Source organism: Cetorhinus maximus, chromosome 22 (assembly GCF_964194155.1).
Source record: "Cetorhinus maximus chromosome 22, sCetMax3.hap1.1, whole genome shotgun sequence".
Classification (NCBI taxonomy): Eukaryota; Metazoa; Chordata; class Chondrichthyes; order Lamniformes; family Cetorhinidae; genus Cetorhinus; species Cetorhinus maximus.
The window spans coordinates 31,859,840-32,148,197 of record NC_135900.1 but is presented as its reverse complement, the minus strand read 5'-3'; the positions used below and the strand labels follow the sequence as shown (position 1 = coordinate 32,148,197).

Here is a 288,358-nt window from a genome sequence, read left to right as displayed (position 1 = left end):
ACCCAAAACAAAAACAGAATTACCTGGAGAAACTCAGCAGGTCTGGCAGCATCGGTGGAGAAGAAAAGAGTTGACGTTTCGGGTCCACACGACCCTTCAACAGAACTGAAGTATAGTTAGGAGAGGGGTGAAATATAAGCTGGTTTAAGGTGGGGGGGCGGGGGGAGAGAAGTTGAGGGTGGGGTGGTTGTAGGGACAAGCAAGCAGTGATAGGAGCAGATAATCAAAAGATGTCACAGACAAAAGGATCAAAGAGGTGTTGAAGGTGGTGATATTATCTAAGAAAAGTGCTAATTAAGAATGGATGGCAGGACACTCAAGGTACAGCTCCAGTTTGCATTGGAACAGCACCTCATCTTCCGACTAGGCACTTTACAGCCTTCCGGGCTGAATATTGAATTCAACAACTTTAGATCTTAAACTCCCCCTCCCCCAATCCCCACCCCGTTTCCTCCCCCTCCCTTTTGTTTTTTTTTCAATAATTTATATAGATTTTTCTTTTCCCACCTATTTCCATTATTTTTAAATCTACAACTAATACCTTGTCAATCTTTCCACCCCACCCCCACTAGGGCTGTACCTTGAGTGTCCTGCCATCCATTCCTAATTAGCATTTTTCTTAGATGATATCACCACCTTCAACACCTCTTTGATCCTTTTGTCTGTGACATCTTTTGATTATCTGCTCCTATCACTGCTTGTTTGTCCCTACAACCACCCCACCCTCAACTTCTCTCCCCCCGCCCCCCGCCACCTTAAACCAGCTTATATTTCACCCCTCTCCTAACTATACTTCAGTTCTGTTGAAGGGTCGTGTGGACCCGAAACGTCAACTCTTTTCTTCTCCACCGATGCTGCCAGACCTGCTGAGTTTTTCCAGGTAATTCTGTTTTTGTTTTGGATTTCCAGCATCCGCAGTAGTTTTTTGTTTTTATCTTTAGCTACCCAGATGCTCAGCTCTGGAATTCCCTCCTTAAACCTCTCCACCTCTCTGTCTTCCTTTTAAGAGGTTCCATAAAACTTATCTCTTTAACCAAACATTAGATCATCTGCTCTATTATCTCCTTATGTGGTTCAGTGACAATGCAAGTTTGTTACTATGGAATAGAAACACACAAAAGACACAAGTAGTAAAGTTTGGGACCTGGAACACCAAGATCCTCATGGACACACCCGAGAGTGAACGCCCAGAGTGTCGCACTGCATTTGTTGCCCGAGAACTCCGGCAATATGCCATTGACATCGCCTCTCTGAGTGAGACCCGGCGAGCTGGAGGGGGACAGCTCCAGGAACTCTGAGGTGGCTATACTTTCTTCTAGAAAGGGAAGTCAGAAGAAGAATGCAGAGTTCACGGATTCGGACTTGCCATCGAGAATGAACTTGTGAACTAGTTACAAGAGTTCTCTCTTGGAAGAAATGAGCACCTCATGGCTCTTTGTCTCAAACTGGCAAGGAGAAAATTCGCTGCTGGGATCAGTGCATATGTCCCAACTCTGGACGTCAACGATGAAACCAATGAAGATTTCTATGCCAAACTTGGCCAAGTTCTCTGTGGGGTTCTGAAAGATGACAGGCTTATTCTTATAGGAGAATTCAGCAGCACAGTTGGAAGAGATTCTGATCTCTGGAATGGGACTATTGGCAGGAAAGGAATTGGAAATATCAACTCCAGCAGCATTCTTCTCCTTGCCAAATCCTTTCTGTAAGCTTATCATCACCAACACCCTGTTCCACCAGAAGAACAGCACAAAACATAATGGAAACACTGACAGTCCAAACATTGGCACCTGATCAATTATGTCATTATCCATGCCCGGAATTATAAAGATGTCCACACCACCAGAACAATACAGGGGCTGATGACTGCTGGACCAATCACCTTTATATTCAATTATGTCCATCAAACTGGCTCCCAAACAATGGGTGCAACAAAAGAGATGTCCACTAAAGATCAACATCAAAGCTCTGAAGGATCTAAAAATGCCTTAAGGAAATACTTTCAAACTTCAGTCAAGACAGAAAAAGAGTGTCCACAGTGCTTGGATGTCCTTAAGGCCAATATCATCGATGCCTGCAAAGAGACACTTGGATTCTCTGTGAGGAAACATCAGGTTTGATGAAAATGATCAGGTAATCAACAAACTGACTGATTGTAAACACAAGTCTTTATTCACCTGGCTTAATTACTCAAACTCTAAAAGCAAAAGAAACTGGCTTACCAACAAGTAAAGCTGAGTTACAAAGGTGCACCCACATCATGAAGAATAGGCAAAGGAAATTCAACATCTCCCTGATATGAACAATATCCATGGCTTCTTCACTGACACAAAGACCAGTTATGGCCAAAGTACTCAAGGACCAGCTCCTTTGAGGCCTAAGGACAGGGGGAGATCTGATCAAGGAAAGGGAAACTGTCAATACCCATTGGAGAGAGCATTTTGAAGGTCTTTTCAATCAAGAATCTGTTGTTGATGAGAGTGTTTTCAACTCCATCCCACAGCAACCAGTTAAAGCCGAGCTTGGAACTCCACCAATGTATATGTAGGCTATGAAAGCCATCACACAAATAAAAAACAACAAAGCAGCATAAGGTGATGGAATCCCCGGTGAAATCTTTAAGCATGGGGGAGAGGAACTAACATTACAGCTCATGCCCTCATCCTACAGATCTGGAATGAAGAGGAAGTCGCGAATGATCCCAAATATGCCATGATTGTGACAATCTTCAAGAGGACAAATCCAACTGTGGAAATTACAGAGGCATCTCCCTGCTTTCCATTGAAGGAAAGATTGTTACAAGAACCCATCTGAATCGACTTATTACACTTGCTGAAGAGCTACTCCCCAAATCTCAATGTGGATTTAGGTCATCAAGAGACACAGCTAACATGATTCTTACAGTTTGCCAACTATAAGAAAAGTGATACAACAACATCAGCCCCTCTACATAGCGTTCTCTGAATTGACAAAGGCTTTCGACTCTGTAAATCATGAGGCACTCTGGAAGATTCTGCTGAAGTATGGATGTCCTCCAAAATTCGTTACCACCCTTCACCTGCTTCATGATGATTTGTGAGTGGTGATCCTTAACAACTGATCTATTACAGACCCTTTTTAAGATTAAGGCAGGAGTCAAACATGGTTGTGTGATTATCCCAACACTTCCTTGCTGCCATGTTCCATCCGACTAGAGACAAGCTCCCTGCTGGAGTGCACCTTATTTATCAAATGGAAGGTAAACTATTTAATCTCATACGGCTTTAATCAAAAACTAAGACCACCCCAACCTCAGTCATTGAGCTCCAATATGCTGATGATGCTACAATAGGTGCTGTGTCGGAAATGGCTCTCTAGAGAATCATCAACATATTTAATGAGGCATACAAGAAGATGGGACTCACACTTAACATGCAGAAGGCCAAAGTCCTCCCTCAGCAAGTTCCAAATGTACACATCTCAGCCCCATTGATTAGGATTCATGATGAGTGCCTAGAAAATGTGGAATACTTCCAGAACCTTGAAAGTTATCTCTCACAGAAGGCTGACATTGATGAAGAAATCCAGAATTGCCTGAAATCTACTGGTGCAGCCTTTGACCACCTGAGGAAGCGAGTGTTTGAAGAACGCAACATCAAATCTGAAACCAAGCTCATGGTCTACCACATAGCCGTGATCCTTTCCTTACTGTACAGGGTTGAAACATGGACAATGTATAGGAGGCACCTCAAAGCACTGGAGTCATACCACTAACGCTGCCTGCGTAAGATCTTATATATTAATTGAGAGGGCAGATGCATCAACATCAGCATCCTCTCACAAGCAGGCAGAATGCCATCAGCTTCAATGGGTTGGTCATCTAGTTCGGATGTCAGATAGCAGACTCCCAAAGCAGGTCTTCTTTCCCAGCTCAGTCAGGACAGATGCACCAGAAGAGGACAGAAGAAGCACTTCAAGGATATGCTGAAAGCTAACATGAAGAAATGCAACATTGACATCAGCTCCTTGGAGGCCAACGCCTTGGACTGAGCCAGATGGCAGTGGAGTCTGTGGGAAGGGTCCCTGCACTTTGAGACCTAACCAATGACAAAATAAAGTGGAAAAGCGAGAATGACGAAAAGAACACTCCCTGACCCGAACTAATAACACACAACCAGACATCCCACATGACAACAAGTGCCCTATATGCCATAAAGTCTGCACAACCCAAATTGGCCTCATCTGCTATCTTCGAACTCAAGGAAGACAATCAACCTCACTAGCGAGGGATAGCCAATAATAATACGGAGCATCTCTCTCTCAATCTGAAGGATTCAGAAGGGCTCCTGACTTTTGTCCATATCTGTGTGGGGGTAAATGCAAAGTGGAACATAAGACAAGTTGGATAGCACTCTCCCTGAATTTGGAGGAAGCCTATAGCTTGATGTTCTGCATGCCTCTTGATGCGCTTATATACACAATGCCCATAAGTGGGCTCCTCCAAGAAATTTAAAGACATTTATTTTCAAATTCTTTCTCCAATTTAGGTCTATTCTCTGATATCTGAAAAAGTCACGTTATGTATTCCAAGTATTTCCTTTAAGCAGTCTAGAACTTCTAAATATCCATGTACCATGGCAAATAAATTATTTTGTTACATCATGGATAACATACTTCATTATTGTCAGAGCCACATCCCTTTAATTGTGGCCTGCAGCTCTTTAAGAGTTGATGATAAACATAGGGCAGAGGCTGGATGAGGTTTCCAAAAGCAAATACAAATGAAATAAAAACTTTAATTTTTAATTAAAAACATGTCCCCGCTCATGTGACAGAGTCACATTAAGGGACTTGTTTTATTAAATTTTTCTGCTATTTAATAATTTTTTCAATATATTCTTCATCCCCCTAAGGCAGCTTCATGCCTCAGGGAGATTATTCAGCGCTCTTTTGTGTGTACGTGCGAAGTTCACACTAAACCTGTTCACTCTCCCTCCTCCCCCCACCTGCCCGCACAGTGTGAAATCGCGGAGCGCTGTCGATCACGGAAGCCGATTGCCCTCGCCCACCCCCCGCCGATCCTGTCGCCAAGGGCAAAATTCTGCCCACAATTCCTTCTCCCACTCCTCCATGCAGACCTAATGCAGGCAGGGGCTAACAATCCATAATGTATATTTTATTTTATAATTCTCCTGTGAAACACCTTGATATATTTCATTACATTAAAGGCACTATATAAATATAAGTTGCTGTAGTAATTAAAACTGACTCCAGAAAATCCATTAAATTGACTTTGCACTATTTGATTGGCTACAAAGCTCACATTGAACAGAAACATACACAACAAAGAGAGAAGTGTTTGTAACAAGGCTACGCCTGTTGTCAGTGATGCACAGACGGAACAGAGATGTTACTAGAAATAGCACATCAGACTGCATATGCCTTTCTTTATTGAACATGTTCTCTGCTGCACAGTCTTATGGCAGATTACCAGATAAGAAAATGAATGACTTGTCATTTTCAAACCTTTCTGCTTCTTTTTTTTAAAGGATGGAGCTCCCTGTACTTTCATTCCTCCCCCACCATTTACCATGAAGATCTATTCCCAGTTGAGAAGATTGGAAGGTGGAAGCTGAGCAATCCACTCCCAGGCCCTTGCCAATATCATTTAGATACTGACCTCCAGAAGGCGTAGCCTTGGAGACTCTGACTGATTTTCCTTTTCTTGCTGTTAAGAGGAAACATCTGACTTCCCCTGGGCTCCCTCTGGTGCCTGACTTGAATAAAATGGGGGATAGGTTTCAACTCAGTGGGGATGGACAATTGACAGTAGCAGATCATCGGCTCTACATCCCACTCAAGCTTGCTTTCCATTAATATCCACTGAAGTCAGTGGAAAGGGAAATTGCATGGGATGTATAATGAGCGGTTATTCCAACAAGACCAGTTTTCTGCTCCTACCAAAGTTTGACAGTTACCCCCCCCCCCACAGTGTTAGGTGCCCTTTAGACTTGATTCCAAGTCTTACCACTCCATTGATAGGACATTGGATTACTGACACAGGGGGAAGGGATTTTAATGGAGCCCGCAAGAGCGGGAAATGTAGCGTCCGGGGTGACTGAATTAGGTGAGATGCGAAATTTCAATTTCCTGAGGGCAAGATGAGATGTAGAGGTAAAGCCAGCAGCCTGTTTGCAGTGTGTCAGGCCTCGTGCTGTCCTGTGGCGAGTTCGCACTTGTAATACATTTGCATGCCATGGACACTCATTAGCGTGAAACTTTAAAAATATTATGTCCTACCTTCAAGATAAAGTTAGCGGCACATCAGAATCTCGTCACACCCGATTCACGTTCATATAAGGGTGGCGTGCACCGGTCGGCTTTGTGCAGTTGTGCCTGAGGTCAGCGGTTTTCCTTGTTGAACTCTACAGCACAAAGGAAGGGAATAGGAGAATGCCAGCTTGCACAAAGCCTCAGGACCTGCAAGGGTGAGTCAGTGGTGATGGGGGGGTATGGAGTGGGGTCAGGGTCATGGAGGAGTGAGGCAGGAAGGGTCTGACATCCTGGGGTGTGGTGGGGCGGGCATGGGTGCTGGGGACAGTCAGTCAAAGTAAGATGAGGGCCTAAAGGGTGGTGTCAGTCCCATTCAAATGTGGGTCCATCTCAGGATGTGGCTGGCAGAGGCCTTACATGGCTTTGACTTCACCCACAACATTTCAGTTATCCTAACTGAGAGTGATCTTGGACAGTATCCTTTACAATGCATGGAAGGGAGGGCTGGCTGAGCCTGCAAGTTCAGCCACAGAGTGGCAAGTACAACATTGGAAAATAACATGAACATTCGATAAAGAGTGAATGCAAAAACACCACATTGTTCCTTCCAAAATAAAGAAATGTCCCTAACTCGCCTGGAACTATCAATGCATTCCAACTATGAGGCATGCCTGTATATTTAGCTCTCTGACTAAGCTCAGTCTCAGCAAATAACAATGATGCAGACATGAATAAAGTGAAACCAATGAAATGTGAATTAGTTACAAGTGAAATTTAAATTTCAAAAAACACTCGTACCACCTCTGTGCTCTCAATAATTCTGATGTTAATGGCAATGTAGAATGGCAGGAAAGTAGTAGCCGTGATGCAGAGCCTCCCTGTTTGTCCAGGCGACTCTTTTATAGCCTGTCCGTAGCTGCAGCATAAGACCATAAGACATAGGAGCAGAAATTGGGCCATTCAGCCCATCGAGTCTGCTCCGCCATTCAATCATGGCTGATGAGTTTCTCAACCTCATTCTCCCGCCTTCTCCCCATAACCTTTGATCCCCTTACCAATCAAGAATCTATCTATCTCAGTCTTAAATACACTCAATGACCTGGCCTCCACAGCCTTCTGTGGCAATGAATTCCATAGATTCACCACTCTCTGGCTAAAGTTTCTCCTCATCTCTGTTCTAAAAGGTCTTCCCTTTACTCTGAGGCTGTGCCCTCGGGTTCTCGTCTCTCCTACTAATGGAAACATCTTCCCCACGTCCACTCTATCCAGGCCTTTCAGTATTCTGTAAGTTTCAATCAGATCCCCCTTCATCCTTCTAAACTCCATCGAGTATAGACCCAGAGTCCTCAAACGTTCCTCATATGTTAAGCCTATCATTCCTGGGATCGTTCTCGTGAACCTCCTCATAGTCAGCTGACGATGAGTTTCACCACTGAAGGGCTTCCCCCACCACAGAATCACACGTGTTTCCCATGCACTCCACCGGCATTTTGAATTTTAATTGTAGTCGTGTGGGAAATGGGAATAAACAAGAGAGCGGTAGACGAGCACGCCTCCAGTTCTGCCGTCAGAAACGGTGTGCCACTAACAAAATTCCGCCCATAGTGCCAAACTGCTGCTTAATGCACTGTACAATCTTCTAACTTGTCCTTTCAACAGTCCAATAAAAGCACAAGATATTTGATTATAACTCATGATATCTCAGGCACAATTATTCACACAGTCCATAGATGCAGTAGCAGTTCAACACTATCACCTTCTCAAGGGCAACTAGGGATGGGCAATATTTCACAGTCTTGCCAGCAATGCCCATTTCCCAATACTGAATAATTTTAAAAATCTGCATTCATCAGCTGCAACATTTTATTCATGGCAACATGTAGCAAGTCTTAACTTAAAAACAGTTTCTTTGATTTGACAATCCTTATCTCACCTCCAATGAGACCTCCCTAGCCAATTTTCAATAGTAAAATTATAAATTTGAAGCCACTTAACTAGCAATGTCAACAAGAAATGAGGCGTTTTCTTCTATGTTGATATGCAGGGAACTGAAAAAGAATGAAACTGCATTTAAAGCTTAAACAAAACTTTGCCTTTATCTTTGCTACTGTTTTATTACCCATTCATTGTTACATATTTATTTGTTTAATAGTTTATAGCTTAAGGCATGATCTGATGTTTATTCCATTACTTTTTAAATTCAAGGAGATCATGTGATGTCATGTACTATATCCAGGAAGCCAAAATACACTGTCAATAGGCTTTGTTTGATCCTGCACTTGCTATAGTTATATAGATATTTAGCAGATAAAGGCACTGTGTGGTTCATAGGGAGTGAAGGCTTACATGAGAGTTGTCATAGGGAGTAAACCTGAGGAAAACATCTGAGCTGAAAAGTTTAAGAGTGTTCCAGTGCCATTGTAAGATAAGTTGGTTCATGTGGGTCCAAAAATAGTCTTATCAAAGGCTGCAAAGATTTAAAACTTATTCTTCAGCCTTTTCAATGGCAGCATAAGGAAAAGTGTTTTTAAAATCAAGGAAAGGCACATGTTGTGGAGCAGAAAATGGAATCTGAGTGCAATTGGTGGAGCATTACAGCACCCTGTTATTAATTGACTGTTTATAAAATATAGGTATTTGCTAGCATAATCTCAGGGTTCTGATAACATCATAACTTTACTATAGCAGCTTACATTACCATCATAATCTAAAGTACCTTAATTGTGTTACAGCCTTATATCACACTCACACTCCAGTTGTTTTCTATATGCATCAGGGAAAGACGGGTTTGTGTAACTTTGAAACACAAGGCTGACACTCATCAGACTGCAGTGTAGTGTTATCAATTTAACAAACAGATTCTATAAATAGCTGACATGAGTAGCTAATAGTTTTAAATCTAAAGTGAACACTGAGAATGAGCACCCTTGACATACTTAAAGGAAAGGAGGGATGAATTGTGCACCATGTAGTTGAATCACTTAACATTAAAGTTGGGAATCTAAGCAATAATTGTTGTCTTCAACAAAACAGTGAGGAACGTTCTTTTGCATTCTAACAAGTGCTTTCCCACGTGCTGCATAAACATTAAAGATGTTTTAAATTATCAGTCGCAGTATTCGCATTCGGGTTTCAGTAAACATTTGATGAAAGTATGAAACTTTTGCATTATGTCCATCTGAACTGAAAACACGCAGAAATACAATAATAGATTTTGTTCTTCTAAACTTGCATTGTACTTGGAGAGTTCATTTTCATAGAGTTATAGCATTTACAGCATAAAAGGAGCACATATGGCCCAGGTGCCTCTACCAAAACTAGTCCTTCTGCTGAAGATATCTACCCCAATTCCATATCCCAGCCCTTTCCCCGTATTCTTTTATATCTTCCTTTCCAAACACTGATCATAATTCCGTTTTTAAATATTATAATCTCTATCTCAAGGTTTACTTGTGGTAGAGGATTTAATGTTCTAATAATCCTCTGTGTGAAAACATTCTTCCAATTCCCCCCTTCATTCTTCTGGTTATAATCCAAAATTTATGCTCTCCATAGCTGAAGTGCCAGCCAATGAAAATAAACTTTTCACATTTAGGCTTCTAAAACCTTTCACAGTTTTAAAAGCTATAATATTTGTCCCTTTAATCTTCTCTATTCCACAGAGAAAGGTTCTTTTTTTGTTGATTCTTTTCATAACTCAAACTGCTATTTCTGATATCTCTAATGAACTTGATGCCTTTCTATGGCTGTAACAACTTCAGTCAGTTGGTGGCTCTCACCATTGATGAAAAACTTCTTTTGTATAGCTCTAATCGTACCCTTGATTATGACCATCATTCTCTCTTTTTTTCTTCTCTGTCTCTCCTTAAAATTTTATAGCCAAGGATATTTGGTCCCCAATTCAGCCCTGACTGAAGTCATCAAGGTCACATCATTTCCCTCCATTCTAAATAATGCCTGTAGTTTCAAAATTAAATTGCTAATCACTGAACCCCAGACCTGCTCAGTAATATCTTTACTCCTTCTTGTTGTCTCCTTGCCTACCTTTCTTAACATTTATTTTGAACCTTTGAAAATGGCTTATTGGAGGTCTTCAGCTCCCCTTACTGTGCATCTCCATTTACTTAACCACTGCCATCCTTTGCCCTTTCTCCCCAAATCCCTTCCACTAGTTAAATTCTGCCTCTTATAGTAGGTGCAGTTTTAGTCTTAACTGCATTAGCTGCAAGTTTAAACTGGCACTACCCAACCCCAGCCTTGCCTGCTCTTTACATTTCTCAGTGAATGCTGGATCTTGTTTAAATTTGGCTTCCAAATTCTAATACTTCCCTGGATATTAAGATAATGCTCATGCACCGGACTACGCCATAAGACTGAGCTGCTGTGTCTCTGATCTGCTACCCAGTTGCTTAAAGTTTGAAGTAAGTTTGATCAGCTCATAGCCCTCCCAAATGTCCCTCCCACCCAACCCCCAAACAACCTCCCACCAACTTCTGTTGAGCCTGTGACTGGTCTACTGGTCCTACTGACTTTTCAGCCTTAGCTACAGTCTGCAGGTTCCTGACCAGAAATCCATTCTCCTGGTCCAAAGCATATTTCTCATTTGCTTCTGGGTCTAAGGGCGACCTCCAACGTTGCCACCCAACCAATTCTTCTCACCTCCTGCATATGGAAATACCTCTATCAGTGTGTCTTCCTACTCTTCAAGTCATTTCTGGACTTCACTCGCCTCCCTGTATGTCTCCAACAACAATTCATTGATGCTCATGCTAACTTTACCCTACCTATGCCAACTTTCTTCCACCATGGGTCCCCTGACTTCAACTCTAGACTACCCCTATTCTCTCCTCTCCAGTTGTTACTATGATATATGTACTCTAATAATTTCAACGTAACTAACTGTATAATATAAGTTTTTCACGTGTCCCCGCACGTGTGTTACAGATGCCTTCCTGACTTGAGTCCATCACTTCCATTTCCACTTTTACTTTTCTTCCCCCTTTTTTAACTCTTTAAAATTTCTTTTGGGCCCCTCTCTTCCTCCTTTCATTTTTCCCCTCTAGGGTACTCTGCCCTCTCCAAACACTACAGTATTCCTTGACCTTCCTACTCTCCTGCCCCTGTACCAGGCTTGATTCCCTCTGAGATAAGCTAACAGCTTCCGTCTGTGCCTCCCTTGGCATCCTCCGATGGGCCCATTGAGGCATTCATTTCTACCTCCTACGAGCAGCAGCACCAACTCTCCCATCCTGCTCTCATGCCAACATCCCTGTGAAGCATGCTCGCTAGGGCTAATCTGGCCAATCTTCTTCCTGCCGACCTGCCTAACTCACCCCTCCCAGTGCTACCTCTGTAGCCTCTGCCAGTGCATCACTGTCCCTCTCCGCATGTCCTTCCAGAATGTCTGTTCACTTGTGACTAAGATTTTTGCCATCCATGAGCTCATTATGAATGATTACATCTACATCATGGCCTTGACAGAAACCTGGCTGAGGGGTGATCGTAACTTTCCCCTAAATGAAGCCTCCCCACTAGTTATTCATTGCCCCATTCAGACTGTCACAGTGGCAGTGTGGCTTTTACCACCAAAGCACACATTGGTCTGTCTCCTCTAGTCATCTGGCACAGTTTCCTCCTTTGAGCATCTTGCCTTTTTCAAACCACTCACCTCTCAATTAAAATCCTCACTCTCTATTGCTCACCCAAGCTTTTGTTATTTCTTCACAAGCTGTGTGCAATGTTAGCAAGGCCAACAGTTATTGGCCATCACTAATTGCCCTTGAGAAGGTGCTAATGAGCCACCTTCTTGAACTTTGTGTGGTGAAGGTACATCTACAGGTAGGGAGTTCCAGAATGTTGACCCGCTGACGATGGGGGAACAGTGGTATGTTTCCAAGTCAGGATGGTATATGACTTGGAGGAGTTAGTGTTCCCAGGCACTTGATGCACTCATCCTTCCAGATGATAGAGATCCTGGGCTTGGGAGCAGCTGTTGATGAAACCTTGGCAACTTGCTAGGGTGCATCTTGGAGAAGTTTCACACTGTAGTCACAGTGAGACAATGTTGGAGGGAGTGAATGTTTAAAGTGGTGATGGGGTGCCAATCAAATTGGGTTGCTTGTCCTAGATGATGTCAAGCTTCCTGAGTGTTGATGGTCTTGTTCAGGCAAGTGAAGAGTAATCCATAACACTCCTGCCTTGTGTCTTGTAGATGATGGAAAGTCTTTGAGGAGTCAGAAGGTAAGTGACACATCATAGAATACACAGCTTCTGGCATGTTCTTATATTAATGTGACTGGTCCAGTTAAGCTTCCAGTCAAGGGTGACACCTGGATATTGAAGGTGGAGGATTAGACAATAGCAATGCTATTGAATGTCAAAGGGAGGTGATTAGATTCTTCTTTGTTGGACGTAGTTATTGCCTGGCATTTGTAAGATATTACTTTCTGCTTATCAGCAATGATAGGAACACCACCACCTGCAAGCTCCCCTCCAAGCCACTCACCATCCTGACTTGGAACTATATCGCCGTTCCTTCACTGTCACTGGAACACTCTCCCCAACAGCACTGTGGGTCTTCTACAACACATGGACTGCAACAATTCAAGAAGGCAGCTCATCACCACCTTCTCAAGGACAATTAGAGATGGGCAATAAATGCTGGCCTAGCCAGCAACGCCCACACCCAATGAAAGAATAAAATAAAAAATATGGGTGCTTTGCAATTCCAGTGATCAACAATTATAGAATGAACCTCACAAAATGATCATCAAAACAAGCTGATTATTACACTATAAAATATCTTGTAACCACTGTGACAACTCACTGGGGATAGTGCACTGTAATATCAAGCCTCACTGTTCCCCGAGCCATGACAAATGTGAAAAGTTTGACCAAACCATCAGATTGCCCACATTCCACCTAAGTGTTTAATTTAGGTTAACAAAATACGAGCACCAGGTTTGTAAACTTAACAAGTAAATAACTGTTTATTGAACAAACTGTCATTAACCATTGGCAAATGAAAGAAATATGAACTGATAATTTCTAACTCTATAACTTAAACTCTACCTCTTCTGAAATCCCTGTACACACACATACAAGACACATAAAACACACAGAAACATGGATTTTAAGGGTGGGATAAAACAATTCAATAGTACCAATTCCAGAGTACAGGATTCGATGGGTTGACTTTGATCAATGTCTCCTAAATTCATTTAAATTTTTGTTGATGACACGAGGTGGCCTTCCAGCACTTTCAGTGTTTAGTTCATTGGTTGAGTACTTGCCTTTCAATGTCTCTAACAGTGATTTTCCCCTTTGCCACTTGACAGGGGTTTTCAGAGAGAGCCGGTTATGGAGATATGAGGAGAAAAAGCCAGCTAGCTACTATTGTGGAATTATTGGAACCATCCGTACACAGGAGAAAGAGGTCTTAGGTCTTGTTCCTTTCAAGCTAGGAGCTATTCTGTTGCACTGCCCTCGCACAAAAACCTAGTCACCTGGTCAGGACCCAATTCTAACTTTGTTGCCAGGCAGCTCCTTTGGTCCAGGACTCCTTTCCAGTACCATCTTGTCTTTCATGGCACACTCTGTTCCAGGACTGCACCTTTGTATATATCTCTCATCCTGTTCTGGTGGGTATGTCTTCAAACTGCAGCCATTGTAATTTTAATCCACAGCCCAACAGAAAATAAAAAGATATGTTCTTTACAACAGTCCAACAGAAATAAAAAGATATGTTCTTTACAACAGTCCAACAGAAATAAAAAGATATGTTCTTTACAACAGTCCAACAGAAATAAAAAGATATGTTCCTTACACCACAATCTTATTTATACGGGTTTGTTGAAGTGTTGGCATGTTTTTTGACACATTCTCTGGTCCATGCCATTCTATGTAATAATATAAAGTTTAGAGAAATTAAGGCAAGATTTTACAGGTGAGAGGACTGAAGGTTCACTTCAGAAAGGTTAGCAAATTAATGTAATTTAATAATGAAATCTGGCATTTTGGATGTGCAGTAGCATTGGGGTGGAATTGATATTAGGCCCAACAACTCTCACTCTGGCTCTCATTGATTTGGCCAATATTAATTCATTATATATATATTTTCCATTTTTCATATTTACCAAGTGTCTCTTCTAGTCTCAACTACCTCTACTATTCCGATGACATATTTATTTTCTTCCTCTGTTTTAGGCCAGGTTTCTCTCTTTCCTTTCTCCTTGGTGGAAGGCATTGACTTCTTGGTGGTTTACAATGCCAATGGCTCTTGGTGCAACATAGTACCTATGCACAGGTGGCTATTTTTAATCTCTGGCTGGGATTGTCCACTCACGTTGGCGGCGAGCATCATGGCGGGTGGGATGGAGAATTTGGCTGAAGCGGCAGAAATCGGTGTCACGTCAGCGTAAAATCACAGCGGCATCATCCGATGGTATCTGCTATGGCAGATCACGAATCCCACTGGAGGCCGGCGTGAACCCGATTTCTAAAGTAAGACCTGTCAAGAATCCTCCCCCAATGCCTGATTTACCTTTATGCCAGCGGGAAAATGTGCCAGCCCGGAACACATCTGGAGAAACATGGTGAGCTGAAGTCGGGACTTACCTTTAGGGCCTTGCTCAGGTGGCGGACATCTGAGGAGAAGTAGATGCTGGAAGCCTACAACTACTGGACCCTGGAGGAACACGTGCATCACTTGCTGGGTGGATCCTCATGCACATGGCTCCGCCGCAAAGCAGCTCTCGAAAGGTAGGAGGTCTTCACACAGGAGGTTTGACTTCGCTGAGGCTGCAGACCTTCACAGACTTCGCCATGGGCTCAGACTATCATCCATGACCCTGTTCACGCTTTGGACCTGCTTTGGAACTTCAGGGACTTCGCCAATGCTGGCACAGGTGATTGGCAAAGTGCGGAGGGGTGTGGAGAGGAACGTCTAGGTGTGTGGGAGAGGAGGGCATACTGGGGGGTTGAGGTTGGGAGGGGGGGCAACAAAGATGTGAGGGGGTGTGAGGTTGGAAGGGGGAACAAAGGTGTTGGGGGGATGAGGTTGGGGGGGTGACAAACGTGTTGGGGGTGAGATTGGGAGGGGGAAGGAGGGTGTCTGGGAGAGGAGGGAGTACGGGGAGAGGAGGGTGCAATGGAGAAGAATGCTGCAAGTGGGGAGGTAGGTGTAAGGGGTGAGGAAGATGTAAGGGAGGAAGTTCAGAGGGGGAAAGCTGTCCGGGGGAGGAGGGAGTTTGGAGGGGGTAAGGAGTCTGGGGTGAGGAGGGAATAATGGTGGAGGAAATAGTAAGGGTGGAGGAAGGATGGGTGGGGGGAGCGGTTGGAAATGTCCAGTTGAATGTGCAATGGAGGGGGCTGAGGAGTCAATGACTGTCTCCTGGGAGCAAACTCAGGTTGGGCGTGGTAGGAGGGAATGTTGAGTTTGAGAGAGGGCAGAGGGAGCCAGTAGGGTGGGAGGGTGAGGGTGCATAGGTACCGGTAGAAGGAGCGGCGAGGGTGGTTGGTGGGGACATGGGGGCAAACACGGACAGTAAGTGTGGGAAGGAGGAGGTCGGGGAGGTCAGTGTGGATGGGGGTGGGATTGTCAGGAAGGTAGGGAACGGGCACATTCACCTGGGCTTCCTAGAATGATAAGGGTTCAGGCTGTAGGGTAACGGTGGGGAGTTGGAAGGTGATGCCAGTGGGGTGGACTGTGATCAGGGAAAGGACATGGGTGACTGGGGGAGGAGAAAGGACAGGAGAGCTAATCAAAAACTTGATGATTACCATGACGTGCAAAGTGAAAGTAAGTGTTGAATGGGCACAGGTGCTGCATGGGAGTGTGATCGGTGGATGGGTGGAGATGCAGGTCAGCTCAGATGGACGACTGAAAGAGAACCCCAGCAGGCAGCATTGAAAATGCTCAGGACAGTAAGATCAGTCTGATGAATGTAGGCGCTGTGTGCATGGGAGAGTGCTTCCACGAGGCTCCGAAAGGTCCTGCCACAGACTCACTTCTCCTTCCAGAATCACTTATGGTCCGGCTGTGTGCAACTGAACTGTTAGTGGGGGGTGGGGGATGCAGGGGGAGGACTCACGAAGCCTATCAATGAAGCTGAAAGACAACATTAAACATCGTTCAGTGAAAGTAAATATATTTTCAGCTTATAAAGTGACAAAATGTGTTCACCCGTGCAACCACTTGTGATCAGAATTTCTTAACTTTTCTAGGCCTACCACTTCTTCTAGGCCCGCCCAGCGTGACGTCCACCAGGAAGTGCTATACGCATCCTGTACGGGTGGGGGAGGGGATTCCCTAAGCCAAGAGTGCGTTCTTTCACGCATGTGCACGAGAGAGCGCGCTCATATCCCTGAATCTAAGTGCTGCCTCAGGGAGATCGGCGCCAAATTCAAAAATGTTAAAAATAGAAAAATAAAATTCCCCTGACATGTCCCCTCATGTGACAGTGTCACATGAGTTGGGACATGTCCATCACTTTTAATTAAACGTTTATTACATTTTTAAAAACCTACATGAAACCTCATCCCGCCCGTGGATGAGGTTTCATGTTTTTTCTGAAGCTCGCCAGGGCTCCCGGCCTGCCCGCCAACCTTAAGGTTGGACAGGCAGGTCCTTTAACTACTGCAATTACTTTTTAAATGCCTCAATTGGCCATTGACAGGTCGGCGGGCGCACAGCCGATTCGGCTGCACCCCCGCCGACCTGAGAATTGAAATGACACAGGGTGATGTCTGGCCTGACATCATCCCGCGTCATTTTACCTGTCGGCATGCAGGTCTCACTCTCGCACGCCAACCGGGAAATCCTGGCCACGAGGTAGGCTGCACCTGGCGTGCTTTAAATATGGAGGCTGGAGAGAGGAAGCGCTGAGGTCATGGCATGGCAGGCAAAGCCAAGCCCACCTACCTGCGACCCGGCGTATTTCCTGTGAATGCATTATTAATGGGGCGAGAAGCGCCGGGAAGCGGACAATATGGTGCAAAAATCCGCCATTGTTGTTGGCGGGTAAAATGTCTTTTTTCACACTCGCTACCATACTTAGTGCAAATCTGGGGCGATTCTGAGCTCTGGGTCCAAATTGTGAGTGTGAGCTGGTGCTTCACTGTGAAGGGAACCACGATCAGTCCTGAAGCTGTCCTCATCCATGTTTCTCACACGCACACCTCCAACAGGGTGCACTTTTTGGCAGTCAGGAGATGGAATTGTGGACAGTATCCCCCTCCCCAAATCAGAGATTTTGCATTCAATTGTGGTATCTGCATAGCTGCTCAGCACAAACTGAGTTAGCAGGAGAGCACTTGCTAGAAGTAGAGCACTTACTAGAAAGTTAGCATTTGTGTAAGACATTGTCAGTTGATGGGTATTTGTCATGGGCAAAGGGGTTGCTGTAATAACCCAATATTAGTTAGTGGTTGAGGTATTTGTCACAGGGCTGAAGATTTCCATAAGAATCCAGTATTAGAGATAAGGGAATCCAGTATAGACAGCTCAAAGCTAAAGTAATTGCCTTAAGGGAGAGTGAATAGAAAACGTATAACCACTTAGCTGCCGAGGAATTGTTTAGTCAGTTAAAGTCTAGCTTAGAGAATCAATAGTAAGGGATAATCTTTGTTAGACAGCTGTTCCCACCAGAGCTAGAGAGACTCAGCAGCCAGCTGTGAAGTGAGTAGCTTCAGCAGTTAAGGTGGGCTGGAAGCTTCAGCAGTTAAGATAGACTGGGAAGTTGTGAGTTGGAAAAGGATCCGCTGGAGTTGAAGTCTTAAAGCTGAAAGGGATTTGTATGTTAGAGTTATATTGAGTAAGCTAAAATCTAGAATGTCATTATGAGTCAATAGACTAGGTTCAAGGAACCAAGAAGAGAAGACCCCAGAAGTCCTGGGATCCATAGGAAAGAGAGACTGACACACATTGAACATGTGTGTATGTGCCATGCCTTGGCTAATGAAATGTTCTTTATTGTCCAATAAACCTTGCTAGTTTACATTCTAAATTAATGAGTGTCCCTTTTGCCAATATTGTTATTCCCCAAAAGAATATTCTTACTCTAAGGTTTGGTGTGGAGTCCAAGTCCCTACACTCTTCTTAAAATCTAAATATTTTCTGCCCTTGTGTCTCCTAATGTGGCTCAGTATCAAATTGTTTTTGATAACGCACCTGTGAAGTGCTTTGTGAAGATTTACTATGTTAAAAGAACAATGCAAATGTAAATTGTTGCAATTAACTTCTCTGTTCTTTGTCCACCACTTTGTTTTTCCATAACCCCTCACCAGTCATTGAATTTACCAGTTTAAACTCACATCCATAATTCTAATATTGGTACCAGCATATTGACACCAATTCAATTCAGCTGGAGTTCGTCTTTCCTGTCTAGCCACCTTCTTTTCCAAAACTCATACCAATTCCCCAGAAATCTGAAATCCTCCTTGTTACACCACTCTTCCAAATGCACATTTAGCTCCTGAATCTTCCTTGTTTGTCTATCTAAGCATATGAAACAGATCTCATTCCAAAGGATATCAGTTTTGAAGCCATATTTCCTGCTGAACATTGCTTCTTTGGTCCTCCCAAAATCATTGTTTCCATTGTTACGGACTGGAGGGGGATTAATTTTGAACAGCCCTTATTTATCCACTCAGTACCCGTCCATAAACAGAAAGGTGTTTTTGATTTCTTATTTCCCTTTATAAATATTTTCCACAACCCTGCAGTTTGGAGTGATCCAATCCTCCATTAATAAACCCAGAGCAAACTCGGAATGGGGTAAAATAAGAGGGTTGGTTTATTTTACACGCATTCAAAACATAAGGAAAGGGTTTTGCAATGTCCGCCCCTTTTTGCACTCATACAGTAACAGAGGTATAAGGGAAAGAAAGGGGAACAGGTCAAGACCACAACAAAATAAGAGTTATGGTTTCACATGGGTCCAGAGTCCAGAATCAAAAGATCCAGTGGGGTATTTCTTCAGAGGTTAGCAGACTGAAACTGTTGCAGGGTGATCCCCAATTTCCAGAGGCAAGGACTTCCACAATGGGAGAAGGCACAAAGAGATGAATTAGTCTTGAAGACACAGATACAGAAGTTCCAATGTTCTGGTAGTTCACAGTGTTGATGAGGGCCAGGCACTTCACCTGGATAGAGCTCTTTTTGCTGCTACCTGTTAGATGATAAAATTTTAGACTGCCTGGGTTCAGTTCCAGACAACAATATTACAGGTTATTGCAGCTTGGGGGAGGTCATGTGTCATACCTCCCACTTCTTCTCCTGGGTGTTGGACAAAGGATGCATTTTCCCAGGTCTGGAATCTTGAGGTGTTTAATAGAGGAGTCGGGGTCCCTTTTGTCCTTTGCAGACATAACGTCTCCATTGGCTGGAGCTCTTCCTTAGAAATGTAAAGGGGGTTGGTGCATTTCTTTGGAATTTGATTGTTGGCTCTTTAAAGGTAACGAGGTCCTTGCTAGTTTCTGAAGGTTAGAAATTCCTCTGGTATGAGTCATGGATAGTCAGGGTAAAGCATTGCCCATTTTAAAAATAAAAATAATAATTTTATAAAGTAGCCAGGTTGGTGTAGATATATTTAAATATTTTCCTTCCTGTCCTATGACTGTGGCACCATGTAGATTGGAATGTTCACCCAACTCTTCTAAAATTCTCTTCTACATTTCTTGATATCATTCCCACTACTATCTTGGAGGTTACATACAATCTGAGCTGTGTAATGTTGGGATGAAGTGCTGATGGTGGCAATAGATGAAGAAATTTGAGATGTGAACTTGGGGGAGGATTTTCCCCTGGTCGGGCAGGCGCGGTGGGCAGGTCCAGGAGCAGCTGCGCAATGGTCCACTGCCCATGGTCTAGCTCCGACTGAGATTTCACACTGGCTGGCAAATTAACGGCCAGCTAGCATGAATTGCACGCTGCAACACTCAGCGCTGCCTGGATGGGGGGGGAGGATGGCAAGTGCGGACGTTTGCGCAGGGGTGCACTCAGTGAAAGCTCCCTGAAGGCACAGAGCTGCCTCAGGGAGCTGGAGATTTATAATATTAAAAATAATGACTTAAAAAATAAGGAAAACATGTCCCCTCATGTGACTCTGTCACATGAGCAGGGGCATGTTGCAAACGAGTTCTGAAAACTTTTATTTTATTTTTAATTAACATCGGAATCCTCATCTCGCCCATAGATGAGGTTTCCTCAAAAATCCAAAGACCGCTTGGCCTATTCGCCCGCCTGCCAACCATAAGGTTGGACGGGCAGGGGAAATTTCTATTTAATTGATCGATTTATAAGCTTAACAGCCCTCGTAACTGTCGGCGGGTACGCTGCTGACTCCCGTGCGCGCCCGCTGAGCGAAATATCGCGCGAGTGCGTAATGACATCAGGACGCTCGCCCAATGCCATCGTGTGTTATTTCACGCTCGTGCGTGTTGGGCGCACGCCTGCATGCCGAGGTGAAAATTCAGCCCGTGGAGCCCACACAAAGCATATTTGACTGAAGTGCAATTGATGTTAAATGCAAAAACACCTGGTGATAACATTGAATGGATGACCTTGCTTTTGTTTCCACATCTGAACATGGTGAAGAACATTTCCTCTTACCTGATGTTATAAACAAAACAGAAGCATGGTTTCCACAGCTGCTAAGATACCTTGTTGAGATAAAAATGACTCATTTTTAGTGCGTGCTTTTTCACATGCTGGGAATCTGGGAAATTGTGACGAATGTATATATCTTTACATTTCATCTAAAAAAATACAGTGTATGGCTTGGCTGGTGTAATGCTATGTTCTTTGAGCACTATGTGGAAAAATGAGTCATGACTTCCCATTCCAAATTTTAAAAAAATAACAGCTAAGGCATTGCTGACTGCCAAAACTGAATATTATATCACATTGTCCAAAGAATAATTTCCTAGTATTTGTTCGAAGACAATAAAATTAGTGACACCCTTGTATTTGAACTATGCACCACCAAACTAAACTATACGTGCCACCCTGCAGTTTAGTGTCAGTGTAAGATATGTAAAATAAGGTTCGTGTTTTACTGGGGTATAATTTTAAGAGTTACAGCCTTTATTATTTCCTTAATTTATTCACTTTATTTTAGTGATATAATCTTGCTTTCTGTTATTTTTTTCCCTTTACGCTCTACTCTGACTGATTTGTTTTTCTGTGTTGCCATGTTTACTATTCTTTCTTAGATTCATGGAATCATTGAAGATTCAGCACAGAAGGAGGACAAAGTGCTAGTTCTTTGTATGCTCTGAGAAACATGTAGCAAAGAAGGAGGCCATTTGTCTCAGTGTATCTATCCAATCATTCCCACTCCTCTGTTCATTCTCCAGAGACCTGGGGCAGAATTTTATGCCTCACGGGCGGGCATGTGTCCGACCCGATCGGGCATAAAATAGCGCGAGAAGACATCGGGCAAGCGTCCCAACGTCATCCCACCCACGCGCAATTTTCAGGTCAACAGGTGCGTGCAGCTGTCAGAGGCGCACCCGCCATCAGTTAAGAGGCCAGTTAAGACCATGGAAAACTAAATCGAACCCAATTTTATGTTGCCCATGCAATTTCGCACCCATTGCACAGGCAAAACGGGCAGGTGGTCAGCCCACATTTTGTGAAACCTCATCCAAGGGCAGGATAAAAGAGGTCAGCAGCATTGCCAGTGTGAGTAGTCAAGAGTATAGGAGATAGTTTGCTGTTGATTGCTTATTTGAGCATGACAGCTTCATCTCAGTTCTGAGCTTCATTCTTAGCATTTCTAGGCTTCATTTCAGGACCCGTTGGTGTCTCCAAGGCCCCCGGAGGATTTTGACCATGTGGACCCTTCCACGTATCAGACAGCCTTCTGTTACCCTGGTAATGGGGATTGTGTTCTCCGCTGGTGGCACCTCCTCTGAGGAGGAAGAGAGGGGCAGAAGGGAGAGGAGGCCAGGTGTCCCAGTGCAGCTTCCAGGGGAATGACCTGTGGGAGGAGAGATGCAGGTACAAGGGGCGCATGGCCAGCATGTAGTCCAAGACAAAATGGGCTGCAGAAAATGCAACTATCCTGCTGCCAAGGTTTACAGGGAGACTGTGACCTCCATCTGTCAGATTATTGGGCCTGAGATCACCTCCAAATGTCTGGGTGGAAACCCCATGCCAGTGGCTCTGAAGGTCAGAGTGGCCCTCAACTCTATGCCTCCTGCTCTTTCCAGGGCTCAGTGGGGGATCTGAGTGGAGTGTCCCAATCAGCTGTCCACAGTTGCGTCAAGCTGGTGACAGAAGCTCTGTTCAGGTGGGTAATGACATTTATTCATTTCCATACAGATGAGGCCAGCCAGCCGGAGCGAGCCAGAGGCTTTGCGGTGTTTGCTGGGTTCCCCCACATCCAGGGCACAATCAACTCCTCTCATTTGGCCATCAAGGCGCCAGCGGGTGCCTTCGTCAACAGGAAGGGCTTCCACTCCATGAACGTGCAGATAGTGTGTGATCACAGGACGCAGAACCTGCAAGTCTGCACGGTAGCATCATGGCAGTTCCCATGATGTTTATATCCTCACACACTCCCAGGTGCCAAGGCTATTCAGTGTTCCAGCCTGACTGGATGAATGGCTGCTGTGTGACAAGGGCTATCCACTGAAAAGGTGGCTAATGACGCCTCTCCGCCACCCAAGAACAGAGGCAGAGCAGCATTATAATACAAGTCATGCCTCCACAAGGGATGTGATAGAGAGGACTCGAGGTCTTCTGAAGATGCGCTTCTGATGCCTGGACTGTTCATGGGGAGCACTACAACACTCCCCCAGTGCGGGTGTTACTGATAGTGGGTGGATGCAGATTGGATACATTGGGCAGAATTTTCTGCCTGTTGGACGGGTGGGCCCGACCCAATCTCTGGCGGGCGGGGAGCCGATCCCCGCCGGAGAAGCAGGTTCCGCCGCCATTTTACGTGGGTGGGCCAATTAAGGCCTGCCCAGCGTGATGTCCGGCGGGAAGCGCTATGCGCTTCCTGTTCGAGCAGGAGGTATTCCCCAAAAGCGAGAGTGCGTTCTTTTGCGCATGCGCACAAAAAAGCGCACATCTCCCTGAGGCTAAGTGCTGCCTCAGGGAGATCGCTGACACTTTTAAAAACATTAAAAATAGAAAAAAAAATCATTAACATGTCCACCTCATGTGACTGTCACATGAGATGGGGCATGTTTAGAAATTACACTAAAACTTTAATAAACTTTTAAAATCCCTACATGAAACCTCATCCCGCCGGTGGATGAGATTTCAAGTTTTCTCTATTTGCCGCCGGGGTTCCTGTCCTGCCCACCAACCTTAAGATTGGATGGGCAGGTCCTTTAATTGTTTCAATGATCCTGTCAATGGCCTCAATGGCCATTGACAGGTCGGCGGGCGCACAGCTGATTTTGCTGCGCCCCCGCCTTCCTGAAAATTTAAATGGGGCGAGATGATGTCAGGGGTTCCGCCCAACGTCACTGTGCGTCATTTTACGCGTCGGTGAGCGGGCCCCGCCCCCTGCTCGCCGATGGCAAAATCCTGCCCATTGTTTACATGCACAGGGTAAAATTCCCTGCAATCTGTTGCCACCCATCTAAAGCTATCCATCGAAAGAAATGTCAGCAGAGTTGGATTTTTATTGATTTCTAAAGGCTTCAGTTTGATATTTTGTTCCAATCCATGCAAATTATGATCACAAATTCTGATCTCTCTTTTTTCCTGGCTGTCCAATCAAAAAACATTTTGAACCTCATGGCAAGGGCAGTTACGTCATCCAATGGTGTTTCACTGACCAGGAAAATCCTGTTATAAAGTCTTGCCTATAAATCAGTAGGCAGCTTTGAAAGGCTTCCCCAATATGAGACTATTTCCTTCCTAATGTCTTACATTCTGAATTTAGGTTCTTTTTAGGCACCAACAAAAATGATTAACATGCAATTCTGTCCTGGGAAAAGAAGTGGCAGCATGATTAGAGGCCACATCATCCTCTCCACTGCAGCTAAGAAAAGTCAAGCTGCAGTATAGCCTGTCAATACAAACATAGAACTGCAATCATGAAATTAGTACCTCAAGATAGACAGAAATTACAAAGAAACTAAATTTGCCCTTAACAAGGATATAGACAAACTAAATGCTTTAAGCACTAAGGGTTAATGCAGCCTAGAAAAAGTTGCTGGAGGAATAATAAATTATTCCTTATTGATAATGTCCTCATTGTGTTCATGCTTATTAATGATGGGTGTTGGTGATATATGTATGTTGATGAAATAAATACTGTTACCCGTAATCCAGAGGTAAAATATCCAGCATGTGACTTACTAAAGTTGCAAGTTTATCAGCATTCAGTCCTGTGTTGTAATTGACATTTTCTTTATGTATGTTCTTTGCAATGAAGCCATTAGCAAACATAAGGGTTTAACAAACAGGTGTTGGTAAGCTTTTGTTTGATGATTACTCTCTTTAATGTATAATATAAATGATCATTTTAATTTTTAAAGTCACAAAATATGAAAATAAAGTTGTATATTCTGTAGTGCAATTTTAGTTTTATTTGTAATTCCCCAAATGCTTTTAAGTTTTAAAAATTAAACCTGGATGAAAATTAGGTGGGCAGAAAATGTCAATTTCTAATTAAGGTTGAGACCAGAGAAAAATATATTCTGAATAAAGTAAGGAAATTATTTTGCATAGTTGTTAACTTTTTTTTTGCTGCTGTGGATTTCTTAAAAATGCATTTAAGACCCATTCATTTAAGTTGTTCTGCCATTTTAACTGCAGTATCAAAGATAAGAACACACATTGTTGCATGCAGAGTTGTAGGAGACAAATTGAATTAAATCTCACAAGACTCATAAAGATCACATGAATGCAGTAATAAAGTGATTAATAATAATTTTAAAATCCAGAATGTTAAATAACATTGCAAGCTGCTCTTATTTTCAACCACTAATTTTACTGAGACCAACTTTTATACGACATTAAAAGCTCTGCCGCATAAGGTAATGTTGCTTCCTCTCCATGGCTCACAACATTCCCCTGATAAACGAACATAGCAACTAACAAACCTAACTCCCCCCTGCTATGTAACATTGGCCGAGAATTTGCTGGAGTGGGACATCTGATGGTGTGCCACGGGGGATATGAGGCGGCATGGAGGGAGCATGGGAGGTGTGAGGGGGCATGGGGTTGGGGGTGGAGTGAGGGGTGTGAGTGGTAGAGGTAGAGAGCTTAACAACCATGTAGAGGACGGCGAATTTCCCAGAGAGCTGAGGTAGGCCATCTAACAAGCTTGCTTCAAAACCTGCCTGCTTCCGTCGCTGCCTCAGTCCTACCTAGCGAGGCGGCAGAGCCAATCTTGCAACCTACATCACAAAGAGACAAAAATTTTGTGAGAATGGGAGGAGGTGATGGGTTTGGGCTCTTGACGTTGGGAAGGTTCCTGACTTGTTTTTTCTGAAGCAGAGGGGAAGATCCGGCCACTTGCCTGTTATTAAAATTCCTACCATCCAAATTCATGGCAGCTCTTTAGTTGCCTGGAAGGCTGAGTTGAAGAACAGAGGTTGGACACTGTGAACATCTCAATAATACCTTCCTACAATAACCTCTGATGGAAAATCCAATTTCTTTATAACTATTGGTTCCAGAAAGAAAAATTGTTTCCTTTTGTTGAAAATTAGTGACTCTTTGTTAACTATAGAACAATGTAGTTTTAGAGCAGAGCTGAGTAAATTTTTTATTATATTTATATTATAGATTGATAACGGTCTTGGTGAGGTTGAGCAATAGAATATTGCCTAAAGTGCTTCTTTATATCTGTATCTCATAGAATAGAAGTTACAACAGCAATCACGGCATTAACACCAAAATTATCCCAGGATGCTCAAGTGTTTATAAGCCTAAACTATTACTCTAATTATAATTCAAATGCATGTTCAGGAAATGCTGTTGTTTTAAATTCCTTCAGCAGACTGTCTCCATTCAGTAACAAAGTGCCAAGCATTTGAGTAATGTAACAAATGATGTTCCTTGTAAATTTGTACAGGTGCTGCGCAATTCTTTCAACCCTTCCAACAATGTCCTGTTTTAACATTTTCACCTGTGACTTGGAAACATGCAGCGAAAATGCTGTAGCTGGATTTAAACACTGGCCCAGAACTTCTGATCTCTGTGGAGTCATAACCCGGGAGGTACCCCCAGAGATATGCTAGGGGACACCCCCAGACATCTCCATGCTATGACCGCACGACAATTTCCGAGAAGCTCAAACTCCTGATAGGCGATTACTCTGCCCTGGGAACGATCTGATAATCCAATTTAAATTGGAGACTTCGGATGGTTCCGACTATCTTAGCAGAATTGTTACCCAGGAAACGTTAGAAGGATTAAAACCACTATGCTAGTAACCCCCCTGATCTCCAACTGGACCCCCCAACTACACTCCCATCCCCCAACTACCCCCAACTACTTCCCCCATCTGTTGACTACCCTCCCCACCCCCTGACTGTCTCGCACCCCTGGGCCACCCCCTCCACCTCTCCATCTACCCTCCCCATCCCTAGACCTCAACCTCCAACTAGCCACCCGATCCCCCTGACCCATCATACCTCGCTCCCCCGACCCATCCTACACCCCTTCCCGCTAACCCATCCTACCATCTTCCCCCCGTGTCCCCATCCCCACCCAACCCCCACCCACTTACCCACCTACCTTACACGCCTATCTTCTTCCTTGCTTCTCAGAGTGGCTGGGACCTTCAAACTTACCTGCTTTACGACAACTAGCGCCGTAGAAAAAGGGCATGCTGTCACTTCCCCCGAAGCTGCTGCCCTACAGTGAAGGCCTCGGGAACCTGCTGCACTGCACGTTTCTCAACAGGCCCGGGATGGAAAGCCGGGTGAGAAATGTGTAGCTCCCGGCTAAGGTAAGCATAAAGAAGCAGAGTGGCAACCTGGCTGTGATTGCCACTCCACAGAAGTTCAGGCCCAAGAATCCCCATAGAAGTTCTACTCCCAAGTTTCTGTTTCAACTGTATGGAGCACAAGCCAAAGATCTAAAATGGGCCTGTCCTCAGTGTCTTAAGTTCCAAGAGACACAGGTCTTTTAAGGGTTAAAATAAATAAAATAAATATAGCTTTTGACTTAACACTTTTCATTGCATCTTTATGGGGGGAGTTTTCCTCCCGTCGGGGTGGGGTTGTGCGGGGGTGGGTAGGAGCGGGTGTGAACCTGATCGGTGTCCCTGATCGGGTCCACGCCGCCATTTTACGTGGGCGGGCCGATTAAGGCCTGTCCAGCGTGATGCTCACCCGGAAGCGCTGAGCCCTCCCTGCACGGGCAGGGGGGAGTTTTCCCTGAGTCGGGGCCTGCGCTGTTTCGTGCATGCGTGAAAGAGTCCAGAAATCTCCTTGAGGCACAGAGGTACCTCAGGGAGATCAGTTTAAGGTTTAAACATCTAAATAAAGAATAGAAAGTATTTTAGTGTCACATGAGCTGGGACATGTCAAGGATCATTAATGAAAAAATTGATTTAATTTATAAACACTTCATGAAACTTCATCCCACCTGGGCTCCTCGCCTGCCCGCCAACCCTAAGGTTGGACAGGCAGCTCATTTAATTATTTTAATTAGTTTTTAACAGGCCTTAACAGGTCTTTAACAGTTTGGCGGGCGCACAGCCGACTCGACTGTGCACCCGCCAAACTGAAAATCTAAATGATGCGCGGTGACGTCGGGACGCATGCCCAATGGCACTACGCGTTATAATACGCATCAGCGAGTGGGCCCCGCCCCACTCGCCGAGCCGAAAATTCTGACCTATAAATCTGCCCCACTTTAAAAATATTTAAGAGAAGCTGGGTTGCAAAATCTGACATGCCATTTTACTACTTAAAACATCTGCATTATATTCAGACACCTCTGACCAAGTGCATGACATTGAAGTGTGATTATCCACTTTATTTAGCTGCTGTGCTGCAGGTTTACTTATTCTCTACTTACATAGTTGTGAACATGAGTAAAGATTTCGCTGACATAGGTTGCTGTTAGACAACAAATTTTGAGTAAAGCATCATTCTTTTTTAATATCTGTGACTGATTGTAATTTTAAAAATACGAAATAAACTGTCAACTTTCCTATGCCTAAGTGACTGAGTTAGAGGCGGAGACTTGAGAAAGATCCTGTTTACTTGCCTGAATAATTACCCAGGAAATGTTAGTCAGATTAAAAACCTAGTCTAACCCCTCAACTACCCCCTCGACAACACGACTACCCCCCTAACCCTCTGACTATTCCCCTACCCACCCCACAACCCCAGCTGACCTCCCATCTATGCTTCCGACCGCCGAATAATCCTCCCGACTACTAAACTACCCTTCCAACCCCAACTACCCCCACCCAACCACCCGACTACCCTCTTGAACAGCCAACTGCCTTCCTAACCCAAAAACCCCCAGGGCTGAGTACCCACTCATCCACCCTACCCGCCTCACCCACCTACACCCCCCCACTCCTACCTACTTAACTACCTCATCCATTTCACCCACCTATCCTCTTCCCACTTACCCACCTCGCCCACCTGCTCCCTACCTACTTACCCACCTCACCTACCTACCCTCTATCCACTTACCCACCTCGCCCACCTACTTCCCACCCACTTACCCACCCCACCCACTTACCCCCTTCCCACTTACCCACCTCGCCCACCTGCTCCCTACCTACTTACCCACCTCACCTACCTACCCACTACCCACTTACCCACCTCACCCACCACACCCAGTTACCCCTATACCCTACCCACTTAACCACCTCACCCATCTACCCCTACCCACTTACCCACTTGCCTACTTCACCCACCTACCCCTACACCCTACCTGCTTACCTACCTGCCCCTACCCACTTACCCACCTCATCCACCTACCCACCCCACCCATCTACTCCTTACCCACTTACCCACCTCACCACCTGCCCACTTAGCCACCACATCCACCTCACCCACCCGCCCCCTACCCAGTCGCCCATTCACTCATCCATTCACGAACATTCACTCACTAACATTCCTCCGACTCTACTACGACACAATGGAGTTGTCCAAGGGACGTTGTGCTCCGCATTTCTGGGGCATTTCAGAAGACGACGGTAGAAATGTGGAGAAACGTCGGGCTGGGCAAATTTCCGGACACAGCAGCAATCCAACAATTCCGCTTCTCGGAAGATCCGAGCCAATGTGTCATAGAATGTTGGAATGCATATTGACATTTGAGTCAATAGTGAATGCCTAATCTCAGTCTCACTGCCAGGAACAGACAATGAATGGAGATGAGATGCTTTTCCCCATGGGAAGGGAGGGAACACCAGGGAGCATCCTTTCCAGTCTCAAACCACAGACCAGGCAGGTTACCAAATCAGATGCGTTAACGGAATAAAGATATCTCAAAAAAAGGGGGATAATGCAAAAAAAAGTAAAATGTTTTGAAAAATAATGTTCATGTCATATCAAGTCAACTTACAACCAATTTTTCACATATAGTAATATTTTTAGTAAACAAACTATGTCCCTGTTTTAAATAGGAATAAAGTTAAGCCTCTGCACAGCAAAAACTCAAATGGCTTGCTTGCTCCATTTATCCTTTGTCTAAAAATTCAATTATTAAAAATCCAAAACATATTATTCAAAAAATTACAAGAATAATTGAAGTGCGTGGGTTTATACAATATTTAGAACCACTGGAAATTAATGAGTATCTTGCATCACTGCATACATTTGTATCATTAAAGACTCATATATGCCAACTGACCTGACAAGCAAAGGCCGCCAAGGACAAGCAAACAGACATAACTTCACTGGAACACTAGAGGAACGATGGAAACAACCTTTTCTGCCATGTCCCTGAGGTTTTTGTGGGAAATTATGAGAACAACCGCTTAAATTCAAGCCAAGAGTATTTTCCACATTTTACTTCTGCTCATCATATTTTTATTTATTTATCTCTTTCCTGATTCATTTTTCTCCCAATATGAATCTCAATCTAATTTTTAATATGTTTTTTTTTTCCTAATGGTTACCTGTTTATCAGACCCTCCAGGATTCTGAATTTGAGAATCAGGTCATTCAAATTAGTTGACCGGCTTAAAAACAGAACCCAAAAACCTGATTGGTGGGATTCAAATATGGAACTCTGGGAAAGTTGGGCAGAGATTTGGGAGGCGACAACATATTCAAAGTCTTTGGTGAGGAAAGGGAGTTTTGAGGTAGTTTGCAAGGACAGTGGAGTAAAGGGTTGGTTTTTTGAGAGGGGTGATGACAACAGGTTTTAAGGGGAGAGGGACAACATTTGAGGAGTGAGGGCCGTTAATAATATTGGCTGATATGTGAACCAGGAGGGCAGTCAGCTGTTATTGGGAATAGGGTCAAGGGAGCAGGAGGTGGATGTCATGGGCAAGGTAAGCTCAGAGAGGGCAAGGGTGGGAGATAGGAGAGAAACTACAGAAAGATGCGAGTTCAGGGCTAAAGCAGGGGAAAGCTTTAGAGGAGCTTTAGCCTGGTGGACTAGCAGAAGTGGTGGGGAGCATGGCAGAGGCATCTGCTCAGATTGTCTCGACCTTAGTGACAAAGAAGTCTGGGAGTTCCTCGCACTTGTTGGAGGTGAGGGTGGAGGAGATGGGAGAGGTGTTTAACAAGACACTCTGCAGCAGAGGAAAGAAACTGGGGGTTATCTTTGCACTCCAGGAAGGTCCTGTAATAGTGAACCGTTTTTGACATGAAAGTACAGCCCCATAGTGCTTTATGTTCTGTCTGTGAATGGTTAAACCAGTTATCCATTATATCCTTTCAAGTGTGCATCCCTTGGACTAAGGGAGTGGAGATGAGGGCCATACCAAGGGAACAGCCAGGGTGAGAGAGAATAATAGTTTTATTGAGGCATCAAAGGTGGAGGTGAGGGTGCAGCTGCTGCTGAAATGTTGTGGCAAGCAGAGGCCTTTGGGCTAGACAATTGGGATTTTGAAAATGAATTGGGGAATAATTCTTTTCCTGGGGTAGATATGGGAGAGGTAGGGTTGGGTGTAGAAAGTGGATGTGAGTCATACAAGCAAGTAATCAGAGATGGCCTTATCTATGATTGATACAATGGGACTCACTAGAATACATGGGGCGGCAAATCAAGTGGGTGGTCATGAATATAAGTTGGGGAGTTTGCATGGAGCGAGGGATTTATGGAGGATAAGCGGGCAGTGAACTCAGAGGAGAGAAAGCATGATGAGTTGAGATGGAGTTTGAAATCACCGAGGATAAGAAGTTGTTCAGTGTAGATGCTGAAGGGGGAAAACAATGAAAATACCTTGGTGAAAATGTTTTTATTGTACTTGGGAGGGGTGAAGTGAGTGAGGATTTTGAATGAGAGGTGAGAGGGGTGGAACAAGGTGAGCTACTCAGAAAGTGCCACAGGAGTAGGGGATCAAGCTGAGGTGTGATCTGGTGATAAGCACCACATAACCATTGTGATATTCTTCACAGACAAATGGTGGAAGATATAGATTTAAGACAAACTTCTTTATCCTGAGAGTGTTTAGAATGGGGAAATTGCTACAACATTAAGTATTTGAAATGAATAAGGGTAAAAGAAATAGAAAAATATGTTGAGAGAGTAAGATAATGTGGGGTGAGGGAAGCCGTGTGTGGAGCATAGACACTAGCAAAGGTCAATTGGCCTGAATGACCTGTTTCTTTGATGTAAATTCTAGTTCTGTATAGGTTCCTAGTCAGTTAAGCCTCAAGACTCTAAGGATTGGCAGTTTAATAGGATCAGAACAGTGTTTAATGTAATTTTTTTCAAGTTTTAAAGTTTGAGAAAGTGCTCCATAATTTGTCTCATCTGCATCTTGGTAGCAAAGTTAAACCCTGGACAGGTAACCATTTTTCTTCATGCATTTATTGTGTATCAACTGCAAGATTTTAATATGATCAGCTGCTTTTATTTTAATTTAGTTTGCAAATTTCAAACAATTCTAAGAGCTTAACAGTAAAGATTTCCGATGATCACATTACATGTGACTAAATGCTTTAGGCTGTGTTTTCAGGCTGTGTTTCATGTGATATTTGGAAGTCATGCCACCATAATTTTAATCATCGAACCCGCCTCCGAGTGGAAACTGATTCAAGTTCAGACTTTTGTGTAGGGAATTCCTTAATTAGTATGGGGATGGCTTTCCTGTCCAATTAGAGCCAGTGGGAGCAGTAATGGAGGTGGGTTCAAAGTGTAGGACTGATTTAGACTCCCCACATCAGCCATTAACGAGGCTGCTGCTGATCCTAAGTGAGGGGCCTGCGGTTTGTGCCAAAGCCTTCCACAGCATCAAAGGGAAGTGAGATATCACAGGGGAGCTAGGGGTCTGGCACCTGGGGCAACCTAGACATTAATGCTGGAGGCCATGAGGGAAAGGTGGGAGATCCTCTTCCCAGAGGCTGGTAGGAGGAGGCCACCTTGTCATGCAGCAGAGGTACCTCTAAGTTCAGCCTCATCTTCCTCCATCTCCTCTTCCTCATCCTCTCTCACTTCCCGCTCCTGCTCCTCCCTCAATGAGCCATCTCCTTCCAGGCCTTTATTATCACACGAGATTGCGGCAGGCCGGATGAAATTGAGCAACGGGCCGGATCCGGCCCACAGGCCACGGGTTCCCCACCCCTGCTTTAGATGGTAGGTCACCTGATTGTGATTGGCAGTCCTACCGTATGCTCTTCAGCCCCATGTTGCCAGGGAGGTGATGACCCTGATGATGCTCGAGTGCTGAGTGCCCACACTCCCTGCCACCTGTGCAGTGCCAAGGGCACCTATTTACCAAGTGCCAGTGCCATTTTGCTCCGCTGACCCTTTTATAGGGTCGTGGTGATGTCCTGGTGCAGCCACTGTGTACCCTCCTCCCCTCTGCTGATCAGAAACTGACAGCTTCTGAAACCCATTCACCTCTTTAAATGTTCCACTTTCCTCACTCAACAAGCTCTTAGCGAGCTTTATAATTAATTCAATTGGCCTCAGTCGAAGGAGACCATGATCCCTGTCCAGCCCTTCCCCTGCCTTGGTGGTTATTGCCGGGGCCAGGATCGGCACCTTGAAATTGACGCACTGCCTAGCGCCGATAATTTTGGGGCTCACGGCCTATGTTCCAGCCTTCAGGGGGGGCCTCGAAAATCCAGCCCCAGGTTCTGATTTGCCCCTTTTCTTTGGCCATCAGTCAGCACTAATGAATGAAGCAGAGCTGGCCATCCATAAGTTTTTGTCGCTGTTCTCAGATCATATGAAAGCTCCTCACATCATATTTTTTTGCACAGGATAGCGGTATCATTACATCATTCACTGCTGAATGATCAGCAGACTCAGCCCCTTTTCCTGACCCCTAATATGAAACTTATTACTCAGAATCCATCCAAATAGACTGCCCATTGTGCTGTGCCGATGTCAGTGAAATAAAAGCATTTCTGTATATGAATACAGCTGGGTGAGGGTTTACATATTCATGTTCCTTTTTAAAAAGGAACCTGTCCATAAATGAGAAACATAGCAGCACCTTAACTGCAAACACCAATGCTGAGCGCACCAAAGAGCTGAACAAGTTGATCTGTGGATGTCAGCTCTGTCAATGCTGACCTGCTGTAAATGCTTGTTGTTCTTTATCCTCAGGCTGATTGGTGTCCCGGGTGAGCCAAATATTAGAAACAAAAGGCAAAATGCTGCAGATGCTGGAAACCTCAAACAAAACCAGAAAATGCAAGTCCTTAAATTCGACCTGCTTTTACCTTCCACCGCTCCCTGAAGCCACAGAAACCTGTGCTACTTTACCTGTATTTCAGAATTCCCTTTCTAACTGCCTGTCCTAAACTTCTTGAAGCTAGTCATAGAATCATTGGCCGGAATTTTCCCATCCCACCTGCGGCAGGTTTCGTGGCGGGCGGGAGCGGAGAATCCAGCAGCAGGCAAAAAGTCAGAAACCCCCAGCCCTAAAAGCAGGTCGCAATTCTACTGATAGTGTGTTCATGGTGGGTCAGTTATCCCACTGGCTAGTGGCGCGAATGCCATTTGCATTCATTAGCATGTGATGAATGCTCATTAAAACAGCTGCTCACCGGAATCTTGCCACTCCTTCCAATCTTCCATCACACCAACAGGAAAATACATCAGCCTCAAATCCGTTTGAAAAGGGGGGGCATGCACAAGTCAGACCTCAGTTCACTGGTAAGGTTGAGGTGAGTGGAACATACCTGCCATAGCGCTGTGCCGGTCTTGTTGCGAAGAACGCCACTCTGCTGGGGCTGTAGGGTTGGACTGCTCCTTCTCTTTGCTTCCATTGTCCTGAGGAACACCACTGTGCTGTGGTTCTCATGCAGGCCTCCTCTTTCAGAGTCTAACACCTCAACTGGGGTGGGCTGTGAGGAGAGGGTCGGGTTGACAAACACAACGGGGGCAACTGGGAGGGAAGGCGGTGGCAGTGAGATGGAAGGGCGAGGGCTATGGGGGCAATGGGGAGGGAAGGCAGTGGAATGGAAGTGAGAGGGAAGGGCGAGGGATGTGGGGGCCTTTCTCAGGTCACCCTCTAACCCCTTGTTGCCACAGGAGTGAGCAGGAGTCTGATTAGAAAGGAAGGAAGAAGTCGCCCTTGCAATGAAAGCCACTGAAAGCCAATGGTTTCATTAGCACTGTTAAAGAGCTACTCAGAACTTAGTGGCTTCAAATCACAGTCGCTGCAGCACAAGAGTAACAGATAGGAATGTCGAATCTGGGAATGCAGGCAATAGTGCAGGAGGCACAGATGTATCATATATGGCATCCCATCAATGAAGGCCTGCCACATGTTCACCAGGTTGATACTCTTAATGGGCCAAAGTGCATCCACTCATTGACCATGAGCAAATGATTAGTTATCAGTATGCCCCACCAGAGATTGGAGCACGGAGCTAGGTTGGGTCACTCATCTCACTTAACCTTTAGCATCCCACATAGGGCTCAAAATGTTAGAGCTGCGATGCCATCTTGGTCACCTCGACATATATGCTATTGTCTCAGGGATGCATCAGCCACCATGCAGGTAAGACAGGAAAATCTAAGGACCCTTACAGTCTCCAAATGTGTCACCTTCACTTTCTTGCCCCTTGAATCATTAATGTCTTCAATCTTTCCTTTCAGAGAGAAGGTATGGATCCGGGGTTCAATGCTGCCTTTGTCAGGGTCCTAATGCAATGGAGGAGATGAAGGAGGGAGAGGTGACTCTGCGCGCAGCTCCACCATGGAAGATATGGTCAAGCGGAGCCACAGCATGAACAGGAGGGTCAAGAGGAGAGACCCAGGCAATGGAGGTGAATCACCAGACCGAAGGTTTATCATAGAAGAGTCTCCTATTTACAAATGAGTGTGAGGCAATGATGTGCCCGTCTGCGCTTGTCCCAAGATCTGGTACCTCACATATGCCACATTCTTCATGAAGACATGAGACCACATGGAGTTGGAGGGTATCTCCTACAAGTGGCTTTGAAGGTGACCACAGCGCTAAATTTCTTGGCCTCTGGTTCTTTTCAAGGATCAACAGGCAACCTGTGTGGCATCTCTCAGTCCGCAACACATCAATGCATAAAGGAGGTCACAGATGTTCTTTACAGGAAGGCCCATCATTATGTCAGGTTTGTTTTGGGTGAAGATAGCCAGGCTGTGAGATTCAACAGCTTTGCCGCCATCTCAGGCTTCCCAAGAGTGCAGGGTGCAACAGACTGCACCCATGTGGCTATACAGGCTCCATGACAGCAGCTCCTAATGTTTATAAACCACAAGGGCTATCAATCCATCAATGTACAACTGGTGTGTGATCACCAGAAGCACATACTGCATATTTGTGCCCGGTACCCTGGGAGTTGCCATTACTCCTACGCCCTGAGTCACTCCCAGGTGCCTGAGATTTTCAAGGGTTAGGGATGGGTAAGTCTGCAGGAATGGCTGCTTGGGGATAAGAAGTACCCACTGAAACACTGGCTGATGACACTGGTTCATTACCCTCAGAGTTGTTCCGAGGAGAGGTACAACGTTGCTCACAGCTCCACACGCTCCTTTATAGAGCAGACCATAGGGCTACTGAAAATGCGCTTCAGATACTTGGACCCCTCAGGTGGCTCATTCCAATACACTCCAGACAGGGTTTCCTGCGTTGCACCCTTCACAATATGGCAATGCGAAGAGGTGACCCCCTGCCAGAGGATGAACTGGAGGAAGATCATCAGAGGATGAAAATCCAGAGGCCCAAAACCCTCCGGAGGCTGCTGAGGGTCAGTATGAGCACAATCATACCAGGGAGGAAGGAAGTGATACATTAATTGCTGACCGGTTCCAGGAAGGGTAAAGTTAAGTGAGGGAATATGGTCACATCTCTCCCTAGCCCTCAATGCCATTTTCTTCCAACTCAGGGGATGTCCACCCACTTGCAGAGAGAACAAATTCCGCATTCACACTTGCCTCATAAATCGCCAGGCCATGATCTTTGCTTTGGTCTGAGGAGTCCTGTGAGTGACTCACTGTGGGAACGGAGAGTGCTCTTAGGAACAAGAGTGATGCGAGAGAAGGCTTGAAGCCTTTGCTGTCATCTAAGGATGCAAACACTGCTGCTACTGAGATGTGGACATGCCCAGGGATCTCCTCCTCCCGTGCATGTGCTTTTTTCTGCCACTACCACTGAGGAGACATAAATGTTGCTAGAATATCAATGCTGATGAGCTGCTCCCACTCAATGGTGTTCTTTGAGGAAGAAAGGTTAGAAACGCTTACATCACACACTTCCAATAAAGAATTAAACACATCTCCCTGACATCACAGTGGATGTTAGTTCAACTGAGGTTAACATCACAGGAATGTGAATCTCACAGTGGGACACCATCACTGAGTGGGAGAAAGGCAAGTCCTCGAGTCCTCGAAAGGCCTCGAAATAAGAGGATCCCAAAGTACAAAATCACAACATCTTCAGTTGACAGGAACATTCACATAACCATCAAATATATTAACAGAAGTGCAATTTATTTACATGTATAGCACACCCGTGACCCAAAAGTGACATAATTTTTTTTAACTTTCTTAACTCTGCCGCTATGCCTGGGTGCAGCCCCGAATCCGCAGCAGAGGTGGAGGCAGCCTGCTGACTGCTATATCCTGATGTCTGTGGTGACCTTAGCGGATGTCCTCTGGTAGCCAGAGGCTTGGAGGCCGGTCTGATGCAGGTCACCTGCTCAGGGGCAGAAGCGCCCTCGGCGGCCTGAGCAGCTGGAGTGGATGGTGTCACAGACAGAGGGGGCTGTGAGCGGCTGCGCACGTTTGGACTGCCCGGAGAGGAGGCCCTCGGGGTGTCTGGCTGATGCTCATCCTGTCTGTGGGTGCCCGAGTGCCCCGCCCTGACTCCTGCAGGAGATGGTGCCCCTGGAGGGAGGTCAAGGTGCCTTGTCCCCATGTCACCTACATTCTGATGGCACCCACCAGGATGTGTGGCCATGGATTGCAGGGCCGGGCACAAATTCAGCAAGACTTGCTGGACCAAGGGCTCTATGGTGGTCGCCAGCCTTCCCATGGTGACCTCGAGGTGTTTGCGTGTCGGAGCCACGACATCAGACAGAACGCGGATGGACTCCTCCATCGTTCGCTGTGTTCCACTGAGTGACTGTCAAATCTCTGCCACCTGTCATTGCCTCTCCAGCATTGAGTTGGTGGCCGCTTCCAGAGGCTCATCATCTGACTCAGACCAAGTGAGAGGCTGGTCTCCAGCAGCCCTCCGAGTTCTGGAGACTTGGGCTGTCTCTGCCTCTGATTGCTGTGAGGACGTGTCAGTGAGGTGTTCCCCAGAAAGTGAGGCCGAGTCTAATCTACAGCTGTGCCCCACCGATATGTGTGTCTCTGAGCTGGTGGGGGGTGCGTGTGAGCGCCGTGACGGTTCTTCCAGAACTTCCTCCTCGGACGTGGTCTGGGGGTTCGCACTGGTGGTGCTGGATGGGTTTGGGGGCATCGATCTGCTGGTGCCTAGAAAATAGAAAATAAAGTTTCAGTTAATGAGCATGAGCTAAATAAGACTGCACGTGAATCACTGTGAGTGTCAGGGTTTGATGAAGTGATGGAGCTGTGATCCGTACTCGGTTGGTGGGAGAGGCCGATCTCCCCTTCCCCACAGGAGTGATCCTGTCCTCCCCCAGCCAGCTTGGCTGCAGCCTCCTCAAACTCACTGAGGGCGATGATGTTAGCCATCCCTCCCCCGCTCTGTGCTCTCTTGCATCTGTTAAGTGCTAGCTTAGCCTGTATGAAGAAGAAAGAAAGGCATGTGATGAGAAGGGATGGAGCAGAGGTTGGGTGGGATGCATGTCCCCTGTGTGTGGTGAGCCCTCCCCACGAGGGCCAGAGGATGGAGTGTGAGCAACATGACAGATGAGATGGTGGTGATGTGAAAGTCTCGGTGAGAGAACGAGTGTTGATACGTGTCTCCCACTAATGGCTGTGTGAGATCCCTGAAAAGAGTAGTTGTTTAAGTGCATGATGCCATGATGAGAGTTTGATATTGGAGGGAGTTGAAGGGTGACTTCCCTGGCAGAGCAGATGAGATCATTCATCCCCTTCCTGCACTTGGTGGCATTTCGGGTGCGGTTGCCAGCCACACTGACCTGCTCCACGACGGCTTCCCAGGCCAGAGAGGTGAGGCTGCTGTGCTTCCTGCAGCCATCCCTGGGATACAGCATTTGCCTGTGCGCCTGCACCCCTCTGATCAAGGCCTGGAGGGCCTGGTGCATGAAGCGGGGTGCTGCCTTCCTGTTCAGGCTCTCGGCCTTCCTCTTCTGGCTGCCAGACATCTCTGATGGTCTGGAGAGAGTGAGATTGTGTGTTGGACTGGCATTTAAATATGGTACTTAGACCTTCGAACTCACCAGCTGACGGTGCGCAGACGAATCAGCTCCTGACCCCGCCAAGTGATTCAGAGCGAAACACTCCTCTGCAGAATTAATGTGGCTCCAAGTGCAGAATCGGGCATGAGTTGCTGCCATTATGGACAGCGGGCTGGACGCTGCCAAAACCACCACCTTAAGTTTCATTATGAGAAAATTCTGTCCAATGTTTTATATCTTTCATTCTGCCTCCTATGTTAATATTATCTCTGCCATTTTACCATCTCTTGCCCTCTTAAGCATTTTCCACGTCATTCTGTGCATGTTTGTGTGAAAGATTTAAGAAAGAGAAACAAGCAGACAAAACATCAGAAAGACAGATCTGCATGTTTCTGTATTGATTTTCTAGTGATCTCTGGGCATAAGAGAAATAGGTGGTGGAAACCTGAAACAAAAGCAGAAAATGCTGAACAACACCCAGCAGGTCAGACAGCTTCTGTGGAGAGAGAAAAACAGAGTTAAGGGGTAAAATCTTGTAGAGGTGTTGGGGGTCTTGCCTGCGGGCTGGAGATCTGGCAAGAGACCCGCATTGCCTCTTTTCAGGAAGGTCCACTGAACCACGAGCCAATCAGGCAGTGGTGAGGCCAGCAGCGGGCCTTCCCCTGGAATCAAGACCCCAGGGGCGGAAGTGTCACCTACCAAGAGTTGCCAGTCAACCACAGGCCGGCAGCTCTTGTGTTCAGCAGTTCCACCCAGGAGGCTGTGACTTCAGCCGGAAGGACAGGCACCAGAGTTGCAGGATCGTGGAGCGACCCAGGCCATAGATAAGTAATGTTGGGGGCTGGGTGGGGTGTTCTGTGGGGTGGGGATCACAGGTAGCGGGGCCAGGGGAGTCAAGAGCAAGGGCAGGGGGTGGTTCTCAGTGGCCCCCCTTACCCCACCCAATGTCTTGTACCTTGATCAGGCACTGAGTAACTTTGATTGAGGGACACCACCACAACTACCACGCCATCCCCACTTCCAGGTGGTGCAAGCTGGCTGCGCAGATTTAGCTGCCATGCATGTCACAGGGTGACAGGTCCACCTGCAGCTGGGTTAATACCAGTGGTGGCAGGATGAGGCCTTTAAGTGGTTTTTAAAGTGGAAGCAGGGTCATTGAATATTTTTAAGGCAGAGGTAGATAGACTCCTGTTAGGCAAGGGAATCAAAGGTTATCGGGATGAGATGGCAACATGGAAATCAAAACAGAAGATCAGCCATGATCTTATTGAATGGTATAGCAGGCTCGAGGGGCCAAATGGTCTACTCCTGTTTCTATTTCTCATGTTCTTGTTAATTGGCCACTTAAGGGCCCCAATAGGCAGTAGGGCAGGAAGGATGAGCGTGGGCCTTCCCATCCAGAACTTAGTTCTGGCAAAGGCAGAATGGTGGCAGGGTTTCAATATGCCACCACCCTGCCTAATTACCTGGCCTTCCCACCTCTAAGCTCACCACCACAGGGAGCAGAAGATTCCATCCAAGGTTTCAGGTTGATGATCTTTCATCAAAAATGGAGAAAAGATCTACTGGGAGAACAAAGGAAAAGATGAATATAAAATGAACACTCTCTGAGAATTGCCATGACATTAGTGCTGGAATGAAAGGCATATTGTGGTATGAAATTCTCTATACTGCTAAAGGGGAAAGTGCATCACCTAAGGTCTGGAAGTTAGTAACTCGTCAATGTACTACTTAGGATTACATAGCATATATGGCAGAGAAACGAACCAATCCATGCAAGTGTTTATGCTCCACTCAACTCTCCTTCCATTTTTTCTCATGTAAATCTTCAACCGTAATCCTCTATTCCCTTCTCCGTCATATGCTTATCCAGTTTCCCCTTAAATGCATATATAGTATTTGCTTCTACTACTCCCTCTGGTAGCAAGTTCCACATTCTTATCACTCTTTGGGTCAAGAAGTTTATTCTGAATTCCCTAATGGATCTCTTGGTGTCTACCTGATATTGATGGTCTCTAGTTATGTTCTTCCCCAAAGAGGAAACATTCTCTCTGTATCCACTCTAGCAGAACCTTTCACAATTTTAAAGACAAAAGCAAAATACTGCGGATGCTGGAAATCTGAAATAAAAACAGAAAATGCTCAAGAAACTCAACAGGTCTGGCAGCATCTGTGGAGAGAGAAAGAAAGTTAATGTTTGGAGTCCATATGACTCTTCTTCAGAGGTAGAAATGTGATGGGTTTTAAACTGTTGAAGAGCGGAGTTGGAGTAGGTGGAGCAAAATGGAAGGTCAGGGATGCTCACATTTCTGTCCTTGGTCTGCTACAATATTCCAGTGAAGTCCAACACAAACTGGAGGAATAGCACCTCATCTTCCAATTAGGCACTTCTGCACTTAACATTGAGTTCAACAGCTTCAGATCATAACTCTGCCCTCCATTTTGATATATTTTTCCCAACCCCCCCGTGTCCCCTTCAGCTCTGAAGAAGAGGCATAGGGACTCAAAACGTTAACTCTGTTTCTCCCTCCACAGATGCTCAGACCTGCTGAGTTTTCCAGCATTTTCGGTTTTTATTTCATCATTTTAAAGGCCTCTAACCAGTGCCCTCCTCTGTCTTCAAAAAAGAAAAGACCCAGCCTACCAATTCTTTCCTGATATGTATATCTATGCATTTCTGGTATCATCCTTGTCAATCTACAGCCATGCAATTTAATGTCAAGGCTTTCATTAATTTAAAGTATGTAGATTTCAATAAAATAGGACAGTACTGCAGCGGTTCAAGAAGGCAGTTCACCACTGCCTTCTCAAGGGTAATTAGGGATGGACAATTAATGCTGGCCTAGCCAGAGACGCCCACAACCCACAAAATAATTTTTTTTAAACCTTAGGAGTTGGAGACTTGCAGAAAAAATAAACTGTGAATTGAGCTTCCAAAACTTTAGCACAAAAAGCAACTCAAGTCAATTAGTTTTGTTAGTGTTTGTACACTTGACAATGGTCATGGTGATCTGCACAAGGGTAGGGCCTCTGTTCATTTCTCCATGCCTCACGGTCCTGTGCTTTCCTCTTCCATTGCTCGGAAGAGTCTCCTATTTCAACTTCAATGAGCAATATGACCAGGGAAAAGAGTACATGAGCTGGTTTCCTTTTGCCCGATGTGTGCTTGAAAGAAGCACAAGTCCTCTTTCCTGAAGGATCCTCCACCTGTAAGCAGGCATTGTCCATTGAGGTTCCAGCTCTTCCGCCATCTCTACCAAAAATTTGCTGTATCCACCATTGGCCATGGCTTGTAGCACTGAGCATGGGACCTTTACCAAGCTCTGGGTGACATGCAAAAGGACAGGATGACCACCGCCTGAATATCCAATAACCTTGATGCCTTAACACGACATTACTCAGTGGTATTTCCATAAATCATCAAATTCTATTTTATAAGCTTTATATAATTCTCTCTGTAGTTGTCCCTTTTTAATAGTTTTCCTCCCCATTCTTTTTGATTATGATTTCATATCTTTACTTGTCTTCTAATGGTTGTAAAGTCTTTCCAAATGGTGGCAGAGATGTACCCAAATTACTAATTTCAATGACCTTGTAGGCTTGTCAATTTTCAGTCACATTCAGACTGGGTGCAGATTACAAATAACAATGCTTTTGTTGAACGATAGTCAGCTTCAAGAATGCATACAATTTATTTTCTTTACTACACACATGGGTCGGTCATGTCAATAAATAGGAAAGCAGGGAATTTCCCAACAAGCACCATATGCGCTTATTGAGCAGTGCATTTAAGAAGACAGAACTGGAAAGGAAATTTAAATTTCTTTTATTACTGTACGTGAACAACATTAGTTCACACCAGCACACCGTGTTCCTTAAGAAGCATAACTGGGAGACCTGGCACAGGGGCAAATCTCCCCAGAAATATTTTCCAAACATTTGAATCTTCTGAAAGTGAGTACCTCCTTATTGCTGTGGGATCCTTCAACTGTGCAATTTTGATAAACCCATTGAAGAGCTACAACAGTGTGACTCGTTTGAAATGTAGTCTGAACTCCAAACAACGAGATGTTTTAAATTAATAGTAGCAACTTGCCTTGGTGAAACAAAGCAACAAATAAGGCAAATTCAGACAATCAGAATCAAATCAGGTAAAAATGTTAAAGTTAAATTGAAATATTGAATGCTTAATCAGCAACCACAGACCATCCACATCTAACACAATTTTATTATAGGGCCAAAATACAGCACAATGGATTTTAATCATTAAATTAGGACTCCCAGAAATGGCTGCGTGTATTTTCTTTTCCTGTAAATTTTAAAACCTTGATTCTATTTAATTTTTTTTTCAAAGTTTGGATGGGAACATTTCTTTATCAGTTCAATTTCTACCTGTACTCTTATCAATATAGTGCAACAGGGTTGATTTTAAGTGCCCACTGGTCGTTAATGGTCCGAAAGTGGGCTCAGCAGCCTTACCATCTATTTCCACCATCTAAAAAGGACCTACCTCAGTGTGTCCAAACCATCTGCCTGTTTCAGGTGATAGGTCCTCATAATATGGAAATCTGTGTCCCATGTGTAACTAAGGTCCCAATAGCCAATTTAGGTTGCAACTGGTTGGAGACTGTGTAGTTCCAGTCTCCCTCAGTTCCACCAGCGAAGAAACAGAAGATGAATGGAGAGGCAGGAGTACATCCCTGAGGCCTAAACTGGGCCATTGCCACCATGGTACCCACACCCTCCATGAACGCAACTGCCTTGTCTCCCACCAAACCCTGCAATTTACAATGGTGGCAACAGTTCAAGCTTGATTTTCAGGTTTCGATCAGGTGAGCTAATTGGGATATCAGTTTGCTGCCAGGCAGCTTGTCTATTAAATTTAAATAAGGAGAAAGCCTCAATATGCAGTCTCTTTGCTGCTGTATGGGTGGCCCACCAGCTTGGCCAGTCAGGCTTCCAAAGGTTAAAATCGACCCCTAACATTTTCACGAGAAGAAATACTGGTGGGATCGGGGGTTGGGGAGTGGAAATGGCTGACACTGTAGAACAGAAGAAGAAAAGAGCATTCAGGCCATTCGCCTGCAGAGTTGTTGGCCTGGACAAGCTCCTCGTTATATCCTATGAACAGCTGAATCACTTGTGCTATACCCATCAACGCAGGCAAACAGAGGCTTGCACCACCATCCGTGGTCCCTCATGAAACAAAATCAAAATCCTGAGTTATTAAACTTGTTTCTTCAGACTGAGTTTAAATCAGAAACATTTGAAATGGCCTGATGAATCTGAATAAATATCCCTAGTTACCATGTTTAAATTAGCTTTTATTCTTTCTTTCTGTGAATAATTTCTCCGTGTAGTAGCAGTAGCAGCAAGGAATAAAGAGCAATCATTGAATCATTTATTTGGCTGCCGGTGATTGACTGCTCAGCATGTACCCCTAGCTGTTTTGCCAGTTGCCACTGTTTGGAGTTCTCAAGGGGTACAAAACAGATGTCTTCCTTTACTTAAACTATGGGTTGGGCCCAGCTGCTGGATCTCTTATGAATTTACAATGGCCACATATTCAGCTTTCATGTTGAAATGTCAGTAATGCCATTGGCTGTAACAAAACAAGTAACCCATTGAAATGATAAATATTTTTCACGCTGTGACGTTTCACCGCACCCACCATACTTAAAAGTCCTGCTGAGCTGCTGTTAATGTACTACTTTAAAATCAAGTTTGTGATGAAACAGCGTTAAGCTCTTGGTTTAATTCATATCCACCACTGCATGCAAATTTTTAGTAAGCAGATAAAGTAAGAGGTAAGAGAATTTCCAGTCCATCAATAACTACCCTATTCTCCCTTTTTCACATTAAGGCATCTAATGGAATACTTGCAAGACTGTGCATGGAGCTCCATCTTTAAATATGTAGTAACTGTACAACTATCTGTACTCTACTAAAGTTTTGCATTTAATGCCTCCATCCTATCAACAAATCTTACTTCCTTGTGTCTCAATTTTACATTTTTTTTTAATGTTAGTGTTTAAAAGGGAAAAAACCCCATAAGAACATAACAATACTTAAATAGGAAATCCCTATGTCATATTGTGTCACATTGAGCGGAATCATCCCAGATTCGCACTAAGTGTCGTAGCGAGCGGGAAAAAGAACGTTTTACCCGCCGGCTGCAATGGCGGCTTTTCCCGCTATATCTTCCCAATCCCACCTAATTAATCATGTATTTCCAGAAAAAACGCCAATTCAATGGCGGACGGGCTCCCATTCGCCTGCCATGCAGAAACCTCGCCGCTTCTTCATGCTGGGCACCATATTTAAAGTGCAGCCACGTGCACACCTCTCAGTGCTTCCAGCCCAGGTTGATACACAGAAGACATGGCTCCAAAAGGCAAGAAGACTGCAGCCCCCCCGATTCAGAGACATGTCTCTCAGAGCCTTTTGGATGCCGTGGAGGCCCACTGTGATGTCCACTAACCCCACTCTGGGTGAGGGCCAGCAAGCTAGGTGACAAATCCAGCATGGGAGGCAGTGGCAACTATGGTCAGCGCCAACACGCTGCAAAAGAGGACAGCCACCCAGTGCTGTAAGGGGATGAATGGCCTCATCTGTTCCGCCAGGGTAACTCACGCTTCTCATCACTCTCAACTCACACACTCACAAACCCATCACACATCCACAGGGATCTCGTACCTCAAGGGACAACACCACTAACTCTCACACATACCCTCACATCTCCATCAGGCTCATACCCTCTGGAGCTCACATCCTCATCCTGCCCATGGCCCCACTCACCACACAAACACTCTGTCTGTTTTCATGCAAGAGAAGTTGGCTCACAACAGGGAGAGGTTCCAGACCAGGGAAGGAGTGGCCAACATTAGGCCCCTCACTCACTTGAATAGAAACAATGTGCAGGTGTGTGGGGAAAAGGCAGGGCAGTGGCACTAGGTCATAATGCTTCTTTGGAGAGCCGGTGCAGACACAATGGGCTGAATGGCCTCCTTCTATGCAGTTAAAATTCTGTGATTCACTCACTTTGAGGAGTGTGCTATTGCACTGACTGGTGAGGATGTGGACTATGCCTGCACTGACGGTGAGGTCGGTGGCAAACACCCATGTGACGAAATTGCACCGCATCATCCCTCTCACAACGCAAGTGTGAGTGCTCGCTCTCCTGCTTTTGACTCTGCTGCCATGCACTAATTATCTCTACTTTGGTTCACAGGGAACTCTGCCAAGTGACCGACACCCTTAGTCAGCCAGTCCCTCAGCTCCATCCAAGTCCTCACTTCCAGCCAAGAGGACACCTCCCCCATTGAAGAGCTGGAAATAAGCAGCCTGGAAGACCCGTCACAACGCTTACCCACATCCTCCACCAGCACAGAGGCACACACCTCGGTGGGGCCTAGATCTAGAGTAGGCTCGGGTTCACAATCTGGTAGTCACCACACGGACACGTGTCCGCAGAAGGAGGAGGCAGGTTCAGCCGAGCTCCCCGACACTCGGAGGACTGCTGGGGAAGAAGCATCTGTGAGACCCGAGTCAGATGACGAGCCACTGGATTCAACCTTCCAACTCACCATGGAGAGTCGGGAGAAGGCAGGGGAACATCACGCAGAGCTGTTGGAAGCCCTCAACAGAGTTGCACGTGAGTCAGAGGAGTGCGTCTGCCTGCTATCTGATGAAGTGGTGCCCAGATGTGCACGTATGATTGTCTCCACGGGAAGGATGGCGGACACCATGTAGACCCTGGTCCAATAGAATGCAGAGATGCACGCAGGCCTGCACTTCATTGCAGTAGCCATGGGTGAGTTCTTACAGTGGCAACACGAGAGAGAAACAGGGCACCTTGATGTCCCTCCAGGTGCTCCTTCCCCTCAAGGAGTCAGGCCGGGGCCGTCAGGCATCCGAGAGGAGGAGCGGCAGCTGAACATCCCAGGGTCATCCACTCAGGAATCTCAGAGGCTGTCCTCTCCCTCCGAGGTCCCTTTGCCTGTGACCCCCTCAGCCTCATCCTCTGTCACTGCAATGGGAGAAGGTGGCTCACAGGAGGACAGCCAAAGCAAGCCGGGGCCCCCAAGATCTCGGGTCACCAGAGGACCCACACCAAAGCCATCAGAGGCAATAGGGCCAACTGTTGCACAGGCTGTCTCCATCCCTGCCGCGGATGTCAGGGCAGCACCTAGAAGTAAAAGGCCTAGAATAGTTAAGAAATTCTGATCACAGTTGATTGTACTTTGTCACTTTGTAATATGAAAATATATTCACCTTCACTGAATAATGTGTAATGGTATCTTTCAGCTTCATTGACAGGCTTTGCAAGTCATCCCCCTGCATCCCCCTCCCCCACTAGCAGTTCAACTGCACTCAGCCAGAGATTCTGGAGAGAGAAATGTGGCAGGGCCTTTCGGAGACTCGTGCAAGCACTCTCCCACACACACGGATCTTTCTCCCATCACATTCATCTCACTGTCCTGAGCATTTTCAGTGCTGCCTGCTGGGGTTCTCTTTCAGTTGTCCATCTGAGCTGACCTGCATCTCCGCCCACCCACTGATCACACTCCCATGCAGCACCTGTTCCTGCCCCCCACAAGTCTACTTTCACTTTTAGATTTGCAAGCATGATGTGTTTAACATTCTTATTCATGTCCTCCTTCCTTTTCCCTCCCCCAGTCACCCGTGTCCTTTCCTCTATCATTGTTGACCCCTCTGGCATCACCTTCCACCTCCCCACCATCACCTACCAGCCACAACCATTTTCTTTCGGGGATGTCCAGTTGAAAGCACACATTCCTCACCTTCCTGGAATTCCCACCCCCATCCACATTAACCTCCCCATCCTCCACCTTCCCACCCCCAGGGTCCATGTCTGCCTCTGAGTCCCCACCAACCACATTCACCGTCCTTTCAAATGATACCGAACCACCCTCACCCTTCCACCCTACCGCTTCACTCTGCCCTCTGTCATCCTCACCATTCCTTCCTATCACGCCCACCCTCATTTCGTTCCCCAGGAGACTCCACAGACCCCTTCCTTGCATGTACATCTAGACACTTGCGCTCTGGATTCCTTACTCCCTTGGAGCTCCTTCCTCCCTTGGAACTCCTTTCCTCCTTGGAACTCATTCCCCCCCAAAAATCCTTCCCCTCTTTGAACTCCTCCCCCCTGAACTCCTCCTCCCTGGGACTCCTTCCACCCCCCTTACTCCTTCCCCCTTCCTGACTCCTTCCAGCGGCCTTACTCCTGCTCCTCTCTGGACGCTTTCCTCCCCTCGGACTCCTCCCTCGCCCTGTACTTCTTCCTTTCTCCGGACTCCTTCCCACCTCCGAGCCCCTCACCTTACACGTTCCTCCCCCCAGCTTACACCTACCTCCCCAGTTTCCATATTCTCCCCATTACCCCTTCCTCCTACCGTATTCCCTTTGGCAGGCACACCACCCAAACACAGTGCAACACAGAAACTGACATTCTTTCCTCGCTTGTGCACCCATAACAAGAGGGAACAGAGCAGAACCTGAGGAGCCAAGGATGCCTGCCTGTCTGAGCCCGACGGAGCAGGTGATGTCCTCCATCATGGGGCCAGCTGACATTGTTGAGAATCTTGAGGATTATAGAATGTTTGTTCCTTGTGTCTCTTCTCAAGTCCCAGTTCATCCATGAGCAAGCTGCAGACGGTATGACCATGGACCCCTTGCTTTCCACACCGTACCACCCCCCTCCCCATCCTCTCATCCCCAACCTTTCTGATATTCCGCTTTCAAAAATCCCACCTACAGAGCACCCAGAAGGAGGAAAGAGGGCACAGCATTGCACTGCTCAAGAGGCACCATCACTTGACCTGATGCTGACAGCCACCAGCTCAAATACCAACATTTCACAGACCTTAGAGGCACATATAGAATTGGGATCTGCATGTGGTGAATGGTCTTCAGTCGCACCGCGGGGAGAGGCTGCTTAGTGTGCCAGCTCACCGGTGGTGGAGGTTGTGGGGGGGCGGGGTTCTGCTTCGGAGGACTCAGATGAGGACCTCAATGGGACAGCATATGGTAGAACACTGTAGAGGGTTGCACACCGAGACTCTGGGTGCATTGGCTGGGCTGTCAAACTGCCTACTGTCACTGTCAAGAAACATGGAGAAGTCCAGCTCCAACTTTGCAGAGGGCATCATACAGAGATTACCCTGTCCGCAGCCTCTGCTTCATTTTCCTGTGGTGCTGCAGACCCAGAGGCACAGCAACTGCAGGCCACGTTCCTGTTGCAGCCTTTGTGTGGGCAAATTGCTAAGTCCTCTGCCCTCCCTGCAGGAACAATCCCTGTCAGTTCCAGAAGCTCACAACACATCCCAAAATACTTCCGATTATTTTCAAGGCTGTGCAATAGCAGCAGGAGGCTAATTACCTTACCTGCAAGTTGGGTGCCTGGCCCATTAAGTAAAGCTAGCGCTGGGTCCTTCTTGCAGCTGAATGCTCGATGTCTGGTGAGTGGCAAGTGAATTCGTCCAATAGACCTGCGTGGTCAAAATTTGTAAAATCAGCCTCACCAGTAGTGTTGAGTGACGTCATGATAAGATGTGTTCAGATGCCTCCGGCACACACAGAGGATGTCAGCACATGCAGTACTCACAACATGGGGCTCTACACAGGCCAGGCCAGAGATAACTGGAGAAACGCCGTACCTCAACAGGAGGACTGGTCAGCTTCCATAGTGCCCTCTCCAATGGTGCTACAGATCCAGATTACGTACAAACATACATACAAAATAGGAGCAGAAGTAGACCACTTGGCCCTCCCCAAGTCTTCTCTGTTATTCAATAAGATCATGGCTGATCTGTTTGTGTTTCGATTTCCACATTCCCATCTACCTCTGATTACCTATGATTCCCTCGCCTAACAAGAATCTATCTACCTCTGCCTTAAAAATATTCAATGACCCCGCCTCCACCACCTTCTGAGGCAGAGATTTCCAGTCGCACAACCCTCAGAGAGAAAACATTTCTCCTCATCTCGGTACTAAAAGGGCAACCCCTAATCTTAAAACAGTGCCCCCTAGTTCTAGATTCACCCACAAGAGGAAACATCCTTTCCACGTCCACTTTGTCAATACCTTTCAGGATCTTATACACTTCAGTCAATCACCCCTCACTCTTCTGACTCAACTGGAAACAAGCCCAGTCTATGTAACTTTTCCTCATAGGGCAACTCGCTCATTCCAGATATCAATCTAGTAAACCACCTCTGAACCGCCTCTAATGCATTTACATCCTTCCTTAAACAAGGAGACCAAAACTGCACACAATATGTAAGATGTGGTGTCACCAATGCCCTGTATAACTGAAGCATAACATCCTTACTTTTATGTTCAATTCCTCTCGTAATAAAGGATAGCATTCCATTAGCCTTCTTAATTATTTGCTGTATCTGCATACTAACTTTTTGTGACTCATGTACTAGAACATCTAGATCCCTCTGCACCTTGGAATTCTACAGCCATTCTCCATTTAAGTAATATCTCCTTTTTCATTCTTCCTGCCAAAGTGACCAACTTCACATTTTCCTACATTATACTCCATCTGCCAGGTTTTTGCCCACTCACTCAGCCTATCTATATCCGTCTGCAACTTTCTTAAGTCCTCTTCACAACATACTTTCCTACCTATCTTTGTATCATCTGCAAATTTAGCTACCATGTCTTCACTCCCCTCATCTAAGTCATTGATATAAGTTGTAAAAATTTGAGGCCCCAGTACAAGCCCCTGCAGGACTCCACTCGTCACATCCTGCCAATCAGAAAATGTCTTTCTGCTTTCTGCCTGCCAGCCAATCTTCTATCCATACTAATATGTTACCCCCTACACCATGAGCTTTTATTTTCCACAATAACCTTTGATGTGGCACCTTATCAAATGCCTTCTGGAAATCCAAGTATAGCATGTCTACAGGCTCCCCTTTATCCACAGCGCATATTACTCCTTCAAAGAACTCCAATAAATTGTTTAAACGTGATTTCCCTTTCACGAAACCATGCTGACTCTTCCCGATTACCTTAAGTTTCTATAAGTGCCCAACTATAACCTCCTTAATGATCGATTCTAACATCTTCCCCACGACAGACGTCAAGCTAACTGGCCTATAGTTTCCTGTTTTCTGCTTCAGTCCCTTCTTGAATATAATATTTTCTACTTTCCAGTCTGATAGAAACTTTCCAGAATCTAGCGGAAAATTAACACCAACACATCCACTGCCCCAATAGCCACCTCTTTTAAGACTCTAGGATGAAATCCATCAGGACCCAGAGACTTGTCAGCCCACAACTCCATCAGTTTGCTCAGTACTGCTTCCCTAGTGATTGTAATTTCACCAAGTTCTCCTCTCCCTTCCAACTCCTTATTTACAGCTATAACCGGAATGTTTTTTGTATCCTCTATAGTTAATACAGAAGAAACATTTGTTTGCTTAATCCACCATTTCCTTATTATCTGCTATTAACTCCCCACTGTTCTTTTTAAAAACCTGTAGAAACTCTTGTTATCCATTTTTACATTTCTAGATAGCTAGCTTCCTCTCATACTGTAATTTCTTTCTCCTGATTAACCTTTTAGTCATTCTCTGCCGTTCTTTATATTCTGACCTGCCACTCGCCTTTGTGCAGGTATATGCTTTTTCCTTAAGTTTGATGATTTCCTCAACTAATTTAGTTAACCATGAATGGTGAGTCCTCCCGTTAAATTTTTTCTTTTTAGTAGGAATATACTTATTCTGAGCATTCTGAAATATCTCCTTAAATGTCTGCCATTGTTTCTCTATTGATCCATCCCTTAGCCTAGTATCCCAGTTCAGCTTCAGCTAGCTCAGCTTTCATGCCCACACAGTTGCCCTTATTTAAGTTTAAAATACCAGCCTTAGACCCACTCTTGGATATAAAATTCAATCATATTGTGGTCGCTGCTACCTTCATCCTGAGGTCATTAATTAATCCTGTCTTATAACACAATACCAAGTCTAATATAACCTGCTCTCTGGTCGGTTCCAGAATGTGCTGCTCTAAAATCTATCTCAAAAACATTCTCTGAACTCTTCATCCAGGCTCCTACTACCAACTGCTACTGCTACTACTGTTCTGAAGAGTCATACGGACTCAAAATGTTAACTCTGTCTTTTTCTCCACAGATGCTGTCAGACCTGCTGAGTTTTTCCAGCAATTTTTGTTTTTGTTTCAGATTTCCAGCATCCACATTATTTTGCTTTTACTACTGCCAGTCTGATTTTTCCAGTTTATATGTAAATTAAAATCACCCATGATTATTGCTGTCCCTTTACCACAAGCACTCACTATATTTTCTTGTATACTTTGTCCTACATTGCGGGTAGTGTTTTGGGGAACCTGTAGACCACTCCCACTAGTGACTTCTTTCCCCTATTTTTCCTCGTCTCCACCCAAACCAATTCTACATCCTGATCTCCTAAACCAAGGTCATCTCTAACTATTGAGCCAATGCTATTCTTGATCAACAGTGCTATTCCTCCACCTTTACCTAGCTTCCTATTCTTCTTGAATATCATATACCCCCCAAATCCAGGACCCAATCCTTGTCATCCCGCAGCCAAATCTCTGTAATGGCTATCAGATCATATTTACTAACTTCAATGTGCGCTATAAATTCAGTTACTTAGTTATGAATGCTATGCACATTCAGATACAGAGCCTTTAGTTTTGTCTTTTTGTTATTTTGTAACATCTAGTCTTGATTATTGGTGTATTCTTAGGTTTTATCTCTCCGTCCCTTTCTGCTATTCTATGACCCTCATTTTCCATGTTACTATTATAGTCTCCTGCCTTGAATCTAGCCCTTGATTTTCCACATCTACCCAAACTTGTTCCCTTACCGCAACATCCTCGCCGCCCTCCCACCTCTCCGCCCTTCTGTTTTAGTTTAAAGCCATTGCCCCACGAACTGGAACCCACTTCTCCCACACAAGATACTGTCTGCTTGGTCCCTTTACCTGCCTCACTCACGGTCACATCCTCTTGTCCCTCACCGCTGACCAAAACGGATGACCCTATTCTAAGAGGTGTGACCGTCTTCTGGAACAAAGTATCCAGGTATTTTTCCCCTCCCCTATGTTGCGCAGTTCTGCTTCTAAATCAATAATCCTGATCTGGAATTCCTCTAGCTGCTTACAGTTTCTGCAGACGTGTTTGTCATGGATCATCTTGGCATCCAAAAGCTCCCACATTCCACAGCTGCAACATAACACCTGTCCTGCCATTGTTACTTCCATTATTTAGTTAACTTAATTTAATTACTCACTTAATTAACTTAGAATAATTTTTGAAAAGGACTTTCCAGAACTTAGTACGTGAACCTATTCACTACTCACTCAGTCTCCATCTCACTCTGGCTTCATTGCCTGTCACCTTGCATGTCCCTTAGTCAAGGCTGTATGCCTTTTAACTCCCCCTCCCCTCTCCTGTCCTCCCTAGGAGCCAAAATTCCCCCATTGGCCTAAAAATATGATCACATTTCACCTGTTTTACAGGCATAAAAGGGGAACCTAAGGATCTAACTTGGCCATGGCATCCGTGCACTGCCCATCATATCGGGCTCATCCGTAGGAAAGCCATTCCTATCCTCACATTTATAAAATAATTACCTATGTAACCACCATCCCACTAGTGCTAATGCTTTAGTGCCTCTGTTTTGCGCCTCCTAACTCCTCAGCCTGTACTGCAAGGAAACTCCAATAGCCTAACCTACACTATTGCTTTCCTTCCCAACCTGCCGTACTTTTTACTACTTACCTATAGTTAACAGTGGAAAGTATATTGAAAAAGGACAGTGGAAATTATGGCTCATCAAAGACAAGTGGTTTGGCAACATGAGAGAAAAGGTAAGGCTGGGAATCATCAGCAAACTGGTGGAAGCTGACCTCAGGTACAGAGATGAGCCAGTTAACGACTGTAGGGGCATGAAGCAGGGGCAGCAAAGAGTTTAAGAACATATTAAGTCACTGGTGTCTGCTATTCAGTTAACTTATTGATCTGTTGATGTGCCCACTTCTCCCTTAGTTCATGCCTGCTTCTCCATTGATTTATTGATTTTTCTTTGAGTCTAATGCTATCTGAATCAATTAATCTTCAGAACTTGCTTTTGCATTAATTTATTAATTGCCTTGTGCCCCTGCTTCATTCATTCAAGGATGCTTCTGGATCAATTGCATTATTGATTTATTGGTGAGCTAGCTGCTCCAGTAAGTCACTGATGCCTACTCCTTTTTTAATTTGCTGGAGCATTTTGCTCTATTATAGATGAATCTTGTTAAAGAAGTTCCAGTTTAACCAATGCAAAGGTAGATTGGTCATATAGCAGAGCTCTGAGGAAGGAGGGGTAAATCATATGATGAGGGAAATTGACAGGATTGGGAAATCACAAGACCAGGAGTCAGAATGTGTGAGAAGCATTTCTTTATGTGTCATATAATATCTCAACACGCACCACAGTTGGGCCTGGGAGAAAACCCTTGCACCTCACTGTGGAAGGCCAATATAACAGGCTGAATTTTGCCACAATCCCAACATAGATCTCAATCCTGGCTTGGGAACCCAGAAGTGGCTGTGATTAAACATTGAACGCAATCCTCCTGGAGACAGCCAATCAAGAACCTAGTCCAATTAGGAACGGTGGCCATTTTCCAGAGTCTGCAGATTTGTTCAGTATGGCCCGTAGGTAGAAATGCCAGTCTTGTTTGCAGTGTGGGCATTGCTGAGGGGCCAGCAGCAGGAGCAACAGCAGCGGAGTGGAAATGCCTTCAGTAGGAGGAGAGAGGCTGCCATCACATCAGCAGGTCAACATTAGTGATGACATCAGTCTCCATGAGTGGCTACAATGACATGCTTTCTACTTGGGGAGACCTGAGCACTGCGATTTACTGCCAGTAAATTCACTGACAGCCACAAAAGTTGCACATCTTGGGCCTCCCATTGTGAAGCTGCCTCCACTATATTGCTAGGCCCCTGACACAGCAGGGGGGTGCTGTATGCCATTGGGAAAATTTTGATCCATTGCCAGGATAGGGACTGATTGAACATAGAAACATAGAAACATAGGACTTGGGAGCAGGACTAGGCCATTCAGCCCTTCAAGCCTTCTCCGCCATTCATTAAGATCATGGCTGATATGGTTGTGGTCTCTCCTTCCTGACTGCTCCCCCATAACCCTTGATTCCCTTGACTATCAAAAGTCTATCTAACTCTGCCTTGAATGAATTCAATAGCCCAGCTTTCATTGTCTTCTGGGGTAGGGAATTCTACATACCAACAACCCTCTGGGAGAAAAAAATTCTCTTCATCTCTATCTTAAAATGGAGACCTTTTATTCTTAAACTCTGTCCCCTAGTTCTAGCCTCCCCTACAAGTGGAAACATCCTCCTGATATCAAGCCTAAAAAATCCCCTCAGGATCTTATATGTTTCCATAAGGTCACCTCTCATTCTTCTAAACTCCAATGGGTATAGGCCCAACCTGTCCAACCTTTTTTCATAAGATAAGCCCCTCATCCCAGTATTGCAAAATTAAATACCTGCACTATGGGCAGATAGCTATCGTTGCTGGGAGCTGCACCCAAGAAAAGCACACAGAGCTGGGAATATATAGAGCTGCCCGACACCATACCATTGGAATTTCCATGACACCACCACCTCGCCCCTCCTCACCCAACCTCTGCCAAGCTGGGAAAATGCAGCCCAACATAGTCACATGAATGTTACATTTAAATTATGGCACATTGATGACCCAATTGGGTTGCACTAACATCCATGTGTAAATTGGATACCTCAGCATAAGTCAAAGTTGGGAAGTCATGATACACATGGACTGATAAAGTATTGGATTAGCTCCAAGTATTACAAAGCCAGACAACTTTGCTCAGTGCCAGATTACTGGTGTAATTTGGGCTCAGTGGAGGCAGTGCAGCTGCAGTTTATATCACACTGTGCTTCAGTGCACTGCTGGTTTCTTAGCTTTTCTCTGCTGCTGTGTTGGGTCATAGACAAAAATCTGTTTTCTCTTGAGCTCATTTCCCTTTCTCCACTGGCTTCTGGCCTTTACTGTGGCCTCCACAATTGATGCTATGTTACACTGAAGTTGTATTCTCTGCTGAGAATAAGCATCACCAGCCTCAATCCTATCCTACTCACCCCAACCAAGACAACTAAATCGGGCACTGCCAGCAGTCAATTCCCCTCTCTGCATTTCCAGCAGAATGTCAATTCACTAATAAAACAAGCTCCTTACCATCCATAGCATTATTGTAGATGATTGCATTGATATCCTGGCTTCTACTTACCCTGACCAAAGCCTTCCCTGCCTAACTTTATTTTCCGCCATCTACTCTGTTCAAAGTGTCATGGTGGCAGTGTGGCCTTTAATCACACCTTGATCTCACCAACTACTCCTCTGATACCTTCTCCTCCTTTGCCTACCCCACTTTATTCCAATCATCATCTTTCCTTTAAAATTCCCAATCTATACCACTGCAACTAGAGTTATTCTCTGGGATATCTCCTTCCTTTCCTCCTTCACTTTCATCAATTAACATCTCCTCATCCTCAATGATATCAGTCTCCAAACTCCAACTCAGCTTCTTTTCTCCTCTGAATTCACTGCCCTCCTCACACCTCTCCCCACCACCCCCCTCACCCCACCACCACCACCGCGCCCACCGCCCCCCCCCCCCCCCCAGCCCCACCCTGCAACCCCCACCTCATATAAACTCTCCTTCCAATATCAGTGGCCAAGCTTTTAATTCTACCATCTCCTGTGGCCTCTGTACTTCCAGATCTTGGTCACCGACAAGTCCCCTCCAATCTCTTTTTGTACCCTGCACCAATCTCATTTCCTATCCCTTCCAATTCCACTTCTTTTTCCATTCAATGCTGGCAAAAGAACTTTTCCCCCAGCTATCAACAACTGTACTTGCCAGCTCCCAAACGTTCAACTTTCAACCTTCTATTCACCACAGCATTTCTATAGCCATTAATTTGCTCACATCCACCTTAGATGAAGAAGCCCAACGCTAGTCTTTCCCCAAGTATGGCTCCATATTTAATACCTCAAGTCCAAGGAGAACAGACTTAAACTAATGTGTGGCACAACTGCTCTGACTAGCCACACCAGACACAATCAGGCCTGATTCTCCCCTACTAAAACCTGTTGCTACTCCAAGAATGTCCAGGAGATCAAAGGTAACCTCTGGCACTTTTCTCTACTACCAACCTCCTCTGTCCCTTCCACCATAATCTCCAACAAGAATGTACAGCTCACAGACTTTTTTGTCACTAAAATTGAGACCATCTGTTTGGCTGCCTCTGCCACTTCCCATATGTCTTCTTCTTGCCTCCCATGCTTCAATAAAGTTATCACCATTATGTCAGCAAGGTTGGTGGAAAAACCTTCGGGACAGCAGTTAGATTCGAGGATTTGTGCTGGTACAGTTCTCAGACTAGGTTCCAGCCAGTACACAGACACAGCCATGATACCATTTTTTCCCCAAATCTTTAAATATCCTTTTAATATAACAGTAACAGAAAAGGCTATTAAACATGAGAAACATATTATGTTTCAAACCCTCTCTCTCCCCCCAACAAACTTACTGCCACCAATTGTCCAATCAGAGATTGTTTCGCTCACACATTTGCTGCTGATAGGCTCAAGTGAGTGACTGGGAGACTACCAGCCTGTGATTGGAGGAGCAGCCCTTGCAGAATCTTCAACTTCACTGACCACTTACTGGCATTTTGAACAGTGGCTCCTGGGGCCACATCTTCGGGGGCCACAATCCAGCCCAGGGCTGCATGTGGACAAGCCTGTTTTAAAGGGTAATTTTATAGCTTCTCCAGGGGATGAGCTTTTTAATCCTGTGACTGGAAGAGCCATGTAGATGAAGATGGATCTATGTTCAATCCTTGGGCTCTGCTGAATTGACTAACCACAGCCAAGGTAGTAACATATCAGCTGGTGCACCTCCAAGAGCAGGAGAATTGTCCAGAGTTCCTACACCTCAGTGACTTCAGTTGGAAGTTTGTGTGTGTATGTGTAGACATTAATAGAGGTCAGGGTCAAGTTCAGTTGTGACCTGTTGACATTCACTGGTTAGGCTTGTCTGTGAATCAGGGCTACTTGGGTGAGGATACTGGAGAGCGATATTGAAGTGTATCCCAACAAGATAGCAATGAATTCAAGATGCAAGAGATGGAAATATATTAAGTGGGAATAATCACGTGCTAAAGTGTCAAAATGGTATGTGGTTATTTGGTGGGAACCTAAAAGAGAAACAGAAAATGTGACTCACAATAAGGTGGCGGGATCCTGATTAGGACGGTCATTTTCTCAGCATTTCTGAGGCTCGGCATGGAATTCTGTTTGTCTTTTGGCACTGGGGTATAGCTCTCAATGAGTCACTGCACAACGATCTCAGCCTGCCATCTGTGGGGAGGAGAGAAAACTGCTCAGACAAACTGTCAGTGCTAATCTGAATGACAAAAGTTTGATCTTCCAAAAGCCCATTTAAGTCAATCGATCCTTGATTAAGGACTTAGCATTTTGATTTCAAACAAATATAGCTCGTTTATAATGATCTTAATATTCAATCTGTTGTACAATGTGAATAATTGGCTCTAGCAATTTCTGTGAATAAATGTTATGAGTAAGCTGGTTTATTATCAAAGACCTAAACATTTTTGTTGGTAAAAATGAAAAGTATTTATGCAAAGCGAGACAAAATGTTCAATATACACAAAAAGCTATCTTACATTATCGCAGTATATGCACAAAGGGAGAACAAAAACTAGTGCACATTTAGTTACTTCATTTACCATAAAAAGTTAGATCAGCTTTACATTCTTGACATCTATTCAAAGACCATCTAATTCAAAAAATATGTTGCATTCTTCGCTTGTTAGATTGTTGGCTTGACCTAACACTGAAAGAAAATAAAACTGCAGTTTTGAATCTGTTTTCCATGAGTAACTGGAATTAATCCTCTACGATTACATGGTTAATACCCGGCATATGAATCCAAAGGTGCCTGATTTATTTTTAAGTCTAACTTCTATTTGACTGTAATTATAACAAGTACCTCTGGGACAATTTATCATACAGTTAATAAGTTTAGCTTTTGGCTGAAGTTTTGCTGAAATAGAATTAGCCAGTGAAGCTCTTATCAAATTTAACCCAACTCAACAGAGTTTGCAATGGCTGCTTTGTAGTTTTTCTTGTTCAGTTGTTGAGAGTTCCTTAGGTGACATCCCATGACACTCAAGGGGACGAAGGTGTCTGGACAATTACACTACCCCTCAAAGAAGCTGGCTGGTGAACACTTGCCTGCAGATAGGGAATTCTGCAAGGGAGAAGCTCTTCAAAATGCAGCAGTTGCTCACTACAGCAGAAGTGGAGTCATTATTACATAGTGGAGACATGTGGCAATATTAGTTCTGTTGATGCTGAATGCTGAATGTCCTATGCAAGAGGTGTACCAAAAATAGCCCTACTTGGAGCCAAAGATCGATGATTGGCATCTTTCCATCTGTGACAGATAAAGGGAATGCAGCCTCAGAATTTTATCATATGCTGCACTTTTTTGAACATGCTTGCTCTGGAAAGGCAAAGTCTGCCACAAGTGCTACACATGAAATTGTCCCTTGCCAGTGGTGCGGCATGGTCTCTGTTGACACCTTGTCTGCAGGCCTGGCATCTGTTTTGAAGCTTCTGAAACCACATGTCATCATGGTGGAAAGCTCCTGCCCACAGCTGGTGTTGCCATTTGTATTAGTCACCAGCTAGAGTTTCCCCCTTGTTGAGACTGATGTTGAGGGCTTTCATGCCTCTTTTGACAGCATCCCGGAATTGGAGCTTTGGGACCATGCTGGTCTTTTGACATGGACCACCTCCCCATTTGGAATATCCTTGGGAATGCAGCCATCTTCAAACCTCTGCACACGTTCAAGCCAGTGAAACCTTCTTTGTTTGATTGGTGCTAACATGCTTGGCATGTTTGTCCTAGAAAGGGTGATTCATGGTGATTTTGTCATTCTACATGATGCCAAGGATGCACCTTGTACACCAGAATTGGAAGTTATTGAGCCTTTTTTCTTGGTAGATATAGGTTATCCAGACTTCGCTGGCATACAGCAATGTGCTGAAGATACAGACCTTATAGGTAAGCATCTTGGTCCTTCCGGTCAATTTGTTTTTCCACACCTGTTTTGTTGGTCAGCCAAAGTTGGTGGCTGCCTTTCCAATGTATGTGTCAAGAGACAGTGTCACTGTAGGTCCAAGGTAGCAGAATTTGCTGACTGTTTTTAGTGGTGTGTTGTTGAGCCTGATCACCCTGTCCCATAATGACAGTTTTCTTGATGCTGACAGTGAGGCAGAACATGGCACAAACATGGGACAGATGATCCATGAGCCTTGGAGTTGGTCCTCTGTCTGGGCAACTAGTGTGGCATCATCAGCATACAGAAGTTCTCTGATCAGGATGTGCTGCACTTTTATCTTGGCTTTCAGTCTTCATTGATTGAGGAGTTTCCCACCTGATCATATGTGGAGGTGCACTCCTTCCACATTGGCAGTAAAAGTGTAGGTCAGTTGGGCAGAGAAAAAGACACCAGAGTAGGGGCTAAAACTCAGTCCTGTTTCTCCCCATTCTTGATCTCAAAACTGCCAGAGGTGGAGTAGTAGAACTGAATGGTGCCATGCATGTTATCATGGAAGGACCGTATGAGACTGTGAAGCTTGAGAAGACAACCAATTTTCCCTAACATTAGTTAGAGGCCCACCCTGCTCACAGTGTCAAATGTTTTAGTGAGATTCACAAAAGCAAGGTAGAGCAGTTCTTGCTGCTCTCTGTGCTTTATTGAAGCTGATTTAGGGAAAAGATTATGTCCACTGCGGATACATTTTGTGCCTCAAGGTATATTCTGTTGGTTAGTCGATGGAGCCTCATTAGAATGACTCAGGTAAAGGCCTTACCAGTGATGCTGAGGAGTGAGATGCACCCAGTAGTTGTTGCAATCCCCTGAAGATCAAGCAAAAGCACAAGGTATAAATTGCTTTGTCACAGATTGGCAACTAAATCCATGATATCATCCAATTTCCTCTAAAAGCTACTATCAAGAGGAAGCTGATGCCAAGTATGTTCTTCACTTTTGCACATATTGCTTGTGGAAATCATCAAACATAGTACAATCCTAAAATACCACAACCTTCAGAAGACAACACTTCGAGTATTGTGCACAACAATTGTCCTCTCGCACACCTTCTTTCACTGTGCAAAGTTGCTTGGTGCACTTCTCTTGCTATTGAGGGTGGCAGACAGGAAATGGAAGAAAAACAAATACTCAGGCTTCCAACTTTCTTTTGTTGTTAGTGTGGCCAGAAACCATGGATGTAGAGCTTTGACCTGGTCTCCCAAGAGCAATTCCCTCGCCGTCATCTTCCAAAAGCCGCTAAGGTTTTATGTTACCTTTCTGGATTTTGATTGTTCTGTTTCTGTGCCCAGATACCAACAAACACTGGGGAGAGAATTGTCCCCCCGTCAGGGGTGTTGTGCGGGGGGTGGGCATGGGCAGGCATGGACCCGGTCAGCGCCCCCGATCGGGTCCGCACCGCCATTTTACGTGGGCGGGTCAATTAAGGCCCACACAGGCGTGACTCGTGCCCGGAAGCGCTATGCACTCCCTGTGCGGATGGTGGGGGGGGGGATGTTCCCTGAGTCGGGAGTGCACTCTTTTGCACGTGCGCGTGAAAAAGCGCAGATGCCTCAGGGAGATAAGTTTTAAGTTTTAAAAATTTTAATAAAGAAAACAAAATTTAAGACATCCCCCTCAAGTGACAGTGTCACATGAGCTGGGACATGTCAAAGAACTTTGATGAAAAAATTTATTTAGTTTATAAACCCTTCATGAAACCTCATCCCACCCGTGGATGACGTTCCATGAAAAATGTTAAGGCTGCCTGGGCTCCTCGCCTGCCCACCAACCTTAAGGTTGGATGGGGTAGCTTTCTCAAAAGCCTTAATTAGTTAGTTAATGGCCTTAACAGGCCTCTGACAGTTTGGTGGGCGCGCAGCCGACTCAGCTGCCCACCCGCCCGCCCGCCGAACTGAAAATCTAAATGCCGCGCGGTGAGGTTGGGACGCATGCCCCGCACCCCCACCCGCCAAGCCGAAAATTCTCCCCTGAGTGTTTGAAGAGGAAGGCTTTTTTTAATCTCAAAAAAATGTTTTTAAAAGAGAAATGAGGAGAATTTTTTTCTCTCAAAAGGCTGTTAGTTTGTGGAATTCTCTTCCCTAGAAAGCAGTGAGGCTGGGTCATTGAATTTATGCAAGGCAGAGTTAGACAGGCTTTTGACAGACAAGGGAGTCAAAGGTTATGGGGGGCAGACCCCAGGAAAGTGGAATTGAGAAACAACCAGATCATCCATGACCTTATTGAATGATGGAGCAGGCTCAAAGGGCTGAATGGCCTATTCCTGCCCCTAAGTCCTATGTTCCTATGTTCCCATGGGTGTCAACTTCTCTTCATGTAGACGACAGGTTTAACATATGGATTCATGGTATCCCCAAATGTTATCAGATACAAGATTGCCGCAGTGACATAGATACTATATGGTCACAAAGGAATAAAGTGTTCTTAATGCTTTCAAGGACTTGAAGATTCTACAACCATTCAGGCATCAAAAACTCACAGTTCACACACTTGCTGGAAAGATAAAACTTGTTTACCTGCTGTTGAGTAAGAAGGTATTAGTGGCATCAGTAATGGCACCAAGACAGTCAGACACCAGTGTCTGTCCATCAACTGCCCCAACTTAGCAACATCATCAAATTTCAGGTCAGCTAATTGAAATTTTATTTCAACAGTACATCAATTTTCTCATAATGACAATCAGGTGAATCAAGATAACAAAACCTGGGGATTATTGAACCTACTTAAAGAATGTACAACACTTGTACTAAACCAAGCCAAAAGGAACATTTATTAAGAGCATAAAAGTTAGATTGGAAATCAGTTTTTAAAAAGTTTATTTTATCAAGCACAAAATGATTTTGCACAACAGATTCAGTTGTGCAGTTAAGGAACTTCCAAATGGTAAATTAGTTACACATAAAGAAAGCACATACTTTCACATGGCACCTTCCCTGTCTTCAGACCACCCTAAAGTACTTCACAGCTAATGAATTATATTTGACTTGTTGTCACCATTGTTGTTACATAAGCAAACATGGTACCAGGTTGTGCACAGCAAGATCCCTAAAACAGCAACAGTATGAATGCCTAATTGATCTCTTATAGTGATATTGGTTGAGGTATAAAGCCAGGACACCTGGAAATTCCTTGCTCTTCTTCAATAAAGTGACATGAGATCTTTTATTGTCTTTGAAACTTATGAACATAAGGGGAGGAGTTTTCCCAGGCAAGGGGAGGTAGTTTTGTCTGTGCATTAAATCCTCGGAAATTAACGTCGGGTCAGGATCCCAACATCATTCTGCCCTCTTTGATGTTTCTGTGGGGTGGGATTGAAGGTGAGCAGGGAGCCTCATTAGGTCTGTTCGATGAGTTATTAAGTTCATTTAAAAGCAAATAAGATCTGTTTTAACTCTAAATTCTGGATTTGGTAGCCAGGGCACCTGTTTCTGACCTGTCATCAACTTGCCAGTGTCACCAAGGTGAGTGCACAGCAGGATGAGGTTCTTCAGTGAACCTGACAAGCTGGGAAGTCTTTAATCAGTAAAACTGAAGGGAGCCGGCCAGGGCCAGGCGAAAGGCTCCTATTCAAAGCACTTCTCTCAAAGAGAGCTGTCGCTGCTTGACAGATGATGGCCAATTTCTTGAAATTTCCTGTTTAGCACCCCATGCATCTTCATTTCCGCTTCTCTGCTGCCAGCCTTCACCACAGCTTGGGAGCAGCTTATGAAACTCCACCCTCCACCTCTAATGAGGGACAAGGGCAGGAGGAACACCATCACCCAAAGTTCCAGCAGCAGCAGGAGCAACACCTCTTGCAGCAGCTGCCTTCTCCTCAGCTGCATACCCAACTACAGAGCAGAGGGATCAAGCTGGAAGGAGGTGGGACCCGAACACAGCGTCTACAGCTAGAGGACCAGCTCTCTTGGCATGCCTGAAGCATCAGTGTCTCAGGGGACCTAGCCTCTTACGGCGGTCATTGCTGACATCTGCAGCCTCCTGGAACAAGATCTCCTTCTCAGTGGACCTGATGGACACGCATCGCCAATGGTCGACAAGATACCAGCCCTTCATGCCAATTTGTGAGCTCTTTTCTCCTACAAGGAGAGAAATCAGAGACATGTCAGTGTTCATAATGGTTTGTGTGGAGATAAGGGAAAGGACACCATTTGTGGAGGTGACTGAGGCATGGGTGCAAGAGGGTAATAGGCTGAGGGTGAGTGTGAGTGTTAGTTGTTCAGTTGGGAATGTGAGGCGTATGGAGAGAGAGGAATGAATGAAGCTGTAAGGTTTGTTGTCCTGAAGAATGCTGCAGAGGAGAATGCTGGGGAAGTCAGAGTGTGGGATTGACACTTGAAAGTGTTATGCTGCTCACCTTTCCCATCCTCCTGAGGTCCTGGGTCCTCTCGGTGCACTGTTTCCAGGTTGGCGCGACCACAATTCTGCTGCTGACTTCCTCAGCGACTTCCATCCACACCTGCTTGGTTAGGGAGGTTGTCCTCTTCCTCCCGTTATTGTGGGAGCTCAACTTGCTGTGGCTCCTCATACCTCACACCAGGACCTCCAGGCAAGAATGAGAGACCTGGGGAGCAGCCTTCTCAGGTTCTGTTCTCCATTCCTGTGGTTACTGCAGTCTCTAAGATCCAAGCAGGTGTAACCCATGTCATGTAAAAATACTTCCTTTGACAGAATGGATCCATCATTCTTCCCACCCTCCCTGATTGGCTGTGGAACTGAAAGTCAGGTGTTAATGCCATGGATCTGGGAAAAGCCTTGGTAAAGCCCACCAGTTAGTAAATAGGGGTCTCAGCCAGAAAATGGAGCATTCCAACAGGGACTAAATCTAGAAGGTTCACCCTCAGAAACAAGCTGACTGGATCCAGATTTAACATTCCTCCTCAAAGACAATATTTTTGATAATGACTCATCTCTCAATGTTGCACTGCAGCGTTAGACCAAAATTTGTGCTTAAATCATGGACTGGGCCTTGAACTCAGAAGCCTCAACAGAAAAGCACCATCACTGTGCCAAGTTGGCATTGACTGCTGGGTTGTCAAGTTAAATATTAATAAGTTGGCTTACTGTTAATTCACTTAAAAAAAGGGAAGGGAGAGACAGTTTAAACTCCCCCAATGGCTCAGCAAGTTTGTCCAATGAGGTAATTGAACAATAAAGACCAGGAAAATCTCAGCTTCAAACCTTGACCTGTGGTTTGTTAGTTGGATGTTACATTTGGATCCGACATCTGGGAAAATATAAGCTTCCATTTTTGGTGAAGAGACAGTGTCCATAAAGCTTAGCTCCGTTGCATCTGGTTTTTCACCACTGTGAGTGATGTTTTGCCTCCAAAATGTTGGTCACAGACTGTGTGCCTACTTCTGATGCTAGCCACTCAGGATGCCATTTTGGTAAGTGTGTCAGCACATGCTAATTTGGCACTAGAGCTGCAATTTGGAGCTCAATGCTCCACCTAGTGCGTTCTCTTAAACAAATACAGCCAAACATGTGTTCAGTGCAGGAAGGACCCAGCACGATTCAGAGGAATCATTAGCCATCAACAACACACAAATTTCATGATGCCTGCATCAGAAGCAACAGATGCATATTAGTCCCACATCACTATCCCATGTTCGGGCGCTATCGAATTTCTCGGATACTGGAAGCTGTGCAAATCTATCCATATCGGTAAGGATGCAATCAATAAACTCTAGCTCCAATGACCCTATGGTCAGAAAGACCACCAACAATCAGCTCCCTATGGCCATAGAAAATGGCCGCTGGGTTCATTTCATTCATGTAGTTAGGGGGGAGTTTTCCAGATCCTTTTCCCCAAGTTGGCCTGTGTTTTTATCTTTTATCTTTCCATGAAATCATATGACTCAGGGTGAAGTGAGAGGTGTATGCATTGTAATACAAACCAGTCTGCTGGTTTAACACCCAGTCCTGGATGAACCTCAATTTCTTCCAGTTAAACATTGGGAAAACAAAGCCATCGCCTTCAGCCCCGCCACAAACTCTGATTCTGCATCACTGATTCCATCCTCCTCCCTGCCCACTGCCTCAGGCTGAACCAGACTGTCTGTAACTAGACCTAGAGCTAGAAATATAACTATCCTTCAGTATGTCCTGGACCATCACCAGCGATGCCAGCACAGTGATATACAGTCAGAAGGGAGTGGCCCTGGACCTCCTCAACATTGACTCTGGACTCTATGAAATTTTATGGCATCATGTCAAACAAGGTCAAGAAAAACTTCGGCTGATTACCATCTACAGCCCTCCGCTAGCTGGTGAATCAGTACTGCTTCATGTTGAACTAAGAAGCACTGAGAATAGCAAGGGAACAGAATGTATTCTGGATAGGGAACTTCACTGTCCATCACCAAGAGTGACCTGGTAGCACCACTACTAACTAATCTGGCCGAGTCCCAAAGGACATTTCTGCTAAACTGGGCCTGCAGCAGGTGGTGAAAAAATTGAGAGGAAGCCTACTTAACCTCGTCCTCACCAACCTACCTGTCTCAGATGCATCTGTGCATTACAGTATTGTTAGGAGTGACGACTGCACAAACCTGTCTTCACAGTGACAGCACACTCCATTTTGTTGTATGGCACTACCACCGTGCTAAATAGCATTCAATCGGAACAGATCTAGCAGTTCAAAACTGGGCTCAAAACTCCATGCAATGCTGTGGCCATCAGCAACAGCATAATTTATTTAACCACAATCTGTAACTTCATAGCTAGCATAACCCTCACTCTACCATTACCATCAAGCTGGAGTGCCAACCCTGATTCAATGAGAAGCATAGCAGAGTATTCCAGGGGCAGCACCAGGAATACCCAAAAATGATGTGCCAACCTGGTGAAGCTCAACACAGGCCTACGTGCATGCTAAACAACGGAAGTAGCATGCAAAAGGCAGATCTAAGTTATTCCACAACCAACCCACCCTACTATCTCCCTCTTTGGCTCAGTAATTACAATCCTGTGAAATATCCTGGGATGTTTTAGTACATGAGGCCCTATATATGTGCATGATATTGCAGTACAAGTCCCCTGGCTCATCAGTATGGGACCAAAGTGCACAGATCAGGAAGGACAAGTACAATAAATCATCAAGCCAGGCTGAATTAGAAAATCGCAGCTGAGGCAAGGAAAGACAAATCAGCGGGAACTCCTGGTCACTATCTGATAAACCTGGAAAGAGTATATGTGTGGACATCAGACAAAGACAAGAGTAGGCCCAGTCCTAAATGCCTGCCTGATGGAATGGACTATCAACACTTAATTGCATTTGAGCAGTGGCCACTTTGAAGTACATGATGATAACTAGCACCTGAGAAATATCAACCTGGCCTTCAGGAATGGGAAGGAGAAAATTGTATGAGAGATAAAGAATGTGCTTAAAAATTGGGATGCAGTTTCCACTTGTTTCCTCCAGTATATCAGTCCAATCTGGGCAGAAACAGCCAAGTCAGTGTGAAAAATCAATTAGTGTTAAACGTAAATGAACTACGGCCAAACCTTTTACATTTGTAATTTCCATTATTATTTAGCTGGTTTATGGTTCAATTTGCCTGGATTAGGCCCCGCCTCAAAAAACAAACCAAGAAAAGGTCAAAATTTGAAGATTTTGTCGACTGTGTTGCTTCAGGAAGGCTCTTGAAATTGTGCTAATTTTCTTAGGTATATTTTTAAAGTCTTTTATCAAAAAATGTTTCATTTACTAAGAAAGTGGCTCATTCTGCGCTCATTCTGTCCTGCATTTCCCGTTTATAGCTTATTCTTTCAGTACTTTTCTCCCTTTTGCTTGTTTCATTGTTGGGAAATTACGTCAGGCAACTGGAGAGCTGACAAAGGCTAATAAAAAATCTGCAGTATAAAGTGTGCAATGTTGTGGAATGTCTTACAGGCTGTATCACTGCAGTTCTCCGCTCATTTCGTTAATATTGCCACATCAATTTACAATGGTATTTTAGAATTTAAAACTAGTCCCTGACACAACCCAAGTTTGGAAAGATAAAATCCATCATTGGTTTTTTAAGCATGTGCGGACAAGTGCATATGCGCAGACAGGTAGCAGTGGCCATCTTTGCCGCCATCTCGCATTGGCAGGTGACACACTGTTAAAGAAATTAATTCTGTTCTATTATGCTCAACAACCCATAATCTGCCTTGTAGAGCAGCACCATCTGGTGGCAATACTGTGATAGCACTCGGATGCCATCTAACCATTGCGGATGTCCCCATCAAGCTATGGTTACAGCGGCCCAGAACTTCCAGTTTCCAGATGGTCGTAACCTGGAAGTATCCCTCCAAGATGCGCTACAGGACCCCCTAGAAGTCCTGACGCACTGACTACAGAGGAACTGCCTGGTAAGTTTGGACTTCCAATGGGCAATTCCTCTGCGCCTGGAACTATCTGAAACTCTGAGTCGGAGACTTCAGATGGTTCCAACTCACTTAACAGAATAGTCACCCAAGAAAGTTTTGATAGATTATAACCAGTTCTAACTTCTGAATAATTATACTACTAAGCCCCCAACTCCCCACTGGAGCCACTGACTATCCCCTTGACCTGTCTACATCCCCGCCCCCACACCATCCAAACCCCCCAACTACCTTCCCAACCACGCAACTATCCGCGACCCAGCTAACCCCCGACCCCCAACAACCACCCCCCCCAACATGGCTACCACCCAACACTCAGCCTACCCACCCCTGACCCCACCAGTTACCCCCCAGCCCCAAATATCCCCTTGACCTCTCGAATAACCTCTAACTACCTCCCTGATTCCCTAACTAGCCCCCTACCTGACTATCCCCATGACCATCCGAACATATGATTATCCCCCTGACCTGGCTAACCCCCAAACCCCCCCAACTACACCCCAGCCCAGCTACTTCCCGACACCCTGCCTACTCACCCCGACCCCACCAACTACCCCCTGACATCCTGACTGCCCCCTGACCCCAACTACCCTCCCATCTACCCTCCCAACTACCCCCTGACTCCCTGACTACCCACCATACCCGACTACCTCCATGACCACCCAACTACCCTCAAACTCCTGTCCCACCCTACCCTCTCACCCACCTGCCACTCTACCCCCTCAGCCACCCACTTGTCACCCTACTTACCTCCTCACCTACCTGCCACCCTATCCCCTCACTCACCCAACTGCCACCCTATCCCCTTACTCACTTACTTTACACATTTACCTCATCTCCATAGCTTCTCAAAGTGGTTTTGGGACCATTAAACTCTCTACTTACTGGAATACGGCAGCAAGTGTCATAAGAAAGAGGCCGTGGCTTCTACGTTGATGTCGGGGGTATCACCAGGGTCAGGCTGGCAGTCCCGGTGAAGAGGGTGAGGGGCATTAGGGGGCTAGGTTTGAGAGGCGAGGATGGGGAATGTAAAGAGGGCAGTGTGAAACTGGGGGAGGGAGGGTGCCTCCAATGGGCTCAGGGGACCAGCTATGGAGGGTCCCTCCCCGCCTTACACCAGCCCATGCAGCCAGGGTTCCGGCTTGGCATAGGCCCCCCCACCACAGGTTAAATAGCAGTGAGGGTGGGATGAGGCCCTTAAGTAGCCACTTGAAGGCCCAAGGGTGTGAGCCACCTGACGCCTCTACCATCCCCCATAAAATTTCAGACAGGTTAAGGGTGGGCAGGTGGCGGGGCTGGGGGGTGTAAAATCCAGCCCAATGTAACGGAACCTCGTTAGAAGATGATGGGTTCAATTCCTAAACTGTTACGATGGCTTATTTAAAATAAGCTGAGAAATGAAAAGGGAACACGTGTGACAAATGGACAGACAAAACAGAAAACATTCAGGAAAGAAGAAGGATTCCATGGGAAGGATTTACAGGGCAGGATTTTCCATTTGGGGTCAGGTCCCCGACATTGGAACCATTCCTGATCCCAAACCCTCTCCAAAGGGGAAGCAGTCACAGGTCCCTGAGGTTGGCCCCAATTGGCTAGAGGGCAGGTTTGGTGTCCAATTAATGGCGATGGGCGTGGGATGGAGGTGTGAGCCTGATTTAAAGGCATGATGGCCGTCCTCACTGTGCATCCATCTTGCAGATCAATGGCAGGCAGAATGGAGGAGGAGGAGAGGCAGCGGCCAGGCTACCACAAGGTTTAGTGATGCCACCCTTGGCGTCACATTGTAGGTCTTACGACCGGGATAGGAGGAATCCGCATTTTATCTGTCCCCACTACTCCACAGGTCGCACTGTTAGTATAAATGTTTAATTCACTCACCAGTTATTTACCTTCATTACTGTTAGACCCAGGTTTCTTTCAATTAACTCAGAATGATTAATTTATTACAAAATGAAACTTTTTTTAAAAAAAAACAAGTTGCAAGAACTAGTTAAAACACAATTTGTAATCTGGAAGTATAACTATCCATCCTTTTTAAAATATCCCAGCACACACAGGCACATACACGCAAACACAAAGGGCAAACAAATAGGGTCTCTACAGAGATTGGAGGGTAAAGAAAAGTGATGTGAAAAGGATGAAGTTCATAGGGTTTTGATGCTGTTGATCTACTGCTCTTTTGTGTGAAAATGGAACGCTAGTTCCTGTAGAAGTCTGGAGGTTCTCACCAATGGAGCTTCAACATGGAGGATAATAGAGCCGGATCAATCCTTGGGACTTCTCTCTCATCTCAGCCTCTTTGGTTTCCAAATACTGACAAGTTCCACTCTGATGAGGATTCCTGGCTGATTACTGATAACCATACTATGTTTCATACAAGGCAAGGAGAGCTCGAGCTGGGCAGTATTCCCCCTTCTCGGTTTATGCCCAACTGGGTTCAAAAAAAAAAGCTCAAAACATAAAGCTCATCTTCATCAGGTGACTTCTGGTAAATCAGCAGGGTCTTTGCCTTTAAAACAGTTTCTTTTTCTCCAGCCATTAAAGTAATTGCAGCTCAAATAAGCAAATACTTCTCTACCTCAGGTAAAATGCAGGTCATGTGATTTTTTGGAAACGGCATATTGCTCACTGTACAAGGTGAACTTTTGGGCCTGACTTTTACCCTTGGCAGGAATGGGCGATCAGCGGGCCCGGGACCAGTCGGGAAATGGACCGCCAACAGACAGCTGCCTCAAGGAGCTGCAGAACCTTCAAATGATTAAATAAAGGTTTAAAAAGCTGCCCAAAAATGTCCTTGCATCACAATCAAGCACCTGAAAATATACCTCATAAAAATGCTGTCCACAGATATTTATTTTTATTTTATTTCATAATGGATGAGTTTTGGTGAAAATTGCAAAGTCTGCCTGGCTGATTCGCCTGTCCGCCAACTGTAAGGATGGACAGGCCATGAAAAATCAGAGGCAATTGTGGCATTAATGGGCTTAATTGCCCTCTTAATTGTTGGCGGGCGCGCTTCTGACTTTTGCGCATGCCCAGCAAGCAAAATATTGCGTGAGTGCACGATGACATCGGGACGCTCGCCCGACGTCATCCCACAGGATTTTACACCCGATCGGGTGGGGCGCGTGCCCGCCAAGGGACGTAAGATTCTGCCCAGGGGCAGAATTTTCAGGTTGGCAGGCGGGCGTGATTGGCCGGCCTGGGATCGGCCGGGAAATGGGCTGCCACCCGTGATTGGCCTATGACCGTGATTTCACGCTAGCGGGCCAAATAAAGCCTACCCAGCATGAAATGCGGCTCCGCAATGGTCGGGAAGGGGCAAGCAGGGGTGGGGGCCTGTCAGGCATCGGGTCCAATGGCGGCTGGATCAAAAATGACACATGCTGCCCCTTGAAGGCTGCCACAGAAGAACGTATCTTCTACGTTTTCAACAGTAAAGTTATGGAATCAAGTGCGGCTGCAAACGCCAGGCAGGAGGGCAGATCGGGTGGGCACTCGGCTACCCGCTTTTCGGATAAGTGCCTTGCCGTGCTCCCGGAGGAGGTGGCTGCCAAGAGGGACACCCTTGTCTCCAGAGATGGGAGGAGGAGGCCACCGCACCTCACAAAGAAAGCCTGGGAGGAGGTGGCTGTGCAGGTCAGTAGCCATGACATGGTGAGGTGCACATAGGTGCAGTGCCACAAGAGGTTCAATGACATGCTGCGCTCAGGAAGCGTGAGTACCACATTAGCATGGATCAGTGTGAAGAGGTGTTAAGGGCTTGCAGTCCTCCCGTGGGCCTCAGTGGTGCTAGAGTCTGAGTGCCAATGGCAATGATGCTGGATTTGGCCAAGGGGTTGAGCCCTGGCTGCTTGGACTGAGTGCCTTGTGGCTCGAGGGCTGCGACTCGGATGTGCCCTGCCAGGTGTTCCTCAGCTGGGGTTGGCCAGGCTGCAATGCGGCTGCAGGTAGAGAGTGGACTAATCAATGCACCTGTGTCATTTCAAGAGAGGACAAGCCATAACCAATTGGAGAGGCAATGGACAGGCAGAGACCCACCCAACCTGCTGCTGCTGGCCACATTTGAGCAGGACGTGCTTGAGCTGGAGAGTCGGCGCACTCCCTGTGCAACCGGGCGTGGAGAGGCTGGGATGTCAGACAAAGCTAAGAGCGCAGTGCACAGAGGTGAGATTTTCGGATTGTGCAACTATTCTAGTGTAGTCTCTTAATTGATGGGACCCCCAAACCTGGAGTCCCCATTGATCATTGAAAGACGATGGCACCGTGATGCAGATCTCCATTGTCTCACCAGGGTGCCTGCCATGCGCAGTGACAGTGTGAAGGCTTTAACTAATCACATGTCCTTGTTCTCCCTTAGATTCGCTAGTACGCACACATTCTCTGGACACAGAAGGGCCACCCCTGACGCCAGAGGACTGCCAGGCTTCATCTGCACCTGCTTCACACCTGAACTCTGAACCAGGCACCAGCACAGATACCAGCACCTCATCGGCTACATTGTCTGTGCACATTGGTGAGGGCACTTCACACTCGCTTCAGGTGCAGATGGAGGCAGAGTGTGCCCAGGGTGCCAGCAGTCTGAGGACTGCTGGAGACCAGGGCGATGCTGGGTTGAAGGCTGATGATGAATCTTCCAGAAGGCAGATCCTGGATGTCCAGCAGGATGTGTGGGAGGATCTGGCAGAGGTCCATGAGGGTCTGCGTGCTATGGTCTATGTCATGGAGTAGTCCATGCGGAGCATGAGCACTGAGTTGATCCTTATGGCCAAGCGCACTGCCTCCTCCATTGAGAGAGTGGCGAGCCTCATAGAGAGGCCAGGGACAGAATCAGGGGTTCCTGGGGTTGCGCTTGGACCTGCAAGCCTTCACACAGACAATGACCTGAGGTGGTCAGTGCAAGTGTGGGCGATGGATGAAGCACCCAGTATCCCAGCTGGATGCCCCTCCATCAATGGAGGTCCAGCGCAACCATACATTGGTGCATGACCTGCTTGTCATCTCTGCAGGCTCCTCTCAGGGCGTTCTGGATGATGGCAGCAGCTCCTCCGCGCCCTCTGTCAGTGAACGTGGTGTCTGTTGAGGTTGCGATGACTGGGGAGATGCCAGCCGTGGCAGTGGCTGCTCCCTCCCAGGCAGAGCCAGCACAGGCTTCACTGCCCAGAGGATGGCTGCCAAGGTCATCAAGGCCAACAAGACGGCAGAGTCAGCAGGCTGCCCCCAATGCTGGTACCAGCGAGGTGGCAGGGGCAGGGGAGAGGGAGGTGGGCACCAAGACACAGCACTCATAAACATAAATTTAAAGCACCACAAGCACAAGAGGGTTTGTTCACGGGTGATCGTCTATTCAGTTATGTTTGGTTTCTATGTCTGCTGGTGTGGACATCAACACCAGTAATGGTCATGTCAATCTGATTTCAATGTGACAATAACATTAAAGTTGCTTTTATTGTAATGGCCTGAGTATGCTCAACTTTTATTTTTGGTGTAGGGTACGCCAGTATGTAATGGGTGGCTCTAGACTTTATTGCACAGGCACTGAGTTTACTTTGGGTTCACATGAGGCATTTCGGACATCCTGGATGGAGGTGGCAGCCCTGGCATGAGGTGGGAGCAGTTCTTTGGCAGCCTCGCTGAAGGAGCGTCAGATCAAGGTGTCCCTGCTGTCCCTGTCTCCCTGAAGGATACTGAGCTCTGCCTCCACACCCTCAGTTCTCCTCACTGTGCTCCTCTCCTGACTCACCACTCGATTCATCCTCTGTGGCCTGGGGAGCTGTGTCAAGATCCTCTTCCTCCAGTAGGTCCCTGTTTGCCAGTGCCAGATTGTGGAGAGCACAGCATGCAACCACCATCAGTGACACCCACTCTGGGGGGTATTGTAGTGCACCCTCTGAATGGTCCAGGCATCGGAAGCGCATCTTGAAGAGACCTATGGTCCTCTCTATCACTGCCCTTGTGGAGGCGTGTCTCCTATTATAACGCTGCTCTGCCTCTGTTCTTGGGTGGTGGAGAGGGGTCATAAGCCATCTTTTCAACGGATAGCCCTTGTCACCCAGCAGCCATCCATCCAGACTGGCCGGAGTACTGAAGAGCCTCAGCACCTGGGAGTGTCTGAGAATGTAAGCGTCATGGGAGCTGCCTGGGTACCTTGCACAGACTTGCAGAATCTGCATCCTGTGGTCACACACTATCTCCACGTTCATCGAGTGGAAGCCCTTCCTGTTGACGAAGGCACCCGGCTGACCCGCTGGCGCCTTGATGGCCACATGTGTGAAGTCGATGGCACCCTGGACGCGGGGGAACCCAGCAATCGTGGCAAAGCCTCTGGCTTGCTCGGCCTGTCTGGCCTCATCCGTACAGAAATGAAGGAAAGTCAATACCCACCTGAACAGAGCTTCCTGCCACCAGCTTGACGCAACTGTGGACAGCTGATTGGGAGACTCCACACAGATCCCCCACTGAGCCCTGGAAAGAGCCAGAGGCGTAGAAGTTGAGGGCCACTGTGACCTTCAGAGCCACTGGCATGGGGTGTCCACCCATACAGCCGGAGCTGATCTCAGGCCCAATCATCTGACAAATGGAGGTCACAGCCTCCCTTGCAAGCCGGAGCCTCCTTCGGCATTGCACCTCAGACATATTGAGGTAGCTGCATCGCTGCCTGTAAACCCTGGCAGCTGGATAGTGGAGTCTTGACACAGAAATGGGCAGTGCAGGCACTCCAGGATAATTCCAGTGAGTGTAGGAGATTCGGGGGAGGGGGAGGGCAAGACCCCTTGTAATGACAGTAGCTATCATATTTAGCTATGTTTTTAAAAGGTCTCAAGTCTTTTAATGAATGATGAATGGGTGAATTAATGAATTGGTGAGTTAATTGATGAGTGAATGGGTGAGTGAGTGATTGAGTGAGTGAGTGAGTGAGTGAGTGAGTGAGTGAGTGAGTGAGTGAGTGAGTGAGTGAGTGAGTGAGTGCGTGAGTGAGTGAGTGAGTGAGTGAGTGAGTGAGTGAGTGAGTGAGTGAGTGAGTGAGTGAGTGAGTGAGTGAGTGAGTGAGTGAGTGAGTGAGTGAGTGAGTGAGTGAGTGAGTGAGTGAGTGGGCAGTTGGGTGAGGTGGGATATGGGTAGGTGGGTAGGTGGATGAGGTGGATTGGTGGGTCGAGGAGGTAGTCTTGTGGTCGGGGTGTAGTTGAGTCTGGTCAGGGGTGGGGGGAGGGGTAGTCGGGTCTGGTCAGGGTTAATCAGGCTGCCATGGCATAGTTGGATGGTCAGAGGGATAGTTGGGTGGGGAAAGTCAGGTATGATTAGGGGGTAGTCAGGTGGTTGATGGGTAGTCAGTTGAGGGGGTATAGTCGGGTCTGATCGGGGTAGTTAGATGGTGGGGGGAGTAGTCAAGTAGGAGGGTAGTCAGGCAGTCTGTATGGGGGGTTGTCGGGTGGTTGGGAGTAGTCAGGCCTGGTTGTGGGGGGGTACTCAGGTGGTCGGTGGGGGCATCATTGGAGAGGTTTGTTGCAGAGTTACTCAGCTGTTAGGCAAGATTTCAACTGTTTAATATTTCCTGGGTAGGTATCAGGGAAAGTCCCATGTATCTGCCTCAAGTCTCTCCACTGAGCTCAGATTTGGAGACTTTTGCAGATGGTCCCAGGCAGCAGACACCAGCCCATTGGAAGTTTAAACTTTGCGGGCAATTTCTGCATATGTCTAGCGCCAGGAATTCCCCAGGGCCCTGATGTACACCTCCTAACGTACATCCCATCTCTGGTGATGCGGAGACTGAAAAGTTTGGGCCATGGAATTCTGTAGATGAAAGGGATGGAGTGCATTCCTCTCCATCTGACTGTATGCCATAATTGTAGCTGCAAATGGAAGCCTCTGCTCTGCAGAACCTTCTTTTGTCAGACAGGAGTTCTCACAATCTCCTTCTTTTGTCTCCCACAGGGCCAGTCTGGATGGGGAACATGTCAGCACACCAGCAAAATCATCAGGGGCCTCTGACAGAACCAAATCTGCAGAGCCAGGGCTGTCACAGCATTCAAGTGCGTCCCCTCCACTACCGCAGACACACACACAGCAGTGGGTCCTCGTGTGTGGTTCGAAAGGGTGGCATTGGGTGAAGAGCATAGCACCAGTGAGCAGGCAGAGGTGAGAATGGCAGAAGCAGCTTTGAGTAGCCTCCCTTGGAGGATGGAGGACAGATGCATCCATGCTCAACTGGGCACCTCCACAAGGACGATAACTGCATCTCAGCTGCAAGCAGACACACACACATACGCAGGCTGCCTCTGCCTCATCCAAAGCCACAAGGTGAGAACCACAGAACCAAGTGGTCATGATCAAGTGACATCATGAAGGTCATTGCATTGAAGGGTTCACTTGGGTGACTTTCAATTGTGATAGCGCAAACTTTATTTATTAATTATATTGGAGCTATTGGGCCATGCTCCCAGTTATGTGAGCTTCCATTCTTTAATGGCAAAACTGGAGAAGAGGGAAGAAGTATTGAAGGGGAGCAACGGTCTTGGAATGGGGGCACTGAGACAACTGCGTACCAATACATGAACACCCTTCTCTGCCCTGCACCCTTTTATGGGCCCACTTAATTGCATGGCAATTGCTACGTTGCTGCCAACTTCTACTTGGATGTTTCTAATTCCAGTGTGGGCCTCATGCTTTCCCATATAAATTGCAGACTAGCCCTTAAGTAGCAGATGACAAGATCATTAACAGGGCTAATTGGGCAATGCTCAGAAATGGGCACGTTGCATAGTCCTGCCTTCTACCGCCCCTTCTCCTGGGTCAAATTTCTGACCATTGGAACAGTGTCAGTCAAGCAGCACAACACCCATTTGGTCATCAAAATCCGTCCCATTAATCAGAGGAGAACAGAAAGAGATACAAAGAAGATAGCAGTAGCAGCAAGATCCACACAAAGTAAAAGAGAGATTCGAAGACAAATAGAAAGATATGTGAAATCAAAACAGAAATTCACTGGAAATACTCAGCAGGTCTGGCATCTGTGGGGAGAGAAACAGGGTTAAAGTTTCAGATCTGTGAGCTTTCATCAGAACTGTATCCTTTATTCCAGATTTCCAGCATCTGCAGTATTTTTCTCGAAAAAGACACATGAACTTGGCACAGAAATAACAGCATTCCTGAGCCCAGACAGGCACACCAAACTTCACTGCTCCCGTTCCATGCCAGAGAACGCAGCCTGGAAAATCAGTTTTTATTATTGTCCATCAACAGCTCTATAGAAACTCAACCAGCTTTTAATAAAATGTGAAATTGCATTTTTTCTAAGTCATTTCTTCAAAGCTGCCTGTGGAATTCCCTTATAACAAATTGACAGCTGGAATTACTAGCATTTCATTGTGCCTTGTATACTGCACTTGGGCAGCTGTCAGCTTCGCTGAACCTCCTACATCAATATAAGAATGGCCAGTGTCTGCTCTTTAACCAATAAATGCCACAAATATTTAAACAACTGACCAACAAATCCCCCAAGTTGTTCAGTGTGGCAAGCAGAAAATCAGGTATTTTTGGCAAAGATCTAAAACCTAAATAGTGTGTTGTCATGACCACGTAGCCTATCCTCGAATCAATTATGGACATATTGAACTTTTAAGTAAGACGTGTTTTTTTAAAAAGGACATACAAACAAAAGCAGGCTGAAACTGTCAGGTAACCACTTGCTGGAAAATTCCTATGTGGATTACTTGACCAACAGTTCAGAGAGAACAGAATGTCATGCCTAAAAGGAGTGACACAGCCTACTTCAGACAGAGGCACTTCAAAGGAAAAGATACAATGCAAACTGAACTCTAATCTCCTGTAGTTGTGAAGGTAATAGGAAATGATTACCATCTCAGCCAAAATCACCTCCTGTTGAGTTATATCCCAGACTGTGTACATGAACTGAATTGAAAAGAAAACTGACCTGGGCAAAAGACATGTTTGTTTTTCCCTTCCAGGAATACACAAGGAAAGGGGCTTAAAAAAGCCAACTGCAACCCTAGTTCTGCGTGCTGGTCTGATGCTCTGTTCTGGTGTGTGTGTGCTGTGGATGTCACAGCTGAAGAATACCAATTGGACATCCCTGTGCTTGCAGGTTAAAAAAAAAACTCTTTCTGATTTCTGGAAGCAAGTCACAGGTCAGCAAAGCCACAGTCGAAAAGTAAACAGGGCAACTCCTTTCAGCTAACCTGCAGAACCAAGAATCTCCAAACCAACTGCTCAACTGCCCAAATTCAGCGCTACCGGAATTACCCCAAATTAACGGCTGCAACATTTCACCGTCTACTCCTCACGGACAAGCCAAAGCACTGATTCGTTTATCTTTTTTAACTTTTATTTTTGGACTCAATTTCTCATTGCTAATCTGTGTGTATGTGTATTGCGTTTTTATTATTTTTTTATTGTGTTTAGAAACTAATAAACTCACTCTTTCTTTGACTCAGGACAGCCTGGTCAAATTGGTTCCTCTTAAAACATAAATACATTTGAACTGGGAAAAGGTATCCACGATGGAAGGGGTACTTTTTAAATTAACATTGTTGTGACCAACCAAGGGGGTTGAATAAAGAAAGGGAGCCAGTTCACCCTTCCTCACCTGAAAGCATAACAATTTGGTATACCTCGTCCAGGACCATAACAAATTGGGGGAACCTCCCCCAGGTACCGCTCATAACTAAGTATATAATGGAAACTCGATTGGGTCCATTATTTTACATTGAATTAAAAATAAGCAAAACTAAGTACACTGAGGTCCATAAAACTCAGTGTCAAAGTGAATCTACCCACCCAATGTCAGGGGTAAACAAAAAATTGCTAATGGTGACAATAATTATTTTACTTTTTGTTTTTAAATAGACATGGCAGAACCTGGAGAAGATGAATTCCACTAGTAAAATGGAGTGAGTATATTAGCTAATTGAAGGCACAACCTTGAGTAACAAAAGTTGATGACTATGTCAGTGGTTGTTGGAAAGTAGGACTGGCACAGACTATGTAATGGTTGTAATACTCACAGAGCTCTGGGGGATAATTTTCAAGCAGCTGCTGGTGACAGGGAATCCTGCAAACTGGCAACACATATTCAGGGATCTTTCGTCCACTGACATTAATTGTATTTGGAAAATTGCCTGTTAAGGGCGTGAATTTTACCCTTGGCGGGCGCATGTGATCGGCGGGCCCGCAACTGGTCAGGAAACGGGCCGCCACTCGTGATCGGCTCCTAACCGCGATTTCACGCTGGTGGGACAATTAAGGCCCACCCAGCGTGAAACATGTCTTCCCAATGGTCGGGAAGGGCCAAGGGGGGGCCGGGGCCTATCGGCTGCTGGGTCCAATGACGACCCGGCGGGCGGTTTAAAAGCGGCACAGGCAGCTCCTTTGGGGCTGCCAAGGATGAACAGATCTTCTGCATTCTGAAGGCCGAAGCCATGGCCTCAAATGCGGCTGGAGTCGCTAAGCGGGAAGGCAGGTCGGCTAGACGCTCAGCCACCGCCCACCCCCACCGGTTTTTGGACGAGTGCCTCGCGGTCCTCCTGGAGGGGGCGGCTGCCAGGAGGGATGCCTTCGTCACCAGAGATGGAACGAGGAGGCCACCGTACCTGACAAAAAGAGCTTGGAAGGAAGTGGCAGCCCAGGTCAGCAGCCAGGACGTGGAGCGGCGCAAATGGGTGCAGTGCCGCAAGAGGTTTAACGATCTGCTACACTCGGCGAGGGTGAGTACCGTGTTGGCATGGACCAGTTGGCCAGGCTGCAATGGCGCTGCAGGTAGAGAGTGGACTCCTCTATGCTCCTCTGTTCTTTTTGGAGAAGGCAAGCCATAAAAACACTGAAAGGTTGCAGACAGGTCAAGGCCCCCCGAGCCTCCTAATCCTAATCAGATTCGCACAGGATGTCTTGGAGCTGGAGGGCCACCATGCACCTCAGTTAACAGGAGCAAAGAGGCTGGGGTATCAGACGAAGGTAAGAGTGCAGTGCATAGAGATGAGAGTTTCAGATGGTGCAAACATTCTTGATGGGAGCCTCAAAACTGGAGTCCCCATTAATCATTGAAAGACAATGGCACCATGATGCTGATCTCCATTGTCTCACTAGGGTGCCTAGCATGCACAGTGACGGTGTGATGACTTAAGCTAATGACATGTCCTCGTTCTCCCTTAGATTCTCCAGCAGACACTTATTCTCAGGACGCCGAAGAGCCACCCCTGATGCCAGGCACCTGACGGGCTTCAGCTGCACCTGCGTCACATCTGCTCTCTGAACCAGGCACTAGCACAGGTACCAGCATATCGGTGGGCATTAGATCTTCAGCTAGAATGTCGGAGCACAGCGGTGAGGGCATTTCACACTCACTTGAGATGCAGGCGGCAGCAGAGAGTGCCCAGGACGCCAGGAGTCGGAGGACTGTTGGGGAGGATGCTGAGTTGAAGGCAGGTGATGAGCTTCTGGAGTTTTCCTTTCGGCGGCAACTGCTGGATGCCCAGCAGGATTTGCAGAGAGGATCTGGCGGAGATCCATGAGGGTATGTGTGCCATGGTCTCTGTTGTAGAGGAGTCGCATGAGAACTGCATTGACCCTCATGGCCGAGCGCACTGCCTCCTCCATTGAGAGAGTGGTGACTCTCATGAAGAAGCAACTCCAGGAACAGAATCAGGGATTCCTGGGATTGCGCTCGGACCTGCAAGCCCTCACTCAGGCATTGACTTCAGGTGGTCAGTGCCAGTGTGGGAGATGGATGAGGCACCCAGTATCCCAGCTATGTGCCCATCCATCAATGGTGAGCAGGGAGGTCCAGAGCAACCTCACGTTGGCGCACAAGCTGCTTGCCATCTCTGCGGGCTCCTCTCAGGGCGCTCTGGATGATGGCAGCAGCTCCTCCGCCCCTCTGGCAGTGACCATGGCATCTGATGAGGCTGCAATGACTGGGGAGATGCCAGCTGTGGCACTGGTTGCTCACTCCCAGGTGGGGCCAGCACAGGCTGCACCGGCCAGAGGACGACTGCCAAAGTCATCAAGGCCAACAAGACAGCAGAGTAAGCAGGCTGCCTCCAATGCCGGTGCCAGCGAGGGTGGGCACCAAGATGTAGCACTCACAAACGTAAGTTTAAGGCACCATCAGCACAAGAGGGACTGGTCACAGGCGATCTTCTGTTGTGCAATGTTTTGTTTATGTTTACCGGTCTGGAAATGAAGACCAGAGAAGGTTATGTGAATTTGTTTGGATTGTCAAAATGAGATAAATTTTGTTTTTGTGTAATGGCCTGAGTATGCTTCACCTTTTTAAGTTTTTGTTGCAGGGTACGCTAGTATGTAATGTTGGACATGGGTGGCTCTAAACTTTATTACACAGGCACTGAGTGGACTTTGGATTCAAATGAAAGGGTCATTTCAGACATCCGGGATGGAGGCGATAGCCCTGGTATGAGGTGGAAGCAGATCTTTGGCAGCCCAGCTGAAGAAGCTTTGGATCAAGGCATCCCTGGTGTCCCTGCCTCCCTGCAGGTTACTGAGCTCTGCCTCCACACCATCAGTGTTCTCCTCACCATGCTCCTCTTGTGACTCACCACTGGATTCATCCTCTGTGGCCTGTGGAGCTGACTCAAGATCCTCTTCCTCCAGTGGGTCCCTCCTTGCCAGTGCCAGATTGTGGAGAGTGCAGCATGCAACCACCATCAGTGACACCCGCTTTGGGGGGTATTGTAGTGCTCCCCCTGAACGGTCCAGGCATTTGAAGAGCAACTTCAGAAGACCTAAGATTCTCTCTACCACTGCCCTTGTGGAGGCGTGGCTCCTGTTGCACCGCTGCTCTGCCTCTGTTCTTGGGTGGTGGAGAGGCGTCATAAGCCACCTTTTCAATGGAGAGCCCTTGTCACCCAGCAGCCATCCATCTCGGGCTGGAGCACTGAAGAGCCTCGGCACCTGGGAGTGTCTCAGGATATAAGCATCATGGGAGCTGCCAGGGTACCTTGCACAGACTTGCAGAATCTGCGTCCTGTGGTCACACACTATCTGGACGTTCATGGAGTGGAATCCCTTCCTGTTAATGAAGGCACCCGGCTGACCCACTGGTGCCTTGATGGTCACGTGTGTGCAGTCGATTGCACCCTGGATCCGGGGGAACCCAGCAATCGCTGCAAACCCTCTGGCTCACTCAGCCTGGCTGGACTGGTCTGTACAGGAATGAATAAATGTCATTACCTGCCTGAACAGAGCTTCTGTCACCAGCTTGACACAACTGTGGACAGCTGATTGGGTGACTCCACACAGATTCCCCCACTGAGCCCTGGTAAGAGCCGGAAGCATAGAAGTTGAGGGCCACTGTGACCTTCAGAGCCACTGGCATGGGGTACCCACCCACAGAGTCGGAGCTGATCTCAGGCCAATCATCTGACAAATGGAGGCCACGGTCTCCCTGGAGAGGCAGAGCCTCCTTCGGCATTACACCTCAGACATATTGAGGTAGCTGCATCGCCACCTGTAAACCCTGGCAGCAGGATAGTGATGTTTTCTGTGGCCCCCTCTGCTTTGGACTACCTACTGGTACCTGCATCTCTCCTCCCACAGGTCACTCACCTGGAAGCTGCATTGGGACACCTGGCCTCCTCTCCCTTCTGCCCCTCTCTTCCTCCTCAGAGGAGGTACCTCCAGCGGAGACCACAGTCCCCATTACCAGGGTAACAGAAGGTTGTCTGATACCTGGAGGGGTCCACGCGGTCAAAGTCCTCCAGGGGCCTTGGAGACACCAATGGGTCCTGGAATGAAGCTTAGAAATGCTAAGATTGAAACTCAGAACTGAGGTGAAGCTGTCAAGTTCAAATAAGCAACCTGCTGCAAACTATCTCCTGAACACCTCACTACTGACACTGGCAATGCTGCAGACCCTTTTTATCGCATCCTTGCATGGGGTTTTATAAAATGTGGGCTGCCCACTTGCCCGTTTTGCCCATGCGACGAGCGCAAAATTGCACAGGCAACATAAAATCTGGACCAATTGGCTTTTTAATGGACTTAAGCGGCCTTATAATTGATGGCGGGCGCCCACCTACCTGAAGATTGCGCACGTGCAGAATGATGTCAGAACACTTGCCCGACGTCCTCTCGTGTTATTTTACGCCCGATCAAGTCAGGTACGCACCTGCCCACGAGGCATAAAATTCTGCCCTATGTGTGTGAGAGAGTCTGTAGATGAGAGAGACTGTGTATGTGAGAGAGAGGGAGAGAGAGAGTGTATGTGTGTGTGTGTGTGTGTGTAGAGACCCTGGCCGGAATTTTCAATCCCAGTTGGCATTGGGCGTCCTGGCGGGCATGTGCGGACAATATGGCGAGAAGTCCAAAAATCGGTTTCACGACATCGAGAAACCAGTTTACTATCATCGCCTCCACCCGTCAATGGTGGGCCACCTTTGCTGCCGCTGCACATCAGGAATATCATTTTAATACATCTGCATATAATTATAAGCTCTGCTCACCAGAATCATTCCCCCAAGCTGGATCACAGGGCACATCGGCTTGATTGCAAGCCCACGTGTTTCACAACAGTACATAAGTGAGCTGCACTTCGCTCGGGACTTTGAGGTTTGTGCGCCTACCTTGCCACGGGCAGCACTTGCGGTTATCAACGCCAGGCTTCACAAGCAGCACCACGTCACTTTTCGGGAGGCTCGCGGGCAAGTGTCTACCTACCAGACCAGCCATAAGGTCTGTGTGGCTTTTCAATAGCTGCAGGGCTAGGGTTTGCTTGGGGAAGGGGATGAAGTAGCCTCAGGCAAGGGAGGAGACTGCAGGACGAGGGCTGTACTGGGGACAAGGGCTGCACTCAGGAAGGTGGGTATCCCAGGGTCTGTGTGGGGGCACATGTTGACCTGTACAAGTGAGCTCAAGATGGTGAGGGCTGAGGAGGCAGTCTCCAGAGGAGATGAGGCCAGATGGAGATGTGAGGGTATGTGTGTGAGAATGAGTGGTGATGTCCCTTGAGCTGGCAGTGAGTGAGGTGCCTTGTGAGTGTGAGTTTAGAGTGATGAGATAGTTACCTTACCCTGGCAGCACGGATGAGATCATTCATCCTCTTTCTGCACTGGATGTTGAACATCATCTGTGCAGCGTTGGCGCTGACCACCCCTGCCACCACCTCCCAAGCCGGAGTGGTGAGATTGCTGGACCTCCTGCAGCCAGAGCGGTGTGGAGGACATAACGATATTCCAGTGATGGGTCATTGAACTCTTCATTGGAGCAGTCCTGGGTTGTAACCATTGAGAACTGTGTGCATGGCTGCAGTTTAGATATGGCACCTGGAGTGAGGAAATGGCATAGCGAGTGATTCAGAGGCCACTCGCCAGCAAGACGGGGTGTTTCCTGTGGCTGCATAATTAATGGGGTGGGAAGTGAATGATACCGTGTGAAAAGCTGCCATTGCGGCTGGCAGATAAAACATCCTTCTTCCCTCCCACTACCACAATCAGTGCAAATCTGAGACGATTCCACCGTGTGTGTGTGTGTGTGTGTGTGTACCTGTGTTTGTCTGTGTCTATGTCTGTGCGAGAAAGAGGGAATTTTCCATGCCCACTGGTGTCAGGCATGTTTGGCAGTGTGAGCGGACAATATGGAGGGAAGGCCAAAAATCAGTTGCGCAACGTTGTGAAACCAGTTTGCAATTGTCCGTTCAGCCCAGCAATGGTGGGCCACGTTTCCTCATTGAACATCATTATATGGCTAGCCCGCTGGAACCATCCTCCCACATTGGATTGTCCGTCTACATTGGCGGGAAAACACGCCGATGCAGAACATGTCTTGACAAGTGTGGCGCATAGAAGTTGGGACTTACTGCCAGGGCCGTGCTCACATCGCAAACGTCTGAGGAGCTGGAGCCCGACTCCAACTGCACACTGGAGGAACATCCATGGCATGCTGGGTGGGTTCGCATGGACATGGCTCTGCTGTGAAGCAGCTCATGGAAGTTGGAAAGTCACCATTGAGGGTCTGCTCACGATGGATGATGGTTGAGGGGGTGGAGAAGAAGGTCCAGCTGTGTTTGGGAGAGGAAGATGTACCGGAGGGATTGGAGAGGAAGGTCTAGGGCCGATTGGGGAGGAAGGGGTTTAGGGGGTGGGTTGGGAGTTGGGGAACAAAGCTGCCGGGGGGAGTGAGTTTGGGAGGGGCGTACAAAGGTGTCGGTGGGGGGGTGAGGTTGGGAGGGGGGGGAATCGAAGGTGTCTGGGCAGGGTTGGGAGGAGGAACGAAGCTGTCAGGGGTGAGGTTGTGGGGGAGGGATTGAGGGTGTACGAGGGGATAACGGGGAGAAGACAGAAACTGGGGAGGTAGGTGTAAGGGGGGGTGGAGTTGTAGGGGAAGGAGTTCGGAGGGGAGAAGGAGTGCAGAGAGAGAAGTGAGTTCAAGAGAGGAAGGAGTGCGGAGAGGGGCGGGAGCAAGGATGGAGGAAGACGTCAGGAAGGGGGAAGCACTAAGGTGGGGAGGAGTCCAGGGAGGGGAAGGTCTGATGAGGGAGGGGAATCTGGGGAGTGTAGGAGTTCCAAGGGGGGAAAGTGTTTCAAGGGGGCAAGGAGTCCAGTGGGGGCGGGTAGGGGTCCTGCGGGGGGATGTCCAGATGAACATGCAAGGCAAGGCTCTGATGAGTCCATGACTGCCTCCAGGGGGGCAAACTGAAGATGGGCATGGTATGAGGGAATGGTGAGGAGGACCGAGGGCAGAGTGTGGCAGTAGGCTTGGAGCTGAGGGTTCGACGGGATCGGTAGAATGGACGGCGAGGGTGGTTGCTGAGGACTCGGTGGCAGACACAGACCCTGGGGGTGGGAAGGAGGAGGGGATGTTAATGTGGATGGGATTTTTGGGAAGGAAGGGAACATGCACATTCACCAGGACATCCCCGAAGGAAAAGGGTTGTGACTGGTAGCTCACGGAGGGGAGGTGGAAAGTGATGCCAGGGAGGTCAACAGTGATGGGGGGGGAAGGGAAAGAAAAACTGTATTACTTCCAAATGGCTTAATCGAAAGTGAAACGAGAGTCATGGCGGGTGGGATCAGGTGCTGCATGGGAGTGTGATCAGTGGATGGGTGGGGATGTAGGTCAGCTCAGATAGAGAACTGAAAGTGAACCCCAGCAGGCAGCATTGAAAATGCTCAGGACAATGCTCAGGGAAGGATCCGCGTGTGTGGGAGAGTGCTTGCACGAGGCTCCGAAAGGCCTTGCCGCACGCAAATTTCTCCCTCCAGAATCACTCATGGGCCAGCTGAGTGCAGCTGAACTGCTAATGGGGTGGATGCAGGGGAAGACTCGCGACGCCTGTCAATGAAGCTGAAAGACACCATTATACATTATTCAGTGAAAGTGAATATATTTCCAGGTTGTAGAGTGACAAAATGTGTTCACCCATACAACCAACTGTGATCAGAATTTCTTTTGAATGCTTTAGACTTCTAGGTGCTGCCCTGACATCCGCAGCAGGGGTGGAGACAGCCTGTGCAATGCTAGGCCCTGTTGCGACTGATGCCTTCAGCGTTGGTCCTCTGGAGAGCCGAGGCCTTGGGGCCTTGCTTTGGCTGTCCTCCAGTGGGCCAACTGCTCCCTCTGCAGTGACAGAGGATGAGGTTGAGGGGGTCACAGGCAAAGGGGACTCAGAGGGAGAGGACAACCTCTGAGATTCTTGAGTGGATGATCCAAGGGTGTCTAGCTGCCACTCCTCCTCCCTTCAAGTGCCAATGGGCCTTGGCCTGACTCCTTGAGGGGAATGAGCACCTGCAGGGATGTCGAGGTGCCAGTTTACCCTCTCGCATTGCTACTACAGGAGCTCACCCATGGCCCCTGTGATGGAGTGCAGGTCTGCGTGCATCTCCATGTTCTGCTGGACCAGGGTCTCCATGGCACCTGCCATCCTTCGCATGGAGACCTCCATACGTGCACATGTGGGCACCAGTTCATTAGAGAGCAGGCGGACGCCCTCCTCTGATTCGCCTGCAGCTCTGTTGAGGGCTTCCAGCCACTCTGCATGGTGTTCCCCCGCCTTCTGCTGATTCTCCAGGATGAGTTGGAAGGCTGAATCCAGAGGTTCATCATTTGACTCAGTCCTCCAAGTGTCGGTGAACTCGGCTGAAAGTGCCTCCTCCTGCTGCGGACATGTATCCGTGCAATGTCCACCATATTGTGAACCTAAGCCTGCTCTAGATCTACGTCCCACTGAGGACTGTGGCTCTGTGCTGGTGGAGGGTGTGGGTAAGCTCTGTGATGGGTCTTCCAGGCTGCTTATTTCCAGCTTTTCAATGGAGGAGGTGTCCTTTTCGCTGCATGTGATGTGGATACAGCTGAGGGACTGACTAGCTGAGGCTGTTGGTCGCTTGGCAGAGTTCCCTGTGAACCAAAGTAGAGATAATTAGTGCATGTCAGCAGAGTCAAAAGCAGGAGAGCGAGCATTCACAGTTGCTTTAGGAGAGAGATGATGTGGTGTGGGATCCTCATGAGGCTGTTCGCCACCGACCTCACCGTCACCGCAGGCAGGATCCATGTCCTCGCCAGTAAGCGCGATGGCATACTCCTCAAAGTGAATAAAGGGCCTGATGTGGGCCACTCCACCCCCGGTCTGAGACCTGTCCCTGCTGTTGTGAGCCAGCTTCTCCTACATGAAAACAGACGGAGAGAGTGTGAGCAGGACACATAACACTGCATGGAATGTCTGTGTGGTGAGCAGAGCCATGGACGAGATGAGGACTCGAGCTCGAGATGATATGACCCTGATGGAGTTGTGAGGGTGTGTGTGAGAGTTAGTGGTGTTGTCCATTGAGGTGTGAGATTCCTGTGGATGTGTGATGGGTTTGTGAGTGTGAGAGTTGAGAAGAGTGGCTTACCCTGGTGGAGCGGTTGAAACCATTCATCCTGTTTCAGCGCTGGGTGGCTGTCCTCTTTTGCAGGGCATTGGCGCTGACCACTGCTGCCACCACCTCCCATGCTGGACTGGTGATTGGTGATACTCCTGCCTATCCTGTGGCCTGAAGGGGGTAGGGGACATCACAGCAGGCTCCACAGCACCGAGTGTGAGTGTCACTCAACTGGGGGGCTACAGTCTTTTTGCCTATTAGTGCCATCCTGTCTTTGGTGCAGCAGTCCTGGGCTGGGAGCACTGAGAGGTGTATGCAGCTACACTCTAAGTGTGTGTGTGTGTGTCCCCGGCCCTGGATCGGCCAGGAAACGGGCCGCCACCCGCAATCGGCTCCCAACTGCAATTTCACCCAGGCAGAACTGGGACCAGTGTCCTTGCGGGGGCTTTTGCTAATTCTGTTGGGAAGTATTTAAACTAGTGTGGCAGGGGGATGGGATCCCAGGAGTAGGATCAGATAGGTCAAATTCAGATCAGAAAAATGGAGGTAGAACATTAGCTAGGGACATTGTGATGGACATGGAGTTACAGGAGAAGCAAAGTTTAAAAAGTGTCCAGCAAGGGAAATTGACGGGGTTAAACTGTTTATACTTCAATGCAAAGAATATTACAAACAAGGTATATGAGTTAAGGGCACAGGTAGACACATGGCAGCAGGATGTCATTGCTATAACGGAGACCTGGCTAAAGGAGGGACAAAACTGGCAGCTAAATATCCCTGGTTATAGAGTCTTCAGACATGATAGAGTAGGAGATAAAAAAGGAGGGAGGTGGTAGCACTAACGGTTAAAGAATCAATTCCAGTTGTGAGAAGGGATGATATACTAAATGGGTCAACAAACGAGGCTTTATGGATTGAGCTTAGAAATAGAAAAGGGGCAGTCACACTACTGGGAGTATACTAGACCCCCAAATAGTGAAAGGGAGATAGAAGAACAAATATGTAGGCAAATTTCTGCTTGTTAGAACAAGAGGGCAATAATAGTAGGAGAGTTCAACTATCCTAATATCAACTGGGATTCAAACAATATAAGGGGCACTGAGGGAGAAAAATTCATGCAGTATGTCCAGGAAAATTTTTTCAACTAATTAGTGACAAGCCCAATGAGAGGGGATGCAATTCTAGACCTAGTCTTGGGGAACGAAGAAGGGCAAGTGGGTGAAGTGACAGTTGGCGACCATATCAGGGTCAGTGATCACAATTCAGTTAGATTTAGCATTACCATGGGAAAGGACAGAGATAAGGCAGGAGTAAAAGTCTTGACCTGGGGGAAGGCAAATTTTGCAGAAATGAGAAGGGACTTGGCTGAGGTGGACTGGGCAGCACTGCTGGAGGGTAAAACAGTGGAAAACCTGTGGGAAGCACTAAAAAGCGAGATCCTAATTGTACAGAGTAGACATGTCCCCTACAAAAATAAGAGCGGTACTGCCAAATCTAGACCCTCCTGGTTGTCTAGGGGAATACAGGGGAAGATCGAACAGAAAAAGAAAGCATACGATAAGCACAAAGAACTAAGCACTGCAGATAGCCTAGACGAATATAGGAAGTGCAGGGGCGAAGTAAAAAAGGAAATAAGGAAATCAAAGAGAGGGCATGAAAAAAATTAGCAAGTAAAGTTAAAGATAACCCAAAGATGTTTTACCAATACATTAATGCTAAAAGGTTAGTTAAGGAAAAAGTGGGACCTATCAGAGATGAAGATGGAAACTAGTGTGTAGATGCAGAGGCTGTGGAAAGGGTTTTGAATGAATATTTTGTCTCCGTGTTTACAAAGGAAAGGGAGAATGTAGATATAGTAGTCCAGGAGGAACACTGCGAGATATTGGACAGGATAGTCATAAAGAGAGAGGAAGTACTCGAAGGGCTGAAATCCTTGAAAGTTGATAAGTCACCAGGGACAGATGGATTGTTTCCGAGGCTGTTGTCAGGGAGGAGATAGCAGATGCTCTGAGGATGATTTTCCAATCTTCACTAGATACAGGGAAGGTACCGGAGGACTAGAGAAATGCAAACGTAGTTCCATTGTTTAAAAAGGGATCAAAGGAAATGCCAAACAATTATAGGCCAGTTAGTCTTACATCGGTGATGAGCAAATTAGTAGAATCAATCCTGAGAGATAGGATCAACTGTCATGTGGAAAAGCATGGAATAGTCAGGGATGGTCAGCATGGATTTGTTAAAGGAATGTCTTGCTTCACAAATTTGATTGAATTCTTTGAGGAAGTGACAAGAAGGGTTGATGAAGGTAGTGCAGTGGATGTTGTGTACATGGATTTTAGCAAGGCATTTGACAAGGTGCCACATGGCAGATTGGTCAGGAAAGTAAAAGCCCATGGGATTCAGGGTAATGTGGCAAACTGGATAAAAGGTTGGCTTTGTAACAGGAAACAAAGGGTAATGTTCAATGGATGCCCTTGCGAATGGAAAGTTGTCTCAAGTGGTGTTCCACAGGGCTCGGTGTTGGGACCGTTGCTGTTTGTGTTATATATTAACAATTTGGATGTGAACGTAGGGGGCACGATTGGGAAATTTGTAGATGACACAAAGATTGGCCGAGTAGTGGATAGTGTAGAGGATAGCCATAATCTCCAAAACGATATAGATGGGTTGGTGGAGTGGGCGGTAAAGTGGCAGATGGATTTTAACATAGAGAAGTGTGAGGTCATACATTTAGGGAGGTCAAACAGTTACAGGGATTACACAATTAATGGGAATATACTAAGAGGGGTAGATGAAGTGAGAGATCTTGGCGTACAAGTACACAGGTCCCTGAAGGCAGCAGTTCAAGTAGACAAGGTTGTAAAGAAGGCATATGGAATGCTCTTCTTCATTGGCAGAGGTATAGAATATAAAAGTAAGGATATAATGTTGGAATTATATAAAACACTGGTGAGGCCACAATTGGAGTATTGTGTGCAGTTCTGGTCACCACATTACAGGAAGGACGTAATAGCTCTGGAGAGAATGCAGAGGAGGTTTACAAGAATGTTGCCAGGGTTAGAAAAGTGTAGCTATGAAGAGAGATTGGATAGGTTGGGGTTATATTCCTTAGAACAAAGAAGGCTGAGAGGTGAGTTGATTGAGGTATACAAAATTATGAGTGGAATAGATAGAGTGGACAGGATAAAATTGTTTCCCTTGATGGAGAATTCTAGAACCAGGGGACATAGATTCAAGATAAGTGGCAGAAGGTGTAGGGGGCTCATGAGGAAGAACTTTTTTACACAGAGGGTAGTGAGTGTCTGGAATTCGCTGCCCAAGTTGGTGGTAGAGGCAGAAACTTTAAACTCTTTTAAAGAGTACCCGGATCTGCACCTAAAGTGCTGTAAGCTGCAGGGCTATGGGCCGGGTGCAGGAAGGTGGGATTAGAAAGGGCACCTGGGTGTCCTCGGGCTGACAAGTCCTGGCATGGACAAGATGGGCCGAATGGCCTCCTTCTGTGCTGTAACTTTTCTATGGTTCTGTGGTTCTATATACTGAGGCCAATCGTCTGTGGCTGGCTCAAAGGGATTGATTTTACCAAATTGTGACATTTTGGGTAAGTATTTCTTCTGTTGTTTTAAACGGATGTTGATACTCACAATCGCTGGGCGAGGTACATTACTGATTCCAATTTATCTTGGTTTATCCTGATTAATCCTCATTACCAGTTTTTGTAGTGTGACCAAGTCATCTATTTATAATAGAGTTGATCTGCAGACAACTTTCTAAGTGGAAACAGTAGGGCGAGGATTTTTACCTCGTCGGGTGGGCTCGGCAGGGGCATGTGGGAGCAGTCAGGAAGCCGACCACTGCCCATGATCGGGACCGGACTGCGATTTCACGCTGGCGGGTCAATTAAGGTCCACCCAGTGTCAAACGCACGCAGCAGCCTCAGCGCTGCCTGTGTGGGAGGGGGAGGAGGGCGAGCGCACAACTTCACACATGCACACGGGTGCTCCTGGGAGATGGACAGTTTTGAAAATGAAAAATAAAGAACAGTAAAATGTTAAGAAAAATGTCCCCACGTGTGACTCCGTGTCCATGAGAAAGGACATGTTATTAACGAAATGTTTAAATTTCTATTTAATCTTTAATGGCTGTTGGAAACCTCATCCCGCCCGTTGATGAGGTTTCCTCGCTTGGCCTTTTCGCCTGTGAAAAATTTCTTTCGATTATGACTTTAATGGCCTTAATGGACCTTTTAATTGTTGGCGGGTGCGCTGCCAACTCCCACGCACATACACCAACTGAAATATCACGCAAGTGCCTGATGACGTCGGGACTCTCGCCCGACGTCATCGTGCGTCATCTTACATTCTTCCGTGTCGGGCGCTTGCCCATCCTACGAGCTAAACATTCTGGCCTAGGTTTATTTAAAATATAGCCAGCAGCAACTACACATGTGCTTTCAACTCCATCTCTATCTCTACACTGCCTATGGAGGTAGCCCGCGCTGCTAACACATTGGTTTACACAGATCATGTGATCTTACATCACAGGACTATTCTTAACGATACAGTCCAACATTTTGATAAAACCATAATTACTACACTGAGTCAGCTGTCTGCCTTCAGGGAGCTCTCTCACAGCGCCCACCTACGCCCACGGTGACATCATCACCCGTCCTCTTCCTGTCCCCACCCGGACAGTGCTGAAATACATTTCAAAATGTATTGCTTTGACATTGATATTTTTGGAACTCATGTTTAATGTTGTATGAAACTTTACATTACCAAAATTTGATCGACAGCCCCTTGAGTGAGAAGAAATTGAATTGTGGCTCCCCACTCAAAAAGGTTGGACAAGTCTGGCTTAAACCATCCACAACTTCTTGTGTCAGAAACCGAAGGTGCAGTGAATACACTAGGGGGCAGGTCATTCCACAACTTAAGAAGCTAATTTAAGAAGGCACTTATAAGTTTTGATGTTAGCTAATGCTTTCTCAAATATGAAACCTTTCCTTCCTGTTCGACATTGTCAATTCAATTAATAGAATTTACTGTCATCGCTGTGCATTTGACCTTTTCAGGAGTCCCCAGAGTTTCTGCTTTGTCTACACGTCTCATTAATTTTTAAACTTTTGTCGGGTCGCCTTTTATCTTTTGTTTTGCTAAAGAAATATTCTTTGTTCCTTTAACCTATCTTCAAAGCAATAACAGTTGAAGTCTGGAGTTCCTCTTTGTTACTCTTTTCTGCTCTTTCTAATGTACCAAAATCCCCGTGGAGATCTGATAACCAAAAGTGAATGCATTACTCTCAATCCTGTCTTTTTAATGCATTATACCAAGTTAACAGAATATCAGTAGATTGGAATTCTATGATTCTGGCAATGTGCCTTAACATTCTGTTTGCCTTACTAATTGCCATTTCACTTTGAAATGTAAAAGATAACTACCTCCAAATTCTTTTGTTTAAGGTACAACCATTAATCCTTCATTCAATGTTATTCTTTTGTTCCACTTAGATATAATCTTTAGGTACTATTCTTAATTTCAGTTTCTACATTGCAATTAAATCCCATCATTTCAAACAGAGTTTTTTTCTGTGTCATTAGGTTACCTTTCACCATTTTGCTGTACACAAGCATCAGTTTGCAATGCAACCTTTAGGTCTAAAAATTTGTCTTACCCATTTCTTCGGCTCAGGGGTCGCAGTTCATAATGTTCCTGCACCGGTTCCATTGTAAGTGAGCAGCACCCAAATTTGGTATTCCTACCATATTATTGTGATTGCAGCGTGAAGCTGAGCTCCTTCCTCATTGATGACTGCCTCTTCGTGCTGGTGGCTGCCTCTGTATTCAGAGGGGGCCAATCAGCGTGGCTATGATGGCACATGCTGCAGCCAACCTGCTATTCTTAAAGACAGTCTATCTCTTTTAGGGGAAGCTGCACTGAATAAAGAATGCACTAGAATTTAAAACATGGAACACCAGGGCAGAGAGAAGATTCCGGGTTGATGGTGTGGCTCTGCAGGTGCTAGAGGTGGTGGTGGTGAGCAGGAGGAGGGGTGCCATGGTTCTACTGAGGAGTCAGGGTGTGCTTAATAGCCACCCTCAAAAGGAATTGGGGGCTGGTGGCCAGGGAAGGCAAGTCCTGAAATTTGGACCTAAGGACCTGGCAGTAGTGCCACAAGAAGTCTAATAATCTCATACAGGTTGTCAAGGTCAGTGAATGCATCTTCACACAGTATATCCTATCCACAACACCACCAACCTCTCACACTGCTCATTGCATCATAACCCCATCGCTCAACCAACAGCACTCCCCGGCATTCAGGACACACACCGGACATCCAGGTATTCTACCTCACCTTGACACAATTTCCACCAATGCCAGCATCCCCCCCAGCTTCAATGGCTTCCACATATCTCCAGCTATGGCAGTCACATCACTCAAGCACAGTGCTACACAATCATTGGCATTCTGCCCTCTCTCACGCAGGACAAGGTGGAGCAAAATAAAAGGGAGCAGGGCAGTGATGGCATTGGACAAGGACACTTGCATCTCCTGCACCCTACGGAAGAGGTAGCTGTCAGCATTATGGACGGAGCCCATGATGTCCGGCATCACTGAGAGCATTGAGAATGATGGTAAGTGCCTGCCTTATGCCACTTCTCAATTACCTTGATGAACAAGGTGCTGATGATACGACCATGAACCTCTTGCTTTGTGTGGACAGGTCACCTAATCCTCTCCCCATCCTGTAAGAATACAGCAACAATTTCTGGCAAAAGTTTCTTTCTCTATGCTCTTATCAGATTTTCTTATTCTCGGGTATTAAGTGAATTAAGGAATATGAAGGTAATGCAGGAAGGTGGAGTTCAGCTCAAAGATCAGCCATGATCTTGTTGAATGGAGGAACAGGCTGAAAGGGCCAAATGGCTTGTTCCAGCTCCTAAATCATTTGCTCTTAAATCCAGGAACTCATCACAACACCTCCAAAAGCACTTTATAAAGTACTTACAGACAATTTGTAATAGCAGAAGTTATTCAAAATTATCTTACCTGAAATTAGGGTGTGCGGCCCTTTAAATATGCTAGTTCTGGGCACCTCTTGCAGTTCATTGTTTCTTGTTTGGAAAGTTGTATGAATCTGCATTAGGTATCTTAGTGTCACATCAGCCAGTTAGGCTGTGTGACATCAGGATAGCGCTCCTTCACAGGTTTCCTTTGTCCCTATAGATGTCTGCGTGGGGGCTGTTCTCAACAAGGCATGCTGTACAGGCCACACCAGAAGCACTGGGCATTGCAGCATGCTAACAAAATGGTGCTAAGCCTTCATATGCTGAGCTGAGCAGGAATTTAAGCCATTAGCCGTTTCTCTTCTTTCTCTATCAGTGGTTATGTTTGCTGATCTTTGAAATAAATATTCAACAAGTTCTGCCTTTTGTCCTTGGCTTGCTGCATTGTTCCAGTGAAGCCCAACGCAAACTGGAGGAACAGCACCTCATCTTCCGAGTAGGCACTTTACAGCCTTCCGGATTGAATATTGAATTCAACAACTTTAGATCTTGAACTTCCTCCTCCATCCCCACCCCCTTTCTGTTTCTTCCCCCTCCCTTTTGTTTTTTCCAATAATTTATATAGATTTTTCTTTTCCCACCTATTTCCATTATTTTAAAATCTATACCTTTAATGCCCTGTTTAGTCTTTCCACCCCACCCCCACTAGAGCTGTACCTTGAGTGTCCTGCCATCCATTCTTAATTAGCACATTCATTTAGATAATATCACCACCTTCAACACCTCTTTGTTCCTTTGTCTGTGACATCTTTTGATTATCTGCTCCTATCACTGCTTGCTTGTCCCTACAACCAACCCCACCCCCCACAACTTCTCTCCCCCAACCCCCCCCCCCCTTTAAACCAGCTTATATTTCACCCCTCTTCTAATATTACTCAGTTCTGTTGAAGGGTCATGAGGACTCGAAACGTCAACTCTTTTCTTCTCCGCCGATGCTGCCAGACCTGCTGAGTTTTTCCAGGTAATTCTGTTTTTGTTCTGCTTTTTGTCACTGTTATCTTGATTAAACAATATCATCAATTAGTGCCCACTGTCAGATGTTAATTGTTTCAAGCACTTGGGTGAGCTCAACAATTGTTTTCCCAGGCACAATGGTCACGGTATTTCCATAGGGCCAAGGCCAGGAAACTCAGAATGTTGGGAGCCTGAGGCACCAAAGAACAGGTGACAACTTTGAACTTCCAATTCTGAAGAAGTCATATGAACTCGAAACGTTAACTCTGTTTCTCTCTCCACAGATGCTGCCAGACCTGCTGAGTTTTTCCAGCAATTTTCTGTTTTTATTTCAGATTTCCAGCATCTGCAGAATTTTGCTTTTAACTTTGACATGTTGCCTGACATGAGGAGCTCTTTGACATAATCCAAATTGACCACAGGAAATTTTTCAGAATTCAGACTTCATTACCTTGTCTGAAGAAGAAAAGGAAGAACAAAGGACCTGAGTGTGGAACTCACATTGTGGGGGTTGCTTCAGGCACAGGCTCTGGCATTGAGTATACAGTTGACTCAGCACAGAATCCCTTTGATGATTGCAATGTAAGAATTGTGTCTCAGTTGGGGTCCAACCACGGCATATCCAGGGAAAAGCAAGGATGCTGTTCTTGACATAATGGCTATTTCTGATATTACATTTTAGCAGGGCTTCAATTAGCATCCAGTATGCAGACTGTTGTAAAGCCAATTTGGAAAACCTTACACCAAGTGCTGTTTGATGTTTCAACAGCTGATGGGTTCCATTGTATTCCCATTTCACAATAGGATTTCTGCTGATGCAACCATTCATAGGCTGCTTTGCTGTCTTCCAAACCCAGAAGAAATACCATAATATCCCCAAAATAAGCTGCAATTCCTTTTGTAAACTACTTGAATACCTGTCATTACAAGCAATGGTAATGACATTTCAAAAATGATTCCTTGGCTGTGAAATGGAACAAGTATACAAACACTGTAAGATGCTATGTAAATACTATACAAATACACGCACTTAAAAAATGCATGTTGTATTCTATAAACAATTAGCTTTCTATTCTAATTTCCCTACAATCGTGGCTACACTTCAACGTACTTCAATGGCTTAATTCTGAATTAATTTGGGGTGTCCTGAGATCATCAATGTAAATATAAGCCTTTTCTTTCTTTCTATAAAGCTTTACCATCTCCTGAATTGTCTCCTTTACAACAGTCACTGGTACTTTTGCTGCTATTGGTCTCAGATTAATTTGTACATAATTTGCATAATTCAAACAACAGATAAATGTTAGGGTGTGTTGAGACTGCAACTGCCAGTTTGAGACACTATGGGCAGAATTTTCCATTTATGAGTAAGTTCGGTGGTGGGCGGTTTTGGCGGTATCCACCCTGCTGGCTGGTATAGCGGGAACTCGTGCCAATTCCATGCTTGGAGGGTTATTAATAATGCACAGGCAAATATAGCCCTGAATCACCTGGTGGGTCAGGAGCTGATTCGTCCGCCCGCCATCAGCTGGGGGGATTGAAATTCCAGGCACCAAATATAAAGGCCAGTCCGACCCACAATCTCACTCTCTCCAGATCACCAGTCTTCCAGACACAAGAAGAAGGCTGTAAGCCTCAAGAGGAAGGCAGTACCCTGCTTCACCCACCAGGCCCTCCAGGACGAAACCGCCCACCACCGAACTTAGTCTCATAAATGGAAAATTCTGCCTCATGGTGTCTCAAACTGGCAAGTCCTGTATCCCTGGGATGGCTGCAGGAAACACAGCAGCTTCACCTCTCCGGCCTGGGAAGCCGTCGTGGATCAGGCCAGCACTGCTGGCAGCCGCACCCGAAATGCCATCCAGTGCAGGAAGAGGATGAATTATCTCATCTGCCCCACCGCAGTAAGTCGTCTTAACCCTCCAATATCAAACTCTCATCATAGCATCATGTACTCAAACGGCTACTCTCTTCAGGGATCTCACACAGCCATTAGTGGGAGACACGTATCAACACTCGTTCTCTCACCGAGACTTTCACATCACCACCATCTCATCTGTCATGTTGCTCACACTCCATCCTCTGGCCCTCGTGGGGAGGGCTCACCACACACAGGGGACATGCATCCCACCCAGCCTCTGCTCCATCCCTTCTCATCACATGCCTTTCTTTCTTCCTCATACAGGCTAAGCTAGCACTTAACAGATGCAAGAGAGCTCAGACTGGGGGAGGGATGGCCGACATCCTTGCCATCACTGAGTTTGAGGAGGCTGCAGCCAAGCTGGCTGGGGGAGGTCAGGATCACTCCTGTGGAGAAGGGGAGATCGGCCTCTCCTACCAACCGAGTACGGATCACAGCTCCATCACTTCATCAAACCCTGACACTCACAGTGATTCACGTGCAGTCTTATTTAGCTCATGCTCATTAGCTGAAACTTTATTTTCTATTTTCTAGGCACCAGCAGATTGAGGCCCCCAAGCCCAGTCCGGCACCACCAGTGCGAGCCCCCAGACCACGACCGAGGAGGAAGCTCTGGAAGAACCGTCACGGCGCTCACATGCACCCTCCACCAGCTCAGAGACACACACATCGGTGGGGCACAACTGTAGATTAGACTCGGCCTCACTTTCTGGGGAACACCTCACTGACACGTCCCAACAGCAGTCAGAGGCAGGGACAGCCCAAGTCTCTAGCACTCAGAGGGCTGCTGGAGACCAGCCTCTCACTTGGTCTGAGTCAGTTGATGAGCCCCTGGAAGTGGCCGCCAACTCAATGCTGGAGATGCAACGACAGGCGGCGGAACATCAGGCAGAGATTCGACAGTCACTCAGCAAACGAGAGCGAATGATGGAGGAGGTCGTCTGCGTTCTACCTGATGTTGTGGGTCCGACATGTAAGTGTCTCGAAGTCACCATGGGAAAGCTGGTGATCACCATGGAGCCCTTGGTCCAGCAGGTCTTGCTGAGTTTGCACTCGGCCCTGCACTCCATGGCCACACACCCTGGTGGGCATCGTCAAGGTGTAGGTGACATATGGATGAGGCACCTTGACCTCCCTCTGGGTGCACCATCTACTGCAGGTGCCAGGGCACCCACAAGGAGGGTGGCCGACAGCCGGACACCCCAGGGGCCTCCTCTCAGGACACTCCAAGGGTGTGTAGCCACTCATAGCCCCCTCTGCCTGTGACCCCATCCACGCCAGCTTCTCAGGCCACCAAGGGTGCTTTGGTCCCTGAGCAGGTGAATCTTATCAGGCTCGGAGCTTCCAGGCCTCGGGCCACAGACATCAGGATATAGCAGACAGCAGGCTGCCTGCACCTCTGCTGCAGATGTCGGGGCTGCACCCAGGTATAGCTGTAGAGTTAAGAAAGTTAAGAAAAATTGATATCATTTTTGGGTCATGGGTGTTCTATACATGTAAAGAAATTGCACTTTTACAAATACATTTGATGGTTATGTGAATATTTTGGGCTACTGAAGGTGTTGTGATTTTGTCCCTTGGAATCCTCTTATTTCGGGGTTTAGCCATCGTCCCACCCAGTGATAGTGTCCCACTTTGAGGTTCACAGTCCTGTGATATCACCCACAGTTGAACTAGTCTCTGCACCCTTGCGTGATGTCAGGGAGATATGTTTAAATTTTTATTAGAAGCGTGAGATGTAAGCGTTTCTAAACCTTCTTCCTCAAGGAACACCATTGAGTGAGGGCAGCTGATCAGCATTGATATTCTAGCAGCATTTGTGTCTCCTCAATGGTAGTGGCAGAAAAAGCACATGCACGGGAGGAGGAGATTCCTCGGCATGTCCACATCTCAGTCGCTGCAGTACTTGCATCATTAGATGACAACATCCAGTCAATTTTTCAGCCTGGCAATCTTCATCCAAAGCGAACCTGACATAATGATGGGCCTTCCTGTAAAGGGCATCTGTGACCTCCTTTATGCATCGATGCATTGCAGACTGAGAAATGCTGCATAGGTCACCTGTTGATCCTTAAGAAAAACCGGAGGTAAAGAAATTTAGTCACCTTCAAAGCCAATGGCAGGGGGTACCCCCCAACTGCAAGTGGCATCAGGTCTTCACGAAGAATGTAGCATATGTGATGTACCAGAGCTTGGGACAAGTGCAGAAATTGCCTCTCACTCATTTGCAAATAGGAGACTCTTCTACAATAAACTCTAGGTCTGGTGAGTCACCCCCGTTGTCTGGGTCTCTCCTCCTGACCCTCCTGTTCATGCTGTGGCTCCCCTCGACCATATCCCTCCTGCTGGAGCTGCATGTGGAATCGCCTCTCCCTCCTTCACCTCCTCCATTGTATTAGGACCCTGACAAAGGCACCATTGAGCCCTGGATCCATATCGCGTTTACCTTCTCCCTGAAAGGAAACATTGAAGAAATTAATGATTCAAGGGGCAAGAAAGTGAAGCTCAGAAGATGAAATGTATGGAAACTGTAAGAGTCCGTAGTTTTTCTTGCCCTACTTGCATGGTGGCTGATGCCACCTTGTTGCTGAGACACTAGCACACACATCGAGGTGACCAAGATGGCATTGCAGATACGTAACATCTTGGGCCCAACGTCACATGCTAAAGTTTAATTGAGATGAGTGCCCCAACCTAGCTCTGTGCTCCAAACTCTCATATTAATGACCAATCAGTTTTTTAAATTCATTTACGGGATATGGGTATCGCCGGCTAGGCCAGCATTTATTGCCCATCCCTAATTTGCTTAGAGAAGGTGGTGGTGAGCTGTCTTCTTGAACCACTGAAGTCCATGTGGTGTAGGTACACCCACAGTGCTGTTAGGGAGGAGTTCCAGCACTTTGACCCAGCGACAGTGAAGGAACGGAGATGTATATCTAAGTCAGGATGGTGTGTGACTTAGAGGGGAACTTCCATTTGGTGGTGTTCCCATCTATCTGCTGCCCTTGTCCTTCTAGATGGTAGTGGTCGTGGATTTGGAAGGTGTTGCCTAAGGAACCTTGGTGTGTTCCTGCAGTGCATTTTGTAGATGGCACAGACTGCTGCTACTGTTCGTCGTGATGGAGGGAGAGAATGTTTGTGGATGGAATGCCAATCAAGCGGGTTGTCCTGGATGGTGTCAAGCTGCTCGAGTGTTGTTGGAGCTGCACTCATCCAAGCAAGTGGAGAGTATTCCATCACACTCCTGACTTATACCTTGTAGATGGTGGAGAGTCTTTGGGGAGTCAGGAGGTGACTTACTACTTACTACAGGATTCTTAGCCTCTGACCTGCTCTTGTAGCTACTGTATTTATATGGCTAGTCCAGTTCAGTTTCTGGTCAATGGTAACCCCCCAGGATGTTGATTGTGGGAGATTCAGCAATGGTAATACCATTGAATGTCAAAGCTGGGTGATTAAATTCTCTCTTGTTGGAGATGGTCATTGCCTGACACCTGTGTGGCATGAATGTTACTTGCCATTTGTCAGCCCAAGCCTGGATATTGTCCAAGTCTTGTTGCATTTTGACATGGACTCCTTCAGTATCTGAGGAGTTGTGAATGGTGCTGAACATTGTGCAATCATCAGCAAACATCCCCTCTCCTGCCCTTATGATGGAAGGAAGGTCATTGATGAAGCAGCTGAAGATGGTTGGGCGAACAGTACCCTGAGGAACTCCTGCAGTGATGTCCTGGAGCTGAGATGATTGACCTCCAACCACCACAACATGGTCAATGAGTGGATGTTCTTTGGCTTGTTAGGAGTGTCAAATCTGGTGAACATTTGATAGTAATTCATTGATGGGATGCCATATACAGCTGTTCCTGCTTCACTGTTGCCTGCATTCACAAATTCTAAATTCCTACTCTTGAGTTGCAGCAATTGTGATGTGAAGCCACTGAGTTCTGAATAGCCCTTTAACAGTGCTCATGAAGCCATTGGCTTTCATCGGAAGGAAGTCTTCCTCCTTTCTTTCTAAGCAGAATCATGTTCACTCCTGCTGCAACAAGAAGTTAGAGGGCAACCCCAAAAAGGCTTCCTCATGTTTGGCCTTCCCCCTCACTTCCATCCAACAGCCTTCCTTCCCTATTGCCCACCCTGTGTTCATCAACCCCACCCTCGTCTCACAGCCTACCCCCGGTTGATATGCTAGCTTCTGAAAGTGGAAGTCTGCATCAGTATCACAGCATAATGGTGTTCTTTGGGACAAAGTAGGCAAAGAGCAGGAGCAGACCAACCCTACAGCCCCAGCAGAGCGGCATTCATCACGACAAGACCAGCGCAGCGCTATGGCAGGTAGGCTATGTATGTTGCACATACCTCGAAGTTACCAGCGATCTGAGGTCCGACCTGTGCACGCCAACCCTTTTCAAACAGGTTTGAGGCAGACGTAATTTCCTGCTGGCGTGACACAAGATTGGAAGGCGTGACAAGATTCTGGCGAGCAGCTGTTTTAATGAGCATTCATGAGAGGTTAATGAATGCAAATGGCATTCACGCCACTAGTCGGCGGGGTAACTGACCCGCCATAAACTCTCCATCGGAAGAATAGCAAACCATTTTTATGCCGGCGGATTTCCAACTTTTTGTCTGCCGCTGGATTCTCCGCTCCCACCCACCACGAAACCCACCGTAGGCAGGATGGGAAAATTCCGTCATATATACTTTCATAATTGCAGAGTGCCCCTCCCAGTAATTTGATTTTAAACAGGTTTACAATGTGAGTGACAGCAACCAGGTTAAAATTAAATTAATTTTCAGTAGCTCTGTAAGTTGGTGTAAGGAACCACTTGGCCACATTTTACATATGGTTTGACACTACACTGGAATTACAGTCCATGTGGTAAACCAAAACGGTGTGAGGCTGCACTTTTTTTTAAAACTAAACCTAAAGAAGTTAATGCTATTGAGTCACATTTTTCTGATACAAGTCACCATAGGGTGTGTTTACAACGCCAGCATTAGTTTACACCAATACTAACATTCTATTGTAAATCTAGTATTGGAGCCTGACTGAACTGCATTACTGGACTAGTAATGCTGAGACATGGACTGTTAATCTGAAGCCTGCCACTGAAAGGTAGTCAGCCATTGAAATTTTGGAATCTTTCTGGCATTTTAATGCAAATGCCTTCACAACAAATTCCAGTTGTTATTCATTAAACCCAAGCAATTAGCAATTTGGAGCCACTGAGAATACCATTGTGTATCACATTTTGTGACTATGACTTGATCTCACATGTTCCCTACACATTCCTCCTGGTGTGTTTGCCAGCTCAGGATTACTTCCTCCAACTCAATAAAAGTCACAGTTTTTTTTTAATCCAATCCACATGCCGAAAGGAAAAACAGGGGAAGAATCTCGGACAGCTCGGAAGACAAAGCTTCGAGTAGGCTGCTTTGTGGTTTGTTACTCACTGGTGCAGTGGTTGAATTGCTGAGTCGAAAATTCTTCCATGCTCTTCAGTGTGGAATTACAAATCTTTCTTTCCTTTTCCTAAGACAGGTTCTTTTAGGTATCTTGCGACTGGAGCGGCTCGACCAACTTCTTTTGCTCTCCAGCTAAGATACAAGGGAAAGCTTGTAGGGTGGTCTTTCTGTCATTTTGTCTCAGACTCCCTGTTTCAATATTATGGAGCTCCCTTAGTCTTTCCTCCTTCCTGAGACCTGTAGGCTTTCAATTTTTTTTAGCACAACAACAGCTATCCACTGTTATAGCACAAATTAAAGTTAGTGGCCAGGATTTTACTGTTGGTGCGCAAGGGGCGGGCCCAACACGCGGGCGGGTAAAATGATGCGCGATGATGTCGGGCGTGCATCCCGACATCACCGCGCACCATCGCGATATTTCAGGAGGCCGGGCGCGCTATGAATACTGGGGCTCTCCCGCCATTAATTAACAGGCCAGTTAAGGCCCTTAAGGCAGCAATTGAGAACAATTTTTCGCAGCCCATGCGATTTTCAGAGCGTCGCATGGGCACAACGGGCAGGCGGGTAGGCCACATTTCCAAAAACCTCAGTGGGCTCGTTAATGCGAGTTGTTAGAAATTTAGATTGTTACTTACTGCTTTTTGCTTCTGTGAACAGGACAACTTCATTTCGCTTCAGAGCTGCTTTGACAGAAAGAACAAGCTTCAGTTCAGGACTCCGGGGGGAGCCATACTACTTGGGCCTTCCAGGTATCAGACAGCCTTCCCTTACCCTGGGAGTGGGGTTGTGTTCTCCACTGGAGGCACCTCCTCTGAAGAGGGAGGGCCAGAAGGAGGAGGAGGCCAGGTGTCCCTATTCAGCCTCCAGGGGAGCCACGTTTGGGAGTAGAGGCACAGGCGCAATGGGTGCAGGGCCAACAGGAAGTGCAAAGCAGAAGGGGCTGCAGAAGACGCCACTATCCTGCTGCCAGGGTTTACAGGTGGCAATACAGCTACCTCAATATGCCTGAGGTACAGTGCCGAAGGAGGCTCCGTCTCTCCAGAGAAACACTGACCTTCATCTGTTGGATGATTGGCCCTAAGATCGCTGCAAACTGTGTGAGTGGACAGCCTGTGCCAGTGGCGCTGAAGGTCACGGCTGCCCTCAACTTCTATGCCTCCTGCTCTTTCCAGGGATTGCTGGGTGATCTTTGTGGAGTGTTCCAATCAGCTGTGCACAGTTGTGTCAAGCTGGTGACAAGCGCTCTGTTCAGGTGTTTCAATCACTGCGGCACAGATGAGGCCAGCCAGACAGAGCGAGCCAGAGGCTTTGCTGCGATTGCTGGCTTCCCCCGCATCCAGGGTGCCATCGACTGCACACATGTGGCCATCAAGGTGCCAGTGGGTGAACCCGGTGCCTTTGTCAACAGGAAGGGCTTCCACTCCATGAACGTGCAGATAGTGTGTGATCACAGGATACAGATTCTGCAAGTCTGTGTAAGGTACCCAGGCAGCTCCCACGACGCCTACATCCTCAGACACTCCCAGGTGCCAGGGCTCTTCAGTGCTTCAGCCCGGCTGGATGGATGGCTGCTGGGTGACAAGGGCTATTCCCTCAAAAGGTGGCTCATGACGCCTCTCCGGCATCCAAAATCAGAAGCTGAGCAGCGGTACAATAGGAGCCACACCTCCACAAAGGGGGTACTAGAGAGAACCATCGGTCTTCTCAAGATACACTTCCAATGCCTGGACCGTTCAGGGGGCGCACTCCAATACCCCCCAAGATCGTGTGTCACTGATAGTGGTTGCATGCTGCGTTCTCCAGAATCTGCCGCTGGAAAGGGGGGATTCAGTGGAGGAAGAGATGTTGACACAGATGCTCTAGAAGCAGAGGATGAATCCAGTAGTGAGTCCGAGGGCGAGAATGCTCAGGAAAATACTGAGGAGATAGACGCTGACCTGGGCAACATCCAGGGAGGCAGGGACACCCAGGAGGTGTTGACCCAATGCTCCCTCAGCTAGCCTACCAAAGATGAGCCACTACCACATGCCAGGGCTGCAGGCTCCATGCTTGATACCTGACAGGAACATTTGCTTGGTGAACAACATGCTCTATGTGCCATTTCTATAAAGCTGAATGACAAACAAGTCACCCATAACATCATGGGTTACTCTGCACCTGCAGAACTAAGCACCCAGAGGCTTGTTGAGAACAAACACATTTACTGCTTTGGAACCTGGCATAGATAAATCAAATTAAATGTAAAGGTGTTCAACATCACACCTACTTAAAAAGAACTTAAAAGTGGGGCAAAAAAAGAACACCAGTGATAAGCCCGTGTTGTGCCTAAGGTGATTTACATTTACGTTTCCGGGTGCTATGTCTCGGTGCTCCCCCTTCGCTGGCACTGGCATTGGAACAGCCTGCTCACTCTGCTGTCCTGTTGGCCTTGGTGACCTTGGCGGGTGTCCTCTGGTCCATGGAGCCTGTGCTGGCCCCGACTGGGAGGGAATGGCCAGTGCCACAGCTGGCATCTCCCCAGTCGCCGCAGCCTCATCGGATGCCATGGTGACTGGCAGAGGGACGGAGGAGCTGCTGCCCTCATCCGGAGTGCCCTGAGAGGTGCCCACAGAGACGTCAGGTCACTTTGGACCTCCCTGCTCACCATTGATGGACAGGCACCTAGCTGGGATGCTGGGTGCCCAATCCATCTCCCACACTGACAATGACCGCCTGAGGTCATTGCCGGTGTGCATCCCCGGAAAGCCCTGATTGTGTCCCTGGGATTCCATGAGAATTACCACTCTCTTCCTGGAGGAGGCAGTGTGCTCAGCCATGAGGTCCATCGCTCATGCTCCACATGGACTCCTCCATCACGTAGACCATGGCACACATTCCCTCATGTATCTCCACCAGATCCTCCCGCACACCCTGCTGGACTTCCAGCATCTGCTGCCTCAGGGACGACTCCAGCGGCCCATCATCAGCCACCGACTGAGCATGTTCCTGGTCCCCAGCTGTCCTCCGACTGCTGGCGCCCTGGGCACTCTCTGCCTCCGCCAGCACCTCAAGCAAGCGTGAAGTGGCCTCACTGACGTGCACCAAGATACTAGCCAACGATCTTATTCCTACCGAGGTGTTGGTATCTGCGCAGGTGCCTGCCTGGCTGAGAGGGTGTGACACTGGTGCGTTCAGATCCTCTGTGTCCTCAGGGGTGAGCGGTGGTCCTTCAAGCTCCTGAGATTGAGGGTGTTCTGGTGAGCCTGAAAGGAAGAACAAGGACAAGTAATTAGTTGAAGCAGTTACACTGTTAATGTGCAAGCCTGTCACCCGGATAAGGACGCCCTCACCTTTCCATTATCAATGGGGATTCCATGTTGGAGGCTCAAATCAATATACAGACAAGAGTGGAATGGTTGCAATGACATACATTGTGACCTCAGTGCACGGCACTCTTACCTCCCTGTGGCACCTCAACCTCACCACAGCCGGTTGTTCTAGGCTCATGGTGCCTCCCCAGCTCCAGTGCATCCTGCTCGTATGTGGTCAAGGTTAGAAGGTGGGGTGGCCCTCCGCCAGTCCACAGCCTCTCTGCGTTATTGTGTGCTGTCTTCTCCTGAAAGGAGAGAGGAGCATTGATTAGTCCACCCTGTACCTGCATTGCCATTGCAGCCTAGCCAACCCCACCCAAGGAACACCTTCAGGACTCAGCTGATTCATGACCCTGGAGCCGCAAAACACTCATTCCAAGTAGCCAGGGCTCACCTCCTTGCCCAGATGCTGCCTTATTGACATTTGCCACTCACAGTCTAAGAATTCTGAGGTCCAGGGGCGGGGGCACACCTAACTGCTATGCTAAGTGACCCATGTCAACACGGTACTCACCCTTGCCAATCACAGGAGGTCATTAAACCATTTGTGGCACTGCACCCATGTGCGCCTCACCACATCATGGGAGCTGACCCGTGATGCCACCTCCTCTCAGGCATTTTTGGTTAGGTGGAGGGGCCTCCTCCTCCCGTCCCTTGGGACAAGGATATCCCGGCAACCTGCCACCTCCTCCAGGAGGGCAGCGAGGCAGTCATCTGAAAACCTTGGGGCCAACTGCCCTGCCAACCTGCCCTCCCACTTGCTCTGTACTCTAAAGACGTCCTGCATCCTCACTGATCTGCAAGTCAATGGCAGCCTCAGCACAGCTGTCTGCGCCGTTTTGGATTAGGCCGCCTGGTCGCCATTTGACCCAGTGGACATTGAGCTCACGCCCCCACCCGCTGCTTCCCGATGATCTCGGAGGCGTGCATTACACTGGGTGGGCCTTAATTAGCCTGCCCGTGTAAAATGGCGGTGCACACCCGATCGTGGGCAGTGGTCGGGTTCCCAACAAGACCTGCCCGCTCCCGCTGAGCCCACCCGACCTGGGGAAAATTCAGGCCAATAAGAATCATACTACGGAGGGCTGGACCTTTCTGATGCTGCATGTCACTGGCAGAGCTGTATATATTGGATGACATATTGAAAAATTGTGAGTGCTTTGCTCATGATTTGCTGTCCAATCACTTTCGTAGGTAGAAAATCACGGCAACAATAAGGTCCATTTTCCAATAAGCACAGGGTTTTTGAAAAGTCCCACTGAAAATATTCACAAAATTCACAGTTCAGGTGGGATAAATCCGAAGATCCTGAAGGAATGATGATGCTTTGGTTGATATTTTTCGGAGGTCCATAAATGCTGTTGAAGTAGCTGGGGATTGGAGAATAGCAAATGTTGAGTGAGTCACAAACCTGGCAATTAAAGCCAGTCAGCCAAACATCCATTGTGAAAAGATTATAATTCTTTAAGATGATAATGTAGCTAATGGATGTAGTCGAAGGAATTTACTTTAATGCTCAAAAGTTGTCTGACAAAGTTTCCCATGTGAACTGGCATGGCCTGCTGAAAGACGTGCTCACCTCCCACCCCCCACACCCCCCTCTATCCTTGGCCACCAGCGAGGGGTGCATTTAATTATTTTTTGAAAAACTAAGCTCTCTGAGGAGTCTGCAGTAAGCACAGGCCTAACATTAATGTTTTAATGAAATAGAGAGGGTAGTCCCAGCCTCATGCCTCAAATTTCATTTACTCAACTTGCAAAGCATTTCAGCTTGTCAGCATTCATAGATACCTGATACAATGGCTTTTATCCTGACTCCTAATGGTCATAGATAGGCTGAAAATTATTTTTAATTTCGTTAGATTCACTAGATTCTGGAAAGGTTCCATCAGTTTGGAAAGTAGCAAATATAACCCCTATATTCAAGAAGGGAGGGAGGCAGAAAACAGGAAACTATAGGCCAGTTAGCTTCACACCTGTCATGGGGAAGTTATTAGAATCGATCATTAGAGAGGTTATAGCTGGACACTTAGAAGAGCTCAAGGCAATTGAGAAGAGTCAGCATGGTTTTGTGAAAGGAAAATCATGTTTAAACAATTTATTGGAGTTTTTTGAAGGAGTGACATGTGCAGTGGATAAAGGGGAGCCTGTAGACATACTGTACTTGGATTTCCAGAAGGCATTTGATAAGGTGCCACATCAAGGATTGTTACAGAAAATAAAAGCGCATGGTGTAGTGGGTAACATATTAGCATGGACAGAGGATTGGCTGGCTGGCAGAAAGCAGAGAGTATGCATAAATGGGTCTTTTTCTGATTGGCAGGAAGTGACAAGTGGCATCCCACAGGTGTTTGAACTGGGACTTGAACTTTTTACGATTTACGTGAATGACTTAGGTGAGGGAGTAAATTTGCAGATGACACAAAGATAAGTGGGAAAGTATGTTGTGAAGAGGACATGAGGAAGTTGTAGGTGGATGTCGATAGGTTGAGTGAGTGGGCAAATATCTGGCAAATGGAGTTTAAGGTGGGAAAATGTGAAGTTGTTCACATTGGCAGGAAGAACAAAAAATCAGAGTATTACTTAAATGGAGAACGGCTGCATAATTCTGAGGTGCAGAGGGATCTAGGTGTTCTAGTACACGAGTCACAAAAGTTAGTATGCAGGTACAGCAAGTAAATAAGAAGGCTAATGGAATGCTATCCTTTATTATGAGGGGCAATGAACATAAAAGTAAGGATGTTATGCTTCAGTTATACAGAGCATCGGTGAGACTGCACCTCGAATACTGTGTGCAGTTCTGGTCTCCTTATTTAAGGAAGGATGTAAATGCATTGGAGGCGGTTCAAAGGTTTACTAGATTGATACCTGGAATGACCAGGTTGTCTTATGAGGAAAGGTTGGACAGACTGGGCTTATTTCCACTGGAGTTTAGAAGAGTGAGGGGTAATTTGATTGAAGTATACAAGGTCCTGAACGGCCTTGACAAGGTGGACATCGAAAGGATGTTTCCTCTTGTGGGTGAGTCCAGAACTAGAGGGCACTGTTTTAAAATTAGGGGTCACCCTTTTAGGACAGATTTGAGGGGAAATTTTTTTCTCTCAGATGGTTGTGCGACTTTGGAATTCTCTGCCTCAGAAGGTGGTGGAGGCGGGGTTATTGAATATTTTTAAGTCAGAGGTAGATAGATTATTATTAGGCAAGGGAATCAAAGGTTATCGGGAGTAGATGGGAATGTGGAAATCAAATCACAAGAAGATCAGCCATGATCCCATTGAATAGTGGGGCAGTCTCGAGGGGCCAAATGGTCTACTCCTGTTCCTATTTCTTATGTTCTTTTGTTCTTAAATACCTCCTGCCCCCTCCCTCCCACCCCGCACCACCAGCCACCCCCACCCCACCACTATGTCGGCACAATTTGAGCCATTTGGGCCTTCTGGCTGCTGATCTCCAGAGGAAAATGTACCCTTAGTCCTGTTGAGAGTGAGAGTCATCAAGATACTTGGCAACATCTATCCACAGCTTTTCTATTAGAGAGAAGAAGCCAGCTGGCCAGTCATTTTCGGAACAATAGTCCTAATATTGATTCTCTTTTGTCTGCACAAGAGAAAAGAAAAAAATCAAAAGCTTTGCAGAATCACATCACTAGCCAGGTTACTACCAACAATTAAGTATTCATGGTTACTGTGAAAAAAGGAAAGCATTTTTGTCTATGATGTATTATGATATTGGTTTAACACTTTCTTGAACTTTTTAAAATTAATTTACAGGTTGTGGGTGTCGCTGGCTGGGCCAGCATTTATTGCCCATCCCTAATTGCCCTTGAGAAGATGGTGGTGAGCTGCCTTCTTGAACCACTGCAGGCCATGTGGTCTAGGTAATCTCAGAGTGCTGTTAGGGAGGGTGTTCCAGGATTTTGACCCAGCGACATTGAAGGAACGGCGATATATTCCCAAGTCAAGATGGTGAGTGGCTTGGAGGGGAACTCCCAGGTGGTGGTGTTCTCATCTATCTGCTGCCCTTGTCCTTCTAAATGGTAGTGGTTGTGGATTTGGAAGGTGCTGCCGAAGGAGGCTTGGTGAATTTCTGCAGTGTATCTTGGGGATGGTACACACTGCTGCCACAATGCGTCAGTGGTAGAGGGAGCAGGTTTTGTGGAAGGGGTGACAATCAAGCGGGCTGCTTTGTCCTGGACGGTGTCAAGCTTCTTGAGTGTTGTTGGAGCTGCACTCATCCAGGTAAAATGGGAGTATTCCATCACACTCCTGACATGTGCCTTGCAGGTTTATTTTTTCGGAGTGCCGAGACAAACGATCACCAGCAACTCCAAGAAACAAACATTGTGCTTCCGAAATCTCTTGGTATCGATTCTGCATGGATAAAACACAGGCACCTCGTCCATATGCTATTCACAGCAAACAGGCTTTGGGGAGTCAGGAGGTGAGTTACTCGCAGCAGGATTCCTAGCTTCTGACCTGTTGTTGTAGCCACAGTATTTATATGGCTAGTCCAGTTGAGTTTCTGGTCAATGGTAACCCCCAGGATGTTGATAGTGGGGGATTCAGTGATAGTAATGCCATTGAATGTCAAGGGAGGAATGATTAGATTCTCTATTGTTGGGGATGGTCATTGCCTGACATTTGTGTGGCGCAAATGATACTTGCCATTGTCAGCCCAAGCCTGGATATTGTCCAGGTCTTGCTGCATTTGGACATGGACTGCTTCAGTATCTGAGGAGTCTCGAATGGTGCTGAACATTATGCAATCTTCAGTGAACATCCCCACTCTGACCTTATGATGGAAGGAATGAAGCAGCTGCAGATGGTTGGGCCTAGGACACTACCCTGAGGAATTCCTGCAGTGATGTCCTGGAACTGAGATGATTGACCTCCAACAACCACACTCATCTTCCTTTGTGCTAGGTATGACTTCAACCAGCGAAGAGTATCCCCCCTGATCCCCATTGACTTCAGTTTGCTAAGGTTCCTTGATGACACACCTGGTCAAATGCTGCCTTGATATCAAGGGCAGTCACACTCACCTCACTTCTAGAGTTCAGCTCTTTTGTCCATATTTGAACCAAGATTGTAATGAGGTCAGGAGCAGAGGGGCCTGGCAGAACCTAAACTGCACGTCAGTGAGCAGGTTACTGCTAAGCATCACTTTACTGATAATCGAGAGTAGACTGATGGGGCCCTAATTTGTCGGATTTATTGTGTTTTTTGTGTACAGGACATACCTGGCCAATTTTCCACATTGCCGGGTGGATGCCAGTGTTGTAGCTGTACTGAAACAGCTTGGTTAGGGGGCGTGGCAAGTTCTGGAGCACAAGTCGTCAGTACTATTGCCGGAATGTTGTCAGGGCCCATAGCCTTTTCAGTATCCAGTGCCTTCAGCCATTTCTTGATATCACATGGAGTGAATCGAATTGGTTGAAGACTGGCATCTGGCATGCTGGGGACCTCCAGAGGATGGATCACCAACTCGGCACTTCTGGCTGAAGATTGGTATGTTCAGGATTAGCATTGCCAAAGTTGTTGTGTCGATCAGGTGAATGACAGACCAACTGCATCTTCATGTAGTAGCACTTCCGGCAACAGCTGGTGACGGTGGGGGAGATTACCAAGTGGGGAAACTGGTCAGCCCCTGTGGGCCCCTCCCTATAGGGAGCAGGGTCATCGACAAGCTGAGGGGGTGGAACCAGGTGCCATGAGGCAAGGGTGGGTAACAAGCCAGGAAGGGGATTTGGAGACCTCATCAGTCTGGCTGGCTGCACTCCTGAATCCGAGAAGCCTCATGGAGAGAGAGGGAAGCAGGACTGCAGCCAGGAGCTGGGCAGCAGAGCAAGCCTGGTGAGTCACTGCATTGAATGAAGACCATGAATAGGGCAGAGATCTGGAGCATCAGCGGTGAATATTCTCTGTAAATAGTTTGTTTCTTGGAGTTACGCTTTCCCTTGAAAGTTTATACAGTTTTAATGCCAATGGTATAAAGGAACCTTATCTTTTTAATCTTCGTGCGGTCCATGTGCTTAAATCACACATTACAGTCAGACCTCAGCGCCTGATGGTTTTGAAGCTGAAATGCAATTCTCAGATCACAGTGTAAGTAAAATATTCTAGGTTTCAATCTCAGAGGACAAAGCTAGACAGAGAAAACTTTTTAATTACCTCGTACTGTTTCCTGATCACATGTCCTTTCTATAGATAATAACGTGGAAAACACTTTTCATTGCTGCAAAATTACCCCAAGTGTTTTCGTGCACATGCAGCATGACAACATAACATCATCACATTAACAAGCCTCTCGGGTTTTGAAGGCGCCAGCGTGAATACCCCCACCAAAATCAAAGCAAATGCATGAGTGGTCTGCTCTGAGTTCACTCAGTAGAGTCTAAATACACTGTTAAAAAATGACCCAATGTGACTTGTTCAAATCAGTACAGAAACCAACATTTTGCATCTGTAGGTTTCTGCAATGGAACAAAAGGTAGTTCTAACCTGCTATTAACTTATTAGTTGCAAAGATATTAACATCAGTCTATCCCACTAAGCATTTCCCAACATTTTCTGTTGAGATACTGGTCTTTTTAACCTGCCTAATTGTCAGTTTGACATCTCAGTTCAATAGGAACAGACTGAGTGACCAGTAGGGTGTCTTTGAACACTAATGTAAGTGACAGCTCTGTATGTGCATGTGGGAAAAAATTATCATTCCCTTTTGTTCTGGAAAATAAGGGTTTCAGTCAAGTCTGTGAGGGATGGGGAGGGGGAACTCCATGATTCTTTGTTTTTTCTCTTCATATGCAGCTCTGTAACCAGAAACTGCTCAGTGTGATATTTGTCGATCTTCATCCAGTCTTCTGAAGTGATGCGTGAGAGAGAGACACACAGAGATAGAGGGAAAGGCAAGGGCTCCAGTGACTCTCACATAAAGTTCTGATCAGGCACTTTGCTTATCTCTAGTTTGAATTTGAATGCAGAAGACACAACTGTTACCTCCTATATTTGGAAGAGGAACGTTAAATCTATTGGGTGAAATTGGTTAACACCTGTAGCATAGAATGGGTTGATGGTGAATCGGAAGCTCAATCACACCACTTTTCTTTCCCACTGGCTTCCAATTTCCCTCAATCTCAGCATACACTGTAATGTAAAAATCAGAGTAAACAAGCAAAAATCAGCATAAATAATTGGGGCTAAATTCATACCATAGGAACTCATACCATAAGAACTCACACCATAGGAACATGCAATCGATTTTTAATCCAACTTATACTGATGTCCTGCAATATATTTAAGTGAACAGAAATCCAAGTGAGTACTATTTTAAAAAGGCCCAATGAATAAAAATAAACTCCAGAAATGCTACACCCTATTATTCTTGGTTTAATTTTACACCCATTTTGAACCAGCATAATTTGCACGTATGACTCTTTAGCATGGTGGGGTGGGGGGTTGGCAGAGCCATTGTAACAAGGCTCCTCTCTGTTTCGACTGAGATCACCGGCCTCACATTTCGAGGCCTGTTTGAAAATTGTGTCAGGTGAGTCTCAGGCAGCTTTTATATAATTTCTTTCCTCCCTAAATCTTCCTGTTTATCAGTGTGAACAGGATGGTAGGTAGATGAAAATTGCCCCCAGGCAGTCCTCTTTAAACTCAGAATTACTTTAACATGATAGGTTTTGTATGGTTCCAAATCTCCCATGTAATGGAAATTGTTGGTAAGGAAATAATCAAATTAAATTATTGGCTAAACCTTTCACTCCACTACTTCTCTCTGATTAAATTCAGTGGGTTTAATTTTCCACTGTGTCTCCTGCCAACGCAAGATGGCCATCAATACCCGACTGCGCATGCGCACTGGTCCCGCAAATGTGCAGGAATCGAATGATGTCACGCCTGTGGGTGGGCAGGACAACGTAACAGGGATCCAGGGTCAGGGGAATAGTAATTTGAGATTGACAGTGGAGTTGTGGTCTGGGAGGAGATGGGAGCCAGTTAGCAATGTCATCAGGCAATTCGGCCTTTTCATCATAAAACAAGGATAGCCTTCTCAGCAGGGTTAGAACAGGGTTAGGAATGGGGAGCGACAAATTAAAGAAAAATAGAACAGTGGGTAAAGGGAGTGGGGAAGATCAGATGGGATACCCCGCATGGACACAAAGATGGTCAAAGAAATCCATGCTTCCTGGTTTCCTGGCCATAACCCCGTCCCCATGCTCTGAAACCCCACCCAGAGGAAAACACTAGAAGTGCGCGTGCACGGTGTTGGCAACAAACACAGCCTTGCATTTCATTGCTCCCGCCTAGCGTTAACAGGGTGGTAACAGCCTCAAAATGGTGTCAGTATCTTTAGCTGGAACTTTCCGCTCCCGTTGCCATCGGGGGCCATGCTGGGCGTGAGCAGGAAATATGGTGAGAAGGCCAAAAATCGGCTTCATGCCGTCGTGAAACCAGTTTGCGATTGCTATCTGCACCAGTCAATGGCGGGCTGCCTTTCCTACCACCAGGCATCGGGAACATAATTTCAATGTATTTGCATCTCATCATCCTGCCTGCTCATCGGAATCATCCCCCCGCTGTCAAATTTACTGCCCACGACAGCGGGAAAACACACCAGCCCAGAACACGTCTTGACAAGTGTGACATGCAGAAGTCGGGACTTACCATTAGGGCCTTGTTCAGATCGCGGACATCCAAGGAGCAGAAGATAGCCCTACAGCTACTGGGGCCTGGAGGAACACGTGCATTGCATGCTGGGTAGATTCTCATGGACATGGCGTCACCGTAAAGCAACTCACGGTAGGTGGGGGCTCTCGGATGATGTCTGCGGTCTGCTCCGGGGCATTACGGTCTTGGCCATGGGCTGCTACAGATGAGCATCCAGGTGGGGAGAGAGGAAGGTCCAGCTGTGAGCGGCAGAGGAAGGTGTATAGGGGGCACAGTGGGAGAGGAAGTTCTAGGTGTGACTGAGAGAGGAAGGTGTACCGGGGGTGGGGGGCAGTGGTGAAGTTGTGGGAAGGGAGGGAATATAGGGGGTATAGGGTGTAACCGGGGAGAATGCGGCAACTGGGGAGATAGATATAAGGTGGGAAGGAAGGTGTAAGGGAAGGTGCTTGGACGGGGAAGGAGTTTGGAAGGGGGCAGGACTTCAGGGGGAGGAAGGAGTTCAGAGGTGCGGAGGACTCCAGGGGAGGAAGGAGTTTGGGTGGAGGAGGGAGTAAGGGGGGTGGTGGGGTTGAAAAGGTGAATGTGAAAGGGAGGAGCCTGTGGAGTCAATGACTGCCTCCTGGGAAGTGAATGAGGGTGGACACAGTAGGCGGGAATGGTGAGTATGAGAAATGGCAGAGGGAGCCAGTAGGTTGGAAGGGTGTGGGTGCGACGGTAGCAGTAGAAGGGATGGCAAGGATGGCTGGTTGGGACTCGGAGGTAGACACAGACCCTGGGGGTGGGGAGCAGGAGGTCGGGGAGGTCAATGTGGATGGGGGTGGGATTCTCAGGAAGGTGAGGAACAGGCACATTCACCCGGACATCATAGAAAGAAAAGGGTTCTGGTTAGTGGGTGACAGTGGGGAGGTGGAAGGTGATGCAAGGGGGCCAAAAGTGATGGGGGAAAGAATATGGGTGACAGAGTGAGGGGAAAAGACAGGGAAGCTGAGAAGAAACCTTATTACAACCATGTTTCTGAGTAGAACCTCATGTTGGGCAGGCACAGGTTCAGCATGGAGTGTGATCAGTGGGTGGGTGGAGATGCAGGTCAGCTCAGATGGACAACTGAAAGCGAACCCCAGCAGCCAGCATTAAAAATGCTCAGGACATTGAGATGAGCGTGATGGAGGAAGGCTCCGCATGCGTGAGAGAGTGCTTGCGCAAGGCTCCGAAGGGCCATGACACACACATACTTCTCTATCCAGAATCACTCATGGTCCAGCTGTGTGCAGCTGAACTGCTAGTGGTGTGGGATGCAGGGGGAGGGCTCACGAAGCCTGTAAATAAAGCTGAAAGAGAACATTGCACATTATTCACTGAAAGTGAATATATTTCAGATCATAAAGTGACAATATATGTTCACCCGTGCAACTACTTGTGATCAGAATTTCTTAACCTTTCTAGTCCTATGGCTTCTTCTAGATGCTACCCTGATATCCCCAAAAGAGACGAAGACAGCCTGTGCAATGGTTGGCCCTGTTGCCTCTGATGACTCCGGCATGGGTCCTCTGGACAACCGAGGCCTTGAGGGCCCCGGCTCACTTTGGTTGTCCTCCTGTGGGCCAGCTGCTCCCTCTGCAGTGACAGAGGACGAGGTTGAGGGGGTCACAGGTAAAGGGGACTCAAAGAGAGAGGACAACCTCTGAGATTCCTGAGTGAATGATCCTGGGGTGTCCAAATGCTGCTCCTCCAGCCTTCGGGTGCCCGAGGGCCTCGCCCTGACTCGTTGAGGGGAAGGAGCACCTGGAGGGATGTTGAGGTGCTCCATTACCCTCATGTATTTCCATTGATGAACTCACCCATGGCTACCGCAATGGAGCGTAGGTCTGCACACATCTCTGCGTTCTGCTGGACCCAGGTCTCCATGATGTCCGCCAACCTCCCCATGGAGACCTCAATGTGCACAAATGTGGGCACCACTTCATCAGAGGGCAGGCGGATGCACTCCTCCAACTCGCATGTCACTCTATTGAGGGCTTCCAACAGCTCTGTGTGATGCTCCCATCCCTTCTGCTGGCTCTCCATGATGAGTTGGAAGGCTGAATCCAGAGGCTCATCATCTGACTCAGACCTCACAGATGCCTCTTCCCCTGGAGTCCTCCGAGTGCCGTGGAGCTTGGCTGAACCTGCCTCTTCCTGCTGCGGACAGGTGTCTGTGCAGTGACCACCAGATTGTGAACCCGAGCCTGCTCTAGATCTAGGTCCCACCAAGGTGTGTGTCTCTGCGCTAATGGAGGATGTGGGTAAGCGCTGTGATGGGTCTTCCAGGCTGCTTATTTCCAGCTCTTCAATGGAGGTGGTGTCCCCTTGGCTGGAGATGAGGACTTGGATAGAGCTGAGGGACTGGCTGGCTGAGGGCATCGGTCGCTTGGCAGGGCTCCCTATGAACCAAAGCAGAGATAATTAGTCCATGGCAGCAGAGTCAAAAGCAGGAGAGAGAGCACTCACAGTTGCGTTGAGAGAGGGATGATGTGGTGCAGGATCCTCACATGGGTGTTCGCCGCTGACCTCACCGTCATCGCAGGCATGGTCCATGTCCTCACCAGTCAGCATGATGGCACGCTCCCCAACGTGAGCGAGGGGCCTCTTGTGGGCACTCCACCTGCCCCTCCCTCCTGTGGTCTGGGACCTCTCCCTGCTGTTGTCAGCCAGCTTCTCCTGCATGAAAACAGATGAAGAGAGTGTGAGCAGGACATATGGCACTGCGTGGAATGTTTGAGTGGTGAGCGGAGCCATGGACAGGATGAGGATGTGAGCTCGAGAGGATATGAGCCTGATGGAGATGTGAGGGTGTGCGTGAGAGTCAGTGGTGTTGTCCCTTGAGGTGTGAGTTCCCTGTGGATGTGTGATGGGTTTGTGATGGCGTGAGTGGGTCTGATGAGAAGGGTGACTTACCCTGGCAGAACGGAGGAGACCATTCATATTCTTCCAGCACTGGATGGCTGTCCTCTTTTGCAGGGCTTTGGTGCTGATCGCCGCTGCCACCATTTCCCATGCTGGATTAGTGGCCTTGCTTGCTGGTCTTTGCCCAGAGTCAGGGCAGTGGACTTTGCGGCTGGCCTCAGTTGCGTCCAGTAGGTGCTCACTGGAGGCGTCGCTAAATCTGGGGGCAGCATGTTTCCTCCTTTTGGCAGCCATCAGTTCCAAGCAACTTCCTAACTCTTGAAGATTGCTAGCTCTGTGCAGGGGCGGCTTTAAATTTGGCGCCCGGTTTACTGAAGACTTGAGGGGAGGCGGGGTGGGCGAATCATAGGCCACCCACCAGTGACCCAGCGTGGATGCATTATTAATGAAGTGGGATGCACCAGGAAGGGAACAATATGGTGCAAAAGCTGCCATTGTGGCCGGCAGGTAAAATGTCCATTTCCCCATCTGCTATCACACTTAGTGCAAATCTGGGATGATTCCACCCTTTATCACCTCTTTAACTCAATCCATGCACCAGGCTCTATTTACAAAGGGGTCAACCCCACTGAGTGTCCAAAGTATTCAACTTCTTCAAGCGTCAGGCCCCTTTTATTATGAAAGTTGGAACCCTCTGACAGATCCTCTAGGCCCAATCACCTTCATCTGCTTCATCAATGACCTTCCTTCCATCATAAAGTCAGAAATGGGGATGTCCGCTGATGATTGCACAATGTTCAACACCATTCGCGACTCTTCAGATACAGAAGCAATCCACGTCCATATGCAGGAAGACCTGATCAACATTCAGGCTTGGGCTGATAAATGGCAAATAACATTTGCACCATCCAAGTGCCAGGCTATGACCATCTTCAAAAAGAGAGAATCTAACCATCTCCCCTTGAAATTCAATGACATTGCCATTGCTGAATTCCCCCATTATCAACATCCTGGGGGATAGCATTGACCAGAAACTGAACTGGACCAGCCGTTTAATTCCATGGCTACAAAAACAGATCAGAGGTGAGGAATTCTAAGGCAAGTAACTCACCTCCTGACTCCTCATAGCCTGTCCACCAGCTACATGGCCCAAGTCAGGAATGTGATGGAATACTCTCCACTTGCCTGGATGAGTGCAGCTCTATAATGACACACAAGAAGCTCAACACCATCCAGGCAAAGCAGCCCACTTGATTGGCACCCCATCCACCACCTTAAACCTTCACCACCTCCTCCATTGCAATGTGGCTGCAGTGTGTACCATATACAAGATGCACTGCAGCAATTCACCAAGGCTCCTTCAGCAGCACCTTCCAAACCTGTGATCTTAGCACATAGGAGGGCGAGGGAAGCACATGAATTACCATCTGCAAGTTTCCCTCCAAGTCACACAGTGTCCTGACTTGGAACTACATCACTGTCACTTCACTGTCGCTGGGTCAAAATCCTGGAACTCACTTCCTAAGGGAATTGTGGGTTCCTGCTGCAGTTCAAGGCAGGGGTTCACCACCACCTTCTCTTTAGGGATGTGCAACAAATGCTGGCCTAGCCAACAACGCCCATATCCTGTGAACGAATACAAAAATGAAGAAATGGAACTCAGATTGCCATTTTAGGTCAGAGCTGGTTGGATGCTGTGCAGTGCATATTCTGACCTCGGGTGATGAACGTTAAGAGGTTCGCCAGGAGTTTGCGTAGAATTATCTTTGGTGAAATATAATTGAGAAAACTGTTTGGTATTAAGAAGAAGATTCTGATGAAGCAATTCTACACAAAACAATAACCTGTCTTTTCTATTTTTATATAGGTTTGTGCATTGCCAATTCTTTGTTTTCATTTGAGAATTGTTTTAAGATACCCAAAGAGAGAGAAACACTTCAGACTGCAGGTTTGTATTTTACACTGTTGAGAGACAGTGGTACGAGAGTGAGGAATTTTCGACTCTCTGCCTGTGTGGGAGCACAGCTGATTGGATACCTGGCCTGACATAGAATGCTCCTGATTTCAACGGGATGAAAATTGAACAGTTTCTATAATGAGCCAGCGATCCACTCCACCAATTTATCACCCAGGTGACAAAGTTGAAAATTATTCCAATAGAGTGCTATAAATATTACGCTAATGTGACATTTGGAGCACTGATACAGGCACTCTGGTCCCAAGTCTTTGTCAATGCCACTCTCTCATTTCTACTAAATATATAACAGCAGCAAACAATGGATCTTCCACCTAGCAGTATGGCTCAGCTTAACATTACAGTGAGGGAAATCAAACTGTGGCCAACGCAGTTTTCTGTGTTCGTGTCCCAGTGCCCCAACACACACATAATCTTGCCACTTGATTTTAAGGATTGCATAAAATGTGACGTCAGTGTTTGACAGTTCCTTTGTTCATACAAACCAATTGCAAAGCAGCATAAATCATATCTTAAATTCCATTTGTAAATCACTTCCCTCAAGTACCCAATAGTTTTCAACTCAACAGTAAAATATTCTCTGCCGCAATGAAAATAGGTTGGCTGGAAGTGGTATACCAAAGATTTGCAAGGACTGTGGGTACCTAATTACCATATTGGAAAACATTAGATCCAATGTTAATCCTTGGAGGGAAGTTGGCCGGCGTAACAGGAATCCTGCACGGAAAGCCTCAATTTTAGCCTAGAGTGGGATTCGGGCAGGTGAGGGGGACTAGGAGCGAGGTTGGTGCCCCCATTACTCCCCGCCCCACTACCTTGGCATTATGAAGCCCAGGCACTTTAACTCATGGACCTTAGCTGCATGCCACCAGTAAGCTGCCTTCCCAAAATGGATGGGAAGCAACAGCTGGCTCATGGGCAGAAGGGAAATTTCAATCAGGAGGAGGTTACCAGCTGTCACTAAAGGGAGGTTGGCTGAAACTCGGAAAGGTCTCACTAGAGTGAACGAGCAACCAGGGCAGTGAGGCTTGAACTTTTCTTGTATGTTGTGAAGAAACGCTGCCGCTCATCCTAGTCGCAAAAAGGAAAATAAAAAGAAATGAATTTTAAATATCTACTTCATCTGGCTTCAGTTGGGTGTCCTTCCTGTCTGCTCAGAAGGCTAAAATTGGAGATAGTGGGATTCATGTGGGACTTCAGTGAGTGACCTGCCTAAATTTAATCGCCCGCTTACACGATTTCTCCCTTTTCCAGTGGAGTTAATATTCCCCTGGAGACTTTGACACCAATCAGCTGTTCAACCATTTTGGTCGACAGGTGAAAATGAAGATCCGGCCATACAGAGGTCGCCTGCTACCCGAGAGGAGGCTACTGACACCAAGGGATGTTCAGGGAAGGTGTTGATGGTTTCATAACTGAAGAGAGGGAAAATCCCAGGTCAAAAGAGGCTTGGACTTTCCTTGCACTTCTAGCTGCACTATGGAAAGCGTTGGGTTTCCCGTTGCCCTCTTAAATGGTTATTGGACTTTAGGATTTATGAAAATTACACACAGTTTGGCTCAATCAAGATTTCGATGTTTTATTGAACCCACTAATACCCCTAATCCTTCTATGATTAGTTAAAATATCACAGAAAAAAACCCCAAAATTAAAACAACCCATCCTCAGTAGAAAACCTGCGACTGGCTGAAATTGACACCCCAATTCCCGGCTAACCTAATCCGAAGTCACAGCGACTCGGTTTGGAAACTTACAAAATGCAGGCAAAACACTGCATCTTGTCCCGAAACCTTCCAAAATCCTTAGGCCAATATCACTACGATATGGCTGGAAAAAAACAATTACAAATTACTGGCAAAAATGCCATGCTTCCGCCCCAAGCCCTTACTAAAACCCTCAGACCAATGTCACTATGATTTGGCTGAATCCGCTTGCAATCCCCAACACGGTGGTTCACCTGGTGTTGGTGTAGGTCCTGAGTCAAGTTGACCAGCCCTGACCCTTCTTCCGACTGTAGCCAAGAACTCTGATACGCTCTTCTTTTTATAACAATTCAGCTCAGATACATCAAAACGTTATTCCTGTTGTTCCTGCTATTCCAATGTCTGGTAGTTAGCACTCTTTGTTTATATAGTGGGATTTTCTCCGGTGAAAAATCGATCCCCAGAACTCTGCTTAGCAGAGTTGGCAAAATATCCACCGGCAATGATAGGATGCTGCTTCAAAATCCTTAATATAAGTAGTCTGGGATGGAAAATGTTTATTTTGGGGAAAGAACAGTGGAAATAAACTGTTTGTAAATCCTTCAGACATCAGTGTTATGTGGCTAGAACATGTATAGAGACTGATATAACAATTGGGACCACAGGGATGGTTCAGTTATAGTTCATATTATTGCTTTTGTATTGTTTTTATTGTTTAAGGTTCTGCATGATTTGCATAGTTGAAATGTCCTAATATGCAATTACACTTTGATGTGCCAACTACCAGTGGTGTAGCTGGTAAATTAGGCAAGACTGAATTATCTTTTGATAACAGATAGACACGAAGGAGAATCACTACATAGCATATATTGCAATGGGACTTCATGTTTATCGCAGTCACTAATGGTTCTTTCCAATGGCTGCTCACAATATTGTGTACAAATATAGCCACAATGAGAATTTCACCATATTTTATGTTGGCATAGAAGAATGTGGGTAGACTAAATGACCAGGCATCGTAATCAATCCAATTACCGTGTACATTACAGAACATACTGGGATGTTCAGCATAGCCATTAGCTGATAAATGCAAACTAACTGTAACTATTCTGCTTGAAACATGACTTTGTTTCATGAATGCTAGCTATTAGCATACGCCACTGGTGCCTTGACTGATTACGTGGCTTCTTTGAGATAGCAGAGCTATTAATCGGAATATATTACTGCTATTATTGTGCTGTTTTTCAGGGTGGGTAGTAGAAGCCCATTAGGGATATTTGTTCCTAATGCAATGTCATTAAGATTTTTCATGTCTTGGTGATTCTTTATTTGCATACATTTTACCTGTCAGAAATATTGAAATGATAAAGTGACCCACAACAAAATGCCTGGGCCAGAATAATAAAATTAATTACCAAAAGGTGACATGACTTATAAGGGTAAAAATCCCACTCACCAGAATTGGTTCCTTTGGAAGTGCAAAATTGTTACCTGCTTGGTTTGTCCACTGGATAAATCTGCAAGCCTAATTTCTCACTGCTGTTGTTTAAACAGGCACGTATGCCAGAGCCTCATTAATGTGTTGAAAAGGCATAGAAATTATGTTATTGTCTTGATTTCCTGTGCTTCTGCAAACTTCCCATGCCAAGTTCCTGTCCTACAACCATTTGCAAACCCGCCAGATTATCACCAACCAAAATGCTGGCATTTAACATGTTGCACCTGTTTCAACTAAACAAAATTGGCAACAGCCATTCTCAGATTCACTCTTCAGGGCAATGCCTTGACCAATCAGAGTCAACCTACCTGGTTTGAATTTAAACAAAGCTTGACAGTTAACTGTCAGTCATCAGTTGACTGGTGCATTCCCCATGGCAATGCCTCTACCAATCAGAGTCCACTTGCCAATCAATCAGCGCTCTCTTCTCATGAAGTATAAATTGCTGTTCCCCTTACATTTGGTATTCTTGCGAATTTTCCTGATGAGTGCAAGACAAGAAGCTTCGACAACATGTGTCTTTTCTCAGTCATTCTCAATAAACAGTCATTTATTTGTAAGATATGGATATTAGTATCAACACAGGATTTTATGCGAGTACAAAGAAGATCAAAAGGCATGTCAGGGAGATTAAATAGCAGCACAGCCAGATAGCCTGTGCTCACCATTTTGTCACCAACTATATCTGTAATCTCAAACATACCTACTTGAAAGTGATGAGGGGGAACTGTATTTGCAGGCTCCAGCACAGCAGGGAAGCAGATGCAAAATTCTGCTATGTTTTGCAAAAGATGTTTATGGTACTGTGGGTGATGCTGAAAATCATCATCTGTCTCAATTGTTTTACCTCCATCTTTTTCCAGACTGCCATACAGCACGTTTGCTATATCAGACAATTTGCCATCCACAAGTGTATCAAATGAGTAACTTATAATTTATTCACACGATCTGTACTTTCATCTATTTTCCCATTAAATAGCAGCATGGCACAACTGCCAAATTCCACCCAACTATGAGATTTCACCAAGTACAGGGGATCACGTTAGCTTCTGAACAGAAGGTTCCTACACTTATTCTGGCACCACCATCTCTTTCTCCTTATCCATGCATTGTCACTCACTCAGTGCTAACTCCCTCGAATTAACTATCTGCATCCTCCAAGCTGTGTGCAGCAACCTGGATGCCCGCAAACTGCCAGATTAATGCATAATGCTGTATGGTTCTGGCGCTAGAGCTAAGCCAACAAAGCTTCTACCAGGTCCACAGTTGCAGAGAGAAATATGCCTTCGGATGCCAGTTCTAAGACATATCTAACAGAATTTACATTGAAAAATCAGGTCCAGTCAGATTAGGCTGTATACCTTGGAATCAGGTCCATTTCGATCAGGCTGTATACCCTGGACCTGAACCAGTCAGATCAGGTTGTATACCCTGGATCTGATCCAGTCAATCAGGCTGTATACCCTGGATCTGATCCAGTCAGATCAGGCTGTATACCATGGACCTGATCCAGTCAGATCAGGCTGTATACCCTGGATCTGATCCAGTCAGATCAGGCTGTATACCCTCAGTATGATGGATCAGGCAGTGTGTTGTGATCTGATCCAGGAAAGTCAGATTGTATATCACAGGTCTGACTGGGTAAGATTAGGTTGCATACAACATATCTGATCCTGTGAGGTGAGTTTATATACTATAGATCTGATCCTGTGAAATCTGGTCTGGCAGTAACGTAAGGATGCAACCTGCAGATCTGGTTCAATGAGGATTGGATGTGCAGCACACAATTGATCAGTTTTTTTTCTGCAAACATATACTTTATTTATAAAATATCCAAAAGAACATTACAAAGCATTTCAAAATGGTCATTACAGAAAGTGCAATGATTTTCAAATTATCTACACAGATCATGTTGCACTCTGAGTTGCTTCAGTACAATTGTGGTACATGTAATATTTAATATATACATTCAATGTGAGTCATACAGCTTGAGGGGTTCTATACCATTCCCAGCCCCTGGGTGTTAGTTGGTCTTAGACCTTTCCCCTATGTGCCTCTTCGGCAGCTGCCCCAAGCTTTAGTGTATCCCTCAGCACATAGTCCTGGACTTTGGAATGTGCCAGTCTGCAACACTCGGTCAGGGACAACTCTTTGCACTGGAAGACCAACAAGTTTCAGGCAGACCTAAGAGTGTCTTTCACCAAGATGAGGATTCTCCAGCTGCTGTTGATGTTTGTCTCCATGTGCATCCCTGGGAACAGCCCTTAGAGCACAGAGTCCTGTGTCACAGAGGTGTTGGGGATGAACCAGGACAAAAAAAAACACTGCACCTCTACAGACCTTTTCAGATAAAGTAGGCGGATCTGAGAATGACAGGGTGCAGACCCGTACACCTTGTTACATTAACACTTCCTGGAGGCGGAGCAAAACCGCCCCGAGTTTCTCAGCGGCTGCGTCAGGATTAGCAGGTTACTCACCCTGAAACTCGCAGCCTTGGCATTTTCATTTGGATTCACAAAGGACTCGAAAGATTGTGTTTTGTCATCCCTGGTGGTGAGAGGAGGAGGGTCACCTGTTGAGCGGGGGCCGGCATCGGTTTGCTCACCAGCATTGGCTCAGTGAGGATTAAATGAAACAAGACTGTCAGTTTTAGCACCGGTTCACCGGGGAAAGGAACAGAGCGGGGAGACCGCAAGGTCTAAGGGGGAGAAAGCATTTGCTCGGAGGGATTTATTTACTAAAACCCGGTGGAAGGGCGAGGAATGTGGAGTGTGCACTGGAATGAGTGCGTGAAGCGTTGCCTGCGGGTCTGAAAAGGACATTTGCAAGTTGATCCAGGCTTTGACTTCAGCGCACATTCAGGTATCTGTTCCGTTTTAATTTAACGCCGATGTGCTTTGGTGAGCATCCACCAATTTGGAATTTGTAAGCATTTTACATTGAAATCATTCCTTGCCAGTGGGTTTAGATTGGATTAATTGTATGCTCCAATACTTTGCGTCTTTTTATTTTTTATTTTTTTCTAAGTTTTAAAACGAGTTGCAGATTACATCTTATTATGCACCAACTGTTACAACTGAAGAATCAGTTGTGGTGGAATGAGATCATGTGCACACTATGATCCAGAATGATTCATCTTCCTGCATGTATTCTGTGGAGACTATAGGGAAAGTGTTAAAAAAAAGACTTTGTACAGTGGAGACTGGTGCAGGTCAAATGGACCCACAAATTTCTCTGATTTAAAGAAGATGGCTTTATTTCCTTGTTTATATGGGATTGAAAGTGGGTATATCGGCCGAGAGACACAAATCATTTTATTGATATGTGTATGATAAATGGTTTTAATTAATCATTAAAAAAATTAAATTAGTGCTGGGTAGTATTGTGTAACACTTATCAGCCCCATGTGTGAGTGGAACTGACATTTCCCCTGCATTTCACACACACACTGAGAAGCAGAACAATTATCAAGACCACAGTAATACACAGCACTGAGGGATTAATTATCGGTTTTACTGCACTCAGAGTTTCAGCAGTTACCCATACCATATGTGTATGGTTCATCTGATCAAATTTCAGCAGTAGCCTCTAAGCCTTGGCTCTTGCAAACTGTGCTTGCATTCCTAGACTGAGGTGAGTGGAGTGTGTCATTGTAGGAAGGAAATGTGCACTCATTATCAAGCAAAACTCTACTTTTGTGAACCTTGCAGTGGTTTGATATGGAAACTCTCCTAAGCGCAGGAATGGATTTCTGCAAAGTTCATTAACCAAAAACAAAGTTGTCTTCAATGGGGGAAATAACAGATTCTCTGTCAATCTCTTTTCTGCTGCAACCTGCTTCAAGTAATGTGGTCCTTTGCACAATGACAGCACTACACCTGGTTGTTTATTATTCAGGTTGTTGGTTGGTTCAATTAGTGGTTGGATCATGTCTTGGACATTAGCCAGTCATATGCACCAGAAGGGTGCTGGTTTAATCCTTGATCTTTGCAGAATTAGCTGTTCTCACCCATGGTGATAGTAATGGTACTACAATTGGCCACCAAAACAAGCCTTTGGAGCAGCAATGCCCCAGATGGGGAGTGGATTGGAGAGACAGCTCCTACAGAGAACAATTCAAACCTCGCTCCTTGCACGAACTCCCAGATGCCACCTGAGTGGAACATCTCCAACGGGGTGGTTCAGGATAGTTTCCTCAGCCCATCCAAAGTGAGACAATTTGTGAACATTATGGGTATGCAGGAGCAGACCAAAGGTCTGGAACTCTCAAAGACAACAGGTTTGGTAAGCGACAAAATGCTTTAAGAATGAGGATAAAGATTGTATCCATAAATATGCGTAGCATTAAATCCACTACGTGATGTATTGCAACCTTGGATTACCTTACCAAGGTCAAAGCTGACCTGTTTCTGCAGGAGTGTGCGATACCGCACCTCAGCTCCTACAGGCAGTGGTCACGATGGTGGTCCCATGGGCCATCGATCTGGTCGGGAGGAAATAACTCACGTTACTCCAGCCTGGGTATTCTGCTGCGGGGAGGCAACTTCACCGTCTCTGAGGTTAAGGAGGTGGTGGGCGGGCACCTCCTCGTAGCAGACGCAATGTACAAGAATGCTCCACTCCGGTTAATTAACGTGTACGTCCCAGCACAAAAGGGCGAGCGGCTGGAGGTTTTTCAGCAGCTCCCACTGCTGCTGGCGACTCTAGGCTGGTCATTCTGGGCGGTGACTTCAACTGCATCATCGATGCGGCTGGATGATCCGGCAGCAGATTGGACGGCATGTCCAGATCCCTGATGGAAACAGTAAAGGATGCCAAGCTGCACGACGTCTTCAGCAACCCTGCAGATGGAGCGCAGCGTAAATACACCTGGTTACGGCCAGACGGATCCATCCATTCCAGGATAGACTTCCTGTTTGTGTCCCGTGCGTTCACAGTCAGATCCAGCAACGTCAAGCCAGTGTTTTTCTCTGACCACTGCCTCCTACTGGCTGACTGTGATTTACAGGAAGACCAGAGGATTGGCAGGGGGGCATGGAAGCTGAATGTGCAACTGCTAACCCCAGAGAGCATTGAGGAACTCAAGAGGGATTACAAAGGTTGGAGAACCATGAAACCCCTCTTTGAGTCCCTGACACACTGGTGGGAAGCGATCAAAGAAACCATCAAGAGGTTTTTCATCCTCAAAGGCGTCCAGGAAGCTAGAGAGGAACAGAGGGAATTGTCCCGACTCCAGAAAAACATGCAGAACCTGCTCCGGCTGCAGTCGATGGGGCTCGATGTCAAGGAAGAACTCCAAGAGCTGAAGAGCCAGCAAGCCTCGCTCTTTCCCTCGGAGGCCTCCAAGATCATGTTCCAGTCCAGAATCCGCTCTTGGAGCAGGATGAGACGTGCTCACGTTTCTTCTTCCAAAAGGTACACAGAGAGAACTCTGTGCTCAGCAGCCTGAAGGAAGAAGACGGCTCAGTAAAGTCATCGCAGTCTGACATTTTGAGGATCAGCAAATCCTTTTATACCGGATTATATGACGTGAAGGCCACAGACAGTGCGGCCTCCCAGTCCTTCTTGCCCTCTATCACGGGGGTCTTAGACTACAGTACACGGGAGAGTCTGGACAAACCGCTAACTGCTGACAAACTGACTAAGGCCCTTGAGTCCTTCGAGAAGAATAAGACTTCCGGAAGCGACGGCTTGCCGGCGGAGTTGTATTCGGCTCTGTGGGACTGGATTGGCCCAGACCTGCTAGAAGTGTACGAGAGTATGCTCCTGGCCAGCAGCATGTCAGAATCCATGAGGAAAGGCATCGTCACCCTCATCTACAAGCACAAGGGGGGAAGGGAGGAAATTAGAAATTGGTGACCCATTTCACTGCTGAATGTGGACTATAAGATTCTGTCCAAGGTCATCACCAATCGGGTCAAGTCTGCTCTGGAGTTGGTGATCCACCCTGACCAGACCTGTGCTGTGCCCAGCAGGAAGATCTCTGACAGCCTTGTGCTACTTGGGGATACGATTGCCTATGTACAGGATAGGGGTGTGGACACCTGCCTCATCAGCCTGGATCTGGAGAAGGCCTTTGACAGAATATCACACACCTACATGGTGGATGTGCTCTCCAAAATGGGGTTTGGGGAGGGAATCCGCAACTGGATCCAACTGCTCTACACTAACATCAGTAGCGCAGTCTCAATGAATGGGTGGGATCAGAAAGCTTTCCAATTAAACCTGGAGTCAAGCAGGGCTGCCCTCTCTCCCCTGTCCTGTTTGTGTGTTGCATAGAACCCTTTGCCGAGTCCATCAGGAAGGATCCAGGCATAAGAGGAGTGACGATCCCAGGCAGTGGAGGCACTCAGGTCAAAGCCTCCCTGTACATGGACGATGTCGCCATCTTCTGCTCGGTTCCGCTGTCGGTGCGCAGACTGATCAACATCTGCATCCAGTTCGTGCCGGCCTCGAGAGCCAAGGTGAATCATGGTAAGAGCGAAGCCATGTTCTTTGGGAACTGGGCTGACTGATCCTTTGTCCCCTTCACCGTCAGGTCAGACAGCCTGAAGGTGCTGGGGATATGGTTCGGAGGAACCGGAGCATGCGTTAGAAACTGGAAGGAGCGAGTGGCTATGGTGGAAGTAAAACTGGGCATATGGGAACGACGCTCCCTCTCCATTGTGGGTAAGAACCTGGTCAGCAGGTGTGAGGCACTCTCGGTGTTGCTGTACACGGTGCAGGTCTGGCCCATTCTACACTCCTGCGCGGTGACGATTACCCGAGCCATCTTTCGCTTTATCTGGAGGTCGAAAATGGATCGTGTCCGCAGGGACGCGATGTAGAAGCCTCTAGATACAGGGGGAAAAAAACGTGCCCAACATCACCCTCATCCTGATGGCCACCTTTCTGTGTGGCTGCATCAAGTTGTGCATAGACCCTCGGCACGCAAACACCAAGTGTCACTATGTGCTGAGGTTCTACCTGTCCCCGGTGTTGAGAAGGATGGGTCTGGCCACGCTGCCGCGGAACACTCCAAGTAGTTGGACCGTGCCGTACCACCTGTCCCTGGTGGAAAAATTTATGCCGAGAAACACCTTTGACCACAAGTCCATCAGGCAGTGGTCGGCACATAATGTCCTAGAGGCCCTGCGGGAAAAGGAGATGGTGGATCCTGTCGGATGGTTCCCGGAGCAAACTGTCAAAGTCATTTGGCAGAATGCCTTATCGCCAGAACTTTCCAACAAGCACCAAGATGTAGCTTGGCTGGTGGTGAGAAAGGCCCTCCCCGTCAGATCCTTCCTACATGCCAGGAGTCTCACCCCCTCTGCACGTTGCCCTCGAGGTGGCTGTGGTAGGGAAGAGACTGTTGTTCGCCTCCTTGTGGAATGTTCCTTTGCAAAGAAGGTCTGGAGAGAGATGCAGCGATTTTTGTCGAGGTTCACCCCGAGCAGTTCTGTGACACAGGACTCTGTGCTCTACGGGCTGTTCCCAGGGACACACACCGAGACAAACATCAACTGCAGCTGGAGGATCATCAACTCGGTGAAAGACGCTCTTTGATCTGCCCGAAATTTGTTGGCAAGGAGTTGTGCCCGACTGAGTGCTGCAGACTGGCGCATTCCAAGGTTCAAGACTTTGTGCTAAGGGACGCACTAAAGCTTGGGGCAGCCGCTGCAAAGGGGAAGGGTCGCTGTCTAAGACCTTTCTGCCAAGGTGCACCGAGGGGCTGGGAAAGGTATAGACCCCTCGGGCTGTACATCTCACAAAGATTATATCTAGTGAACACTAAATGTATCCTAATTGTGCTGAAGCACCTCAGAGTGCAACATGATGTATGTCGATAACTCCAATCCCATTGCACTATCTGATTGTCTATAATGACCAGATTGAAATGACTGTAATATTCATTGATTGTATTGAAGCACCTCGTGGCCCATGTGTAAAAGCCGAATCTGATTGCACTATTTGTGATGGCCATTTAAAAATGCTTTGTAATGTTCTTTCAGATATTTTATGAATAAAGTATATTTTTCCAAAAAAAATACAGACTTTGTCTGAATGGGAGCTTTCCTGCCTGAGTTAGAAGCTGCGGGATTTAAAGACTGCTCCTGACAGTCACAGCGAATGGAGAGCAGAGCTCTGACTCTGAATTCTACATTGACATCCAGAGGCACACTCATATCTGGTAAGTATAGGTGCCTACATCCCTCAATGTATGGGTTGTGAAAGACCATACAATCACAACTCCATATTAGGCTACATACCATATCAGCTGGTAGAGAAGATCGTACATTGATGGAAGGAATGTTTATGTTACAACCTGTCAGGCTGTTAATCAGCCTGCAAATCCTTCCAGTACTTTTATCCAAAGAAAAAGGTGTGATTTTATGGACAAATAAAATTGGCTTCTATGCTCCTCAATTCTTCTTCCCTTGAGTGCACATGAGGCTACTCATTTCTTCCCTGCTTTTAGATCCAACAGATCATGATTTGTATTATACCTGTAACAAATTCCTTTTTAAGTGGAAAGATAGTTGGCCTGACTCTCAATTCCTTACCAAGACATTGGACTAAATGCAAAGGATGAGGCTGCAATTGCCATTCCATTGAACGTGAGTATCCTACTGAATGCTAATTCAGTATTCAGATGCTGGAACTCTGAACTTGGGCCACTTGCTCACCAGGACTGTGATGGTGGGTCAGAAAGGGGGTCACTCTATTCCCATTTGGCATGACTATTCTGCTGGATGTCAACCCAGTGTTTCGAGTGGAGAGCTTTTGTCTCATCTGTCCGATGTTATCTGGAATGGGACACAAACTCATAACCTTCCAACTCAGATGTGGGAATACTACCATTGAGCCCAGGCTCAAGGAGGGTGTTCCAGATCTTAGGGCCTCGGCAGTTGAAGATACGGCTGGCAATGGTGGAGTGATTAATATTGGAAATGTGCACGAGGACACCAATTTAACGTGATTGGCAAAAGAACCAGGGATGACATGAGGAAAGCCTTTTACACAGCCAGTAGTCAGGATCTGGAATGTGTTGCCTGAGAGTGTGGTTGTTGCAGATTCAATTGTGGCATTGAAAGAGAATTGGATAATTATCTGAAGAGAAAAATATTGCAGGGCTATGGGGAAAAGGCAGGAGAGTGGGACTAGATGAATTGCTCTTGCAAGATAACCAACGTCAATTCGACAAGCTGAATGGTCTTCTTCTGTGATGTAACCATTTTGTGATTCCATATGTGGCCAGAATTGGATGAATGCAGATATCTCAGTGAATTTAAGGCTGGAAAACATTACAGAGATTGGGAGGGGCAAGATCATGGAGGGGTCTGTAAACGAGGATGGGAATTTTAAAATCGTTGCATTACTTAACCAGGACCCAATGGAGATCAGCAAGCACAGGGGTCATGTTCAATAGGTGAACAGGACTTGGTGTGAGTCAGAACATGGGCAACAGGGTTATTGATCACTTTAAGTGTATGAGCGGTGAAAGATGGGAGGCCAGCCAAGAATGTGCTGCAACAGGCAAGTCTAAGGCATGGATAAAAGTTTCAGCAGCAGATGAGCTGAGACGAGGTGAGATCGAAAAACATTATGGAAGTGGAAATAGGTGGCGTTAGTGATGGTGCAGATGTGTGGTAGGAAATTCATCTGGAGGTTACAAATAATCTGGAGTCATCAGCGAAGGAACAGAGTTTATGAGCAGGACCAAAAACAGTGGCTTCTATCTTCCAAATATTTAACTGGAGGAAATTTCTGCTCACCCAGTACTGGATGTCAAACAAGCAGTCAGATAATTTAGAGAAGGAGAGGTCAAGAGAGGTTGTAGAGAGGTAGAGCTAGACACTGTCAATGTACATATGGAAACAGATGCCATGATTTTGAATGATGTTGTCGACAGGCAGCATATAGCTGAGAAACAGGAGAGGGTCAAGAATGAATCCTGGAGGAACACCAGAGGTAATGGTGCAGGACTGAGAAGAGAAGCCATTTCACATGGTTCTCTGTTTACAACAGAATAGAAACCAAGTAAAACCAAGCAAGTGGAATCTCATCCAGCTGTATGATGTTGGAGAGGCATTGGAGTAGAATTTCATGGTCCACCAAGTCAAAGGTGGCAGTCAAGTGGAGGAGGATGAAGAGGGATAGTTTACCTTGGTCATTCTTTTTTGTTTGAATCCAGTCTGTAGTGGCTGTCTAATCTGGAATTCTGAGAGTGAAGAAAAGTCTGGCTGCAAAATTCAGCTGTGTAGTACTCGGTTTATCAGGGCTTTCGGAGCACATTATACACACTACTGGTGCGAGCTGCGCCTGACACCATTTGGCTTAGGACATTTGCACATGTGCAGGGAGTGTCCTCTGGAAGTATGCAGAGTAGGAGATCATGATGTCACACCAGCTCTGCTGTTCAGGAGCTCAACACTCCAGGCTAATGCCCTCTCTTAACCTTGCACAGCTGAGCACGTGTTCAGCAGTGGGAAGGACCCACACTCCCACTCCAGCACTATTATTTATAGCGATCATCAACAACTTTCAGATTAGTCTGTTGGTTCTTGCTATGATTGTAGAAGTGCTTAGTGGTTTGCAGGGCTGTTTAAAGTTGCTGAAGACTACCTGCAGTGGGGTGTCAAGTGATGTAAGGCTTTGTCTTGACTTCAAGGATTCTGCCCAAGCCATTCACTTTCAGACATGGATGCAATAGTTTGCACCCCCTTGGCCTGCAGCATGACTCGGACAATGAGAGGAGGACAAGACAAACTGCTAGAAGAGGGAGGAGGAGGCAGCAGAATGGAGACCATATCTGCCCAGGGTGTTCAGGGTAAAATTCTCGTACCTGAACTCAGCAAAAAACAATCAGATATCTCCGCTTAACTAAGGATGTCCTTGGACGACTGAAATCTGCCACCTGTTACAGCCGCAAATGCAGTCTCAAGGCAGTGCAAAGCAGCATGGTCAGTAGCTGTGGAGGTGAACAGTGACCATGAACTTTCATGGGTCGGGCTTCTTCCAACTGTGGCAGGCAGTATTTGCAATATCTCCCAGTTTGCCATCCACTTTTTCATAAGGGAGGTCACTGAGTATTCCAAAAGAGTTAAATGCATTTCATACTCTCTTACCAGAGAGAAGCAGGAGAAGGGAGCACATGGCTTTTTGGGGATTCCCGGCTTCCGCATGGTGCAGGATGCCACTGACTGCACGCACATTGCTTTTCTGGTGCTGCATATCAACTCTGAGATGCCCCGCAATGAAAAGGAATTCCACTCCATCGACGCCCAGTTGGTGTGTGACCACAATGCATCATTCAGGTCAGCGCCTGGTATCCAGGCAGCAGTCATGATGCCTTCATTCTGCATTTGAGCCACCAAGGCAAACCAGAAGGTGGCTACTGGATGAAAAGGAATATCCTTTGACGACACGGTTCACAACTCCAGTGTGCAGCTCTTACACACATGGGCAGCATGCATATAATAAAAGCCATGCTTTGGGGTGGTTAGCAATTCTCCACTCTCAGGATCACTCTGAAGGAGCACTACAGTACTCAGCAGAGCACATGTCAAGATTCATGGTGGTCTGCGCAATGCATGCTGCACAACTTCGCTATCATGAGAGCACAGCCCTGTGACCAGCTATACAGTAACCAGCTGAGGAGAAGGAAGAGGATGGAGACAACCACTTTCTGCCCGGGCTGTCCGTGATCGACTTACCCGGCTACAGTAACAGTAAACACAACATCAATTCCCCATTCAACCACAGTCCCACATCTTATCTTCTGTCTGTTACTGAGTGCCACAGTAGCTGTTCGGCCGTAATACAAAAATAGAAGGTACCACAAGATAAACATTTTGAATGAAATCTATCAATCAAACCATGCCATATTGCATATAAATGCCGACCAATTACACTTATGTATTCCCTTTGTGCCTGTCTTCCATGTGCCCTTGCCTGCCCTAGTGCCCCTATGCTACTTCCCCCAGTGGCTGCAACATGACTGGGAGAAGGCTGCTGACTTTCACTGTGCGAGACTGCAGATGGTCTTGCAGAATGACCTCAAACAGCTCTGTGTCTTAAAGGCCCGGCTTCAGATTGCGCCATCCTGAAGCAGGCGGAAACACTGCACAGCTGGCTGACAGCAGCAAGGGCACTGGTGGAGTGACAATGGTAGGAGGAAGGATACTGTCATCCTGAGAGAGGACAGCTGGTTTGTGCTCCATGGAACCACTGTCACTGCTCTGGGGCAATGCCTCAGCAATCCTTGTAATTTTGCCCAGAAGGCCTCCTGTCCCCCTGTGGATAGCTGACGTCTCTGTTACATGATACAAACCAGTTATGTATTTTCAAACTATGATAGGAATAGGAACATTTTAAGACCAACTAAAAGCAGTATGTACTTAATGACAATACCATGGATTATCTTCTTTTGCTTCAATAGTATTTAAGTTACTTATTTAAAATTTATTCCAGCTGTCACTTTCAGTAATACACCACTTTTTGTGGAATTTCCCTTCATCACAAGTATACACCAATGCAGTTAAATTAATTATAAGGTTCTCCAGTAGCCCTTTGACATTATTTTGCTTTTTTTTAATGGTGCCCTCCTATTTATAGCATAATTCAAAGCTGAATTGGACTAAGTTTTGACAGTGCCCCATGTTCCATACTTATGCTTGTCCACGTTATTAATATTCAACAACAATAACTCGCATTTATATAGCACCTTTAAAAAAGGAAAATGTCTCAAGGCACTTCACAGGAGCATAATCAGTCAAAAATTGACACTGAGACACAGGAAGTGATATTAGGATGGGTGGCCAAAAGTTTGATCAGAGTTAGGTTATAAGGAACATCTTGGAGGAGAGGGCAGTGGTGGAGGGTTTAGAGAGGGAATTCCAGAATCTAGGCCCTAAATGGTTGAAAGCCTGGCTGCCAACAGTGGTGTGAAGAGAATGGTGATACAGAAGAGGTCAGAGTCTTGGAGGGTTGTAGGACTGGAGGAGGCTACAAAGACTGGGAGAGGCAAGACCAACAGGATGAGAGTTTTAAAGTTGATATGTTGGTGGCCAGGAGCCAGTAGGTCAGTGAGCACACAAGTGATGGGTTGGAAGGACTTGGTGTAGGTTCAGTTTCAGTGAGCTGAAGTTTATGCAAGGTGGAAGATGTGAGGTTAGCCAGGAGAACATTGACATCGTTGGTTCTGAAGTAACAGAGGCATTGAAGTTAACAACAGCAAAAAAAACAACAACTTGCATTTATATAGCCCCTGTAACATGGTTAAAAAAAATCCTAAGGTGCTTTACAGCATCGTTCGCAAACAAAATTTGACACCGAGTCACATAAGGGCATATTACAATAGGTGATCAAAAGCTTTGTTAAAGAGGTAGGTTTTAAAGAGTATCTTAAAGGAGGATAGAGATTTGGAGAGCTGCTGTGAAGCACCTTGGATCATTTTACTACATTAAAAGGCATAATATTAAATACAAGTTTTGTTGTTGTTCTTCAACTTGTGCATCCTGCCAAGAAATACATGGCATGAATGACAAAGTCAACAATGTGTTATGAAGTGTAGTCCACGAATAATGTAAATATCTATTTTGTCAGAAAACTAGCATGCAATCTATTTACACTAAGGTTCAGACCTGTTTGTGCAGAGGAAGTGTGTTTATATTTCTTGTTTGGTTTTAGGGTTTATAACATAATCTGATGAATCCTGGGAGGGTGTTTAAGGGGTAAAGTGCGAGATTCTTATTTGTGGTAGATTGGATTGAATGCATGGATGATAGTTGGGCTTCTGCATGCCACTGAAGAAGTGATTTGGAAGCCAGACACACAGTAAATAATTGCACTAGTGCACTATTATTACAAAAACAGACACAGATTAAATTCTAAGCAGTTTGGTATAGTAGTTGCACTTGTGCCAATTGACACAAATTATTATTTTAACAACATTGCCATATTTCAAACACAGCTAAATTAATCACTGATCCCTGTATCACAGTGAACCATCATTTCTGGCACCAGGTATGTAGCCCATTGAAAAAATATCTGTTACAATGTTGTAATATGTTTTCACTCACAGTAATGAATAGAGTTAGCATTATACTTTGTAAAGCACAATGTCCAAGTGTAGCTAAAGAAAAGGGCTTTGTTACAGTTATTTCTGTATGTACCTGGCCAGGGGAAACTTCTGATCTTTTAAAAGATAATGATGGGTGCAGTCTGTCTAATTACATTGTTGGCAATCCATTCCAAAGCTAATGGTGAGCTTTAATGGATAATATTGTGGTGGCAGGAGATGTAGAATCAAAGTTGATGTTTAAGGATGTACATGGACATGTTTTCACTGGTCAGGATATTATAAGTAAATTTCTAATCATATGAGTCACTGTGGGGTGAGGTTCCAGTAATATTGGGCTGTTCAAAAGCATTCTAAACCAGACAAAATACATATGAGGAATGTAATACTTAACCCTTCAATAAATGGTAAAACACAAAAACGTAATGGGTTCATAAAGCAACTTTAGATTTAATCTTCTCAAAAATTACAGAATGAGCTGGACAAAATATGTGTATAGGCAGATCAAAGATGAGTGAAACTTATTGCAGACAAGTGTTAAGGTAGTGTTGAATATTCCAAGAATTGTGTCATAATAGTGAAGGATGGAATTGAAAGAGACAGAGGAGTCTTAATAGGCTAAAAGATCGACATGCCAAACAGAGAGGTTATCAACAAAACTGATAGAATGCTAAACCATAAAGCTAAGTATGTCAAGATGAAACAGTGTAATGTGCTGATTAGACCACTCGTCAAGTATTGTGTCCAATTCTGTTCACCTAGGCACATGTGGAACATTCAAGCTGAGGTTAGTTCAGAATTGAGCCAGAAGACTGACCCCTCGTGTGAAAGGTCTGAATCACAGAAACTCACATTTTACAGCCTTGAATGAAGGGGTGGAATTTTCCCAGCCCTGGGCGAGGGGAAATGGAGTTGGGGAAGCAAGGAAAATATCAGAGAGCCATGCCTGGATGGGTAACTTTGCCAGGGTTGGGCAGGAACCCAGGTCAGCTACCCACTGAATGCAGACAGGCAGCCAATTACCATATTTAAGGCCACAATTAGGGGCGATTTAGATGACCAGCCACCCTCATTTTGGCAGCAGTGAAGCATTGCCATTTCCATGGGGGTGGCCACCTTTGTAATCCGGGAACGCCAACAGAACCAAAGGCACATAGAAGGGGGTGGCGGGCAGAAAGTGCCACCCCCCAAGGTTCCAACATGCCATACAGATGTGTTTCCCTCTGATCAGACGGGCCTGTCTGCTTAAGCCCTCTGAACTTTTATTTTAAACTTACCTCTCCAATGGTGTCTATACATTCAGACATCCTCTAGACCCCTGACCTCTAATTGGGTTGGCAGCATTGGGAGCTGTGCCACCCACCCCCACCAGTGTGCAATTGGACAGTGAGGTCAGAGGCGCCCAATTAGAAGGCTGCCTCTAGAAACATCCCTATGCCAGTCCGGCTGCTGGCAAGTACAAGCTCTGGTTCCTATTTGGTCCTGAGGTCAGTCTTCTGAGGCCTGCAGGAAAATTCAGATTCTACAAGGATCTACAAGTTAAATAAAATAGTAAACTGTATTGCAAAGCTTAATTCAGATAATTGAATTAAAGTGAGAGAGTAGAATAAGGGGCCAAACATTTAAGCTAATAAAAGGCAAGTTTAGGACTGATTTCAGGAAGTTCTTCATATACACAATGATATTGAATGAACTCCTGCAGGGGATATCTTTACTTTGTGCACTAGTGGAAAGAGCTGATAGTGAGGTGACAGCCATTTCACATGTCTCTCGAGTTATTGGGAAGAATCTTCTGTACTTAGTCTCTGCTGGAGCAGCGGGAACATTTTCAGGTCAGATACCCGATTTACTAATTGCTGGACTTATTCGAGACTCTTTCCCAGCGCCACGGCATTAGCATCAGGGTTGCCCGACCAGACAGGGAGGGAAGGTGGGATGATGCACTGGATCTGTCAACGGAAGGATTTCTGACTAAAAGGATCACAATATGGTTTATAATGGCTCTCCAACACTTGGATTCTTGAGGCTGCAGCAACCACAGGATTGGCGAGGAGACCCAGGAAGGCTGCGCCCACCCCCTCTCTTCCAGGTTTCTCACTCTTATCCGGAGGTCCTGCTGTCAGACCTGAGGGATTGTAATGAGGTGAGCTCTCCAAAGGACACAGGAAGAGGACAACCTCTCCAATCAAGTAGATGTGGGTAGAAGTGGCTGAGGAAGTCAGCAACAGAAGTGGGATTCCAGGAGACAACCTGGAGACAGTGCCTTAAGAGGAACTCAGACCTTAGAAGTGTGGGACAGGTGAGTGGCATCGCAATTTCAGGTAGCCAAACCCCACACACTGATTCTCCCAGCATTCTCCTACATAGCGCTCCTCAGAACAACACTTCTTACAGTTCTACTCATTCCTCTCTCTCCAGGTACCTCATATCTCCATCTGAACAGCCAACACTCACACCAACCCTCATTCTATTGCCTTCCTACATCCATGCCTCATAGTCACCCTGTACAAGTGGTGTCCATCCCTAATCTCCACACAAACCCTTAAGAACGCTCACATGTCTCAGCTTTCTCTCCCCTGAAGGAGAAGAGAGCACACAACGTGGTGAGTGGCAGGCACTCAGGGATGGTGGGAAGGGTCAGGGTGGCCCTCTAGTAACAGGCACCTTGTTGGCCACTGGCAGTGTGTGACCACCTGCTCTATTGGGAAGCAGGCCTTGTTCCAGGAGGCCGCAGATGTCAGCAACAACCCACCATGAGATCCTGAGCCTAATGAGGTACTGGTGCTCAGGCAAATCGAGAGAGCTGATCCTATGTCTGTTGACCTTGTGTTGGGCAGGGAGGGGTGTGGGGGCTTGTCTCCTTCCAGGTGGAGCTCGGTGTCCATCCCCTCTGCCCTCTGGAGGACCATGCAGGCGAGGAGAAAACTGCTGTTGATGCTGCTGATGTTGCTCCTGCTGCTGCTGAAGCAGTTGTTGGTGGGGTTGCTTCATCTCTTACCCCTTCAGCAGAACTGAAAGGTGGAGCTATATAAGCTGCTGCCATGCAGTGGTGAAGACTGGCAGCAGGGAAGTACAGCTGAAGATGAGTGAAGCGCTCGATAGGTGAAGTGCCTTCCAAGAAATTAGCAATCACTCTCTGAGAGAAGAAGTGCTTTGACCAGCAGCCTCTCACCTGGCCGTGGCTGGAGTTCTTCAGTGTGATCAAAGCATTCCCAGCATCTCACTTTCACTGAAGAAGCTCTTCCTATTGTTCACTTGTCTCGATGACCCTGGCAAGTTGCTGGCTGGCCTGAAAATAAGTGCCTTGGTTAAGGAATCTAGATTTTAGGGTTTAAAACAGTCCCTAATTTAATTTCTTATCTACCTTAATTACTTAGCTGACAGATCCAAGAGGGTTCCCTGCAAAATTCCAAAAGAGAGTGGGAAGATGTTGTGTTCTTGACCCAACAATTTCAGGTTTACTTGAGTTTTTAACAAGAAAAAAAATAATTATTATTGTGTTTAACCTGGTCTAAGTAAAATAATACAAACGCTCCAACTTTCACACACGCAAACACTCAAATTTCACACACACACACTCAAATAAATTAGAGTGGGAGGATCGATTAAGCAATTTGAAGTCCAGTAGAGTTAAAGGGTATATGGCTTTTGATGGTTGATGACCTGGCTGGCTTCAGGCTGAACATGGTGGTCCTTATGGGTTCAGCATCAAGACGGTGAAGATGTTGACATTTGATTTATCTCTTCTTCCAGAGACAGCAGCTGCTGGATTGAATTCCTTTTAAAATTTCTGTCTGCAGCGCACGGATAGTCAAATAGTAGATAGGGTTGAAACTTGTAGAAATAGGTGGAGAGAGAGAGAGATCCACATGTGGATCTTGCCTCTTCAGCATCTTATTTTCTTTTGCTGGTCTGCAGAGAAATCACATAAATGAGTTAACTGGCTTGTCACATGCCCAGTAAACCAAATATGGTCATGGCCAGTGGATTCCAGTTGCCTGGTTTACGTGATTAGATTATGTCTGAGTAAATTCCTCTCATTGCCCCAGAGTCCCATTGTCCAAATTATTATGTTTAATGCAACAAAAAAAGAAATTACTGGAAAAAACTCAGCATGTCTGACGGCATCTGTGGAGAGGAAGACAGAGTTAACGTTTCGAGTCCATATGACTAAAGAGCTAAAGAGAAATAGAAATATGGTGAAATATAGGCGGTTTAAAGGGGGTCGGACAGGTGGAGCTAGATAGAGGGCCAGCGATAGGTGGAGGCAAAGGAGAGATTGCCAAAGATGTCATAAACAAAAGGTCAAAGGGGTGTTGATGGTGGTGACATTAGCTAAAGGATGTGCTAATGGTGACATTAAGGGTAGAAAGCAGGATGAGCAAGTGACATATGGCCCTAGTGGGGGCGGGGTGGCGTGGGGGGAAGGGATCGAAATAGGCTAAAAGGTGGAGATAAAACAATGGATGGAAATAAATTTTTTAAATAATAATAGAAATAGGTGGGAAAAGAAAAAAAAATTAAAAATATATAATAATAATTATTTGAGAAAAGGGGATCAAAAAGGGGGTGAGAATGGAAGAGAGAGTTCATGATCTGAAGTTGTTGAACTCAGTGAAGTCCGGAAGGCTGTAAAGTGCCTAGTCGGAAGATGAGGTGCTGTTCCTCCAGTTTGCGTTGAGCTTCACTGGAACATTGCTGCAGGCCAAGGTCAGACATGTGGGCATGAGAGCAGGGTGGTGTGTTGAAATGGCAAGCGACAGGGAGGTCTGGGTCATGCTTGCAGACAGACCGAAGGTGTTCTGCAAAGGGTTCACCCAGTCTGCGTTTGGTCCCTCCAATGTAGAGGAGACCGCATTGGGAGTAGCGAATGCAGTAGACTAAATTGAGGGAAGTGCAAATGAAATGCTGCTTCACTTGAAAGGAGTGTTGGGGCCCTTGGACAGTGAGGAGGGGGGAAGTAAAGGGGCAGGTGTTGCACCTTCTGCAATTGCATGGGAAGGTGCCGTAGGAGGGGGCTGAGATGTAGGGGGTGATGGAGGAGTGGACCAGGGTGTCCCGGAGGGAACAGTCCCTGCGGAATGCCGACAGGAGGGGTGAAGGGAAGATGTGTTTGGTGGTGACATCATGCTGGAGTTGGCGGAATTATCAGAGGCCCTCTATCCAGCTCCACCCATCCCACCCCCCTTAAACAGCTTATATTTGACCACATTTCGATTTCTCTTTAGTTCTAATGAAGAGTCATACGGACTCGAAACGTTAGCTCTGTCTTCCTCTCCGTAGATGCTGTCAGACCTGCTGAGTTTTTCCAGCAGTTTTGTTTTTGTTTCAGATTTCCAGCATCCGCAGTATTTTGCTTTTATCTTAGTGTTTAATTGACTGTCACTTCTCTTTCAGCAATGCCAACCTTGAAGAAGTATTGCTCTTCTCTTGGATTTCCGCTTGTCTCTTTTGCCCTGTTCACCTTCATTGCTTTCCATTTCTCTCCTGGTGTTTTGACAAGGTGTTTACTAAAACTCGCTTTCACAGCCATATTTCCTTCCTCAGTGACTATCTCCGTCTCCGACTTACCCCACGTGGATTCCAACTGAAGTTCCATCCCTCATATTTCGAACCCACCCAGGATTACAGGTATCTCCGGGACATACAACGCTCCTCGGACTGCTGTTCTCGTCGCATCCTGAGATCCACACTCAGTGCCCTGCGCAGCTATTATGAACACACTCGACTTCTCCCTCCAGCAGCACCGACCCACCCTATCTCTAAGCTGTCCTTGCCCCCAGTTTCATTTTATTCTTCGTCTCATCTGATGCCTTAACAAGAAACTTTGTCTCTTTCTTTCAAGTGCAAAGGAACGCAAGCTCCAACAACTCATCGACACCAACACCCATCCAGGACCCTCCACCCCTGCCTGTACCTCTGACCCCATCCCATCTTCCAATCCCAGCCCCATACGTGTATTCACCATACCCCCTGACCTTCCCCTCTCCGATGCTGAACGTTCAGTGCTCAGCAAAGGACTCAGTTTCATACCCTTACGCCCTAACCTCAATGAATTTCGGGCTCGGCACGATGCTGAACTTTTCTTCCGCCGTCTTCGTCCCCGTGCTCCCTTCTTTGGGCAGGAGTCCTCTCCCCATTCAACGGATCCTTTCACCCACCTCCAATATTCTCCCTCCACCTGGACCCCTCCCTCTGGATTCTTACCTTCTCTTGATCTTTTCATTGAGAACTGTCAGCGTGACGTCAGTCGTCTCAATTTCTCTGCTCCTCTCACCCATTCTAACCTGTCTGTGTCTGAACTTGCCGCACTCCGTTCTCTCAGGTCCAACCCTGACTTTGTCATCAAACCTGCTGACAAGGGTGGTGCTGCTGTTGTCTGGCGCACTGACCTCTACCTCGCAGAGGCTGAGTGTCAACTCGCAGACACTTCCTCCTACTTCCCCCTGGACCATGACCCCACCGCTGAACATCAAGCCATTGTTTCCAGGACTGTCACTGACCTGATCTCCTCTGGAGATCTTCCCTCCACAGCTTCCAACCTCACAGTCTCCCAACCTCGGACAGCCCGCTCCTACCTCCTACCCAAAATCCACAAACAGGACTGTCCCGGCAGACCGATCGTGTCAGCCTGTTCCTGCCCCACGGAACTCATTTCTTCCTATCTTAACTCCATTCTCTCTCCCCTTGTCCAGTCCCTTCCCAACTACATCTGCGATTCCTCTGATGCCCTACATCATATCAACAATTTCCAGTTCCCTGGCCCCAACCACCTCCTCTTCACCATGGACATCCAATCCCTCTACACCTCCATCCCCCACCGGGATGGTCTGAGGGCTCTCCGCTTCTTCCTGGAACAGAGGCCCGAACAATCCCCATCCACCACTACTCTCCTCCATCTGGCTGAACTTGTTCTCTCACTGAACAATTTCTCCTTAAACTCGCCTCACTTCCTCCAAATAAAAGGTGTGGCTATGGGTACCCACATGGACCCCAGTTTTGCCTGTCTCTTTATGGGGTATGTGGAACATTCCTTGTTCCAGTCCTACTCAGGCACCCTCCCACAACTCTTTCTCCGGTACATCGATGACTACTTCGGTGCTACTTCATGCTCTCATCTGGACCTGGAAAAATTTATTAATTTTGCTTCCAATTTCCACCCCCCCATCACTTTCACATGGTCCATCACTGACACTTCCGTTCCCTTCCTTGACCTCTCCAACTCAATTTCTGGTGATAGACTATCCACCGATATTCATTACAAGGCCACCGACTCCCACAGCTACCTTGACTACAGCTCCTCACACCCTGCTTCCTGTAAGGACTCCATCCCTTTCTCTCAGTTCTTTTGCCTCCGTCGCATCTGTTCTGACGATGCCACTTTCCAAAACAGTTCCTCTGACATGTCTTTCTTCTTCCTTAACCGAGGTTTTCCACCCACGGTGGTTGAAAGGGCCCTCAACCGTGTCCAGTCCATCTCCCGCGCATCCGCCCTCACACCTTCCAGAACCATGATAGGGTCCCCCTTGTCCTCACTTATCACCCCAACAGCCTCTGCATTCAAAGGATCATCCTCCACCATTTCCGCCAACTCCAGCATGATGCCACCACCAAACACATCTTCCCTTCACCCACCCTGTCAGCATTCCATAGGGACCATTCCCTCCGGGACACCCTGGTCCACTCCTCCATCATCCCCTACACCTCAACCTCCTCCCATGCAACCGCAGAAGGTGCAACACCTGCCCCTTTACTTCCCCCCTCCTCACCGTCCAAGGGCCTAAACACTCCTTTCAAGTTAAGCAGCATTTCACTTGCACTTCCCTCAATTTAGTCTACTGCATTCGTTGCTCCCAATGCGGTTTCCTCTACATTGGAGGGACCAAATGCAGACTGGGTGACCGCTTTGCGGAACACCTTCGGTCTGTCTGCAAGCATGACCCAGACCTCCCTGTCGCTTGCCATTTCAACAGTCCACCCTGCTCTCATGCCCACATGTCCGTCCTTGGCCTGCTGCAATGCAAACTGGTGGAACAGCACCTCATCTTCCGATTAGGCACTTTACAGCCTTCCGGACTTAACATTGAGTTCAACATCTTCAGATCATGAATTCCCTCCTCCATCCCCACCCCCTTTTTAATCCCCTTTTTTCTAATAATTTTAATTTTTTTAATATATATTTTTTCTTTTCCCATCTATTTCTAATAATTTTTTAAAAATTTATTTCCATCCATTGTTTTATCTCCGCTTTTTAGCCTATTTCGCTCCTTTGCCCCCACCCCACCCCCACTAGGGCCACCTGTCACTTGCTCATTCTGCTTTCTACCCTTAATGTCACCATTAGCACATCCTTTAGCTAATATCACCACCGTCAACACCCCTTTGACCTTTTGTTTATGACATCTTTGGCAATCTCTCCTTTGCCTCCACCTATCGCTGGCCCTCTATCTAGCTCCACCTGTCCCACACCCCTTAAACAGCTTATATTTCACCATATTTCTATTTCTCTTTAGTTCTGATGAAGAGTCATATGGACTCGGAAAGTTAACTCTGTCTTCCTCTCCACAGATGCTGTCAGACCTGCTGAGTTTTTCCAGCAATTTTTGTTTTTGTTTCAGATTTCCAGCATCCGCAGTATTTTGCTTTTATTTTATTATTATGTCTTGTGGTTGGTCTCCACCTCGTTGAGCACCCCGGTTATTGTCTGGATGGGTAATTGTTAATTGGGTAAGAGATGGCCCCCATTCATTCTCCAAGGCAATTGTTCCTGGCGAAGCTTTGTGGATAGGTTGTGTCCATTTCACTAGCTTTGGAATTTATAAGTTACAGGGAAGCATATGTTTAGCCATCTTTGACTGTGATTTCAAGTCATTGCAAAATGGCTTTGGTCTTTTTAAAAATTCAATTTGTGGTTTCCAGAAAGTAACATCATAAAGTAATTTTTTTTATAAAGCATGGTTTCACAACATCGTCTCTCTTTCTGAAATCATGATTATTTCCCCATTTTCCCCCAGCCCCAATGAGAAAAGAGAACTTGAAAACCAAAAAGTACCCACCTCCACTTGGATAGGAAAATAGCCCCCATTATTTTTAATGGCTTAAGGGAATTGTTTCTCTTACTCTGCCTTGTGATTCTTTCAGCCCATCAAATCTGTGTCAGCTCTTTGAAAGCACTATTCAGTTTGTTCCACTTCCTTACTCTTCCTCCATAGCCCAGAAAATTTCAGCTTTTCAAGTATATCCCAATTTCATCTGAAAAGGTACAATTGACTCCACCTTTTCAGAGTACAATCCAGATCATAACAACGCACTACATAAAAACGTATCTCCCCCTTCCCCACCTTGGATTTTTGCCAATTATCTTCAATCTGTGTCCTCTGGTTACTGACACTCCTGTCAGTGCAAACACTTCCTTCCGATCAAAACCTTCATAATTTTGAAGGCCTCTATTAAATCCTCACCCACCACCCCCTTAATATTTTCTGTTCTAAGCAGAAGAAACCCATTTTCTCTAGTCTCTCGACAGAACTGAACTCTCTCGTCCCTAGTATGGACCAGGTAAATGCCATCTGCACCTTCCTAAATTTTGCCCAAATTTGGACACAAACCTTAGCTGAAGTCTAAATTTAATTTCAGTCTTAAATTTGTCTTTTACTAGTTTAAACCTGTGATCTCCACCTCCCCTCCCCACCCTCAATTCTATTCTAATTATGTAGTTAAAGTAATTAGTCAAATTGACTTTTTTCATACTATTTGCAGCCTTGCATAGTCCTGTAAGATTATCTCTCAAACATTTTATTTTAAGACTGAAGAGCCCAAGCTTCTTCATTCTTGTTCACAACTGAGACCTGTTCAGACTGGGAAACAACATTGTGTCTGTCCTTTGCACAGCCTCCCATGCCTGAATACCTTTGTGACTCAGTGATCAGAACTGCACACTATACTCAAGGTGTGGTCTGATCAGAGTATTACACAGCCTGACCATAGCTTCCTCTGACTTGTACTGCTTTGAAAAGGGTCTGTCATGCTCTTCTGTTTGTAGGTCAGATAAGGGCGAAGATCATGTTGGTGCCTTGTTGTGGCACAGATCTTGTAGGAAATGGAATCAAGCTATAAATGAACAGGATAGTTGCTGTTTGTCCAGCCTGTCTACTTTAAAATGACAACCCTAGCAGCTTGGCAGGAGTGAGCCCCTCGAATTTATTTTCTTTTCCCCAATGTTTTGTTTATGATGGGTGAGTTAATCTCTTTGACTTATGTCTATGAATTTGGCCAATTAATGGTACTACTATTAATAATTTAAGGGAAAAGCTCCTTTAATACACAGCAGCAGCTGAAGCACTTCACATTGTTTTATTAATGGAAAATTGCAGTTATGGGCTTTCTAGAGAATTTTACAACTCGGTTATTCAAAGTATCGATTGAGAATAATAAAATCAAGGAGTGAATTTTCAAGATTATATTATACCATTGTGGAGAAAATCTTGATGAGATTACAGCCTTGGAAAATTACTCATATATCTCTTCTCATTAATGGAATATATGCATTCTAGTAGAGTTGGAAAGCAATTTTATATAATTTTTGATAGCAGATTGTCATACCCAAACATTATGGTTGATGTGCTCTTTCATTGAGGATTCATACAGGTGACCTACCCACTTGCTGCAGGTTTATTGAGACATGCTTTAGTTTATTGCAGAAAGATTAGTCACTGCACCTATTCAGAAGCACTCCATGAAAACATCTAAGGTGCAGGGGAGTGAAAACATTTTTTTACAAGGAGTAGCACATTGGCACACATACCTTCCTCTAGAGGAACAAATGAATTTGAAATATATACTGGTTCAAAACCTCTCTTGTTCAAATGTACCCTGCAGAGAGGAAGGAGATAAATGCATTTCCAGCATTGCTCATGCCTCACAGACATGTCGAGTTGCCATTTTCTCAGAAGCTCAAAGGGATGGAGGGAGGGGGTGGGGGGCAGGGAGAAGCAATTACATGTAGATAAATCGCTCTAAAGATGCTTCAGCAACCTTTTAACTTTGTTCTGATATCCCAGAGGAAGGTCCCTGACAAATAACTACAGCTGTAAACATGCATTGGAAATCTCAAAAGCACATCTTATATTCTAACGTAGCATCATCTGTGGGGGCAATTTTCACACCCTCCCCCCTTCCAGGATTGGTGGGGGAGGGGGGAAGAGAGGGACAAGGGGAACTTAAATTCTTAATGACGGGAACCCCAACCCACCACAAAAAGGCCTACTTCCAATCTAACTGAGTCGGTTTGGACCATGCTAATAACCTGTTCTTGAGAGGTGGGTCATAATTTTAAATGGTAATGAGACTGCTTGCCTCAGACTTCAGCAGCCATTTGGATTTAATGGTAAAAACAAAAAACTACTGCGGATGCTGGAAATCCAAAACAAAAACAGAATTACCTGGAAAAACTCAGCAGGACTGGCAGCATGAGGACTCGAAACGTCGACTCTTTTCTTCTCCGCCGATGCTGCCAGACCTGCTGAGTTTTTCCAGGTAATTCTGTTTTTGTTTTGGATTTAATAGTTGCAGGCCTGGCTTCTTAGGGCTCAGAAACTCCAGCAACTGAAGGAAGCTGAGAACTGTTAGATGTTAATATTTAAACGTAGTTCCAACATGATTTGTAAACCAACAAGAAAAGGATTCCCGTCATTCCCTCACCCAGAATCCCCCCCTCCCCCCAAAGAAAAACTGACCTGCTACACCTCTTTATCTGATGCCAATACACACACGCCATGGCTTGATGCTGATCTACGATCTCTGCCTCTCCCACAATCTCCTGCTCCTCTCTCATGATCTTTTCCCTCCTGTGCACTCTTTTACCTCTTTCTCCCTCACAATCTCTTTCTCCTCTGCAATCTCTTTCTCCTTCTACAATCACACTCTTGGCACTGCTATTTCGCACCCACATGATCTCCTTCTGCCCCGTAATCCTTCTCTCCTCACTATTGTTCCCCTTGCCCCACTCCAGGCCCTGCACTCCCTCTCACCCTGGTCATTAGCCTCTGTACACCCCCTGCCATGGCTGTTGCACACCCAACCCCAGCCATTGGTCCCTCTGCCACCCACCCCCCCCACCTCCACAGCTGTTGTTCCCTCTCCCAACCACCACCGACCCCCAACCGCCACCGCCCCCACCAGCTATTGCTTCCTTATCCCTGCTATCGTTCTCTTCCCCGGCCATTGTTCCTCTCCCTACCTGCCATTGTTCCCTCTCCAACAGCCCCCTGGCCCGGCTATCTCTCCCTCTCCCCTACTATCACACCCTTTCCCCCACCACTGCTCCCTCTTCTTCCGCAATATCTCCTCGCTGAACCGTTCCATTTCCGCAACACAATCGCTCCATTTTCCCCCACGATTATTCCCTCTATCCCGTGACCCTTTCCTTTTTCCCCCAGAGTGGCCGATCCTCCCTCACCCTCCTCCCCCCCACCCACCCAACCTCACTACCCCGCTCTCGCTTGCTTCCTCACTCAGGTCCTTGTCTGCGGCTTCCCACCCGACAACTGGCCACCTCCCCATCGGGGTGGCTGCCCGCAGGAAACAGAGAAAAAAGAGAATCAAGTGAGGTCCTGCTGTCACATTCAGCAGGATCTCCCTCTGCACATAATTCCTGGCTGCTAAAATTAGCCCCCACTCCCTCCTCACCTCCACCTAAATATTGAAGCCTGCATTTGCTTAGATAGATGCGAATATGTATTCTAATCCCTTGACAATCAAAGTAGCTCAAAACAGCACGTTAAAAACGAGAATGATTTCTCATAACCCTAGCTGGAAAGGGCTAAATATGATTAAACAAAGGAGACAAATGAAATCAGTCAGTAGAAAAGTGGGCTAGCTGTTAACCTCTGCAAATGACAACTTGTGCCTTTAATTCCAGAAGCAAGTTGGCGCCTGTAAACTATGCAAAGTTCTATACATTTGTCCTTATGAAGAAATTGTTTCAGTCAACCTGAAAATTGATTTGTCATGCTGATACATTTTGTGCAAGAGGTTGTTGCACAGGATTTGAATAAAGGGTATAACTGTTATCTCTCTTAGTAATTTAGATAGATTTCAGCCAAGCTGTTGCACTTGAACTGCTTTTACATGCTACTTGACCTATGCAACTGATGCTGGGTTATGACGTACGAGTATTAAACAGTCAGCTGCAACCCAAAGAAAAGGTTGCTGGAGTTTGATCAAACCTGTGGCTGAAAAGATCCAGTGTTGAGCAATATGAAAGTGCTCAAACATGCTTAAAATACACAAAGGAGGGGCTTCATTGGACTCAACAATGTTGGTCCACAGCAAAGACAGAAAATGCTGGAAATGTGGTATGGTAGTTTAGTGGTTATGTCACTGGATCTGTAATCCACTAACGCTCTGGAGAAATGAATTCAAATCCGACCTGGAGTTTAAATTCAGTTAATTAAATAAAAGCTGGAATAAAAAGTAATGGTGATCATGATTGTTGTAAAAAAAAAAGCCCATCCAGTTCATTCATGTCCTGTACGGAAGGAAATCTTCTGTTTTAACTATATGTAACTCCAGATCCACAGCAACATGGTTGACTCTTAACTGCCATCTGAAATGGTCTTCCAAGCCGCTAAGTATCAAACCGCTACTTAAAACAACAAAAATAAAACCAGGTGAATAATCTGGCCCAACCCAGACACCGATTACAACAAAGGCAGACCCTATCTAGTCAACCCTGTAAAGTCCTCCTCACTAACATCTGGAGACTTCTGCCAAAATTGGGAGAACTTCCCCCACTGACTAGTCAAACAGCAGCCTGACTTGGTCCTATTCTCTGAATCATATCTTGCAGCCAGACTCATCCATCACCATTCTTGGGTATGTCATGTCCCACCAGAGGTGGAGGCACAGTGGTATACAGGCGTGAGGGCATGGTCCTGAGAATGAATAAATGTGGAATATAAAGCTAATTTTGGTAATGGTGACCATGACAACTATCATCGATTGTTGTAAAAATCCATCTAGTTCACTAATGCCCTTTAGGGAAGGAAATCTGCCAACCTTGTCTGGCCTGGCCTACATGTGACTCCAGACCCAACTCTAAGCTGCCCTCTGCAAGTGACCCTGTTCAAGGGCAATTAGGGATGGGCAACAAATGTTGGCCTTGTCAGCAATGTCCACATTTCATGAAAGAATAAAGAAAAAATACTTGGAAGAAACACAGAGGGTAGCAAGGACACAGAATGAACTCTGATAATCCAAATAATTTCGGAAGTGGTTTTCACTTTATGATGTTAGTGGCATTGCTTAATTCAACATCTTGGATTGTTTACTTCAAGCAAATAACAACTGTGACTTACCAAAGTTAGGCTGTACAATGCATTTTCAGTCAGTATAGGAAAAGAGGTTCATGTTTTGGGTAGAACATTTCCTGCATTCCCTGTTTATGTTTTAGATGCACTTGTGCTTTTTTTGCTGGTCAAGAGCAGTAGATTGATGTTTCAGATGGAAGAGGGAATGTTTTTATGGCCTGAATTTTTCCCGCGTCAGGCGGGAGCGGGCAGGGGTGGTCATGGAGCCAACCGCCACCCACGATCGGCTCCACGCCGCCATTTTACGCGGGTGGGCCAGTTAAGGCCCACCCAGCGTAATACGCGAGTGGTAGCAGCGCAACCGGTGCAGGCGGGGGGGGAGGAGGGAGAGCCGGGGCCAGTGCTCTGTTGCGCATACATGTGAAAGAGCTTTTCAATCTCCCTGAGGCAGCTCCGTGCCTCAGGGAGATTGAAGCGCTTTTGAAATTAACAAATAAATGGAATAAAAATTTAATGAAACATGTCCCCTCATGTGGCTGTGTCACATGAGATGGGACATGTTTTTAACATATCGGAAAAAACTTATTCAGTTTGTTAAAGCTTTAGAAAACCTCATCCCGCTCGTGGATGAGGTTTCCTAAAAAATGTAAAGGCCGCCTGGCCTTTTCGCCTGCTCACCAACCGTAAATTTGAACTTAATTAATTTCTTAATAGTCTTAATAGGCCTTGTAATTATCGGCGGGCACACAGCCAACTCCAGCGTGCGCCCGCCCAACGAAACATCACGAAACAGCGCGATGACATCAGGACACACGCCCGACATCATCACGCGTCATTTTACCCGCAAGCCTGTTGGGCCCACCCCCGCACGCCGACTTAAAAATCCTGGCCAAATGATTCAAGCTTATCTCCCAACACTTAAATTTTGTGTTCACAGCATAAAGACAGTATGCATATGGAGACTGAATCTCCTGTGCACTAAAATTTGTACCCTTATGCTAGCCCAATCATGGTTATGTATATCATGAGATTAACAATTACCCTCTGGCTGTGATGCATAATGTATCGAACAGCACATAGGATGCCCACCAAGTTCTTCTGTCATTTTGAAAAGGCAGGAAATACCATTGGACGAATGTATACAAGCTTTTACAAATCGACTTATTCATACAGGGAGACAATGTGGCACTTTATGGAGAACACAATACTTAGGAAAACAAAGATAGAATCAGCCCACAAGAGCCCTTGTATTTCTTAAAGGGTAGGTAAGCAGCAGGACTTTTAGATGGAACAGTCTTTCTTCCAGAGACCTTTGTGATAGTAAATTTTAAGTAGATGATTCTCCAGGGAAAGCTAAAGACTCGTGAGCAATCTCCAGACCTGAACAAATCAGTAACATTCATTGTCTGAACTGTCAATAATCCTTAAAAAATGACACAATGGTCAGGAAGATTTTATAAGAGGTATTCCTAGCATCTAGACCTCTTACACCTCCTAATTCTTTAACCTTGACTAATTTAACTAGCAATTAGAACCAGCCCTGGAGTAACCCCCTGTCCTATATAATTTAAATAACAAATAACCTCACCTGACGTTTGCAGAAAACTGTATTCTAGTCTCTGTCAGGGGACTAAGACGTCACATATATATTTTTATAAAATATATGTAGGTTTCCTCATGGCTAATTTCTAAAATTTTAAAAACTGGACAAAGACCTTAAAATAGCTGAAGCTATGTCTGTCTGTGACCCTGAACAAAAGGAGCTATGATGGCAGCATTGCAGAAAATTGCACCTAGTTATCTCTGAAGAGACGGTAACAACCCCTGTGGGCGGCAGAGACCAAATTCAAAGAGAACCGTAGAAAGGCCATCTGCATTTCATAAGCCAAGCCTGACCAGAGGAGCCTATTCGTCTGCTAGGACAAAGGACCCTGCAAACTTCCTTTCAAGTCTTAATGGTTGGAACATTTAACCATCTCAGTAACCAGGAGGTTTTGGGCAAGCTTAGCAAAGGATGAATCATAAAGAGATCCTAAAATTAAGAACAGAAATTTACACGGTAGATCAATCAACATCTAAAAAGAGAGAGAGAAAAAGGTTGATGTTACAGTTGGTGACTCTAGTCCAGACACCCCAATCCGACTTAGCATGAAATTTGGTTGGAGGAATAGCAGAGGCACTGCAAGTTGTGGCAGAATCCAGGTCCAGAGTATTTTCCCAATTCACCAAGCAACAGCAAACCCTGACTGATGGAGGGGGAGGGGGATGTTGTTCTCCTACTTGCACTTGCCCCTCTCCCAACCGGACTATTGGGGGTGTTTGGAGTGTTTTGGGCTATGACAGAGTTAAATGGCAATCATTCCCTAATTCTGGGCCTAAAAGCTTTGAACATTTTTGTTCCAATCCACGGCTCAACACTCTTGTGCCTCTCCATCTCAGAAGGTTGCTACTGCCATGTTCTAACTGGCTAACAGTGTGGGACACCCTATTACGTTGCTGCTGGGATGGGTGCTTGCCCCTGTATGGTAATGAGCCCACCTGTTATTTTCCTCACAGCCATTTGGTGAAGGAAGAAACGAGAGCAAGTCTCTACTTGGTTTATTCGCAGATTAAAACATTACAAGTATATATCTCCTGACTCCACTCAACTCCTGTCAGTAAGTGTCCCTTTATATGTGCGCAAGTAACTATCCAATCAATGCCCTCCACCTATATGTACTGAACCTCAATTGATACAATTAACAACCCTCCACTGGAGATAGGGTGTTGGCACAGTGCAAGTTCCACATCATTGCCATACTGGCAGCACAACCGCATCAGCAGAATTTCTCCACTTCTGCTAATGGCCAGTGTTTCATTTAGAAACCCAACTTTTTTTCTCATGTGCTCTTTTGTATTCACTCATGGGATATGGTCATTGCTGGCTGGGCCAGCATTTATTGCCCATCTCTAACTGCTCTTGAGAAGGTGGTGGTGAGCTGCCTTCTTGAACCACTACAATCACTGTGGTGTAGTTGCACTCAAAGTGCTTTTAGGGATGGAGTTCCAGGATTTTGACCCAACGACAGTGAAGGAACGGCAATATATTTCCAAGTCGGGGTGATGTGTGACTTGGAGGGGAACTTCCAGGTGGTGGTGTTCCTATGCATCTACTGCCCTTGTCTTTCTAGATGGTATTGGTCGTGGTTTTGGAAGGTGCTGTCTAAGGAGACTTGGTGAGTTTCGGCAGTGCATCTTGTAGCTAGTACACACTGCTGTCACTGTGCATCGGTGGTGGAGGGAGTGAATATTTGTGGATGGGGTGCCAATGCTTTGTCCTGGATGGTGTCAAGCTCCTTGAGTGTTGAAGCTGTACTCATCCAGGTAAGTGGGGAGTATTCCATCACTCCTAACTTGTGCCTTGTAGATGGTGGACAGGCTTTGGGGAGTCAGGAGATGAGTTACTTGCCGCAGGATTGCTAGACTCTGACCTGCTCTTGTAGCCACAGTTTTTATATGGCTAGTCCAGTTCAGCTTGTGGTCAATGGTAAACACCAGTGGATAGTGGAGGATTCAGCGATGGTAATGCCATTGAATGTCAAGAGGTGATAGTTATTGCCTGGCACTTGTGTGGTGTGAATGTTACTTACCACTTGTCAGCCCAAGCCCGGATATTGTCCAGGTCTTGTTGCATTTGAACATGGACTGCTTCAGTACCTGAGGAGTTGCAAATGGTGCTGAACATCGTACAATCATCAGCGAACATCCCCACTTCTGACCTTATGATGGAAGGAAGGTCACTGATGAAGCAGCTGAAGATGGTTGGGACTAGGACACTACCCTGAGGAAAATCTGCAGTGATGTCCTCGAACTGATATGATTGACCTCCAACAACAACACTCATTGACTCCAGTTTTGCTAGGACTCCTTGATGACTCGGTCAAATGCTGCCTTGAGTTCAGCTGTTTTGTCCATGTTTGACCCAAGGCTGTTATGAGGTCAGGAGCTGAGTGACCCTGGCGAAACACAGACTGAGCGTCAGTGAGCAGGTTATTGCTAAGCAAGTGCTGCTTGATAACACTGTTGATGACCCATTGCATCACTTTACTGATGATGGGGCGGTAATTGGCCAGGTTGGATTTGTCCTGCTTTTTGTGTACAGGACATAGCTCGGCAACTTTCTACATTGCCGGGTAGATGCCAGTGTTGTTGCTGTATCGGAATAGCTTGTCTAGGCGCGCGGCAAGTTCTGGAGCACAAGTCTTCAGTACCATTGCCGGAATATTGTCAGGGCCCATAGCCTTTGCAGTATCCAGTGCCTTCAGCCATTTCTTAGCATCACGTGAAGTGAATCAAGTTGGCTGAACACTGGCATCTGTGATGCTGGGGACCTCCAGAGGAGATCTGCTGTGTGTTTCCTCCATTGACCAAATTTATTCCCAGTGAAGACCTTTAGACTTTTCAATACCAGTTTTATTCTACCCTACACGTTTTAATCCCATCTAAGATTCATTGATTAGAGTGTTTCACACAAGAGTTGAAAAACAAAGGGCTGGGGGACTGGGAGGGGGGTGGGGGGGGGTGGGGAGTAGGGTGGGGCAAGCGGACTGCTCCACTCCCTGGAATGAAAATTGGTCTCGAACCGACCGACTTTTAAAAAGCCTGCCCTGCAGCAATAACACACGGGGGGCGGGCTAAACTTACGCCCCTCAGTGGACAGGAAGTCCCACCCTCGAGAGCTGCCAGGCTATCCGATTGCCTAGTAATACCAGCAGCGCCAGTATTCAGTAGTGGGCGGGGAGGGATAAGAGAGCCTAGGGATGGGGGAGAGGGGGTGGGTGCTGGGTTTGGAGGGTAGGTGGGGAGGAATGAAGTGGGGGGGGTGGGGTGACATCTTGGTGAGGTACCCCCGATGCATAAGGGCACCCCACCCCCCCCCACCCCGGCCGTTGATAAGCCATCCAATAAGAATCCATTTTAAACATGGCCCTTGCACCCTGGCCCGCCTGCCACTGCCCGGCATTTTATGGCAGCGGAGGCAGATTGATGCCTTTAATTGCCAATTAATATTTGCAGTTAAGGACCTCAGTAGACCTAAGGGCAGGCGGCTTAATGGGAGACTTGCCCTCCTCTTCCCCCCCCCCCCATATTTTGGGGAACAAGTCGCGGGTGGTGGGAAGGAGGTGGGCTGAGCACCCAACATTTTTTACATGCCCCCCGACCACACCCTTGCCGACAGCACACCTGGCAGGGGCCCGTAAAATCCAGGCCAAATATACACATTGGGAAACCTGCAAGAGACACCCGATCCTTCAGGTTAAACAAATCTCTCATTTAATAGTCAAATTAGAAATGCTCCATCAGCAAGCTGTTTACTGTTCAGTTTAGAAGTGGAGGAAAGCAGCAGTGACTGATAACTTGGAATAGATTTATTCTCCAAGTAATTGGCAGGGGAATTAAATCTATCAAGATTTACAGCTCACAAGACCTGTGGTGTGGAGAGGCTGTAAAGATTTGACTCCTTTATAGTGGTTGAACTTCATTCCTGATTATTGGGTCACAAATAATTGCCACAATGTTTTCCCTTTTACTGGATTAGCAATGACTAGAAAGTCTATACTTCCAAAAGTACTGTATCTGCAGTTTCAGCTGAACTGCTGATTGATAGGGTTTTGCCAGTGGCTAGGACCACTCCTGTAACCTTGCCATCTCATGTCACTTCTCTTCCAATCATGTCAATCACAGACGAGGCCTTCTCTGACCAATTCCGTGTATCCCTCACCACTCACATCCCCTTCCAACCCACTCCCTTCTGCCTCCGTCCCTAGAAAAAATGCTCCCCTCTAGATATCAACAATGACACTTGCAAATTCCCCACTTTCTAGCCTTTGGCTCTCCAATTGCCACAATAACTTCTGCAAGTGATGGAAGCACAAATAGTAACTTTCAAAATGAGAATTAAAACCTACCTCTGTGGCCAAGCATTTGGTCATCTGTCCTAGTATCTCCTAATATGGTTTGGCGTCAAATTTTGTTTGCTAAAGCTCCTGTGAAGAGTTACATTTTTATTTTGTATTTGTTCGTGTGATGTGGGCGTGGCTAGCAAGGCCAGCATTTATTGCCGATCCCTGATTGTCCTTCAGCTGTGGCAATGAGCCACCTTCTTGAACCACTGAGGTCCTTGTGGTGTAGGTACACCCACACTGTTATTAGGGAGAGTGTCATAAGATATTGTGTAAGAGTGAATTATTTAACATCGCTTCCAGCAAAATAGTATCAGTTAGCAATTTCCATTGAGATAGCTGAGATAGCAAATTCACATTTTTGGAATCATGAGTTGATCTTGTGCTCTGTTTCTGGAATATTGAGGTAGATTTTATGACCCCCCGCCCTCGGCCGGGTGTGTTTTTGTGGAGGGTGGGGGGGCACGTAAAATACAACGATGGCTAGGCCATCTCCTTCCAGCCCACCCCAACCCAATCCCCATAATACAGTGGGTGGGTCAGGTGCCCACTAAGCTGCCTGCCCTTAGGCTTATTGAGACCCTTAACGGCCCAATTAAGTGGCAATTAAGGGCCTCATTCTGCATCCACTGCTGGGCAGTGGGAGGCGGAAGAGAGTGGGAAGCCTGCTTTTTTTCACCATCTGAGGTGAAAAAGCAGGAAGGAAGAGTTGGGTTGGGTTGGTGGGGCGGGGGGCGGTTTCCTTCTTCAAGGGCTGCCCTGTGCCCATTGGGCACCCCCTCCCACCTCTTCCTAGGGTGCCCAATCCCTCCCCACCCAAAAAGTCTGGACTCAGCTCACTCCTGTATCCATGCTGCCTTCTTCGTGGGACTACTTGCAGCCCCAGCAGTGCCCACTAATTCTTAAGACATTTCTGGGACTGCCAGCCAAATAGATTGGTCGAGACTTCTTTCCGCTAAGGGACGGAAGTTCCACTCTCAGCTTGTTAACGTTGCTGGCAGTGTAACATTACCGCAGGGTGGCCTTTTATAAGTCAGTCAGTTTGTGACCCACTTTTCTACTGGGGGGTGGTGGTGAGCAATATGCGTCACCCCTCCCATGAAATTCACCCCATTACTTTTAATAAGATACGTCCAAGTTTTAGAAAATTTATTGTATTATTCATCATTCTTCGAAATATTCATACAATTACCAGTGAGCATTTGCTCATGGGAGAGCAAGGATTGCAATGTGAAAATCTTTCTTCCATCCCTCAGTAGTTGATGGGCACTGAGGCCAATTCTTGCATTCATATGCCTCCTTGACCTAAGTCAGTGCAGATTCTTAATTACAGCAGATGCTTTTCTGGTCGATGTGCTTCAATCCCACAGCGTGCAGAGTTTTACGTTGCAAATTGTCATTCTTTCTGCTGAGTTACTCTTTAGTGGCTTTAGGTGCACAGCTACATGACAGAGTCAAAGATAACGGGTGCCTCTGATTATATTAACACTGTGTTTCCTGACAACATAAGATGGCCAAGCAAAACCCATCTGCACATGCGCAGAAAGCGAATGATGCCATTGGCGGGAGACACAGTGCAAGCAAAACCCAGCTTAAAAGAAAACTTCTGTGATAGAGGGGAGGGGAATATTAAAATAATTAGATAAACTTTGTTTTCCCTTCCTAATTACATAAACAAAGAGTTTAAAAAAATATCTTGAATGACGCGGACTGTGTATATAACTGCTGTGACAACCCTGGTGCCTTGAACTAAGTTGGAGATCGAGGGAAAGCGGTACACACGCCTAGTTTCTGGCTCACCTTTAACTTGCTGTGTTGAGTTTTATTTTTTGGAAACTTATTTCCGTTAAGCTACGTGCATTTTTTTTATTTTGGTCAGTCAGTTTAACTACTTTGTAGTTTTGATTCTGACCTCCATTGCTCAAAATGACGTCACAGAGTAAAACAGTACAACTGTGCGTGCACCACATTGGCAGCAAACGCAGCCTTAGATCAAAGTGTGGCTCATAAACCTGAAAAATTGAACTGTTGGTTTTATTGCCACTGGGCCAAAACTGTAACAACTCAGGTTCTTAATGGGGAGAATTTTCTCCCCGTCGTGTGGGCTGGGCGGGAGCGGGCACGGGTGGGCCAATTAAGGCCCGCTCAGCATGACGCGCACCCGGAAGCGCTGAGCGCTCCCTGTGCGGGCGGCAGGGGGGAGGGAGAGTCGGGGCCTGCGCTCTTGCGCACAAAAGAACGCAGAAATCTCCCTGAGGCACGGAGCTGCCTCAGGGAGATTATTTTCATTATTAAAGTTTCCAAAAAAAATAGAAAAAATTATTCAGACATGTCCCCTCATGTGACAGGCCCCGCCCCCGCTTGCTGACCCAAAAATTCTGCCCCAAGTTTTGTTTGCTGAAAACCTCCATCTCCCCAACTTTTAATTTTACATGAAGTAATCTACCATTATTGGAATCCAAATGTATTGATAAATTGAAATTGCAGGCCATTGTTATAATTGTCTGTCTTGTTTATTCGTAATAAAGTAAAACTATCTTTTTTTCTTTGCAGATGATTGAAGGAGACCAACAGAATAGAATTACTTCCCTTCCTTATGTTCACACAATTAGTTTTTCAGGGCTTTCTTGCTGATTTTGGGTTGTAGGCCCACCTATATCAATAACAACATATTAATCCTAAAATTGTACAGCAGATTGATTTAGTGCATGCCAACTTGCACTCTGCAGCATTTGTTTTTGCCTAGCATTAAAAAGTTGCCAATTTAGTTTCTGTAGCAGCGTCTACATCCTGACCTATAGAAAGGCCATAAGCTTTCAGGAGCATCCTGTCATAGTAAATTGTCATAAAGATCTTTACAAGTTCTAATTGGGATCAACCACACAGGTTGTTTTCATCAATAACCAAAGTAAAAGCTGTTAGTCAAATTATATATGTGGGTAGCAGTTTTCTAAATGGCTGTTATCCCATTCTGTTGTAACACTTAACGAAATTAGTTGATTTGTTGTGCAGCCGTATACCAGATCAGTGGACACAAATATAATTTTGAAGAGCAAGCACAATTGCCTTCTGTGAATCAGTAGTCTGCGTTTGCAGTGGTATTATAAATAAAATCCACAAAACCACTGATCGGCTCCTTGGGGAAATTACTAAGACTAGTGAAAGCATATCTTTGATAGGTGCAGGATAATAATAAACCACATCATCCATTCAAACAGTGGATCCTAGTAGAAGAAATATGTAGTTTTTGTTCTGTTGATGACAACAGCAAAATGACAATGGACGAATAGCAGAAAAATGAGTGTTGTGTAATCCAAACCACACAAAAAGGATTGGACTAAAATGAAATTGTTTGATGTCCCTTTACACAAATCTCCAGGAATGAACCACATGTAGTTAAAATGTGGCATTATCAATGTATGCAATGCTTTGCATTAATCTTTTGAGTAACACATAGCTGTTACAGCTTTCAGAATATAGCCATAGTATCTATGAAGTGAGAATGATCCTGTATAAAGTTTTTTAAAGCACATTGAAGGCAGGAGGGCGAGGTTTCTGATCTTCTGCCTCACTTTGACTTGGCTGCTGCTCCCCATGTCCCAATACTGGAAAATCATGGGGTGTTGTCTTCTGTCAGCCATAGTGGAACGCAGATATACTGCACTTGTTGGGTGCCCATGGAGGAAAATAGCTCCTAATTGTTTGGAGAATGCACACAACTGTGTCTATGTCTAACTGCTTGTGAATTTAAAATACATCCAGAAAGTACAAGGGAGCCTGTGGGCATTCCTAAACCACTTTGACACTGCACAAGAGTTCCATTCCAGCACGGAGTCTTTATTAGATTGCCTTCTCCAAGAGAAACAACTAGATCTGTTTTACAATAGAATCTGTTATGCTACTGTTCTGATATCAAGGAGAGCAAGAGCTTTGTCTGCAGAAAGAACAAAGATTACTGCCTCCCTGATGGCATAGTGGGGGAATGCACCACCCTGAACGGGTCTTAGTCATACAGCTCTCATTCTGTGTCTATGCAGTGTTACCTGATCTCTGCTGGAGCAATTGGAGCATAATCATTAGCCTTAATGATCTTGGTTCTTAAAAGGAGAAACCTCCTTGGTTTCCTGCCCTTGATTACTAGTAATTCCTGCTGGAAAGTGTGCAATGTGCTTGTTAAATATGAATAGCGTAACACTCTGCTGTTTTGCTGTCTTAATTTACAATCTTCCAACTTTCCAACTTCCAGCTATCTGGGAATGCAGCCTGAGGTATGGCAGGTGTGGCAGCCTGAGGTATGGCTGCCTGGGTAGGTTGCTGCAGGGCTGCTCACGCCTCCAGAATCATATCCCAGGAAGCGATGTCTTCCAAATGAAAGGGGAGAAAATTGAAATAATACTTTTTAAAAAGTATTTATTTTTTCCAAATTCGTTAACAAATTTTACCACCTCTAATCTAAAGGTATTGACCCTTACTAGAGTTTGATTCCATGGTGTTGGTTACCTTTGATACCTTTCCCATGTGGTGAATGTCAATAGATTAAATGATGGTGGGCAGCGTGACAGGCATTAGACCTGAGCCTTCAGACCTAACCACCTCCTCTTTCCACTTCCAGTAGGAACCCATACATAGCCATTGGTTGTTTATTCCTCTTTCTCCATCCATGCATTTTGAGGTGAACTCTACCACCACCGTGACTGAGATCAGCTAACTTGGCTCAGACCAGTGATGTTGTTGTTATGTTTGGATTGACTAATCTTAACCAGTTCAGCCATCAGGGCACTGCTGTTTTTAGTTTTGTTCTGATAGTTTTATGTGTTCTTAGGAAGTGTTAATTAAACAGATTACAAATTGTAATTAGTCTTGCCATTGGTTGTAATCTATGATTTATTAAACTACATTTTTATCTTGCAGCTGATGATACTTTCTACAATGAGCCATCCATCAAGAATTTCTTGCCTTTTGATGCTCTTTGGGAGTTTGATGGTGCAGCTGAGCAATGGAGAGTGTGAGCCCACAAAAAAGCATGCATACCTGGACTGGAATGTGCAATACAACTTTTCCAGCTTCGAAGCAAAAACATTGATACAGAACATAGTCCTACATAATCAACATATATATGTAGGAGCAATAAATAAGATATATGTTGTGAATAGTGACCTAGAAAAGCTCTCTGAATTCAAAACTGGCCCTGTATTGGAATCCCTGAGCTGTTCGCCGTGTGACAACTGTGAGGAAAGTGAAAACAGCTCCGCAACTATATGGAAAAACAACACAAACATGGTCTTACTTGTAGAAACGTTTTATGGAGATCAGCTCATTAACTGTGGCAGCACAAGGAATGGTGTGTGTTTTCTCCACAATCTCCAGCATGATGATCCTGCTGATATTTCAAGCGATGTTCAGTGTATGTATTCACTCCATAACAACAAACCCAACAGGTGCCCAGATTGCATTGCTAGTCCTCTAGGTACAAAAGTGTTGATGATGAAGCAAGGTGGATTTGTGAATGTGTATACAGTAGCAACTCTGAGCTCTGCTCCTTTGGCATTCCAATTGCACTCAATATCTATAAAGAGATTAAAAGAATCTGAAGATGGTTTTCAATTCCTCTCAGATCATTCCTACATGGATGTTATTCCACAATACAGGGATGCCTATCCTATTAAGTATCTTTATGCTTTTGAAAGTGGGAGCTATGTTTATTTTTTAACTGTGCAACATGAATCTCTGGGCTCGCAGGCATCTCACACCAAAATTATTCGATTAAGCAAGTCTGATTCTTATTTACATTCTTATGTAGAAATGCCACTCGAGTGTATTATCAGTGAAAGACGGAAGAAGAGATCCGCAAATATCGAAATCTTCAATATCATGCAGGCAGCGTATGCAACTAAACCAGGTGCAGATTTTGCTGGACAGTTGGGTGTTTCTGCGGAAGAGGATGTCCTTTTTGCAGTATTTGCACAAAGTAAACCAGAGTCTGCCGAACCTGCCAATAGATCAGCTGTCTGTGCATTTTCTGTAAAATCCATCAATCAGTTCTTTGAAGATTTCATTGATGATTGTTGCAAAAAAGGTCTCTCAAAGGGTCTTCACCACTTTTATGACGCTGCTGATAGATACTGTGTGAATAAGGTGAGTTAGTTAAACAGATATTTAAATGATAATATTGCAGATGCAAACTTTAGTTATGACGCATGAAAAGGTATGTTTTCATGATGTTTATTATTAAGAAGACATTAAAAATTTAAATGCAAGAAAAGATGATCATTGTCACTGACTTTCATAATTTTAGCATATTGGTGTTGCTCTTTCCTGTGGGTTGCTTTTGCTATGCATTTCGCCAGATGGATTTCAGGAATCGATTTGATCACAGCAACAGATGAGTTATATTTTTTTCTCTAATAATGAATGAGAATAAGAGAGATCACAGGCTATGAAAGACTCTCAGTGATGTTATTGTGCGAATGCTTAAGACACTTGTATCAATTTCCTTTCTCTTCTATTTAAAAGCCTTCTTAACTGGTCTATTTTAAACTGATTAACACTTCCACTAGATTGATAGAGAAACATGTGGCAAGGGATAAAACACTATAGAGAGAAAAAAATCACAGTTCCTTGCCATGGATCACTTTGCTTATGTAAAAATGTGGGAGTATAAGAATGTATAAGACCACAGAAGACCAGCAGGTTAGTCGTAGTTCCTAGGAAATATCATATTTCATACCTTATCAATATTTTGGCCAAGTATTTCCCAATTCTTTTCATTAAAATCAACGCCCCACACACAAATATCTCCCAAACAATCTTTCCCATGTATTTACTCCCCTCTGTTATAATCTGAGCTGTTTTTTCACATTCTCCTCTTCTAAGCTTGAGGCTATATCCTCTTATTGCAGAGCTTGTGACTATGTTAAAAACATGAACATTTATCTTAGCTACTCAGCTTAGTGTCTTGAATACTTAAATAAGATCACCCCTTAGCATTCTCCTCTGTAAAAATAATCCCACCTTCTGTAGCTTCACCTTCTAATCTAGGGGCCTAACCCCAGTTATTAATTTAGTTGCCCGTTGCTCCATCTTGTGCAATGCCCATGGATGTCTCTCACATAATAATGAAGCCATAATTATAGGCTGCAGACCTGTGCAAGCTACTCTGTGCAAGCTCAGAATTTCTTCTTGAGATTTGAGCTCTATTCTCTTGGCTATTATAACCTATGATCACATTTGCTCTTGTTACGGCTGGTGCACAGAGTGCTGATGGCTTCAATTATCTATCCACCAATAACCCTCAAATCCTTCTCCAGTGTTGTGTCCTGTATAATAATTCAATTTCACATGTGTTACCATTTCTTATTATCCTTTACAAATCTCATGACTGCACTTTCCACAGTAATTGGGTGTAAGCCTTGGCTCAGTAATAGTTTGCTTGTCTCTCGAGTCAGAAGGCCATGGATTCAAGTCCCATTCCAGTGATTTGGGTATATAATCCAGGGTGACACTTCAGTGCGATGCTGAAACATAGCTCCCACTTTCTTTACTCTCAGTGATAGCGCCTTTCACATAAGACATTAAACCAAGACCCCTGCCCTCTCAGGTGGATGTAAAAAATCCAATTGCACTAATCAGAGAAGAGCCGGGGAGTTCTCCCAATGTCCTCACCGATTACTTAATTTGCAACTGTCACCAGAAAAAGAAAATTATCTGAACATTGCCTCTTTGTGGCATATGGCTCTCTGCAAATTGGCTGCCACATTTCCCTACATTGCCACAGTGACTACTTTTAAAAAGTATCTCTTTGGCTGTAAAGTGCTTTGGGGCGTCTTGAGGTCATGAAAAGGGCTCTATTGCTGCAAGTCCTTTTCTTTCCTTGCTATCTGGCACATATCAGCCTAGCTTCTCAATCTAGCCAGGTCCCTTTGCATTTGATCAGCCAATTCCTGACTGTATTCAGTTCCCTTCCATTTTGGAGCCGTCTGAAAACTTGGAGAGTTTTGCTTTCATCCAAATACCATGTCATTTCTGTACATTTGTAAACAGCAGCAGCCTCTGCATTGATCCCTGAGGCATCTGACTAATTACCTCTTTCTATGTCTTCCACCTCCATGTACAACTACCCTTTTGGTTTCTTTTCTTCAGCTTATTATTGATCCAACATTTCAGCAGCACTGCACCTATGCTGTGCCTTGCAGTGTTGTGCACCAGTCTTCTATGTGAAACTATATCGGCAGTTTTACTAAAATATCAATAAACATAATCCATTAGTGCTACTGATGTTTTCCTGACAATACTACAACATATTGCAGAAATTTTAAAAGGACAGGGTGATCTAAATATACTTGTAGTCTGGTTTAGGCATCCATAGATGGGTGACAATTTTGGCAAACAATTTTTAAACTGATTTATACCAAAGTCTAAATTTATACCCAAATTACTGAGCATTTTGTACCAGCCTTTTCCCCCCTATTCTACTTCTAAGTATTGCACAGACATTTACTGAAAAATTGCCTTGTATAGTCTTTGTGGGCACATGCATATTTTGAAAGAGAAAGCTTTCCAATGATACCAACAAGGGTGAGACAAGTGCATTCAGCAGTGGGAGTGTGGCTAGTCCTGGTGAGTGAGTAAGTACAATCCATTCATTGTGAAAACAAGCTTACTGCATTCTGCTGCACCACTTTGGAGGTTCTATTTATGAGTTTTGTTAGAATTGCATGCATTTATCAACTGATGTCAGTACAGATTCAGGTTTGAGTCTTTCCTCTGAATTCCACACAGATCTGCATTTCTTTAACTGGCAGTGTTCAAAGGATTGTCTGTTGTTAGCAGTCCATGAAAAGTTTAACATGGCAGTTTCCATAAACATTTAAAGAAATCTTAAACTGTATGGCAGAGCCACCTTATTTTGCATATAATATCATTGATCCAAAAAAATTGTTTGATTGTAATACTGCTCTCAGCAGACAATTGATTTTACTTTAAATAGCTGTAATTTCTTGGAAAACTTGGCTCTATTTCCTGATTTATTTAAACGGATATGGATAAATGTTATCTCGTATTCCATCTTTTGTAGAATAAACTTGTCCAAGTTTTATTTCTTACTGAAACTTAGACAGAGCATGAGTATTTTATACAGAATGTAAGCACTAGCATTTTTTTTAAAGTATTGATTAAAATCCTTTAAATTTTTTGAAGAAACATAATGTGGACATTGAATTCATTAAGTCTGTGAGTATATCCATATCTCTTTGTTTAATTACGCAAATTGACATAGCAAATTGATTTCTGCCTGTAATGGCACTTACATTGTGATAGACCGTGTCCCTTATGAGCTCAGATTAGTGTCTGGTAATGGTTGGTATTGATTTGTCTCGACTATGATGGTCCAAATGAAGCAAAATCCACATGTATTGTGTAAGGAAAAACTGATGTTCTTAACAGGGAGCATTTTTAATATTAATTTTACATCTAAAAAACTCCAGTGATTTAAGATGATGTATTTTTAACTTTCTTTTTTAGAACTCCATTGTAAGATTTTGTTTAAGCATTAGTGGTGGCATGCTGCGTTTAGTCTTAGTACACTAAAGCTGGACTGTATCTTTTTTATATCCATCCCGGGAGTCGCTCGTAAAGCCAACATTTGTTGCCCATCTCTAATTGGCCTTGAGAAGGTAGTGGTGAGCCACCTTCTGAACAGCAGAGTGGTTTGCTTTTTCAGAGGGCATTTAAGAGTCAACCACATTGCTGTGGGTCTAATAGAGGCCACTGGGTAAGGATGGCAGATTGCCTTCCCTAAAGAACATTAGTGAACCAGGTGAATTTTTACAAGAATCCTGTTGTTACATGGTCACCGTTGCTGATACTAGCTTTTTATTTCCAGATTTATTTAATGCGCTGTATATAAATTCCTTAGTTGCTGTGGTGGGATTTGAATTGACGGAGCAGATTTAGGTCTCCTGGTGGAGGCAGGAATGGGGTCAAAGAAGTAAAAACTTTAGGATTTGTCTGCAAATTCTAATTTGAAGTGCCTTCAGAACCTAGTTTTGTGTGGCCTTTTCGCGGTTTGGGAAGGCCTTGAGTTCAAATCCAACATGAACCTCTTCTGAGGCTGGGGTCACCATTGTGAGGACTGTAAGAAATTTGAATTTACTTTCCCCCCACTATTTTTATGTGCTAGTGTGAATTTTGGAAGCCCTAAAAAAGCCCTGCTAGGTTTGAGAGTTCGTGACCAGCAGAGGAAGCCAGCTGAGAAGTCAGGAACACTCTGACAGCTAAGTGTTAAATGTTTTAACAACTTCAAGTGTCACTATTAGATGTTGTAATGTTGATGTTTAAATGCAGTGATTGACCATAGGGCTCTGTCCTGTAAAGGTAAGTTGACCATTACATTGACCAACTGAGATGCATTAGAGTACTTTTCCCATTGGAGAAAGTGCCACCTTGCATTCAAAACTGTAGAAAAATGTGCTGGGAAACTTTCCTGTTATATTTTGGACTGTGAGTTAAAAAAAATTAATCTGACAGGCAATTTGCACTGAAATGGAACACCATCTGCCTTTCAGTTTCAGGGCCTGGAGCTGCAAGTTAATGTTTTAATAGCTGTAGCCATTATGAATGATTGGCTGAGTTTCAAAAGCTGTGAGCGCAGACCTTAGCAGATGGTCTGTTGACACAATTGGTTAGGGGAGTGATTGACAGTTTTAAGAGGTTATAATAACAATATCTGCCTTTGGTATGGTTTCTGAATAACTTTGTTTGTTTACATAACTTAATGGTCACTTAAGGTCATTTAACTTTTTTCTATAGGAGTACAATTTTTTTTCTTTTCTGTATCAATGTCAGATATTTGAATGAGAGTTTATTAGATTGTTACAGGTTTAATTTTTTTCATTTGCAAAAATTCCCACTGCAATTATTGCCCGGCTCCTGAGCCTATATATAGTGAATACTGGGTGAGTGACTATGGACAGTGCATGGGGGATATGAGCTGACAATGGGATGGCATGGGGATATGAAGGGAATGGAGGAGCCATGGGTCTATGAGGGGCATGGAAGGGCATAGGTTTGCAAGGGGATATGAGGGGGCATAAGGGATATGAGTGGGCATGAGGTTTTTAGAGGGCATGGACAGGGCATGGTGGTGAGTGGGGGGATGAGAAAGGTGAGGTTCATGAGATTCAGGGGGCAGGCTGGGAGCTGGGCTGCTGTCCTGGAGAACCTAGACGAGCCTTCTAACCACCCCGCCTCCACACTTGCAATCATCCCGCACTGCATCACAGCTCGCAAAATCCAACCCCTCCCTGCTCATGTCTCTCAGAGACAAAAATATTGTGGGAATGGGATTCGGGGGTGGGCTCAGGTTTCAGAAGTCGGGAAAAGGCCTTACTTGTGTCTTGCAAGCCCGAGAGGAAACCACAGGCCTACATCTCCAGGGCATTAGTCCAGACCCCTGGATCATCAGGCCTGTAATGTAACCACTATGCTACCATTCCCATTCGGAGATGGTTGACTGGTGCTGCAGTAACACTGGTGTGATTCTGGGTTAACAGGCAAATAAGACCAATTAGGTTATTTGTTCCCATCTGTCTGCAATCAAAACACCAGCTCTGAATACAACATTTGTTTTGCAAACAGATAATTATAAGTGCTCCATTATTATTGAAAATTAACAGATGCACTATCTGTAAAGTGGTGGGATATGATTGAAGAGACCTTCAGTTGGCTTGCTATCAATCTGGCCCCAGTGCATTAAGAATGATTGTTAATGTTTACTATTCAGTTTGTTCCTGTCACTGTTTGACCAACTAGCTGTTGCTTTCTCTGACCTTTTTAGCTTTCATGCATCGCTGTTTCAGCTTGCACCACTTGTAGAGATCTCTCCATTGCCTCTGCAGCATGGAAGTGTGTGTTTAACTGATATACCCTGTTGTGTGTCTGTGTGCATTTGTGTGACTTTGAAAGGCAAGTCATGCCTGACGAAGCTGATTGAATTTTTCAGAGAGGTGGCTGAAGTAGTGGACTGTGAATGTTATTTACATGGACTTCCAGAAGGCATTTGATAAAGTGCAACATAAGAGACTGTTACCTAAAGTTGAAGCTCATGGAATTGAAGGCAAGTATTGAGCTGGTTAGGAAATTGCCCGAGTGACAGGAGACAGAGAGTAGGGATAATGGCAGGTATTCTAATTTGCACGATATAACTTTTGGTGTGCTACAGGATATGTGGTGGGGCCTTAACTACTCAACATATTTATTAGGTGATGGGACAGAAAACCACATATCCATGTTCGTCAATGACATAAAGATAAAGTGGTATTGTAAGCAATGTAGATGGAAGCATAAAATGACAAAGAGATATTGATAGATCATGTGAATGTGCAAAAAAATGGCAGATGGATTCCAATATAGGCAAATGTGAGGTCATCCATTTTGGGTTTGAAAAGGATAAAACAGAGTACTTTCTAAATGGTGAAAGGCTACAAACAGTGGAGGTCCAAAGAGATTTGGGGTTGCAGATACATAAATCATTGAACTGTCATGAACAGGTACAGAAAATAATCAAAAAGGCTAATGGAATGCTGGCTTTTATATCTAGATGCAAGGAGTTAGAAGCCATGCTTCAGCTATACAAAGCCCATGTTAGACCACACCTGGAGTATTGTGAGCAGTGGTAGACACCACACCTTAGGAAGGATATATTGACCTTCCAGGGAGCGCAACATAGATTCACCACAATGATACCTGGACTCCAAGGGTTAAGTTATGGGGAGAGATTACCCAAACTACGGTTGTGTTCCCTGGAATTTAGAAGGTTAGGGCTAATTTGCTCAAAGTTTGCAAGGTGTTAAGGGGAACAGATAGGATGGATTTCTGCTGGTTGGGGAGTCATGGACTAGGAGACATAGGCCGGGATTTTCTGGCCATGTCATGGTGGGACCCATTGCTGTAGATTCGGCAGCGCAGCCAAAAGGCCATTGACTTTCTTTCATGATCGACTTTTGTTAAGCAAAGGCATTAAGGGATATGAGACAAAAGCAGGTATATGGAGTTTGGTTACAGATCAGCCATGGTCTCATTGAATCATAGAACAGACTCAAGGGACTGTATGGCTCCTTATGTTCCTCCATTTCTATGTTTCTATTTGTTAATATCATTCAAATGCCCTCAATTTTTACCCAATCAGAAGGCAGTAATTTCAAAAATTGGTGAAATAAAGCTGTAGTTTATTCAATATGAATGGAAGAGCAAATAATGCCCAAATGGTATGAATGTTATAATATTGATAGGGTTGCCTTTGTGTCTTACGCTAATACAATGTGTTACAACCATTTTATATATGTCGGGTGGCTGGTATATCAACCTCCAAAATGCCATTTGGTGCTTTTAACTTTAAACCTTATAAATGGATATCAATTAACAAATTCAAAGATATCATCAGAAACAGGAACCCATGCCATTCTAATTCTGCCCATTTCTGGGTTTAATGGAGGTGAACAAAGGGTGAACAATTAATCTGCTTGAGGGAAAGAGGGTTGGGGTCATTTAAATATTATAATGAGTCTGTCTGCCTTCATTTTTAGTGTTATTCTACTTTTAACTCATTTCAAGGTTTCCCAGGCCTCGAGAAATTTGGCAAGAAGCCAAGAAGGGCTGAAAAACAAAGTGCCTTTGTTATGGACTAGGAGGAGAAAGAATGTTTCCTCTCTAGCCAACAAACTGCTCAGTAAACACTCATCCCCACATGATCCACTTGCTTTCCTCTCCCCCACCACCATCTATTCCCCTGACCACCAATGCCCAGCAATCAGCACAGGATCTCTCTCACTCCAACATTAGACCCACCTGCTCTTATTAACTGCAGCCTTGTGAAGTAAGGTGGCCAACAGCCTCTTAATCAGGCTGCCTGTGGCAGCAACCGGGCAGAAAATTTTAAAGGAGCCCTACAGTTTAAAAACTACAGGACATTCAGGAAACCCATTCTTCCAGTTTCCCTGATCTCATAATATGCCAATATTGAAAGATCATTTTAGAGGAAGGAATCAGTCTGAGTGTTTCATACAGCAAACCATGCATTTGGTACTAATGCCACAAAGCACCTGAATATTCCAATGGTACATTAGCAGTTGGAGAAGGGAAGAAGAAAAGCGGCTAATGATGTATGTGGCAACAAATTCACCACTGCAATTATTTGGTTATTGGGGTGTATCTCATAAAACATAAAAACCTATGTTGGCATAAAATGCACAGTAGAATGAGTGGCGTGAAGAGGCTTGCAGTCTGTGCTGCTGACTGAACTCAGAATCATTTATTTCATGTTCAGAATTATCTCCAAACTGAGGTAAATTTGATTGGATGGACAGATACTGACTCAAAGAGTGCTTAAAGGTAATTCAGCACATTTTTGCTTTTATTTCTACCCAGTTTTTGTGCCAGTGACTTATAATTGATTGTGGTTTCTATATGTCTTATTAAATAAATGTCAAGTATTAGTCTGTAAAATGTTACGTCAAATGTTTTATACAAACAGCATGGAAAATAAAACACAACCTCCTATTGGCCCTCCAGCTTCTGAAGCTCGCTGTCATCCCTGATTGGATGGTGAGCCTGCTCACTGCCGTTAATTGGCCTGCCTCTTTAAAAATCGGGGTGGAGTGCCCAGAACTGAACCAATGGCTCTTTGCCGATATGACAAAAAGCAGAACGTACAAGTGTTTCTGATTGTTGGCCTTGCTTTCCTTCTTTGGTTCCCGCTTTCTGGCTATCTGCTATTATGATGTGTCACATGGGTGAAAATGCCAGACTTCGCAAGCATGGAAATGTCAAACAGCTTTGGAGAGGGAAGCTGCCACCGTGGTCAATCTGACCGTAATAAGGCCATCAGAAAAAACCCAATCCGATAACAAGCAGCTCCAACAGGGCAATTAATTAGAAAGGGTACGCAACATTCAATTTCCTGGATGGGGCACAAAGGCATGTCTGGTGCGCTGCCCAGCAATCACCATGATGCAGTTAAAGTATCACTGGACAAAAACCTAGTGGGGAGAAATCTGTTCCCATATGCAAAAAGAGGCGCTATGCAAACTATGTCAATTCCTCAGGTACAAACAGACCTGCTGGTCACTAGCTTCAAGGCCCCAGTGGGTTTTCTCAGTGAAACCCATATGGGCTGTGCAGACAGCAGCTTGCGATGCTGCCTGCCCCCGGGAGTCAACATAGTCTATGTAGCACCATTAGAAGTGACACAGCGCAGTTTTCTCCCCCGGAGGTTGCACTAAGATGTGCGGCGCTGAATTGAGATGGAAGTTTTTTATTTAAATGAGTATGTGAAATACATTAACCTACATTGAGTATAAGGCATTTCTGCTAACTTTAGTGCATGTGGCTAAAATGGTGTCACCGTAGCCATGCCTGTGGCTGCTCAGAAATCAACACTGCCTGAAACTTTGTATAAAGATATCTATTTAAATTGCTACTCATGTAAAGCTGTAGCTTGTCAAGTGACATTATTAGCTTGCAACATTATTAGCCTGCAGCAATGATTCTCACCACACAATTGCTCAAAACTGAACAAGAACCTCATCTGTTGGTTTCATTATATCAGTGGACAATGCTGTGGTTCAGCAAGATAGGAAGGAGACTGTGGTTCAACAGGTTTCATAAAAAAGACTTTGTTCCAGAATTGTGTGGTGTAAAATGCAGCAGACAGCAAGTGTCCCCTGAGAAGTTTAAACTATAAAAAGGCTGCAGTTCATAAGAAGTATATGATTCTGAGTGTGTATGTTTATTTGTTTTTAATCTATTGTTGCTAATTATGATTTCTAGCCTATGCTAAGATTTCTGTTTTCTTTATGCAAATGCCATTTAAGCTTCTGTACAGTACTTCAGGTTTTTTAGCAAGTGGCCAGACACTTTTAAGTATGAACCAAAACACAAGCACAAAAATTGCTGGAAAAACTCAGCAGGTCTGACAGCATCTGTGGAGAGAAAGGCAGAGTTAACGTTTCGAGTCCATATGACTCTTCTTCAGAATTTTTAAGTACAGTTCATTATTGACTGGTCAATTCCAGTAAGGATTCCTCACTAAACTCAAAATTAATATACTGTGTTTTCTTTTGTATGTGAAACTCATTATACTATTTGCCACGTTAAAAGTTTATCTATACCTGGGGACCATTCAAAATTGATTGATACCAAAGAAACAACAGTACTGTAGCCAACTCCAGCATGATGCCACCACCAAACACATCTTCCCTTCACCCCACCCCGGCGGCATTCCATAGGGATCGTTCCCTCCGGGACACCCTGGTCCACTCCTCCATCACCCCCTACTCCTCAACCCCCACCTAAGGCACCTCCCCATGCCCACGCAGAAGATGCAACACCTGCCCCTTCACTTCCTCTCTCCTCACCGTCCAAGGGCCCAAACACTCCTTTCAAGTGAAGCAGCATTTCACTTGCATTTCCCCTAACTTAGTCTACTGCATTCGTTGCTCCCAATGAGGTCTCCTCTACATTGGACAGACTAAACGTAAACTGGGCGACTGCTTTGCAGAACACCTGCGGTCTGTCCGCAAGAAAGACCCAAACCTCCCTGTCGCTTGCCATTTTAACACTCCACCCTGCTCTCTTGCCCACATGTCTGCCCTTGGCTTGCTGCATTGTTCCAGTGAAGCCCAACGCAAACTGGAGGAACAGCACCTCATCTTCCGACTAGGCACTTTACAGCCTTCCGGACTGAATATTGAATTCAACAATTTTAGATCTTGAGCTCCCTCCTCCATCCCCACCCCTTTTCTGTTTCTTCCCCCTCCCTTTTGTTTTTTCCAATAATTTATATAGATTTTTTTTTCCCACCTATTTCCATTATTTTTAAATCTATACCTGTAATGCCCTGTCAGTCTTTCCACCCCACCCCCACTAGACCACCCCCACTAGAGCTGTACCTTGAGTGTCCTGCCATCCATTCTTAATTAGCACATTCTCTTAGATAATATCACCACCTTTAACACCTCTTTGTTCCTTTGTCTGTGACATCTTTTGATTACCTGCTCCTATCACTGCTTGCTTTTCCCTACAACCACCCCCCCCCCCCCCCCCACACCCCCACCCAACCAAACTTCTCTCCCCCCACCTTAAACCAGCTTATATTTCACCCCTCTCCTAATTTTACTCAGTTCTGTTGAAGGGTCATGAGGACTCGAAACGTCAACTCTTTTCTTCTCCGCCGATGCTGCCAGACCTGCTGAGTTTTTCCAGGTAATTCTGTTTTTGTTTTGGATTTCCAGCATCCGCAGTAGTTTTTTGTTTTTAACAGTACTGCAGAAGTGACCATTAAGGTTGTGCTGGTTTTTCTAGCACAATTTTCCTGAAGTTGGCCAAGCCACTGCAAAAGATTAAAGATTTCAAATACATGTTACATGCAGCACAAGTAGAGTTTTTGTGAGCTTTTGTGCTGGTTTCAAAAATATTGTGTTGGAAGCTGTCCATTTCCTCAGACCAAATTAATCACCATGGCGATCTAGTTGCATCCCATTGTTGGGCCTTCAAGGAGGCTCTTAAAATTAAGCGCAGAATTTTTGCCACAGATTTTAGGATCCTACGGTCAGGCTCGAATTGGGGTTTGAAGCCCGCGCTTTGTGAGGAACAGTCATTCTACTGTGATTTTCCCTGAAACTGCCAATTAATGGCCAGAGGATGGGTTTGGATCCAACTATGGACGGTGGGTGGGCTTTCAAAGCTGCTCAGAAGGAGCAGGACCTGGCCTTTCAACTTCTTCAAATTTAAAGTAAAAATTAAACTTGAGCAGCTGGGCCACCATTGTGGAAGGGGAAATCTCTCCAAAGGACTGCCTGCAGTTACAGCTGTGTCCATACAGGCAGAGAGGGCCTCTAAAACTGTGCAGATTGGCTGCCGCATTTCCCATATTACAACAGTGACAACACTCCAAAAGCATTTCATTGGTTGCAAAGCACTTTGAGATGCCTGGTAGTCATGAAAAACACCATATAAATGCAAGTCTCTCCTTTCTTTCAAAGAGGCCATTCTCAACTACCTCCTGATTGTGCTGGCTCATATGGAATATTTTACCTTTGTGCTGATGCAAATAAGTTTGAGTGGAAACGTAAAAAAAAATTCGAAAACTAGCGTAATTCTAAGCACAAATTGTAATGTAGGTGGCACAGGCTAATTATTTAAATCTTATTCAACCTGGTCTTATATTTTTTTCCTAATAATAGTTCAAGAGCTAAAATATGATGCAATATAGTTCCAACTGTGTTAGTTGGTAAACCCTGGTCAGAGGATATGTACAGCAGAATCAGATTTTTTTTAGAAGCGGTAGATGGAAAGATCCAGGCCTAGATTTTTGAACTTGCGAGGCTAACAGCAGAGACCCAGTGCTCAAAACAGGATGTGAGTCTTAACCATTGCAGGGCTTCTTTGAAAGGAAGAAAAACTTGCGTTTATATAGCACTTTTCACGACCACCGGACATCTCAAAGCACTTAACAGCCAATGAAGTACTTTGAAGTGTAGTCACTGTTGTAATGCAGGAAATGCACAGCCAATTTGCATGCAGCGAACTCCCACAAACAGCAGCGTGATAATAGCCAGATTATTTGTTTTTGTGATGTTGATGCCGAAATAAATATTGGCCAAGGCACCAGGATAACTCCACTGCTCTTCTTCAAAGTAGTGTCATGAGAGATTGTATATCCACCCAAACAGGAAGGAGGGGATTTCGGTTTAACATCTCATCCGAAAGACAGCATCTCCAATCGTGCAGCACTCCCTTAGTACTGTACAGAGTGTCAGCCTTGGTTTTTGTGCTCCAGTCCTGAAGTGGCACTTGAACCCAGAGTGTCATGACTCAGAGGCAAGAGTGCTACCAACTGACACCAGTTGGACTTTGCACAGTGCACACTTTGCCCAGTTCAGTCCAAGAATGAGGAACGGAGTCCTATGCATATTATTGTCCAGCATTTTCAGGATTTCTGTTTCCGCTGGGTGGGAGGCCTGAAAATTTACCCCTTAAAGTTCAAAGGTAAATTTGACAGCCTTTTCATTACTAAACATGAGACAATATTGAAAGGAAAATGGAGAACATTCATTTATTGACAGCAATGAATGTGAACAGAGCATAGCTACATGAACGCACCTTAAGCAAACATGCATATCTTTTATCCCTAGGGTGAGCTTGTTCTGCAACAACTGATTGGCTCCCTCAAGGGATCTAGCTAAACTGCTGTTCTGCTTTCTGAACCTTTTCTCATTACTAGTTCTAGTACTAGTTGCTACTGCTTCATTCGGGGAGCAAACTCTGTGCTGTGGGCTGCAAGCATGAGTTCCCAGAACTGCATTCCTGAAGCAGGGATTCCTGCCTGCAACAGAGTGAAACAGCAGTGTCAGGTACCTGCTGCACACAGACTGCGATCAATATAAAATAACTCGGGAATAGTGTCCATGTGAACTGAGGGGCAGGAGATACAGGGGAACAAAATTATATCAGTGTACTTGGGAGAGAGGGATATCGGGGAAGATTAAATCAGTGGACGGGAAGGAAGCTCGAGGGGGGAATTTCTCTATGAATGTTGTAATATAAGAGTAGAAAAGCCTCTCTGAGCAGGGGGATTGGAGGGAAAGAGTACCTTTTGGTGAGAGAACGATTATTCAGATCGCATTTGGAAAGCTGGTAATCTGGGTTGATCTGACTATGGACAAATGTAAATGTTAAAATTCTTATCTATTTGTTTAGAAATTAAAAATCTACCAATCATGAAATAAAATCAACCAAAAACACTACTTTAATTTAAAATGTTGTAATTTTCCAGGGATCATTCCTTCTAGATTCCACTTCAAGATTCACATCCTGGTGATTGGGTTTATGAAAGCACTCTTTTTGGAAGTAGCATATAAAAGTATACTGTTGACGCCTACACACTGATTACAGTTGTAATCTAGATCATGTATTTAGCTCGGAGCAATTTTTATGTAGGTGATTGACTAATATGGCTGGCTTGAATTTCATCCCTGCACTTAATTAATGTAGTAAAACAAAACGTCAGATTTAAACCAGGGCACAGAAAACAACACTGTGACTTGGTTTTTAATTTAAGTTTTCCTTGTTTCAAACGTAGACAATTATTAACATTATCTGTTTATTTTTTTGTCTGAATAAATAAGTCGTTCAAAGTTCAAGATTTCCAATGATCCACTGACAAGCGGCTACTTTATTATCACTATCCCATTTCCAATTCTGATTAGGTCTCAAGTATGAGTAGGCCTCAAGCTTTACTTGCCTAATTTGAGCAAGCTGCTGGCTCCTGTCGTGTCCAGAAGTAGCTTTCTCAACTATTGTATCCAATTTCTGGCCACCTGCTTCATCAGCAGTAGCCCTCAAGTTATTCGTGGCAGGTGAGGTGAACAGAAGAGACGATCATGACCCTCAGGCAGACTATGGAGAACCCCTGCTCCCTGATGACAACAGAAGGTCTGCAAAAAGAATAACCTTTTGATGGCATCCGCTGCATAGGCCACAGCGATTGCTGAAAAATCCTGCTGGAAGTTGCCTGCCACTGCACAACCCAATTTAGGACATTGATTCTAAAACTGGAGTTATATCCTCTGTGTGTGTAAAGGGGCCTATTTTCTGATTTGGGTGTGTACCAGAAGCAACTGAAAATGGCCCAACATAATATTGGGTCAGTCAACGTTCAAGCGATTGTGGAGTGCAGGATGTTGACCCTGAAATTAGCCATCAATACATCCATTATAGGGAGGTCTTGCGACTCAGAAGGTAGTTCCCCTGCCTCTAATATAGAAGTTCTGGGGTCAAGTCCCATTTCAGGACTTGTGGACCATGGAAGGAGCATTGAAGATGTGGTTCAAACTGGCTGATAATCAGCCTCCTAACCCTTCTAACACTTCTCCACTATTCCCCAAAGGAGAAAAAATGTGTGTGAAGTTGCAAAACAAACAAAACATCTAATTTATGGAAGAATGGAGATTTTGGTGGGTGAGGTCATAGTACTGGAATGGATTATGGAAATATAGAATGGTAAAGTTGTGGAAGGATTTAAACATAATGATAAGAATCTTCAACTTGAAGCACTAGAGAACAGGAAGCCATTGTACATCAGTGAGAGCAGGGGTGGTGAGCAAACTGGAATTGGTGTTGGATAAAATATGGACAGTAGATGTATGGATGAACTGAAGATAATAGATAATAAAGCATGGGGGTGAGTGGGATGGGGGGGTTGCTGGTCAGGAAAGCATTGGAGTAATTGAGTCTGGAAGTAACAAAGATATGGCTGAATATTTAAGCAGCAGGGATGGAGGTGTGTGAATTATAGAGAGGGAGGTATGTGGCCTTTGAAGTGGAGAGGGTATTAGGTCACAAGTTCAGCACAGGGGTACATAAAATGCCAGTGCTGTGAAAAGCCTAGTGCAGCTGGAAACAACAGCCAGGAGACAGCTAGAGTTGATGACCAGGATATAGGCTTTGGATTTTGTTGCAGGGCTGAACATGACTTCAGTCTTCTCAATGCTTTAGTTGGTGGAAATAGCTGCTCACCCAGCACTGGATATTAGACAAACAGAGGCAATGGAGTGGCAAGGTCCAGATAGATAGATAGAGAAGGGGAGAGAAATGGTGAGAGATATAGAGTTGAATGTTATTAGGATACATGTGAAAGATATCTGAGGATGAGTGACAGCATGTAGATGAGGAGGAGGAGAAGGTCAAGGGTGGATCTGTGGGAGACCCCCAGGGTGGGGAGCGAAGCAATTGCTGGGGATGTTCAGGCTCTGATCAAATGGGTAAGAGCAGAACCAAGCAAGGACCCACAAAGGTGGACAACAAAGGAGAGGTGTTGAAGAGGGGTAGTATATTATGGCCATTTTAATGATTAGAAGGGATAATGTGCCATGTCACAGAAATGTTTTTGGGACTTTGGTTATGGCCATTTTAATGCTGCAGGAAGGGCAGAAATCTATTTGGAGGGATTCAAACAGAGAATTGTGTGAGAGTTGGCCCATATCTGGAAGGCAATAAAATTTTAAAGGACTTTGGAAAGGAAAGTGAGATTAGAGTTAGGCGAGTAGTTTTGAAACACAAATGTGGGTTTTTTGAGGAGATGTTGATGATGGCTGTTTTGAAGTGGCAAGGAGACAAGGAAGGAAATACGGTTAATTGGTTATTCAGTGCGAATGGAGTCCAAGAAGTAGAAGATGGGTCCCATGGATGAGGTGACCTCAGAGAGAACATGGGGAAAGATGGCAGTGAAATAATTGTTTTGTCGATAAGACATGAAAGAAATCCAGACTGCGTACATCAGATTTTATTGTTTTTTTTTTGCCTGTTTTTAAAAGTGGAGTTGCTATGACAAATCACATGACCACAGGATTGGGCCTTTGATCTAGAAGCTTCTAACCAGTGTTACAAGAACAAAAGAATCCTTTTCTCATCATTGTGGAATCTCACACCCAATTGTAAGGACATTATAATCAAGAAACCAGCGGACTTGCAGATCGAAACACGTTATTCCTGCAGAGTTATTAACAGACCCATCTCACACCTGGGACTGTCCAGATCCATTTCAAAGGGGCACCATTGAGGGGACAATGGATGTCATTTGCATCTTGATAAGCTTTACCCCTCTGGTTGAGTCAGAGGGTCTGTGCAGACAAGGGCTTCCCGACACAAGAACCTGAATATGGATTCTTTCAAAAACTTTTTCAAAAAAACTCTTTCAAAAACTAATGGCTGGGACATTATCACTCCTGAAACCAAAGCCAGTCCCAGATACTAGATAAACATCCCTTTTGCAATCATTGTGGAGAAAGAAAGTCACATGACTCAAGTGACCATTTTAAAATCTCTATATTCATTTGAGAACTGAGAAACCCTCAGTCTGCTGGTATAACACCAATCAGAAAGAACTCCAGCACATTTCCCAGCTGACCAAGCAGCTAGTCAACATCTCTCAACTCCTTGCAGCCTGCTTGATTTTTAAAATTTCCAATCGTTGCCTACCAAGCAGTCTAAGATCAGAAATCCCATCATGCTGCATCATCATTCATTTCAAGAATTTTTGTGTTGCTGTCGCCAACCAGGTACTCATCTTGATTGATCTCCACCACAAAGGAAACACCCTCTGGACTTTGACTTTTACAGACTTTGGAGATCAGATGAACCACAATATTCATTTCTATGGTTCTTTTACTGTTGTTATTCAGAGTTGTAAAAGCTCCATTCTTTGGCCCCCTTACTCTATATATCAGTGGAATTTTACAGACCCTCCTGCCAGCAGGATTGCCTAGCCCTGCCAAAGTCAGTGGAGTTTTGAACGGCTCTCTGTGGTTTTGGGCCCCGCCCCCACCGCAATGGGGCTGTAAAATTTCACCCTGCATGTGATCTTTAACATGTGACTTTGGGAACAATTCTCCCCCCCCCCCCCAAGGTTTGGACTACATAACCTGAGGGTTTGGGGAGCACACCACAGCCCACTTTGAAAACACGGTGGGAGGATAAAAAAGTTCAGTTTGCCTTTTCTGCCTGTAACACAACAGAGTGAAAGGAGACTGATAGTTGCCCTGAGAGTCTTAAGCATCGACTCCAGACCCCATGAAATCTCTCATGGCATCATGTCAAACGTGGGCAAGGAAACCTCCTGCTGATTACCATGTACCGCCCTCCTTCAGCTGATGAATCAGTACTCCTCCATGTTGAGCTCCACTTGCAAGAAGTACTGTGGGTAGCAAAGGCACAGAATGTACTCTGGGTGGGGGACTTCAATGTCCATCACCAAGCGTGTCTCGGTAGCACCACTACTGACCGGGCTGGCTGAGTCCTAAATGACATAGCTGCTAGGCTGGGTCTGTGGCAGGTGGTGAGGGAACCAACAAGAGGGAAAAACATACTTAACCTCATCCTCACCAACCTGCCTGCCGCAGATGCATCTGACAGTATCAGTAGGAGTGACCACCACACAGTCATTGTGGAGACGAAGTCCTGCCTTCACGGTGAGGATAGCCTCCATCATGTTGTGTGGCACTACCACTGTGTTAAATGGGATAGATTTCGAACAGATCTAGCAACTCAAGAAGTTGCCGCGCCCCTAGCCAAGCTGTTCCATTACAGCTGCAACACTGGCATCTACCTGGCTATGTGGAAAATTGCCCAGGTATGTCCTGTACACAAAAAGGACCAATCCAACCCAGCCAATTACTGCCCCATCAGTCTACTCTCCATCATCAGTAAAGTAATGGAAGGGGTCATCAACGGTGCTATCAAGCGGCACTTGCATAACCTACTCACTGATGCCCATTTTGGGTTCCTCCAGGGCCAGTCAGCTCCTGACCTCATTATAGCCTTGGTTCAAACATGGGGAAAAGAGCTGAACTTATGAGGTGAGATGAGGTTGGCTGCCCTTGACATCAAGGCCACATTTGACCAGGTGTGGCATCTAGGAGCCCTAACAAAATTGGAGTCAATGGGAGTCAGGGGGAAAGCACTCCACTGGTTGGAGTCATACCTAGCACAAAGGAAGATGGTTATGGTTGTTGGAGGTCAGTCATCTCAGCTCCAGGACACCACTGCAAGAGTTCCTCAGGTTAGTGTCTTCGGCCCAACCATCTTCAGCTGCTTCATCAATGACCTTCCTTCCGTCATAAGGCCAGAAGTGGGGATGTTCGCTGATGATTGCGCAATGTTCAGCACCATTCACAACTCCTCAGATACCAAAGCAGTCCATGTCCAAATGCAGCAAGACCTGGACAATATCCAGGCTTGGGCTGACAAGTGGCAAGTAACATTCACGCCACACAAGTGCCAGGCAATGACCATCTCCAACAAGAAAGAATGTAACCATCACCCCTTGACATTCAAAGGCATTACCATCACTGAATCCCTCACTATCAACATCCTGGGGGCTGACCAGAAACTGAGCTGGCTAGCCATATAAAACTGTGGCTACAAAAGCAGGTCAGAGTCTAGGAGTCCTGCGATGAGTAACCCACCTCTTGACTCCCCAAAGCCTGTTCACCATCTACAAGGCACAAGTCAAGAGTGTGATGGAATACTCTCCACTTGTCTGGATGAGTACAGCTCCCACAACACTCAAAAAGCTTGACACCATCCAGGGCAAAGCACCTCCCTTGATTGGCACCACATCCACAAACATTCACTCCCTCCACCACCGATGCACAGTAGCAGCAGTGTGTACCATCTACCAGATGCACTGCAGGAATTCACCAAGCCTCCTTAGAAAGCACCTCCTAAACCCACGACCACTACTACCTAGAGGGACAAGGGCAGGGCAGATTGATGGGAACACTACCACCTGGAAGTTCCCTTCTGAGTCACTCACCATCCTGACTTGGAAATATATCGCCGTTCCTTCACAATCACTGGGTCAAAATCCTTGAACTCCCTTCCTAAGAGCACTGTGGGTGTACCTACACCACATGGACTGCAGTGGTTTAAGAAGGCAGCTTACCACCACCTTCTTAAGGGCAACTGGGGAAGGGCAATAAATGCTGGCACAACCAGCAAAGCCCACATCCTGTGAATGAATAAAAAAAAGCTAAAATCCACCAAAGTGTCTATTCACATTTCAGCCAAGATAGCCCCTGGGATTTTCTGGGCCCTTTGAAGATGGGATAGGAGGTGAGAAGACTGGCATACTGGCATGGAAAAGGTGAAATGCCCGATGTCTTACAGCTGCCATGCTATTTTGTCAGTGACCTTCCCACCTGGAGTGCACTTGCACCACTTATGTGGCCAATTGAGGGCCTCTTCTTGCCCCCACTAGCATTTTTACCTCCCAGTGGGCTCCGGGGAGTGAGAGGCCTCACTTTTGGGCATTCTTTGGCCTTGGAGGGGCCTTCCTAGGGCATTAGATGCTCCCACGGCATCAGTGCTGCCTGCCCTGATTGGCCCCAGAGCTCTTTGACCCCACTTGCCTGGTTATGCAACTCTGCATCTTCTTCCTCCAGATGCAGTCCCAGCAGCAGCCACTGTTCCTGGCTGAGGTTGCTGAACTGCTGACCCTCTGGGCTGACAGCTCTTGAGACACTGGAAGGCACTTAGTTGGCTGTCACACGTAAAATGCAGCCCCAGGTCCCTCCAGCCGCTAAAGCAGGGTTTCCCCACCTCCACCCTGCTCCTGGCCCCAGCTGCGGGATCCTTGCTGCCTTGAGAAAATCACAGTGGTGTGTTGCAGGACTATTCACAATGGAGCATCTTAGCTGTGCTTGATTCCAGCCTTAGTCAGGGCTAGCACAGAGCATTTTCCAGCGGGCATCAATCAATAATAATCAGGAATGAGAACTCTGGCAGTTTCTTTTATCTTTTACCTCCTCCTCCACCCTTCCCCTGCTCCTTCTGATAAGGTGGAGACCAATTGTATCGTTCCATCACCATTTCTGCTAATTCCACAGGTACCAATGCTCAACCTTCCTGGTCCTTATAATAGAATTACACTCTGGGCAATCTGTTTTCTTAGATTAAGTGAGTTTAATTTTCCCTATGCGTAGCCCTACAATTGATAATTTCAGTTTTATTGCCTTCTGCTCACCATTTAGTAATTATTGCCAGAAATATAACAAAAATTGCCAATAATCAGTGCGTGACAGTAATAAAATTGAGTAATACAGGCTCCTTAAAGGGAAATGGCATGAGAGGTCAGTGTAAATGGATAATCTATATTCAATCTTATCTTTGTAGTAGAATTTAGAACTGAAGCATCTGCAAAATAAACAATGAGTAATAGCATCTGATTTAGCCAGCATTCCTCAAATGTGGCTTGTACAAATAACCCTGATTAATGGTACAGGTTTGCACCTCCACCATGACTACGCAACTTGCCAACTTCGGCAATATTGTTTCAGATGTATTTCATACTATATGAACCCTGTTGAATTTTTTGATGAGGCAACTAAATTAGTAGACAGGGGAATGGCTATGGGTATTATTTTAATGGACTTCTTGAGAGGATTTGATAAAGTCCCTAATAGGAGCCCAAACAATCCATGCTCCACTCGAACCTACTCCCATTTTCCTCACCTAATTGTATCTGCCTAACTCCGCCTTGTCCCTCATGCTTGCATGCTATCTGGAGTTAAGTCACAGATCAAGCATAATATCATTGAATGGCAGAATAGACTCGAGGGGCTAAATGACCTACTCCTGTACTTAAGTTCGTCCTATATTCCTTCACAGCCAGAGAATAGTACTGAGGTATCAGGGCATCCATCAAAGCACAAATATTACATAAATGGTATGACTTGCCCACTGATGTATGGTCTAAAATCAGCACAATGGTAGAATTCAGAATTTACATACCTTACTTCCTGAAAGGTCTTATGGCGCAGTGATAGCACCCTTGTAAATCCTTCCTATATGCCTGATTGCAGGTAGTAAAGAGCAGGAGAGTTTCCTGGTCAGCCATACTGCAAAAGGCAATGGCAAACCACTGCAGTACTTTGCCAAACACAATCATGGACCAATCCAATGGAAGTCCATGGTTGCCAATGCCCTCTTAGGGCACAGTGCCTGAAGGAGGAGGGGTTCCTGAAAAGCCAGTGTGAGGTGTTAATCTGATGATGGTGTTGGTACCATGGCGACAGCATGCCACATACTGAAACACCAAGGTAGTCCTCCAGACAGGTTTTTGATTGAGACTTGAGTTGTTGGACAAGATGTCCCGCTTTCCTAATGGGAAGTAAAATCAGAATGGTTATCTCTTTTCTAGCTCACACCATTTGTTGAAAAAAGTACTGCATACATGAAGATCACTGGAGGTGCCCACAGTCTTTTGGTCTCCGTCGTGGCAGCCATATAACGGGCTGTAGAAGGGAACAGAAAAAAAAGATTGAAAAATATTTTTAAAATTATTTTGACTATTTCTGACTTTTTAATTTTAATCCCAATATCTGATTCATGTCCTAACATTTCAATAACAAATGCCCTTCAAGTGCCACCTTGAAGGATGCCATTGCAAACTTAATTGAGTATTGCTTTCTGAATTTTGCTTTCTTCCTGTAGAGTTCATCAGCCACGGAGACGTATTGTGGAGGTGATAGACTCCAGATGGAAAGGACAATCCCCGTACAACGTTTGGACCTGTTTCTTGGGCAATTCCGAAATGTCTTGTTAACTTCAATTGCAGTTTTCACTCAAGGAAAAGTAACTATTGCAAATCTGGGAACTGTTAATGGCCGTATTATACAGGTAGGCCTTGGATTATGCTATTCCTTTTGCCATTGTATTCTTCTTCTACCCACAGTTCCTGCCTGTCAAGCCCCACCCCGAGTTTCTTAATGAGTTATCACCCCTCTTTTCCTCCCTCTATCTCTGCTCTAAGCGACTCTTCGTCCCTACTGAAATCAGGCTTTATCTCAACTCCCTTCATTCTCTCTCCTCTGAATTTATTGCCTTCCTGACCTCCCTAAATCTCCTTTTTCATTTAAACCTTCCTATTCACATTAACACCCATGCCCTTGACCATGCCATCTCATTTAGCCTCTTTACTCCTATTGTCTTGATTGCAGACAGGGCTGCCTCTCACTTTCTATTCCAACACCCTCATCCCCTACGTTCTCTGTCTGCCCTTGGAAAAAAATCTCCCACAAATCACATGCAATTGCAATCTCTAACTCTCAACTACCTAGCCTGTGATCTTTCATTTGCCACAATACTTCTGCGTCCATCCATCTGCTCAACCATTCACTCTTTGATAACCTTGCCTCAAGAGAATCCTTCACTCTCATCCATCCCTGTGGCTCCTATATTTTCTCCTTCAAGTCCAAGCAGTGCAGACATGAGCATATCCAGTGTTTAATTGGCGTAGCCACCTATCACCAGATCCGGCTGGATTACGTCAACTGCTATCGAGATTGGACAGTAAAATGCAGAGACAGATGAGGTCACGGGCCATTTGTTTTTTAGGAGGTGGTGCTGATGGGTGTTTTGAAAAAGGAAGGATACAATACTGGAGGAGAAGAAACCATTTAAAATGTCAACTCGTATGGGTGTTATGAAGGACGTTGGGTGGTCAGCAGTTTAGTATGAATGGAGTCAAGAGAGTATGAGGTGGGCCTCATGGATGAGATGAGCTCAGAGAGAGCATGAGGATAGCTGGGAGAGAAATTTACAATTTAGTGCTGAGGTACAAGAAGGTAGAGAGAACAACTGCTGTATAGATGGCCTTAATTTTAGTCACAAAGAAATCCATGAAAACCTCACACTTTCAGGTACTGTGCCCTAAGAGGGCATTGGCAACCATGGACTTCCATTGGATTGATCCATGATTATGAGTGGCAAAGTACTGCAGTGGTTTGCCATTGCCATTGGCCAGAACTTTCTGCTCCTGTTGGCAGCCAGCGTCATGGCGGGTGAGGGGAGAATTTGGCGGAAGGGACAGAAATCCATTTTCACGCCAGCGTGAACTCACAGCGAGATCATCATGGTGTCCGCCGTGGCGGACCGCAAATCCTGCTGGAGGCCGGTATGAACCCAATTTGCGCCCCATTAGAGGGATGCAAAATAAGGCCTGATTGGAATCGTCCCCCCCCACGCCCGATTTAACGTTACGCCGGCAGGAAAACACACCGGCCCAAAACACGTCTGGACAAGTGTGATGTGCAAAAGTCGGGATTTGCTGTTAGGGCCTTGCTCAGATCGCAGACATCCGAGGGGGAGAAGATGCTGGAGTCCTACAGCTACCGGACCCTGGAGGAACACGTGCATTGCATGCTGGGTGGATTCTCATGCACATGGCTCCGCTGCAAAAGCAGCTCTCGGGAGATGGGAAGCTGCGGAACTTCACAAATTCACCATGGGCTGGTACAAATGATTAGCGAAGCGAGGTTGGGGGAGAGGAAGGTCTAGGTGTGAGTGGGAGGGGAAGGTGTACCAGGGGAGTGGTTGAGTTTGGAAGGGGGGGTTGGGGGCAAAGGTGTCAGGTGGGGTTGAGATTGGAAGGTGGGGCGAAATTGTAGGGGCATTAAGGTTTGGAAGGGGAAGGAGGATGTCCAGGGGAGGAGTGAGTACAGGGGGAGGAGCGTACCAGGGGAGGAGGGAGTAAGGGTGAAGGAAGGTGTTGGGGGGTGGAATATCCAGGTGAACATGCAAGGGAGGGATCTGTGGAGTCAATGATTGCCCCCTGGAGAGTGAACTCAGGGCGGGTGTAGTAGGAGGGATTGGTGAGTGTGACGGGGCAGAGTGAACAGGTAGGGTGGGAGGGTGAGGGTGCGTCGGCACCAACGGAAGGGGCGGTGAGGATGGTTGGTGGGGACATGGACGCAAACATGGACCCTGGGGGTGGGAAGGAAGAGGTCAATGTAAATGGGGGTGGGGTTTTCAGGAAGGGCACAGCTGCTGCATGGGAGTGTGATCAGTGGATGGGCGGAGATGCAGGTCAGCTCATATGGACGACTGAAAGAGAACCCCAGCAGGCAGCATTGAAAATGCTCGGGGCAGTGAGATCAGTCTGATGGATGAAGGCTCCGCGTGGGTGGGAGAGTGCTTACACAAGGCTCCGAAAGGCCCTGGCACACACACACTCCTCCCTCCAGATTCACCCCTGGTCTGGCTGTGTGCAGCTGAACTGCTAGTAGTTGGGGAGGGGAGAATGGATGCGGGGGAGGACTTGTGGAGCCTATGAATGAAGCTGAAAGACAACATTACACATTATTCAGTGAAAGTGAATATATTTTCAGATTATAAAGTGACAAAATGTGTTCACCTGTTCAACCACTTGTTATCAGAATTTCTTAACTTTTCTAGGCCTACCATTTCTTCTAAGGTGCTGCCCTGACATCCACAGCAGGGGTGGAGACAGCTTGTCCAATGGTTGGCCCTGTTGCCTCTGATGACTTTGGTGTGCGTCCCCTGGAGAACCGAGGCCTTGAGATCCCCAGCTCGCTTTGGCTATCCTCCTGTGGGCCAGCTGCTCCCCCTACGGTAACAGAGAATGAGGTTGAGGGGGTCTCAGCCAAAGAGGACTTGGAGAGAGCAGACAGCCTCTGAGATTCTTGAGTGGATGACCCAGGGGTGTTTAGCTGCCGCTTTTTCCTCCCTTTTCGAGTGCCTGAGGGCCCCGGCCTGACTCCTTGAGGGGAAGGGGCACCTGGAGGGACGTGAAGGTGCCCCGTTTCCCCCTCATGTTGCCACTGTAGGAACTCAACCATGACTACTGCGATGAAGTGGAGCTCTACACACACCTCTGTGTTCTGCTCTACTAGTGTCTCCATGGCGTCCACCATCCTTCCCTTGGAGAACTCCATGCATGCACATGTGGGCACCACTTCATCAGAGAGCAGGCAGACGCACTCCTCCGACTTGTGTGTCACTCTGTTGAGGGCTTCCTACAGCTCTTCATGGTGTCCCCCCACCTTCTGCTGACTCTCCATGATGAGTTGGAAGGCCGAATCCAGAGGCTGCTCATCTGACTCGGGCTTGACAGATGCCTCTTCCCCAGCAGCCCTCCGATTGCCAAGGAGCTCAGCTAAACCTGCCTCCTCCTGTTGCGGACACATGTCCATGCGGTTACCATCAGATTGTAAACCCAAGCCTGCCCTAGGTCTAGGTCCCACTGAAGTATATGCCTCTACGCTGGCAGAGGGTGTGGGTAAGCACTGTGACGGATCTTCCAGGCTGCTTATTTCCAGCTCTTCAATGGAGGAGATGTCCTCTTGGCTGAAGGTGAGGACCTGGATGGAGCTGAGGGACTGGCTGGCTGAGGGTTTCAGCCACTTGGCAGAGCTCCCTTTGAACCAAAGCAGAGATAATTAGTGCATGGCAGCAGAGTCAAAAGCAGGAGATAGAGCACTCACCTTTGCATTGAGAGAGGGATAATCTGGTGCAGGATCCTTACGTGGGTGTTCGCCGCTGACCTCACCGTCACTGCAGGCATGGTCCATGTCCTCACCGGTCAACATGATGACTGATGAGTTTGCGAAATATACATCATGAAATGATCTGCACTCAGATTCACCTTTGAAATGGAGCAGTCAAATCAACTCCCTTTCCATGACGTACTTGTTGAGGTATCTGCCAGGGGTTCTCTACCATGGCCCACCACAAGCCTACCTTCACTGGTCAATACACACGTTGGGACTCTTACAGTTCCATATGCTATAAGAGTGGCCTTATGAACAACCTCGTAAATAGGGCCCGAGCCATTTGTTCACTGTACAAGCTTGATGCTGAAATAGGGCTTATCAAAGACAACCTGTGAGATAATGGCTACCCTGATTAGATCGTTTCACACTGTATATCGTTCAAACTCATGAACAGGCCTAAAGCCATCACTTTCGGCCCTGATAAGTGCCCAGTCTACGTCAAATTACCTTGGAAGGGTAAGGTATCTCAAAAATTTGAGCAACAGTTGAAGCTAGCCGTTTCACGCTGCTACTATGCAGTGGCAACACGAGTGTTATTTGCCACTAACAGGATGCTGCCATCAAGCCAAAAAGACATTCTGCCTATCACAGAAATGAGTAATGTGGTGTATGAACTTCAGTGCCAGTGTGATGCTAGGTGTGTAGGCTGTAAGTCCCAAAGACTGGCGGATTGTATTGAATAGCATGTCCCTTTGGCTGTTCACAATGGGCAAGGTACAGATCATACCCAATCAACCCATGATTGCAAAACTCAAAACAGTGTCCAACATTGGATGTAATTCCACGATTGGACAGCATTTGCTAAATAACCCTCAGTGTTAAGAATTACACTGATAATCAATTTAAGATTGACAGTTGGGCTCGCAGTGTGGTGCATTTTTGGGTCCTGGAAGCTACATGTTTAATACACAGGGCCCTGTTCTTTGCAGATAGAAAGAACATATACACACATTGCCCCTGTTTCAGCTAAACAAAATAAGTGACAGCCATTTGCTGGTTCATTCCCCAGGGCAATGTCTTGACCAATCAGAGTCAAGCTGCATGGTTTAAATTTCAAATAATGCTTGGCAGTTAACTGTTAGCCACCATCAATTGGTGCATTCTCCATGGCAATGCCTCTACCAATCAGAGTCCACTTGCAACCAATCAGCACTCTCTTTTCATATAGCATAAATATGTTGTATCCCCTGACATTGGTATTTTCTTGCGAATTGTCCTGATGAGTGCAAGTCAAAAAGCTTTGACAAATAATATCTCCTTTTTTCAGCAATACTCAAATTCTGTACTACCTAACGACTATTTATCTGAGGAGTTGTGAATGGAACTGCACGCTGTGCAGTCATCAGTGAATATTCAAACTTCTGCCCTTATGACGGAGGAAAGTCACTGATGAAGCAGCTCAAGATAGTTGGTGCTAAGACATTTAGTCCATGAAACTATCAGAAGTTTGAAGACATTGCTAGGCCATCCCTCAGTCTTCTCTTTTGCAGAGAAATGAACCCAACCTGGTCAGCCTTTCCTAATAAGTATATCCTCTTAGTTTGCGTATCATGCTTATAAATCTTTTTTACACGTGCTCTAATGCCTTTGGTTCAGCATCCATTTGTGCTTGATCACATCTCTGTTAAGTGTCTTTGGCAGTTTTCTTCCGCATTAAAGGCATTATAAAAGCTATAGTTTTGGCAGAGAAGCAACAGAAAGTATACAGGGTAAGGTCATATCTAATATATTGAAACTGAGTGCAGCTTTGGGCCAGGGGGAAAAAAATCAGTCAGGCCAAATTTGTCTGATTTAACTGTCAACTAACGTTGCATTTAGAAGCTGATATTACAAGAAGAAATTTGCCTTCCTACATGACCAAAAATCTATGACTTTCTTTGTGTAATCTAGCCAGAGTATTTTAATAGGTAATTGTATTGAACCTCCTGTCTGAGAATATTTACACAAGGTCAGCCAAACCTTGAAACAAGAAGCTTGCAGTGATAAACAGCTCATTAAAATGGGCTTTGATTTAATGTATCATAATGGCTAAAATCACTTTTCTACCATCTTAAGTGTATTTTCAAGAAAACAACAGGAAATAATACAAACTATTAAACTGGTATTGTGTAATTTTCATATTCATGCACTGTTATGAATAGGTAGCTTGATGATCTGTATGAAACCTTCAGTCTTGGCACAGTGTGATGGTACTTGTGGTTGAGGAAGGGGGAGTCGGTGTCATGTTATACACACTTGAACTGCCTTTTTTTAAAAACAATAGTACCCAGATGCACAGTTATAAATGTTGTCCTTCAGAATGTGGATTATTTATGTTAACTGGGTTGTTTAATGGTGTGGAAATGACGAATTTTGAAGTGCCCTGAGAGGTTATGTTGCACAACACATTTTTGTTTCATATCTTCACACACTTTTTTTTCGCTTTGAAGAATAATAGGGAAGTGTTGTAAGGATTATCAACCTGTTGAACTCCATGACCAATATTCCTTACATGTTCAACAAGCTATGGAATGGGACTTGGACCCAGAGCTTCTGACTCAGAGGCAGGGGCACTACCCACTGAGTCACAATATCTCCTCACGCACAACATTAAAGTATGTTGACATAGGTGTGATTTTCCCCCCTTTTTGCCTCCCTATTCTATTGCTGCCAATGTGCGAAATAAGATCATTAACAAGTTTGATACTTTTTTTCAGACCCAAACTTGTATTGTAAAAAATCATTTACATGGGTTTTAATGTTTATAGAACATAGCAATACATAGTATTCATAGCACAGAACAAGGCAGTTCGGCCCAACATGTTTATGTCTCCTCCCACCTTCCTTCATCGCACCCTACCAACATATTAAATATATTGGCCTGAATTTTCATCCTCAAGGTGTGCTGCAGGAGTCGGGAAAATGCCTGGTTTGGCCCGCCTGCCTCAGGAGAAAGTGCCTGCAAAAGTGGGATCTTCATTGCTGGGGGTGGGGTGGATGCAGACTGGAGTTAGTCCAGCCGCCCCAGGAAGGTGATTGGAGGCAGCCGCAGGGGCTGGCGGGTGCCGAGCCGGGCTGTTTAAAAGGCTCGCATTGGTGCTGTGGGACTTGGTCCCAGTTAAAATAAAAACACACAGGCCCTCCAGCCCTCACCCCCACACACACTCCCCATGCCCATCCATGCCACCTTATGCCACCCACCCCATGGCTCTTTATGTCCCTTATGCCGGGCTGTGCCCCTCCACCCATCCCTATGGCCCTCATGCCCAATGGCTGAGAGCCCAGACAACCATTAATCTTTTGAAACAGCAGCGCCCCAGAGAAAACATTGTTTGATTGGCAGCTCAGGCTCTCTGTGAAATTGACCACAGAGATCAATGTTTATTTACACAAGGTTAAGTGGCTTCAAAGGCTTGTGGTTTTTGTTATTGATACTTTAAAGGGCCTGGATGATTGACACTTTTATTGCCTTGTAGTGAAATGATTTTTTTTCAACATTGCGGAAAGTTATGAATGAATTACTTTTGTTCAAGCTTTGTTATTTACACATCCTGCTTTTGCTACAGGGTTAATTGGTTCTATACTGTTTTTAGTGGGTCAATAGGCATGGAAGTGCCATAGCTTGGCATTGGGAGCATGAGGGGCCATGGGGGGGTGGGTGTGTGGGAGGCATATCTTGGCATGAGGAGTATGAGGAGAACCTTTTGAACTTACCTTTTGAAAGGTGTCCTCATGCAGAATAGGGTTCACGGCTTCTCTGAGGGGCTGTGAACTGTTACTCTTTAAAAACCTGGTCCGACACCATGAAAATTGCGAGGAGTAGCACATGCCTATCTCCACAATGGAGTCAGCCAGGTTGGGAGTGTCGGTTGCAGACTTTTGACAGGAACCAGCCCTCACCTTTTAAAGGCACTCCTGAAAATAGGACAGTATGAGAATGGGGTCAGAAATCCCAGAATCGGGAACTGCCTGCCATTTTTAAAGGACCCCAAGTCAACTTGATAAGTGAAAATTCAGCCCACTGGCTCAGATTTTGCAGTTAGCAGCAATGAAAGAGCTGCTTTGAGCTGCTCATAAAGACCCTGTGATCCCTGCAGCATGGATTTCCCCTATCCAATGTCAATTTGAACCTTACATCAAGTCAAGTGGACCTCCTGGCATCCACCAACAGTGATGTCATCAAGCAGAATAAGTAACTAATCACATTGAAGCATTGTCATAGACAGCAAACCAGGAAGTAAAATGCACTGAATTTTTCACTTATACTAAATTTTTATAGAGTGGAATAGATGTTTGGAATATACACATGAGATTAACATAGGAGCTGAAATATTATAAGCAAATATGAAAAATAAGTTATTTTATCTGATTGGAGAAATTTGACATTCAAAAAATATAAAATTATTTTTGAAAGGAATTATGAATTTAGAATACTGTTAAACTCCAGTAACACCTTGTTAAACAAGGTGTGACTTTTCAAGAGTTTCTACTGTGAGACTTATAGCATGAAAGAACAGGTTATTTATTGTCAGTTCAGTAATTTCTAATTGATTGCAGCCTGAAGGGACTTTCAGCAGTGCAGCCTATGGAGAAACATAGAATTACTGAGAGCAGCCTCTGGTTGTCCTTGTTTATCTGCACATGTGTGGACTACAGAAATTGCTATCAGTTTCAGAGGAGTGTTGACAGTGAACGCTGACAGTGTGCCGTCATTAATACTGCAAAAATCTAGGCCATTAAAATAATGCCTGTTGTTTCAGTGGCTGCAATAGAATCTCACCTGGAAGTTTTATATTTGGCTTCTTGACTTTATTTTAATCAATTTAGAATTTTCATTCGGAGGGCAATCTCATAACAATGATGAGTAAAATGGTTAGGAAATGTTGGAATGGATCAACTTTCTATCTTAATTAAGCAACCTCATAACCTTGTTTTTGTTCTTTTAAATGTTCATAACAACAAGTTTGTGATTATCTTGTTTGCTGTGTGCCTATTGAGTTAGCATTAGGTGAGCAAGGTCAACGTTGGCTTGATATATTTAAATTAACCGTAGGGATTTAAGGATACCTTTAGGACGCTAAAACTAAAGCAAAATTCAGGGGTTGCTGGAGGGGTTGCTAGAAGCACACAATCATAACACCCCATTTTTTTCAGATGTAGGTGCTGGCACTGATTCTGCTATTGCCATTTATATCTTCTCTAGACCTATCTTTTGCTCTTTTACTTGTCCCATTACCACCTCAATTTGCATTGCCCCATCCTTCATAATGTCATTTAACCACTGCTGCCTTCCAGCCGATCACAGACCTTCCCTTTTGTTCTTTTCTCCCCTTCCCTCTTTCCCTACCTCTGCACTTACTTACAACTTGCTGCACCTCTAACTTTCACCAGTTCTGATGAGAGGTCATTGTTCTGCATTTTAAATTTTGTTTCTCTCTGCACAGCTGAGGCCGGATCTTAGTATTTCCTGCATTTTCTGTTTTTGTCTTTCTTTTATCATACTGTGCATCTATAATGCTTTCATATTTTTGTATGATTGCCAAAAAGCCCCCACCACATAGCGAGATTCTAAATCCTCCAACTTTTAATTATTTCTCTGGAACGGATTCGCCCTTTTTCCATTTGTACAAGTGTCTGGTGCAATTCTTTGAGCCTACCTATACTCTTCCATCTAGCCTCTCTCTAGTTCATGGCCTGGCAGCTTACAGTAGTTATTTCTTCAAAACTTAAAAGCAGCAGGCACCATAAGAATTACATATGAATTAGGAGCAGGAGTAGGCCACTTGGTCCCTTGAGCCTGTTCCACCATTCAATAAGATCATGGCTGATCTGAATGTAACCTCAACCCGATATTCCTGCCTACCCCCGATAGCCTTTCACCCCCTTGTTAATCAAGAAACTATCTAGCTCTGCCTTAAAAATATTCAAAGACTCTGCTTCCACCATCTTTTGAGGAAGAGAGTTCCAAAGACTCACAACCCTCTTGAGAGAAAAAATTTCCTCTCACCTCTGTCTTAAATGAGTGACCCCTTATTTTTAAACAATGGCCCCTAGTTCTAGATTCTCCCACAAGAGGAAACATTCTCTCCACATCCACCTTGTCAAGACCCCTCAGGATCTTAAAGGTTTCAATTAAGTTGCCTCTTACTTTTCCAAATTTCAGTGGATACAAGCCTAACCTGTCCAGCCTTTCCTCATAAGCCAACCCACCCATTCCTGGTATTAGTCTAGTAAATGTTCTCTGAACTGCTTCTAACGCGTTTACATCTTTCTTCAAATAAGGAGACCAGTGCTATACACAATACTCCAGATGTGGTCTCACCAATGCCCTGTACAACTGAAGATAACCTCCCTACTTTTATAATCAATTCCCCTCACGTTAAATGATAACATTCCATTAGCTTTCCTAATTACCTGCTGTACCTGCATACTAACCTTTTGTGATTCATGCACTAGGACAGCCAGATCCCTCTGAATCTCAGAGCTCTGCACTCTCTCACCATTTAGATAATGAGCTTATTTTTTATTCTTCCTGCCAAAATGAGTGATTTCACATTTACCCACATTATACTCCATTTGCCAGATATTTGCCCACTCACTTGACCTATCTATGTCGCTTTGTAGCCTCCATACATCCTCTTCACAATTTACTTTCCTACCTATCTTATCATCAGCAAGTTTAGCCACCATTGCTTTGGTCACTTCATCTAAGTCATTTATATAAATTGTAAAAAGTTGAGGCCCCAGCACTGATCCCTGTGGCACACCACTCATCATATCCTGCCAACTCTCTGCTTCCTATTAGCTAACCAATCTTCTATCCATGCTAATATGTTACTGCCTACACCATGAGCTTTTATTTTCTGCAATAACCTTTGATGTGGCACTTTGTCAAATGCCTTCTGGAGTTCTAAGTACAGTACATCCACTGGTTCTCCTTTATCCACAGCACATGTGACTCCTTCAAAGAACTCTAATAAATTGGTTAAACATGATTTCCTTTTTACAAAACCATGTTGACTCCACCTGATTGCCTTGAATTTTTCTAAGTGCCCTGCTATAACATCTTTAACAATAGCTTCTAACATTTTCTCTATGGCAGATGTTAGGCTAACTGGCCTGTAGTTTTCTGCTTTCTGTCTCCCTCCCTTTTTGTATAAAGGAGTTATATTTGCTATTTTCCAAACTAATAGACCCCCAAATCTAGGGAATTTTGGAAAATTAAAACAAATGCATCAACTATCTTACTAGCCACTTCTTTCGAGACTTAGTAATAATGACTGAAAAATAGACCAGGCCATATGACAAAGTACTGTGCCGGAAAGAAATCTAAATCAGTGAAGCAAAACAATGATAGGGGATAAAGATTAGTGGCAAGGGGAGACAATTCACAAGGATTAACCTAAAGGACTGAGAACAAGCTTCCATAGTGCACAGCACATTGACACCATACTGTACACAACTCAGTAATGGGAAGTAGATTCATCCCTGTAGCAGACCCGTGCAATCAAGGTTCAGTCTCCACCAAGCTGTCAAAAGCAAGTGCTGAACGGAATTGGCACATTCTCCCACAGAGGCTTTGCAGACTTATACACTGCACACACACACAGCTCTGAACAGCACGGACAAGAAGCTGTGAGGCATGGAATGCCGTGAGAAAAAAATGAGGTACAGAAAGTCTTCCCTTTTAAATTTTAAGGTTGTCTTGAATTTTCAATTTAACACCAAGCTGCAACTTTACCATTGTTTTTTCATCCTTTTTCCCTTAGTTTATATGTGGGTATTGCCTAGCAAGAGCTAATTTAGTTGCGGTATCCTGTAGTATATTTTGCAGTGTTGGTGTTGCAAGTTTTGATGTTAAGGCATTATAGAGTTTTTTTTTTCTGTCCACTGACCTTTCCAGCAACAGAATCTCAGATAACAGAAGCTGAACCAGTTGCAAACAGGAGCTAATTTACCTGACTAAAGAATTAGCTACCACACCCTGTTTTGGTTAGAAAGAAATGTTCATATACAGTATTATGTACAGGGCTACATGTGTGATTAGCCAACTTTATCAGAATACAATAGGGCTTGTGTTTCTGTGCTGATACGTGACATTTTTATGGGCATTTGCAGATCAAGTTGTGTATAAATAGGTCTATGATGCAATGCAGTGCCTTCAATGAAGGTGACTATGAGACACAAGCATAACATTGCATAACATTGGGGTTGGATGAATGGGGAGATGATGAAGTACATACAGAGTGAAGGCTGGGTACCCCTGAATGTTGAGTGGGTGTGAGGAGTGAAGTGATGCTGAACATTTAGCAAAACAGAGTGAGGAGGAGGAGGGATGCTTAAAGCACAGAATGTGGTTGAATCAGCAAGTGTACTCATTGAAACCATTGGATCCATGACCTGGGCGCCATGCTCCTGCTGCTCACCTCCTCAGCTACCTCCGACTGTGCCTGTGAGACAGCAGATTTTTTCATCCCCCCTACTGGGGATATCCCCCTCCTTCTCCTGGCTGAACCTAGCAGCAATTCCAGCAGAGTATCATTAAATCTTGGTGTTGCTTTTGTTCCATGTCTTTCCTGAACACCTCCAATTTCCATTTGTACACTGTCACGTGGGTGTACATCACACACACTGCACAAAATCCAGAAGCCAAAATTAATTGGTACAATTCTGTTGCAATCATAAATTCTGACCTGCTCAGTTAACTTCCAGGTTCCTCCTCCCTTCTAATCCCACACACACATTTCCAACCCCACTCCTCCCCTGCCAGCTCCAAAGTGCCATCATTTTAGTATCAGGACCTTTCACTCTGATTGAATGGGTGGAAGGCTGAATTAGACACTCACCAACTGTTGCATAAAACAGACCCGCGGTATTTTGATTCCCAAGTCTCAAACATGCCTCCAATCAACTTCCTACCAAGAAGTCGGGGGAAGTAATTACTAGTCCATGGAATGCAGGTAAGTGTCAGGATAGTCTTGTGGGAGTGACTGGAGCAGAGGCAGTCTAAATTCACCTAGGGGTCCAACTCTGGCCCCTGCAAGGAAAGCAAAACAAAAAAATTACTTTGAATGTCCTCTCTTGGCCATAGATCCTCTTCTCACTTAACTTTACCTGGAAAACTATAGTAACTTCCCACTTAGCAGCCCATCAAAAGCCTGAGCAATTATTTCTGAAGTAGAAGAACAATCTGAAAATACATTGAAGCCAGAATATGATCAAAGATGTTAATGTTTAACAAATCTGAACATCTCTTTTTTCATGGTTGATTGATGTTTTAATAAAGGAACAATAGCCCTAATTCTTAAATAATGATGAAAGGAAATACTGCTCTGACAGCATCACCAATGTCATACATGAGTAATTGAGGATAGTTACAATGGTGTGATTTATTCTTGTAATTGCTAAAAAAAAGTTATTAATCATTGTGCTAAAGAAAAGATCCTAGCAATAGTAGTTCATTCATCTCTGTGACATGCAATGGCTTAGCAAACTATTGTGCCCTTGAAGTACACAATATATAAACAACAACAAAAACAACAGCTTGCTATTATATAGGGCCTTTAATTGAATAAACTCTACAGGAACATTATAGAACAGAATTGGACACCATTGCCACCTAAGCATACATTAGGCCAGATGGCTGAAAGCTTGGTCAAAGAAATTGATTTTAAGGAGCATCTTAAAGGAGGAAAGAGAAGAGGAGAAAGCAAGTGATGGAATTTCTGAGCTGAAGGCCTAGGCAGCTGAAGGCATGAGTGCTAAAGGTGAAATGATTGGAATTCCAGTGGCAAAGAGAAAGCCTGCTAAAATACAACGAATAGAAACCTCATTTAGCTAGACCCTTGCGGAGTGTTAGAAAATGGTTTGCTCATTTCAAGTGCTTTCCCCTCCCTTTCAAATCTGTCAGCATCCATCCCCTCCTCAAATATCCCTCCCTTGACCCCACTGTCCGTGCAGATTACCATCTCCAGCCTCCTTCTCCTCTCCAATCTTTTAACGTATTGTCGCCTCACAAATCGGTGCCCATCTTTCTCACAGTTCCATGTTGATTGTCTTTAATCAGGTTCCCACCCTGCTACAGCATTATGACAGCTCCAGACAGTCACAGATGAATGGCTACCTGAATGTGACCTCGGGCTGAATTTGATGGAAGCAAATCAGGTGCCGCTCCTCTTGCGCCGACATCCAATATGGCTTGATAGTGTTGGGTTGACAATCCACCATCATCCCGCCAGTCCCAACTATATGGAAGAAGAGTGGGGCCCGAAATCAGAAGCCCGCTAGCTCTCATGAATAGGCCAATCGAGAGGCGATTAAGCTTCTTAATTCCCAATTGACCCAAATTTTTTGTGGCCCACTTCATTTTACAGAAGTCACATGGGAAAATCATGGGGAGTGAGTTACTCCATGTAGACCGGGGTGGGCAGCAGCACAATGATAGGGCCTGCAAGTGGGTCTATCATAGAAAATGTATGTAGCAGTAGAGTCTGCTGCTCAAGGTGACAGCGTTTGGCTGTCAGTAAATGTGAATTATTTTCAGGTCTCCAGGCTGACAGAACAATGAGAGAGTGAGAGGACAGCGGGCCTGGAGACAGGGGTATTCTAGAGTGTGAGGACTCCAGCGGAGGACCCAGAGCTCGCTGACCCCATGGGGATTGTACACTCAGGAGGAGGCTCCCCAGTTAGGAGGAAATGAGGAGACAGGGGAGGCTGGCTGTCCAGGGAGAGGTGCACCCTGCACTTCAGGCAGGTGAGGGGCCTGATGCTGCACAATGGCCAGATGAAGATGGAGAACAACAGCAGCCAGTCTGTTGTAGAAGACACTGTCCTGTGCAGAGACCCTACAGGCAAATGATGAATTACCTTCAGCTCTCAGTACACCAGTGTCTTTGCAAACTGTGTCTCTCCAGGGAGACATTGATCTTTTGTAAATTGCTCAATGGGAGAACAGTTCAAATTGTGCCACCCCTTTGCCTGTCGCTCTCAAGAGGACTGTGGCCTTGAACTTATATGCATTAGGGTCACTCTGGGCATCAGCCGGAGATCTTTGCGGCATATCTGAAGCTGCGATTCATCATTATATGAAGGTAGTCACAGATGCAATGTTCAGGCAAATAAATGGTTTCATCTCCTTCAGCACCAATGACATTAGCCCGGCTGAGAGAGCTAGATGCTTCATGTGCATTGCTGGATTTCCCAAGTTCAAGGTGTGATAGAGTGCAGCATGTGGCCATTAAGGCTCCAGCAAGCCAGTAGTCATTCCCAGATGTTCTGTCCAGCAGAGCCATTGGAGCGTTGGATTCTTGGAGACAAGGGCTACTTACTGAAGAGATGCTTCATGACCCGGGGAGAAATCCATAGGCTGAGATGTGGTAAAATAAGAGCCACGCATCTACCCAGGCCATCATTGAGCAGACCATTGTCAGAGAGCAGGCGGCTCTCTGCCATATTCTCCAGCTTGGGTCTGCTGCACCATATACTACACAGTGCTCTCGAGACTGGAGTCCCTGGCAGAGAATGATCTACCAGAGCAGGCCGCATCCACTGACAACAAATCTCAGGAGGATTTTGAGGGCAGACAGGAGAAGTCAGGCCAGCCAGCAGCAGAACCTGAGTTACAACAGGCTTTGGCAGAGAGATGCGGGAATCTTGTAATGCGACGTTTTACCTTGGAATGTGCAATTCATCAACCAAAACCATCTTTGCCTCAGTTACCTCATTTTTGTTACTTCTAGGCATCAACACCAGAGCCAACTGCATGTGTCAAGAGTGAGGCACACTAAGAGTCCATTCAAAGAGGTCCACATGAGCAGTAATTCCCTTGATAGTAGTCGGTCCATTCAAATCTCAAACAGGAAACCACACACATGAATCACAGCTGAAGCCAGAATGGCAAGTACACACTTAAGCACAAGCATTAAGTAAAGATTTTCATCAACATATCTGAAATACAAATAAAAGTGAACAACCACCCTTGAGCACCCATGTGTGACTAATGTGTTTTCTTAATTTGCTTGCAGGTAAGGCGTGGTGCTGTTCCCCTCCCCTTGGCAGCCAGCTTTGCCTGGTGGGAGTCTCCTGCACAGTGGCAGGAATCTTATCCATTGCTGTGGTATTCTGAGGCATAAGTGTCACTGGCAGAGTGGCAGAGGAGAGGCTGTTCCTATCAGAAGCACCCTGAGAGGTTCCCCCGATGGTGACAGCAGTTGCTCATCCACTGTCCTGAGGTCCATTTGGCCCTTCCTGTTTTCCTAAGAGGAACCAGAATCTGGCAGTGACTCCAGGTGCCTCGCACCCCGCCCCTCCAGGAGCCTCGCACCTCTCTAGCCCCCAACCCCCCAACTTCTCTCCTTGGCTCTGTCTACTTGAGCTCAGAGACAAGACGCTGAGCTGCTGATCAGAACACATACTCAGGATCATATTTTTGCCACAACGGAGAGGCTCTCCGTCAATGCGGAGCTAACGAATGTTAGTGAGGTCGTGCTGTAAGTTCAGCAGGATCTCCACGGTGTTCGCCTTGCTTGCTCCTTCAGCCTCAGCCTTGCGGGGGTGGTTAGGAAGTGAAAGAAATACTGGGGTAAAATCTTGTGGAGGTGATGGGGGTCTCGGCCATCGGCTGGACTCACATCACCTTTTTTCAGGAAGGCCCCGCTGCATTTCATGCCATTCAGGCGCTTAACAGGCCAACGGCGGGGTCTTCCCCTGGGATCAATGACTCAAGGAGTGGAGATCCCGCCCGCCAAGAGCTGGTGGCCAATCAGAGACCAGCAGCTCTCCTGTACTCAGCAGAGCCATGGGGGAGGTGGTGGCTGCTGGCGGTATGACACCCACCCAAGGCCTCGGATCAAGGAATGAGCCAGATACAGGTGAGTGATGTCAGCAAGGTGGTCGCAGAGCAGGGGTATGCCTCTCAGCGGCGCCCCAACCCCCCTTCCTTGATGCCAGGTACTTCGATCAGGCATTGAGTGCCTTTGAGCAAGGGACACTCCACACCCCCCCACCTGGCCCAGGAGCCTGCAAGCAAACATGCCAGGGCTTGCTTGTCCTGCTCCCTGCATGGCAAGCACGCCCTCCACCCAAACCCCATCCCCCCACCTGCCACTGGGTTAACACCAGCAGTGGCGGGATTGAGGCCCTTAAGTGGACATTAATTGCCCACTTAAAGACCACAGTAGGCAGCGGGGTGGAAAGGTTCACCACCACCTTCCTGCCATGGTCTTAATCAGAGTGGAAGTGAGAAGGTGGCGGGGTCCCCATCCACCAAACCTCCGGCCTGATTAAATGCCTCCCCAACAACAAACTCACCAAGGGGGTGGGTACAAAATTCCACCCGCTGTCTGGAAATAGCTGTTAGTTTTCAGGACAGATGGCACTACTTGGTTAATGTGACTGTTTGTAATTAGAAACAAGTTTGTTGGTGTTAGTACCTCAGGTTTATAAAATGTTAAATCTGGAAAGGTTCTCCGAGCTTAACTATTTGATATCCAGTCATGATAATGGCTGGATGTCTGTTCTTCACACTCTCAAAAGAAATGGAAAAATGCATCAAATAACATACTGCTAACTATAAATAATTCTTTAAATCATAGAAATTCAAAAGCATAGTGAGTTTCCCCCATTGCGCCAGTTCCCTTGTTTCTAATATATATTATATCCAGCCCATTCTGCACATTACCTCCTCCAATTTTATCATCACCTCTAGTTTAGCATCCCCTACAAATTTGCCTGATTTGAGTTTCTGAATTCTTGTCATTAGAACAAAGAACAAAGAAAAGGCCTTCGGCCCTCCAAGCCTGTGCCGATCATATTGCCCGTCAACTAAAACATTTTGCACTTCCGGGGTCCGTATCCCTCTATTCCCACCCTATTCATGTACTTGTCAAGCTGCCTCTTAAACACCGCTATTGTACCTGCTTCCACCACCACCTCTGGCAGCGAATTCCAGACACTCACTACCCTCTACGTAAAAAACTTGTCCCGCACATCTCCTCTATAGTTTTCTCCTCTCACCTTAAATCTATGACCCCTAGTATTTGACTCTTCGTGGGAAAAAGCTTCTGACTATCTAGTCTGTCCATGCCACTCATAATTTTGTAAACTTCTATCAAGTCGCCCCTCAATCTCCGTCGCTCTAGTGAGAACAATCTGAGTTTCTCCAACCTCTCCTCATAGCTAATAACCTCCAGACCAGGCAGCATCCTGGTAAACCTCCTCTGCACCCTCTCCAACACCTCCATATCCTTCTGGTAATGTGGCGACCAGAATTGCACGCAATATTCCAAGTGTGGCCTAACCAAGGTTCTATACAGCTGCAGCATGACTTCCCAGCTTTTATACTCAATACCCCTGCCAATGAAGGCAAGCATGCCATATGCCTTCCTGACTACCTTATCCACCTGCGTTGCCACTTTCAGTGACCTATGGACCTGTACACCCAGATCCCTCTGCCCGTCAATGCACTTAAGGGTTCTGCCATTTACTGTATAATTCCTGCCTGTATTAGACCTTCCAAAATGCATTACCTCGCATTTGTCCGGATTAAACTCCATCTGCCATTTCTACGCCCAAGTCTCCAACCGATCTATATCCCGTTGTATCCTTTGACAATCCTCTTCACTATCTGCAACTCCTCCAACCTTAGTGTCGTCTGCAAACTTACTAATTAGCCCAGTTACATTTTCCTCCAAATCATTTATGTATACTACAAACAGCAAAAGTCCCAGCACTGATTCCTGCGGAACTCCACTAGTCACAGCTCTCCATTCAGAAAAGCACCCTTCCACTGCTACCCTCTGTCTTCTTTGACCAAGCCAATTCTGTATCCATCTTGCCAGCTCACCTCTGATCCCGTGCGACTTTACCTTCTGTACCAGTCTGCCATGAGGGACCTTGTCAAAGGCCTTACTGAAATACATGTATATAACATCCACTGCCCTTCCATCATCGATCATCTTTGTCACTTCCTCGAAAAACTTAATCAAGTTAGTGAGACACGACCTCCCCTTCACAAAACCATGCTGCCTCTCACTAATGGTAGTAAATCCTGTCACGAAGAATCTTCTCCAATAATTTCTTTACCACTTTAAGGCTCACCGGCCTGTAATTTCCTGGATTATCCCTGCTACCCTTCTTAAACAGTGGAACAACATTGGCCATTCTCCAGTCCTCTGGGACCTCACCCGTAGCCAGTGAGGATACAAAGATTTCTGTCAAGGCCCCAGCAATCTCCTCCCTTGCCTCCCTCAGTACTCTGGGGTAGATCCCATCCGGCCCTGGGGACTTATCCACCTTAATATTCTTCAAGACGCCTAACACCTTTTTTTTGATCTCAACATGATCCAGGCCACCTACACACTCTTCCCTAGACAAATCAACCGCTAAGTCCTTCTCTTTGGTGAATACTGATGAGAAGTACTCATTTAGTATCTCTCCCATTTCTTCTGGCTCCACACACAGATTCCCACCCCTGTCCCTGAGTGGGCCTACCCTTTCCCTGGCTACCTTCTTGCTTTTTACATATGTATAAAAGGCCTTGGGATTTTCCTTAATCCTAGTTGCCAGTGACTTTTCATGACCCCTTTTAGCCCTCCTGACTCCTTGCTTCAGTTCCTTCCTACTTTCTTTATATTCTCCACGGGTTTCATCTGTTCCCAGCCTTCTAGCCCTTACAAATGCTTCACTTTTCTTTTTGATGTCAATTGGAAACAATAATGGTTTCAACACCAAGCCCTGTGCATTCTGCACAGTATTTCATTCCCAGTCCAAGTATTCTGTCAAGTACCCACTACTTATTATACTTCAGCTAATTTAAAATCCAACCCTAACATTTACTCTGAATCCCCATGGCTCTGAACTTAATTTTCACATGGAATTTTGTTAACTGCCCATTGGAAAGGTTTTCTACAGTTCACTTGGTTGTCACTGCCTCAAGAAAGCTGAGGAAATTGGTCAGGCAGAATCTTTCCCTTCTGAGCCCATATTGACTTATTTATTGGGTTATTACTGTCTATGAAACCTAACATTTTCTCCTGATGACCAATTCCATTATTTTACTGTAAGAATAATGGGTTTTTTATTGCCTGTGTCTGTTTTGCTGCCTGACTTACATTGGTTGTTTCCAAATACTGGTACCTCCAGTCCAGTAGCTTCCACATAACAAATGCCAATATTCACAAATCTCCAGCTAGTCTCATTCTTCACTCTAACATAAATACCACCTATCCCTGGAGGTATGGGCACTGCTATTTACTGAGGCAGGATTAGTAAGCAGGGGAAGGAGTTCTGGTCTGACTTTTCCCTAAGCCCCATGGAGTTGTCAGACTTGGCTCCCTGTTGGAAACTTCCAGAAAAGGCTGCAGCCCAGGATCAGGTAAGTTTCTTGGGGTAAAGATCATAAAGAATGGGATGGAGTAGAGCATGGTTTGAAGAGTTGGGGGTGATCACAGTGGGGTCACAGAGATCAGGACAGAGATAGTGGGGGGGCGTGGTTCATGGGGATCTGTGATGAAGGGGGATGGGGTTCTGATCATGAGGCAAGGGGAAGGTCAAATTGTGTGAAGTAGGAAACAGGTTTGTTTGTGGAGCCAGGGAAAGTAGCCCTGCTCCTGTTGGACCACGAACAGGGTGGAAATGCAGCAGCCCTTGCCTCCCTTTAGATGCTGGGTTTTCTAAGGCTCAGGAAACACGACTGACTAAAGTTAAAGATGGAAGAGAGATAAAACCTGAGCAGCCTCATTAAAATATTTAAATGAGCAAACCTCCCAAATTAAAACCCAAGTGGGCATATATGAGGCAGATTGGGTTTTGGTTTGAGATTTATTTACATTTTAGCATCCCACCCGCCCCAATCCACCCATTTTTGGGGGTTACAGTTACTCTCTTGGTACCTATCATTGATTTCAGAGGAGCCCGTTTAGTAGTTTTGGATTTGCATGTCATAGTAATTTATTTTTGAACATTTAAATTAAAGTAAATTACCAGAAGGAAAATACAGCACTAGAGCTCAAAAGATGTAGGCAGAGTTAATATTGACTCATCTAGCAGTGAAAGAACAGGATAAGGACAATGTATACCAGTTAGGATAAATTCAACTCCATAGATTTGAGCATATACTTTACCCTCTGGTACAGTACTGAGGGAGCACTGCACTGCCTGTTGTGTCATATTTCAGATGTGATGTTAAACCCTATCAGCCTCTCAGGTCCAATGACCATATGGCAGTATTTGAAGAGGAGCAAGGAAGTTTTCTTGTTGGGAACAAACGTCATTAAAAGCGATTACCTGGTTGCTATCTCACTGCTGGATTTATGGAACCTTGCCTGTAAATTGGTTGGCGTATGTTCTACATTACAACAGTGACTACACTTTAAAAAGTACATCATTGGCTGTGAAGTGCCTTGAGAGGCCCTGAGGTCATGAAAAGCATGATATAAATGCAAGTTATTTCTTTTTTAAACAGGAAATAAACACGTTAGTTTAATAAAAGGTTCTATGGGGCACATGGTTTCACATATAAAGATCATTCAAATAAAAAGCTAGTAATTTCCAACTTGTTATTAGCCACAGAATTCTGGCAATGGTTTCAGGATTTCGTGCCGAGTGGTTATTAATCTTCGGTGATCAAAGGCAACTCTAGTCTGATATATAAATATTTAGATTTATTAATTTAAACTAGTGTATGTCTACAACTATTCGATCGATTCGAAAGCTTTCTCCAAAAATATTTAAGTACGCCTAGGGCTCTGGGGCTGTGAAACTTTAAATTGATATGTTGAATCCTTTAAGCATCTCCTCGTAAACAAAACAGAAATCAGAAATGTTATCTTTCACAGAAGAGGTGGTCGGTTCTTATAAATGCAACTCTTTCTTTATCACATAGCTGAATCTTTGGTCTTTCCAGCAGTTAAAATGCTTAACAGATTTGGCAATTGTTTAACAGGTGAATAAATAAAGGCTGTTAAATTTGCCCTTAACCAATGAATCACTCTTTAAAGACATAAGAAAGCATGACTGATAAACTTGTATGTCGAGGTAGAGCTTCATTAATTCAGTTTTGGGTGAAACATTTCCTTGTGTGATTAATCTCTCCAATTCTGCCCTCCTCTATTGCTGTTGTAATTCCAGTATCCTTGATCCAAGATAAAATTAGTGAGCATTTTGAAATGCATGTCTCCATAGATAAAAGGGATTACAAAAGATTTTCAGAAGATACTTGTTCAGGTGTCTGCCAGGATGATTTATGCAAACATTCAGGTCCATAGTAGAAGAGAAAATGTAGCAGCAAGTTTAGAAAGTCAGTTGGTGGTCAGGAACCTGTGTTAAAGTTAATGAGAAACAAAAACAAAAATTGCTGAAAAAACTCAGCAGGCCTGACAGCATCTGTGGAGAGGAAGACAGAGTTAACGTTTCGAGTCCGTATGACTCTTCATCAGAGCTAAAGAGAAATAGAAATGTGGTGACACATAAGCTGTTTAAGGGAGGGTTGGACAGGTGAAGCTGGATAGAGGGCCAGCGATAGGTGGAGGCAAAGGAGAGATTGCCAAAGATGTCATAAACAAAAGGTCAAAGGGGTGTTGACGGTGGTGATATTAGCTAAAGGATGTGCTAATGGTAACATTAAGGGTAGAAAGCAGGATGAGCAAGTGACAGATGGCCCTAGTGGGGGTGGGGTGGGGGGAGGGGATTGAAATAGGCTAAAAGGTGAAGATAAAAAAATGGATGGAAATACATTTTAAAAATAATAATAGAAATAGATGGGAAAAGAAAATATATATATATAAAAATATATAATAATAATTAGAAAAAAGGTGATCAAAAAGGGGTAAGGAAGGAGGAGAGAGTTCATGATCTGAAGTTGTTGAACTCAATATTAAGTCCGGAAGGCTGTAAAGTGCCTAGTCGGAAGATGAGGTGCTGTTCCCCCAGTTTGCATTGAACTTCACTGGATCATTGCAGCAGGCCAAGGACGGACATGTGGGCATGAGAGCAGGGTGGTGTGTTGAAATGACAAGCGACAGGAAGGTCTGGGTCATGCTTGCGGACAGACCGAAGGTGTTCCGCAAAGTGGTCACCCAGTCTGTGTTTGGTCTCTCCAACATAGAGGAGGCTGCATTAGGAGCAGCGAATGCAGTAGACTAAATTGAGGGAAGTGCAAGTGAAATGCTGCTTCACTTAAAAAGAGTATTTGGGCCCTTGGACGGTGAGGAAGGGGGAAGTAAAGGGGCAGGTGTTGCACCTTCTGCGATTGCATGGGAAGGTGCCATGGGAGGAGGTTGAGATGTAGTGGGTGATGGAGGAGGGACCAGGATGTCCTGGAGGGAACGGTCCCTACGGAATGCCGACGGGGGTGTGGTGAAGGGAAGGTCTGTTTGGTGATGGCATCATGCTGGAGTTGGCAGAAATGGCAGAGGATGTTCATTTGAATGCAGAGGCTGGTGGGGTGATAAGTGAGGACAAGGGGGACCCTATCATGGTTCTGGGGGGGAGAGGAAGGTGTGAGGGCGGATGCGCGGGAGATGGGTCGGACACAGTTAAGAGCCCTGTCAACCACCGTAGGTGGAAAACCTTGGTTAAGGAAGAAGGAAGACAAGTCAGAGGAACTGTTTTGGAAAGTGGCATCATCAGAATGGATGCGACGGAGGCAAAGGAACTGGGATGGAGTCCTTACAGGAAGCAGGGGTGAGGAGCTGTAGTCGAGGTAGCTGTGGGAGTCGGTAGGCTTGTAATGAATATTGGTGGATAGTCTATCACCAAAAATTGAGACAGAGAGGTCAAGGAGGGGAAGTGTCACTGATGGACCATGTGAAAGCGATAGAGGGGTGGAAATTGGAAGCAAAATTAATAAATTTTTCCAGGTCCAGGTGAAAGCATGAAGCAGCACCGAAGTAATCATCGATGTACCGGAGAAAGAGTTGTGGGAGGGGGCCTGAGTAGGCCTGGAACAAGGAATGTTCCACATACCCCATAAAGAAACAGGCATAACTGGGGCCCATGCAGGTACCCATAGCCACACCTTTTATTTGGTGGAAGTGAGACAAGTTTAAGGATAAATTATTCAGTGAGAGAACAAGTTCAGCCAGATGGAGGAGTGTAGCGTTGGATGAGGATTGTTCGGGTCTCTGTTCGAGGAAGAAGCGGAGAGCCCTCAGACCATCCTGGTGGGGGGTGGAGGCGTAGAGGAATTGGATGTCCATGGTGAAGAGGAGGCGCTTAGGGCCAGGGAACTGGAAATTGTTGATATGATGTAGGGCATCAGAGGCATGGCAGATGTAGGTGAGAAAAGACTGGACAAGGAGAGAGAGAATGGAGTCAAGATAGCAAGAAATGAGTTCCCTGGGGCAGGAACAGGCTGACACGATCTGACACGGAAACTATGAGGTTGGAAGCTGTGGAGGGAAGATCTCCAGAGGAGATCAGGTCAGTGACAGTCCTGGAAACAGTGGCTTGATGTTCAGTGGTGGGGTCATGGTCCAGGGGGAGGTAGGAGGAAGTGTCTTTGAGTTAGCGCTCAGCCTCTGTGAGTTAGAGGTCAGTACACCAGACAACAACAGCACCACCCTTGTCAGCAGGTTTGATGACAAAGTCAGGGTTGGACCTGAGAGAACGGAGTGCGGCAAGTTCAGACACAGACAGGTTAGAATGGGTGAGAGGAGCAGAGAAATTGAGATGACTGATGCCACCCCAACAGCTCTCAATGAAAAGATCAAGAGCAGGTAAGAATCGAGAGGGAGGGGTCCAGGTGGAGGGAGAATATTGGAGGCAGGTGAAAGGATTCGTTGAATGGGGGGAGGACTCCTGCCCAAAGAAGTGAGCACGGAGACGAAGGCGGCGGAAGAAGAGTTCAGCATCGTGCCGAGCCCGAAATTCATTGAGATGAGAGCATAAGGGTATGAAACTGAGTCCTTTGCTGAGCACTGAACGTTCAGCATCAGAGAGGGGAAGGTCAGGGGTTATGGTGAATACCCGGCCAGGGCTGGGATTGGAAGACAGGATGGGGTCAGAGGGACGGGCAGGGGTTGAGGGTCCTGGATGGGTGTTGGTATCAGTGAGTTGTTGGAACTTGCGTTCCTTTACGCTTGAAAGAAAGAGACAAAGTTTCTTGTTAAGGCATCGGATGAGGCGAAGAATAAAATGAAACTGGGGGCAAGGACAGCTTAGAGATAGGGTGAGTCGGTGCTGTTGGAGGGAGAGGTCGAGTGTGTTCATAATAGCGGCGCATGGCACTGAGTGTGGATCTCAGGATGCGACAAGAACAGCAGTCCGAGGAGCGTTGTATGTCCCGGAGATACCTGTAATCCTGGGTAGGTTCGAAACATGAGGGATGGAACTTCAGTTGGAATCCACATGGGGTAAGGCGGAGATGGAGACAGTCACTGAGGAAGGACATATGGCTGTGAAAGCGAATTTTAGTAAGCACCTTGTCAAACACCAGGAGAGAAATGGAAAGCAATGAAGGTGAACAGGGCAAAAAAGACAAGCGGAAATCCTGTCGGAGAGAAGAGCAGTACTTCTTCAAGGTGGGCATTCCTGGAAGAGAAGTGGCAGTCAATTAAACACTAAAAGTTAAAGGTTAATGAGTGTTGCTCAAATTTGTGAAAGGTTGAGAGTAGTGTACTCAAAAGAATGGTGCTGGGTCTACTTTTATGTTCTCCTCTTCTGTATATGACTTGGATTTGGTCATAGGGAACACAATGTTGAAATTTGCTAACTACACAAAGTTCAGCAAATAACATTGAGAACTGCAGAAACCATGGAAGATTAGTGGAATGGACAGAGAGATTACAGTCCAATATAGTACAGACAAATATGAAGTATGCACTTTGAGAAGGAAAACAGAGAATGGGAGCAGACGCTCCAGAGACAGACAATGAAAAGTGATGTGTGTCATGGAAGACAAATACCTAGGGGTGCAAATACATAATTCCCTGAAAATACAGGTGAAGGGAAATCAATTCATGGTAAATGCATGTAATTGTAAAGTGAATTCACTTTTTGGATTCTATAAATAGGGGCATAGAGTAAAAAATAGGAGCGTATGATAAATTAGTACAAGATAACAGTTAGGCCACTAATTAGTGTGTGGAGTTTGGCCATTTCATTATAGGAAGGGCATTTAAAGCGTTAGATTTTTTTAGAATGATAATACGGATAAGAATCCATAGTTATGAGGCGAGACTTGGGATGCTGGGCACAAGGAAGGTTATGATCAAATTTAATAGATTTTTTAAATTATGAAGGGCTTTGATAAAATGGTTGGGAAAGATTATTTTCTCTGGTTAGAAAGTCAGTAATGAGGGATCATCAATTTAGGATTATTAGCACAAAGAAAGCATAAAGATATAAGTTACGTGAAATTTTTGGATCATGGACCAGGGAGTAGTTAAGGCACAGGCTTTGCATCGTTTAAATGGAAAATGGCTAAATAATTGAAGCAGAAAAAGATACAGGATGTGGGGAGAAAGAAAGACTGTGGGATTAATTTTGACCTAACATAGAGAGGGCATGGAGATTTATGATGCACTGGAGGACTCAGTGGTCTTCCACAATGTTGCACACAGTTTTGGCTCTATGGTTTTGGATGAATGATTGCTGCCCCCTCCATATAACTCAGGGCATCAAAAAACTAGAAGAATTGATGAAAGAAATGTTTATTGCTCAATCTAAGTAATGGTTGAGATGTCATATATGCTTTCTATCTAAGAAGAAAGACATGTAGAGGCTTGACTGGTGCATAGTTTGTGCAGAGGTAAGTACAAGGAGTTCTTAACAAAATAAAATGGAAATTAATAGGAAGAATCTTACAAAGGCTATTGATTAAAACTCAAAAACCAGTTTTTTTAAAAAATAGACCATTTTCATACATAGAGTACAGTTAATACAAATATGAAGTGACTGATTTACCAGGAGTGTTTCTCTTGCAATGTCTTAAGTTGGTAAAATCACCTTCTTGAAGGTGGGTTGCAAGCAACAAACATTGTATTCAAAGACTACTTTGATTTATTCAAGATGCAATATTAATAATATAAAATCTGCTTTGAGGATTTTTGAGGATTTAAAGCACTGAGAAGCTTGGTGTGGCACTAAACCTCAATCGCAACTCCATGGTGGCAGAGAGTATTGGGAGTTGAGTTCAACCTCCCACTTTACCAAGAGAGGTGGGGAACAAAATGGGGTGGAATCTGAACTTTAGTAATGTAGCAGGAAACTTAACTTTCTTGACCCAGTCGGTGGGAGTGGGATGTGGACCAATTGAATGCAGGAAGCCTGCAAGTCAAGGTTGCATCACGGGTTATGGGGCTTAAGCTCCACAGTGTGCAAATAACATTATTCCCTGTCCAGAAACTAGCCTGATAGGCAGGCTTGGCATCCATTTGGACAGGGTAGTTGAGAGGAGGCTGCAGGGCCAGGTAAGTCCATGCCCCGATTGGAGGGGTGAGTGATCCTGAGGTGGTGGTTGAGAGCCTCTGGTTCTCAGGATGTGGGGTGAGGTCCAAATCTGAGGAGGGCATAATGAACTGTTAGGACAGTGGGGTGGTGGGGGCAGATCAGGGAACTGGGGTGGGATAGAAGACCTGGGAGTGTGGGGTTTGAGGCCTTGTGGGAGGGTGCTGGGGAGAGCTCAGCAGTATGGGGAGATTGAAGGTTTTATGGGGAATGTTGTAATTGTCGAGGTGGGGTGTTCAGTCAGAAAGGGTTAGGGATTTGGACTGGAGCTGATTCCAGTACTCCCTCAATTTGGTTCAGCTGACAGGTCTCCCAAGGCCTGAGAAACCTCATCATCCTGTGTTAAATTTTTGCACAGTTGGTCACCTGCCCCTGTTCCAGCTCCATTAAAACAGGAAGTGGGCAGGCTGGAGACGAGTAGGAGTAGGAATTCAGATTTTTAACAATTTAACTCCCTCCTCTCTGCCATCCCAACCTGAACTTGCCCATTTTGGGGGGGTTAAAATTGCCTCCATGGTACTAGGATGAAACAGGAGAAGATCTTTGGACCATCTAGCCCACCCTATCCACAGCACTCACTTGGGGTCTTTGTGATATACCTGAATCCCATTTGTTAACATGGATCTGTTTAATTCCGACTTGAAGCCCATTAAAGTTTCTTGTCCCATCACCTTTGCCAGTAATCTACTTCACATACTGACTAACCATTTCCAATTTTCATTTCTTGTCCTTAATTTTTACATGTGACCCCTTGAGTTTAAATTATGTACATGGCAGAAAAGCTCACGATTATAGTCACTGTTCGGGACCAGACACATTGGCAGAGGTAAAATGCTTTCAGGACCTAAGGTGACTCTAGCTTTAAAATGCAGCTCCTTCTGGCATAATTACTGTCTGAAATGTTGTGGGCTTGAATTACAAGTATGAACCAGAGGTATACCATTCTTTGGCACAGTTCAGGTTTACAATGCCAATAAAAAATGCTTTCAAACTGAAGTAACCCTTGCGGTGCTTTGCTTACAGGCGAAGCAAGACATTATATTGAACCCAGAGAACAAGCCCAATTTTAGGCATCAGTCTATAATTGAAATGTTTTGGCTAATCATCTGTGATGCTTGTTCCATTCTGATTTCAATTGAAACAAATTTGATTTTACATTACATCTGTGACTTAATGTCAGTAAATAATGATGTCTAAGATTTAGTTGCTATACAAACAGAACCTGACCATGGCTATATTAACCATTACTGCAACTTGTACATTTAAGGTAATAAAAACAGAAAATGCTTGAAAAACTCAGCAGGGTCTGACAGCATCTGTGGAGAGAGAAACAGAGTTAACGTTCCAAGTCTCTATGTACATTTAAGGGTTTAACTGCAGCAGGGTGGGGTGGGGCGGGGTATTTAAATCACACCATCTCACCAATTTCAGGCAGAGGCAATTTTTTTCTCTTCACATAAATACCCAATTCTCTTTTGAAGGCCTCAATTGAATCTGCCTCCACCACACGCTCAGGCAGCGCATTCCAGATCCTAACCACTCTCTGCATTTAAAAAAAAGTTTTTACTCTGTCCAGGCCCCCCGTGATTTTGAGCACGTCTATCAAATCTCCTCTCAATCTTCTCCAAGGAGAACAGCTCCAGCCTCTCCAATGTATCCATAGTAGCAGAAGTTCTTGCCTCTGGAACTATTTCCATGAATCTTTTCTGTACCTTGGGATGAGCATCTGAAGCTCCTGATGGAATCAGGTGGGGCTTCATTACCATTTAAAAAGAGGGCATGGATGAGCTCTACACTATTTCCAACACCAGGGTATCCTGGAGATTTGGCATCCGGCACATTCCTGGGGCTGTAAATGGTGCAGACCCTTCCACACCCTTTGTAGGACATCTTGCCCAAGTGACCATTTCTTCATTTCAGTGCCTAGACAACAAATCTTGGGTGGACTGTTCAACTGTTGGGACACCCTGTCCTTATCCAGGACACAGAGAATTATAACCTCTTCTATCAGACCAGTTAACTCAGTGTCACCTGGGAATTGAATCAGGAACCTTTTGGCCTAAGATGACATATTCAATGCTTGTTTCTGTAACATTCCAAAATATGACAGAAACAAAAATAATACCTTTTGATAATTATGGAAAATACATAGTTTTTAACTGATTTTGTCAATGTTTCATGTGAAGTACTCTGGTACAAAGGTATTAAATTACCGCATATGTCTAGAGGGCCAATTGTTCTGGGTCTAGCACTCCATAAGACGCAGCTAACTGGAAATATGGGCATAGCCCTCCAACACACAGGTCCAAAGATCCTTTGTCTCAGCCTCTCTGCCACCTCTGCCCATGGGTTTCAGAGTAGTTGGATAGTATTGACCAGATGTATAGCGGACAGTTTCATTCTTTATTTGAGCCACCCTTGTGTGAGTCAGTCAGTGGAGTTTGTCATAGTGCAGCCAAGGTCTGTGTTGCAGCAGTAGAAGTATTCATAAGCGAACCTATGACTGTTAACAAGGGCTCTGCAGTGAGGGGCTGAGCAGCAGATGATCCTGTAACACCCACTCACTTCCAGGCTGATTCTGTACTTTTAATACCATAAATCAGCATCCTTACTTGCAGGTGTTGGATTACTCAACATTTGTCATCATGGTGCAGAAGTTGTTTAGCAGACTTTCTAATGACTGCAGCAATCTATCTTTGGAAGCATTTGTTTTTTTTAAATGTAATGCTATGACAATCAAACTCCACTGCCTGTTCAACTACAGCAGGGGCCTCATCTGCTTCCTTCTCTTGCTGCTCCTGCACATGCTCAGTAATGCTCAGTGATTCCACCTCATACTCACCATCCATATATTCCCCGCCAGGTTGATGTGACTGGGTATGCCAATTCTTGGGGTTGTGACGGAGTGTCAGACAAGCTGCTTTTTGCAGATTCTGTGAAAGGTTAGCCTCTGATCAGCTAAACATTGATTTCAAGTGAAACAAATTTGATTTTGCTTTGTACGATCATCTTGACCTGAGACTTAATGTCAGCAAACTATTATGTCTTAGATTTAGTTGCTATACAAACAGAATCAGAACATGGCTGGATCAACCAATGCTGGATCAACCAATGCTGGAACTTGCCAATTTAAGGGTTTAACTACAGCGGTGCTGGGCGGTTGGGGCCCGGGGTGGGGTGGGGGGTGGGGCGGTGATGGTAGGGGTGGGATGCGTGAGGAGTTTTCAATCAAACTATCTCCCCAATTTCAGGCAGTAGCAAGATGGAAGAGGAACAAAATCCACTGAAACAGACAAGAGGGACGAATACAAAGACAAATTAATAAATTAACCACTAGAAATGGGTTTAATTGTCCATTTCAACTGCTTAGCAAGGTTCTTTACCTTTTTATATTCAGTGACCAAGACTAGGACCAAGGCAGGAAAGAAATTGATGAACTCCCAGTTGGGACATGTCCATCCATTTCAGCATCACCTGCCACTTCACTCAAGTTGCATCGCTGAAACTCCCCTGTCCTTTCCTCCTTCATTGGCTGTGGTTTACCATCTTCTCCTGCAGACACATATGAGGTTTCCATGACTAATTACACCATCATGACCCCTTACCACATTGGACATGATTTCTCGATTTGTACTCAGAGGTAGTTACAGTGATTGCAAAGGTGGAGCTGCTTTACTTTCATGCAATAGATACTTGTGGGTGCTTGTATGGAGTAAATTTGCCTTATGACAAGTGAATCAATCCATAACAGTGATTTTAACTAGCTCATTATGTTGAATGATAGAAGACAGTAAGTTGTTTCCACAGGCTCACAAACCTTTTTACATCAATGTAAATGTTCACAATTATTTTCCTCCTCTGGTGAAGTCATTCTGGCATTGCAGTCATGATGAATTTGCCTTTTGATATCATTGCATTAGTGATTACTTATGGCAGATAGAACACTGACCAATTCTGAAAATGTTTGAAAGTTGCTTTATATGTTATCATTGCAGGTGGTGCTTTCCCGAACTGAGCGATCAATGCCCCATGTAAATTTCCAGCTGGATTCCAGCTCGGTATCTCCTGAAGTAATAGTTGAACAATCTGGATCTGAAGAAGGCTACATAATTGTCATCACAGGGAAAAAGGTACATTTTGCTTTGATTGTAATACGGTATCACATGAAAAAGTGATTTCTTAAGATTCTTTCACCTTCACCTTCAAATATTTGCTTTCGTCACAATGTGACATGATGACTAGTTCATTTGACTTCCATGAATACAACAGCACCAGTTCATCTTCCATGATGTCTAAAGGCACAAATGGTTTTTACCATGGTCCAGAATTTGCTGCGAAGGTAGCAGTGAGTTTAATACGATTAATAATGTGTAAATAGCCCAGCAATTTGTAGCAAGAGACTGAGTTGTGAATTGCCACAAATTGAACAATTTACACTGCTTCATCATTAACCTTGTGAAAACAGCAGCTTACCATCAACTTTCCCACAATTTTTGAGAAATTGCTTCATTCGCACTGTTAAAACAAATTAAACTTGCTGCAGAAAGTTACTAAACAACATAATGACCCTTTTTATGAAGAGATTTATGTTCCTGCAGTTCCACTCAACCTATTTGGCCCAGAAGGGGAACAAAAGTCAAATTATGCTGAGTTTTTCCAGGTATTCTTGTTTTTGTTTTGGATTTCCAGCATCCGCAGTTTTTTGCTTTTATCAAATTATGATGTTTCATTCCTGAAGGTATTAAATTGCTCTTAGAAATTTTTAAAATTTAAAATGAAAAATGCTAACTTTTTCATGCTTTTTCTTTCCCTTATCTCTTTTTCTCTCAATTCAATCCTTCCCTCTCATTATTTCTCATTCTGTGCCTAATTTGACTCTAATTTGCTCACTCTAATTCACCCTCCTTATCTGTTTCATTCTCTATCCTTAAATCTCAATGGTTAAGGAGATAGACTATTGGCCCCATCATTCACTCAGGTCCCAGATACACGTTGACCTTGCCATGCCATGATCAGCTCACACCTTCTAGCAATTTACATTACAAAACTTTTTCCAGTTTAAGGGTGAGGGGAGAAAAAAAATCTAATGAACGGGGCATGCTATAAGATATCCAGTTCCAGAAAATTCTGGATTTATCTGTTGCAGCTTCCCAGTAGGGAAGGTTAAGTACATTTGGGCTTGTCATGTAATTCCAAGCTTAATGTGGTGGTTGCGTTCCTGAAAAGAGCAACTTTAAGTGAAACAACTTTAAGCAAATCAGATTTTCCCATTCTGACCAATGCAAAAGCTTTAGTTAGGTTCTGTAGGACTTGTCTCATGAGAAGAAAAACATTAAAACATTACATCCAGTAAGTTGAAATACTGTACAATCTTAAATTCCTATATTTGTAAATTAAATAACTTTTAGAATAAGACAAATTTCAAAATATATAAAAAATACGCTAACTCTTTCTACTTACCTCCCATTTACCTACTCCCTCCTGCTGGCCATCTTCCTCCTGCTCAGCGTTTCCCTCTCTGCTCCCTCCCATTCACTGCCTCTCCCCCTCACTGCTTCCCGACTCTCCCACTCGCCTCTTCCCCCCCCCCCCCACCCCCACTCCCTCCTGCTCCCCGACTCTTCCACTCGCTGCATCCCTCCCCGACTCTCCTACTCTCCTCTTCCCTCCTCGATTCTCCTACTCATCACTTCCCTCCCCCTCTCCCTCCTGCTCCCCGACTCTCCCACTCTCCTCTTCCCTCCTCGATTCTCCCACTCATCACTTCCCTCCCCCACTCCCACCTGCTCCCTGACTCTCCCACTCTCCTCTTCCCTCCTCGATTCTCCCACTCATCACTTCCCTCCCCCACTCCCTCCTGCTCCCCGACTTTCCCACTCTCCACTTCCCTCCTCAATTCTCCCATTCATCACTTCCCTCCTCCTCTCCCTCCTGCTCCCTGACACTTCCACTCACTGAATCCCTCCCCGACTCTCCCACCTTCCGCTCCCTTCCCCGAGTCTCCCACCTTCCACTCCCCTCCCCGACTCTCCCATTCGCCGCTCCCCACCCCGGCTCTCCCACTTGCCTCTTCCTTTCCCGATTCACCCACCTTCCGCTTCCCCCCCCCAACCCCCAACCGCGACTCTCCCACCTTCTGTTTCCCTCCCCAACTCTCCCACCTTCCGCTCCCCTCCCCAACTCTCCCATTTGCCGCTCCCCACCCCGGCTCTCCCACTTGCCTCTTTTTTTCCCGATTCTCCCACCTTCCGCTTCCCTCCTGGATCTTCCCACTCGCTGTATCCCTCCCCGACTCTCCCAGTCGACACTTTGCTCCCATACCATAGAACCATAGAATGTTACAGCACAGAAGGAGACCATTCGGCCCATCTTGTCCATGCTAGCCCAAGGACACCCAGGTGCCCTTTCAAATCCCACCTTCCTGCACCCGGCCCATAGCCCTGCAGCTTACAGCACTTTAGGTGCAGATCCAGGTACTTTTTAAAAGAGTTTAGAGTTTCTGCCTCTACCACCAACTTGGGCAGCTAATTCCAGACACCCACTACTCTCTGCGTAAAAAAGTTCTTCCTCATGTTCCCCCTACACCTTCTGCCACTTATCTTGAATCTATGTCCCCTGGTTCTAGAATTCTCCATCAAGGGAAACAATTTTATCCTGTCCACTCTATCTATTCCCCTCATAATTTTGTACACCTCAATCAAATCACCTCTCAGCCTTCTTTGTTCTAAGGAAAATAACCCCAACCTATCCAATCTCTCCTCGTAGCTACACTTTTCTAACCCTGGCAGCATTCTTGTAAACCTCCTCTGCACTTTCTCCAGAGCTATTACGTCCTTCCTGTAATGTGGTGACCGGAACTGCACACAATACTCCAGTTGTGGCCTCACCAGTGTTTTATACAATTCCAACATTATACCCTTACTTTTATATTCTATACCTCTGCCAATGAAGGAGAGCATTCCATATGCCTTCTTTACAACCTTGTCTGCTTGAACTGCTGCCTTCAGGGACCTGTGTACTTGTACGCCAAGATCTCTCACTTCATCTACCCCTCTTAGTATATTCCCATTAATTATGCAATCCCTGTAACTGTTTGACCTCCCTAAATGTATGATCTCACACTTCTCTATGTTAAAATCCATCTGCCACTTTACCGCCCCCTCCACCACTAACCCATCTATATCGTTTTGGAGATTATGGCTATCCTCTACACTATCCACTACTCGGCCATACCCGCCCATTCGCTGTTTCCCCGGCCCCCCCGACTCTGCCAGTCAACACTTCCCTCCCCAACTGTCCCACTTGCCGCTTCCCTACCCAACCCTCTAACTTGCCACTTCCCTCCTGGACAGTCCCACTCGCCGCTTCCCTCCCCAACCCTCCAACTCGCCACTTGCCTCTCCCATTCGCCGCTTCCCTCCCCAGCCCTCCCACTTGCTGCTTTGCTCTCCCACTCCCTCCCTCTCACCTCTTCTCCTGATTCCCTCTCCTACACCCTCACTCAGGGACAGGGAGAGAGAGGAGTTGTGATTGGGAAGGTCAGACAGGGAAATGGCATGGAGGTGAGTCAGGAAGGAAAACGACGAGAGGGAGAAAGCCAGGGAGCGGAAAGAAGTTGGGGTGCAAGAGAGAGTCTCAGTGCAAAATGTTGCTAGAGCGAAATCCCAACATTAATTGTGCAAACTGGTACCAGCCCTATTGTATCCACGATGCTAAGGTGAAATGAGGCGACTTAAAATGGGGACTCACTGTATAAATTAGGTCCTAGTGTACATTAATATGGTCCTCACAGCACTACCTGTAGCCACAATATATTTGGAATGATATGGCCACTCAGTTTTAAATGTATGATAAATTAACCGTTTACTTATCTATTAGCTAATGGGTCAGAGAAGCTTTTTTATTGACGTAATGAATTCCCAACTGTTCACAAATTGCACTGTAAAAATTTACTATGTTCTTCCTTGCCAGATAAGCAGAATACCATTAATAGGCCCAGGGTGTGGCCATTTCTTATCCTGCAGTAAGTGTTTAACAGCTCCTTCCTTCATGCGTTGTGGGTGGTGTGGTGATAGGTGTTCCAGAGTACAGGAATGTACAAATCAGAAATGGGCCCAGAATATCTGCCCTCCTATCATCAGTGAGGTAAGAATTTCTGCTGTTTATGAAAGTACAATAGATGAATAGTTAACTTGTTGCTCCTTGGATTGTATCCCCGCTAAATTTGTAGTATTTTTGATAAAAAATGCATAGTGTGCATTTAATTCCAACTTCACCAACAGAAAGATAATATGGTCGAAAAACTCATCTCTTAATCTGATTTACTGTGGTATGTGAGATAGATTAACTCTCATCATATTTGTGCTTTGCTACAAAAAGCCCTTCGACTAAATTCCCAATCTTCCTCCCACATTTAAGCTTGGTTTAAAAAAATCTTGTAAAGTTTTGGGTCACTCTTTAAAAATCATTCATGTAGGCTTTAAAATTTGGAGTCCAGTCAAGAACATTTGCTGGCCTTAAATAATTTTTATGGGCTGGATTTCACAGGTGGTGAGGGTCGTATTGCTCCCTCCCCATCCCCAGTTGCAAGAAGCGGCCAGTGCACCCAAAACATAGCCCACCCTGCAACCATAACACACTGCAGGCGGACTACACAGGAAGAGAGTGGGTCTTCTGCCTTCAGTGGCCGGAAGCTCTTAGCGATCCCAGCAGCACCCGAACTGAGTAGTGGATGCTGCTGGGGCTGTGAGGAGGCCTGAGCAGAACTTCAGTGGATCCCAGAGGCAGGTAAGCCCCTTGCTTTTAGAGCAAAAAGATATCAGGCAATCGAGGGAGGGGGTTGTGGGTTTTGAAGGCCCGCGGAGAGGGGTAACATCTTGGGGAGGGGATGTGCCCCCGATGCGCACAAAGGCATACTCTGAAAGATGACCTCCCTTTCTTCCCGCCTTTTAACCATGTGTTCAAAACGTGGCCTGCCCACTCCCGCCTGCCAGCCCACACTAACCATATTATGGCTTGGGCAGCATAATATTGGGGTCAGTTGGCTTGGTAACAAGCTTGATTGACAGTTCACTATTTATTTAAAAATGGCAGGCAGGCTGCCAGTTTCAGTGCCCACACATCTTCCGTATTATGGGTGGGCGGAAAGGCGGCAGGCTACCCACCCCTCATATTTTACGTGTCCATGCCTCCACCGAAAACACATCCAGCAGGGGTGAGGGGGCAGGCCCTATGTATTTTATAGCTAGTGCAGCTCTCTAATATGTTAAATTGCAGTATGTTTACATATTACCCTGACAATTAAGAGGCCTATTAAGGCCATTAAAGTATTAATTAAGGGAGATTTTTCTCTGCCTGTCCAACGTTACGGCTGGCGGGAGGTGAATCAGCCAGGCGGCCTTTGCATTTTCGCGGAAACCTCAACCACGGGCGGGGTGAGGTTTCTGGCATTAATTTTTTTTAAAAATTAAAATGTTTTGACATAATTTTTATTATGTATATGTTCACCTGTGAGTCCCACGTGGGGACATTTTTTTCTGAATTCCCAACTCTTTATTTTTGCATTTAAAATTCTTCAGCCCCCTGAGGCAGCTCTCTGGCCAGCCAGCGTGAAATCGTGGTCAGGGGCCTTCCTGCCGCATCCACCCAATGACCCGAAAATCCCACCCAAGGATGAGAATTTTAAAATCAAGGCATTGCTTAATCGGGAGCCACCGTAGCTCAGTGAGCACAGGGGTGATGGGTCAACTGGACTTGGTGCAAGTAAGACAGAGGCAGCAGAGTTTTGATATAGTTGAGTCTAGAACTAACAAAAGCACAAATGAGGGTTTCAGCAGCAGATGAGGTGAGACAGGAGTGAAGTCAGGCCATGTTTTTCTTTATTCTTTCATTGGATGTGGGTGTCGCTGGCATGACTAGCATTTGTTGCCCATCCTTGCTAGGCCATTTCAGAGGGCAGTTAAGGGTCAACCACATTGCTGTGGGTCTGGAGTCACATGTAGGCCAGGCCAGGTAAGATTTAGTGAACCAGATGAGTTTTTACAACAGTCAATGATAGTTTCCTGACTAGCTTTATATTCCAGATTTATTAATTGAACTTAAATTCCACCAGCGGCTGTAGTGGGATTTGAATCCATGTCCCCAACATATTAGCCTGCGTCTCTGGATTATTAACATTACCACAGCATCACCATCTCCCACTGTTGCAGAGGTGGAAATTGAGGGTCTTTGTGATCGCATGAAAAAGTGGCCAATAGTTCATCTTGGGGACAAATATAATACAGAGGTTGCAAACAGACTGGTTTCATCTCAGACCGTTGCCAGGGAGAGGGACGGAATTGGGAGCTTGAGAACGGAGCTTGGAGCAGGAACCAAAAATAAAAAATGTAGCGATCAATGTTTGGAAATTCTCTGTACTGCATTTTTATCTTTTTGACTTAGGGAATTGTACAACAATAAATTTGTGAACGGGTACAGCTTGTATTTTACTGTTTTTAAATACTTGTAGATCTCCCCGCTAACTGCGCCTTTCGAGGGTGGAACAAGACTATCCATTTGTGGGAAGGATTTTGGAGCACTGAAAACTGGAAAACTAGGTGCTAAAATGATTGCCATAGAAGTTGGAAATGCTCCCTGCAAATTGGAGGCAAACAAAAGCAACAAGAACAGGTGTGGCAAGAAGAATACAATTCTGACTAAATCCTAACTGCTTCAGTGTTTTTAGTCATGGTAAAAGAGAATCACATCCAATTGGAAGTAAGAGAGCACTTGCCATAACATCTTGTATACTGGCAGACAAATTATAACTGGTACAGGCCACAAGTCTTGCCCCAGGCTTACAGATCATGAGAGCTAGCATGCAGATGTGGCAACAAAGCTAAAAACTATCTACCACAGTCAAGTTAATATTATCTCTTTCTGCTGGGGCTGCAAGTTGGAGTTCAATATGGGTATGAGACATTTCAGACCCAATGTTAACTTGGCCTGCCTGTTGGGAATGGTGTAGACGGTGTTTAAAATGGCGGTAGGCCGCTCCTCCCACATTCGTAGCCACCAACATTTTAAATCTCGGGTTTTCGGGAGTAATGAGGCTGCCCACCCCATGCAGGTGGGAGCCTCTTTAGTATCAAAATATCGGTATCTACTGACGTCTTTCAGATCCTGCCATAAAGTTAACTCGGGATTGCAGCTGCAATGCCAAGTGCCAGAGCCAGTAGGGAAAGCTGGTGGAAGACATGAACCAAGGCCGGGAAAGGCCCGGCTAACTGATTTTTTAAAAATAAGATGTCTGCTTGTGAACCAGGAGACAGGATGTGCTCCTCTCGGTCTGTCAAGGAAACATTGTGCCTTCCCTGTTCTGGGCTTTCCCCAACCACAATTCCCATTGGAACCCCAAAGACTTATCTTTGTGCCAGGGACTATTCTCCTGGATTGCCAATGACAAATGCCTGAAGCCAAAATCTCATTGGCTGCATAACCACCACATCATCGCTCTGGGCTCGGGCAGGAGTCAGCATGGTAGCATTTAAATAAGGCCCAGGAGTTCAGTTTAGTCACGTTTCATGGTGATGCCATCATGGATGCTTCCTTCCTACTGAACCCCCATATACCACACTGCCATCTCAGGTTAAAAATCCAGGCTGAACACCTTGAAAGGAGGGAGGGAAATAGAGATTAGCTAATGCAGTACACAGCTTTAAATCCGGCTGTCCAAAAACTGGAGTTGTCTGAAAACCAGACATTTTTAGAATGTTGCATGCGTCAATTTTAATTGAGTAAAATAAAAAATGTTTACCTGGACAATTCGGCTAGGCGCTACATTATAGTACGGTATGATGCCTGACTAATTATGTTAATATTGAAAATGCTGTGACAACTGAGTGCATGCTCTAGTTGTGATTAAGAGCAGCTGATACCAATTGGGGAAAGGCTAGGTCACATATATAAGAACCAGTTTCCATCTGTGTAGGGGGAACTATGTGATAAGTAGTCTGCACATATGTTATACTGAGTTTTGGGAATAAACCTATGCTGAAGACAGACTGGCTCCAGCTTTTCCATTTGCTAGATGGATGTTCACTGAACTAACACATTGTTCCCCTTGTCGCTTGCACGCTGATCTATTCCTGTGCTCCAAGCCATCCTTGACCCCACCTGACCCAGCTTGGCAGGAACCGCCCATGGCACCGACCACCCAACCCGAAATCCAGCACAGCCTCAGCCCCAAGGTTGCTGGTTTTGAGACACTGGCTGGGATTTTCCAGCCCTGCCGTGGTGGGTCCCCCTGCAGCGGATGAAGCAAGCCATTCAAATGTCCATTGACTTCGGCAGGACTGGAAGATGCTGCTGGTGGGAGGGGCTGGAAAATTCCGGCCACTGTATCTGTACCGTCTATCCTTTTCCCCCCTCCTGTTACTTATTTTTTAAGTAATTCTAGACTAACAGTGGTTACTTGTGAATCACATTTACAATATATTCTGGTTCTTTGTGCTCTGTTTATATTTGTAGTACAGCGTGATTTTCTAATATTTTGTATTGGTGGCTGTTTAAAAGCCTGGTCACCTTATTGGAGACTTTAGACTTGAATTAACAGTGAGAAATAAAATGCTTTATCAAGAAAAGGATGGGAATGTAGAAGCAAGCCAATGTATCCGAAATATTTGATCAACTTGGTAAAATGTAAACAATAAAATAGCTATACTATTTAGAGTCACGTTTCCTGACTTATAATGCCAGATAACAAATTTCTCTTTTTCTTTCCGAAGACTCCTGTGCATATTAGAAGCAGTCAATGACACACAAGATTATAATCCCGTCTATATTAATTTAACTTTGAATAGAAGTTTGACAACACAAATGTACGGCTTCCATTTTGTGGTAAGTCATGGAGTCCGCTCATTTTTTGTTAAGAGTTTCTAACCATCTAGAATGTGACAATGAGACCTAATTGTGTTAATCATTATTTAAAAATGACCAAACTCTCTTCTGAAACATATTGGCACTGGCCCAGCTTTGCATGCACTTTTATAAGACTTTAAAAACACTTTCACACCATCCAGGCCCAGTCCTCACCCAAGGAAGAAAAATGTGCTAACAGTGTCATCCATTTATCCCTGCATTGATCTGTAAAGACATCCACACTTTGAATATCCACCAATCTACTTTTCACAAATTGGTTCTTGGTTTCTTCTGAAACTTGTACATGCATCAACAAGCACAAAGCTGTCACCAGACATTAAGATTGCACAATGAAAATTTGAGAAAACTTCTCAGGTGTTGTGCACTCATTAGGCAGTTATTTCAAAAATGTGTGGGTAGTGCTGAAAGCTGTCGAGTGTGAAAACTAAAGGGAGACGGAAACTTCTAAAGCCTTTTGATCTTAACAGTCACAAAACTGGCGTCATTTGAGCAAACTGGCTTCATGCAAATTGACGTCGTGTCTAATGGCTCAAATTGTTTGTCATGAAGGAAGAAAGAGAGTATTGGAATTTGAACAAGATAGGGCTCTACAGATTTCTATTTATGTTCAGTTTTTTTTTTGTCTTGATATCTTTTGCTTTTTTTCAATGGTTGCTGCAGCTGCCTCTTATGTTTTATCATGGGAATTTTCTTGAGTCTTTTCTGGTTGATATTTTTCATAAGGAATGATTTGAATGCGTTTTTATAATAACTCGTAACTGTAAAGCTGTGAATTACTGCTTACCTAATAGTTCTGTCAATTAGCCCAGTGGAGCCAGTTGATCTGACCAGGAGTTAATCTGGGATTTTTCTGATCTATGCTAAACTAATTAATCTAGGCTGCAGCTGCAGTACAAACGTTATGGGCGGAATTCAATACTCTCCCCTTTGGCAAGTTTGGACAGGGGGGCATTTACTCGTGCAGGAGGCTGGTGGGTGGGCATCCATGTCCCCTTCCCGCCTCTGCCATGATTAAGTCAGGGGCAGGAAGGCTTGTAGACAGTCTGCCCGCCCCACCACCACCAATTGAGGCCTTTTCATGTGCAAATCCCACTTAAGGGCCTCATCCTGTCGCTGCTGATATTCAACCAGTGGCTGGTGGGGCAGCGGCCACGCGGGAAACCCGAACAGCAAACCCAGTCGGGGTTGTTTGAGGGAGCCCCCTCATTCAAATGCACTCAGTGCCTGATCGAGGGACACGGCATTGGGAAGAGGGGGTCCACTGAGAACTAAGACCTCCACACCCCCCCAATCCTTGTTGCTGACCCCACTCCTCTGATCCGCACTGCGCAAACCCTGTGGTGTCATCATTCACCTGTGATTTGGTGATTCTAGGCCTTGGCGCCTCTATGATTCCCCAGTGGCACTGCCTGCAGTGCACAGCTCCCAGCTTCTGATTGGTCGGCAGCTCTTGGGGGCGGGATTTCTGCCTCCAAGATCCGCTGGCTACTGAAGTGCCTGAGGGACACAGAATTCGGCAGGCCTTCCCACTAACACAGGGCTCTCAATGGCTCTCTAGTGGGCAGTTGAGGCCCCTGTTGCCTGCATTAAATGCTGATTGGTTTTAGTGTCACTGGGTTAGAGAGGGAATATCATCCAGGGTTCCTGCTCTTAAAGAGAGCAGGGTCAGGATCCTATTATTAAACAGCCAGCCAACACTGACTCCTAGGCTCAAATGTGAAGAATAACTATTTGGTTGAGGAACCAGAAGGCGGCTGATAACGATGGAACTATTGCGTAGCAAAATGACAGCCTCCAGGAGGGAAGCGGAAGAGGATTGCTGGGTAAAGAGGCGAGATGAGGACAAAACTAAAATGAGATCATAAAAATTCAGTCCCGACGGTTGTCCAGTGGATTTTTAACCTACAGTAAATGACGCCGAGTTTCACTGTTTTCTTTCTTTTGGGGCGGGGGGGGACAGAATCCAGCTGTAACCCACATCTCCCCAACTCATGGTCCCAAATCAGGAGGAGCCTTACTTACCCTTACAGGAAAGTACTTGAATAGTGGAAGTAGGAGGCAAGTTTTGATCGGAGGAAAAGTGTGTGATCTAAAAAGGTATGCTTTTTATTTTCTTTAAACACATTGTAATTTTCGGAAGAAGTATTTAAAATGCTCTGAGTGCAAGATCTTATTTTAAAAAAGAAATCTTCCATGTGTTTAAAAGTTTGCATTGATTTGAATGTTAATGGTTTAGCTGTCACGTAAGCAAAATACTGCAGATGCTGGAACTCTGAAACAGAAACAGAAAATGCTGGAAACTCTGATCGGCCTTAACTCTTATCTCCATTTTTCTCTCTCTGTAGATGCTGCAGGAGCTATTGAGTGTTTACAGTATTTTCAGTTATTTATTCAAGTTGCTGCTTGTCGCATTCATAGAATTTTTGTATGATGATGTATTAATGTAGTTATTCTGTTGAGCTGTAAATGGCCAAATAGGGATGCAGACTTGAGGACCAGGTTGCTGTTGAAAGACAGAGCAGTTTGCACACAACTTTCTCGAGCACCCAGCAAAGCTTGTTGCCAGTCTGGTCCACTAACAGAAAATGGGAATAAGTGTAGTCTGCTAGCCCAACTGCCCCATCTACTGTTCCAGCAGAGAACTGTCACAATTTACCCAATAGTGACAGGTGACTATATTTAAGAATCAAATAAAATCCGTTGGCTCAGTTAATTATTTTATGATTAGAAGTATAGTGCATTCCTGAGAGAGGTTATTGTGTAATTTCTTTTCGAAGAATAGCACTTTACCTTTTCCTTCTTCATTGAAGTACCAGTTATTATTTTATGGGGTGTTATGTTATGTCTTAATTTGTTAATCAGAATATTTACAATGTTACAGGATTACTTCTGAACTCCGGCAAGTTCTATTGATGTTGTAATTCATATTTTATTCAATTCCTATATTTGAAGCATTATAAGAAATGCTTATTTGGTTTATTACCACATCAGTAACAACATTCTGGTGCTTGGCTAATGTCAAGTACACATTGGAAGTTTTATTGCTAAATCCAATCAGTGGAGACTTTTTTTGTTAGTATGTATCCTGTTGTAGGGTGTCCGAGTTGTACTGTTAGTGATAGAGTTGATCTGCAGACACTTGTTGGGTAGAAACATTAAGTTTATTTACAATATACTCAGCAGCAACTAAACGTGTGCTTTCAACTCCAACTCTATTTCTACACTGACTGCTGAGGTAGCCTGTGCTACTCTCCTATTGGTTACTACCGATCATGTGATCTTTCTTAACACGTGTTATTCTTAAAGGTACATTACATTCTAAATAAAACCATAATTACTACATATCCATTCCCGGTATTTATTTATATTGACTTCTCAGAGGTTAGAAAGATAACTTTATCCTGAGCATTGCCATGTCTATTATTGTTAAACTCATTTTGTTCGGATGTTTTTAAAATGGAGAAAGCAATGTGCCACAATTTCAGTTAAATAGATTGTGTGAGTTATATCCAGAAACTTCCTTTCTTACTTTAATCATTCATAAATGTTGGCTTTTTTTTACTGTTCAGTCTCACAAGCAGTCATTTTTCATTTGCTCCTTAAACAATATTTTGTCTACCTCTACATGCTTCTAATGGCATTGACTCTTTCTGCGTTGAATTTACAAGTAGTGCTTCCAGTACACTCAAGTGTCAATTATCCAAGCATGAGCCTTGACAGTGAGGGCGGAATCGTCCCAGATTTGCACCAAGTTTTACCAGCCGCAATAGCGGTTTCTCACACCATATCATCCCAAACATGCCGCATTCATTATGCGTTCCCGGGAAACATGCCGTTTCCATGGCAGGCAGGCTCTCATCGCCCGTCACACCATCACCTTGCTGCTTCATCAGGCCGGGTGCCACACTTAAAATGCAGCCGCGCGCAGACCTCTTAAGTGCTTCCAGCCCAGGACTGCCACACGGAAGACAGGGTGGCCCCAAAATACAAAAAGACTGCAGCCCCCCCCCCCGGTTTAGTGACATGTCCCTCAAGCGCCTTTTGGATGCCGTGGAGGTCTGCCGTGATATCCCCTACTCCGGCTCTGGCCGCAAGAGGGGCAGTGGCATACCAATCCAGTATGGAAGCTGGCAGCGGCGGTGATCAGCGCCAACGCCCTGCAAAAGAGGACAGCCACCCAGCGCTGAAAAGGGGTGAATGATCTCCTCCATTCTTTCAGGGTAAGTCACTCTTCTCATCACTCTCACCTCACAAACCCATCAGAAATCCACAGGGCCCTCACTCACTGCCAGCTCAAGGCACATCATCATTTACTCTCTCTCACACACTCCTTCATTGTCCTCATCCCATCCATAGGACCACTCACCACCCACACATGCCAGGCATACTTATCATCTGGCCTGGCAGGCGTCCTGCTTACACTCTCTCCATCTCTATTCATGCAGGACAAGCTGGCACACAAGAGGGAGAGGTCGCAGACTGGTGGAGGAATGTCTGAAATCAAGGTCCTCATGGACTTCAAAAATAGAGCTATTCGGCTGGCCGGCTAGGATCTGGACTGCTCTGCGCTGACGATGAGGGTGGTGCTGCTCTACTAAGTGAGGATCCAGCGGTGCAGCATCCATCAGGCAACCATGCTGTGAGTGATGTGCCGTGCACTAATTATCTCTCCTTGCTTTCACAGGCACATCTGGGAAACGGCTGACAGAGTCCACGATCCAGGGCCTCCAATCAAGCTCCAAAGAAACCTCTGAAGAGGAATCTGAAGGCACCCTCCCTGAAGTCCCATCACAGCGCTCACCCACACCCTCCACCAGCGCAGAGACAGACACCTTGGTGGGACCTAGCTTTAGAATAGCCTCGGGACCACAATCTGGTGAGCGCATCACTTTCTGATTCACAACAGGTGGCAACAGGGACTTCTCAGGTCCCTGGCACTCGGGGGATGGCTGGAGGACAGAAATTTGCTGAGTCCCAGTCAGATGACGAGCCTCTGGACTTGGTCATGTCACAGTTGCTGGAGCTACAAAGGCAAGCTCGGGAACATCAGGAAGGGACGTCCGCTGCACTCCTCCAATCGCAAGGCACGATGGAGGAGTCCATCCGCCTTCAGTCTGAGGTGATAGTGTCGGCACCGAGGCCAACACCGGTAGGATGGCGGCCGCCATGGAGACCTTGATCCAGGATGTCGCTGCTGCATTGGCTGAATTCCATCGTCAATGCCATAGTTGGCCTCCAACAGTGTGTACACAAGAAGGGTGTGGGGTAGCTGATCTCACTCCAGCTACCCCTGCTCCTCAAGGAGCCAGCCAGGGGCCCTTGGGCACCCATAAGGAGGAGGATCAGCAGGTTTACTCCCTGGAGCCATCCATCCAGGTGACTCCGGGGTGTCCGGCACATCCGATTCCCCTCTTCCTGTGACCTTAGCAGTCCAGCTCCACAGGCCAAGGAGGGTGCCACTGCCACACAGCAGGGCCCCAAAAGCAGGCAGGGTTCCTCCAGGTCTCAGCCCTCCAGAGGACGCCCGCCTAGGTCATCGCAGACAGGGCGTAGGAGTCAGCAGGCTGCCTCCACACCTGCTGTGGATGTCCGGGAAGCACCAAGACGTAGCGGCAGGGTTAGGAAAGTTAAGAAGATGTAGTTGCACAGCCTGGCACGGGTGTTCATCACTTGTACATAATGTTCACTATTGTAAATAAACTCCCAAGAATGTCTCCCTGCCAATGGCTCCTTTTTCTGATGAGCAGTGTTCATGTCACTCAGATATGAGACCTTTCTGCACGAGATAAAGGCAGGTGCCTCAGTCCAGGGCCTCTTCCCTGTGCTTTGTGCAGCCTTCAGACCACAGTGATTGTCTGGCCTCACGCTCCCTGGACATATTACTGATGCCTGCACCTCAATGGTGCTAGTCATTGCTGCTGGAATGTTGTGGGCAGGTGTCAGAGTTCCGTCATTCTCTCTGTGTGCTCTCAGCACCTTTCAGGTGGGGCTGGCCCCCATCTCTTCAGCATCTGTGACCAGTAACACTGTGCTCCTGAAGGGGTCAGGTGCTGAAAGTAGACAAAGGATCAGATTCTTTTAAAGTTTCATGGCTGCATCTCCATGATAAGACTCTGATCACAGAGCACAAGCAAGCTGCCCTCGGCCAGACAGGAGTCAGACATTCTCAGAGGCTATGTGAAGATCTTTGGAGTATCCTCACTGCATGTTGTCATCACCCTCCTGCAATCGAGCAACTATTAATGCACCCACTGCATCTCAATGACAGGAACATTATCACAGAGGGTATGTGCGTTGCCATAAGCCAGACTGGAGTCAAACATTCATAGATGCAATGTGAGGATCTGTGGTGTCTGCTCTCTGCATGTCATCATCATCCTCCACGAATCTAGCAGCTATAAGGGCCTCCCGAGTGCGCCTGCCTAGTCTAGCCAGTGCCAGGGCCTTATTGCCATCATTGTTGCCTTCCAGGACCACCTCACCCTCACCACTGTCAATGTCCTCCTCATCGGTGGAGACCTCCAGCTCCTGCATCTCCTCAGCCAGCTCCTCTCCCCGTTGCAGCACCAGGTTGTAAAGGGCACGGGTGATGACGATGCGCGACACCCTCTGTGGACTGTATTGCAGGGCTCCACCAGACCAGTCCAGGCACCAGAACCTCATTTTCAGCATCCCGAATGGTTTGCTCCACCAAGTTGCGAGTTGCTGCATGAGCCTCATTATACCTTCACTGTGCTGCAGTCTGAGGCCACCGCACGGATGTCATCAGCCATGTCTCCTATGGGTAGCCCTTGTCCCCTAGGAGCCAACCCTGCAGCCTGTGTTGACCCTGGAAGACGTTAGGGATCTGTGACCGACTGAGAATGTAGGAGTCGTGGACACTCCCTGTGCAGGCCTGCAGGATGCATTTGTGGTGGTCGCACACCAGCTACACATTCAGCGAATGGAAGCCCTTGCGGTTGACATAGTTGACCCCCTGTTGCGATGGAGATCTGAGCGCCATGTGAGTGTAGTCGATCGCACCCTGCACCTGTGTGAAACCCAAGATCTGGGCACATCCAATCGCTGTTGCATCCTGGCTGTCCTGGTCCTGGGCGAAATGCACCAAGTTGTGTGCCCTTGCAAAGATGGCATCCATGACCTCATGGATGCATTTGTGGGTGGAGGCTTGTGATCTCCCACAGAGGTGACCAGTGGAGCCCTGAATTAAACCACTGGTGTAACAATTGAGACCACGGTCCCTTTTGTGGCCACGGGCTGTGGATGCCCTCCATGTCTCCATGGTGCCAAATCCTGCAGTAGCTGGCAGATGTGACCGACCAGTTCCCTAGCCATGCACGATCTTCAACCAGCGCTGTTCGTTGGTCATCTACAGGAATGAAAGGCGGCGTCTAGCTAGGCAAAGACCGACAATGACTTGCTGTCAGCGGCGTGTGGGAGGGCCGGAGCTGCTCCTTTTTTCCAGAGGGTGCTGTTCCTCCCTCTGCCCAGCCAAGCGCCTCCGTCAGTCTCTTCTCCATCATCTCCGCTTTCTGTACACCATGAGGCATACAGCTAGATCATCAGGCTCCATGCTCCTGATGTACTCCTCCTGCAGGATGAAAGAGAGAGACGCATGGGTGTACTAAGAACCTCTCTTGGTTAAGTCTGAAGGCTCCTTAACACATCCCGGAGATTGCTGACCACTACTTGGATGGTCAGAGTTTAGTGCGCTACATGGTTGCCCGAATCCCCACCTTCCTCCGCCCGACTCCACCTGACTGTTTGGCGGCAGCTTTGCCCATTGGACTGCATGCTGTGCTCTCAGCTCAGACACAGGCATTCTCCTAACCCACACTGCAAGGCTTCACTGTTAGCTTGAACCGTGAGGGAGACTGGTCCAAACCTGAATCCTGACATTGCAAGGGGCTTTGAGCGCCTCCACCAGTGACTGCTCCATGGTCAGCTTTAGCGAGGAGATTGTCCAACGTGTGCAGTCGTCCAACTGTTCTGCAGTCCACTAAAATGCTCATTAGTTTGCAGTCTGTGCCCAAGGGGTGAAAAGCTCTGGAGCACTTGCTGATACTTCCATGCCTCCGTGAGGCTTGAGTGGGCAGATAAGCTAAAGGCCCGGCTCTATGCATATCATGTGGCTGCGTCTAAACTGTCGCACCTACAAAGGAATGGACACTTTATACAAGGTTTCCCTAATGCGTGGCCGCTAACCCACCCCACACATGCTTGTGCACTACCTTAAATCACAGGGCAGCCCTTGTCGTCGTCCGTCCTCCCCCCCCCCGGCCGCCGCCCAACAACGCACCTCAACCACAGGGCAACCCTTGTCCCCCCACCACCAAGTCGCCTCAAATGCAGGGCAGCCCTTGCCCCCATCACCAAGTCACCTCAACCACAGGGCAGCCCTTGCCCCCCAACGCCTCCCACCAACATGTCTCAACCTTGAAGTCCAATAAGCGACCCAGGCGAGCACTGAGCAACGTTACTGTGCACTCACCTCCGAGTTCCCCTCAAAGTGCAGCCCGCCAAGTGCACGCCATTTATATGCTTTTGTGAAACACGTCGGTGTGGGTGGACAATTCAGTGGGGAGAGGGGATGACATCAGAGGGCTGGCCTCAGGATATGTAGATGTATTACAATATTACAATGAGGTTCCCAACATCTGATGGTGGGAAACGCGGCCTGCCATCGACAGTCTGAGCAGACAATTGCCTGGTCATCTCACAATGTTGTCCACTGACGCCGCTGAACGCATCTGACGCCAGCAGGCACAGAAAATTCCATCCTGTGTCTGCAGGCTATCAGGCTGTGGAGGCCGCCACAGCTGAGCCCAATTCCATTCTCACTTTAATATCCACTGTTTCCCAATGCTCATAAGTACACAATTTTCAGCAGAAGTCAGCGTCTACCCATCAAAAGCAAAAGTCTTTTTTTATTTTTATTTGCCTTCCCAGTTCAGGATTAGTGTGGTCAATGTGTCACCCTAACCATTTCCACAGCCAAAACCAGATAACTTTGCACAGACTAGGAACTGAACCTGGAATTGTGTGGTCTGTAATCTTTGTGGTTTAGTGATACTCAACAGTGTCATTTTTTTTAAGCCGAACTTTCTTTCCTGCTCTCTTTTATTTTATTCTTTATTCTTTCCAGCATCTCTGAAACTAAGATTGAGTGCACCACTCCTGCCCACACTTCTCTGCTGACACATTCTGTGGTTTTGAAAATAGACTCTGCTGTCCGTGAGGTCAAAAATTCTTTCATGTATGTGGAAAATCCATCTATCCACAATATTTATCCAGCTTGGTCATTTAGCAGGTAAGACATGGTATAGTCTTCCATTTTGACCTGTGTCTCTTTTCAAGAACTGGGCACTGGAAGCTCATATGTTTCTCTTCATTGCAGTGGAGGCAGCACAGTTACTGTGAAAGGAATTAACTTGAATTTTGTACAGACCCCCCAGATGGTAATCACTCTACAGCAAATACCAAAGGCTTTTCATGTGGTAAGTTTTCCACATACCTCTGACATGATCTGACCTTGTGTAACTGTTACATAGGCGTCCGGCTATTCAGCTCCTCGCACTTTCTCTACCGTTTAATTAGATCATGACAGATGTGTAGCTAAACTTCACTTACCTGCCTTAGCTCCACCTCCCTTAATGCCATTGGCACTAAAAATCTGTCACTCTCAGTCTTGAAGCTTTCAGTTGACCCAGTGTCTGCTGCCTTTTGGGAAAGAGAACTTCAAATTCCCCTTGTGTGCAAAACCTGGATTTTCATTCCTGAGGCAGGTGCGCAGAGTTGAGAAATCTCCCGGCTTGCCACACCCACACCTGAGGTAAAAGTGCCCTGAGTGGCAGGATCTTCGTTTTGAGAGGCAGGGGCAGGATAGAATCGGGCCTGCCATCCCCGGACGCAGATCGGCGGCGACCACAGGGGTTTTCATTATCTGCACGCTCTTTTCATGGGATGGGATGGGATGGGAGGGTAGTCATGGGGGTGGGGTTAGGGTTTATCATCCATATGCAGGGGCGTTAGGCCTTATCCCTGAACATTCAGCCTCAGGCTCCTCTAGAAGGCCAAAGACACTGGGTAGGGCTGACTGGTGCAGGATGAATGAATTATGGCTGCTGCCAGAATAATGAGCATTCATGACCTTGGCATGGTTGCACACCAGCTGCATGTGAATGGAGTTGAGCCCCTTGTGGCTAATGTACCTCTCCCTATTGTCATGATGGAATCCACAGAGCTATATGCATGCACTCAATGGTGTTCTGCGCCATTGGAAATCTTGATATCCTGACAAAGCTGCAAGTCTTTTCATCCTGCTTGCCCTTCCTGAGCGAGAAGACTCTTGTCTATACACTCTAGGCTATACTCTCTATACGCTCCTGTTTTTAGTAGATAGTCTCTGTGACCCCACCCCCTTCTAGATGCTTCAGTGGATCATGTACTGAAATATGTTGGTGCTGTCTGTTGCTTCCACCTTGAAAGACCTGGACACACAAAAATTTAAGGTGACGGTGACCTTCACAGCCACTGGCAGGGCAGTCCCCACCTTAATGTGAGGCTCCAAGTTGGGTTATAGAACCTGAGTCTCCTCAGTCATGTCGATCAGGTAGTGGTAGGATAGACCTGAGAAACTCTTGGTGGTGTAATGATATGGCAGGTGGCATTTGCCAGGCTGACCAAATCCACAAGTGAAACTTGCCCACGCTATCACAATGATTTTGGAATTTGTATTTAATATGAGAAGGCTTGTGCACTAAAGTCAGAAGTAATGAGTCCACCACCACCTTTAGAGATTTTAAAGATTAAATTAAAACATTTATTAACAAAAGAAGAAAAAACTTAAACACACACAAGATTACAGTTATAACAGTTCACAAAATTTCTACTTAACCAGACTCCCAACTACACACCCTTAAAGATTAAATTAAGGCAACAGTCCAAATAGATTCCAATTTTATAAAGTCATCCAGCAATATTACCACAAGCACCCACTGGACAATGGACTTCCAAAGGCTTTTAATACAATTTTGGTTACTGGAACAGCAAACTTCTGCAGGGTGGTTCGAGGCTTTTCACCAAGTCTGTTTCACATGGTGCACCTTTCAAGATCTCATAGCCACACCTCACACAGCCTTTCACCCTTCTTTAAATATATTTCTCTCTTTGTAATCTGTAAATCCCATTGTTATCATTATGGGCAGCATTTTTGGGAAAAATCAAAGTAATAACCTTGTCTTATTTATCTTTCCATGTCCCTTTGAAAATCAAACACCTCTCCCACTTATCTAAAAAAAAATGCAAATATCATTCATACCGTCACTACTGACCTCACCCTAGCTTTACTAATCTCCATTTCAAATGTCGGTTTTACCCCTCACTTCTTTGATAATTTAAACCTTGCAGTCTAATCGTCTCTAGTTTAACTAAATTAGCCACACAGATAGAACCATATACACACACAAACATAAGCCTGCTTTAAAGAATCCCACAGTAATAGTAGGAAAAATATGCTAGTTCCTTAACAGTGGCTAAGGCCATCTGTGTAGAGCCTTCATTCTCCTCACTGAGCTTCCCTCTCTGCAGCCTTTGCTCAATCTGCTGGCCATGTTGCAGACCAAGAGGCATTGCAACCACAGCCCCGATACCTCAGACAGCAATTCCTGTGCTCTCTCTGATTGTAAGCATCAGCTTTCAAAAACACAGGTCCAAAAACACAGCCCAATACTTATACAAACTCAGCCTAAGCAGAAGTAAGTTAAAAGCATCTCACCTGCAAGTTATTGTCTGGCCCTTTAAGAAGCACTAGTGCTTGGCTCCTCTGGCAGTTAAACGCATGTCTTTGCTGAGTGAGAAGCAAATACATTGAATGGGCCTGCATGGTCCAAGTTTGCAAATAGAACATCAAATCAGCACCGGTTTAGCAGCCTCTGGCGTATGCAGGGGATGCCCACGCAATTACCCTTACCAGCACGGGGTGCTACACAGACTGAGCCAGAAATGGCAGGAGGTGCAGCATGACCCACTTAAAGAGCCTCGAAGTTCTGCGGCACTGTCTTCAGCACCGCTATGGACCTGAATTTTAAACCACTTGAGTTAAGACTCAAGTGTTAGATTTAATAAGCTGTTCTAGTTGACACTGTACTGGCTGTATGTACTTAGGCACTCATGGCTTAAATTTTGAGACAGGCGTATGCTACAGACAGTGTCAAGCAGGTCACTGAACCGCACTTTCAACAGCTTGGGAAGGATCTGGCTGAGATATCATAGATCAACAAATTTGAAAATAACCTGTTGTACATAAAGAAATTTGTTCAGCTCAGCATGAGCCAGTGGTTACGCAATCACAGCAAAAGTGCTTAGCTCTGGATGTGGGGGAGTATTAGGAAAGAATTTGAAAACCAGTTTACAAAAGATTTACTCAGAGATGGAGTGAGTGATTTTTTGTTTTTGGTCACCCAATTCCCACCTCCTCATTTCCCAGTGCACTGGATAGTCCTCTGGTATGTGGACAAGACGGGAAGCACAGGAGCCAAGGGAACAGGTAAGTGGATCAGATTAGCATGTGGGTTGGGCAAAAAGATTGGAAACATTGGCAGGGAGGTTGATAACTGCTACTGAGCAGAGCAACTAAGGCAAGAAAAGAAACTGGTGGGTTAGGGGGCATTCTGGGTGGACCAGCCTCTGACTGGGCAAGCTGCCGAAGACGGCAGAGGGCTCCAGCAGCAAGCGGCCGCACCAAGAGGGACCCAAACACAGCCAAAAGAGCACCGCACTCCCCTAAACTACCTGCAGATGTCTGAGTGACAGTGTCAATGAAGACTGTGGATCTCAAGAGAGGCTGTCATGGACCTATCTGCCATGCTGCAGGATGAGCTGCAACCCATGGGGTTTGGTGGACACCCAGTGCCAAGGCCCTGACGATCACTGTGGCTCTCAACTTGACTTGGCTTGAATCCAGATATTTTCAGGAATTTACTGGGGACATGTATGGGGTCTCCCAGGCAGCAGCCCATTGCTGCATCAAGAAGGTGACCAATGCCTTACTGAAGAGGGCCGGCTACCAAACCAACCCGAGCCATCAGGCGGAGAGTTCCATCGGCTTCAGGGCCATTGCTGGATTGCCCCAGCTGCAAGGTGTCATCAATTGCTTGCACATGGCCATCAGGTATCACACGGACCAGCCAGTGGCCTTCATTGACAGAGAGGGCTTCCATTCCATCAACGTTTAACTGGTCTGCAACCACTGAATGCATATTCTACAGATGTGTACCCGGTTCCCTGAGAGCATTCATGCCTCTTCAACATGCTCAGGTGCCACAGTTGTTCCAACCCCAGGCATGCCTTCGGGGATGGATGCTTGAGGACAGGGGTTACCCAGTCAAAACATGGCTGCTGACGCCAGGGAGGAGCCATCACACTGCAGCCAAGGAAAGGTCGACCCGAGCAAGTATCGAATAGGCCACTGAAATGAGATTCTACTCCTTGGAGCTATCTGGTGGAGCGCTACTGTATTCCCCAGGGAAGGTTTCCTATATCATCATGGTCTGCCGTGCTCTGTACAATCTAGCACTGCTGAGGGGGGAGGCCTTGCATCAGGAAGGGATAGATGAGCGTCACTCCTCATCTGATGAGGAGAATGTGGAGGAGGGGGCAGAGCAAGCAGGACAGGATAATTGCAGAAGAGGCATGGGGCATTGAGAGGCACACAAGGGAGGCTCAAGACATTTTCATTCACACCTTCTCCCTACAACCATGATGCCCTTTCAGTGTCTGTCTGATTTAAAAACTCACCCCTACCTTGGCCAGACATCGCATCCTTCAGATCACACACCAACACCTAGTGCCCAGCTTCACCACACGCACTGACACAACTGAGGAGCTGACCAAACTCAGCTTGCCCCATACACTGGGAACCCACTGAGGGTGCAAGGGTATAGGGGGCATCTGACAGAGCAGCAATAATTCCACTGTTACAAGATCCAACCGCATCTTATCTATGAGCAGGTCTGGGAACTGCAACTTCCAGCGTGGCCCAGGAGTTTTGTGCAAGCACGGACCAGGAGCAGGTGGCACATGCACAATCCGGTGTTTTGTAGTTCTCCGGGCTGAGGAGGAGCCCAGTACACCTCCATAAAAAGAAAACGGCATGAAAAACGGGGTCGTGTGACTGGGAGCCAGGCACCATAATCGAGAAGAGCCCCAGGCAGGGGACAGGGAGAGGTCCCAGTTAAGAAGAAAGAAAGAGAGGAGCAAAGAAAGAGACTCCAAGCAGAAAAAAGGCTACAGTTGGCAGACTTTAAGTAATGGAGGCTTAGGAAAAGTCTTGAAGATCTAAGAAGACAGTGGAAGGTTGGTGACTTTGTGCTGCGGGCTTTGGACCCAAGATAACTCTTTGGAGCTGTAGTGTTCTGCTCGGCACAGCTGGAGCGCTGAGGTTGTGCTTGTGAATTGGTGCTGGAGTGCAGACTCGGGAATCCAGGGAAAAGGAGCCTCAGGAGATGAGTTTGAAACCCTGCGAGGTGGGCCATCATTGATGTCCGATTTGGAGGGACTTTTGGAGAGAATTCCAAGGCGAGATCTTTGAAGGTGAAGACTGGAATCTCTCTTAAAGAGAACGAGGTTCAACAAGATCGGTTGACTCACGGTGCTCACTGATGTCCGGTGGGTTGTTGAGAAATCCGTGGAATCTGTCTTGGTCACATCTATCATTTATTGTGCAGTGTGGTGTGTTGGACCACAGTTTGCCTGTTAATTCACATGTACCTCATATTAACCCTGCATGTTAGACTATAAGATAGATATTGTAAATTGTTTTATCTTTCTGACCTTGTAAAGTTTATATTCATTTGCTCAAAGCCTGTGGAAGTTTGTGGCTTTGTTCTCTGGCAAGTATCTTAAATCTCAAACTTTGTCTACTTTAAACAAAAATTTACTGGTCCCTAACCAGATCGTACCAAAAACTTGGAGGTCTAATCTAGGATTCGAACATCACAAACAGCCCACATCAGTAACTGTGACATTAATTTATTGGAACTGCACTATCAATTCTTAACATGTGACAAGCCCCAACACCCGTGAGTCCTGGTGCATCTCCTCTTAACTCTCTTTTGTGTGCTCCTACAAAGTATGACCTCTGTGCTTGCAGCTGGAGAGGAGGCAGGCTGCTGACCGGGTTGCCCCATTGCCTTGGATGACTTGAACTGCTGTCCTTCGGCTGCCTGAGACCTGGAGGGCTATGCTATGCTATGGCGTGCTATGAGGCTCCCGCAGAGGTGCTGGATCCTCCTTAATCTCCGTAGCTACAGGAGGCACTGGGTTCACTGGCAGAGGGGCTGATTAGCCGCTGTTCACAATCAGAGCACCCTGAGAAGTGCCCCCAGATGCAGAAGGCAGCTGCTCCTCCTGTCTTGCATGACACACTTGTACCTCCCTGCTCACCTGAGATGGAGGAACACCTGGAGGAAAGTCTAAGCACCTCATCCCCTCTCACCTGGCCACTGATGCATTGAGCTCATGGACGAGGTAATGGCATGTAGGCCTGCACACAACTCTAGCACCCAGTCAGTGGTCTGCTGGAGTCACCAGCCTCTCAATGGAGGAAACCATAAATGCACATGCCTGACATATGCCCTCACTGTTGGATGGCCTAGATGTGGAGTGTGTATGTATCACCGAGGCATTTGAGAGTCCCCATCACGAGCCAGAAGGATGCCATCAGTGTGTGTGTTGTGCTAGGCTTTGTGTGAATCTCAGTGTCCTGGCTCTGCCTGAAGGAGAAACAGGCCCATAACAGTTAAGAGAGGTCCAAGACACGGTGGTGGGGTACCCGACATTAGAGTACTGACACTGGCAGAGGAGGCCCCTGAGAGTGAATGTAGTCATGCATCATCAGGCAGCTGGTGCTGGCACTGCCCCTTACCTGCCCCTGGTTGGTCAATCCTTCCCCATGTGACAATCCATCCCGCGTTGCCGTATGCAAGGCCCAAAGTGGGCAGCAGTATGGAGGACTCGCCCCAACAGAGTGGAGGAGGTCATTGAGCCATTTGTGGCACTGCACCCAGGACCGGTGGTGGTGGGGGGAAGGTGTGGGTGACCCCATGGCTTGCTGACCTGCTCTGCAATCCCCATCTGGCCTCCTCGGTCGGACAGGAGGGGCTATTCTTGCCATCCATTGGGAAGAATTGCTCCCGCCTTTCCCACGCAACCTGGAGGAAAATTGGCAAGGGAAACTAAAGAGCCACCTGATGCCTTCCCTTTGATATGTCTCCTTCACTGACTGGTTGAACTACAATCCTTGCTTTTGACTCAGACGTGGCCTGTACTCTGGTTCCTCCAGTGGTCAGCCCTCGGGTTGCAGGGGCCCACTCTGGAGCAAGTTCCCTCCCTGAATTGCTGTTGTGTCATTTGCAGCGTTACATCAGGACTGAATGCAGGCCTGAGAGGACCTACCTCTACATCAGCTGATGCTGCGATTGGCGCCTTGTCACCCACCCCCACAACATCATTGGATGGACCCCACACCTCCGGGCCGTTAATTGATCAGTTGCTGCATGCTCACAGTCAGCCAGGTCGCTTCTGTACAGCGATGGCGACCGCTTCAGGGTCCTCCGCTTAGATGTGCATTAAATTCAGCCAGTGGAGTGTGAGAAATGAACTTTGCAACAGCACATGACAAAACTGTGCAATGAAGGATGATTCGGCCTGGAAGGTGGTTATCAGTGAGTTCGCATGTTTGAGGTATGGATGCGCTGAACTGAGAGATTTGGTAGTACTGGTTATTGAAGTGTAAATGGTGGGAAAGTGCTGAAAATGACTCTGGGTGGATCACAGCAGGCTATGAACAACTGAGGGCAATGACTATGTAGAGTTCTAGATAGGTGGACAAGAAATAATTCTAAATAATCTGGCAGCAAATCAACAAAGCCCAAGCTAGTTATTCAAGCTGTAGCTCAGTACTCCAAACTTAGCATCATATACAAAATTTAGGTCTCTCTCAGAAAATGCTCTTTTAAGAATCTACAATGCCATGCATGAGACTCTTGAGCGCGAGTAGGTTTTTTTTTAAAGAGTGTTTCTACTTTATTTCCGTCTTCTGCTATCAATGTTACTTTTACTGGTAAATGTTCAGCTTGGGGGATAATTTAATGCTAGCAGCCCAAAACAACTTCAGAAAGCTTTGGAACCGTATCGTTGGCAATTTCCTGCTGCTTGACAGTGCAAGATTGGTAACTTTCAAATTTGAAAATTGAACAATTTGATTGCATGGTTTCCTGTGGCTTATTGTTTTTCTTTGTTCCCAACTAAATACTTTGGATTTGTTCATGTTTGCTCAACCCTGCAATTCCTCATTTCAATGAATTCCTAACTTCCAGATTGAAGAGATTTCACTGCTTTGAAAGTTGCAATAGACGTGAGTTAAACACAAGACTTTGGATGCAAGATTTTTAAACGTATAGATGGATAAATAATAGAATTGTAAGAATAGGCTTCATTAATAAGGAACAAAGCAAGCCTAAAGTGGGGAAGAGGAGAATGGTGGGGGGGGGGGGAACCAAACATTTCCTTTGTTCGAATTATTCATTTACGTAGCTTAAATAAAGATTCCCCTAACCTCAGATTAGCTTTATCACAGCTTTAGTGTTTGTCTTATCAGTCAGTGCATGAATTTAATGAACTTGATTTTCGAATTTTGTGATTCTGAAAATATTTTACACAAAATGGTAGCCCTGCAAGCCTTGAATTTCCTGAAGCTGTCAATAGTCTGTGCCTTATTTTATTTCTGGTATATGCACCAGTTACTCATGGGCAAGTTCTTCAAACTGTTTCTACCAAAGAGAAGTCTAAAGGAACAAACCACCTTCAAATTTGTCTTTCCAGTTGTTTGAAGCATTGATTTGAATTACATTTATACTTCAAAGCTGTGTAATTTTACACTCTATTTTACAAAAAAAGGAAAATGTATTCTTCAATGTATCATAAATGTGTATCCATGAAATTACTTTTGCACAATTGTTGATGAATTATTTATATTTCCTGATGAGGATTAGAACGGGTCATCAAATCTATGTAATGTAGCTAAAGCTACATTGTAGCTGTAGCTATTATATATATGTATGTTTGTGTGTGTGTGTGTGTGTGTGTGTGTGTGTGTGTATATATATATTTTTTATATATATCCTGTTTTCTGAATGTGTCTGCATTTTTAATTCACAAAGTTAAACATATACATTCTGAAGTATTGATTCATGAAAAGCTAATACATGTTTTTCTTCTCAAATAGATGTGTAGATATGTGGATGACTTAGAGGTGATCTACTGTCAAACTCCTGCTCTGGATCCCTTCAAACTAACACAACCTGCACAAGGCAAAGCTTCCTTTATCTTTGATAATGTCACTGTGGGATCCTTTGATTTTGGCTATGCCGAAGATCCTTTGTTTAAGACGTTTAAAGTTCCGAAAGAAATCAAAAAGGGTGGCAGTAATTCTCTTGCTATTGAAGTAAGTAACAGGAATCTGAGTAGATTTACCATCTATTAAAGCAGGTATTACCTGTAAGAATGTAATTAGGATTGGAATCTAATGAGGTGATTTTGTGTAATTTTTATTCTGTACCAAGTTGGCTTACTACTTTCAAATAGCTTGTCCCAAAAAGCTCTTGAGAAATTTGGCTATTAGATTTTACAGTACATGGTTTTCTTTGAAGTATGCATAACTACAATTGTGCTAATCAGTGGCAATATAGAACAGGAAATAGTCGACCATGTGGTGTCAGGAAACACTGGAATCAGGTGCGACTAGATCTTTGTTCATTCCCAGTTAACCATAAAGCATAAACATGTAGGGTTCTATTATGCAGAGCTCCAGTGCTGAAACATTTTAATTGTCCTTCAGCCCCAGAAATTAGCAACTATCACATATCCATTCAAGCCATCCATATAACTTTGTTTTGTCAAGAGGCTGGTTTTGTTTTGTAGTAATGTGACACTTGCCTTTCTGAAGGGTTTGTTTTTATAATTTAATAGTAATTAAGGATGATCTTTGTAATGACACTGGCAGATAACTTTATAAATGCTTTGTTTTAAGTTTCAAGGAGCACAGATTAAGCCTGAAGCTGTTGATGGTAAAATCCTAACAATTGGAAACCAAAGCTGTGAGAATATCCACCTGAAACCAAACACCATAATTTGTATCATACCTCTGGAACTTTTGTCTTCAAGAAGTGAATTGGATGTAGTGGTAAGATATGTTATGTTCAAATTTTGTATAATTACATTACATGTGGCCACAGGGTGATCATATGACTGAAAATGATATCTCTAGGTATTGTAGAATCTTCATATGAATGCCTGACCATGGTGGACAAGAACTGCTAAAAAAAACTGCTTACTGACAAGAATCACAAGTTTAAATATAACATATGTTGATATTCTCAACAGAATTGCAAGTGAGCCATGACAGAACTGTTAGCTTAAATAATGTGACTTTCAATGTGCTTTATTTTTCCAAATCCTTACTTGAAGTCTGGATTATATACCGACGCTCTTACTCTGCCTGTATTTCATCTGGGTGTAAGCTTATTGAAACCAGTGTTCATCTGAAAACACTTTGAGACACAAATCAGTGGCACTCCTGGTTCTCAATTGATGTCAGAATTATGGTTTGGGCATAAATTCTCACAACGGCTTTTCAAAATCCTTTGGATTTCTGCTGATTTGTCGCAACCTCCAAACCTCCCCACCCTGATTGCAGACTCCACCTGGGCATCACCAGCCTCTTCCACTGCTGCCACCTTTTCCTCAAGCTCCTAGTGCAAGAATTTCTAGGATATGCCGAGCCTTCTGCCTCTCGCTCATGATGGTTTCCAAAGTCTCTAATTCCCCCAAATGACAGACATGATTCAAATTTGAAGTGTAGTTCAGAACTCCAATCTGTTGTACTTTTGCCACCTTCCCCTTCCCTTTCCCCCATGCACTTTTGATTAAGAGCTGTTCTTCATAAAGGAGTAAATGCTGTGTATGGCATACTTCAAAATGCCGGGAGTGGGAGGCAAATATCTCCCGAGCTCCCCCTCTCATTTCTGGGTTCAACTCATCTGCATAGATCTTTTATTCCTCAGCACAGGCCAGTGGCTAGGCAATGACCTGAGCATCAATGGTCGTCCTACTGGCTTTGTATGGAAGAAAGATACCGAGTTTCCAGGGCCTTTCTGAGCTTGCTGGCTGCTCCTCTGAAATTCCCCAGTGAAGGGAATGGGTTAAGGCCTTAAGGTGTACTAACTGTGGGCATGTTTCCATTTGGGCTTTCATTAGCTACAGTGTTAATTCAAACAAAATCACAACTATCCAATGACTCCTGCTAGACAGGAATAGATGTTGGATGATCACAGGATTATATTCAACAGTATTGTGCACTTTTATGATTCCTCTCTCAATGGCAAAGTAACTTGCCAGCACTTACTATGCATGAAGAATGACCAATTGGGTAAATTATTCAAAAACTGCTGGTGGTGGCTTTGGGATTTTATTACCCCATGCTTAACTACCTCCAGGGCAACTAGGAAGACAAGAGGAGAATATAAAGGAGGGAGTTAGTTTGAGGTAGATGCTGTTACAAAACCATTTTTCTTGAGATACTATGGGCTGGATTTTATATCTGCAAATTGTGTGGGCCGCGCACCACCACACCCCCACCCCCACCATTGCAAACATATAAGGTCGGATCACCAATACGATGTCATCACACGAGTCTCCACAATTATAGAAGGTGAGCAAGCGTGGAAATCGGCAGCCCACCTGCCATTTTGAAATTACTAATTAACAAGCTTGTTAACGACCCAGTCATCTGAAATTTTTCATTGCACACTGCATTTTTCGGATGTCGGCCATGAAGAAGTTTTGGGAGTGTCTTACAGCAGCCATGACAAGGCGGCATAAGGGTGGAAGGAAAGACCTGCTACCAGAACCATGGCTGAATGTACCAGCAGATTCTTGTTGGCGGCATAACCCTTATTCCACATGACGTCCCTGCCTACTGTCCCAATTGGGTGCGGAGCCCGCCTTGGCACCTCTAATTAGTCTCCTTCCTGCCAGACGGCCACTAATTGGCCATCCGTTACTTGACTGGGCGCAGGAGCGAGTGAATCATTCAGTTTCCGTTCCACCTCCCTCACCCCGCTGAAAAACGTAAAATCCAGCCCAATGCGAAATTAAGTATTTTGAACAATTTGATATTAACGCAATAAGAAAAGGCATTGGTTCTATATTTTCCACAAAATTCTATTGCCTAATTTCTTGGTTAATGTATTTGTTTATTTTCAGTGGAAAAAAGCCAATTCATCAATTTATCTGGGAAAAATAATCATCCTTGAAAATAATAATCTCGTTACACTTACTGTCGTCGTTGGGTTAATATTGCTGATTCTTTTCCTGCTCGGAGTATTTGTTTGGAGATACAGAAAGAAACAAATAAAAGGTATAACACATTTTGTTAAACTATTTCAGTGAAAGCAACAATTAATTATAATAGCTTGGATTTTGCTGTCTTTGTTGCTGACCTCGAAGAAAGCTGTGCAGAAAAATCTAGGAATCTTTAGGGGCATGAACTTTCCCTTTCCTGACATTAATTTGAATCTGGCAGCAAGTCAAAGGCATCTCCTTGCATCCAGTAGCAGCAATGTCATCAAGCAGAGCAAACAGCCAATTACATTGTAGAATTCTCACAAGCAGTAAATCAGCAAGTAAAATTTGTTAATTATTCTTCACTCATATATATTTTACAGAGTGCAAAATAAAGATTAGACATTAGAAGCTTAAATATCATAAACAAACTCTTAAGAAAATAATCTTTATTATGTTAAAGTAACTGAATTTTTTTATCATGATAGAAAAATTTGGATTATACAATTATAAAATTCGTCTTCCAGGACTAGGGTGGCTTTTCAACAGTAATTATAACTTAGTACATTGTTAAAAACCCAGTTATGCCACATTAACAAGGTACAATCACTCTCAACCTCTCAGATACTGAAGCAGTCTATGCAGCAAGACCTGGGCAACATTCAGGCTTGGACTGATAAGGGGCAAGTAAGGTTCGCGCCACACAAGTGCCAGCCAATGACCATCCCCAACAGAAGAGGATCTAACCATCTCCCTTTGACATTTAATGGCATTATCATCACTGAATACCCCACTATCAACATCCTGGGGGGGTTACCATTGACCCAGAAACTGAACTGGATCAGTCATTTAAATACTGTGGCTACAAGAGCAGGTTAGAGGCTGGGAATTATGCAGAGAATAATTCACCTCCCGACTCCCCAAAGCCTGTTCACCATTTACAAGGCACAAGTTGGGAGTGTGATAGAATATTCTCCACTTACCTGAATGAGTGCAGCTCCAACAACACTCAAGAGGCTTGACACCATCCAGGACAAAACAGCCCACTTGATTGGCACCTCATCCATTACCTTGAACGTTCACTCTCTCCACCACTGACACACAGTGACAGCGGTGTGCACCACTTGCAAGATACACTGCAGCAACTCACCAAGGCTCCTTGGACAGCAACTTCCAAGCATGCAACCTCTGCCACCTCGAAGGATAAGGGCAGCAGATGCATGGGAACACCACCACCGGCAAGTTCCCCTCCGAGCCACACACCATCCTGACTTGGAACTATATTACTGTTCCTTCACTGTTGCAAGGTCAATAATCCTGAAACTCCCAACAGCACTGTGGGTGTACCGACACCACATGGACTCCAGTAGTTCAAGAAGGCAGCTCACCACCACCATCTCAAGGGAAATTAGGGATGGGTAACAAATGCTGACCTAGCCAGCGATGCATCTTTTGAAAGAATTTTTAAAAATTTTAAATTGGGGGGTTTTAACAATGATATTACAGCTTAAAATGGAAAGTTCTCGTCAATTCAGTGATTTCTGAAAGATTGATGTCTGCGGTGACTGCAACAGCATACCCAGTGGGGGAGCGCGGAATCACTGGCTGCAACTTCTGGATTTCTGTGTTTAACTGCGCATGTGCAGGTGACACAAGTAGCCGTCAGTTTCACAGTTGTAATGATGGTGAACACTGACAATTTCGCTTTCGTTACAACTGCAAAACCTGGCCTATGTTCTTCTTCTGAATTTTGGTGTTAATTCAAGTTGCGGCTTTCCCTTGTTGTGCCCTGTAAAATGACCTTGCTTTATTAAAAGACCCAAACCCGGATGAAGTGCGGTATGATGGAAGAACGCATACTTTGCACCTGGATAGACTTGTGCACACAAGAGCACGAAACAGTATCACAGCGGAAATGATCTCTCATGACTCCTCTGACTATCGAACGGCTCTTCAAGAAGGTATGCATGATTCCATTATTGAGTGGTCTATAACTTCAATTTTGAAAACACATGTTTGTGCAATTTTTTGCCCCTTTTTTCTCCTGAAGCCAATAAATCTTACTCAGGTGGTGATTCACTGATGCCAGTTGTTCTCCAATACTGCACCCAAGTGGTCATTAAATACTTTGTGAACCTGAATATTGACAATACAGCAAAATCTTACCCTTTCTTCATCTGATGTCCACACAGTGCAGCAGGAGTCACTGGACATCAGCAGCAGTAGAAACTTCGGTTGATGTTCCCTGCTTGAAGAGACTGAGATCAATCATAGCAATGCCACCATGTGAGATCAACACACTCAATATAGACCTAGAATCTTTCTGATCTATATGCTCAGCTCCACGCTGTAATTCACCCATTGCTCCCTATTCCATTTCCCTTAAGCTAGCAGTTAAATGTGGATGTGCTACACTATTTGGCATTGCTGTAATTCTCTTGCTCATTTACTACTCAGTATACTAACCACTTCTGGAAATGTTTCTGGTCAGAGGGATCTGCTTCACCAAAAAAAAAAAATTACCCAACATATCAATAACCAAAATTGTCTTTTCTTCTTGAGGTATGTTGAAGTGTCTGGGTATTTTTAAGTGCATATAATCTTTTCAGTGGTTTTTGTTTAGGTGACTGGGGTCAACTGGAGAAGCTAGGGTGATTCTACTCAAGAGTAGTGAAGGCCAAGAGGAGATTTGATAGAGTTGTTTTAAAATCATGACGGGTTTTAGTAGAGAAAATAAAGATGAACTATTTCCAATGGCTGAAGGGTCAATAGCCAGGGAGCACAGGTTTAAGGGACTGCATCTTCCGGCAGCGAGCGGGGGCGGGGCCCACTTGCCAACGCAGGGTGACGTCGGGCATGTGTCCCGACATCACCACATGTCATTTCGGCTGCGCGCCCGCCGAACTGTCAACGGCCACTTAAAGCCTTTAAAAAAAGTAATTAAGCTAATTAAAGGACCTGCCAGTCCAACCTTAAGGTTGCCTGGCAGGCGAGGAGGCCAGGCGGCCTTTAGAAAAAACGTGAAACCTCATCCACGGGCGGGATGAGATTTCATCAGGGCTTTAAAATGTTTATGAAATGTTGAAATAAAAGAAATTGACATGTGCCAGCTCATGTGACACTCTCACATGAGGGGACATGTCAAGAATTTTTTTTCCACAGTTCCACAAATTTTTAAAACTCCCAGCGACCTCCCTGAGGCAGCACTTTGCCTCAGGGAAATCTGGGTGCTCTCTCGCACGCATGCACGAAAGAGCGCATTCCCGGCTCAGGGAACCTCCCCCCCCGCCCGCACAGGGAGTACACAGCACTTCCAAGCAGATGTCACACTGGGCGAGCCTTAATTGGCCCGCCCACGTAAAACGTTGGTGCGCCCCCAATCGAGGGCACTGATCAGGAACCTGCCCACCTGTGCCCACTCACGCACATTCCACCACCCCCCCCCCCGCCCCAACGGGGGGAAAATGTTGCCCAAGGTGATTGGGAAAAGAACCAGAGGCCACATGACGAAACAGTTTTTATGCAATGAGTGGTTAACATGCAAACATTTGAATTAGAAGCAGAAGTAGGCTACTCGAGCCTGCCTCACCGTTCAACAAGATCATGGCTAATCTAATTGTAACCTAAACTTCACATTCCCGCCTACCCCCAAGAACCTTCCTCCCCCTTCCTTATCAAGAATCCATCTACCTCTGCCCTAACGATATTCAACAATTCTGTTTCCACCACTTTTTCAGGAAGTGAGTTCCAAAGACTTACTACCCTCAGAGAAAAAATTTCTCCTCATCTCTGCCTTTTTTTTTAACAGTGACCCCTAGCTCTGGATTCCCCCACAAGATGAAACATCCCCTCCACATCCACTCTGTCCAAGACCCCTCAGGCTCTTATATGTTTCAATCAAGTTGCCTCTTACTCTTCTAAACTCCAGTGGATACAAGCCTAGCCTGTTCAACCTTTCCTAAAAGACAACCCTCCATTCCACGTATTAGTCTAGTGAACCTCTGAACTGCTTCCAAAGCATTCACATCCTTCCTTAAATAAGGAGACCAATACTGTGCATAGTACTCTCGATGTGATCTCACCGATGCCCTGTAAAACTAAAGCATAACCTCTCTACTTCTGTATTCAATTCCCCTGCAATAAATAATAACATTCTATTAGCTTTCCTAATTACTTGCTGTGCCTGCATACTAGCCCTTTGCGATTCATGCACTAGGATACCCAGATCCCACTACATCTCAGAGCTCTGCAATCTCTCACCATGAAGATAATATGCTTTTTTATTCTTCCTGCTGAAATGGACAGTTTCACGTTTTCTCACATTATACTCTATTTGCCAGATCTTTGCTCACACACTTAACCTACCTATATCCCCTTATAGCCTTCTTAGTTCTATTCACAACTCACTTTCCTACCTATCCTTGTAACATCAGTAAATTTAGTAACCATACCTTTGGCCCCTTCATCCAAACCGTTTATATCAGTTGTAAAAAGTTGAGGTCCCAGCACTGATCCCTACTCGTTACATCCTGCCAACCAGAAAATGACCCATTTATGCCTACTCTCTGTTTCCTGTTAGCTAGCCAATCTTCTCTCCATGCCAATATGTTATCCCCTACACCATGAGCTTTTATTTTCCGCAATAACCATTGATGTTGCACCTTATCAAATATCTTCTGGAAATCTAAGTACTGGTTCCCCTTTATCCACAACATGTTACTTCCTCAAACAACTCCAATAAATTGGTTAAACATGATTTCTCTCTCTCAAAACCATCTTGACTTTGACTGATTACTTTGAATTTATCTAAGTACCCTGCTATAACTTCTTTAATAGTAACTTTTAAGGTTTTCCCTATGACAGATGTTAAGCTAACCGACCTGTAGTTTCCTGCTTTCTGTCTCCCTCCCTCCCTTTTTGAATAAAGGAGTTACATTAGCTTTTTTCCAATCGAATGGAACCTTCCATGAATCTAGAGAATTTTGGAAAATTAAAACCAATGCATCAACTATCTCACTGACCACTTCTTTTCAGACCCTAGGATGAAGTCCGTCAAGTCCCGGGGACTTGTCAGACCGCAGCTTCAACAATTTGCTCAGCACCATATCCCTGGTGATTGTAACTGTCTTGAGTTCCTCCCTCCCTTCCATTTCCTGATTTAAAGCTATTTCTGGGATGTAACTTGTATCCTCTATAGTGAAGACCAATGCAAAATGCCTGATCAATTCATCTGCCATCTCCTTATTTTCCATTATTAATTCCCCAGACTACTCCCTATAGGACCAATGCTCACTTTGTTAACTCTTTTTTAAATATCTGTAGAAACTCTTACTATCTGTTTTTATATTTCAAGCTAGCTTTCTCTCATACTCTAATTTTTCCCTCCTTATTAACCTTTTAATCATTCTTTGCTGTTTTTTATATTCTGTGCAACCTTCTGACCTGCCACCCACCCTTGCGCAATTCTAGGCTTTTTCTTAAAGTTTGATACTGGTCTAAATTTGCCTGTCCTGCCCGCCTCGGGACTCGTAGTGGGCAGGCCAGAAAATCCCGCTCACTATCTTTAACTATTTTAGTTAACTACAGATGGTGGGTCTTCTCCCAGGAATTTTTCTTTCTCATTGGAATGTATATATCCTGCGCTTTCTGAAATATCTCTTTAAATGTCTGCTGCTGCATCTCTTAACCTAATTTGCCTGTTCACTTTAGGTGGCTCTGCTTTCATGCCCTTATAATTGCCCTTATTTAAGTTTAAAATGCTAGTTTTGGAACCACTCTTCTCTCCCTCAAACTAAGTGTAAAATTCAATCATATTATAATTGCTGCTACCTAGGGGTGCCTTCACTATGAGGACATTAATTGGTCCAATCTTGTTGCACAATACCAGGTCTAATATAGCCTGCTCTCTGGTTGGCTGTAGTACATGCTGTTCTAAGAAACGATCCCGAAAGCATTCTATGAACTCCTCACCTAGGCTACCATTTCCCATCTGATTTTTCCAGTCTATATGTAGATTAAAATCCCCCATGATTTTCAATGTACCTTTCACCTTTCTCACAAGCTCTCATTATTTCTTCTTTTATACTCCATCCTACAATGTGGTTACCGTTAACTTAAAGTGGTGGACACTGATGCATTAGTAGCCTTCAGAAGAGAATTGGATAAATATTTGAAGGAGAAAAACTTCAGAGGTATGGGGAACAAGCCAGGGAGTGGGACTAACTGGATTGCTCATTGAAAGAGCTGGTGCAGACTGACTGAGCTGAGTGGCCTTCTTCTGTGCTGTACTCTTCTATGTTTCTTTGTCTATAGAGTTTCTCATTTTCAAGGTTTAGTTTTCAAATAGATAATTACAATACTTTAAGTAAGAAACATATAATGTTGAAAAGAGTTGGCATACAACATTAAAAGTACCTTCAGAGCTACACCATTCCTGAAACTTGTTCAGTTATCTTTCGTTGCTGTGGGTAACAGAAGCTGGGCTCTATATCTATACTGCCCATTGTTACAGTGGGAGAATGAGCAGATGAAGTGCCCCTTGAACTTGAGATGATAAGCAGCAGTGTGTGTCTTAAGAAATCATAATGTCTCCATTCATTTTGAAGAACTTATTTGGCAGGGTCTCTCACCCCCCCCCCCCACCCCAGTTTGAGGGGGGCGGGGGGTGGGGGGGGTGGTTGTGCGGGAATGGGCACGAGCGGGCAGGTTCCCGATTGCCGCATTTTATGTGGGCGGGCCAATTGAGGACCGCTCAGCATGACATGCGCCATTCCCTGAGCCGGGAGTGCGCACTTTCGTGCATGTGCGCAAAAGAGCACACAAATCTCCCTGAGGCATCGTGCTGCCTCAGGGAGATCGGCTCAGGTTTCAAACATTGAATAAAGATGAGAAAAACTTATTGACATGTCCTCTCGTGTGACACTGTCACATGAGCTGGGACTTCCATTACTTTTATTTAAAACTTTCTGGAACATTTTAAATCCCTCATGAAACCGCATCCTGCCCGTGGACGAGGTTTCATGTTTTTTCTGAAGGCCACCTGGGCTCATCACCTGCCCGCCAACCTTAAGGTTAGTCGGGCAGGTCCATTAAGTATTTTAATTGCTTTATTAATGGCCTTAAGTGGCCGTTGACAGATCGGCTGCGCGCCCGCCAACCTGAAAATCTAAATAACGCAGGGTGACGTCGGGACATACGCCCGATATCACCCCGCGTCATTTTACACGTCGGCGAGCGGGCCCCATCCCAGCTCGCCAACCTAAACATTCTCCCCATTAAATCTAAAATACTTTTTCAGTTGAAAATAAATGTATTCCTATTTTTTATTAACAGATCCGTTTCAGAATTTGGCACAAGTTGCATCACACAGACAAGCCCAATTTTCTCATTCAGATCTTACTTGCATATTATCAAGTGGAGACTCAGATTCAACCATGCCATTGCTTCAGAATAATGTGAACATCAACTTCTGCAGTTTGGACTCTGAACTATTGAAAGAGGTGCAGCATATGGTTATCAGTGTTGACCAGCTCACAACACACACCACAGAGGTGATTGGAAGAGGCAAGTTTCCAAATATTTTCTGCCATAAAATCTAGGTCACCAAGGAAGCAGCTCATATTAGAATAATTTAATATATCTTCAGGTTTATTTTAAGATTAGTGTTTCTTTGTATGCATAAGGAACTTGGTAAGGGTTTCTATGAGCTTGCATTCCTTTCTCCTTCTTCTTTGTCCTCTTCCTTGCTCTTTCTCCTTCTTTCCTCTCTCACTCCTTCTTCCTCCTCTCTCCTTTCATGTCCTCCTTCCTCCTAGCCCCTCCTTCATCTTGCTGCTCCTCCATCTTCCTCTTCTCTTCCTTATCCTCCCCAGAGGTCCCTCAAAGTACCACCATGGTGATCCAGTTGCATTGTCAATACCCCTTTGGTCCTAAGCCGACAATAGCACCTTCTTTTAAAAATTGTGATTCTAAGAACAAGTTACCCACAAACTAATGAAAGAAAATGTTTCAAAAGCTGAAAACAGCTTTACCCAGACAGCAGCTGAGAATCCTTTTGAACAGCGTTTTCCAAGGCTGGCTAACATCTTCTAACGCTCATGGTTTGGGGACGGAGCAAGAAATGTCCTTAGTCAGGAGTAAAATGTCGGGAAATCAGTGTCTTAAGGAAGACATATGACCCTGATTTGCATTTATTCATGAGGCTTCTGCCTGTTTCAGGCCAAAGCTCTTGACCACCCTTCCCCAACCCACCCCACCCCACCCCTGCACCATAAAATCCAGCTATATCTATAGCTGGATTTTATGGTGCAGTCTATAGTACAAACTGGACAGAACAAACTCACACACTATTTTGTGTCTCCTAATAACCCATTGCTGGGCACAAGCGGGACAGTAAGGTGGTAAAAATCATTCCCATAATAGTTTGTTATGGTTCAAACAGGAAGTAAATGTATAGTTGCATCTAATTGTGGTTACTGATCATATTGCTCTTTCCTCTACATGTATTTCCACAATGATTTACGTGTGTTTTCTGTTTAAGGTCTCATTTTTTTTCTTTTGTTAATGTCTCAAAATTTAATAGGCCATTTTGGGTGTGTATTCCATGGAACTCTCCTAGCCCAAGATGGGAAGAATATACATTGTGCAGTGAAGTGTCTGAATAGTAAGTAAATAAAACATTAGTTTTAATATGATTTATAGTGTAATTTTGTTGTTTCCAATGCGTGACTGAAAAATATGTCTTAAATTAGATGTCGAAAATTTCTAGTAAGCTATGCAAAGCTAAGGTACACAAGAGCACTAAGTGAAGAGCTAATTATGCCATATCTACTTGCACAGGAATCACTTGCTTAGAACAAGTAACTCAGTTCCTGAAGGAAGGATTAATAATGAAAGATTTCAAACATACCAACGTTCTCTCTCTGCTCGGAATCTGTCTTCCTAACCAAGGATCCCCGCTGGTAGTACTACCATATATGAAACATGGTGACCTACGGAACTTTATCAGAGATGAAAGTCATGTAAGTAAAATCACAGCTTCATAATGCTAGAGGGAGAGTTTGAACAAAATACTTGCAGCAGGTTTATCACTTTAGACCTAATTTGTCTGGAATACACCATGTCCATTATAACAAGCCAAGCCTTGTGAAAGTGACAGCAGCTTCTGGAACCTGTACATACCCAGGAATATGAAAGTTGCTGTCAGTAATTCCTTGCTCCTCCACAGGGTGCACTGTTGAAGTCCCTGCAGACGGCAAATCTTTAGAAATCACTGAACCAATTAAAACATCCCCTTTTACACTGTATTATCACTTTCTGAAGGATCCTTTCTGAAGATCAATTATTGTTGTTATGCAGGCAAGTGTAGCAGCCCAATTGCACACAGCATGATCCTACAAACAGTTCATCTGTTTTTGATAGTGTTGGTTAAGGGAAGAATAGAAATGCATCTGTCACTTATTGCAGTATTTTCTTGGTACTACATTAAAGCCTCATCTTAGATATAGTATATATTGGGTTCAAATGCCAGTTTAGATTCTGTACTCAAGTCAGAAGTGGAGTAGGCCTTCAGCTTTCTTATCTCTTCTCACCCAGGGGTGAGAATGCTACTAACGGAGCTGAGCTAACATCTTGAAAACCTTAAGAAAATTCACCATTGGAGGACATTTTATATCAGGTTCATCAGGCTAGAACTAATTACTTCAGAAAGAGTGTCTTTAAAAGCCTCTGATAATTCTATATTTATTATAGAATCCAACAGTAAAGGATCTTATTAGGTTTGGACTACATGTTGCAAAAGGAATGGAATACCTTGCAAGTAATAAGTTTGTTCACCGAGATCTTGCAGCAAGAAACTGCATGTGAGTATGAAAGCAGAAATTAATAGAAATGTAGAGTGACTTTTGCTTTGTAGAGCACTTAAATAACATCCTGAACTTTGTACTACATTGTTGCTGTGATAAAGCAGATACTTAAAATGTTTGTCATGCTTACATAATGCCTTCATTTGTTGATGTTATAACTCAGAGAGCCAGTTGGTGAAGGAAAGTACTGGAGCCAATCTTTACTGTCCTATATTTATTTACAGAGTTAAACATTACAAACATACAGCTGCTAGCTCTACCCCACAGTTTTAATAAGTGTCTCTGAAATGTCTCTTCAATAAGTGAGTGAAACTCCAATTAATGCCCACCACTTGCATACAACTAAACACAATTAACAAAGATACTTATAGGATCACTCACACCACTATGACATGACGCACTCTTCTGCCATGGAATGTCACACTGCTAAATTTGACTTTGTGGTGCATGTTTTTGGCCACAATAAACACAGCACAATTCTCCTCCACAGAATGTTTAGCCCTACCTCTACATTATCCACCTTGACCTTGCTTCACTGTCTCCCAATGGCTCCATCTCCCATGATGCACTTCGTGCAAAATTCTTGTCCTTATTTACAGGTAACCGGCCCACCTTCTGCAATTTCCTCTAAATACCAGCCCATGTTGTTTGGTCTTGTAACTTTGGCCTCCTGTATAACTTTTCCCCAGCACCATCACTGACGGAAGTACCTTCAGCCATTTCTCTCCTTACTCGCTGGAACTTCCCCCTTAAAGCCTTATGACATTTCTACCCATTTTTGAAAGCCTCCTCAAAACCTTTCTTTGCAGCCATAGACATTTTCCCTAATTCTTCCCCTACTGTTCAGTGTCCATTTGCCCTCCCTAATGGGCTTTGGAATATTTTCTACATTAAAGTTGCTGTACAAGTTGAAGTTATTGGCCAAACTGTGTCAAAATTACAGCAGATTGCTATAAACTTTGATGGCCTTCAGTACAACAAGCTCTTCGGGTTTGAATACACTAATTATAACTAGTGTGTTTGTTTTCCCTTCATAACCTATACACAAACCAACAATGTCATGGGAAAACGTTATTGATTTTAGCTCTTTAGCACTGTATCCTCAAGGGTGAGATGAAATATTCACTTACAGCACTGTTATCCCCACAAATTACAGTGTCTCTTCACTTGTCTCCAGTCAGCATCCATAATTCATGCTTTTTCAAAATTAAGAAGTAAGCCTTTTCACTGGTGACAAATTTCATTCAGCCATTCAGAACAGGATTTAGATTCTGGTCTTAATTTTTAATTCTTTGTCTGCTTGAGGGGTAGTGTTGATGCGTTTGTTTAAGGGCAGTGGTAAATTCTATTTTCCAGCCCACCTCCCATTTCTGTGCTATATATCATCTTTTGCTGGAAGACAGACAAGCAACTCGCTGCCTGGCTTGTGCCAATGCAAGTCTCTGGTTGGCTGCTAATTCATATACAAGGATGGCTTGAGCTGATTAGGCCCACACATGTTTCCCTTCCTACCACTGGTAAATGCCTGGTCTTCACTCTACATCAGGAGCTCACTATTTATGGAGCAAATCTACTTCCTCCCATAACATGATACAGCACATGGATGAGAAGTTTTGCAAATGTTATCATTGTTTCCTTGGGACATTTAAGTGCAAAGGCCTCAAAGGCTTACGAAAGCATAATCCTGTGTGCTCGTGTCAGTGAAATATATATTTCTCCATTCACTTATTGTATATAACCTTACAACATTTGTACTGTAGGTTAGATGAAAACTATATTGTGAAAGTTGCTGATTTTGGGCTCGCAAGAGATATTTATGAGAAGGAATATTACAGCATTAATAACAAAAGTAGTGCCAAACTGCCAGTGAAGTGGATGGCTCTGGAAAGTCTGCAGACGCAGAAATTCACAACAAAGTCTGATGTGGTAATGTATTGCCTCATTTACCATGTGGGTTAGCAATAATTTAAAGAAGGTATACTGTAAAGCTTATTCTTTTTATATGTGCAAGTTGTGCTTAATAGAAGAACTGATTTAAATAACCCTTTTCTCTGGTTAATCAGATTAAAACTACTTTGAATCTTGCATAGTATGATCAATGGAACCAATCATATGATGGCCACACAACCAAGCTGATGTGATTTTGGCTACAAATACACCTAAAAACCCAGAAATGTTAAATGCAGACACGGGCCAGAATTTTCCAGCCCTGTTGGCATCGGGCATCATGGTGTGCGTGAGCAGAGAATATGGCGAGAAGGCCAAAACTCGGTTTTATGCCATCGTGAAACCAGGTTGCGATCATCTGTTCCACTAACCCATGTTTCCCACCGTCCAACGTCAGGGACCTACTTTCAATGCACTCATCCTTTTGCCTGCCCACTGGAATCATTCCCCTGCCCCGCGTCGAATTTACCTCCTACATGGGCATGACTTCAGAACGATGTGATTCACAACAGCATTTAAAAGGCATGCACCTGGCAAACTAAATTTCAAGGGGAGCTCAGAGGTGAGGGCACAATAATGTTGTGCAGCGCTCATGAAGGTCACCCGTTCGACTTTAAGGAAGGCAAGTCGCTTTTTCCCAGCTGGCTGACAATGCAGTGCCAGGGCAAGGGCTACACTTTTGTGGGGTGGGGTGGGTACAGTCTGATCTGATTAGTGCACAAGCACATTTTGTGGGGGGGGCGTAGGGAAGCAGCCGCACATTAGAGAAACCTTGCATAGAGTGAGCATTCTTCCGCAGCTGAGACAGTTCAGACGCAGCCACATTGACATGCTCAGAGTCAGGCTCTAGCTTATCTGCCCACTCAAGCAATGCAGAGGCATGAAAGTGCCACCAAGTGCTTCTGAACTTTTCACCCCCAGGGCGCAGGATGCAAATTAATGAGTGTTTTAGGGGGCTGCAGAACAATTGGATGACTGGGCAAGTTGTACAATCTCCTTGCTAAAGCTGGCCCTGGAGCAGTCACTGGTGGAGGTGCTCACAGCCCCTTGCAATGTCATCATCCCAGTTTGGACCAGTCTCCCCCATGGTTCAAGCTAACAGTGCAGCTTTGTAGTGCGGGTTAGGAGAATGCCTGCGCCTGAGTTGAGAGCACAGCATGCAGTCCAGTGGATGAAGCTGCCACCAATTGGTCAGATGGAGTGGCGGAAGTGGGTGGGGTTTCGGGCAGCCATGTAGTGCACTAAACTCTGGCCATCCAAGCTGTGGCCAGCACTGTCCAGGATGTGTTGTGGGGGCATTGAGATGGAGCCGGAGCCTCACATGTAACCATGAGAGGTCCCTAGGAGACCAATGCTAACCTGCGCATTTCTCTCTTTCATCCTGCAAGAGGAGTACATCAGGAGCAGGGAGCTTGGTGACCTAGCTGTATGCCTCAGGGAACAGAGACGAAGGAGAAGAGAGCAACAGAGGCACCTAGCTGGGCAGAGGGAAGAGCAGCACCCCCAAGAAGAAGGGACGGCTGGGGCTCCCATGCATGCTGCTGAAGAGCCATTACAAGCTGTTGCGGGTCAGCGCCTAGCTAGACCCAGGGACGACAGACGGTGCTTGTCATTCCTGCAGATGACCGAGAACCAGTGTTGACAAAGACTGTGTATGTCCAGGGAACTGGTTGGTCACATATGCTGCCTGCTGCAGGATTTCGTGCCATGGGGACTTGGAGGGCATCCACTGCCAGTGGCCATGAAATTGACTGCAGTGCTCAATTTTTACACTAGAGGCTCCTTCCAGGGCTCCACAGGTGACCTGTGTGGGATCTTGTAAGCCTCCACTCACAAGTGCATCCAGGAGGTCACAGATGCCTTACTTGTGAAGGTGCACAAATTTGTGCAGTTCAACTGGGATCAGGCAAGCCAGGAAGCAAGAACACTGGGAATTGCATCAATCTCTGGTTTCCCACAGGTACAGGGTGCCATCAACTGCACTCACATGGTGCTTAGATCTCCGTGGCAACAAGCAGTGCAGCGTCTGAACTGCAAGGGCTTCCACTCGCTGAATGTTCAGCTGATGTGAGGCCATCACACAAACATCCTGCAGGTCTGCACACGATTCCCAGTGAGAGTCCACGACTCCTACATTCTCAGTTGGTCTCAGAACCCTGATGTCTTCCTGGGTCCACAGAGGCTGCAGGGATGGCTCCTCAGGGACAAGGGCTACCCACAGAGGACGTGATGGATGACACCCGTGCAACGGCCTCAGGCTGCAGCAGAGCGAAGGTTTAATGAGGCTCATGCTGCAATTCACACCTTGGTGGAGCAAACCATCAGGATGCTGAAAATGAGGTTCCGGTGCCTGGACCGGTCTGGTGGAGCCCTGCAATATAATCCGCAGAGGGTGTCACACATCATCATCACCTGCTGTGCCCTTCACAACCTGGCGCTGCAACGGGAGAGGAGCTGACTCAGGAGGGGATGGAGGAGCTGCATGTCTCCTCCGATGAGGAGGATGTCGATCGGGATGAGGATGATGAGGTCCTCGAAGGCGAGGATGATGGCAATGAGGCCACCACATTGTCCAGATGAGGCAGGCGCGCTCAGGAGGCCCTCATAGCCGCTAGATTCGTGGAGGATGATGACGACATGCTGTGAGGACACTCCATAGATTCTCACATTGCATCTGTGAATGTCTGGCTGAGGGCAGCTTGCTTGTGCTCTGTGATCAGGGTCATATCATGGAGATGCAGCCATGAAACTTTAAATGCACCTGATCCTTTGTCAGCCTTCAGCACCTGACCCATTCAGGAGCACAGCGTCACCGGTCACAGATACTGAAGAGATGGGGGGGGCCAGCCCCACCTTAAAGGTGCTGAGAGAGAATGACAGAACTCTATGTCACCTTCAAATGGCATTCTGTCAGCAATGACCAGCGCCATCGAGGTGCAGGCATCACTACTGTGTCCAGTGAGTGTGAGGCTGGACCATCACTTTGGTCTGAAGGTTACACACTGCACAGGGAAGAGGCCCTGGACTGAGGCACTTGCATTTGTCTTGTGCACAAACCAAGGTTTCACATCTGAGTGACATGAACACTGCTCATCATAACAAGGAGCCATAGGGAAGGAGATATTCTTGGGAGTTTATTTACAATAGTGAACATTATGTACAAGTGATTAAGAGTTGTGCCCACATGGTGCAACTACATCTTAACCTTGGAGGTGTCAGCTGTGGCTCAGTTCATAGCACCCTCGCCTTTGAATCAGAGGGTTGTGGGTTCATGTCCCACTCCCGGAAACCAAGAACTGTGAATGTACTCGAAAGAGTTACATGCGATCTGTTGATAACTCGAAAGAGTTACATCTTAACCTTCCTAACCCTGCCACTATATCTTGGTGCTCCCCCAACAACCACAGCAGAGGTGGAGGCAGCCTGCTGACTGCTACATGAGCGGGCGTCCTCTGGAGGGCTGAGGCCCGGAGAGCCCCGGCCTGCTTTCGGAGCCCTGCTGTGTGGCAGTGGCATCTTCCTTGGCCTGTGAAGCTGGAGCTGCTGGGGTCACAGGAAGAGGGGATTCAGATGGGCCGGACACTCCTGGAGTCACCTGGGTGGATGGCCCCAGGGTGTGCAGCTGCTGATCCTCCTCCCTATGGGTGACTGAAGGCCCCTGGCTGACTCCTTGAGGAGAAGGGGAAGCTGGAGTGAGATCGAGCTGCCCAGCACCCCTCTCGTGTTGACACTGTTGGAGGCCAACTATGACGTCAGTGATGGAGTTCAGCCCGCGCAGCAGTACAGGACCGATGTCCTAGACCAAGGTCTCCTTGGTGACTGCCATCCTACCAGTGTTGACCTCGGTGCGTTTGCACGCCAGCGCTACCACCTCAGACTGAAGGCAAATGAGCTCCTCCGTTATGCCTTGCAATCTGAGGAATGCAGCTGGCAATCCCTTCCTGATGTCTCTGAGCTTGCCTTTGCAGCTCCAGCAGCTAAGGTATGACTGAGTCCAGAGGTTTCTCATCTGACTCGGACTCAGCAGATTTCTGACTTCCAGCAGTCCTCCGAGTGTTGGAAACCTGGTAAGTCCCTGCCTCTGCCTACTGTGGATCAGACAGTGCGATGTGCTCACCAGACTGTGACCCCGAGGCTACTCGAGGTATGTGTCTCTGCATTGGTGGAGGGTGTGGGGGCCATGATGGGTCTTCAGTTAGGGTGTCATCAGATTCTTCTTCCAAGGTGTCTTGATTTGTGTCAAGGACCTGTGTTGTTGACTCCCTTCGCTGCTTCCCAGATGCGAAAGCAAGGAGAGATAATTTGTGCATAGGGGACTGTGGAACAGGGGAACTGACTGACAGCATGGTTGTCTGATGGATGTTGCACTGCTGGATCCTCACTTGGTTGAGCATCACTGCCTCACCATCAGCACAGGAACGGTCCAGATCCTCGCCAGCCAGCTAGATGATCCTGTTTTTAAAGTCTGTGAGGATCTTGAAATCAGACATTCCTCCCCCAGTCTGTGACCTCTCCCATTGTTGTGTGGCAGCTTGTCCCATATGAAGACAGATGGAGAAAGTGTAAGCAGGGCACCTGCCAGGCCAGATGATAAGTATGTCTGGCATGTGTGAGTGGTGAGTGGTGCCATGGACAGGATGAGGACACAATCTGCAGGGTAGATGAAGGTGTTGAGAGAGTGAATGATGATGTACATTGAACTGGCAGTGAGTGAGATCCGTGTGGATGGGTGGTGGGCTTGTTAGTGTGTGAGTTGAGAGTGATGAGAAGAGTGACACCCTGGTGGGTTGGAGAAGATCATTCATCCTCTTTTGGCAATAGATGGCTATTCTCTTTTGCAGGGCACTGGCACTGATCAGCTCTGTCACCGCCTCCATTGCTAGATTGGTGACATTGCTTGCTGGTCTTTGCCCAGAGCAGGGGTAGAAGACTTCATGGTGGGCCTCCACAGTGTCCAGTAGGAGCCCGTGGGAGGCGTCGCTAAATTTGGAAACTACACGTTTCCTCCTTTTGGCAGCCATGACTTCAGCAGCTTCCGAAGCCTGGGAGAGAACCAGCTCTGTGCAGGGGCACCTTTTAAATATGGCACCTGGATTACTGAAGGCCTGAGGTGAAGGCAGGGCAGCCGAATCAGAGGCTGCCCCGGCAATGACCCAGCGTGTTTTCTGGGAATGCATTATTAATGAGGCTGGACACGCCAGGAATGGAACAATACAGCATGAAAGCCGGCAGCTAAAACATGCTTTTTTCCGCCTGCTACTGCTCTTTGTGCAAATCTGGGATAAATCTTCCCACAGTGTTTGGGGTTTGAAATGCAAACAATAATAAGTTGACCTTGAGGGGATGTCTGGGGGCAACCATGATACAAGCAGTCCAATAAAGCCTCTCAATGAGAACACACTGAAGAATAACAGCTGTCCTTATACATGAAACGTCGTGTCAAAAGTGAAGAAAAAGAATAGATTTTTGAGCCCTGGCAATGGTACAGGGAAGACACAGCTCAGAACGACACACAGAAATGTTCAAATCCGAAAAAAGAAGCTGCTTAAAAAGGAGTTCAGGAAAATCACTGAGCTGCAGGGAAAGGATAAAGGAAACAAAGACAAAGGCTGCAAGTGAGTAAAATTTTCCACTTACATCTCCAGTCAAATTGAAAAGTGATGAGTTGCAAAAGTGGCAGTTTATCCACTTACAATGGTAAAACTATGAGATTGCAACAGACTTAATTAACAAGCCTGAACTAATAAGAGTAGCCATACTTTTAACACTGCTGGGGAGAGACTGCTACAAAGCGTATACCACCCTAAATCTAACCAACGAGCAAAGAAAACAGACGGCAGAGATTTTGAACGCCTTGAGCGCACATTTTAAACCCCAAGTGAATGTTACATATGGATGCTATGTATTCAACACTGGAGTTAAGGGCACAAACGAGGCCATTGAACAGTGCGTTATTGCAGTAACACAGCTTGTGAATTTGGACAGTCAAAAGAGGACCCAATTAAAGATAAATTAGTTTTAGGTGTGCGAGACCACCCCACCCCCACCCCTGCCCCAGGGAGAGCAAGTCTACTGAAAGATGAGAAACTGATGCTAAATGGTAGATGTGTGTCGAAATGCAGAAGTTGTGACCAGGAGATACATTATGCTGAGAGACAGTACAAGCCGAAACAGCAGAGCAATTGCAGACAAAGGGCAGAATGCAAATACTGTGGAGGACAGTATGCACAGAAAAAGAAGGATTGCCCAGTATGTGGAAAGCAGTGTTTTAACTGCAAGAAGCTGAATCATTTCACACACAAGTGTTTGGTGAGAAAGAAGCAAAACAAGCCTATGCAGATGGCCACAGGAGAGATGTCAGCAGAAGAGTCTGATTAAGAACTGTACAAAATACAACAGGTTAGTTCTGTCAAGACTAAAGGTGATGAATGATTTGTGTCACAATGATGACCAGAGGGGGGGAGGATCAAATGAATAAGAAATGCCAGATAGACATTGGTGCATCATGCAACATAATGACCATCACAGACTTGTGTGAAGTGATATCATGATCTGAAAATGAAACCCTTGGAAGTGAGGCTGAGGCTATATGATGGCACAATACTCATACCAAGAGGGCAAATTAGTCTGAGAGCCAAGAGACCAATACAATGGGAAGAAGGGAGGTTTAGAGTTCCAGATCATAGATGGGATGCACTAGCCACTTATCTCAGCTCGAGCAAGTCTAAAGCTTGGGCTGGTAATCCTGAACATGCCAACAGAGAAAGGGCAACAAAAGACCCCAGAGAGAAGGAAACAAAAGACTCTCGAGCGATGGAGGCAATATTCAAGTATACCACAAGATGATTGCTGATCACGTCAATGCAATGAAATGCACAAGCCAAAGGTAAATTTGTTCTACAGGAAAATATTCACATCAGAGCTGAACTGGAAGATTTGGAGTGCAAGATTCAAGCTGAGTATATACCTTTGAACACACACGATAACCTGAAGTCTTCAATGAACCAAGCCGTGCAAGATCTGAACAAGCAAATTTCAGCAACAATACAGAGGATATTTGAGGGTTCGTGGGAGTTTACTAATCCAGTCTACCTCTGTTTTGTAGACCTGGAGAAGGCATATGACCATGTTCCTTGGGATATTTTGTGGGAGGTGCTGTGGGAATATGATGGGCTGGTGCTGCTTCTGCATGCTATCAGGTCCCCCCCATTCGCAGAGCCAGAGTTGTGTCTGCATTCTTGGCATTAAATCAAATTCGTTCAAGGTGGGCGTTGGACTCCGCCAAGGGTGCATCCTGTCTCCACTCCTGTTCGTGATTTTCATGATATCGTGATATCAAGGCGCAGCCGAGGTACTAAGAGTATCCAGTTTGGGGCTTGAGAGTGGCCTCTCTGCTGCTTGAAGATAATGTTGTGCTTTTTGCCTCATCCGACTATGACCTCCAGGATGCACTCGAACGTTTCGCTGCCGAATGTGACGTGGCTGGGACATGGATCAGCACCTCCAAATCTAAGGTCATGGTTCTCTCCCAGAAAAGAATGGCTTGCTCTCTCTAGGTGAGGTGGGTGCAGCTTCCCTTAGTGGAGGAGTTCAAGTATCTCAGGATCTTGTTCCTGAGCAATGGCGGGGGATCATGAGATTGACCAGCGGAACAGTGCGGCGGCTGCAGTTCTGCAGGCGCTCTATTGGTCCGTGGTGGTAAAGCGGGAGCTGAGTTTTAGGATGAAACTCTCGGTTTACAGTCGATCTACGTCCCCATCCTCATCTATGGTCATGAACTGTGGGTAATGACTGAAAGGATAAGATTGCGGGAAATGAGGTTTCTCCACAAGGATGCTGGGGGTACTCTGCGGGACAGGGTGAGGAGTTCAGCAATCGGGGAGAGCCTCGGAGTAGAGTCACTGCTCCTCCGGATCGAGGGGGTCCAGATGAGGTGGATCGGGCATCTGATAAGGATGCTCCCGGTCAGATCCTGCTGGAGCTGTACCGGGCACGGCCCACTGGGCGGAGACCTCGAGGCCAACCTAGGAAATGCCAGAGGAATTACATCTCCCGGCTGGCCTGGGAACGCCTGGGAATCCCCCAGGAGGAACTGGAATCTGTGGCTGAGGAAAGGGAAGTCTGGTCAGCCCTGCTCAGCTTACTGCCACTGCAACCTTCACCAGGAGAAAATGGATGGATGGATGGAACACAAAGGTACCAGGAGGAAATAATGAACCTCAATTCCACAGTTGGCAACTCAAAGGGAGAGTTGAAAAAACTCAACCGCCAGGCAAAACAGCAGGCGGAAAGGGCACACAAAAGTTGCAACCCCAACAAACTCCTTGAAGAATCAATATGTAGCCATGGGAAAACACGAGGAGCCAGTCAAGATACAAATCCTCAACACTCTCAACAAGAGTCAGCCCTCGTGCAAACTTGGAACACGCACAGAGAAATTGTCACCTCGATCGTATGTGGTGGAAGTGAACAACCAAATATACCGGACCGCAGGCATATCCAACTAGCGAAGCTGTTCCTTCACATTAATCGGCCTGTCAGGAAGAAGGAATCTCATCGGCAGTACTGAGTAGAGGACTACCATCAATTCCAAAGGTCCACGTGTCCCCAACAATGGCAATGGAACAATAACAGATACCATGGCAACAAGTGCTAAACGACACTTTCTGGACAATGAACATCACCCAGATGAACAGCCAATGTCGACACACATGCGTTTCATTAAGAGACCTTCACGATTGAAAGACTATAGGCGGAATCGTCCCAGATTTGCACTAATTGCAGTAGCGGGCACTAAAAAAAGACATTTTACCCGCGGATCTTCGCGCCGTATTGTCCCCTTCCCGCCTCATAAATTATGCAGTCACGGGAAACACACTAGATCGCTGGCAGCCGGCCTCCGATTTTCCCGCCACACCATTACTTCGCCACTTCCTCACTCTGGGTGCTATTTTTAAACTACAGCCGCGTGCACACTTCTCAATGCTTGCAGCCCAGGACTGCTCCAGAGCCGACATGGCCCCAAAAGCCAAGAAGAGTCATCCCCCCCAATTCAGTGGCGCATCCCTGGGATGCCTTTTGGACACCATGGAGGCCTGCAGCGATGTCCTCTCCCCCTCGCTGTGGCCACAGGAGGCTCATCAGTCTCATTACTCCAGCTTGGGAGACGGTGGCAGAGGTGGTCAGTGCCAACACTGCACACACGAGGTCGGCCATCCAGTGCAGAAAAAGGATGAATGATCTCATCCGTGCCACCAGGGTAAGTCAGCCATCTCTTCACTCTCAACTCTCACACTCACAAACCCATCACACATTCATTGGCATCCCGCTCACTGCCAGCTCAAGGGACATCACCACTCTCTCTCTCACACACACACACACACACACACCCTCACATTTCCATCTAACCTCATCTCCTCAGGAGATTGCCGCCTCATCACATCCATGGCTCCACTCAGTACACATGCATGCCTGGCATCCTTCTCATTTGCTCACACTCCCTCTATCAGTCTTTATGCAGGACAAGATCATGCATAACTAACAGGAGAGGTCCCAGACCAGAGTTGGAGAGTCGGACATCAAGGTCCTCACTCCGTTCGAGAGACTGCGTTGGAGCTGGGCGGTGAGGATATGGACCATTCCTGCAGCGATGGTGAGGTCGGCAGTGAAGACCCACGTGAGGATCCTGACCACATCATCCCTTGCTCAACGGTACTCTGAGTCCACTGTTCTGTGTTCAACGGAGCTGTCAAGCATTAATAATCTCCACTTTCTCTCATGGGCACATTGCTTTCAGACAACCTTGACCCTGACCCCAGCGCTAAGAGCTTATCAGATGAGGACCCTGAGGGCAGCACTGTTGAAGACCTGTCACGGTGCTCACCCACACCCTCCACCAGCGCAGCGACATACAACTCAGTGGGACCTAGATGTAGAGCAGCCTCGGGATCACAATCTGGGGAGCACAGCCTGCAATCTGTTCCACAGAAGGTGGAGGCAGCGACATCCGAGGTCACTGGCACTTGGAGAATCTGCTGAGTCCGAGTCAGATGATGAGCCTTCGGGACTCAGTTCTCAGTCAGTTGTTGGAGCTGCAAAGACAATCACAGGAACACCAGGAAGGGATGTCTGGTGCACCTCTTAGGTAGCAAGGGATGATGGAGTAGTCTGCCTGCCTTCAGGCTGAGTTGTTAGTGCCGGCATGCTGATGCACCGAAGTCAGCATTGGCAGGATGGTGGTTGCCATGGAGACCTTGGTCCAGGACATCGGTCCTATACTGCTTCACGGGCTGTACTCCATCGCTGACGTCATAGTTGGCTTCCAACAGTGTCAATGCGAGAGGGGTGTGGGACAGCTCGATCTCTCTCCAGCTTCCCCTTCTCCTCAAGGAGTCAGCCAGGGGCCGTCAGGCACCCACTGGGAGGAGGACCAGCAGCTCGACACCCTGGGGCCATCCACCCAGGTGACTCCGGAGTGTCCAGCCGATCCAAATCCCCTTTCCTGTGACCCCATCATCTCCAGCTCCACAGGCCGGGTAGGGTGCACCTTGCCCATAGCAGGACACCCAAAGCAGGGCGGGGTCCTCCAGGTCTCGACCCCCCGGAGGACACCCACCAAAGTCAATCACAAACAACAGGGTGTAGCAGTCAGCAGGCTGCCTCCTCCAGTGTGGATGTCGGGGGAGCACCAAGACAGGGTTAGGAAGGTTAAGAAGATGTAGTTGCACCATGTGGGCAGAGCTGTTAATCACTTGAACGTAATGTTCACTTTTGTAAATAAACTCCCAAGGATGTCTCCTTATCTATGGCTCCTTGTTATGATGATCAGTATTCATGTCACTCAGATGTGAAACCTTGGTTCCTGCACAAGATAAAGACAGGTGTCTCAGTCCAGGGTGTCTTCCCTGTGTAGTGTGTAACCTTCAGAGCAAAGTGATGGTCCAGCCTCACACTCACTGGGCATATTAGTGATGCCTCCAACTAAATGGTGCTGGTCATTGCTGCCAAAATGTTGTGGGCAGGCGTCTCAGAGTTCTGTCATTCTCTCTGTGTGCTCTCAGCACCTTTTAGGTGGGGCTGGCCTGTTTGTGGTGGTCGCACACCAGCTGAACCTTGTGGTTGACGCAGTTGACTGCTTGTTGCCATGGAGATCTAAGCGCCACATAAGTGCAATCGATAGCACCCTGCACTTGTGGAAAACCAGAGATCTGTGCAAATCCCAGCGCTCTTGCTTCCTGGCTTTCCTAATCCCAAGCGAAATGCACAAATTTCTGTGCCTTCACAAAGATGGCGGTCTGTGACCTCCTGGATGCACTTGTGCGTAGAGGCTTGCGAGATCCCACAAAGGCCATCTGTGGAGCCCTGGAAGGAGCCACTGGTGTAAAAATTGAGCACCACGGTCACTTACACAGCCACTAGCAGTGGATGTCCTCCATGTCCCCATGGTGCCATATCCTGCAGCTGTTGTTATATATGACCGACCAGTTCCCTAGACATACGCAGTCTTCAGCAAGACTAGTTCTCAGCCATCTGCGGGAACGATAACACCGCCTATCAACCCTGGGTCTAGCGAGGCACCTATGAACGACGGCTTACTGTGGATCTTCAGCTGCGTGCGCAGGAGGACCTTGAGGGTGGTGGTCCCCCCATTGGCGAGCCAGGCACCCCTGTCTCAGTCTTCTCCTTCTTCTCTGCTCCCTGTAAGGCAAGAGACATATTGCTAGATCACCAGGCTCCATAATCCTGATGTTCTCCTCCTGCAGGATCAAAGAGAGAGGCACATGGGTTAGCATATGTGTTCTAAGGATCGCTTTTAGTTAAGTCTGAAGGCCCCTCCATGCATGTAGGAGAGTGCCGGCCACCATTTGGATGGTCAGTATGTGGTGCGCTCGTTGGCTGCCCAAAAATCCACCCACCTCCACCCCACTCCACTTGACCAATTGGCGGCAGCTTCAGCCACTGGACTGCATGCTGTGCTCTCAGCTCAGGCATAGGCATTCTCCTAACCCGCACTGCAGGGCTGCACTGTTAGCTTGAACCACAATGGAAACTGGTCCAAACCTTCATAAAGACATTGCAAGGGGCTGTGAGCGCCTCCACTAGTGACTGCACCATGGCCATCCTTCACAAGGGGATTCTACAACCTGCCCAGCCGTCCAATTGTTCTGCAGCCCCCTAAAACGCACATTAATTTTCAGTCTGTGCCTGAGGCGTGAAAAGTTCTGGAGCATTTGGTAGCACTTTCATGCTTTTGCGTTGCTTGAGTAGGGAGAAATCCTTCAGAGGCCCAACTCCAATCAAGTCAATGGAGCTGCTACTGAACAGTCTCACCTGAAAAAGAATGGTCACTTTTGACAAGCTTTTCTGAGCGCGTGGCCGCTTCCCTCACCTTTCCCCCACCCCCCAGCATGTGCTTATGTATTTCCTTCAGTCTGTGCTGCCTTTCCCGACCTGCTCTGGAGCCCTTGCCCTGGCACCGCACTGAAAGCCAGCTGGGAAAAAGTGACTTGCCTGTACCCCCTCTGAATGCACAGTGCCTCTTCTTTGATGTCCTACGGGTGATTCTCACGCGCGCTGCGCAAGGTTGTGTGCCGTCTCCTCTGAATTTTCCTCGAAGTTCAGCTCGCCAGGTGCACACCTTTTTAAGTCAGCCGTTACTCACGCCGCTCTGAAGTCACGCCCCTGTGGGAGGTAAATTTGACATGAGGGGTTGATCCTGGCATGCTGCCAAAATTGAGATGCGAATACATTAAAATTAAGTTTCCGACGTTGGACAGTGGGAAATGCAGCCCGCCATTGTCGGGTGGAGTGGACGATTGCAAACTGGTTTCACGACACCATAAAACCTATTTTTGGCCTCCTTGCCATATTGTCCATTCACACCTACCATAATGCCTGTCACCAATGGGAGCAGAAAGTTCCAGCCTATGTGTGCAGTTCAAGTGCAGGGACTGACTAGTAGAAGAAACGGTTGCATGAGAATAGTGGGTAACTTGGGAAACTCAGTTACATATGATTGTGCATACAACTTTGTCTTTTGTTTGCTAGGAAAAGGGAGGTGTTTGGGTTTTGAAATGCAATCATTACTAATGCAATCATTACCTGGCTTGCCATAGTCATGTGACCTTGCCATGAGGGAATGTCTAGGGAGAGCCATGATACACGCAGTTCAATAAAGCCACTCGCTGAGAACACACTGAAGAAGTACAGCTGTCTTTGTACATAAAACACACAGTAACTACAGATTTTACTGTCCTCCTCAGAATATCATAAAAGAAAGCCAGCTTTCCTATATTAATGATCAAAATGATCTTTTGCATATCAAATTGTAATATGTATTCTCTTCAGCTTAAGGAAATAGTTATCAAAGCTGCAGATAGCCAGGCTCCTGTTCAAGGGTATTATAATATTTGTCCATCACTCCTGTGTTCGCTGCTCCACATTGGCTCTTAGTCCAGCAACACCACAATTTTTAAAATTTGCATCCTTGTTTTCAAATCTTCCATGGCTTTTCCCATTACTAGTTCTGTAACCTCCTCCAGCCATACAACCCTCCGAGACCTCTTGTGTATCCCCTCATTTAATTGTCCACTACTGGTGGCCATGCTTTCAGCTGCCGAGGCCAATAACTGCGGATTCTCTCCCCGAAACCCCTCTGCCTCTCTGCCATTCTCTTTTCCTTTAAGACGCTCTTTGAAACAAATCTCTTTGACCAAACTTGTGGACATCCATCCTAATATCCCCTCCAAATGATGCAGTGCTAAATTTTGTTTGGTAACACCTGTGTTACCATGTTAGATGCAGGTTGACCCCTCCTCTCCCCTCCCCCACCCATCAATCACAGTTAGAACTCCTGGAGGACAACATCATGTATTCCAGAAATCCATATTGTATTTTTATTCCTTTTTTTTGTCGCAGTGATTCTTTAGTTATGAGAATTAAAAACATTTTTTTGTTCCTGCCAGTGGTCTTTCGGAGTACTGTTGTGGGAGTTGATGACACGAGGGGCACCACCTTATCCTGATGTTGACTCATTTGATGTTACTGTTTACCTGCTACAAGGGAGGAGGTTGCTGCAGCCCGAGTACTGTCCTGATTCACTGTAAGTAAATTATTAAGTATAGCTTCAGAAGACATTTCAAAGTCTACATTTCAGAAACGAATAGACACGTGAATTTTGATATGTTAATAATTTACAGGATAGAAACCTTATTCAATATTCTTCCATTGCAGATATGAAGTAATGCTAAAATGCTGGCACCCTAAACTTGAAACACGACCAACGTTCTCTGAGGTGGTTTCAAAAATATCATCAATCCTTTCCACTTTTACTGGGGATCACTACATACAGTTAAATACAACCTACGTGAACATAAGCTGTGGAGTACCCTATCCACCTGTTTATTCATCTCAAGATCATTTGGATGGAGATGCTCACGTGTGATTGAAGGCAGTTTTTTGTAAAGGATATTTTATCAGCAGGCGATTCAGGAAGTCAGTTCTGGCAGCTACAAGAAACAAGCCCTGCACAAAATGTGCTGTTTGTATCAACAGTAGCAAATGTGTGAACCTTAAATTACTTCAAAGAGAAATTGAAAGAGATGAACCACATTTGAAGACTGTATCGCTGTTTGTCGTCTTTGGGAAACCCATTTGTAGTCACTGTTGTAAAACGTTGTGATGTTAACTGTAAGAAAAAATGGTTATGACAGATTTAAATTCAAAATTACTTCCGTCCTGTAAAATTAATAAAATGTTCTATTTTTTTATTAAGAATAGGTTTATTTTTAATTAAGTAGGAACCGGCAACAGCAACATTAAGATGGAACCATTTGATTATTGCACATAAAAAATCTTTTATGAACTAACATTTTTTCTTATTTTCCCACATCATCTGCAGCATAGCTATGTTTATAAATAACCCTTTATTTCCAGTATTACTAGCATTACAGTGTCTTGAATAGAATCCAGTAATAGTGAGATGTCGAAATGATCACAGTGATGGATGTAACTGACTGTACCTGAAAAGAATGATGTAGGTATTAAATTATTAAAATCAAGACTGTAGAATATTAACCATTAAAAGGGCTACTTTTAACTTTCATCAACTAGTGATAAAATTAAAATTACCCCCAAAAGTTTGCCTCGAAGTGGGGCTTGTTACTGAAGGCATACATATCACTGAGAAAATTTGCAATACATTTCATTTATTAAGGGTTTGTCTTTATTTTAAATAGATAATAGACAATAAACTTTGTCCAAACTTATGACCAGTTTTATGTTTGTATTTAATATGAGCATATACATGAACATTTAATGAATTTACAGAGTGCTTATATTTCAATGACTTTTTGGAGGCTAAATGCATCAATGACTAAATGTAGTTTTGTTCAAACAGAAAGTTAACAGAAGGTATATAATATCCTTCATGTAGTTTAGAAAATTTTTGTTAACAACAATTTGCATTGATATAGGCATTTTGTAAAGACGTGAAGGAAAATAATAAATTCCAAGACTAAGACGCAGATATTAGGAGAGGTGACCACAATTTTGATTAGAAGTAGGCCTTAAAAGAGGAGAGGATGATAGAGAAGTGGGGAGGTTTAGGAAGGACATTCCCTATCATTGTGTCTAGTTGGCAGAAGGCACAGCCACCGATGATTGGGCAAAGAGAGGGAAAAGTGCGCAAGAGGCCAGAGCCCAAGGAACAGAAAGTTTGTGAGATGTTGGGAGACCAGAAATCAATGTACCTCAATGAGAGCAGAGGTGATGAATGAGTAGGACATGGTGTGGGATATAATATGGACAGCAGAGTTTTGGATGAGCTGAAGTTCATGGAGGGTGAAGGTTGGGAGGTTGGGCAGGTGTGCATTGTAATAGTTGAACCTCTGACAGAAGTAGGAATAAAAGTTTCAATGGCTAAGGGTAGGGGCAGAGACAGGCAATTTAATACAGGTGGAAATAGGTGGCCTTTGTAATGGAGGGTTTGCAAGCTCACTTGAAGGTTGATAGGATGTTATGGTTACAAAGTCTGGTTGAATCTGACCATGGCCAAGGTTGAGAATGGATTTGGTAATAAGGGTATGGTGTTTGTGGCGATGGGCATATGCAGTGGTACACTCTTCCCAATATTTAGCTGGAAAATATTGCAGCTCACGTAAGGCTGGACATCAAGAGAAGCAGTCTAACTCCAAAGAGGCTGAAAACGATAAGAGTGTGCTGGTGGAGAGGTTGAGCAGCATTTGTTCAGTATTACTTGTGGAAGCTGTGTCAATAGATTATGTTGCCAAGCGCCAGCAGGCAGATGAGGGAGGGAATCAATGATGAATCCTCGGGAGACTTTTCAGGTACTAGTGCAGGGGTGGAAACTAAGCCATTTATAGAGGTTCTCTGGCTACAATCAGATAAGTAAGAGGACGGTGTGGTCAAGTCACTGAGGGGTAGTGGAGTGCAGTCACAGAAAATATCAATTGTGACTTTGATTAGGCCCATTTCAGTGCAATAGCAAGGGTGGAAACCTGATTGGAGAGGTTCAAACATGGGGTTGCGGGAAAGGTGGGCACAGACATGGGAGATGGCAACATATTCAGGAACTTCAGATTGGAAAATGGAAGTTGGAATATAGTAGTTTGCAAAGCCAAAGGGGTTGAAAATAGGTTTTTTGAGGAGAGTGGGCAATGGCTGTTTTGAAAGGGTGAAGGAGGTGTGCCTGAAAAAAGGAACCATTTACGATGTCAACCAGCATGGGGGAAACCAAGAAGAGAAGTTGTGTGGTCAATAGTTTGGTTGGAATTGTAGTTGAGGGAATAAACTGTGGGTGACCTGGATGAGATGGGGACACAACGAAGCACAGCCACTTTGGAGGTCCAATATTCAATAAAATATGTAGCATGCTTGCTTCATATATCCCACCTAATTTTATTATAGCAGTGATTTTACCAAGGCAACAAGGATATTCATATTCAATGTTTCAACTGAATTGGTTCCCTACCTGCGGCTGATGGACTTTGTTACTGTTTACAAGGTAGTGGCAAAACTTTGATTCAGCTCAGCGATACAAATGTACTTATTGTCGAAACACACAAGTGACATCAGTCCCAAGATCCAGGAAATGATAAGTTAAGCCAGTTTAAAGAATTGTATTGTGGCTACGTTGATCTTTCAGAAAGCTTCATGCCCCATACATCCAACCTTTGAGTGAAGATGGGGGCGAAACTAACAAGAGCTCATGGTTAGGGTAGTGGTTAGCTGTGCTTTAGGAGGAGAGATAGGATCTTGTTTCTTCCATTACTCAGGCCCAAAGCAGGTGCCAAATTTACAAATGTTGGGCACCAGTCACATCCAACCAGAGCAACTTGTCAATCCTCGCCTCTTGAATTTAATATTTTTTGAGGGAGCTGGAGTTCTATGATGCAGATCAAAATAACAATGCAATTTTATTTTTCACGCTGCTATCCATACAAGTGCTTGTTATCGGCGGGTGATGTTGCTGGGAGAGCTCCACAGTCATCGCAATCTACCCCTCCGCCACACCAAAAGAAACTGAATCCATACCTGTTGCTAATGAGGATTCCGGGGTTGTAAAGGTATGAACAGAATTGTTAGTTTAAACTTGGGATTTAGGAAGACCATGCAGACAACCAAGAAAGCAGAACGGCTGAAAAGTGACATGAATGAACTGATTGCTTTTTTACTCTGTTTTCTTCCCTTCCTTCCTGGAAGGTGCTGACTAAGAGTGGGGTATGTCGCATAGAACTATCAGCCCCCTTTACGAGCAGCAGTTATTTGAAATTCTTTGATTGCTAATTATACTTAAGTATTGACTATGCCAAAGTACAGAATATTTAGCAAAGTAAATACAGTTATGTTGTCATACAAGTTAATGAGCTATAAGTCCAGGCACGATGGACTATTTCCTGCTTAGTGAATCATCTAAAACCACATGACCTGTTAACCTCTGAAAATACTATCTTGTTCCTTCTTCAATTTCAGCTTTATATCCCTATAATAATCATATTAATAATGAACCAATGCAATAAACTTCAACTCCTCAGAGAAACAACACGTTATTGAGAAAATAATTTTAATACAAAATATCACAGGAATTTTACAAGGGGAAAAGTCAGCAACAGTAAAAAGTTGCGCTTCTGAAGTGCCTTTTCGCCCTTTCAGGTTATCCCTCCTTTTTATGTACAAGAATTTCTGACTTGCAAAGCAGAAATGGATAGGAAGATGCATCTTTACTGAACTACTTCCAACCCAAACATGTCAGTTTGTTCTACGTAGATCGGTGGATTTTATTGAATGGATGTCACAAGAATTTGGGTATTCCTGTGAGAATGAAGCGTGTCCCGCATAAGAGAACAAGATGCTGCGGGCAATAAATGCTGGCCTAACCAGCAACGCCCACACCTCATGAAAGAAAACAAAACTGTAGGCTGTCCCATTTTCAGTCTTGGCCTCTGATTAGCACAACACCAGTGAACAATTATTTGCCTTGTATCTATTTAGTGCTCTGTCTGAAGTGGCTATATTGCACTGTACACATGTAGGACACGTATAGTACAGGATGCAGCATAGAAATTGGCACTTTAGTAATATAATTAAATATACAGTATTCTCAATGGCACGTCAGCTGCTAAACAATACACCCAGTCTATATCAATGCTGAATCGCCAGTGATGAATGGGTCACATCTTTGTTGTGAAGTTGCAGTGCAGGAAATCGAAACCGCTCTGTGCAAAAAGGCCACTAGATGGAGTCCATGTCATATCTGAAAATTTTTCAACCTTTTTGAAAGTTTGATTTTTGTATATTGAAATCAAAAGTATAACTTAAGCAGTTGATATTTAGAAAAACATGCAACCCTTGATGGATCTGTGATTATGCACTATTAGAGTATATTTCTATCAAATATTGCTCAACCATGGATCTCATCTATCTATGCACAGTTTATTAAAAAGCAGCGGTGCCATTGCTGTGTTCCAGTACAACACGAATGTTTTCTGGCACAAAGAATAATAAAAATGGATGGAAAGTGAAATTCATCCCTTTTGTGAAGGGGGGAAGATTGTATTGTCCAGTTATTACAGTAACTGAGAATGTACTTTCTCACTTTGCAATAGATCACATGATATTTTCATTTCCAGGGCTTTGATATAGATGCATTGTTGACCCTTTCTCCTACTGAAATAAGTAGTTGAATTCAATACAGCCTCTAAAGATCACCAATCCATTGATGGCTACTAATGAGAGTGTAATGGTCGAGCTTGCTATAAACACAGTGATTTACCACAAAATTACATAGGAGTCTTTCCAGCAGATGTATCTTTTCAGAAACAGCCTGGTAATTACACAATTAGTTCAATCACACAATGCTGGAAATCAGAATGAGGGGAAGCAATGGCACAGTGCAATTCTAATGTGCTGTTCCATGGATAAGCATAATGAAGGTTTTGCATGCAATTTCAAGATGTTGGGAGCTTGGGCTGCAGCAGTCTGGGCTATCTAGCTCAGAAGGGCACTGGCAGAGTGGCAGGGGTGGGAGGATGAAGGCAGTCATCTACATGAAAATTCAGTTGAAGGGTTGAACACCTTTGTGCCATCACAACATCTCACGTTTACATTTATGATCACAGTGCCTTGGTCTGATCCCAACATCTGCAGCTGAGGTGGGGGCAGGCTGCTGAGTACGATGCCCCGTGGCCTGAGAGGACCTTGGTGGACACCCTCAGGAGGTCCGAGGCCTGGAGGGCTGCAGCCTACTGAGGATATTCTGCATGGGTGCACGTGCACCCTCCTTGGCCTCACCTACTGGAGGCACAGGGGTCACTGGCAGAGGGGATGAGGAGGGGCAGCTTACTCTTAGACCGCCCTCAGATGAAATCCCCAAGGTGGCTGGCTGGCGCTCCTCCTCGCTCTCTGTGTGATAACACCTTCCCGATTCCCAGAGGAGATGGAGCCTGGAGGGAATCCAAGTGCCTCATGTCCCTTTTGCCTAGCCACCGCTGTATAAAGCCCATGGCCAGGTCAATGGAATGCAGATCCAAGCACATATCCTGCATTCACTAAATGCTCTGCTGAACCTAACTCTCCATGGTAGTCGCCAACCTCTCCATGGAGGAAGCCACAGGTCTGAGACATGGCAGAACTCATGGTTTGGATGGACTCCTCCACCATCTGCACAAGACTGCGAATAGCCTTGGGCAGTTCCTCCAGACGTTCCCCTGCCTGTCTCCGAAACTCCAGCAGGTTTCTTGTGGCCAGAAACAGAGGCCTGTCATCAGTATGGGTTCAGCATAGGCTTGATCTTCAACAGTCCTCTACTGTCAGGTCCCTCAACTGTGACAGCCTCCATCAGCTGCTGCGATGTGTCTGTGATGTGCTGACCATAATGTGACCCAGAGCCTAATCGTGAGCCCCCAGAGATAACTGTCTCTGCCCTGGTAGAGGGTGTGGTGGAAGGATGTCATGGGAGCATCCTCTGAGTCTTCTCTGTCCTCAGCCTCATGGATAGACTGCTGGGGCATTGTTGCTGGAGCTGGTCGTCCCTCCAGAATGAGAGCACCTGCATTGGAGATTCAAAGAATATGGTTCAATTTATCTCTATTTCCATCACTGTATCAAACATGCCTCTGAGCACCAGGTTGGAGGCATCCTCACTCTGCCCTCTTGGTACCCCTGCCTTGCCTCCCGCAATTGTCACCCAGCCATTTCCACAGCCTCTTCCTCTGCATGGGATAGGATGGGGATATCGGGCACTCCTCCACCCATCTGGCATTATGTGCCAGTTTATCTTGCAGGCAGAAGGATAGATTCAGTGTCATCTCAAAGGGCAGCTGACCCCCTTATCTGCATGCATCCCTCTTGACAGATAATAGCTCCTCACTAGTAAGTGGTCTGCTGCCTCTCTGTTGCCCTCATGCTGCCCGCTCTGTTAGGGTGGTATAACTAAAGTTAGTTCAACAATAGCTGCTTGCAGTGAGTCCACATGGTGAATCTTTTCTCAGTGCAATGCATAACAGGAAGATGGTGATGAGGCTGCAATGGAATTTGTTTTTATATTTCACTTGAGAAATTAAGGACTGAGGACCATTGTGACACACGTTTTGGAATTTCTAAAGTTGATTTTGAGGACGTCTGGGTGGTTTTAAAGATCAGTTTGTATGTCCATGAACAGCTCAGTAGGTCAGCAAGATATGTAATTAAATGAAAAATGGCACTGAAGACAAATTTGGGGACAAGGTGGGAATTCAGCCCTAACAAAGTGTAATTGTGAATAAAGATTTCACATTTAGCTGAAAGCAAATAAAACCTAAGATGAGGATAAAGTAAATGTTTTCCTCACCATGATGGAGCCAATTGTTTTTGATGCAGCATCTAACCAGTGTTGCCGAGAGACTCCAGTACTATGGACTATGCTGGAATTAATGAGATTCTGAACTCGTATCATGCCATGCCCAAGAATGAAAGTGCACTGAGAGCTGCATTCAGGCAAAGGAAACATTTGCCAAGTGAGACTGTAGCACATTCTCAATTTAAAGAAACTGCCTTGTCACTGTCATTGTCATGAACTTAGAAATATTTTTGTTGGAGGCTGAAAGAACAATAACATCAAGGCCAAACTTTTGTATAAAGGCAATAAGCTGTCATGGAAGGAGACCTGCGATGAGGCCACAACCATGGAAATGGCAGAAAGAGATAGTTGCAACTTGCAAGGGAGTTCTCTTCCTGAGCCAGCAGGGGAGGTCCCCCAGATTTCAGTGGGATCCAGGCCATGGCAGCCAAATTCACAAGCCCAGAGTAAGAAATTTAGATGTTTCCACTGCCATCGTGGCCACCAACCATCTAAATGCTCCCCTTTCCAGTCACAGTGCAATACCTGTGGGAAAGTCTGTCGTATCCAGACAGCATACAGAAGTAGAGGAAACAATAAGGCTTCAAGTCGTGGTAAAGCTCCAGGTCGCAATGATGCACTACGTTGATGTTGTGATAGATCTAAAGCTAGTTCAGGAGCCTGGAAGTCCTCTAATGGGAATATGATAGATACGGAAACAGAAGTTGATGCTATCAAGCAGGAAGATCCAGGGTTGTCCCCAGTCAGAGATCACGAAAAACAGCATGTGCGAGATGAGTGTAATAGTACTGAAGTTATAATTCCAGCGTCCACGATAGAAACAAAGGTCGGAGATACACAGCTTACTTTCATCGCTGATACAATTGGAGCATTGTCTGTTATTTTGGAATAAGCTGACAAGAAATCCCAAAGTCACATTTCCTTACACAAAACTGGGGTGAAACAGATTAGTTATTTCAATAACAGTTATTCCAGCGTTAGGTCAGTTAATGTTGGCTGGAATACGGTCATGCATCTAATTACTTAAGGCGATGGTGTAGTGGTATTGTTGCTGGACTAGTAATCCAGAGACCCAGGGTAATGCTCTGGGGACCCATGTTCGAATCCTGCCACAGCAGATGGTGGAATTTGAATCCAATAAAAATCTGGAATTTAAAGTCTAACGATGTCCATGAAACCATTGTCGATTGTTGTAAAAACCCATCTGGTTCACTAATGTCCCTTAGGAAGGAAATCTGCTGTCCTTACCTGGTCTGGCCTACATGTGACTCCAGGCACACAGCCCTCTGAAATGGCCAAGCAAGCCACTCAGTTATATCAAACTGCTACAAAGCCTCAAAAAAGGAATGAAACTGGACAGACCACCCAGCATTGACCTAGGCACCGGAAATGGAAATGGCAAACTCAGCCCTGTCAACCCTGCAAAGTCCTCCTTACTAACGTCTGGGGGCTAGTGCTAAAATTTAGAGACCTGTCTCATAGGCTAGTCAGGCAACAGTCTGACAGAGTCATCCTCACAGAATCCCATCTTACAGATAATGTCTCAGACACCACGATCACCATCCTTGTCCCACCAGCAGGACAGACCCAGCAGAGGTGGCGGCACAGAGGTATACAGTCGGGAGGGAGTTGCCCTGGGAGCCCTCAACATCGACTCCGGACCTCATGAAATCTCATGGTATCAGTTCAAACATGGCAAGGAAACGTCCTGATGATTACCTCGTACCACCCTCCCTCAGCTGATGAATCGGTGGTCCTCCATGTTGAACACTACTTGCAAGAAGCATTGAGGGTGGCAAGGGTGCAGAATGTACTCTGGGTGGGGAATTTCAATGTCATCACCAAGAGTGGCTCAGTAGCACCGCTACTGACCGAGCTGGCTGAGTCCTAAAGGACATTGCTGCTAGGCTGGGTCTGTGGCGACCTGTGGTGAGGGAACCAACAAGAGGGAAAAATATACTTGACCTCATCCTCACAAACCTGCCTGCCGCAGACACATCTATCCATGACAGTATCGGTAGGAGTGACCACCACACAGTCCTTATGGAGACAAAGTCCCATCTTCACATTGAGGATACCCTCCATGTTGTGTGGCAGTATCACTGTGCTACATTGGATAGATTTTTAACAGATCTAGCAACTCAAGGCTGGGCATCCATGAGGTGCTGTGCGCCATCATCAACAATAGAATTGTACTTAAACACAATTGTACAATTCTATTGTTGATGATGGCGCACAGCACCTCATGGCCCAGCAAATCCCCCAATCTACCATTACCACCAAGCCAGGGGATCAAACCTGATTCAATGAAGAGTGCAGGAGGGCAAGCCAGGAGCAGCATTCTAAAAATGAGGTTTGATAGCTAACTATAACTCATTCACAACTTTGTTCAGGAATCCTTGGATGGGAATTAAAATATGTCCACCTGCTACTCATCATAAATACACTCCTAACTTTGTGATTGCAGTATTGACATTGAAACTACAACACAGGACTACTTGCATGCCAAACAGCATAGGCAGCAAGTGATACACAGAGCTAAGCCATCCCACACCAACAGATCAGATCTAAGCTCTGCAGTACTGCCAAATCCAGTCGTGACTGGTGGTGGACAATTAAACAACCCACTGGAGGTGGAGGCTCCACAAATATCCCCATCCTCAATGATAGGGGAGCCCAGCATTTCAGTACAAAAGATAAGGCTAAAGTAAATGCTACTATCTTCAGCCAGAAGTACCGAGTGGATGATCCATCTCGGCCTCCTCCGGAGGTCCCCAGCATCACAGATGCCAGTCTTCAGCCAATTGAATCCACTCCATGTGATATCAAGAAACAGCTGAAGGCACTGGATACTGCAAACGCTATGGGCCCTGACAATATTCTGGCAATAGTATTGAAGACTTGTGCTCCAGAACTTGCTGCGCCCCTAGCCAAGCTGTTCCTGTACAGCTACAACACTGGCGTCTACCCGGCTATGTGGAAAATTGCCCAGGTATGTCCTGTACACAAAAAGCCGGACAAATCCAACCTGGCCAATTACTGCCCCATTAGTCTGCGCTCGATCATCATTAAAGTAATGGAAGGGGGTCATCTACAGTGCTATCGAGCGGCACTTACTTAGCAATAACCTGCTCACTGACACCCAGTTTAGCTTCTGCCAGGACCACTCAGCTCCTGACCTCATTAGTCTTGATTCAAACATGGACAAAAGAGCTGAACTCTCGAGGTGAAGTGAGAGTGACTGTCCTTGACATCAAGGCCGCATTTGACCGAGTGTGGCATCAAGGAGCCCTAGCAAAACTGGAGTCAATGGGAATCATGGGGAAAACTCTCTGCTGGTTGGAGTCATATCTAGCACAAAGGAAGATGGTTGTGTTTGTTGGAGGTCAGTCATCTCAGCTCCAGGGCATTACTGCGGGGGTCCCTCAGGGTAGTCCTCGGCCCAACCATCTTCAACTGCTTTGTCAATGACCTTTCTTCTGTCAGAAGATCAGAAGTGGGGATGTTCACTGAAGATTGCACAATGTTCAGCACCATTCGCGACACCTCAGATACTGAAGCAGTCCATGTCCAAATGCAACAAGACCTGGACAATATCCAGGCTTGGGCTGACAAGTGGCAAGTATCATTTGTGCCACACAAGTGCCAGTCAATGACCATCTCCAACAAAAAAGAATGTAACCATCGCCCCTTGATGTTCAATGGCATTGCCATTACTGAATACCCCACTATCAACATCCTGGGGGTTACCATTGAACAGAAACTGAACTTGACTAGCCATATAAATACTGTAGCTACAAGAGCAGATCAGAGGCTAGAAATCCTGCAACGAATAACTCACCTCCTGACTCCCCAAAGCATGTCCACCAAATACAAGGCACAAGTTAGGAGTGTGATAGAATATTCCCCACTTGCCTAGATGAGTGCAGCTCCTACAACACTCAAGAAGCTTGACACCATCCTGGTCAAAGCAGCCCGCTTGCTTGGCGCCACATCCACAAAAATTCACTCCCTCCAACACCAACACAAAGTGGCAGCAATGCGTACCATCTACAAGATGCACTGCAGAAACTCACCAAGGCTCCTCAGACAGCACTTTCCAAAACCATGACCACTACCATCTAGAAGGACAAGGGCAGCAGACACATGGGAACACTACCACGTGGTAGTTCCCCTTTAAGTCACTCACTGTCCTGACTTGGAAATATATCGCCGTTCCTTCACTGTCGCTGGGTCATAATCCTGGAACTCCCTTCCTAACAGCACTGTGGGAGCAGCTACACCACATGGACTGCAGTGGTTCAAGAAGGCAGCTCACTCTCAAGGGCAACTAAGGATGGGCAATAAATGCTGGCCCAACTAACGAAGCCCACTTCCTGTGAATGAATTTTTAAAAAACTTGCCATTAGTAGTGGTAGGAGGGAATAAAGTCTCCCTGCTGGCAAAGAAATTGGTTTAAAAAGGATATGGTTAATCTGGGCTGAGTTATTTACAGTAGAAGTCAGTAAGAGTGCATCTGACATTGAGGAAGTGCTAAGAGAGCACAAGATGGTCTTTGAGCAAGGAGGACCAAATGATAAAATGAGCCATCAGTACGATATTAACTATTTTCAGTCAGCAGATAATGCAAATGCAGACATTCTTTCAAGATTTCATGTGAAAACTGATTGATTCTTAGCCATTGAGTTACTCAGCAAAGCATGATGATGTGAAACTACAGGAGTATTTCACATGTAGAAATAAACTAAGTGTAGGACAAGGCTGGGGTTTAAGAGTCATTATTCCACAAATGTTTAGAGAGATGTTGTTAGGGGAACTTCATAAGAGCACACAGGGATAGACCGAATGAAAGTAGCAAGAAGCCATTTTTAGTATCCAAAAGTAGTTAGAGATATTGAAGAGTTGGTGAAAAGTTGCAAAGTGTATCTCAAAATGAAAAATGATCCAACCTTGGTTCATTTCATGCCGTGGTCAAACACAACAAAACTATGGGAACGATGTCTTTAAAGTGGACGGGAAAGACCACCTTGTTTTGGTCAATATCTATAGCAAGTAGATAAATGTTGCATCTATGTCCAATACCAAGAGTGGCAAAACTATTGAGGTTTTGAGAAGTTTGCAATTTATACGTTGCCAGAGGTGTTGGTGTTAGACTGTGGTCCGCAGTTTACGTCAGAAAAGTTTGAAATATTTATGAGTAAGAATGGAGTCAAACACACACTAGTACCACACATCATCCAGCATTGAATAGTGCTGCAGAAAGAAATATACAGATTGTGAGGAGATCTTTGCAGAAGTATTTTCTAGGTGTCAAGCTAGACAGTAATTTCTATGTTTTTCTTTGACACAGGATAGACAATTTCTGTTCCCTTACAGAATAAGCCCACAGTCCATAGGAGGTTGCTCACCTTACATGTTAGTGCTTAAACATGTCCCTGGGATAAGGTTTAGTTTGCTTAAGCCTGACATCAATCACAAAGTAAGAGAAAAGCAAGACAAAGTGAAGGTGAGTCATAATACACCAGGTATGAAACTTAGAGAGTTCAGTGCTGGTCAGAATGTCTTGGTGAAAAACCACTGAGGTGATAAGAGGAGTATAAAAATTCCAGGTGTTGCAGAGACCGGGTGCATTCACATATCTAGTGAAGATTGGAGAGAGACTCTGTCAGTGGCTTGTAGAAATTTGCTTGAAAGAGGAAATCTGATGAAAGGAGAGCAAGATAACCCTCCTATAGTACAAAATACAAGTCAGAAAAACAGTGGAAAATACAGAGCAGGATCTTCCCCCCGTTGGAGAGGTTGTCAGGAGCGGGCACGAGCGGTCGGGTTCCCGATTGGCGCCCCCGGTTGGGGACGTGCTGCCATTTTACGTGGGCGGGCCAACTAAGGCCCACCCAGCATGACGTGCGCCAAGAAATGCTATGCGCTCCCTGTGCGGGCGGGGGGTGGGGGGGGGGTTACCTAAATCGGGAGTGCGCTCTTTCACACATGCATGCAAAACAGTGCACAGATCCCCCTGAGGCAAAGTGCTGCCCTAGGGAGATTGGCTCAGGTTTCAAACATTGAATAAAGATGAGAAAAAAAATTATTGACATGTCCCCTCATGTGGCACTGTCACATGAGCTGGGACATGTCCAGTACTTTTATTTTAAAATTTCTGGAACATTTTAAATCCCTCATGAAACCTCATCCCACCCGTGGATGAGGTTTCATGTTTATCGGAAGTCCGCCTGGGCTCCCGGCCTGCCCACCAACCTTAAGGTTGGATGCACAGGTCCATTGATTACTTCAATTACTACTTTAAAGGCCTTAAGTGGCTGTTGACAGGTCGGCGGGTGCGCAGCCAACTTGGCTCCGCACCCGCCGACCTGAAAATGTAAATGACGCAGGGTGACGTTGGGACGTACGCCTGACCTCACCCCACATCATTTTACGCATCGGCGAGCTGGCCCCGTCCATGCTCGCTGACCTAAAAATTCACCCCACAAAGAAACTGGAAGTTTGCTGGTATCACAGAATCCACCATTACAGCAAAGTTGGCCAGGGTTTTTGATTAAGACTAATCAATCAATGTCACAGTCCCAACCATTAAGTTGAGTTGATAGTCAAAGTCACAGGGTTGACATAGTCAAAGCTGTTGAGAGGGCAGAGTCAACTAATGGAAATTGAAGTAGAAGAAGATACTAGACAGAAAGAGAAAGAAGCCGGATAGGTTAATTGAACATATTTAAGAAAGAAGAAGAAGAAGAAAGCTGCTCTTTTCATTATTTCTTGTCAAATGATGGTATTTTCATTAAACACATACTGGTATTAAGGGATTTTTTTTCATGTAATTTACTCTGGGAATATCAGTCATTTACCTTTCTGTTGTGATCATTCAAACAACAAATTTGCAACTCAACCTGTTAAATTTGAGGTCTAGTTCATGTTGTTTTAATCATATTGTATTCTGGGAAATTATGTACATGTGCCATTTTATGAGTTTTTTTGAAGTGGAAAGGGAGGGTAGTATATTACAGTTGCTTCCCTGCTGCCCTCTCGGTTTCTATTGCGGACGTGTAAATAAAGTTAGTTCACAATGGCTGCTTGTAGTGAGTCCGCATGGTGAGTCTTTAACACAACATGGTCCACACTGGCACT

General features: G+C 45.6%; 1 protein-coding gene and 1 non-coding gene across 3 annotated transcripts; one reads left to right on the top strand and one right to left on the bottom strand.

Moving 5' to 3' along the window:
* Positions 1-111,655: 111,655 nt before the first annotated feature.
* On the bottom strand, positions 111,656-111,790 carry LOC144696847 (U11 spliceosomal RNA). The gene has a single exon (XR_013580256.1). It is a non-coding gene; the product is annotated as a U11 spliceosomal RNA (small nuclear RNA).
* A 14,775-nt stretch (positions 111,791-126,565) lies between these two features.
* Positions 126,566-275,129, top strand: met (MET proto-oncogene, receptor tyrosine kinase). 2 transcript variants are annotated; one of them, XM_078568043.1, is made up of 21 exons: positions 126,566-126,954; positions 163,317-164,540; positions 186,450-186,635; positions 217,729-217,863; positions 221,705-221,878; positions 224,241-224,401; positions 226,498-226,609; positions 228,612-228,748; positions 235,797-235,961; positions 236,049-236,148; positions 244,938-245,156; positions 245,742-245,894; positions 247,976-248,129; positions 249,871-250,014; positions 255,386-255,616; positions 256,635-256,715; positions 256,892-257,073; positions 257,804-257,913; positions 259,677-259,842; positions 273,828-273,964; positions 274,096-275,129. In XM_078568043.1, exons 2-21 carry the CDS (start codon positions 163,320-163,322, stop codon positions 274,304-274,306), a joined length of 4,179 nt encoding a protein of 1,392 aa, XP_078424169.1. In that variant the 5' UTR covers positions 126,566-126,954; positions 163,317-163,319; the 3' UTR covers positions 274,307-275,129. The 2 variants fall into 2 exon arrangements, with proteins under 2 accessions (XP_078424169.1, XP_078424170.1); XM_078568044.1 differs by having other exon boundaries at positions 126,566-127,017.
* The last annotated feature ends 13,229 nt before the right edge of the window (positions 275,130-288,358 follow it).

What these genes read in the sequence shown, in the direction of transcription:
- met (XM_078568043.1), top strand. Translation starts at nt 163,320, where the DNA reads ATGATACTTTCTACAATGAGCCATCCATCAAGAATTTCTTGCCTTTTG. An exon ending in CAGAAAGAAACAAATAAAAG is followed by an intron (nt 248,130 to 249,870) that starts GTATAACACATT and finishes CTTTATTAAAAG; the next exon opens with ACCCAAACCCGGATGAAGTG. An exon ending in TGCAGTGAAGTGTCTGAATA is followed by an intron (nt 256,716 to 256,891) that starts GTAAGTAAATAA and finishes CTACTTGCACAG; the next exon opens with GAATCACTTGCTTAGAACAA.